The sequence below is a fragment of the Triticum aestivum genome, chromosome 4A, assembly GCF_018294505.1.
Source record: "Triticum aestivum cultivar Chinese Spring chromosome 4A, IWGSC CS RefSeq v2.1, whole genome shotgun sequence".
NCBI lineage: Eukaryota > Viridiplantae > Streptophyta > Magnoliopsida > Poales > Poaceae > Triticum > Triticum aestivum.
Window position 1 is genome coordinate 455,081,526 of NC_057803.1, and position 288,358 is coordinate 455,369,883.

Here is a 288,358-nt window from a genome sequence, read left to right on the forward strand (position 1 = left end):
TATTGATGATGCTACTTCTATAAATACTACTCATGATGATGTTAGTACCTTGCTTGATGATGGTGTGCCACTAGGTGATTTTCCTAATGAACAAATTGCTAGAGCTAAAGAGAATGGAATTACTGAAACTGATGAAATACCTAAATCTGAAAATCTTGATACACCTATTAGATCTAGTTCTCCTAGATATGAATTGCCTAAGATACCGGAAGGTTATGTTATGGATGAGGAGACAACTAGAGACTTTCTTGCTTGCAATGATAGGGATGATCTTAACAAATTATTATGCAAACTGAAAGAAAAATCTTTGAATGCTAGAATGAAATGTGATCCTAAGTTTGCTACTTCACCTATCTTTGTTGATGATAAGGATTATGAATTCTCTGTCGACCCAGAGTTAATTATTTTGGTTGAATCTGATCCTTTCCATGGTTATGAAGCTGAAACTGTTGTGGCACATCTTACTAAGTTGAATGATATAGCCACCCTATTTGCTCATGATGAGAAAATTTGCTACTATTATATTCTCAAGTTATTTCTGTTCTCATTAAAGGGTGATGCTAAGACTTGGTATAATACTCTTGCTCCTGGTTGTGTGCGTAGTTCCCAGGATATGATTTACTACTTCTCTGAAAAATATTTTCCTACTCATAAGAAACAAGCTGCCTTACAAGAAATATTTAACTTTGTGCAAATTGAAGAAGAGAGTCTCCCACAATCTTGTGGAGGCTTATCCAATTGCTGAATGCTTTACCTGAATCCTCTTAAGAAAATGAAGTACTTGATATCTTCTATAATGGAATAACCGATGCTTCTAGGGACTTCCTAGATAGTTGTGTTGATTGTGTTTTCAGGGAACGAACTATTGAACAAGCTGAAGAATTATTGAATAACATATTGAAAATTATGATGATTGGACTCTTCCTGAACCACTGCCTAAACCCACTCAGAAGAAGAGGGGTATCTTATATCTCAATCCTGAAGATAGGCAAGAGGCAAAGAAATGTATGAAGGAAAAAGGTATTAAACCCAAGGATGTAAATTTTTTACCTCCTATTGAAAAATACATGGGCTTGATACACCACCACCAAAGGTGGTAGAGGTAAATGCTTTAGTGAAATTTTATAAAAAGGACAATCCTTATAATATGCATCCTAGTCAGTGCCTTTATGAGTTTGATAACTATATTAGAAAACAAGATCACTTCAATGCAAATGCTATGAAACAATTGAAATATAATTCTGATATGATTGCTCGCTTGAGTGACTTGTTATTTAGAATCTCAAATGATGTTAGAGGTGTAGGAAAAGATTCCTCTATGGTCCAAACTCAAACAGAACAAGTTGCTAAATCTCAAGGAGAATTGCTTGATGAAATGAATAATAATATCAATGATCATGCTGTTAGGGTAATGACTAGAGGAGGTAGAATGACTCATGAACCACTCTATCATGAGGGTCACCCTACAAGAATTGAAAAAGACTCTCAAATAATTAACACTGATGCACCTAGTCCTTCTAAAAAGAAGAAGAAAGGGAAAAATGACAGGACTTTGCATACCTCTAGTGAACCTGGAGTAGAAAAGCCTCCTGAAGCTAATAATGATGTTTCTATTTCTGATGTTGAAACTCAATCTGGTAATGAACATTCATCTAGTGATGACGAAAAAGATAATGATGATGTTCATGTGGTCACTCAACGAAACAATGATAAACCACCAGAAAATGATGTTGAAATAGAACCAGCTGTTGATCTTGATAACCCACAACCCAAAAATAAAAGATATGATAAAAGAAACTTTATTACTGGAAAACATGGAAGAGAAAGAGAACCATGGGTTCAAAAACCCATGCCCTTTCCACCTAAATCAACTAAGAAGAAAGATGATGAAGAATTTGAACGCTTTGCTGAAATGATTAGGCCAGTCCTTTTGCGAACTCGCTTGACTGATATTTTGAAGATGGCCCCTTATTCAAAATACATGAAAGACATCATCACTAATGAAAGGAAAATACCTGAAGCTTAAATCTCCACCATGCTTGCTAATTATTATTTCAAGGATGGAGTACCTAAAAAACTTAGAGACCCGGGAATACCAACTATACCTTGCTCCATCAAAAGAAACTATGTGAAAACTGCTTTATGTGATTTAGGAGCTGGTGTTAGTGTTATGCCTTTCTATTTATACAAAAGACTTGATTTGAATAAACTCACACCTATTGAAATATCTTTGCAAATGGTTGATAGATCAATCGCCATACCTATCGGTATTTGTGAGGATGTGCTTGTTGTTGTTGCAAATGTTACCATCTTAACTGACTTTGTTATACTTGAGATGCCCGAGGACGACAACATGTCGATTATCCTTGGTAGACCCTTTCTGAATACTACAGGGGCTATTATTGATTGCAATAAAACCAAGGTCACTTTTCATATCAATGGTAATGAGCATATGGTGCACTTTCTGAAGTAACAATTCCAAGTGAATGGTATAAATGTTATTGAAAAATTTCCAACACTCACTATCGGAAGTTTTCAACTACCTCTACCTACTGCCAAAAGGAATATGATATACCTATTGTTGGGGATATGCATATCCCATTTGAGGTAACTTAGTCTTTTACAAAAGTTCTTTGGTTCCATGCTAATTGAAGGTGGTTGTTCATAAGACTTGATCAACCTTGTTAATGAATCACTTTTGAGAGTTATGAAGTTGATGAATCTAGTAGGCATAACCTTCTGTCCTTGACTTCTATTTTCTATTTTTCTTAGCTAAATAAAATAAAATGCCATGTTTATCCCATTTTCTGGATTTTCCGTGCAATAAAAATGACCCAAAAATAAAAGTTCTCAGAATGTCCTGAAAATTTAATACAATTTTTTCTGAATATTTAAGAATTTTTTATGCAAATAACATCAAAGGGGGGTGCACCAGGTGGGCACAACCCACCTGGGCGCGCCAGCACCCTAGGTACGCCCTGGTGGGTTGTGGTCCCCACGTGGGCCCCTCCCTTATCTCTTTAGCCCATGTCATCGCCTACCTCTAGAAAAAATTCACCATTGCTCTCTCCCTCGCATTCTTGCTCTCAAACCCATGGATTTCGATCTCTTTGCTCGAAGCCCCGTTTCCAAAACTGTTTTGGGGGATTCCTACTTGGTATATATGTGACTCCTCCATTGGTCCAATTAGTTTTTTCTTTAGTGGTTTATATATTGAATAATTAGCTACTCTTGGTGATGCTGTAGATGAGGTTGCAGGTTGAATTCTTAGAGTTCTAAGTAGTTTGAATGCTCAATATAGCATTTATGCATGCTTATGAGTAGTTGCTTTCAATCTTGTGAAGTTTTGTTGAGAAATTTTTTGTGTATTAAAAAATTTCAGAATTTTGTTCATAGGAATAAGCCGAGTTTCTTTAGGAGTTCTTCGAGGAACATGTCTTTGGAGGCATCATCTAGTAGTGGCTCGGTGCGTCGGTCTTATGTTAAACCAAGCGCAAGTTCAATACGGGAAACAGCTACCAACTCCTTCATGTGGCAATGCAACAATTTTATGGTGAGAATGGGTATTAAAGAAGAATTTGAGCAATATTTTCACAACACCGAGCTCGGTCCGTACATGGAAGATAAGTGCAACCAACATCTCAGCCTCACAGAATCATTTACTAAAGAATTTAAATTCCATCCACGTGAGTCTAGAGTGTCGTTTAAACTGTATGACAATCCATTTACCATACCTCTAGAGAGATTTGCTTACCACTGCAAAATTCCATTTTGGGGTTCGCTGGACGAACCACCAAGATCCGAGTATGTCGGATTCAGGGTTCCACAGAACTTGAGAGGTTCGAACACTAGGGTGCGTGCGAAGAACTTGTCCCCCGCAACCTGCCTGCTTGCTAATTCCATGGCCTATCTCGACGAACCCAACGAACAAGAGACACAACAGTTTATCCAGGTTCGGGCCACCTTGCGGTGTAAAACCCTACTCCTGCTTTGTGGTGGATTGGCCTCGAGGGGCTGAGGATGAACTAGTTCAATGGGGAACAGCCTCCGGAGGAGAGGTGTTCTTGAGCTTGATGAGCTAGTGGGTGTGAGTGTAGTCCGAACGACCCCCCCATCTATGGTGGTGGCTAAGTCCTATTTATAGTGGCCTTGGTCCTCTTCCCAAATGTAAGGCGGGAAGGGATCCCACAACGGCCAAAGTTGAAGGGAGACAACTAGTACAAGCTATCCTGACAAAATTAGTCTTCGCCTGCCAAAAGCTCCTAGTCATGACGCTGCGGTGGGCTCCGCGATGACCTCCATTCTGTCGTCCTGGCGGTCTTGGTCTTATTGCATCGAAATGGAAACCTTTAGCTGATCCCTCAGGACTCCGCGACTGCGCTTGCCCCCTTGGCACCAAAGGGGAAACTGGTACACTGCGCCTGCTTGCGTCCGCCTGGCCTTGGTCATCATGGCTCACGTCATATGAACCTCGCGAGGTGCACCTTGCATTGATATCTCTGCTCCTCGGGAGCCAGCCTGGTGAGGCTGCCCCCAAGGAGGTCTTGGTGTCGTCTGCCTTGCGAGGCTTGGCCCCTAGCGAGGGTCTTGGGTCGTTGTTTCTGAAGCTGGGCCGTACCGGGCCATCGTTAGAGCCACACCATGGGCCGCATGCAGGCAAGTTTGGGTACCCACGTTCCCAGAATGCCGACAGTAGCCCCCGGGCCCAAGGTACACTCGTACTTGGCTTCGAGACGAAGGCAAAGGGCAAGTGCGGAGCGCTGCGGGCCCTAACCACTTATGTCCCTGAAGGACGCGTGGCACCCGACGGGACGTGGGCATCCCCACTTCCCCAAGCATCATTGATATTTGCCGGGCTCGGTGGCCGCCATCGCCAACCCAGCCCTGCCTTCATTGCTTCCCGTGACCTCCCTTGGCTCCTTCACCTTCCCGAGAAACAGCAGCTCCCTTCCCAGATCTGATGTCGGCACTGGTCCTCCCTCGTCGCTATGACGCCGCAGTTGAAGAAGAAGAGGAAAGCCCACGCTTCGGCCGAACCTTTGCCAGCCTTCGAGCCCGCCCTCGAGATGTCAACGATGGACAATCAAGAAGGGCTAGACAAGATCCGTCCGACGCTCGTCGGGAATTCCTATGACTGGAAGGCGACGGTGGTTTGGACTGCCTCTCGGGCCATGGTCGACATGGCAGCCATTGAGATTCCCCTTCATCTTCATGCCCTCTTGGCTGGCCTAATTCCCCCTTTACCTCATTTCTTCAACGCCATACTCTTGCATTACCAAGTCCATGCGCTGCATCGGGATCCTCAATCCATCATCCTTCGTGCTGTCTTTCGCCTTTGTCGGTGAGGCCATAGTGGGCATCGCCCCTTCCGTGGCCTTGTTTTGCCATTTCTTCTCACTTCATCTGGTCGACGCCGGCAAGCGCTCGGGGTGCATGGCCTTTCAAGCTGCAGCAGCGACAACTGGCTCGGGCATCGACTTTGAGCACTCGCCAACTATAGGTGGATTCCGGAAGAAGTGGGTGTTTGCGGATGTTAGCGTGCTCGACTCCCTGCTCACACTTCCACGGGTGCCGACCGTACCCGGCTCTAGCTGGGTGCACGTGAAGCTTGTCGACCATCAGCTTGCTCATGTCTGGCACCGGCTGGCCAGGTTGAAGAAGCTCGGGGTGACGGCGCCCATGGTGGTGAAGGATTTTGTCCAGTGCCGCATTGCTCCGCTTCAGCGTCATTCTCGACAAATGTGGGCCTTCATTGGCAGCGGTGACCCAATGAGGCTCCAGGTGCCCGCGCTCCCCCCCCCCCCGAGACGTTGCGCATGGTGCTCGAGCTCTTGATGGGCGACCCGGCGCCAACCACGGTTCTGGAGGAGGGCTGCCTCCTGTACTGTTGCTCGAACACGGAGTAGTTCGTGAGGTAGATGCCCCTTTTTGATGAGTGGGGGCTGCGCCTGGCCGGCCTTGAAGGACCCTGCAAGAACCCCGTCCTCGTGGTCCCCCTGCCCATCGAGATGGCCGCCGGGGCGGCTGCTGAAGAGATGATGCAGGCCGACGCTCTTGAGGTGGAAGCCTCCAAGGCTTGGGTGAGCCGTCCTGAGGGGGCGGCCGGAGAGCTGGCATGATCTGAGGCTCCCGAGGTCACCACCCATGAAGCTCGGACAAGCAGTCTTGAGGTGGAGGCTAGGGAGCTACCGCAGTCCAACGCTCCCGAGGTCGCCACCTCAAGAGCCCCGCCGAATGCCCCAGACGCTGACGGTCGCGCCCAGGGCTTCGGCCAGCTTCGCCTGAACCTCGAAGCACTCTGCAAGAGGAAAGGGGCTCCAAGCTGCAGTGATGATGCCTTTCGGCTGCTGAAGCAGAGGAAGTATATAGCCATAGATGATTAAGTACCTTATCTCCATGATTTCCTGCGTGTCGCGTCCTTTCTTGACAATGGCTCTTCAGGGTCCCTTCGGCTGCGGCGGCGATGTCTCCCGAGGCGCGGCCTCCACCAGTCCTTGGCTCGCTCCTGGTCTTTAGCCCCCACACCTGATCACTGCGCAAGACACGGGGCATGCCCGAGAGGCAGACATGCCGTGGGGGGTCTTGATCCTGCGTTCTTGGCGCCCTTCCTTCACGGCCCAGCCTGGGGTTCAGAAGGCGTGTTGAGGGCTCCTCCATTGGCCTACACTGGTGGCTGGGCAACCCCAGCACTGGCTTCATCCTCGGGTGGCAAGGCCATGCCACCCAGCACCTCCGCCGAGGCCTAAAAGGTGGCGGGGAAGGCACCGGCCTCCAGCCCCCTGCCAGGGGCAAGCGGGCCACCTCAAGCTTCCCTAACAACCATCTGTGCGGAGGATGGGCTTGGCCGTGCACTAGACCTCACGCGTGGGTGCGGTGCCGTACGCCACGAGCTTTTCCAGGAGGCGATGTGTGTGCTGAGCCGGCTCGGAGAAGAGCTTGTTGATGTCGACGCTCGCCTTGAGACGGAGGACCTTTGCCTGGCGCACGAGTGGCACCAGTTGAAGGTTGATATGTCTCCAATGTATCTATAATTTTATATTGTTCCATGCTATTATATTATCTGTTTTGGATGTTTAATGGGCTTTATTATGCACTTTTATATTATTTTGGGACTAACCTATTAACCGAAGGCCCAATGCAAATTGATGTTTTTTGGCCTATTTCAGTGTTTCGCAGAAAAGGAATATCAAACGGAATCCAAACGGAATGAAACCTTTGCGAGGATCTTTTTTGGAACAAACGCAATCAAGGAGACTTGGAGTGGAGGACAAGGAAGCAACGAGGTGGCCACGAGGTAGGGCGGTGCTCCCCCACCCTCGTTGGCCCCTCGTAGCTCCACTGACCTACTTCTTTCGCCTATATATACTCTTATACCCTTAAAACATCCAAAGGAACACGAAACCACTTTTCCACTTTTCTAGCGATCTGCCGGGAGGGGGATTCGATCACGGAGGGCTTCAACATCAACACCAGAGCCTCTCCGATGATGTGTGAGTAGTTTACCATAGACCTTCGGGTCCATAGTTATTAGCTAGATGGTTCTTCTCTCTCTTTGGTTCTCAATACAAAGTTCTCCTCGATGTTCTTGGAGATCTATTCGATGTAATACTTTTAGCGGTGTGTTTGCCGAGATCCGATGAATTGTGGGTTTATGATCAAGTTTATCTATGAACAATATTTGATTCTTCTCTGAATTCTTATATGCATGATTTGATATCTTTGCAAGTCTCTTCGAATTATCAGTTTGGTTTGTCCTACTAGATTGATCTTTCTTGCAATGGGAGAAGTGCTTAGCTTTGGGTTCAATCTTGCAGTGCTCGATCCCAGTGACAGAAAGGGCAGCGACACGTATTGTATTGTTGCCATCGAGGATAATAAGATCGGGCTTATATCATATTGCTTGAGTTTATCCCTCTAAATCATGTCATCTTGCCTAATGCGTTACTCTGTTCTTATGAACTTAATACTCTAGATGCATGCTGGATAGCGGTCGATGTGTGGAGTAATAGTAGTAGGTGCAGAATCTTTTCGGTCTACTTGACACGGATGTGATGCCTATGTTTATGATCATGCCTAGATATTCTCATAACTATGCGCTTTTCTATCAATTGCTCGGTAGTAATTTGTTCACCCATCGTAATATATGCTATCTTGAGAGAAGCCACTAGTGAAACCTATGGCCCCCGCGTCTACTTTACATCATATTATTTTCACGTCAACTAGCCATTTATGTCGCTGTTTATTTTGCAATCTTTATTTTCCAATCTATACAATAAAAATACCAAAAATATTTATCTTATTATCTTTATCAGATCTCACTTTTGCAAGTGGCGTGAAGGGACTGACAACTCCTTTATCGCATTGGTTGCAAGGTTCTTATTTGTTTGTGCAGGTACTAGGCGATTTGTGTGTAGTCTCCTACTGGATTGATACCTTGGTTCTCAAAAACTAAGGGAAATACTTATGCTACTTTGCTACATCACCCTTTCCTCTTCAAGAGAAAACTAATGCATGCTCAAGAGGTAGCAAGAAGGAATTATGGCGCCGTTGCTGGGGAGATCTACGCTCAAGTCAAGATATACCAAGTACCCATCACAAACTCTTATCCCTCGCATTACATTCTTTGCCGATTGCCTCTCGTTTTCCTCCCCCCCCCACTTCACCTTTGCCATTTTATTCTCCCTTTTCTGTTCGCTTCTCTTCGCTTGCATCTTGTGTGTCTGTGTGTTAGATCGTTTATTTTGCTGTCATGGCTAGCCCTTTCTCCCTTCCGTCGTCTCCTGATTTTGAAGTTCTTCACTTCAAACAAAGACCAGGAGAAAACTTAAAATATGCTTGGTATAGGATGATGGAATCCTATCGTATTTGCACTATAGGGGGAGATTTCAAGATTCCACTTCGTAATTTTTATGTTGGGCTAACCATATCCCATAGACAACTCTTGGATTTTGCCGCTAAAGGGAATTTTGTTGAAATTGATCCCAACATTGCTTATGAAATTATAGAGGGAATAGTAGGAGTACTTCCCTCACAAAAAGGAACTACATCTTACTCAAGAAGGAACCCAAATTTTAGACAAATTGTGCGAATTGCAAAAATCTATTGAGCCTCTTAAAAATGTTGTTGGGAACCTTCACCGTATGAATACGTTGATCACTCTTTGTAATAAGCGGTTGGATGCTCTAGATCTAAAAATCTCCGAGCATGAAGGGAAACGTAAGAAACCTCACGGATCCGAGCACAACTCCATTAAAAGATAAGTACCAAAGAGGGCAATACCTAGATCTATTCTTGCCTTTATGCCTAGCTAGAGGCGTTACATGATACCGCTTGTTGGGAGGCAACCCAATTTTATTTTTATTCCTTACCTTTTGTTCCTGTTTAGTAACAAATAAATCTGCTATACTCTGTTATGATTGTGTTTTTTTATGTTTTAATTAGTGTTTGTGCCAAGTAAAGCCTTTAGGATCTTCTTGGATGATTGTTATTTGATCTTGCTGAAAAAAACAGAAAGTATGCGCTCACGAGAATAATTTCCATTTTTTACCAGAGAGCGATAAAATACCAATTACAACTGCAGTAAATCAATATACAAATTATTTAGGACGTCCAAATTTATCAGGATATTTGGAGTTACAGAAGTATTCAAAACCAACAGATTACTACAGACTGTTCTGTTTTTGACAGATTCTGTTTTTCGCGTGTTGTTTGCTTATTTTGATGAATCTATGGCTAGTACCGGGGGGTATGAACCATAGAGAAGTTGCAATACAGTAGGTTTAACACCAATATAAATAAATAATGAGTTCATTACAGTACCTTAAGGTGGTGGTTTGTTTTCTTATACTAACGGAGCTCATGAGATTTTCTGTTGTGAGGTTTTCAAGTTTTGGGTAAAGATTTGATGGATTTTGGAACAAGGAGTGGCAAGAGCCTAAGCTTGGGGATGCCCAAGGCACCCCAAGGTAAAATCCAAGGACAACCAAAAGCCTAATCTTGGGGATGCCCCGGAAGGCATCCCCTCTTTCGTCTTCATCTATCGGTAACTTTACTTGAGGCTATATTTTTATTCACCACATGATATGTGTTTTTCTTGGAGCGTCTTGCATGATTTGAGTCTTTGCTTTTTAGATTACCACAATCATCCTTGCTGTACACACCTTTGGGAGAGACACACATGAATCGGAATTTATTAGAATACTCTATGTGCTTCACTTATATCTTTTGAGCTAGATAAATTTTTCCCTAGTGCTTCACTTATATCTTTTTAGAGCACGGTGGTGGTTTTATTTTATAGAAATTATTGATCTCTCATGCTTCACTTAAATTATTTTGAGTGTCTTTTAGAACATCATGGTAATTTTCTTTGGCTATAAGTTAGTCCTAATATGAGAGGCATCCAGTATGGGTATAATAAAAACTTTCATATAGAGTGCACTAAATACTATGAGAAGTTTGATTCTTGATAGTTGTTTTGAGATATAAAGGTGGTAATATTAGAGTTGTGCTAGTTGAGTAATTCTGGAATTGAGAAATACTTGTGTTGAAGTTGGCAAGTCCCGTAGCATGCACGTATAGTAAACGTTGTGTGACAAATTTGAAGCATGATGTGTTCTTTGATTGCTTTCCTTATGAGTGGCGGTCGGGGACGAGCGATGGTCTTTTCCTACCAATCTATCCCCCTAGGAGCATCTGCGTAGTGCTTGGTTTTGATGACTTGTAGATTTTTGCAATAACTATGTGAGTTCTTTATGACTAATGTTGAGTCCATGGATTATACACACTCTCACCCTTCCATCATTGCTAGCCTTTTCGTTACCGTGCATTGCCCTTTCTCACCTCGAGAGTTGGTGCAAACTTTGCTGGTGCATCCAAACCCCGTGATATGATACGCTCTATCACACATAAGCCTCCTTATATCTTCCTCAAAACAGCCACCATACCTACCTATTACGGCATTTCCATAGTCATTCCGAGATATATTGCCATGCAACTTTCCACCGTTCTGTTTATTATGACATGCTTCATCATTGTCATATTGCTTTGATGATCATGTAGTTGACATCGTATTTGTGGCAAAGCCACCTTCATAATTCTTTCATACATGTCACTCATGATTCATCGCACATCCCGGTACACCTCCGGAGGCATTCACATAAAGTCATATTTTGTTCTAAGTATTGAATTGTAATTCTTGAGTTGTAAGTAAATAAAAGTGTGATGATTTTCATTATTACAGCATTGTCCCATGTGAGGAAAGGATGATGGAGACTATGATTCCCCCACAAGTCGGGATGAGATTCCAGACGAAAAACAAAAATAAAAAGAAAAGAAAAAAAGGGGCCATAAAAAGGCCCAAAGAAAAAACAATGAGAGAAAAAGAGAGAAGGGGCAATGTTACTATCCTTTTTCCACACTAGTGCTTCAAAGTAGCACCATGATCTTCATGATAGAGAGTCTCCTATTTTGTAACTTTCATATACTACTGGGAATTTTTCATTATAGAACTTGGCTTGTATATTCCAGTGATGGGCTTCCTCAAAATGCCCTAGGTCTTCGTGAGCAAGCAAGTTGTATGCACACCCACTTAGTTCCGTTTGTTGAGCTTTCATATATTTATAGCTCTAGTGCATCCATTGCATGGCAATACCTACTCCTTGCATTGACATCAATTGATGGGCATCTCCATAGCCCGTTGATTAGCTGCGTCAATGTGAGACCTTCTCCCTTTTTGTCTTCTCACACAACCTCCATCATCATATTCTATTCCACCCATAGTGCTATGTCCATGGCTCACACTCATATATTGCGTGAAAGTTGAAAGAGTTTGAAAAGGCTAAGTATGAAACAATTGCTTGGCTTGTCATCGAGGTTGTTCATGATGGGAGCATTTTGTGTGAAGAAAATGAAGCATGGCCAAACTATATGATTTTGTAGGGATAAACTTTCTTTGGCTATGTTATTTTCATAAGACATAATTTCTTGGTTAGCATACTTGAAGTATTATTATTTTTATGTCAATATTAAACTTCTGTCTAGAATCTTTTGATCTAAACATTCATGTTGCAATAAAGAGAATTACATTGAAAATTATGTTAGGTAGCATTCCACATAAAAAATTCCGTTTTTATCATTTACCTACTCGAGGATGAGCAGGAATTAAACTTGGGGATGCTTGATACGTCTCCAACGTATCTATATTTTTTGATTGTTCCATGCTATTATATTATCTGTTTTGGATATTTAATGGGCTTTACTATGCACTTTTATATTATTTTTGGGACTAACTTATTAACCGAAGGCCCAGTGCAAATTGTTGTTTTTTTCCTATTTCAGTGTTTCGCAGAAAAGGAATATCAAACGGAATCCAAACGAATGAAACCTTCGCGAGGATCTTTTTTGGAACAAACGCAATCCAGGAGACTTGGAGTGGAGGTCAAGGAAACAACGAGGCGGCCATGAGGTAGGGCGGCATGCCCCCCACCCTCGTGGGCCCCTCGTAGCTCAACCGACCTACTTCTTTTGGCTATATATACTCTTATACCCTGAAAACATCCAGGGGAGCCACGAAACCACTTTTCCACCACCGCAATCTTCTGTACCCGTGAGATCCCATCTGGGGACCTTTTCCGGCGATCTGTCGGAGGGGGATTCGATCACGGAGGGCTTCAACGTCAACACCATAGCCTCTCCGATGATGTGTGAGTAGTTTACCACAGACCCTCGGGTCCATATTTATTAGCTAGATGGCTTCTTCTCTCTCTTTGGTTCTCAATACAATGTTCTCCTCGATGTTCTTGGAGATCTATTCGATGTAATACTTTTTGCAGTGTGTTTGCCGAGATCCGATGAATTGTGGGTTTATGATCAAGTTTATCTATGAACAATATTTGATTCTTCTCTGAATTCTTATATGCATGATTTGATATATTTGCAAGTCTCTTCGAATTACCAGTTTGGTTTGGCATACTAGATTGATCTTTCTTGCAATGGGAGAAGTGCTTAGCTTTGGGTTCAATATTGCGGTGCTCAATCCTAGTGACAGAAAGGGAACCGACACCTATTGTATTGTTGCCATCAAGGATAACAAGATGGGGTTTATATTATATTGCTTGAGTTGATCTCTCTACGTCATGTCATTTTGCCTAATGTGTTACTCTATTGTTATGAACTTAATACTCTAAATGCATGCTGGATAGCGGTCGATGTGTGCAGTAATAGTAGTAGATGCAGAATCATTTCGGTCTACTTAACACAGACGTGATGCCTATGTTTGTGATCATGCCTAGATATTGCCATAACTATGCGCTTTTCTATCAATTGCTCGGCAGTAATTTGTTCACCCACCGTAATATATGATATCTTGAGAGAAGTCACTAGTGAAACCTATGGCCTCCCGGTCTACTTTACATCATATTATTTTCTCATCAACTAGCCATTTTTGTCGCCGTTTATTTTGCAATCTTTATTTTCCAATCTATACAACAAAAATACCAAAAATATTTATCTTATTATCTTTATCAGATCTCACTTTTGCAAGTGGCCATGAAGGGATTGGCAATCCCTTTATCGCGTTGGTTGCAAGGTTCTTATTTGTTTGTGCAGGTACTAGGCAATTTGCGTGTAGTCTCCTACTGGATTGATACCTTGGTTCTCAAAAATTGAGGGAAATACTTACACTACTATGCTGCATCACCCTTTCCTCTTCAAGGGAAAACCAATGCATGCTCAAGAGGTAGCAAAGGTCGCCATCAACCTTGGGCATCTTCAGCATGAGCACGCCAACGCAAAGGCCACGGCGTCCCTTGCGACCTCACGAGAGGCCTGTGCCCGGGTTCAGGGTCCCGTGGACCCTTGAGAGGTTCGAACACTGGGCTGCGTGCAAAGAACTCATCCCCCGCAACCTACCTGCTCGCTAATTCCACGGCCTAGCTTGACGAACCCAACGAACAAGAGACACATCAGTTTACCCAGGTTCGGGCCACCTTGCAGTGTAAAACCATACTCCTGCTTTGTTGTGGATTGGCCTCAAGGGGTTGAGGATGAACTAGTACTGTGGGGAACAACCTCCGGAGGAGAGGTGTTCTTGAGCTCGATGAGCTGGTGGGTGTGAGTGTGGTCCGAATGATCCCCACGTATATGGTGGTGGCTAAGTCCTATTTATAGTGACCTTGGTCCTCTTCCCAAATGTAAGGCGGGAAGGGATCCCACAACAGCCAAATTTGAAGGAAGACAACTAGTACAAGCTATCCTGACAAAAGTAGTCTTCGCCTGCCAAAAGCTCCTGGTCATGACGCCGCGGTGGGCTCCGCGATGACCTCCGTTCTCCCATCCTGGTGGTCTTGGTCTCGTTGCACTGAAATGGAAACCTTTAGCTGATCCCTCGAGACTCCGCGCCTGCGCTTGCCTCCTTAGCACCAAAGGGGAAACTGGTACACTGCGCCCGCTAGTGCCCGCCTGGCCTTGGTTGTCATGGCTCACGTCATATGAACCTCGCGAGGTGCACCTTGCATTGATATCTCCGCTCCCCAGGAGCCACCCAAGGAGGTCTTAGTGTCGTCCGCCTCGTGAGGCTTGGCCCCTCGCGAGGGTCTTGGGTCATTGTTGCTGAAGCTAGGCTGTACGGGGCCGTTATCAGAGCCACGCCATGGGCCACGAGCAGGCAAGTCTGGGTACCTCTATTCCCAGAATGCTGATAGAGTATGAAACATTCTTGACTAGTCTCTGCTATGGTGAGACTAGAGGAGTGACACAAGGTAGAATAAAGAGCATTCATTTCCCATTGATTCAATAGTTTGCACTCTTTAATGGCAAATGCATTATAGGCAAGTAGGATTGCAGCATACTTTGTGCTCCTGACTTGAGTCTTTTACACACTGCTCTCATTGGTAATAATTGTTATAACCTTAGACCAATTGTTCCACACATACCGCAACACAACACCGGTAGTGGAGATTTTTATGGTGGGATTTATGCCTCCCGTCTAGCAAAGGGGACTAGGCATATCGCCTTGGCCTAGTGACCATATCCTACCCACCTAGTACTTAGATTTTGAGGCCATGAAGCACCATAAGTTCCTCAAGGGCGAGGCCACTGATTTTATTTATAACTTGTTGTTTAATAAACATTCTGTGGTGCACACCTTTTTTCCTGCTCCTGCTCCCTTTGATTATCGCAGCAAGGGAAGATATTATGTTCTTGAGAGCGAGGTCCGCGTGCACAATGCAGAGGTTGTAGCTGCTCAGCGGGCTGAGGAGGGTGCACCTAGAGCCTCCGTGAGCTATCACTCTGATTATTATGCAGGCTACTGATGGTGATTACCAAGTTAGGCCAAAATCCTAAGCTTGGGGGAGTACGTATTTCCACCGACATTACATTCATGTTCACACATTTCATTCCAGTTGTCAGTGTCCACACTTTTTCATTGTATTATCCATGCTATATTCATTTTCTCGCTTCCTTCTTCTATGTTTGAAAAACATTGAGAAAATCCAAAAACATTTCCTGCTTCTTTTCATTTTTCTTTCTAGTTTAATTAGTTGTAGTATTAAAAACAAAACCCAACAAGATTTCTCGATTCTTCTTCTTGCTTGTTGGGAGCTTTCCCGTGTAAATAGTTTTTCTCGTCTTTGTTTTCCCTACTTTAATCTACTTTCTTCTAGAAAAAACTAAAAACTCCAAAAATATTTCAGTGTGTTTCTCTGAATTTCTTTTCTGTTTGTTGAGTCATACCAAGGAGAAGACCATGATGAAAATGTGGAGTGGCTCTCATTTGCATTATTGTTTATCTGACAAAGAGCCCAAATTACCCTGTCTTCTCCTTTGAATAAAATGTTTGCAGATTCCAGCTTAGTCCATGACACTCTTGCACTATTATTATTTTCTAATCATCCGGTCGTGCAAGTGAAAGGTAATAATGACGATATTTGGTGAACTGGCCGTGGTAGAGAGAAACGGGTATGAACTCGACTTGTTCTATTTTTGTAAATATGTTTAACCTAGTATCCATGATTCAGCATATTATGATCAAACATGTTTGCAATGACAATTATAGATTATAGTTTCTCATGCCATGCTTAAGTATCTAGGAGTGGATAATGATTTATCTTGGATGTCAACATTGCGTTAAAATTGTGATGTAGTATGATGATATGGTATCCTCCTCCGAATGTTTTGAGTGGCTTGACTTGGCACATGTTCATGCATGTAGTTGAATCAAAACTACATAGCCTATATGATATTTATGTTCATGGTGTTCATATCCTACTCATGCTAGTATTGAAAGTTCATTATGCATAATGCATGTTCTTGACCATTTTTGATCTCTAGCTGGACGCTTCCCAACCTATTTGCTAGCCTTAGCATGTACTAAGCGGAATTACTGCCTATGCATCAAAATCCTAAAACCCAAGTTATTCTAGATGAGTCCAGTATACCTACCTATATGCGGCATTACCCTGTCATTCTAAGTAAATTTACATGTGCCACCTCTAAAAACTTCAAATAAATATCCTTTTTGTGTGCCTGGATTGTTCATGGAGTGATAGGAGGTAGTCGGTATCTTCCATGCTAAGCGGGTTATTCTCATGGTGAGTGTTTATTCACTCGTCCTTGCATGAGAGGGGTGGTAATAGGGATTCCCAGTCCCGAAATCAAATTGCAAATAATTAAACAAAACTTCCCCAAGACTGATGTTGGTATGGACGGTACCCGAGGATTCGGCTAGACATGGAGTGTAATTTTTGGTGGAGGTGGAGTAAACCTTTATCTTTATCGCTTGGGAACCGCCACTAATGAGTTTAGCATGGAAGATATCGATAACTAATGATCGGGAAGTAAACAGGAAGGGTGTATTTCTCAAAATTTCATTTACCTCAGTTTTAAAAAACCGAGCTCTAGCACCGCTGCAAATCCCTGCTTCCCTCTGCGAAGGGACTATCTATTTAATTTTATGTTGAGTCAGCACCTTCTCAAATAAGTGCCAGATTCTTAGAGCACTATTTTCATCGTCATGCATTTTGTATAGTTAATGTTGGATGCATCATGACTGGATCTTTTCTACCATGAATTACAATATTTAGTCGCTGCTTGAACTTTGGAGGTGCTCTGCATTTATGTTTTGCGGTCTCAGAAAGGGCTAGTGAGATACCATTGTTGTCATATTATATCATGATTATTTTGACAAAGTGTTGTCAGTTGAGATATTTTATTATTGCCTTCTAGTCGACTATGTCATTGATATGAGTTAATATAATTTTTAAGAGTTATTGTTGACATGGTCAGTTATAATCTTGCTAAAAACCTAGGTGTTACTTAAGCTTATTTATGTAAACAAGAGCAAAAGATTTCATAAAAGTTTTTCTTTTCCACTTTCAGTTTATCAACTGAATTGCTTGAGGACAAGCAAATGTTTAAGCCCGGGGGAGTTGATACGTCTCCATCGTATCTACTTTTCCTAACGCTTTTCCTCTTGTTTTGGACTCTAATTTGCATGATTTAAATGAAACAAACCTGGACTGACGCTGTTTCTAGCAAAACTACCATGGTGTTGTTTTTGTGCAGAAATATAAGTTCTTGGATTGGAACAAAAAAATTGGAGAATTTTTATACAATAAAAGAAAAATACTGGAGCCAAGAACCACCGGAGGGGGGCCCTGGGTGAGCACAACCCACTAGACCCCCCCCTCAGGCGCGCCCAGGTAGGTTGTGCCCACTTGGTGGCCCCACAGACCCTGATTCCAATGCCATAAAATCCTATTTTTCCATAAAAATCTGGGAGGAAGAATTATCTCATTTCACGATATGGAGTCGCCGCCACCTCATGTTCTTCATTGGGAGGCCAGACCTGGAGTCCATTTTGGGCTCTAAAGAGGAGGGGGGTCTTCTATTTTTATCATCACCAACCCTCCTTCATCGCCAATTCCATGATACTCCCCACTAGGAGTTAGTAATTCCTTCATAGGCTTGCTGGTCGGTGAGGAGTTGGATGAGATTCATCATGTAATTGAGTTTGTTTTGTTAGGGTTTGATCCCTAGTATCCAGTGTGTTCTGAGATTGATGTTGATATGACTTTGCCATGCTTCATGCTTGTCACTTTGGACCTGGGTGCCATGACTTCAGATCTGAACCTTTTATGTTATCACCTTTATATCTATGTTCTAGATCCAATCTTTCAAGTTATATTCACTCATTACATGTTATGATCCGTAAACTCTGGAGTGACACTAGTCGGGATACTTTCTGGTGATGACCGTAGTTTGAGGAGTACATGTATTTAGTATGTGTTAATGCTTTGTTCCGGTTCTCTATTAAAAGGAGGCCCTAATATCCCTTAGTTTCCATATGGACCCCGCTGCCACGGGAGGGTAGGACAAAAGATGTCATGCAAGTTCTTTCCATAAGCATGTATGACTATTCACGGAATACATGCCTACATATATTTATGAACTAGAGCTAGTTTTGCATCGCCCTAGGTTATGACTGTTATATGATGAATATCATCCAACGAATCCACTGATCCAATGCCTAGGAATTTCTCTTATATTGTTCTTGCTAAGTTACTACTGCTACTGTTACCGTTACACTTGCTACAAAATCATTGCTATCACTGTTACCGTTACTATTGCTATTGCTACTACTATCAAAACTATCATACTACTTTTCTACTGATCACCTTGCTACAGATACTTAATCTCCAGGTGTGGTTGAATTGACAACTCATCTGTTAATACTTGCAAATATTCCTTGGCTCCCTTTGTGTCGAATCAATAAATTTGGGTTGAATACTCTACCCTCGAAAGCTATTGCGATCCCCAATACTTGTGGGTTATCAGAGGTCGATGCCTGTCGGCGTTCTGGGAACGGGGGTCCCCAGACTTGCCTGCCTGCGGCCTGCGGCGTGGCTCAAAGGGGGGCCCAGCACGGCCCATCTTCACCAACACAAGAGTCAAGACCCTCGCGAGGGGCCAAGCCTCGCGCGGCGGACGACACGGAGCTTCCTCAGGCGCGGCCTCGTCAGGCTGGCTCGCGAGGAGGCGGAGAGATCAAGGCGGGATACCTCGCGAGGTGCCCGTGACGCAAGCCATGACGACTCGGGGTACCAGGCGGGTGCCAGCCCGCGCAGCGTCATCCTTTCCTCTTTGGTGCAAAGGGAGCAAGTGCAGCCGCGGAGTACCGAGGCATCAGGCAAAGGTTGACATTTTGGTGCAACGAGACCAAGACCAGACGGACTACGAGACGGAGGTCACCGTGGAGCCCAAGACGGCGTCATCACCAGAGCTTTGCGCAGGCGAAGACTGCTTTTGTCAGGATAGCTAGTACTTACTGTCCCCCTTTAAATTATCCCGCCATTGTTGGCTCCCTTCCCGCTCGATATTTGGGAAGAGGACCAGGGCCTCTATAAATAGGACCAGCCGCCCACAGAGCAAAAGGTCGGTCATTGGTTAGGTTGAAAGCATATATATATAGAGAGAGGAAGGGCGGCTGAACTCCTCCCAGCAGTTCATCGCCCCAGCCAAGAACAGACCCTCGCGAGGCTGTTCTTCCTTGTATTGTTCATCATCATCAGCCCCAAGAGGCAATCCACCCACCACACACTGGAGTAGGGTATTACACCACAACGGTGGCCCGAACCAGTATAAACCTTGTGTCTCTTGTGCTGTTCTTTCAGTAGTTTAGATCTTTGCGAGACGGTGAGGTAGAAGGCGTAATCTCCACGCGCACCCCAGCGTTCGAACCTTAAGGGTCTGCCGGAACCCGAAATCCGACATTTGGCGCACCAGGTAGGGGTGCGCCGGAATTCATCTTCCACCACTCCGTGCCCAGTCGCGTCTTCATCGCCATGCCCGACGACTAGGAGGGCAACCCTGACCCATGGGCTGCGTGGCCCGCCCACGCGGAACCGCTCGCCTTGGGCGACCCCGTGCCCCAGGCAGCTCGCGGTCCGCAGGGCGCTGCGGGCCGCGGGCGGCGCGGGCAGACTTCGACAACTCTTACACCGCGGCAGGCACGGTCGGCAGCAAGGGCCTCCAATCACGCCGCGACCACGACACCGTACACCCGCCGGGAGTAGGCGAACTCGAGGGCCGCGCTCACGGTGGCCCGAGAGCTGCTGCGGTGCAGACTGCTGGAGGGCCGCCACGACGTGCTGCTGGAGCGAGTGGCGGAGCTCCTGGGCTTCGCCGCCTTGGGGGCTCACCCCTTCTCCACCCAACTCCTGTCTCAAGCCCAGGGCGACCCGCGCGGGGGCCCCGCGCGCGCCCGCGGGCTCCAAGGCTACTCCGACGCCGGCGAAGCTGTCAGCGCCGGACCGGCAGCGGCGCTGCCCCCGCCCCCGGCCCGTGAAGAAGAAGGGCTCAACGCGACCCGCGGCCCCAGTGGGCGGCCACGCTGCCACCCCGCAATGGGCGTGACAGGCGGAGCCGCCTGGCATGTGGGGCATTACGGCGTGGCATTCGGGATGACGGCGCCAGAGGAATACGTGCCCCTCATGATGGACCAAGGACACCCTCACGAGAACAGACAAGGCTCGCTCCTCAGCCCTGGGTGGACGAGGCGCTAGAAGCCGAGCCTTTCCAGGAGCCCCAGAACGGTCCCACTAGCCACGCTGGAGGCAACGATTATCGGGCACCGCTAATTCTTCAGGAGCAGGTATACGCTAACCATGGATCGCAGGAGATGCAGGTCACCGCAGCAAGCAGCGGCCCCGCTCCCACAGTCTCCTACCCCTCGAGAGGAGGGCGCAGGGGGCTGCAGGAGAGGGGCCGAGATCCGGCATCACCACCGCGGCATTCGGAGCAAGGTGTTCTCAGGAGGTAGGCCCTCTGCTGGGGAGGTGCGTCAGGGCCTGCCCCTGGCGGAGGACCCGTGGTCGTCAGGGGAACCGCTGGCGACCGCTCTACCCCATCGGGCGGCATCCTGGGTTCCGGTCGTTGCTGATGGCACTAGAGTGTGGCGCAAGGCAGGGCCCCCGTCTGGCGATATGAAGCAAGGCCAGTACCTGTGAAGAAGGCCCGGTGCCTGTGAAGCTCGCCGCCCCATGACACTCTCACGTAATAACAAGTGGGGCCGTACACGCCCCAGAGTCTCAGGGGTGCTGGCCTCAGGCCCTGGGGCTCCCTCCCACGCCCAGTGGACAGCACTTAGCTCCGCGCTGGTAAGAAGACGTCCAAGACTAGATTAGGTGCCAGACGCGGCCTTTTGTCTGCTTTCATTGCCTTTCCCGTTGGCTGTATCTTTTCCCCCGCTGGATTTAAGTTGGATTTGAATTTGAGATTTGCGTGTGTTCGGGGAAGGGGTGCTTATTCTCGCTCGAGCCGTTTCTCGCGTTTTGGTTACCGCTTCGTCACAGCTGCCTCCCCTCGCGAGCCCCTCGCGAGTCGGGTCAGGCCTGGCTCGTGCGCAGCCCAGCTGCCACTGTTGCTCCCTCTCGGGAGGATTTTCGGGTGCCTACGGAGGGTGTCTTGTTAAGAAAAGGCCCAGAGCCTGTGAAGCAAGGCGAGTGCCTGTGAAGCTATCGCGTTTGCGAAAAGGCCCAGAGCCTGTGAAGCAAGGCGAGTGCCTGTGAAGGTATCGCGTTTGTGAAAAGGCCCAGAGCCTGTGAAGCAAGGCGAGTGCCTGTGAAGCTATCGCGTTTGCGAAAAGGCCCAGAGCCTGTGAAGCAAGGCGAGTGCCTATGAAGCTATCGTGTTTGCGAAAAGGCCCAGAGCCTGTGAAGCAAGGCGAGTGCCTGTGAAGCTATCGCGTTTGCAAAAAGGCCCAGAGCCTATGAAGCAAGGCGAGTGCTTGTGAAGCCATCGCGTTTGGGAAAAGGCCTAGAGCCTGTGAAGCAAGGCGAATGCCTGTGAAGCTATCGCGCTCAAGAGAAGGCCCGGAGCCTGTGAAGAAGGCCAACGCCTGTGAAGCTCCCCGCCGGCGGCACTCTCATATCCAACAGATTCAACTAAAGAACACCAAAGGTGTCACGCCCTCCTACAGGCTGCTTCGGGGCTGGCGCGAAACAAAGGTAAACCAGCCGACCACCAGGCACGGGCGCTCGTGCAATATGACGACTACTAATACGATGAACACAAGTTTTACATGAGGGGCTTCCCCTCCCAAAATGCTCTTACAACCATCAGGTCAAAAACCTGAGTTCTATTCAGGCAGGGTAAAAAGACAGGAGTGATACACATTCAGTCGGAACAATCTCCCAATGCGTCCTCAGAAGCACCTCCTGAGCCTTCGCTGGCGTCGCCGAATTCGCCATCATCGTCTGCGTCACCGCCAGCGGCGTCGGGGCTGTTCGCCGCACCACCCTCGTCAGCACCCACGATCGCGTCGTCATCGTCCAAAGCAAAGGCCCTGACGAGGGCGTCCACGTTGTCTTCCACCCAGTGCGCCAGATCGCCTCGGACGGCCTGGGGAACTGGGGCAATGACGGTGTCGAAATCGAAACGGGAATCCATGTTCAGGAGATGACTGAAGACACGAGAAAAGGCGCGCCCGAGCAGGGCGCGGCTCCTCTCTTCCACCAACCTGTCGGCCCTGGCAGACCGCGCCTCAAGCTGCGTCACTACGGCGGTGAAGAACTGAAGGTTGCCAGCATAGTTGGCTGTGTGCGGCTTGCCAACAGCCGCCTCACAGATGTTGCCCAAGGCTGCGCTAGCTCTCTCCCGGAGCGTGGCGAGCATGGGGCCGTGCACGTGCTCCAGGACCTGCAGCTGACATATCTCATCCGCGTTCTGACACGCGACGCCCTCAGCCTCCTCCACCCGCTGACGAAGACGGAGCATCTCGGCCTGGGTGGCGGCCAACTCCCCTTGTGCTACCTCAAGGGCAGCTCGGGAGGCGTCAGCCAGCCGCGTCGCCTCCTCCCGCTTGTCCCTCATGGCTGCGGTCCTCCCTTCAGCTTCGACCCGGATCAACTCCAGCCTCCCCTCGAACTCGAGCTTGAGGTCTTGGCGCGCCAACGTCACCCAACGTCCGACCTCTTCCAGGACACGAGCTTCCCGTGCGGCGACATCGTCCTCCGCCTGCATCACCAAGCGCTCCCTCGCCTCCAGCCGCTCGTACTCGCGGGAGCGTTCGGCAGCTTCCAGTGTCAACGCTTCTTCACGCTTCTGGAGCTCAGCTGGGTCGCCAGAGGCCACCCGCATCGACGCAAGGGCCGACTCGCGCAGCTCCGCTTGCTCCTCCAGCGAGTGGCACCAGGCCAGGAGCTCCCGAGCCCGCTCCTCCACCGCCACTCGCCGTCGGTCAGCTCTCCGGGCCTCCTCGGCAGCCTGGGATCGGGCCACCCGAGAGGCCTCTAGCGACGCCTTCGCCTCTTCATCGTCAAGATCACGCTGACGGTGCGCGAGGGTGATGGCGGCCTCCAGCTCGTGCCTCCTTGCAGCCAGGCGCAGGCCTTCAGCCTCCACACGCGCGTCTTCGTCAGCAAATTCCTCCCCAAGCAAGTTCATCGTGTCAGTCGCCCTTCGAAGGAACCCTTGGCAGCGAGCGCGGCGCTCCCGGGCGCGCTCAAGCACGTCTTCCACCCCATCATCTGCCCCAAGCAAGCGCCGGGGGCCACGGATCATCGTTCCCCCTCCGGGCAGGGGGCTGGGGGCTGCCACCCTCGCGACGGCCGGGCGTGCCACACCAGAAGCCCCGCTTGGAGCCAGCTCGTCTCCAGATGACGGGCGTAGGGGACGCCTCAACCATTCGCAGTCCACGACCAGACGAGAAGCCCACGGCAGGCTGGCTATGCCCCGAGAGGGCCCGTGAAGGAAAACCGGGGGGAACGAAGGGCCGCGGTGTGCCTCGGGAGGGTCCACCCCTTCACTCGCCATCACCACAAGGGCAGAGCTGCTCGGAGCACTTGAGGACGGTAGAGGGGGCGAAGCCAAGGGAGGCGGCACCTCAGCTACTTCCGCGAGCTCGGTCAGAAGGGGCCTGCGGAGCAAGGATCAGTGAAAGCAACAAGAGGATCAGGAGCCAGAAAGGGAGAAGACTTACTCGTCAGTAGCGAAGTACTTCCTGCACTTCAGCATGCGACAAGGGAAGTCATCACCCAGGGCCTCCCTTTTCCTCCGGAGGGCCTCAAAGTCCACGCGGAAGCGGCCCAAGAGAAGAGCGCAAGGATCAACCTGCGACGAAGACGGAGCATCAGAGCAGCCCGCGTCAGGGGCGCCTGAAAGTGCAACTATCCCTAGGTGGTTTTGGTAATTCATAACAACATATAGCTCATTGAGCTAATGCTATTCCAAGATGATTATTTCAGGAAAGCTCAATGATGGGCATGGCATGGATGGTGAAAGTGGAACCCTCAAAATGCTAAGGACAAAGGATTGGCTCAAGCTCAAAAGCTCAAGACTCTTCATTTTATATTTTAGTGATCCAAGATCACGTTGAGTCTTTAGGAAAAGCCAATACTATCAAGGAGGGATGAGGTGTTGCTTAATGAGCCTCTTGCTTCATGTGCTTAGTGATATGCTCCAAAATCCTCAGCTACTTTCCCATATCCACATTTGACCTAAACCCTAAGCCAAACTCGGCCCTACCGATTCTTTCAACCCGGCGCCACTGAGTTTCACTTGTCATAGCCATTGCCAAACCCTAGCAAATCGGTTATACCGATAGGGATCTCGGTCCCACCGAGATGGGATTGCAAACTCTCTGTTTCCTTTTCGTAACTTTTCGGTCTCACCGAAAGAGCGGATCGGTCCCACCGAGATTGCAATGTAAACTCATTGTTTCCTTTTTGTAACTTTTCGGTCTCACCGAAAGAGCAAATCGGTCCCACCGAGTTTGCTTGACCAACTCTCTGGTTAGCTTATTACCAAAATCGGTGTCACCGAGTTTGTGTAATCGGTCTCACCGAGATTACGTTATGCCCTAACCCTAACAAAGTCGGTCCTACCGAGTTGCATGTCAGTCCCACCGAAAATCTCTAACGGTCACTAGGTTTACTATTTCGGTCTGACCGAGTTTGTTGATTCGGTCCCACCGAGATTGGTAAATTGTGTGTAACGGTTGGATTTTGTATATATACCCCTCCACCTCCTCTTCATTCGTGGAGAGAGCCATCAGAAGACATCTACACTTCCAACTCATATGTTCTGAGAGAGAACCACCTACTCATGTGTTGAGACCAAGATATTCCATTCCTACCATATGAATCTTGATCTCTAGCCTTCCCCAAGTTGCTTTCCACTCAAATCTTCTTTCCACCAAATTCAAATCCTGTGAGAGAGAGTTGAGTGTTGGGGAGACTATCATTTGAAGCACAAGAGCAAGGAGTTCATCATCAACACACCATTTGTTACTTCTTGGAGAGTGGTGTCTCCTAGATTGGCTAGGTGTCACTTGGGAGCCTCCGACAAGATTGTGGAGTTGAACCAAGGAGTTTGTAAGGGCAAGGAGATCGCCTACTTCGTGAAGATCTACCGCTAGTGAGGCAAGTCCTTCGTGGGCGATGGCCATGGTGGGATAGACAAGGTTGCTTCTTCGTGGACCCTTCGTGAGTGGAGCCCTCCGTGGACTCGCGCAACCGTTACCCTTCGTGGGTTGAAGTCTCCATCAACGTGGATGTAGGATAGCACCACCTATCCGAACCACGGGAAAAACATCCGTGTCTCCAATTGCGTTTGAATTCTCCAAACCCTTCCCTTTACATTCTTGCAAGTTGCATGCTTTACTTTCCGCTGCCAATATACTCTTTGCATGCTTGCTTGAATTGTGTGATGATTGCTTGACTTGTCCTAAAAATAGATAAAATCTGCCAAGAACTAAAATTGGGAAAAGGTTGAGTTTTTATTTGGTCAAGTAGTATAATCACCCCCCCTCTAGACATACTTTCGTTCCTACAGCGCCTGCCTAGCGCGTGCCGCCCATCACCTCGCCAGAAGACGCAGCTGGGGCCTCCGAGGCCTCAGCCCCGGGCGCTGGGAGCGGCCGCTTGCCGCCCTCAGCCTCAGCAGCACGGGTCTCAGGAGCTGTCCCCTCGGGAGCGTTACCCGGCGCCGTCACCTCATCAGGAGCCCCCTCGGCCTCCGGCGCCCCCTGCCTCCCTGCTCCGCCATTTTAGGAGGAGTCGCCTTAGACGATTGGAAGGGCAGTCACCACCACTGGATTCTCACGAGGTCCCTGGAGGACGGCGGGGCGCAGCCCCCACTCATCAAAGACAGGCATCTATTTCACGAAGTCGACCCTGCTCTGGTAGAGATACAGCAAGGCCCCTCCTTGCCGGACGCTGCCGGGGTTGGGGTCCCCGGCCAAGGTCAAGAGCGCCGACCTCAGCACCTCAGGAGCCAGGTCCTCTTCCTGGAGCCTCATGCTGTCCTCGTGCCCACGGAGGGCCCACATCTGGCAAGAGTGGCGTTGAAGGGGAGCAACACGGCATAACAGAAACTCCTTCACCACCTTGGGCGCTGTCACGCCGGGCTTCCTCAGGAGCGCGAAGCGGCTCCAGACGAAGACGAGCTGGGGGCTCTTGAGCGTCTCTTGGCCCCAACCCGAATTGGGGACAGCAGGCAAGGTCGGCTCCGATAGCAGGGGGCTGGGCACCCCTACATCCACATACAGCCACCGCTCGCGGAACCCAACCGCGGGCAGGGGGAGTTTGAAGTCAATCCCAGAGGCCGCAGTCTCAGGTTCGGCAGCGAAGCTCACGCACGCCCAGCATTGGGCAGGGTCGACGAGATGCAGCGAGAAGAAGTGGCGCAGCAAGGCAACCGAAGGAGGGATGCCCACCATGGCTTCGCAAACGAAGGCGAAGACCGAAAGGAGGGTGATGGACTCAGGACTTAGATGCATCATGTGGATCTGATAGTGGGAGAGCATGGCGTGAAATCAGAAAAGGGGGGAACCAGACCCGCCCACAGGGCGTCAGTAAAATATGGGACCTCGGTGGCTATCCTGTCGATGGAGAAATGGGGCGCGGGCCAGGCCGTCGTCCTCCCACACTCATTGAAGATGGTGGCCAGAGCCAAGCTATCCTTGCCCAGGCACTCTTGATTGAGTATGGTCGACCGGCCGACGGCGGGGGCCGCTGATGGCGGCACACAAGACGAAGGCATGGGTTTCTTCCCTCTCTCCTTCTTCGTCGGAGTCATGGCGATGGGAAGGAGGGGGAAGATTCGAGATTGGATTGGAGGCAGGAGCTGGCTTCGGAAGGGAGGAAGAATAGGGGACGCTCGAGCAACAGGAAAGGGGGCGGCTGTGTACAACTACAAGTCTGCCTAGCGAGGCGCAAGAAAGGGGATCTGAGCAGCAACCGGAGAAAGCAAAAGGCCAAGTCTGGGAAGATGCCGCTCCTTTATCAACCTGTGCGGTTGCTGAAGCACTTGCGTCCAACCAACCGCCACGCGGCGCCCAAGGCCGCAGGCTGTTAGGGCCCGCGGCGCTTCGCCCTTGCCCTTTCGCCTCTCGGCACGGCCAAGTCTGAGCGTGCCTTGGGCCTGGGGGCTACTGTCGGTGTTCTGGGAACGGAGGTCCCCAGACTTGCCTGCCTGCGGCCTGCGGCGTGGCTCAAAGGGGGGCCCAGCACGGCCCATCTTCACCAACACAAGACTCAAGACCCTCGCGAGGGGCCAAGCCTCGCGGGGCGAGCGACAGGGAGCTTCCTCAGGCGCGGCCTCGTCAGGCTGGCTCGCGAGGAGGCGGAGAGATCAAGGCAGGGTACCTCACGAGGTGCCCGTGATGCAAGCCATGATGACTCGGGGTACCAGGCGGGTGCCAGCCCGCGTAGCGTCCTCCTTTCCTCTTTGGTGCAAAGGGAGCAAGTGCAGCCGCGGAGTACCGAGGCATCAGGCAAAGGTTGCCATTTCGGTGCAACGAGACCAAGACCAGACGGACTACAAGACGGAGGTCACCGTGGAGCCCAAGACGGCGTCATCACCAGAGCTTTGCGCAGGCGAAGACTGCTTTTGTCAGGATAGCTAGTACTTGTTGTCCCCCTTCAAATTAGCCCGCCATTGTTGGCTCCCTTCCCGCTCGATATTTGGGAAGAGGACCAGGGCCTCTATAAATAGGACCAGCCGCCCACAGAGCAAAAGGTCGGTCATTGGTTAGGTTGAAAGCATAGAGAGAGAGAGAGAGAGGAAGGGCGGCTGAACTCCTCCCAACAGTTCATCGCCCCAGCCAAGAACAGACCCTCATGAGGCTGTTCTTCCTTGTATTGTTCATCATCATCAGCCCCAAGAGGCAATCCACCCACTACACACTGGAGTAGGGTATTACACCACAATGGTGGCCCGAACCAGTATAAACCTTGTGTCTCTTGTGCTGTTCTTTCAGTAGTTTAGATCTTTGCAAGACGGTGAGGTAGAAGGCGTAAACTCCGCGTGCACCCCAGCGTTCGAACCTTAAGGGTCTGCCGGAACCCGAAATCCGACAATGCCGACCACCTTGTGCTTGTCTTGAGGAAGCAACTGCTCCACAGTGTTGATGTAGTCATCCACCACGGCCAGGTCGATGGTGTACACCATCGAGAGATCCGTCTCCCTCGCGTGGGTCTCCACTTTATGCTCGCCTAACTCCATTGGAGCGCCGCTAGATATCCTCTCTGTATGTGCCATCGTGGGTGTGCTTGTTGTGTTGAGGGGCAAGATCGGAAGGTTGAAGAGACTAAGGTTATAATGGCCGCGGGAATTAATGGGGAAGCCGGATGGCCTGGAATATTCGCACGCCCGGATGGCAGTTCTAATTTGTAGCATGCATATGGGCCCCCAACATGATCGTCCGCAGGCCCCTGATGACCCAGAAGTATAGGGGATCAATTTTAGTCCATTCTATAAGTAAGAGTGTTGAACCCAACGAGGAGCAGAAGGAAATGACAAGTGGTTATCAGCAAGGTATTTTTCTGCTAGCACTGAAATAGTCGGTAATGAGTAGTTTGATACCAAGATAATTTGTAATGGACAAGTAATGGTAATGGTAAACAAAGTGCAACAAGGTAGCCAATCCTTTTGTGGAAAAGGATACGCCAAAACAATCTCTTATAATAAGCAAAGCGTTCTTGAGGGTACACGGGAATTTCAATCTAGTCACTTCCATCATGTTGGTTTGATTCGCGTTCGCTACTTCGATAATTTGATATGTGGGTGGACTAGTGCCTGGATGTTGTTCTTACTTGAACAAACCTCCTACTTATGATTAACCCCCTCGTACGGATCCACAACTACAAGAAAAGTATTAAGATAAAATCTAACCATAGCATTAAACATTTGGATCCAAATTGGTCCCTTACGAAGTAGCGCATAAACTAGGGTTTAAGCTTCTGTCACTCTAGCAACCCTAAGCCAAAGATGGTGATGTGCCATGTAGTTGACGTTCACACGACACCACTAAGGGAATCACAACATACATATCATCAAAATATAGAACACATACACTACAAAAAAAGACACATCCGTGACATTTTGGGCCGAATGATTTTTTCTGTCATGCTTATAACACTTCTATGACGATAATTGTCACAAAACCCGGTATCATCATAGATGTGGTCGGCTCCTACTTCTATGACAAAAATCAAGACAGAAAATGGGCTTTTCGTCCTGGGCGGGCCGGAGACGTAGCTGCATGACATTCTTTGGGTTGTCCAAGATGGAAAAACCCATGGTAGAAGCGAAGGCAAGGAAAATTCCTGGGAGTTCCCGGTTACGGTGGGTGGTCGGGGCCGAGCGACGCATGGAGGTTTACGCGTTTCTCTCGTACACTACGCGCGTCTGTGTGAGGTGTTGTGCTCTAACTGAACCCGAGCGAGGCATTCGCTTACTGAACCCGAGCGATCACACTGGCTACGCGTTACTGAACCCAAGGGATCGATCGATCCCTGGCTATTAACTGAAGCCGATCGAGCGATTCCTTCGCTACTGCTAAGGGAGTCCTGGATTAGGGGGTCCTCGAGTGTCCGGTCTATTTGATATGGGTCGAACTGATGGGCTATGAAGACAAAGTAGAAGATTATCTCCAATGTCCGGGTGGGACTCCTATGTGCGTGAATGGCAAGTTTGATGTCCGGGTGTACTATTTCCTTCCTCTGCAAACCAACTCTGTACAACCCTAGGCCCCTCCGATGCATATATAAACCAGAGGGTTTTAGTCCGTAGGGGCCATCAGAATAATCATAGGCTAGATAGTTAGGGTTTGGCCAATCGAATACAATCAAGCAGGACGTAGGGTTTTACCTCCTTTGAGAGGGCCTGAACCTGGGTAAACACTGTGTCCCCATTGTCCCTTGTTACCATTGATCCTTAGACTCACAGCTTGGGCCCCCTACCCGAGATCTGCCGGTTTTGACACCGACAACTGCTGCTAACTCAAGCCGATCGAACCTGCTGCCTCTTGATGAACAATGAGCGTTGATGGGGGTTGGATGAACAGTTCCCCGTGGTGATTGGATGAACAGGACCCCGTGGAGGTAGAGGCCGTTATCACTGGATGAACAGGACCCTGATCGAGAGGAGGCCGCCACACACCCGAGCCGGTTGGGGTTGGATGAACAGGACCCCGTGGAGGGCTGGTTGAATAGGACCACGTGTGGAGGGCTGGTTGAATAGTAGCCGATGGAGGCTGGATGAACAGGACCCCGTGGAGGGCTGGTTGAACAGTAGCCGGTGGAGGCTAGATGAACAGGAGCCCATGGCGGAAGGAGGGAGACGCCATGGATGAACAGTAACAGGTGGAGGCTGGAGGAGGTCGATGGTGGATGAACAGTAGCCCTTGGAGTCCTGTTTTACATTACGCCACACCTCTCCCGATGAACAGGACCACATTTCTACCGTAGGAGGTCGAAGAGAAGTTTGTTTCCTCCGTTTTGCGGTATGCCACACCCCTCCTGATGAATAGGACACCATTTCGACCGTAGGAGGTCGAGGAGAAGTCCGTTTCCTTCGTTTTGCGGTACGCCAGACCCCTCCCAATGAACAGGATCCCGTTTTGACCGTAGGCGGTCGAACAGAAGGCTATTTCTTCCGTTCTGCGGTATGCCAGGACTCGTTTTGGCTGTTTCGTCCAAGCAGCTTGGCTCCCAATGAACAAGACACATTTCATTGCCTCCAGATGAACACGACGCAGTTTCTCCATTCCGACCCAGTTGGTTGGCTGCCGATGAATAGGACGCTATTGCTGCCTTCCAATGCCTCTCCATGTACACGAGTCCTGGTCGTACGTATGCGCGAGTAGGCGTTCGAGAGCCCGCCCGTGTGTATTTATGTGGTCGCATTTACTTTCTTGCACCCTAGCTGTATGTACGTGTACACGATATAGACATGACTGCGTGACATGCTACGTCCGCACCTCTACTACGACATGTGTCATTCCTTACTCGGCCACGGTTCATTGCTGCAGCCTGCAGACAGACCGATCGACCAGTACGTACGTACACGTTCACGACCAGAAAGACAACCCTATGTACGGTTCGACCGGGTGGGTCCCAGCTGTCAGGGAGGTAAGGAGGCACTCCCTTGCGTGCAAAAATATTGCTGGTGGGTCCCAGCTGTCAGGGGGAGAAACATATTTTTGCCCGTAATATGGGCGTACTTCCTTGCATGCAAAGATGTAGCTGGTGGGTACCAGCAGTCAGGGGGGAAACATTTTTTCATGAAATACGGTGGCCCGTCCGGTGGGTCCCTGCTGTCAGGTGGAGGAATCATTATTTTGCGCGAAATAAGGAGGCACGCATAATAAGGAGGCGCTTCCTTGCTGCGGCCGTGGACCCAGCTGTCAGTCTCTCCACGTACAGTCCTCTTCCGATAGAAGTCGATCCTTGACCACATTGATCACAGCACGCCAAGAGCACCAAGGCGGTGGACGACAGTGAGGCCTAGGAAGGGGACGACGCGGAGCCGGAGAAGAAGCAGCAGTGGATGCCCACATGAAGAGGAGTACGAGGGTTGACTTCTTTGGTTGCGGTGTGAGGCTGCCGTCGCCGTAGAATAATAGGGGTTGTGGGTGAGTAAAGGGATGGCCTGGCCAGAGGTTGCCTGCGCAACAGCAGAGCCGGTCACGGGAGGCAGGAGCAGGCGGCACGACCGGCGCTGGTTTGGGCGGCTGGAGCAAGAAGACCAGAGGTTGAAGAAGCACTATGGTCGTTGGATGGACATCGTACGGTCACTAGAGCTAGAATCGTTCATATTGACTAAGTTGACAAAGCCCTCCGTTTGCGTAAACTTAGTAGGCCCACAAGTAAGTCAGCCTACCACTATGGTGGGTCCTAGCTAGTAGGGGGAGTATTCACATTTTTGTCCGTAATAAAGAAGCACTTCCTTGTGTGCGAAGATATAGCTGGTGGGTCTGAGCTGTCAGCGGGAGGAACATTTTTTCATGAAATACAGAGGCCCTTCCGGTGGGTCCCAGCTGTCAGGTGGAGGAATCGTTATTTTGCGCGTAATAAGGAGGCACTTCCTGTTGGAGAACGTAGCAGAAATTCAAAATTTTCCTACGTGTCACCAAGATCTATCTATGGAGAAACCAGCAACGAGGGGAAGGAGAGTACATCTACATACCCTTGTAGATCGCTAAACGGAAGCTTTCAAGAGAATGGGGTTGAAGGAGTCGTACTCGTCGTGATCCAAATCACCGGAGATCCTAGTGCCGAACGAACGACACCTCCGCGTTCAACACACGTACAACCCGGTGACGTCTCCCATGCCTTGATCCAGCAAGGAGAGAGGGAGAGGTTGAGGAAGACTCCATCCAGCAGCAGCACAACGGCGTGGTGGTGGTGGAGGAGCGTGGTACTCCAGCAGGGCTTCGCCAAGCACCGCAAGAGACGAGGAGGGAGAGGGGTAGGGCTGTGCCAAGAAGGAGATTGAATCATCTCTCTGGCAGCCCAAAACCTCAAGCATATATAGGGGGAGGGCAGGGGCTGTGCCCCCACCTAGGTTTCCACCCCTAGGGGTGGCGGCCAGCCCTAGATCCCATCTAGGGGGGCGGCCAAGGGGGGAGAGAGGGGGGCGCACCACTAGGTGGGCCTTAGGCCCATCTGAGCCTAGGGTTTGCCCCCTTCCACTCTCCCTTGCGCCTTGGGCCTTGGTGGGGGGCGCACCAGCCCACCTGGGGCTGGTCCCCTCCCACACTTTGCCCATGCAGCCCTCTGGGGCTGGTGGCCCCACTTGGTGGACCACCGGGACCCTCCCGGTGGTCCCGGTACATTACCGATAAAACCCGAAACTTTTCCGGCGACCAAAACAGGACTTCCCATATATAAATCTTTACCTCTGGACCATTCCGGAACTCCTCGTGACGTCCGGGATCTCATCCAGGACACCGAACAACATTCGGTAACCACGTATATCTATTCCCTATAACCCTAGCGTCATCGAACCTTAAGTGTGTAGACCCTACGGGTTCGGGAACCATGTAGACATGACTAAGATAACTCTCCGGTCAATAACCAACAGCGGGATCTGGATACCCATGTTGGCTCCCACATGTTCCACGATGATCTCATCGGATGAACCACGATGTCAAGGACTTAATCAATCCTGTATACAATTCCCTTTGTCTATCGGTACGATACTTGCCCGAGATTCGATCGTCGGTATCCCGATACCTTGTTCAATCTCGTTACTGGCAAGTCTCTTTACTCGTTCCGTAACACATTATCCCGTGATCAACTCCTTGATCACATTGTGCACATTATGATGATGTCCTACCGAGTGGGCCCAGAGATACCTCTCCGTTTACATGGAGTGACAAATCCCAGTCTCGATTCGTGCCACCCAACAGACACTTTCGGAGATACCTGTAGTGTACCTTTATAGCCACCCAGTTACGTTGTGACGTTTGGCACACCCAAAGTATTCCTATGGTATCCGAGAGTTGCACAATCTCATGGTCTAAGGAAATGATACTTGACATTAGAAAAGCTTTAGCATACGAACTACACGATCTTTGTGCTAGGCTTAGGATTGGGTCTTGTCCATCACATCATTCTCCTAATGATGTGATCCCGTTATCAACGACATCCAATGTCCATGGTCAGGAAACCGTAACCATCTATTGATCAACGAGCTAGTCAACTAGAGGCTTACTAGGGACATGGTGTTGTCTATGTATCCACACATGTATCTGAGTTTCCTATCAATACAATTCTAGCATGGATAATAAACGATTATTATGAACAAGGAAATATAATAATAACTAATTTATTATTGCCTCTAGGGCATATTTCCAACAGTCTCCCACTTGCACTAGAGTCAATAATCCAGTTCACATCGCTATGTGATTAACACTCAAGGTCACATCCCCATGTGACTAACACCCAAAGAGTTTACTAGAGTCAATAATCTAATTCACATTACCATGTGATTAACACTCGATGAGTTCTGGGTTTGATCATGTTATGCTTGTGAGAGATGTTATAGTCAACGGGTCTGAATCTTTCAGATCCGTGTGTGCTTTACAAATCTCTATGTCATCTCCCAGATGCAGCTACCACGTTCTATTTGGAGCTATTCTAAATAACTGTTCTACTATACGAATCCAGTTTACTACTCAGAATAATCTGGATTAGTGTCAAAGTTTGCATCGGTGTAACCCTTTACGATGAACTCTTTTACCACCTCCATAATCGAGAAAATTCCTTAGTCCACTAGTTACTAAGGATAACTTTGACCGCTGTCCTGTGATCCATTCTTGGATCACTTTGATACCCCTTGACTGACTCATGGCAAGGCACACTTCAGGTGCGGTACACAACATAGCATACTGTAGAGCCTACGTCTAAAGCATAGGGGACGACCTTCGTCCTTTCTCTCTATTCTGCCGCGGTCAGGTTTCGAGTCTTACTCAATGTTCACACCTTATAACACAGCCAAGAATTCCTTCTTTGCCGATCCATTTTGAACTCCTTCAAAATCTTGTCACGGTATGTATTCATTTGAAAGTACTATTAAGCGTTTTGATCTATCCTTATAGATCTTAATGCTCAATGCTCAAGTAGCCTAATCCAGGTTTTCCATTGAAAAACACTTTTCAAATAACTCTGCATGCTTTCTAGAAATTCTACATCATTTCCGATCAACAATATGTTAACAACATATACTCATCGAAAATTCTATAGTGCTCCCACTCACTTCTTTGGAAATACAAGTTTCTCATAAACTTTGTATAAACCCAAAATCTTTGATCATCTCATCAAAGCGTGCATTCCAACTCCGAGATGCTTACTCCAGTCCTTAGAAGGATTGCTGGAGCTTTGCATACTTGTTAGCATTTTTCCAGGATTGACAAAACCTTCTGGTTGTCTCTCATACAACCTTTCCTCAAGAAAATCGTCGAGGAAACAATGTTCTGACATCCTATCTGCATGATTTCATAAATAATGCAGTAACTGCTAACATAATTCTGACAGACTTTTAGCATCGCTACGTGTGAGAAAGTCTCACCGTAGTCAACTCCTTGAACTTGTCGGGAAACATCTTAACGACAAGTTGAGCTTTCTTAATGGTGACATTTACCATCATTGTCCGTCTTCCTTTTAAAATCCATCTGTACCTTACGACCATCGAGTCGTTCTGCCAAAGTCTACACTTTGTTTTCATACATGGATCCTCTCTCGGATTTTATGGCCTCGAGCCATTTATCGGAATCCGGGCCCACCATCGCTTCTCCATAGGTCGCAGGTTCATTGTTGTCTAGCAACATGACTTCCAAGACAGGATTACGTACCACTCTGAAGTAGTAGGCATCTTTGTCATCCCACGAGGTTTGGTAGTGACTTGATCTGAAGTTTCATGATCACTATCATAAGCTTCCACTTCAATTGGTGTAGGTGCCACAGGAACAACTCCCTGTGCCCCACCACACACTAGTTGAAGAGACGGTTCAATAACCTCATCAAGTCTCCACCATCCTCCCACTCAATTCTTTCGAGAGAAAACCTTTTCTCGAGAAAGGACCCGATTTCAGAAACAATCCCTATTGCTTTCGGATCTGAGACAGGAGGTATACCCTACTGTTTTGGGTGTCCTATGAAGATGCATTTATCCGCTTTGGGTTCGAGCTTATCAGCCTCAAAATTTTTCACATAAGCGTTGCAGCCCCAAACTTTTAAGAAATGACAGCTTAGGTTTCTCTAAACCATAGTTTATACGGTGTCATCTCATCGGAATTACATGGTGCCCTATTTAAAGTGAATGTGGTTGTCTCTAATGCCTACCCCATAAACTATCGTGGTAATTCGATAAGAGACATCATGGTATGCATCATATCCAATAGGGTGCAGTTATGATGTTCGGACACACCATCACACTATGGTGTTCCAGGCTGTATTAGTTGTGAAACAATTTCCACAATGTCTTAATTCTGTGCCAAACTCGTAATTCAGATATTCATCTCTACGATCATATCATAGACATTTTATCCTCTTGTCACGACGATGTTCAACTTCACTCTGAAATTACTTGAACCTTTCAATAATTCAGACTTATGTTTCATCAAGTAAATATACTCAGTATCTACTCAAATCATCTATGAAGTAAGAACATAATGATATCCACTACATGCCTCAGCACTCATTTGACTGCACACATCAAGATGTATTACTTCCAACAAGTTGCTTTCTTGTTCCATCTTACTGAAAACGAGGCTTTTCAGTCATCTTGCCCATGTGGTATGATTTGCATGTCTCAAGTGATTCAAAATCAAGTGAGTCCAAATGATCCATCTGTATAGAGTTTCTTCATGCATATCTAACAACAAACATGGTTCGCATGTCTCAATCCTTTCAAAAATGAGCGAGTCCAAAGATCCATCAACATGGAGCTTCTTCATGCGTTTTATACCAATATGACTCAAATTGCAGTGCCACATTTGTGTGGTACTATCATTACTATCTTATACCTTTGGCATGAAAATGTGTATCACTACGATCGGGATGGTATTATTCAAATAAACAGAGTAACCATTATTCTCCTTAAATGAATAACCGTATCGCGATAGACATAATCCAATCATGTCTATGCTCAACGCAAGCACGAAATAACAATTATTTAGGTTTTAATACCAATCTCGATGGTAGAGGGAGCGTACGATATTTGATCAACCTTGGAAATACTTCCAACACATATCGTCATCTCACCTTTTAGCTAGTCTCCGTTTATTCCGTAGCCTTTTTTTCGAGTTACTAACACTTAGCAACTAAACCGGTATCTAATACCCTGGTGCTACTAGGAGTACTAGTAAAGTACACATTATAATGCATATCCAATATACTTCTGTCGACCTTGCTAGCCTTCTCATCTACCAAGTATCTAGGGTGGTTCTGCTTCAGTGACTGTTCCCCTTATTATAGAAGCACTTAGTCTCAGGCTTGGGTTCAACTTTGGGTTTCTTCACTAGAACAGCAACTGATTTGTTGTTCCATGAAGTATCCCTTTCTTGCCCTTGCCCTTCTTGAAACTAGTGGTTTTACTAACCATCAATGATTGATGCTCCCATTTGATTTCTACTTTCGCGGTGTCGCAAATAGCTCAAGGATCATATCTATCCCTGATATGTTATAGTTCATCACAAAGCTCTAGTAGCTTGGTGGTAGTGACTTTGGAGAACCATCACTATTTCATCTGGAAGATCAACTCCCACTCGATTCAAGCGATTGTTGTACTCAGACAATCTGAGCACAAGCTCAAGATTGAGCTTTTCTCCCTTATTATGCAGGCTAAGAAAATCATCGGAGGTCTTATACCTCTTGACATGGGCACGAGCCTGAAATCCCAATTTCAGTCCTTGGAACATCTAATATGTTCTGTGATGTTTCAAAAACGTCTTTGATGCCTCAATTCTAGACCATTTAGCATTACGCACTGAACTATTATGTAGTCATCAAAACGTGTATGTCAGATGTTCGTAACATCCACAGACGATGTTTGAGGTTCAGCACACTGAGCGGTGCATTAGGGACATAAGCCTTCTACTATCTGCATAATTGCTACTATCAACTTTCAACTAATTTTTCTCTAGGAACATATCTAAACAGTAGAACTGAAGCGCCAGCTATGACATAATTTGTGAAGACCTTTTGACTCTGTTCATGATAATTAAGTTCATCTTATGAACTCCCACTCAGATAGACATCCCTCTAGTCATCTAAGTGATACATGATCCGAATCAACTAGGCCGTGTCCGATCATCACGTGAGACGGACTAGTCATCATCGGTGAACATCTCATGTTGATCGCATCTTCTACACGACTCATGTTCGACCTTTCGGTCCTCCGTGTTCCGAGGCCATGTCTGTACATGCTAGGCTCGTCAAGTTAACCTAAGTGTTTCGCACGTGTTTCGAGGCCATGTCTGTACATGCTAGGCTCGTCAACACCCGTTGGATTCGAACGTAAGAATCTATCACACCCGATCATCACGTGGTGCTTCGAAACGATGAACTTTCGCAACGGTGCACAGTTAGGGAGAACACTTCTCTTGAAATTTTAGTGAGGGATCATCTTATTTAAGCTACTGTCATTCTAAGCAAATAAGATGTATAAACATGATAAACATCACATGCAATCAAATAGTGACAGGATATGGCCAATATCATATTGCTCCTTTTGATCTCCATCTTCGGGGCTCCATGATCATCATCGTCACCGGCATGACACCATGATCTCCATCATCATGATCTCCATCATTGTGTCTCCATGAAGTTGTCTCGCCAACTTATTACTTCTACTACTATGGCTACCGGTTAGCAATAAAGTAAAGTAATTACATGGCGTTGTTCAATGACACGCAGGTCATACAATAAATAAAGACAACTCCTATGGCTCCTGCCGGTTGTCATACTCATCGACATGCAAGTCGTGATTCCTATTACAAGAACATGATCAATCTCATACATCACATACCATTCATCAGATTCTTCTTGGCCATATCACATCACATAGCATACCCTGCAAAAACAAGTTAGACGTCCTCTAATTGTTGTTTGCATGTTTTACGTGGATGCTATGGGTTTCTAGCAAGAACGTTTCTTACCTACGCAAAAACCACAACGTGATATGCCAATTGCTATTTACCCTTCATAAGGACCCTTTTCATCGAATCCGATCTGACTAAAGTGGGAGAGACAGACACCCGCTAGCCACCTTATGCAACTAGTGCATGTCAGTTGGTGGAACCAGTCTCACGTAAGAGTACGTGTAAGGTCGGTCCGGGCCGCTTCATCCCACAATGCCGCCGAGTCAAGATTGGACTAGTAACGGTAAGCATATTGAACAAAATCAACACCCACAACTACTTTGTGTTCTACTCGTGCATAGAAACTACGCATAAACCTAGCTCATGATGCCACTGTTGGAGAACGTAGCAGAAATTCAAAATTTTCCTACGTGTCACCAAGATCTATCTATGGAGAAACCAGCAATGAGGGGAAGGAGAGTGCATCTACATACCCTTGTAGATTGCTAAGCGGAAGCGTTCAAGAGAACGGGGTTGAAGGAGTCGTACTCATCGTGATCCAAATCACCGGAGATCCTAGTGCCGAACGGATGGCACCTCCGCGTTTAACACACGTACAGCCCGGTGACGTCTCCCATGCCTTGATCCAGCAAGGAGAGAGGGAGAGGTTGAGGAAGACTCCATCCAGCAGCAGCACAATGGTGTGGTGGTGGTGCAGGAGCGTGGTACTCCAGCAGGGCTTCGCCAAGCACCGCAAGAGACGAGGTGGGAGAGGGGTAGGGCTGCGCCAAGAAGGAGATTGAATCGTCTCTCTAGCAGCCCAAAACCTCAAGTATATATAGGGGGAGGGGATGGGCTGCGCCCCCACCTAGGTTTCCACCCCTAGGGGTGGCGGCCAGCCCTAGATCCCATCTAGGGGGGCGGCCAAGGGGGGAGAGAGGGGGGCGCACCACTAGGTGGGCCTTAGGCCCATCTGAGCCTAGGGTTTGCCCCCTTCCACTCTCCCTTGCGCCTTGGGCCTTGGTGGGGGGGCGCACCAGCCCACCTGGGGCTGGTCCCCTCCCACACTTGGCCCATGCAGCCCTCCGGGGCTGGTGGCCCCACTTTGTGGACCACCGGGACCCTCCCGGTGGTCCCTGTACATTACCGATAAAACCCGAAACTTTTCCGGCGACCAAAACAGGACTTCCCATATATAAATCTTTACCTCCGTACCATTCCGGAACTCCTCGTGACGTCCGGGATCTCATCCGAGACTCCAAACAACATTCGGTAACCACGTATATCTATTCCCTATAACCCTAGCGTCATTGAACCTTAAGTGTGTAGACCCTACGGGTTTGGGAACCATGCAGACATGACCGAGATAACTCTCCGGTCAATAACCAACAGTGGGATCTGGATACCCATGTTGGCTCCCACATGTTCCACGATGATCTCATCGGATGAACCACGATGTCAAGGACTTAATCAATCCTGTATACAATTCCCTTTGTATATCGGTACGATACTTGCCCGAGATTCGATCGTCGGTATCCCGATACCTTGTTCAATCTCGTTACCGGCAAGTCTCTTTACTCATTCCATAACACATCATCCCGTGATCAACTCCTTGATCACATTGTGCACATTATGATGATGTCCTACCGAGTGGGCCCAGAGATACCTCTCCGTTTACACGGAGTGACAAATCCCAGTCTCGATTCGTGCCACCCAACAGACACTTTCGGAGATACCTGTAGTGTACCTTTATAGCCACCTAGTTAGGTTGTGACGTTTGGCACACCCAAAGTATTCCTACGGTATACGGGAGTTGCACAATCTCATGGTCTAAGGAAATGATACTTGACATTAGAAAAGCTTTAGCATACGAACTACACGATCTTTGTGCTAGGCTTAGGATTGGGTCTTGTCCATCACATCATTCTCCTAATGATGTGATCCCATTATCAACGACATCCAATGTCCATGGTCAGGAAACCGTAACCATCTATTGATCAACGAGCTAATCAACTAGAGGCTTACTAGGGACATGGTGTTGTCTATGTGTCCACACATGTATCTGAGTTTCCTATCAATACAATTCTAGAATGGATAATAAACGATTATCATGAACAAGGAAATATAATAATAACTAATTTATTATTGCCTCTAGGGCATATTTCCAACACTTCCTTGCGTGCGGCCGTGGACCCAGCTGTCATCCTATCCATGTAGAGTCCTCTTCCGATGGATGCCGTTCGTTGACCATGTTGACCACGCCGCTGAGAACACCATGGCGGTGGATGACGGTGAGGCCCCAGACTGGAACGACCCGAAGAAGCCCCACTGTTTTCGTGTAATAAGGAGGCACTTGCTTGTGTGGGTTCCTACTGTCAGCCTCTCCACTTACATCCCTCTTCCGATGGTTGTTGTTTGTTGACCATGTTGACCACGCCATGCCGAGAGCACAAACGCGATGGACGAGAGCAAGACCCAGGATGGGAACGGCCCAGAGCCAGTGAAGCCATAGGATCCCATGCCCATGCCGAGGGGAGTACGAGGGCTGACTGGTCGGCTGTGGGGTGAGGCCAACGTCACTGGAAAATAATAGGATGTGCAGGTGGTTAGAAGGATGGCCTGGCGGCAGCACAACCGGCCACTGGAGGAGGGAGTAGGCAGTCCCGCCAGCGCTAGTTTGGGTGACTGGAGTAGGAAGATCAGAGATTGAAGAAGCATGACGGCCGTTGGATGGACATCCAACGGTCACTGCTCTGTGTTGACTAAGTTGATAAAGCCTTGCGTCGCGTCAAAGTTTTTTAGGACAACATCATCTCAACCTAGTAGGCCCAGAAGTCAACCTCCAAATCTGTGGAAAACGGCATATAGCCCATTTGCTAATTCTTAAGGATAGTTTGAAGCCATATTCTTTTTATTAGCATTACATACCATATTCTAGGCACTGCAAAAAAATTCAATGAAATTTTGCATATTTTGGTTGGGTCTGAACTCTTTTAATCACGAAATTTCGAGTCATGCTAAAATAATTTTTAGAAAATTATATCAAATTAAAATTCAAAAAAATTCTCCGCAAAAAATGGATGAAATTTAAAATCTTGACTAGCAAGATGCCCGTGTGTTGCACGGAACATCAAGATGCATTTGTATGAGTAGTTTATCTAATGGGAGAAAAGGATGAACGAGGGAAGGCCTTATCTGCAAATGTGGAGAGGAGTGGGGTCAATTGTCATAGTTTCCTTCCTGTCTGTTAGATATAGATCGGACGGCCTATATTGCAGGATGGCAGGCACACCATCATCGCAAACTCTGTTTCATAAGAGTAGAGAAATCCAGAAAAAATGATATTTGAATGTAATTGCCGGTTGGGTTTGGTTTAAAAATTTATGTCCCATTTCTTACTACGTATAGCCCATTTTCTGGGGAAGCCCATTTCTTACTACTTACATCCCTCCTCGTCTTGAAAGATTTGTAGCCCAGCAGGGCTGAGAAAAGAAAGTAGGCCTTGGTTGGGTATTCTCCAAAAAAAGAACTGGCTAGCCATTTTCAGAAAGAAAAAAGATATCAACTGGGCTCATCATGTGCTTAAATAAAACCATTAGCGTGGGCTAGACGGGCCACAACCCCCGCACAACATGTAGTTGAGCTCTGCCTCTAAAACTAAAAAACAACTGGGCAATCTGCTGGGTCCCTGGTGTTATCCGCTCGTATTGTAATTTTCTCGTTTATTGACTACATTGACAATGGTGTGGGACCTAGTTGTTAAACAGAGGAAGTATTTTTTGGCTTGTAATAACGAGGCACTTGCTTGCGTGATGCAATGACCCTGGTGGGTCCCTACTGTCAGCCTCTCCACATACAATCATCTCCCGATTCTCTCGGTTGTTGACCATGTTGACAACGCTAGACGGCGGCGGGCATAGCGAGCAAACCAAGGCAGAGAACGACAACGAGGCCTCAGACTGGAACAAACAGGAGCCGTGGAAGATGCGGGAGTGTAGTCGCAGGCGGAGGGGAGTACGACGGCAACAACATGTAACTCAATCTTACAAATGGTACAAAAAGCCCAAGGATTAATTGTTCATAAAATTTAGGCAAAACCCAGATTGAACATAGCAATAACATCTAACCCAACCACTATTTTTCGCAGTCACAAACAAATGGATCGGTCTGATCCATAAAATCAACATGTTGTGCAAAAAAATTATTGGAGGATGACTACAAGTTGTTGTAAATAGAAGCCGAGCATGTTCAGAAGCCCATCTGTACCGAAAACATCTTTTTTTGCTGTTCAACATGTCTGTCCATGAGAAATATCTTGTTGAAAAACTCAAGCCTCATGGACAACAGTAACCTCACATTCAACAGGAAGAATGTGACAAAGCTTCTGTTTGCCTGGTTGGATGCATATCCTTCCATCGTTATTGTCCTCAAACGAATGTCATGAGAACTAAGAAAATCCTGGTGCTTATTACGCCACCGATTGGTTATATGTTTTTTCCATGTGTTAGTGCCTAAGTAGACATGAAGATTGAAAATAGTTAAGGTATGAAAAAAGAGTATGTTGAAAGAGCGACAGTTGAACGGTTAATTCTAGTACAATATATATACGGGCTTTCAATGTGCATGAAATCATCACCTTTATATATAAATTCTCTAGACATCAAAAGCATCGCAGCAAGCCAATAATTATGTTCAAATCATAGCTAAACATTCCAATATATAAGATCTTGACAGAATCCCGCATCATTGATAGGCTATCCATGGACGAACTCTTCATTGAGCATATAACATAATATTAGTACCCAAAGTGTACTCCAAGATGATATAAAACTTATGCGCACAAATGAAAAATGCAGCTTATGATTACAAATGTGTAGATGATAATATACAGTACCTAAAAAGTGAGGAGACAAACACCAACTTGTTGTGATCATTAAACGGATCATGAATTACACCCAAGGTCTCCAGTTTAGGCGCAGAGACGACAATTATTTGCGAAGGTTTATAACAATAATGAAGGAGCAACCTTTGAAGTGAAGGGTCATCTTCGACGATGAGTTGTGTTGTCCTTCAAAACAAATTCCATTGCTTTTAAGGTGAGGCGACTTTATTTGGAGACAACCGATAAGGATTTTTATTCCCAAAACAATCAGCACGTGCTCCAGGGCAGCGCAACTGGAGTGGATGATGCTGTGCAGTGAGGCCTCCGACAGATAAAATACCACAAGCGAAAGTTTTTTTTAGCAGTGGGAGTCGAAGGTGGCGGTGTGGAGAGAGGAGGGAAACCACGAGATGGACAACAGTGGTGTCGGCACAAATTCTTTGTGTTTGATTCGTGGTATGAAACTTTCATGGTAATGGTAGAACTCAAACTGCTGGAGTTTTTCGAATTCAGGGGATGTCAGCCAAGCGTCCACCGTGCAGGGTATGGATAGCAGGTAGCATGTCGGGATGTAGAGGCATTGAACGGGGCCCTGCTGGTGAGAGGAGACGATGGCTCTAAGGAGATCAAATTCAGGAAGGACAGATATCTGACGACAGTCGAGATTGAGGGGCACAATACGCCATAGAGGGCGCCACCGAGTTGAGAGGACTTGTGTGCGGCAGCAATCCTTGGTGGGGAGAAGCGATATGATCTCCCCAAGGGTGTCGTCCGAGAGATCATTGATGCGGTCCACTGGAGATTCTACGCGTTCCTCGGATCCGGATGGGGGGGGGGGCTAGCCACTTCTCCCTACGCTGCCGGGTGCGGGATCTACAACTGGCGTCACCGCTGGTAGGAGCCTCATCTTCTTGGCACTGGGCCAGCCGACTCCATTTTCCTTGCGGGCGTCGCACCGAGCTCACGAGTTTGAGCAAAGTATACAGAGACGAGCCTAGTGGCAGTTCGAGTGGGGAAGAAGGAGGGATGGGGTTTTCTGTAGGAGTGGAAGAAGAGGAGCAGATGTTTTCTGTACGAGTGAGGAAGAAGGTGAGCGGGGGTTTTCTATACGAGTGAGGAAGATGGGGAGCAGGGGGAATTGGGGGGCGACGAAAGCGGGAGAGTCTAGCGAGCTGCAGTATAAGTGGAAGCGAGGAGGGTTTTTTCTGGGATCGCCCCCTCTTCAAGAAATATGGGCTTCTCCTCGCAAAAAAACAAATGGGCTTTAAGATGGATAGGCTTTTGTATCGGCCCTGTCGGCTGCCCGTGTTTCGTACTGGAGGACCTTGACACTAGAGGCAGCCCGTTAGAGACACTCTCCAGCTCTCCAGCATATTGCCCATTTGAAAGAAAATAAGAGACGCCTCCATCTTAATTATGGCTCCTCATCAGTCAACGTACGAATAAGCTTATTTCATCTTGCGTTGGTATTCTACCTCAGTTAAGAATGTAGGAATACCTGGAGTGCCGTGAGGTAAGCTGACAGCAGGTTCCACTAAAATTGAGGTTTGTGCTTCTGTTTGCACAAATAGACACCCTATGGAGATAGACAGCCCTGTTTGCACAAATATGTAACATGGTTATTTAAGCAGTGTCATTTTTTGTAGTGGCATATGATTAACATCATCATCTCATATGTTATCAATGGCATTACAGTGATAGTATGAAAAAGTGCCATTATCTAAGAAGTGCCATCACATCAAATCAACATTGGCACTAGATTAACGGGGGCTTACATTAACATGCATAACAATTGCATTATGACTATGTGGTGACAGATTGGGAGTAGCACTTGATCAGTACGTATGTGCACGGTTAACAGGAATGATCATTCTAACAAAGGGTGATACAAAAGGAGAAACACATTGTCATGTCAACCATTGTGTAATTAAATTTTGTGCAGTTCAACGGAGATGCAACTATGTTACCAGTGTCAGAGTTTAGCATAATGGCCCAAAACACTCTTTATGAGAAATAAAGCAAGACAGAAGCACTTCATAAAACGGCGGTGGCATTGATTCATTTTATCAATGGCACTAGATTGGCAACAGTATTACTTAACAGCGACATCACATTAACAGTGGCATTGTTTCATTTTACCTGTGATGTTAGATTAACAACAACAGTAAGGGCATATGGATAGGGGAGGCACCGACACGTTTTACATCCATCGAGGCATAAAGTGGTGAGGCAGAGGTGTTGCCGAGTGCGGCAAACATGCAAAGCATGTCTGGATTTGTGCATTTTTTGTTCTCTTTAGTGACCTTTCCTATGTGACCACAAGAAATCTAGGCGTGCTCATTCTCAGTTGCATTGTCGACCCAACACCCCCACTTTCTGTCCTTTTTCGACCAAGAGACCGGTCAGGCCAGCATCTTTATTTCCTTTTCCAACCAAGAGATCGGTTCGTTAGCCAGTATCCGCAATACCTTTTTTCCTCTAATAGTTAAAATTTAGGTGGTGTTCGAGTGTTCGACAAGCCGACGGAGCTAGCTACATGGAGAGCTTTGTAATACTAGAAGAATATCCACATGCAGGATGCAGCAACGTGAGGAACAGTCCTAACTTGATGAAAAAGGGATGCAACCACGTGGGGAGTGGGGCCATTAGAACAAGGTCGGTTCTAAAAAAAGTTATACCTCTGGTCAGCGGGATGTGGTGAGGCAGTCGGCAGGATCTGCCAACTTGACGGCGGGGAACAAGGTTGAGGAGGACCTCCCACGCTGGCGCCAGGTCAGAGAAGATGGCGCGCGTCGGCTTCCTCCCTCCTCACTAGCGACCACCAGCGGAAGGTATCCGACTGGATCTATGGCAACCAGAGAGAAGAGAGAGAGAGAGAGAGAGAGAGAGAGAGAGAGAGAGAGAGTGGACACCAAGGTCTTGTATAGATCTTGAGAGGGTGAGAGAGTGAGAAGAAGAGAAAAACCCTAGCAAGCAAGTCACGAAGTGGACTAGTGGACTAGTAATTGTTTTCCCCTCTGTAGCGATCATTTTAAATTGAATACGCGTGCATCCATATTTTTTCATTTAACGTACAAGTAAAACAAAACTCGATCAATAACCGCGCTACTGCGTTCAGGTCACACTTGGTATGACTGGCATTTGGTCCCAGACCCCACATTAAGTGGATGATTAGATGTCTCAAATTGTCATGTTACCTGCCTTTTCATGTGCAAAGGCGCTCCACTATGAGTGTACCCGGGCATGTGCGTGGGGGAGAGTGAAGTCTGATTTATAAACCTTGAGGTTGTAGAGCTAGTCGAAAAAAACCCCTCGCCTTTAAATCCTTGAAGTTTGTACCCTGTCCTTTGTAATCCCGGTCATTTTTAACCTTAAGGGCATGTGCAGTTCAAGGGGTTTTAACAGGGATTAACAGGGATTGTGGGGGATTAAATCATCTACAAGCCAAATTTCCCTCCATTCCTCTCCAAACCCCTTGGCAGGAGGTTGAACCGAACAAGGCCTAAGACTAACCACAGTGGGAGTAACTTAATTCCATACGGTATCATAATATGATACTCAACCCTCTCTTTCTTCATTTAATTCTACGCCACCTCATCAAATTTGCCTAGTTGGCATGCATGATACTGCTTATGATACTCCGATTACAACCAGCCTAGTAGAATTAATATACCTAATATAAATGGTCACCGCCCAATCTCTTTATCCTCCTCCAGCATCCGGCTGAAGAAGAATCGTGCAAGACACCGGCTGTTTTTGTCGGCGTCGCCTTGGCCTTGGCCTTCATGGGATACAATCGGCGGTAGCCTCCCGTGTTCTACTTCCCCTCAAGGATGGCGGCGGGCGGGGACGTGCTGGCCGTCACCTGGTCGACATCCGTGTAGCCATGTCACCTCGTCAACATCCGTGGTGGCTTCTTTCTCTACCTGTATGGCGCGGCTACGCGCGCGTCGATGGCAGATGGCACAGTCGCATGCATTGGGGGTGATGTATGGTGCGGCGGCATCGAGGGCAGCAACGATGCCCGTGCCGCCGTGCTCCCTGACAAGCCGACGTGGAGCAGGTTGGCGGTCTTCCTCAACCTATATTGGAGAGGCCAGCTGCAGAACCATGCGCTGGCTTAGTGCAACAACTGCCTCCGATGGGCTAGGTGAGGTAGGTGGAGCAGCGAGCTACCTCGATTGTAACTGCCAGGCTAGGTGGGCCACCCAGACAGCTTTTATGCCAGAGAACTGCTCTTCTTGCTTGTCGCATGCCGCAGAAAGAGTGGAGAAAATTGTGGAAGGAGGAGCTTGACCGGCGTCCTGCTCCTGAACGGAGTGTGTGGCCGGAGTGGGTTTCTCGCATTCCACTTGGGTTTAAATGTAGGTTTTTGAATGCGGCGAGGAGCCGGGTATAGCTGGGAGTGCAGTGGGTGGCTCCCTCGACCGGCACGCCGCTTCAAATGGCAGACGCAGTGAGAGGTCGTGTCTGCCCTGGCCCCCTTGACCGTGTATGTCCGGCTTTGAGGACAACATTATCCTTGGACCTTGACGGTGTACACCTTGTGTCTAGATCTAGGCCACGTGTACCAGATGAATGACTCCAAGTTCAACCACCGTGATTCTTAGGTGCGAGCCAAGGAACACTGTTGGAGAGAACTCCCTCGTAATTTTCCTACATTTGTCGTTTGATTCATAGGATAGAATGTTATAGGATTTTTTTCCCTATGAAATCATGTGTTAATTGGCAATCTAGCATCCACTCCAACTTTTTTTCACTTCCTTTGTTTTTTCTGTGTCAAACACTTTGGATTTTTTTAGGGGAACACTGTGTTAATGCTATGGATTCAAGTGGACATGCCACTCCAATCCTTTATTTTTCCTGCATTTTAAGTTCCTACGAAGAGAGTACTTGCTCTAAATGATGTGCCACTGCAAGAGCCGCCTATATTAATTAACCATGCTCTAAAAAGGTGGACCAGCTTTGGCTATGGTAGATACCGTACTAGGTTAGTAGGTGATCTTGCGCTTGGCTCTTCGCCTCTTCCGGAAGTCGAACAATAATGATGGCACTACAGTAGTACTTCTAGCAATCTGGAACCAAGTGAACTGCTGCACATCCACTGGTTGTAAGCAAAAGTTTCTCCTTGTGCTGCGAGCCACCACATACGCATGAGTGAGGGAGAAGGCGTAGTAAGCAAGCTTCTCATCGTTCTGCGAGTTGACGGGACACATCAAAGTTATTTAGTACTCTCTTCAAAAAGGGCCGACCATGTCCATGGCTACCATCTTGTGCTCCGTCATTGAGTACGTGCACTATTCACATTCCATCGAGGAGAAAAAATATTGAGTAGTACGTTCCATCGGAGTGCGCGACTACGCACTATTTATCTCCATTTTCTTGCATGACACGTGCACCTTGATGCTAGATGTCCCGCGTTTTGGCAAAAGGATGAGCAAAGCTCATGTCAAGAAGGAACATGAATAAATCTTGCTTGCTGCACATACATATGTGGCAGGACATGGTGTCCAATCACCATTTAGTTTCTAATTTTGTGTCAAAGAAAACATGTGGTTCATTTCTAAATTAAAGTAGTCAAAACCAGCATGGAGGTAATCAGTCACCTTATTGTACTTGCTCTAAGCGAGGGAGAGGTCGTACTAGTAAGAAAAGATTCTCCTCGTTTGCGAGTTGACGGGACACATCACAACTAGTGTATTAGTCTCCAAAAAGGGCTGACCATGTCTGTCGGTGTCAAAACCGGCGGATCTCGGGTAGGGGGTCCCGAACTGTGCGTCTAAGGCGGATGGTAACAGGAGGCAGGGGACACGATGTTTACCCAGGTTCGGGCCCTCTTGATGGAGGTAAAACCCTACGTCCTGCTTGATTGTTCTTGATGATATGAGTATTACAAGAGTTGATCTACCACGAGATTGTAGAGGCTAAACCCTAGAAGCTAGCCTATGGTATGATTGTATATTGTCCTATGGACTAAACCCTCCGGTTTATATAGACACCAGAGGGGGCTAGGGTTACATAGCGGTTACAAGCGAGGAGATCTACATATCCATATTGCCTAGCTTGCCTTCCACGCCAATGAGAGTCCCATCCGGACACGGGACGAAGTCTTCAATATTGTATCTTCATAGTCCGACAGTCCGGCCAAAGGATATAGTCCGGCTGTCCGGAGACCCCCTAATCCAGGACTCCCTCAGTAGCCCCTAAACCAGGCTTCAATGACGATGAGTCCGGCGCGCAGTTTTGTCTTCGGCATTGCAAGGCGGGTTCCTCCTCCGAATACTTCATGGAAGATTTTGAACACAAGGATAGTGTCCGACTCTGCATAACAAGTTCCACATACCACCATAGAGAGAATACTATTTCCACAAATCTAATCTGCTGACGTGTTTTGACAGCACGACGTCATGTCATGACCTGGTCCTTATCCGAACCGTTTTTCCCAACCAGCCCTGCACATATTGCGAGGCGGTTTTCTTGACACGTCTTGTCGAAGCAGAGATCGTGTCCCCCTTATTATGGGATTCTCATCAATACGGACGTGGGTAACCCACTCGTGCACGTTGGTATGACTCCTTGATTTTAGGCGAGTCCAAAACGGCCGCGAGGAGGACGCTTGACATTCACCCTCTTTATAAAGAGGCCAAGACCTGTCCTTTTTTCCTCTCGTGCTCAATCGAATCCTTCCCCCGCCTCGAGTTCCAACACCCCAGGCTCAGGTCAGGCACTTCGGACCTTCAACCATGTCCAGATCCAACCTCCAAGGTCGGTGGATGCCTTCCTCCGTTACAGAGGAGGACATCAAGAAGTTGAGAGAGGTCAGATATCTGACCGCAGAAATTTCGCACAGGCTGCCCGCCCGAGGGCAGGTCATCCCCACTCCCGAACCCAACGAGAGTGTGGTGTTCATCTCTCACTTCCTTCGAGGACTAGGCCTCGCTCTGGATCCCTTTGTTAGGGGGCTCATGTTCTATTATGGGCTGGATTTCCATGATCTGGCCCCGGATTCCCTCCTTCACATTTCGTCGTTCATCGTCGTATGTGAGGCCTTCCTCCGCATTACCCCTCACTTCGGCCTGTGGCTCAAGACCTTTAATGTGAAGCCGAAGATGATCGAGGGGCGACATGCAGAATGCAGAGGTGCTGTAATAAGCAAAAGCACCGATGCTCCATGGCCAGAGGGTTCCTTCCCAGAGGTGTCCAGTTTGTGGCAGCGGGAGTGGTTTTATATCACAGCTCCCCGAAGTGCCAAGTGGGTAGCCGCCCCTGCCTTTTGCTCAGGCCCCCACCACAACTGACGTCATGGATCAGCAGGGGGCTGAGCTGGGGTCTAGCAAATGATGTGCTGATATTGCAGAGCCGTATCCGAGATCTCTTTGAGAGAGATTTCAGCCTGGTTATGGTAATGCAAGTTATGCTAGTTCGTCGAGTCCGGCCTTGCAAACGTCGACCCCTCCGTATGTGGGAATTCAACCCGGAAGGACTGCGAACCATCCAACACTTCCTCGGCATGACGCTCGAGGAGATGTACAAATTGTTCTTCGGACCCCAAATAGAGTGTCCGGATACCACCAAGGATGCGGGTCTGAGATGCAACCGCCGTGCTACCCAAGTAAGTAATCCCATGGCTGAACATGTTGTCCCCATTTTTTATCATGACATCATTTTGAAAAGTCGCTCTTTGACCAGGACTGGATAACAAAGGCAAAGATGATCAGGTGTTCGGCCCCCCTTCCCGAAGGCTTGGCCAATCTAGTAATGGACAGAATGCTCGAGCCGGCACCTTATCAGGTACCTCAAAGGAAGATGAAGGGGGGAATAAAGAGGCCAAGCGGGGGAATTAGCACCTCCACGAAGGAGGATAACCAGGGAGAAGAATCTGACATTCCCTCTCCCCGAGGAAGGAAGAGGACCACCTCTGAAGATCCGTAAACAAAAGCTTCCAAACGGGGGAAGAAATCCTCACCAGAGGGTCCTGCTTCGGAGGGTGTTCTTGCCGCACAATGTCCGCAAGGGGATCAGCCCGCTACCGAGCTATAAGTAATCAAAAAGTACTTCAATAGTGAAAGTGTCCTACCTTACTTCTAAAGACAATAACCGAAGTTTATATCTTGTAGTTCGGATCGTAGCCCATCTCAACAGAGTTCGTCTTTGGGGGATCTTCTTTCGGAGATGATGGAGAGCGAAACACCTCCCCCTGCCACCCCGCCTCATGAGGCGGGCGACCCTGAAGTGTCGTTGCAGAGGGTCTCTCCTGATCCGTCAAGGCCAGAGGGTAATCCTTTGGCTTCTCGGAGTCCTCAATATTCGGCTCCTAAAGAGAGCAATAGAAAGAGTCTGGAACCGTACAGTGTGCGGTCGGACGCACTGAAGGATCTTTTGGAGCAAGTGGCCATCTCAGAAGTGCCTCATACACTAATGGGTACGACAATTGAAAGGATTTCATCCGCTAAAAGCAGATTGCATGAAGCTTTTATGAGTCTGCCGAAAGGCTTTGAGGTACGTGAAATAGTGTATGTTTTTTACAGTACCGCACACGTTAGGTGTGCCCTATGCAGATAGTAGCCCCTGAGACTCTGGTTGTCGTCGAAAACGGCGGCAAACAGAGGGTCATAGTCCCAGGTAATAACCAGACCGCCTTTATGTGCAGGTGGCTGAAGCTCCAGTGGCTAGCTGGACTGATGGGTTTGCCGAGCTAAAGCGGCAACTTGATGCGGCAGATGCCGACATCGTGCTTGTCAACAAGCGGCTTGACAAGGCACAGGGTGAGTGATTTCTCCGGTGATCAACACATAGTAAGAGGAGCATGATGCCAGTATCTTTAATATGTTGTGACTACCAATGGAGCTGCCACCGTGGAGACCCTTCGGGCAGAACTTTCCCGAGCCAAGGAGCAAGCCAGAAATAGCGATGCGGCCGCTCCAAAGGTGGTCAAAGAGCTGAGGGCCGAATAGGCTGCACATTGCCAGAGCAAGGAAAGAATGGCCAAGATGGCCGTTGAGTTGAAAGATGCCACCGACCGTTACCAGCTTCTTGAAGAAGAAAACCGTGCGAAGGCGACGGACCTGGAGAAGGCCATGGTAGCAGCCAAGGAAGCCCGCTCCAAAATACGAGCGACGAAGGAGGAGCTGCATCAAGCTTGAGATATCGGAGCTGGGAAGCCCTTTTTGTTGCGGACTAAGCTCGAAGATCCGAAGTATGCACCTCTTGATCAACTATGGAGTTCTGCAGACTCATACGTGGATTTGGTAGCAAGTGCTGCTGATGCGGCCGAGTACTTCAAGGATAGAAAAGATTGTGAAGTGGAAAAGCTATTCTGGTCACAGTTCCATGCTCCAGTGCGTCCGCTGCTGTTGAATGAGCGAATGGCCAAGTGGGCCGAGCTCCATAGGTTGTCCGGACTTGCCATGAGGTCTGTTGTGGATCATCTGTGGCCGGGAGGGCCAAGGCCGAATAGTTACTTTAGTTTAGTGCAACAATTCCTTGGCACTGTGCCGCATATCGACGCTATGAAGAGGTCGGCGTGCATAGAGGGTGCGCGGATGGCACTTGCCCATGTCAAGACATACTGGGCAGATATGGAGGCCACCGCTATTGCAACACAGGGTTCGGCCATGGGTCGAGTGGCTGCCGAGCACTAGTTTAAAGAAGTTCTTGAAGGCGCTCGTTCGATAGAGGCTCGGTGCTCGAAGAATATTATGTTCTAGTGACATGTACTCCCATTGTAAAATCAATGTTTTATTGAGTTATCAAGGCTATGTTTATACTTTTGCCTGAAAGTATTATGATGCCTCCTGTGCGGCCGTTTTATGTAGATATGTATATAACCTGAAAGTTTGCAGTCGTCGGCTTCCACCCCAACGCATATAATGCGGGGGTGTTCGCAGAAAATGCGTATTCACAATTGATCCAACGTCTTGGTCCATTAAGGAGGTGGTAGCGCAGCGAACGAGGCAATCGGACTATATTGCTTTAACACTTTCACTTAGCCATAGGAGTTTGACGGTAGGGCTACTATGTAGCCCCTGGTACTTATGCGCTCGTCCGAATACGGGGCGCGTATGTACATGACCGGGAAACGGCCCTTCGTTAATGCGGAGGAATCCCGAAGATTCAGTTGAGTCATCGAGTGGCTGACCAGTCTCGCGCTTTATCATGACAGTCAGTTTTCGGCTTTCTCTACAAGGGTGCTCATCTGAATGAACCAGGGCACAATTGCAGTAGTTCTCCTAGTGCTACCTTAGCCGATATAGCGGAACGTAAGGTACCAAAACGTGGGAGTCGGGCAAACCCAACATTTGACCAAAGACATGATTTGGAGCTGATGCATATAAGGTCAAACTCGCGACGCCGAACACTCCCTAAGGTATTCGGTCTTTATAACATATGCCGGGCTGAACGATGCCCTTAATAATAAACCCCGTGTGTCCAGGTACATGCAATATCCTGATGTGGCCACATGCCAATAACGTCAGCATCCTTCTCGGTTGTATTGAGTATCCAGAGGATGTGAACAACAATAGACAGTAAAAAAGGTTTACGTAGGGTCTTAATCTTAAAAGATTACTTTGAGCGGGTCCCTACTGCACGTCTGTGCCTGTGTCTCTGTTGTGCCGTGTCCTGGACGGGTGTAGCACGATTGTCATCTGTAAAAGAGAAGAACTTAGGTGAAAGTTGCCATGCCAAAAAATTGGTTATTGTCAATAAACTATTAAAATTCAGGATAAGTCAAGCTGAGCCGGACTAGCCCTGATTACACGCGGGAAGCCCCTGGTACCGTCTGGGAGGGTTTGATCATCAAACCAATCTCATGTATATGTAATGGTGCACCGGACTCGTCTAACCGTGCCCGTGGTCTTGACGACCTGTCATTTTTTCTGGTTGGTGAGGCCGTCTAGTGCTCGGCTATTAAAGCCGCCGCACACTCTTCCGCCGTAGAAAACGCTCAGTATTTCCGCTAACTGTGATGGTGCCACGTGGACTGGGCATCTTAAGCTTGAGAGAAGCGTAATGCGGTATTGCATTAAAACGAGCGAAAGCCGTTCTTCCGAGTAGTGCTTGATAGCCACTTCAGAATGGAGCGATGTGGAAAGTTAACCTTTCGCTTCGGAAGTTATCAGGAGAACCGAATACAACCTCTAGCAATAGAGAGCCCGTACAGCGGGCCTCTTGGCCTGGTATTACTCCCTTGAAGGTAGTATTACTGTGGCTTATTTGTGTCGGGTCTATCCCCATTTTGCAGACTGTGTCCTGATATATCAGATTTAGACCACTGCCGTTGTCCATGAAGACTCGCGTGAGATGGTATTCGTTTATTATTGGGTCTAACACCAAGGCAGCCAATCCTTCATGCCGGATGCTTGTCGCGTGATCCCTGCGATCAAAAGTGATCGGGCAGGCCAACCAGGGGTTGAACCTATTGGTGACGGGCTCTATGGCGCGTGTGTCTCAGAGTGCATATTTGCTTCTCCTCTTCGTCACATGGATCATGTTTACTGTTTTGACCTCTGGTGGGAATTTTTTTCTGTCCTCCGGTGCTTTGCTGGCGAGGTTCGTCCTCGTCTTCGCTTGGTGTCTCCCCCCCTTGTGTTTGTCGTTTAGCTTACCGACCTGCTTGAAGACCCAGCATTCTCTGTGGGTGTGATTTGCAGGTTTATCAGGGGTGCCATGAATCCGACACAATTTGTCAAGAATCTTGTTTAGGCCAGACGGTCCGTCTCTGCTGCCTTTGAAAGGCTTTTTTCGCTGACCTGGTCGAGAGCCCCTTAATCCGGCGTTGACCGCCATATTATCTGGCCTATCTTCTTTATTTCGACGCTTGTTTTTATTGCATCATGGTTTTCCATTGCCATCCCTGACTTCGGATGTGCTTGGGTCGCTGGTGCTACTGCGGGCTAACCAGCTATCTTCGCCCACGCAAAAGCGGGTCATGAGGCTTGTTAGGGCTGCCATTGTTCTCGGTTTTTCTTGGCCGAGGTGTCTGGCAAGCCATTCGTCTCAGACGCTGTGTTTGAAAGCTGCTAAGGCTTCGGCCTTCGGAGAATCGACGATTTGGTTCTTCTTAGTGAGAAACCTATTCCAAAGCTTTCGGGCGGACTCTCCGGGTTGTTGAATTATATAGCTTAAATCTTCTGCATCCGGAGGTCAGACATAGGTCCCTTGAAAATTAGCCCGAAAAGCATCCTCGAGCTCCTCCCAACTTCCAATTGGGTTTTCGGGGAAGCTTTTCAGCTAGTGTCGAGCCGGTCCTTTAAGCTTGAGGGGCAAGTATTTGATGGCATGGAGATCGTCTCTGCAAGCCATATGGATATGTAGGATAAAGTACTCTATCCAGACCCCAGGGTTTGTGGTCCCTTCGTACACCTCTATGTTCACTGATTTGAATCCTTCTGGGAATTTGTTGTCCAGCACCTCATCGGTGAAACATAGGGGGCGTGCGGCAGCCCTGTATTGGGATGTGCCATGGCGTTCAGACGGTTGTAGTATTCGGTTTTTATTTTGTGCCAGAGCGCGCCTCCTAGATCCATATATGGATCTGGTCGTACCGGACTTTTGTCGCGAGTCCTCACGTAGATCGTGTGTTGACTTATGTACGACTTTGTTAGCCGCTCTAATGCGGTCACAAGGTAGTGGATCCGGCCGGTTCGCCATTTCATTTTTTGGCTGTGTGGGCTCTAAGGCCTCATCATCGAATTCAGGTAGTAGCTTGCGCTTTGGATAGCTCTTTGTGTGGTAAATTCCACCGTACCTTGCTTCGTTGTCGAGCACTTTGTTCCACCTGCTATTGAGCGTATTTTGTGCGGCCTTAAGCCTTTGCTTCTGCTTCTTCAGACTCCTCGTTGTGGCGATAAACCTTCTGCGGAGGTTCTCTTGCTCCAAGTGCGTTTCCGGTATGATGTGTGCATCTTCGTCCGGACTTTTTTCCTCCCGAGAGGGGGTTTGATGAGGTTTATCCTCGGCATCGCCGTGTTCGAACATCGGATCCGTACTATGTTCGCCGCTTGCAGTTTCATCGTGCTCTGCCGCCGGGGCAATGTGGTCGTTGTTTCCTCCAGAGTCGACTTGAGTGTTATTTTCTCTTGCGCTGTTATCGCTATTTTTGTTATGGAGGGACTTAGAGCGGCGCCGCTGACGTTGGCGCTTGGGTTGCTTCTTGGAGGGGCCATCCTCCGCTGTCTCTTTGCCATTGCCTTCTTTGGTTTGTCCACCATGTATATGTCATGTGATGATATGGCTGTCCAGCGCCCTGTGGGCACTGGTTCCTGTTCGTCTCCTGCATCTTCGTCCATGCTGTCGATGTCTTCGGAGTCGAAGTTGAGCATGTCGGTTAAATCGTCGACAGTGGCTACTAAGTGGGTGGTGGGTGGGCAGCGAATTTCTTCGTCATCCGCATCCCATTCTAGCCGGACATAGTTTGGCCAAGGTTCTCCTGTCAAGGAGAGAGACCTTAATGAATTTAGCACATTGCCGAAAGGCAAGTGCTGAAAGATATCCGCGAAGGTGAACTCCATGATCGGCGCCCAGTCAGATTCGATAGGCGCGGATGTAGGCGGCTCGGAGTTCGTGGCCGGGGACGAGTCCAGTGGTTCGGCGACACGGCTCTCGTAAGGGGTGAAATCAGTATTCGGCTCAATCGCCACTGATAGTGCGGCCTCCATGGCGGGGTCTATCCCTCTGTACTTCGATGGCGCGATTTGCTCCAGATTGAACGCTGGAGTAGTTGCAGATTTGATCTCCCGAACACTGTCCGACGGTAGAGTTACGTCGTGCTCGTCGTGACTGTGCGGCGCACCTAACACAGGCTCGAATCCGTCGAAGATCAAGTCTCCGCGGATATCGGCGGTGTAGTTTAAGTTTCTGAATCTGACCTGATGGCCAGGGGCGTAGCTCTCGATCTGCTCCAGATGGCCAAGCGAATCGGCCCGCAGTGCGAAGCCGCTGAATACAAAGATCTGTCCGTGGAGGCAAACCTCACCTTGGACCGCATCGCTACCGATGATCGAAAGAGCCATCAAGCCTTACGGTGACGACACAGTGGAACTCTCAATGAAAGCACCAATGTCGGTGTCAAAACCGGCGGATCTCGGGTAGGGGGTCCCGAACTATGCGTCTAAGGCGGATGGTAATAGGAGGTAGGAGACACGATGTTTACCCAAGTTCGGGCCCTCTTGATGGAGGTAAAACCCTATGTCCTGCTTGATGGTTCTTGATGATATGAGTATTACAAGAGTTGATCTACCACGAGATCATAGAGGCTAAACCCTAGAAGCTAGCCTATGGTATGATTGTATATTGTCCTACGGACTAAACCCTCCGGTTTATATAGACACCAGAGGGGGCTAGGGTTACACAGAGTCGGTTACAAGGGAGGAGATCTACATATCCGTATTGCCTAGCTTGCCTTCCACGCCAAGGAGAGTCCCATCTGGACACGGGACAAAGTCTTCAATCTTGTATCTTCATAGTCCGATAGTCCGACCAAAGGATATAGTCCGGCTGTCTGGAGACCCCCTAATCCAGGACTCCCTCAATGTCCATGGCTACCATCCTGTGCTCCGTCATTCAGTGCGTGCATGATTCACGTTCAACTGAGAAAATAATGTTGTGTGCGTGCCATCGAATAGAATAACTTAATTTATAAAAAACACGCCACCGCATCATGATCGAACTTTGATTCGCCCATGTGTGGTTCCCATGAACAACTACTACACTTGCCAAATTATCAGGTGACCTGCCTCTTCGTACAGAAATGAGCTCGCCGTGTACCCGCGCGTGAGTATTAGGGAAAGAGGCAAAGAGTACTTGCCTCGGTGCCTGCACCTGTTCTCTTCGTGCTCGTATTCCTTTTTTTGGGTGATTCGTGCACGTACTCCACGTATATTTCTAACTGCTGGCGAGTCACTCATACTATACTTAACTCCAATTTCTTGCATGACATGTGGACCTGGATGTTGGATGTCCAACGTGTTGGCAAAACTTAGAAGAACGCTTTTCGACGACCGAGAAGGAGCGAGAAATCTCGTGGTGGAGCATCTGGACTCTTTAATATTTTTATTCGTCGATATAAAATCTACCCAATCTTCTCCATAGTAGACCGGAAGAGTCCAAAACATGGCAGCACAGTGTAGTTACATCATACATGGCCAACCCACACCATCACCATATTTCTTGGCCTCCGTGCAACACCTAGCTCTGGTAATCCACCAGCCCGTATCACTTCTCGCTCCTCATCTCTCTCAATGTGCGGCGGGCTAGCGATTTTTCCGTCTATTGAGGTCGGTTAATTCATCACATGTTAGCAACATGCCAAGAGCATTCTAAAAAATTTATTGTACTCTATTGTTATGCCAAGAAGAGGAAGCGCTTTGACCGACGGACCAAACGAGACAGGCGTGTCGTGCTGTGAGTGGGTCCATTTTCTCGTTTTGAACTTGTTTGGTGTAGTACTAACACTTGGTTTTAACTATTGATAATATTTTATATAGGGCCTAATGTATTCTTCGAGGTTGCCTTTGACTATTGATAAAATTTTATAAAATTTGAAAATTATATCATTTGAAGATCCTTTCATGTTTCATTTAAAAAAAGATCCTTTCACATCCAAATTTGACGGTATGCTTTGACCAACTTGCATGTCCTATAATGCTCATGTTTGGATACTCTAACCTAGCTAGAGATTAGACTAACTCATGACTAACCCTGAACTAACTCTAGCCAAAGAGGTGTTTGGATGATAGAGTTAGATTGTTAATAAATGTACTTGGTGGAGAGAGAAAAGTGATATTTCAGTGGGCCCCATGAGAACTAGCTCCAATTAGCACCACTTGGCTGGCGGGATAGAGAGAGAAAAGTGATTTTTTAGTGGGCCCAATGAGAACTATCTCCAATTAGCACCTCTTGGGTGGGATAGTTTTTTTGGTGGGTTTGGTGCAACTTGCTCCAATTTATCCCTCATGTTTGAATACTTTAGGGCTATTTGAGCCCCAACTAGCTCAAACTAACTCTAACCCGTGGATCCAAACAGGGCCAAAGTTAGTCTTGAAAAATGCATTAAGCCCTATATACATGGACAGACGGAGTACATGATACTAGCAAACGTTCACCATTAGTAGTAGTTCATTGGTTGGTTTCGATTTTTGATTCAGTTGATGTGCTGCTACCATCCAATATTCATGTGTGGTTGTTTCTAGAATAAAAAAAGGAGGTAGTACTTACTGTGGGAAAGGTGAAGTGATGGTTGCTTCGCCCGAGCAACTTATTACTCTGGGAATATTGGAGTACCAGCGGACTCAAAGAAGAGAGAAATGATGGTTGCTTCGTCCGAGCAACTTACTATAGCGAAGGTGGTGCTCTATGATTTGACTGCTCACTAGTCATTATTACTGCGGTGCAACGACCGGGCTCAATCTTCCCTGCAGTTGTGCACTCAATATTGCTGCATGGCAGGAGGAGCCGGGTGAAGGATGTCCCACATGTTGGCAAAACAAAGTTGATTTGTTTCTGGCATTGCTATCAATCCTTTAGGATTTGTTTATATGTGCGCATAATTTTCTAGCATAATGAAATTGTACTGTGATGCTATGAAGGTTTCAACTTTGGTTCCCGCAGAAAAAAAGGTTTCAACTTAGGATTCATGTGTCCTCTTGCCTCAAGATTGTCTCTTTACAACATTCCATCAAATACAATGAAACTATGATGGCTGCTAATGCATCTCAATGGTTCGTAGATTAGTGCCAATATTCACATCACAACTGAAGACAAAGTTGTGAGAGGGTGTGCAAATAAAGAAAATATATAATTGATCGATGTTGTTCATAGGCATGGCTCCATTTCCTGGGCACAGTGTTCATTGGTTGGCAGCTAGTTTCACCCAGTTCTGTAGCCAAATAAGAGGTGTATGGAGGACATCACAATCCGATCATTTTGTGCAGGTCCACTAAAATCGAGCTGATCATCCCTATTTGCAAAGATATTCAATCAATGTGATTACAATAATAGTGGAACTAGATGATGAAACATAACACACACAAATAGAAGCCGATCACCTCTGCGATCTCTCTTTAGGACTAACTACTTGATGGAGAGGATTAGGCACGGAGTTGGATGAGGATAGCAAAACCAATCTCCCTTTCTGCAGTCCCACAGAAATGTAAAAACATTGCTTGTGTGACATTTTGGCGGAACTACACAAAACACTCTTAAGAAAAAAGTGATTTGTGCAGTTCACCAAAAGGTCGCAATAGCAACGAGGTGAAATGGATAGCCCTATTTGCAAAAGGAGGTAGAAAGGAAACAATTACTACCCAATAACACGAGTTGAAGACACATACGCCGACAAAAAAGAAGCATATTCCATGTAATAAGGGAAAGATAGCGGCATGGTGGTTTATCAAAAATGGTTTGAGGACGAGATTGCAAGATGGAAAGTGCGCCGGACGAGATACGTTTTAAGCAAACAACTAAAGAAGATCCACATGCATGATTTTCCACATGCAGCAACGTGGGAAGATGGGCAGTGGAGCAAGGCCGGAGGAAGATGTACCTGAGGGTCATTGCGATGTAACTAGGAGGGCACCAGCGGCCAGGATCTGCCCATACTGCGGCACCGAGCAAGTGGAGAAGTCCCTACCACGCCGGAGCTTGGTTAGAGAGAACGGCGGGTACCGCAGATCAGGACGTGCTGCCTCAACACCGTTGAACGGAGAAACGATGCACATCCTCCCTTTCCGCCGGCGGACGAGATGCGTCCAGATCAGTGACCAACGGTGAGAGAGAGAGAGGCCACCGCCGCCTTGTGTGAGATAGTGTGATGAGAGACAAACCTCAGTAGGCAGGCATCATTGTATATAGTTGAGCAGTTTTTTCTTTTTTCCCGACGACAATCGTTTTATATTTTGTACGTGTCATTGAGGAATATACCTTTATTTAATACTAATGAGTCAAGTCGAACTTTGTTCTGTCTACACGTGGTACACGACCCTTCTTCGAGTAAACAACCACTACATGCGTCAAATTATCACATGGGCTACCTTTTCGTACAGAAATGAACTCCACCGTGTACCCGCGCGGGTGTGGCCAGGAACGACACGTGAGTACGTGTGTCATGCGTGCACCTCTTCTTTAGGTGTAGGTAATTATGTGGGTCAGTGTGAGAGAGATGGTTTGTGCGAAACTGAGGCAATGTGTCGATGATATCTCAAACAAAAAAACCATAACATATGCAATGTGTGTGAAACAGAGTCATGGATATATCATATATAGAGGGAGCGATCCACGAGAAGAGAGTGGAGGGATCATCGGCATGAGATATCGATAGAATCTAAAACAGGGATGAAGTGTGTGGGTTCGCGATCGATAAATAGTGCCATTGAATTTGTGTTTGCCCACGTCAAAGATACAGGGCGGTTGGCCTACTGGAATGTGAGAGGGCGGAGGTGCGGTTTTTCTCTGTGGCATGGATACCAACCTACAACGTTCGACTATCGGTGTGTGGGGGGGGGGGAGGGGTAGAGACCAAACTATATAGAGGTAGATCGACTAGTATATGTGTGGAGAAGGAGAGAAACCTAGCTATGTATTGAGGGAGATCGATCGACATCCATGCATATGTGTAGCAGAGGCATACGGTTGGGAGAAAGGAAAAGGTAGAGTGTCGGAGGGTTGGTGGTGGAGTTTCTTCTCACAAATGGTGGGAGAGGCCTGCTAGACAAACAGAGGGTACGAGTGCAATATCAATAAGAGAGGGGATGTCTGCCTGTCTATGCACGTGCGTGTGAGAGACGGGTCGGGAGGTATGCAAGGATAATGAGGGGGCATGATATGGTTGTGGTAAGAAGACGTAACTACATAGGAAGATCAATTGTCATGTGTCCAAGAAAGCGAGAGACATAACTAGTGAGGTAAGTTGGTCGGTGTGTGGGGAAAAAGAATTATAGTCGACCTGGCTATATGTAGGGAGATCGGTACGTATACACGCATGCATGTGTTAGAAGAAAATAAGGTCCTAAGAGACGAATAGGGGGAGAGGGGTGTGGCTAGGAGGTGGCGCGAGAGGCCTACTATGTCGAGGGGGGAGGACTGTGCGGGTATGAGATCGATGAAAAGAGGGGCGGGAGTGTGCACCAGCGTGGAACCGTATTGGACATAGGGGGGCATGGACGGTGAGAAGAGAAGAGGGGAAGTGTATGTTTGTGGTAGGCTGATACGTCTCCAACGTATCTATAATTTTTTATTGTTCCATGCTTTTATATTATCATTCTTGGATGTTTTACAATCATTTTATATCATTTTTGGGGACTAACCTATTGACATAGTGCCTAGTGCCAGTTGTTGTTTTCTGCTTGTTTTTTACATCGCGGGAAATCAATATCAAAAGGACTCCAAATGCAACGAAACTTTTTGTGAATTTTTTCTGGACCAGAAGACACCTGTTGGGCCAACAAATTACCTAAGGGGAGCTCCAAGGGGAGCACAACCCACCAGGGCACGCATGCGGGCCCAGGTGCGCCCAGGTGGGTTGTACACACCTCGGTGGCCTCCCGCACCACCTCTTCATTATATAAATACCCCAATATTCAAGAAACCCTAGGGGAGTCGACGAAAATCAATTCCAGCCGCCGCAAGTTCCAAAACCACTAGATCCAATCTAGACACCATCACAGAGAGGGGTTCATCATCCTCATTGGTGCCTCTCTGATGATGCGTGGGTAGTTCGTTGTAGACCTATGGGTCCGTAGTTAGTAGCTAGATGGATTACTCTCTCTCTTTTGATTCTCAATATAATGATCTCTTGGAGATCTATTTGATGTAACTCTTTTTGCCATGTGTTTGTTGGGATCCGATGAACTTTGAGTTTATGATCAGATCTATGTTTTTATCCATGAATGTTTTTTGAGTCTTTTGATCTCTTATATGCATGATTACTTATAGCCTCGTATATCTTCTTTGAATCTTTGGTTTAGTTAGGCCAACTAGATCAATTTTTCTTGCCATGGGAAGAGGTGCTTTGTGATGGGTTCGATCTTACGGTGCTTGCTCCCAGTGACAAAAGGGGAACCGACAGGTATGTATCGTTGCTATTAAGGATAACAACATGGGGTCTATTTCTACATAAATAGATCTTGTCTACATCATGCCATCATTCTTGTTGCATTACTCCGTTTCTCCATGAACTTAATACACTAGATGCATGCTGGATAGTGGTCGATGTGTGGAGTAATAGAAGTAGATGCAGGCAGGAGTCGGTCTACTAATCTTGGACGTGATGCCTATATAATGACCATTGCCTGGATATCGTCATGATTATTTGAAATTCTATCAATTGCCCAATAGTAATTTGTTTACCCATCGTATGCTATTTTTCTCGAGAGAAGCCACTAGTGAAATCTACGGCCCCCGGGTCTCTTCTTTATTATATTTGCCTTCGCGATCTATTTTTATTTGCTTTTATTTTCAGATCTATTAATCCAAAAATACAAAAATACCTTACTGTAATTTTTATTTATTTATTTTATCTTGCGTTCCCGGGAGATCTATTTATCCAATCTACTACAATTTTACCTATCTTTTTACCCGTGAGGGATTGACAACCCCTCTCTTACGTCGGGTTGCAAGTATTTGTTCATTGTGTGCACGAGCTGTTAATGTGGTGTTGCCTGGTTCTCCTACTGGTTCGATAACCTTGGTCTCATCACTTAGGGAGATACCTATCATAGTTGTGTTGCACCATCCCTTCCTCTTTGGGGAAATAGCGACGTAGTTCAAGCTGCATGAAAAGGAATTTCTAGCGCCGTTGCCGAGGAGACATCACCAAGATCAACCAGGTTCCTCACAAATCCCATCTCCTGGCAATTTACATTATCTGCCATTTGCCTCTCGTTTTCCTCTCCCACACTTCACAAAAAATGCTGTTTTTATTCACCCTCTTTTTCGTTCGTAGTTTTCTCGTCAGATCTCATGTTTGCTTGTGTTGCCATGTGTCTTCTTTTTGCTTGCATCTTCGCTTGCTAAAAATCAATTGATATGGATCCTCATCCACTTGCTAATCTTTTCAAGAGATCCAATTATGATGAACCCATTGCTAGTTAATTGAGTTCACTAGATTATCTTTATGAAGTTTTGCTTGAGATTCATGAATCTGAAAATTGTGATGAAATGTTAAAAGAAGGAATTTATAAAGTGATTCATGATAGCTCCTTAGATGAAAAACATGATTGCAATGATGTTATTATAAATTCTATTAATGTCAATTGTGCTAATAATATGCGAAACCCCAAGCTTGGGGATGCTAATATTGCTATCTCCGCTACTTATTGCAATCATCATGATTGGGGTGATAATGATTCATATGATCTTAAAAGTTTATTTAAACCTCATGATGAATATGCTTGCGATAATATTAAAAGTGGGTTTGGAAGAGAGTCAACTTTAGGTAAAAATAATCCCACATATTTGGAGAGTGTTCAATCTTATGATTTTTTTATGAAAGTGGGCTTGGAGAGGTCATGACTTTATTTGATGATAATCCCACTATTTTGGAAGAGTGTCAACTTTGCATGCATGCGGATCATGAAGAAAATATTTTATATGATATTTATATTGTTAAATTTGATTATGTTCCTACATGTAATTATTATGAGAGAGGAAAATATGGTTGTAGAAATTTTCAAGTTACTAAATTACCTCTCTTCATGTTGAGACCGTCAATGTTTTACTCCTCTTCTTTGCATATGTTAGATGTTTCTTGTCTTGATAATTTGTTTCCTTATAAAATTCCTATGCATAGTAAGTATGTTAGACTTAAATGTGTTTGTCATATGTTTCATCATGCTCTCTTTGTGCTTCAATTCTTATCTTTTGTGTGAGCATCGTTGAAATATTATGCCTAGCTAGGGGCATAAAACGATAGCGCTTGTTGGGAGGCAACCCAATGAAGAAAATTTATTTTTTATTTTTATTTCTGTTCTTGAGTGCTTGCACAATTTTCATCTAATTAGATGTATTTTTTGTGTTTTAATTAGTGTTTGTGCCAAGAAAAGCCATTGGGATCATGTTGGGTGATAGTTGATTTGATCTTGCTGAAGAACAGAAACTTTTGCACTCACGAAAAAAATTCTCATTTTTAACAGATTCATGATAAAATAATTATTATTTTTGCATAATGTTAATATACAAATTTCTCACATTTTCCTAATTTGTCGGAATTTTTGGAGTTACAGAAGTATTAGAAATATTCAGATTGCTACAGATTGTTTTGTTTTTGACAGATTATGTTTTCTTTGCGTTGTGTGCTTGTTTTGATGATTCTATGGTTTCCTTTGAAGAGTTTTTTCCGTAGAAAAGTTGGAATACAATAGATATAATGCAAAAATAAAATATGAATGGGTTTGTAACAGTACTTATAGTAGTGATTTGCTTTCTTATACTACCGTATCTCACTAGGTTTTGTTGAGTTTTGTGTGATTGAAATTTTCAAGTTTTGGGTGATATTACGATGGATGAAGGAATAAGGATTAGAAAAAGGCTAAGCTTGGGGATGCCCGAGGAACCCCAATATAATATTCAAGAAGTATCAAGCAACTAAGCTTGGGGATGCCCCCGAGTGGCATCCCCTTTTTCTTCTAACAACCATCGGTATTTTACTTGGAACTATGTTTTTATTTGTCACATATTATGAGTTTTGCTTGGAGCGTCTTGTATGATATGAGTCTTTGTTTGTTTTTATTTTGAATTTTTAATAAGCATCCTTGCTGTACACACCTATTTTGGAGAGCCAAATTATGTTATGCTTTCTCCTATGCTTCACTTATTTTTTTAAAGAGTTATGGAATTGCTCTAGTGATTCACTTATATCTTTTTGAGCATGGTGTGCTTTATTATTTTTGAAAAAAATTCTCTCATGTTTCACTTAGATTTATTTGAGAGTTAGTAATTTTTTTAAGAAATTTTCTCATGCTTCACTTAGATTAATTTGAGAGAAAGAAATATGATGCTCATGTTCTTCACTTATATTTGTTTGAGATTATTAAAAAAGTAACATATGAAACTAGTTCCAAAGTGATAGATATCCAAGGAGGATATAATAAAAACTTTCATGAAGATCATTGGACAAAATAAAGTTGATTCTTTGTAATAGTTTTGATATATGATGATAGTGATATGTGAGTCATGTTGATGAGTAATTATGCTTTGGTAAGAATATTGGTGTTAAGGTTTGTGATTCCCTATGCAAGCACGAAACTTAATAGTTACGCAATGAAATTACATCCTACTTGTGGTACATTATTTGGTGTTTGTTATGCTTAGTGCTTGCTTATGAGATTTTTCGTTTCTTGGTTGGATGGTTCTCAATCTTTTGCTAGTCTTCATTTGCACTAAGTATGATCACTACTTGTGCATCCAAAATTCTTTAAACCAGTTTTTGCCACATGAGTCCACTATACCTACCTATATGTTGTATTCTTTTGCTGTTCTAAGGAAATTTGTATGTGCCATCTCTAATTTTCAACATAAATTTCTCTTTTGTGTGCTCGTACCGCTCATGAAACGGTAGTGGGTGGCTGATATATTTCCATGCTAGATGTGTTATTCTCAAGATGAGTGTTTATCCACTTGTGATTGCACAAGAGTACGGCAAAGGTATTAGGGATGCCTAGTCCCGAAATGAAAAATGAATTTACTTTATGTTTTCAAATAATAAATTCCTTGGAAAGTGTTGGTATGGAAGGCACCCATGGATACAGTAAGTCATGAAAAGTGAAAGTATGGTGGAAAAAGGAATAAACTTTATTTTCTGTTTGGGAACCGCCTATGATATATCTAGCATGGAAAGTGTTGGGAACTACTCGATCATTTTTGTTGACAGGAAAAGCATGCCACCCAAAATGTTTTATCTCTATCTTTTTCGCTTTGACCTCTGGTACCTCTACAAATCCTACTTCCCTCCGTGAAGGGCCTTTCTTTTACTTTATGCAATTTTTATTTTTTACTTGAGTCTCCATCTTCTCTTATAAAGCACCAATTAAGGGGCACTATGATCGTACTTCAACATTGGGTATAGCTAATATGCGAGTGTGTTTCATGAATGGATCAATGATTGAGCATAATGGGCTAGGGATAACTTGCTTTAGCATTGATGTTTTGAAAGACATGGTTGCATGTTGATATGCTTGATTATTAAAGTCCTCATGTAAAAACTAGACTATTGCTTTGAACCATATAAAAGTCCAAATGTCCATGCTACAAAGAAAATAATATGTGATGAACTTGTTAGGCAGCATTCCACATCAAAAGTTCTGTTTTTATCATTTACCTACTCGAGGACGAGCAGGAATTAAGCTTGGGGATGCTGATACGTCTCCAACGTATCTATAATTTTTGATTGTTCCGTGCTATTATACTATCATTCTTGGATGCTTTACAATCATTTTATATCATTGTTTGGGACTAACCTATTGACACAGTGCCTAGTGCTAGTTGTTGTTTTCTGCTTGTTTTTTACATCGCAGGAAATCAATATCAAATGGAGTCCAAATGCAGCGAAACTTTTTGTGGGTTTTTTCTGGACTAGAAGGCACATGTTGGGCCAAGAAAGTACCAGAGGGGAGCTCTGAGGGGAGCACAACCCACCAGGGCGCGTGTAGGGGCCCAGGTGCGCCTAGGTGGGTTGTGCCCACCTCGGTGGCCTCCCGCACCGCCTCTTTGTTATATAAGTACCCCAATATTCCAAAAACACTAGGGGAGTCGATGAAAATCAATTCCAGCCGCCGCAAGTTCCAGAACCACCAGATCCAATCTAGACATCATCACGGAGGGGTTCATCATCCTTAGTGGTGCCTCTCTGATGATGCGTGAGTAGTTCATTGTAGACCTACAGGTCCATAGTTAGTAGCTAGATGGCTTCCTCTCTCTCTCTCTCTTTTGATTATCAATACAATGATCTCTTGGAGATCTATTTGCTGTAACTCTTTTTGTGGTGTGTTTGTTGGGATTTGATGAACTTTGAGTTTATGATCAGATCTATGTTTTTATCCATGAAAGTTATTTGAGTCTTTTGATCTCTTATATGCATGATTACTTATAGCCTCGTATTTATTCTTCGAATCTTTGGTTTAGTTAGGCCAACTAGTTCGATTTTTCTTGCCATTGAAAGAGGTGCTTTGTGATGGGTTCGATCTTATGGTGCTTGATCCTAGTGACAGAAGGGGAACCGACACGTATGTATCATTGCTATTAAGGATAACAACATGGGATCTATTTCTACATAAATAGATCTTGTGTACATCATGTCACCATTATTATTGCATTACTCCGTTTCTCCATGAACTTAATACACTAGATGCATGTTGGATAGTGGTCGATGTGTGGAGTAATAGTAGTAGACGCAGGCAGGAGTCGGTCTACTAATCTTGGAGGTGATGCCTATATTATGATCATTGCATGGATATCGTCATGATTATTTGAAGTCCTATCAATTGCCCACCAGTATTTTTTTTACCCACTGCATGCTATTTTTCTCGAGAGAAGCCACTAGTGAAATCTACGGCCCCCAGGTCTCTTCTTTATTATATTTGCTTTCGCGATCTATTTTTATTTGCTTTTATTTTCAGATCTATTAATCCAAAAATCCAAAAATACCTTGCTGCAATTTTTATTTATTTATTTTACCTCTCGTTCCCGTGAGATCTATTTATCCAATCTACTACAATTTTACCTATCTTTTTACCCTTGAGGGATTGACAACCCCTCTCTTACGTCGGGTTGCAAGTATTTGTTCTTTGTGTGCATGAGTTGTTAACGTGGTGTTGCGTGATTCTCCTACTAGTTCGATAAGCTTGGTCTCATCAGTGAGGGAAATACCTACCATAGATGTGCTGCATCATCCCTTCCTCTTTGGGGAAATACCGACGTAGTTCGAGCCGCATCATAGGCACACTTGGCTAGAGAGGTATATCGAATGGTGTGTGCCGTAAAGAAGGAGCCAGGGGGCCTACACACACTGTGGGTGAACGGCCTAAAGATGAATAACGAATGTGCGTGATGGAGGGGACGCTGAGGGAGGGTGAGAGGGGGCAGGCATGTGCATGCACGATAGAAAGTTAGCGCTAGCTACAAAGAGAACAGGATCGTGAAGGTGTAAAAGAGGAACGAAGATCATAATTCATTATAAAAAAGCGGATTTAGATATTTGAAGAAGATATCATAGTGTTTTAAACCGACGCATGCATGAATGAGTATATATAATGGTGATAAGCATGGTTTGGTTATGAACATGTTATACTACATATAATATATAGGATATTGATTATAATTTGGGATGATGTGTGGCTTTTGCGGCTCAGGGCTAAATACTTGTCATAATGTAGGGGGCGGGGCACTATACTTTGTGTGATAAACACGGTGTACGTATGGAACATGGTTTAGATTATGAATATCTAGTTAGTACATCAAATGTACTATTATTTGGCATCAACATCAAGTGTATTCAAAAATTTGAATTCGAGTTCATATAGTACGCATAGTTCATATCTATCTCTATAGTAATCATGTGGTGTGTTGTTAAGATAATACACGAATGATGGTTTAAGTTGGCAACAATCATGATTGTAGATTCTTATTCAAATAGAAAAACGAATTCAAATTAAGTTCGAATTGCAGCAGTAGTGTAGACATTTGGAATGCACTAAAATGTTGGTATGAGTAGGTTACATGCATTATATAGCCAGCAAAAAAATATAATTGGACATGACATGGATTCATAGCTTTAAATAGCATTTGTACAATAAAACGAGACAAGACTCTCTCTTTGTGTGGTGCGAATAGTTTTATTTTGTTTGCTTTTTTCGTTGAGGGAAGTGCGAATTGATTTGGTACGTACAATATTACACGTTAGGCTTGTCCCTAAAATTCAACCCGCGCCTTGTTATATCCCGAAAATTCAGATACCGTGCTCCCAAAACTTGCGCCTTCACAACCCGCGCCTTGCTATCCCGAAATTACAACGCACGCGATAACTCCCTCCAGCTGCCAAATCCCGACACGCGAAATCCACCTTCTAACCCTGAGTCGAAAGGGCCGCTAGTTCAAATCGGTGGGTGTACTTTTGTAACACCCCCTACATTTTGGACAGGTGCGTCCCTAAGTCATGGTTCCCCCTCCCATCGCCTCCTTTTCGCCATTCGAAATCCCAGGCCGCCATAACCTCTCTGCTCCAGCCATGAAACCCCACCCTCCTCCGTCCACCACCTCACCGCTACCCAGTCGGAGCCTCTTCCCCGACGACGTCGTCCACCACAACAGCTCGACGTCTCTCATCCACCTCCCTGGATGAGGATCTAGCGTCTATCTCGCCGTCCCGCCGGTTCAGCCACCCCGTCCTCCACCTCCAAGGAGCTGCTCCGACAATCTCCTCGTCTATCACGGCTGATCCATCCCCACAGCATCGCCTTAACCTGCTCCATCGGAACCGCAACATCCTGACTGACTCCTCGGACGAAGCCGAGGCCTACTCGGCGACACCAAAGAGGTTGTACACTCATCGCATCACACCTTCTCCTTAACTCGACCTCCCACCGCCGACGGCGCTCCATCCCACACCCCCATGGTGCGGCTACCTTGAAGCCCGTGCCGCGGGCGACATCTCCACGGCGGCTCTCCCCCAGTGCGAGGCCCCTTCGGTGGCAGCGTCCATACTAGCCAGATCTGTTGCTGCTCCTCTGGCTCTCGCTCGCTCGCGCTACTTCTGTTGCTCTGGCTCTCGCGCATTCGCTCGCCTGCTGCAGCTACTGCTCCGGCTCTCGCTTGGTCGCTCGCGCGGCTACTCTGCTCTCCCCCTCATTCGTGCTGCTGCTCTTACTCTCGCTCGCGCTGCTATTGCTAGTACACGGGCTGCTGCAGCTACACGAGTTGCTGCTCTGGCTCTAGTTCACGCTGCTCCTGCAGGCGCTGCTGCTCCGACTGCTATCTGCTATGTAATCCCCATCGATCGCCTAACGATTTACATCACTATTTCTCTACTACTAGTGGTCGAGCGGCCTAAACTACATGTGAAGTGCCTCTCTGCTACCAGTGCATTCAGTTTCGATAGTAACATTCAGATTCCACAATAAATTTCAGTTTCGATAGTTAAGTTCAGAGTCAACGGTTTTTACCTCATCTGTTGTAGTCAGGTGTTTTTTGGTGATGTAAATTTTACATCCATCACTTTTTGGTAATGTATTTCACATCATCTATTGGAGATGCTATTAGAATCCCACTTGAGATTAACGATGTCTGTCTTGTACTACTTCAGCCTCGACATTTTACGACTTGCTGGAGCTGCTCCAACAACGGAACCATCCATCACAATAGAGTAGTGCCCTGGACGCCGTCTACAGATTCCTCAGATCTTCCTCCACACCTCCGACAGCCACCTCTGCCTCAACTTCTTCAGCGACCAACCCAATGATGCTGAGGTCGACACGCTACGGCAAAGAGGTTGTACACTTGTCATATAATTATTACTCTACATTCATGTCGATCAATTAGGGCTATTTTGGTTCAAAGGAAAAACATAGCAATAGGAAATTTTCCTATGGCACTCTACTATTAAATTATTTGTGCATTTTGTTGAAAAGAATGGAGTAATACATCCACCTGGACCTACTTTTCAAAATCCTATGCATAAAAACAAGACCAAGTGCATTACTGGCAGAATAACATTCTAACTGTACACGCTTTCATATAGTTTCACTTTAATTTGGCCATGTTTCTTTGCATTCTTCTGCTCTTCCGATTCCTTTAAACCAAACACCCAAGTTGATAGAAATCATGTGTTTACAAATGCTATGTTTCCCACGTGCATTCCTATCCTATTCCGGTGTTTTTCCTATCCCTGCATTTCTAGAATCCTGCAAGCCAAAGGAGCTCTTACAAAATTACTTCAGTTATAGGTAGGTGTCGAAGAAAACTTTGTGTGGTTTGTCTTGCTCCTGCCGCGATGTCGTCCACCTCACCTGAGCTGCTCCATCGATAGAAGCATCCACCAAACCAGACATCACGACTCCTGACCGTCTTTTGCCGCCTCAGATCTCCCTCCCTGCCACCAGCACCCACCGCAACTGCATCACCATCATTGACTCAGCAGATGAACTTGAGGAGTACACGGGTCCACAAGAGAGGTCGTTGTCGGTGTCAAAACCGGCGGATCTCGGGTAGGAGGTCCCTAACTGTGCGTCTAGGTCGGACGGTAACAGGAGGCAAGGGACACGAAGTTTTACCCAGGTTCGGGCCCTCTTAATGGAGGTAAAACCCTACGTCCTGCTTGATTAATATTGATGCTATGGGTAGTACAAGAGTAGATCTACCACGAGATCGGAGAGGCTAAACCCTAGAAGCTAGCCTATGGTATGATTGTTGTTCTGTATGTTGTCCTATGGACTAACACCCTCCGGTTTATATAGACACCGGAGAGGGTTAGGGTTACACAAAGTCGGTTACAATGGTAGGAGATCTACATACCCGTATCGCCAAGCTTGCCTTCCACACCAAGGAAAGTCCCTTCCGGACACGGGACGAAGTCTTCAATCTTGTATCTTCATAGTCCAGGAGTCCGGCTGAAGGTATAGTCCGGCCATCCGGACACCCCCTAATCCAGGACTCCCTCAGTAGCCCCTGAACCAGACTTCAATGACGACGAGTCCGGCGCGCAGATTGTCTTCGGCATTGCAAGGAGGGTTCCTCCTCCAAGTAATTCATAGAAGATTTTGAACACAAAGATAGTGTCCGGCTCTACAAAATAAGTTTCCACATATTGCCATAGAGAGAATAATATTTACACAAATCTGATCTATTGACGTATTCCGTAGTGTGACGCACCACGACCAAGCCTTTATTCGAATTGTTTTATTGTCCCACCTCAGTGTGTCATGCGAGGCAGTTTCCTTGGCACATCTTGTTAAAGCAGAGATCATGTCCCCTTATTCCAGGATTCTCATCAATACGGGCGTGGGTAACCCAACCGCTTCTAGGACTCCTAGACTATAGGCAAGTCCAAACGGCCACGAAGAGGACGCTTGATATTCACCCTCTTTATAAAGGGACAAGGCTTTTATTTTTCCCTCCCGTGCTCAATCGAATCCTTCCCCCACCTCAAGATCAAACACCCAAAGTTCAGGTCAGGTGCTCCGAACCTTCAATTATGTCCGGATCTAGCCTTCAAGGCCGATGGGTGCCTTCCTCTGTCACGGAAGAAGACATCAAAAAGTTGACGGAGGCCAGATATCTGACCGCCGAGGTTTTGCATCGGCTGCCTGCCCGAGGGCAGGCCATCCCCTCCCCCGAACCCAACAAGAACATCATGTTCGTATCCCACTTCCTCCGAGGTCTAGGCCTTGCTCTGGATCCTTTCGTCAGGGGTTTGATGTTTTATTACGGGCTAGATTTCCATGATCTAGCTCCGGACTCCTTTCTTCATATCATGACATTTATTGTCGTGTGTGAGGCCTTCCTCCGGGTTACCCCTCACTTTGGCCTGTGGGTCAAGACCTTTGAAGTAAAGCCGAAGATGATCAAGGGGCAACATGCAGCGTGTGGAGGTGCCTCAATATGCAATATGATGGGAGCTCCATGGCCCAAAGGTTCCATTCCAGAGGTGTCTGAATTGTGGCAACATGAGTGGTTCTACATCACGGCTCCTAGAAGTGCCAGGTGGGCGGCCGCCCCTGTTTTCCGCTCGGGCCCTCCACCACAACTGATGTCATGGATCAGCAGATGTCTGAGCTGGGGTCCAGCCAAGGACGTGCCTATACTGCAAAGCCGCATTCGAGATCTCTTCAATGGAGATTTTAGTTTGGTTGCGGTAATACAAGTTATGCTGGTTTGTCAAGTCCAGCCTTGCAAACGCCGGCCCCTTCACTTGTGGGAGTTCAATCCCGAGGGACCGCGTGTCATTCAAAATTTCCTCGGCCTGACGCACGAGGAGATGTACAAGTCAGTGTCCGGAAATCACCGAGGACGTGGGCCTGAGCAGTAACCGCGCCGCCGAACAGGTAAGGAATCTTCCGGCCAAACATACTATCTCTCATTTGTTATGAAGTTATTTCAGAGAGTTCGCTTTTTGACCAGGACTGGCTAACAAACGCGAAGTTGATTCAGTGTTCGGCCCCCTCCCTGAGGGTTTGGACAATCCGGTATTGGAAAAGATGCTCCAGGTCGCACCTTGCCCGGAGCCCTTGAAGGAAGATACTCGGGAAGATAATAAGGGCGGACGCGGGCCCCAACGCTGCCCATTCTAACCGAGGGAGCGAGCATCTCCATGAAGGAAGACGACCGGAGGAGCAAAAGGACTGCACCCGAGGATTCGGACACTGAAGCTTCCAAACGGGAGAAGAAGTCTCCCACAGAGGGTACTACCTTGGGGGGTGCTTTTGCCGCACAAAGTCCGCGGGGGGATCAATTCTCCAGCGAGTCGTAAGTGACCCGAAATACTTTAATAGTACAGGTATGCCATCTTTTCCTTCTGAGAAAATAACCACCGCATATATCTTTGCAGTTTGGGCCTAAGCCCCTCTCAAATGAGCTCATCTTCAGGGGATCTTCTTCCAGAGATGATGGAGAGCGAAATGCCTCCTCCGGACTCCTCCGCTCTGGAAGCGGGCGACCCCGAAGTGTCGTCGCGGAGGGCCTCTCCGAGTCCGGTGAGGCCAGGATAATCCCATTGACCCCCGAAGCTCCCAGTGTCCGGCTCCCAAAGAGAGCGGAAAAAAGAGCCCGGCACCGTCTGGTGTGCGATCGGATGTTCTGAGGGAGTTGGTGGGGCGAGCGGCCATCTCAGATGAACACCGTGCGCTGATGAATACGGTGATGGAGAGAATCTTGTCCGCCGAAAGCGGATTGCATGAAGCTTTTATGAGTCTACTGACAGGCTTTGAGGTACATAAAATAATGTATGATAGTCCTGCACATGCTAGGTGTGCCCTGTGTAGATAGTAGCCCCTAAGACTCTGGTTGTCGTCGGAAATGACGATGAACAGAGGATCATATTCCCAGGTAATAACCATACTGCCTCTATGTGCAGGTGATGGAAGCTTCGGTGGCTAGCCGGACTAGCGAGTTTGCCCATTTAAAACGGCAGTTGGATGCGGCAGACGCCGACATCGAGCTTGTTAACAAAAGGCTTGACGAGGCACAGGGTAAGTGTCATTATCTGGTAAACGCCACATAGTAAGAGCAGCATGATGCCAGTATCTTTAATATGTTGGGACTGCAGATGGAGCTGCCACTGTTGAAGCCTTGCGGGCAGAACTTTCCCGAGCCAAGGAACAAGCAAGGTTTGGTAATGCGGCTGCTTTGAAGGCGACCAAAGAGTTGAAAGCCGAGAAGGCCGCGCATGGCGAGAGCCGAGATAAGATGGCCAAGATGGCCATAGAATTAAAAGCCGCCACTGACCGTTGCCGGGTTCTTGAAAAGGAAAACCTAGCGAAGGCATCAGACCTTGAGAAGGCTGCTGCGATGAGAAAAGACATCCGCTCTGCTATGAGGGCGAAGAAGGAGGAGCTGCGGGAAGCCGAGGATATTGTAGCTGGGAAATCCTTTATGTTGCAGAGGAAGTTCGGAGATCCACGGTATGCCTCTCTGGATCGGCTATGGAGTTCGGAGGATGTGTATATGGATTTGGCGGCGAGCGCTGCCGATGCGGCCAAGTACTTCTAGGGTCAGACAGACCGTGAAGTGGACCAGCTGTTTTGGACACAATTCCATTCTCCCGAGCGTCCGCTTTCATTGACTGACCAATTAGCCAAATGGGCCGAACTGAATAGGTTGTCCGGACTCGCCATGAGGTCTGTTGTGGATCAGCTATGGCCAGAAAGGCCAAAACTGAATAGCTATTTCAGCTTGGTGCAGCAGCTCCTTGACGTGGTGCCGCGCATTAATGCGATGAAGAGGTCGGCGTGCATAGAGGGCTCACGGATGGCCTTTGCCCGTGTTAGAGCATACTGGGTGGAGATGGATGCTACCACTGTTGCAGCGCAGGATTCGGCCATAGGTCGAATGACTGCTGAGCACTACTTTGAAGAAGTTCTTGAGGGTGCTCATTTGATAGAGACCCAGTGCTCAAAAAATATTATGTTTGAGTGATATGTAATCTCATTGTAAGCGAAATGCTTTTATAAATTTTTATAAGGCTATTTTTATACTTTTGCCTGAAAGTAATATGATGCCTCCTGGGCGGCCGTTTATGTATACATGTGTATAACCTGAAAGATTGCAGCCTTCGGTTTCAACCCCCACGCATATAATGCAGAGGTGCTCGCAAAAAACACGCGTTCACACTTAACCCAATGTCTTGGTCCTATTAAGGAGGTGATAGCGGAGCGAGCGAGGCAACCGGACTATAATGCTTTAGCACTTTCACTTAGCCATAGGAGTTTGACGGTGGGGCTACTAGATAGCCCCTGGTGGCTCCACACTCTCCCGATCCCGGGGTGCGTACATGCCTGGTCGGAAAACAGCCCTTCGTTAAGGCGGAGGAATTCTAACATTCCAACAGGTCATCGAGTGGTTGACCGGTCTCACGCTATATCATGACAGTCAGTTTTCGGCTTTCTCTACTGAGGTGCTCGTCCGGATGAACCAGGGCACAATCGCAGTAGTTCTCCTGGTGCTACCTTAGCAGGTAAAGCGGAACGTAAGGCACCAAACCACAGGAGCCGGGCAAACCCAACATTTGACCAAAGACAACGATTCGGAGCTGATGCATATAGGGCCAAACTCGCGACGCTGAACACTCCCTAAGGTATTTGGTCTTTGTGGTATAAACCGGGCCTAGATAATGGCCTTTGTAAGAAGCCCCTTGTGTCCAGGTACGTGCATTGTTCTGGCGTGGCCACATGCCAAGACGTCGGCATCCTTCTCAACAATGGATATGTATCAACAAGAGACAGTACAAAAGGTTTACGCAGGGTCTTAATCTAAAAAGAATCCTTGGAGCAGGTCCCTATTGCACGTCTGCGCCTGTGTCTCCGTTGTGCCGTATCCTGGACAGGTGTAGCACGATGATCGTCTGTAAAAGAGAGGTATTTAGGTGAAAAAGTTGTCGTGCAAAAAGATAGTTTTTAAAGAAACCATGTATAATTCAAGATGAGAAGAAATTGCCACTTGTCTACGCGCGTTGAGCCCCCTGTATTGACAAATAGGGGTGTGACCATTTATTTGGTATAAATAGCGGCGCCGGACTCGATTAGTTGTATCTGAGGTCTTGACGACCTATTGGATGCTTTCGCTTGTCCGGGCGCCTTTAGTGTGCGGCTGCCAAGGCAGCCTCACTCTCTTCGGCGCGTAGAGATCGCTTGATATTTCCGTTCACTGAAATGATGCCACGTGGACCGGGCATCTTGAGTGTGAGGGAGGAGTAGTGTGGTATTGCATTAAAGCGAGCAAAAGCTTCGCATCCGAGCAGTGCTTGATAGCCACTTTGGAATGGAGTGATGTGGAAGGTTAAATGCTCGCGACGGAAGTTATCGGGGGAGCCGAATATAACTTGTAGTAGGAGGGAGCCCGTACAACGAGCCCCTGGGCCTGGCGTTACTCCTTTAAAGGTAGTATTGCTATGGCGAATTTTTGTTGGGTCTAACCCCATCCCGCGGATTGTATCCTGATATATTAGGTTTAGATTGCTGCCACCGTCCATCAAGACTCGTGTGAAGTGATATCCGCCAATTACTGGGTCTAATACCAGGGCAGCCCATCCTGCGTGTCGGATACTTGCTGAGTAATCGCGATGGTCGAAAGTGATCGATCGAGACGACCAGTGGCAGGACTTGGCGGTGACAGGCACTTGGGTATATTTTCCTAGGAGTGTCGCGTTGTTTTTTCCCTTGATCACGTGTAATATGTTTACTATTTTGACTTCTGGTGGAAATTTGTTTTGTTCCCCAGTGTCTTGCTTGGGAGGCTCGTCCTCGTCTTCACTTGGTGTATCCTCCCCCTTGTGTATGGCGTTGAGCTTGCCGGACTGGTTGAATACCCAACATTCTCTGTGGGTATGATTAGCAGGTTTACCAGGGGTACTATGGTTCTGACATACTTGGTCCAGAATTTTGTTGAGGCTGGACAGTTCATCCCTGGTGCCTTTAGAGGGCGGCTTTTGCTGACCTGGCCAAGAGCTTTTGAATCCGGCGTTTGTTATTGCTGTTGCGCCATGATTTCCCGTTTCCATCGCGAGTTATTGCTGTTGTGCCCTCCCATAGAGGCTATCCTCTAGGGTGGATGCTGGCCGTCCTCCCATAGAGGCTATCCTCTTTGATCAAGAAGAAATAATGCGCTTTCAATCTCTAGATTATGTTGCTTTCAATGAAAATCTTAGAAAAAGGGTTCCTACCAATGTTTTAGTTGACAGAATTTCTGAACTTAATGATGATTTGGCTATTAGAAATAATGAACTAGGATATTCTCTTGAATATAGGCTCACAAAGTTCTGTCAAAAGAATGCTTATAATGATGAATTGGTTGTGCAATATGAAGGACCAAAGGAGGAACATATACCTCCCAAGGTTAATCTTGGGGACTTTTGTCCCATTAAATTTAGCCCTTTTGATTACTTTTGCTTGCCTCAAAGAAAACTTGCTGCCGAACGTAGATAACATGAAATGAGTTTTAATAATTTATCTTACTATTATGGCAATACCTAGATCTATTCTTGCTTGTTATGCCTAGCTAGGGGCGTTAAACGATAGTGCTTGTTGGGAGGCAACCCAATTTTATTTTTATTCCTTGATTTTTGCTCCTGTTTAGTAATAAATTTATCTAGCCTCTGTTTTGGTTGTGTCTTTTGTGTTTAATTAGTGTTTGTGCCAAGTAGAACCGTTGGGAAGACTTGGGGAAAGTCTTGTTGAACTTGCTGTAGAAAACAGAAACTTTAGCGCTCACGAGAACTGCTGTCATTTTTATTTGGAGAGTACTATTTAGTTAATTCTTTTTTCATATGATTAATACATAAATTCCTCACGTACATAAATTTATTTTAGAATTTTTGGGGTTGCAGATATAGCGCTAGCTACAGATTACTACAGACTGTTCTGTTTTTGACATATTCTGTTTTTCGTGTGTTGTTTGCTTATTTTGATGAATCTATGGCTAGTAAAATAGTTTATAAACCATAAATAAGTTGGAATACAGTAGGTATAACACCAATATAAATAAAGTATGAGTTCATTACAGTACCTTGAAGTGATCTTTTATTTTCTTTCGCTAACAGAGCTCATGAGATTTTCTACTTTAAGTTTTGTGTTGTGAAGTTTTCAAGTTTTGGGTAAAGATTTGATGGATTATGGAACAAGGAGTGGCAAGAGCCTAAGCTTGGGGATGCCCATGGAACCCCCAAGATAATCTAAGGACACCTAGAAGCCGAATCTTGGGGATGCCCCGGAAGGCATCCCCTCTTTCGTCTACTTCTATCGGTAACTTTACTTGGAGCTATATTTTTATTCGCCACATGATATGTGTTTTGCTTGGAGCGTCTTGTATGATTTGAGTCTTTGATTGTTAGTTTACCACAATCATCCTTGGTGTACACACCTTTTGAGAGATCCATACATGATTTGGAATTTGTGAGAATACTCTATGTGCTTCGCTTATATCTTTTGAGTTATATAGTTTTGCTCTAGTACTTCACTTATATCTTTTAGAGCACGGTGGTGGATTTGTTTTATAGAAACTATTGATCTCTAATGCTTCACTTAGATTATTTTGAGAGTCTTAATAGCATGGTAATTTTCTTAAAATCCTGATATGCTAGGTATTCAAGATTAGTAAAATTTTCTTAAGAGTGTTTTGAATACTAAGAGAAGTTTGATGCTTGATGATTGTTTTGAGATATGGAGCTAATAATATCAAAGTCGTGCTAGTTGAGTAGTTGTGAAATTGAGAAATGCTTGTGTTGAAGTTTGCAAGTCTCGTAGCATGCACGTATGGTAAACGTTATGCAACAAATTTGAAACATGAGGTGTTATTTGATTGTCTTCCTTATGAGTGGCGGTCGGGGACGAGCGATGGTCTTTTCCTACCAATCTACCCCCCTAGGAGCATGCGCGTAGTACCGAGGTTTTTGATGACTTGTAGATTTTTGTAATAAGTATGCGAGTTCTTTATGACTAATGTTGAGTCCATGGATTATACGCACTCTCACCCTTCCATCCTTGCTAGCCTCTTCGGTACCGTGCATTGCCCTTTCTCACATTGAGAGTTGGCGCAAACTTCGCCGGTGCATCCAAACCCCGTGATATGATACACTCTTTCACACATAAACCTCCTTATATCTTCCTCAAAACAGCCACCATACCTACCTATTATGGCATTTCCATAGCCATTCCGAGATATATTGCCATGCAACTTTCCATCATTCCGTTCATCATGACACATTCATCATTGTCATATTGCTTAGCATGATCATGTAGTTGACATAGTATTTATGGAAAAGCCACCGTTCATAATTCTTTCATACATGTCACTCTTGGTCCATTGCATATCCCGGTACACCGCCGGAGGCATTCATATAGAGTCATCTCTTGTTCTAGTATCGAGTTGTAATCATTGAGTTGTAAATAAATAGAAGTGTGATGATCATCATTTTCTAGAGCATTGTCCCAAGTGAGGAATAAAAAAAGAGAAAGGCCAAAAAAAGAAAAGGCCAAATAAAAAATGAGAGAAAAAGAGAGAAGGGACAATGTTACTATCCTTTGCCACACTTGTGCTTCAAAGTAGCACCATAATCTTCATGTTAGAGAGTCTCTTGTTTTGTCACTTTCATATACTAGTGGGAATTTTTCATTATAGAACTTGGCTTGTATATTCCAACAATGGGCCTCCTCAAGTTCCCTAGGTCTTCGTGAGCAAGCAAGTTGGATGCACACCCACTAGTTTGTTTTGTTGAGCTTTCATAAATTTATAGCTCTAGTGCATCCGTTGCATAGAAATCCCTACACCTTGCATTAACATCAATCGGTGGGCATCTCCATAGCCCATTGATTAGCCTCGTTGATGTGAGACTTTCTCCTTTTTTGTCTTCTCCACATAACACCCCTCATTATATTCTATTCCACCCATAGTGCTATGTCCATGGCTCGCGCTCATATATTGCGTGAAAGTCTATAGGCTTGAGATTACTAAAGTATGAAACAATTGCTTGGCTTTTCATCGGGGTTGTGAATGATGAGAGAATTCTTGTGTGACAAAAATGAAACATGACTAAACCATATGATTTTGTAGGGATGAACTTTCTTTGGCCAGTTATTTTGAGAAGACATAATTGCTTTGTTAGTATGCTTGAAGTATTATTATTTTTATGTCAATATGAACTTTTGTATTGAATCTTTCGGATCTGAATATTCATACCACAATTAAGAAGAATTACATTAAAATTATGCCAAGTAGCACTCCGCATCAAAAATTCTGTTTTTATCATTTACCTACACGAGGACGAGCCAGAATTAAGCTTGGGGATGCTTGATACATCTCCAAAAAATCTATAATTTTTGATTGCTCCATGCTATATTATCTACTGTTTTGGACATTATTGGGCTCTATTATCCACTTTTATATTATTTTTGGGACTAACCTATTAACCGGAGGCCCAGCCCAGAATTGATGTTTTTTGCCTGTTTTAGGGTTTCGAAGAAAAGGAACATCAAACAGAGTCCAAACAGAATGAAACCTTCGGGAACGTGATTTTCTCAACGAATAAGACCAGAGAGACTTGGACCCTACGTCAAGAAATAAAACAGGAGGCCACGAGGTAGGGGGCGCGCCCTCCACCCTCGTGGGCCCCCTGTTGCTCCACCGACGTACTCCTTCCTCTTATATATATCCACGTACCCCCAAACGATCAGAACAGGAGCCAAAACCCTAATTCCACCGCCGTAACTTTATGTATCCACGAGATCCCATCTTGGGGCCTGTCCCGGAGCTCCGCCGGAGGGGGCATCGATCACGGAGGGCTTCTACATCAACACCATAGCCCTCCGATGAAGTGTGAGTAGTTTACCTCAGACCTACGGGTCCATAGTTAGTAGCTAGATGGCTTCTTCTCTCATTTTGGATCTCAATACAATGTTCTACCCCTCTCTCGTGGAGATCTATTCGATGTAATCTTCTTTTCGCGGTGTGTTTGTTGAGATCGATGAATTGTGGGTTTATGATCAAGTCTATCTATGAATAATATTTGAATCTTCTCTGAATTCTTTTATGTATGATTGGTTATCTTTGCAAGTCTCTTCGAATTATCAGTTTGGTTTGGCCTACTAGATTGATCTTTCTTGCAATGGGAGAAGTGCTTAGCTTTAGGTTCAATCTTGCGGTGTCCTTTCCCGGTGACAGTAAGGGCAACAAGGCACGTATTGTATTGTTGCCATCGAGGATAACAAGATGGGGTTTTCTTCATATTGCATGAGTCTATCCCTCTACATCATGTCATCTTGCTTAAGGTGTTACTTTGTTTTTAACTTAATACTCTAGATGCATGCTGGATAGCAGTCGATGAGTGGAGTAATAGTAGTAGATGCAGGAAGGAGTCGGTCTACTTGTCTCGGACGTGATGCCTATATACATGATCATACCTAGATATTCTCATAACTGTACTCAATTCTGTCAATTGCTCAATAGTAATTTGTTCACCCACCGTAGAAAACTTATGCTCTTGAGAGAAGCCACTAGTGAAACCTATGGCCCCCGGGTCTATCTTTATCATATTGATCTCCTACTACTTAGTTATTTCCTTTTCTATTTACTTTGCCTTTATTTTACTTTGCATATTTTATCATAAAAATACCAAAAAAATTATCTTATCATATCTATCATATCTCACTCTCGTAAGTGGCCCTATAGGGATTGACAACCCCTATTTGCGTTGGTTGCGAGGATTTATTTGTTTTGTGCAGGTACGAGGGACTCGCGCGTAGCCTCCTACTGGATTGATACATTGGTTCTCAAAAACTGAGGGAAATACTTACGCTACTTTGCTGCATCATCCCTTCCTCTTCGGGGAAAACCAACGCAGTGCTCAAGAGGTAGCATCGAGGGAGAGTTTCGTCAGCACGATGGCGTGATGACGGTGATGATGAAGCTATCAGCATAGGGCTTCTCCTAAGCACTACGATGATATGACCGAGGTGGATTATGGTGGAGGGGGCATCACACACGGCTAAGACAAGGTCTATTGTTGTGTATTAGGGTGCCCCTACCCCCGTATATAAAGGAGAAAGGGGGGAGGCCGGCCGGCCCTAGGGCGCGCCAAGGAGGGGAGGAATCCTCCTCCTAGTAGGAGTAGGATTCCTCCTTTCCTAGTCCAACTAGGAGGAGAATGGGAAATAGGGAAAGGAGAGGAAGAGGAGAAGGAAAGGGGGGCGCGCCCCCCTCCCTAGTCAAATTCGGACTCCCTATAGGGAGCGGGTGCGGCTGCCCCTTGTGGGCTGCCTCTCCTCTTCCCTATGGCCCATGTAGGGCACAATCTTTCCCCCCCCCCCCAGGGGGGGGGGGGTTCCTGTAACCCTCCGGCACTCCGGTTTTCTCCGCAATCACCCGGAACACTTCGGTGTCTGAATATAGCCGTGCAATATATCAATCTTTATGTGTCGACCATTTTGAGACTCCACCTCATGTCGTGATCATATCCGGGACTCCAAACTATCTTCGGTACATCAAAACACATAAACTCATAATACTGATCGTCACCGAATGTTAAGCGTGTGGACCCTACGGGTTTGAGAACTATGTAGACATGACCGAGACATGTCTCCGGTCAATAACCAATAGCGGAACCTGGATGTTCATATCGCTCCCACATATTCTATGAAGATCTTTATCAGTCAAAACGCATAACAACATACGTTGTTCCCTTTGTCATCGGTATGTTACTTGCCCGAGATTCGATCGTCGGTATCTCAATACCTATTTCAATCTCTTTACCGGAAAGTCTCTTTACTCGTTCGGTAATGCACCATCCCGCAACTAACTCATTAGTTACATTTCTTGCAAGGCTTATAGTGATGTGCATTACTGAGAGGGCCCAGAGATACCTCTCTGATACTCGGAGTGACAAATCCAAATCTTGATCTATGCCAACTCAACAAACACCATAGGAGACACCTGTAGAGCATCTTTATAGTCACCCAGTTACGTTGTGACGTTTGATAGCACACTAAGTGTTCCTCTGGTATTCATGAGTTGCATGATCTCATAGTCATAGGAACATGTATAAGCTATGGAGAAAGCAATGGCAACAAACTAAATGATCATTGTGCTAAGCTAACGGATGGGTCAAGTCAATCACATCATTCTCTGATGATGTGCTCCTGTTAATCAAGTGACAACTCTTGTCTATGGTCAGGAAACATAACCATCAATGATTCAACGAGCTAGTCAAGTAGAGGCATACTAGTGACACTCTGTTTGTCTATGTATTCACACATGTACTAAGTTTCCGATTAATACAATTCTAGCATGAATAATAAACATTTATCATGATATAAGGAAATATAAATAACAACTTTATTATTGCCTCTAGGTCATATTTCCTTCAGTCTCCCACTTGCACTAGAGTCAATAATCTAGATTACATTGTAATGATTCTAACATCCATGGAGTCTTGGTGCTAATCATGTTTTTCTCGTGAGAGAGGCTTGGTCAACGGGTCTGAACATTCAGATCCATATGTATCATGCAAATCTCTATGTCTCCCTCCTTGACTTGATCGCGGATGGAATTGAAGTGTCTCTTGATGTGCTTGGTTCTCTTGTGAAATCTGGATTCCTTTGCCAAGGCAATTGCACTAGTATTGTCAATAAAGTTTTTCATTGGACCCGATGCACTAGGTATTACACCTAGATCGGATATAAACTCCTTCATCCAGACTCCTTCATTTGATGCTTCTAAAGCAGCTATGTACTCCGCTTCACATGTAGATCCCGCCACGACGCTCTGCTTGGAACTACACCTACTGACAGCTCCACCATTTAATAAAAATACGTATCCGGTTTGTGACTAAGAGTTATCCGGATCAGTGTCAATGCTTGCATCGACGTAACCGTTTACGACGAGCTCTTTGTCACCACCATAAACGAGAAACATATCCTTAGTCCTTTTCAGGTATTTCGGGATGTTCTTGACCGCTGTCCAGTGATCCACTCCTAGATTACTTTGGTACCTCCCTGCTAAACTAATAGCAAGGCACACATCAGGTCTGGTACCCAGAATTGCATACATGATAGAACCTATGGCTGAAGCATACGGAATGACTTCCATTTTCTCTCTATCTTCTGCACTGGTTGGGCATTGAGTCTGACTCAACTTCACACCTTGTAACACAAGCAAGAACCCTTTCTTTGCTTGATCCATTCTGAACTTCTTCAAAACTTTATCAAGGTATGTGCTTTGTGAAAGTCCAATTAAGCGTCTTGATCTATCTCTATATATCTTTATGCCCAATATATAAGCAGCTTCACCGGGGTCTTTCATAGAAAATTCTTATTCAAGTATCCTTTTATGCTATTCAGAAATTCAGTATCATTTCCGAGCAGCAATATGTCATCTACATATAATATCAGAAATGCTACAGAGCTCCCACTCACTTTCTTGTAAATACAGGCTTCTCCAAAAGTCTGTATAAAACCATATGCTTTGATCACACTATCAAAGCGTATATTCCAACTCTGAGAGGCTTGCACCAGTCCATAAATGGATCGCTGGAGCTTTCACACTTTGTTAGCACCTTTTGGATCGACAAAACCTTATGGTTGCATCATATACAACTCTTCTTTAAGATATCCATCAAGGAATGCAGCTTTGACATCCATTTGCCAAATTTCATAATCATAAAATGCGGCAATTGCTAACATGATTCAGACAGACTTAAGCATCGCTACGGGTAAGGAGGTCTCATCATAGTCAACTCCTTGAACTTGTTAGAAACCTTTTGAAACAAGTCGAGCTTTATAGATAGTAACATTACCGTCAGCGTCAGTCTTCTTCTTGAAGATCCATTTATTCTCTATGGCCTGCCGATCATCAGGCAAGTTAACCAAAGTCCACATTTTGTTCTCATACATGGATCCCATCACAGATTTCATGGCCTCAAGCCATTTTGCGGAATCTGGGCTCATCATCGCTTCCTCATAGTTCGTAGGTTCGTCATGGTCAAGTAACATGACCTCCGGAACAGGATTACCGTACCACTCTGGTGCGGATCTTACTCTGGTTGACCTATGAGGTTCGGTAGTAACTTGATCGGAAGTTTCATGATCATCATCATTAGCTTCCTTACTTACCGGTGTAGGAATCACTGGAACCGATTTCTGTGATGAACTACTTTCCAATAAGGAAGAAGGTACAATTACCTCATCAAGTTCTACTTTCCTCCCACTCACTTCTTTCAAGAGAAACTCCTTCTCTAGAAAGGATCCATTCTTAGCAACGAATATCTTGCCATCGGATCTGTGATAGAAGGTGTACCCAACAGTCTCCTTTGGGTATCCTATGAAGACACATTTCTCCGATTTGGGTTCGAGCTTATCAGGTTGACGCTTTTTCACATAAGCATCGCAGCCCCAAATGTTAAGAAATGACAACTTGGGTTTCTTGCCAAACCACTATTCATAAGGTATCGTCTTAACGGATTTAGATGGTGCCCTATTTAACGTGAATGCAGCCGTCTCTAAAGCATAACCCCAAAATGATAGCGGTAAATCAGTGAGAGACATCATAGATCGCACCATATCTTATAAAGTGCGGTTACGAAGTTCGGACACACCATTACGTTGTGGTGTTCCAGGTGGCGGGAGTTGCGAAACTATTCCACATTGTTTCAAATGAAGTCCAAACTCAAAACTCAAATATTCACCTCCACGTCCAGATCACAGAAACTTGATTTTCTTGTTACGATGATTTTCCACTTCACTCTGAAATTCTTTGAACTTCTCAAATGTTTCAGACTTATGTCTCCTTAAGTAGATATACCCATATCTGCTTAAATAATTTGTGAAGGTAAGAAAATAACGATATCCGCCGTGATCCTCAATGTTCATTGGACCACATACATCAGTATGTATGATTTCCAATAACTCTGTTGCTCGCTCCATTGTTCTGGAGAACGGAGTTTTAGTCATCTTGCCCATGAGGCATGGTTCGCAAGTACCAAGTGATTCCAGAAGTCCATCAGAATGGAGTTTCTTCATGCGCTTTACACCAATATCACCCAAACGGCAGTGCCACAAATAAGTTGCACTACAAGTATCAACTTTGCATCTTTTGGCTTTAATACTATGAACATGTGTATCACAACTATCAAGATTTAGTAAAAATAGACCACTCATCAAGGTTGCATGACCATAAAAGATATTACTCATATAAATAGAACAACCATTATTCTCTGATTTAAATGAATAACCGTCTCGCATCAAACAAGATCCAGATATAATGTTTCATGCTCAACGCTGGCACCAAATAACAATTATTTAGGTCTAAAACTAATCCCGAAGGTAGATGTAGAGGTAGCATGCCGACGGTGATCACATTGACTTTGGAACCATTTCCCACGCGCATCGTCACCTCGTCCTTTGCCAATCTTCGCTTAATCCGTAGCCCCTGTTTCGATTTGCAAATATTAGCAACAGAACCAGTATCAAATACCCAGGAGCTACTGTGAGCATTAGTAAGGTACACATCAATAACATGTATATCAAATATACCTTTCACTTTGCCATCCTTCTTCTCCGCCAAATACTTGGGGCAGTTCCTCTTCCACTGACCAGTTCCTTTGCAGTAGAAGCACTCAGTTTCAGGCTTAGTCCAGACTTGGGTTTCTTCACTTGAGCAGCAACTGGCTTGCTGTTCTTCTTGAAGTCCCCCTTCTTCCCTTTACCCTTTTTCTTGAAACTAGTGGTCTTGTTGACCATCAACACTTGATGCTCCTTCTTGATTTCTACCTCCGCAGCCTTTAGCACTACGAAGATCTCGGTAATAGTCTTATCCATCCCTTGCATATTATAGTTCATCACGAAGCTCTTGTAGCTTGGTGATAGTGATTGAAGAAATCTGTCAATGACACTATCATCAGGAAGATTAACTCCCAGCTGACTCAAGTGGTTGTGGTACCCAGACATTCTGAGTATATGTTCACTGACAGAACTATTTTCCTCCGTTTTGCAGCTGTAGAACTTATTGGAGACTTCATATCTCTCAATCCAGGCATTTTCTTGAAATATTAACTTCAACTCCTGGAACATCTCATATGCTCCATGACGTTCAAAACATCGTTGAAGTCCTTGTTCTAAGCCGTAAAGCATGGCACACTGAACTATCGAGTAGTCATCAGCTTTGCTCTGCCAGGTGTTCACAACATCTGGCGTTGCTCCTGCAACGGGTTTGTCACCTAGCGGTGCTTCCAGGACATAATTCTTCTATGCATCAATGAGGATAATCCTCAAGTTACGGACCCAGTCCGTGTAGTTGCTGCCATCATCTTTCAACTTAGCTTTCTCTAGGAACGCATTAAAATTCAACGGAACAACAGCACGGGCCATCTATCTACAACAACATAGACATGCAAAATACTATCAGGTACTAAGTTCATGATAAATTAAAGTTCAATTAATCAAATTACTTAAGAACTCCCACTTAGATAGACATCTCTCTAATCATCTAAGTGATACGTGATCCATATCAACTAAACCATGTCCGATCATCACGTGAGATGGAGTAGTTTTCAATGGTGAACATCACTATATTGATCATATCTACTATATGATTCATGCTCGACCTTTCGGTCTTAGTGTTCCGAGGCCATATCTGCATATGCTAGGCTTGTCAAGTTTAACCCGAGTATTCTGTGTGTGTAAAACTGGCTTGCACCCGTTGTATGTGAACGTAGAGCTCATCACACCCGATCATCACGTGGTGTCTCGGCATGATGAACTGTGGCAACGGTGCATACTCAGGGAGAACACTTGTACCTTGAAATTTAGTGAGAGATCATCTTATAATGCTACCGCCGAACTAAGCAAAATAAGATGCATAAAGGATAAACATCACATGCAATCAATATAAGTGATATGATATGGCCATCATCATCTTGTGCTTTTGATCTCCATCTCCAAAGCATCGTCATGATCACCATCGTCACGGGCTTGACACCTTGATCTCCATCGAAGCATCGTTGTCGTCTCGCCAACTATTGCTTCTACAACTATCGCTACCGCTTAGTGATAAAGTAAAGCAATTACATGGCGATTGCATTTCATACAATAAAGCAACAACCATATGGCTCCTGCCAGTTGCCGATAACTCTGTTACAAAACATGATCATCTCATACAATAAAATTTAGCATCATGTCTTGACCATATCACATCACAACATGCCCTGCAAAAACAAGTTAGATGTCCTCTACTTTGTTGTTGCAAGTTTTATGTGGCTGCTACGGGCTGAGCAAGAACCGTTCTTACCTACGCATCAAAAACCACAACGCGGTATAGTGATTGCTTTTTGATCTTCAGAAAGAACCCTGATCATTGAATCCGATTCAACTAAAGTTGGAGAAACTGACACCCACTAGCCACCTGTGTGCGTAGCACGTCGGTAGAACTAGTCTCGCGTAAGCGTACGCGTAATGTCGGTCTAAGCCGCTTCATCCAACAATACCGCTGAATCAACAATCAACTAGTGACGGCAAGCAATATGTATATACACACGCCCACAACTCCTTTGTGTTCTACTCATGAATATAACATCTACACATAGACCTGGCTCGGATGCTACTATAGGGGAACGTAGTAATTTCAAAAAAAATACTACGCACACGCAAGATCTATCTAGTTGATGCATAGCAATGAGAGGGGAAGAGTGTTGTCTACGTACTCTCGTAGACCGTAAAGGGAAGCGTTATGACAACGCGGTTGATGTAGTCAAACGTCTTCATGATCCGACCGATCCTAGCACCGAAAGTACAGCACCTTGCGATCTGCACACGTTCAGCTCGGTGACGTCACACGAACTCTAGATCCAGCTGAGTGTCGAGGGAGAGTTTCGTCAGCACGACGACGTGATGACGGTGATGATGAAGCTACCGGCGCAGGGCTTCACCTAAGCACTACGACAATATGACCGAGGTGGATTATGGTGGAGGGGGGCACCACACACGGCTAAGACAATGTCTATTGTTGTGTTCTAGGGTGCCCCTGCCCCCGTATATAAAGGAGCAAGGGGGGAGGCTAGCCGGCCCTAGGGCGTGCCAAGGAGGGGAGATATCCTCCTCCTAGTAGGAGTAGGATTCCTCCTTTCCTAGTCCAACTAGGAGGAGAAGGGGAAAGAAGGAGAGGAGAGGAAGAGGAGAAGGAAAGGGGGCGCCCCCTCCCTAGTCCAATTCGAACTCCCTATAGGGAGGGGGCGCGGCTGCCCCTTGTGGGCCGCCTCCTCTCTTCCCTATGGCCCATGTAGGCCCAATCTCCCCCCGGGTTCCGGTAACCCTCTGACACTCCGGTTTTCTCCGAAATCACCCGGAACACTTCCAGTGTCTGAATATAGCCATCCAATATATCACCAGAGTCACTCTGGGCAACGGATCCTCCTCCCTGTTCTGGAAAGACGTCTGGTTTGACGACCGTGACACCCCATTATTGGAGATTTACCCCAGAGCTTTCTCTTTTTGCTTAAACGAAGATGAGCCGGTTGCCAATATTCTCACTGCTACGGACCCAAGCTTGATCTTCCACCTGCCGTTGTCCACACAAACTAGAGAGAAAGTCAGAGAAATCCAACAAGGAATGATGCATGTGCTTATTGATGGGGGATGCACTGATGCCTGGGAATGCAACATTGGTGGGGCTTTCTCCTCCAAGCGATATTATGATCACTGCTTCAGAGATACAGTTGCTGATGATGCTTTCCGTTGGCTATGGAAGGCTAGAAGCCCAATCAAATTCAAAATGTTTGGCTAGCTGTTGTTTGTTGATCGCCTTAACACTAGGAACATGTTGAGGTGCAGGCACTTTGTCATGGCGGGCAACACGTACACATGCATGCTCTGCCAAAACCCTCCTGAGGAAACGGTGGAACACCTCTTTTTCACTTTCCCGTTCAACCAACAATGCTGGGATAAGGCTGGTATGCTTTGTCCAAGCACTGGGAACAGGCTCGCTTTGCTGCATGCTGGCAGAGAGCATTGGAGGGGGCCACTGTTTATGGACATCTTCTTGATGGCTGCATGGAGCTTGTGGAAGGAGAGAAACAATCAGCATTTCAGAGGGATTCCACATTCCTTTGGTTCATGGCTGGCTAGATTCAAAGAGCTTTTGACCCTGTTGGTTCACAATTGTAGGGAGGAGTTGCGTCCTTTCCTAGACTCATACATACAACAATTGTAATACTTGCCTTCGTAGCCTCATAAGAGTCTTGGCCGGGGGGGGGGGGCACAAAACCCACTTGTAACAATGTTGTAACTGGTTCTTTGTGAGTAATACAAAAGTCAGTGGGAGCCTCTCCCACTGTTGTTGACCTTCAAAAAAATATTTATGTCTCGACCATTTGGAGACTCCTCGTCATGTTCGTGATCATATCCGGGACTCCGAACTACCTTCGGTACATCAAAACACATAAACTCATTATACCGATCATCACCGAATGTTAAGCGTGCGGACCCTACGGGTTCGAGAACTATGTAGACATGACCGAGACACGTCTCCGGTCAATAGCGAAACCTGGATGTTCATATTGGCTCCCACGTATTCTACGAAGATCTTTATCGGGCAAACCGCATAACAACATACATTGTTCCCTTTGTCATCGGTATGTTACTTACCCGAGATTTGATCGTCGGTATCTCAATACCTAGTTCAATCTCGTTACCAACAAGTCTCTTTACTCATTCTGTAATGCATCATCCCGTAACTAACTCATTAGTCACATTGCTTGCAAGGCTTATAGTGATGTGCATTACTGAGAGGGCCCAGAGATACCTCTCCGATACTCGGAATGACAAATCCTAATCTCAATGTATGCCAACTCAACAAACACCATTGGAGACCCTGTAGAGCATCTTTATAGTCACCTAGTTACGTTGTGACTTTTGATAGCGCACTAAGTGTTCCTCCGTATTTAGGAGTTGCATTATCTCATAGTCATAGGAACATGTATAAGTTATGGAGAAAGCAATAGCAAGAAACTAAACGATCATCGTGCTAATCTAACGGATGGGTCAAGTCAATCACATCATTCTCTAATGATGTGATCCCATTAATCAAGTGACAACGCTTGTCTATGGTCAGGAAACATAACCATCATTGATTCAACAAGCTAGTCAAGTAGAGGCATACTAGTGACACTCTGTTTGTCCATGTATTCACACATGTACTAAGTTTCCAGTTAATACAATTCTAGCATGAATAATAAACATTTATCATGATATAAAGAAATATAAATAACAACTTTATTATTACCTCTAGGGCATATTTCCTTCAATTATGCAGTCTCATCTCTTTTAGCCAGCCATAATATATGTGAAATATGCAATGCCATCATGTTTAACCAGGCAACATACATTTGAATGATATCTTGCCCATCCTTTTCTTCATTACATTTACATTTGTCGACAATGTTTGTACATTAAACTACTCTTACTGTGAATCATCCATTTGAGTGGGTAATGGAAAAATCTGGAGTGAAAACAAGGTCTTCAGAGCAGATAGTGCTACCTGTCGAAGCAGATCCCTTCCTAGGTCCCGATAGCTCCTCAGAGATGGATTCAGAGATAGATGGCCAGTCCTATTCCCTCACCGAGGTGTATGCTCTAACTTGGCATGGTTATACTGCTCATATCATGCATATGGTGTCTTGCATTTCATCGTTTAGACATCATATACACAATATTCAACACCATGTTCTTAGTTCAGACATCATATATGCGAATGCCCTCTTCTTAGCATATAAATCACATATGTGAAATAAATCATGCGATCCTGATTACTTAGATAACATGTGTGTGAATTATGTCATGTGAACCTTTTTACTAAAGACATCATATAATTATCTCATGCCATCATGTTTAGTTAGTCATCATATCTTTGAATTATGTCATGCTATGCTATCCAGTTTAGATAGACATCATATATGTGAGATTATGTCATGCTATCCTTTTTAGTTAAACGATATACATGTCAACTATTTCATGCCCTCTTTTTTCCACACTATCTATTGCATCTGTCTCTCATACAATGTCTGTACATTCAACTATGTTTCTTGTTTATCAGCCATTTGAATTGGAGCAGGTGATGGCAATATCTAGCAGAGTAAAAACACAGTCTTCAAATAAAACAGTGCTACCTCTTGGTGGAGATAGCACCCCAGTTGCACATGCACGAGAACCAGCCCTACCACACATAACCCAGACTCTCGCAGATTGTACCCCTAATGCGTTGGACAGAGAACCAGCCTCACCTAATCTAACCCCAACCCCAGCAGATAGTAACCCAGTTCCTATTGACACAACACCATCTCCACCATAGAGCTCCCAAACAAGAGCAGTTAGTAAGGCAGCTCCAGCCCAAAGCGCTAGTACTACCACGGCAAACCCCAACTCCACCAACTAGTACACCTATTCCTGTGGAGGAAGCTCAACCATCCATTCATAGTTTAGCATCTGTCGCAGTTGATGTTGTTAAATCCTATGTGCGTATCTTACCATCATGGAAATATTATACTGAAGATGAAGGAAAATGCTAGTTGCAGGTGTTTGTCCAGGAGCTATGTGTAAGTAATGTTATTCATGGCAATTACTTTGCTTTATCCCATACATTCTACCTCCATGAAGGTTATAATACAACAAATTTTCCCATTTTTCTCTATAGAGAAGGACCGATTTGGAAACTTGGGATGAGGTAACTTGTGCTAATCCCTCTGCTATCTTCAAGAATGCTTGGTGGCAGTATTGGAATTACCTGAAGAAAACATACTTCACTGGCAAAGAAACTCATCAAATTCCCTTACGTTCTCCTGAGACACATTTATTGGACAATGACTAGGAACGCCTTGTTCTGTACTAGTCCCGAACCAAGAATGTGGTATGTTCTATGAGCCCATTTTTCATTTTTAAGTACTATATGCATGCGTCTTATTATACTCTGATCATGTAGAACAAGTGCTTAAACCTGAAGAACAATTGTTCTCATTTAATATTTCATTGCTATCGTGCATACTGCTTTGATCTTGTATCATTGTATTTACTCATACAAACTTATTTTTAAATTGAAGGATCCAATCGAAACTCCAATGGCACAACAGGTATGTTTACGCATGTTTCTTTAACAGGTTTGCTCTTATAAATAGCTTTGTTGATTTCAATTACAATTGTGTATATAGTTGACTTCTCATATCATGCACATTACTAGCATCACAACAGAGCCAATAGTGTTGTTGTACATGTAGACTCGTGGTACCCATCTGAAATCTTGTTGTGTCGTGTAGTTTCCCATGCTTTGTATTCTTTCACTGTTGCTTTGTCTTGAACTGATATGGTTTGAACCGTGTCTCTATTTTTATTTGGCAAGACAATGCAGTGACCATATGACATAGATATATGTTTGTTTGATGCTTTTATTATGTACTACTTGGCAATAGAAGACTTGGTAGTTTAATCTTGTCCACCTTACTAATGATCTGGTTCACTGAACTGAGTTTCATATACTAGTACATGCTAAACCTGTTATGTGTCTGCTTGTTTCTTCTTTTAGAATGCTGACAGAATATTGGGGAAGAGTGCCTTATTAAGCAATGGTAAAGGAAGTAATGCAGATAAGGTTTAGGATAGTGAGACATCCTTGTTGCTCTCCAACAAAACTGATAAAACAACTAAGGAAAACTATCTTGAAGACAGTGAGACAACCTTAAACTCCCGTCTTGGTGTAGTGCTCGAGTTACTAGCCACTACCGCTGGCACAAGCTATTCAAACTCACTGTCTGAATCAGTTCGGTTTCTTGAGTCTCAACAACAAGATGAAAGACATCGATCAGTTGTGCTGTCACAAGAAGCCGAAGGACTGCGGAAGTCCCTAGAGCATTCAGATACATACTTTCTGGTGCAACAATAAGCATTGGAGGATTTTAGCGCCAAACATGAGAAAGCTAATAAGCTTGCTAAGCTTATTGCCAGCATGGTGGATACCTAGGATAACATTTCTTGAGCTCTTCTGAAGTTGTTTCAGTTATGGACTTGTTTTGCGCTGCGTTTATTTGCACTGGTGGCCAATTTAGATGGCCAGTGTATGTAATATGTTGCTTTGTTCCCTATATTTGCACTGGTGGTGAACTTTGATGCCCAGTGGATGTAATATGTGTAATAGCCATAATAGCCTAGCGTTAGTTGCTTGCTTATTTATTTCCTTATTGTCTTGTTTAGTTGTTTGCTTGTAGTTACTGCAGTTCTTTTTCCTCCTTTTTCTAGTGGCCACAATAACCTATTTTTATAACTAGGCCACAATAACCATGGCAACACACAGACTGTTGTAGCCATGGTCCTGCGACCTGCTGCAGTGACCATGGCCCTACTACGGGTCGTAGGATCCATGGGCCTTCTACGCGCCGTAGGATCCAGGGGCCTTCTACGAGTCATGTGATCCATGGGCCTTCTATAGGCCATCTAATCTATGGGCTGTATAATCGTTTTGTCAAACATGGGCCGTACTATTCATGGACCAATAATGGTCCGCAAAATGGGCCACAAACGGCCTAGAGTGAAAATTGTCTGTTTTATGGCCCGACCATAAACAGGCCGTTAATAGGTCGTATTTGATGACGCTATGAAAATAGCCCAACGAGTTAATGGGCCACAAACGGGCCGACTGTAACCACGGGCTGAATTTGTCCCACAAGCAGAACAGGCCAGTAACGGACCGTAACTAACCGAATTCTGGAAATGAGCCCAAGAATAAATGGGCCCTTAGAAGGCTAAAAGTTAACACGGGTTGGAAACGGCTAACAGAATAATGGGCTGTTAATGGGTATAAAGTGATACACTGTTCATTATGGGCAGTTTCATCTCGGGCCTTTAATGGGCCCATAGTTACAAAGGGCCTCCAATGGGCTAAAAGACGTTATGGGCCATAAATGAGTCGGAAGTTACAACAGGCTGGAGTCATATTGGACGGCCCAGATGACGCTACTAGGCCTAATTCGGGTAGGCCGTAACGGGTCGTGAGTTAGCGGGCTGTAATGGGCTATATGCGAACATGCCGTTAACATGCTTTCCGTGGGACGGTCCACTACCTCTTTACCAAGTCAAACGGGCTGGCCTTTTCACCCGAATGGGCCTCTGTTGGGTCGTGCCACGTGTTGACGTATCATAGGCGCCTTCGGTCCAATGAGTGGATGATGATACGTCTCCAACGTATCTATAATTTTGTATTGTTCCATGCTATTATATTATCTATTTTGGATGTTTAATGAGATTTATTATACACTTTTATATTATTTTTGGGACTAACCTACTAACCAAAGGCCCAGTGCAAATTGCTGTTTTTTTGCCTATTTCAGTGTTTCACAGAAAAGGAATATCAAACGGAATGAAACCTTCGATAGAGTGATTTTTGGAACAAACGCAATCCAGGAGACTTGGAGTGGACGTCAAGGAAGCATCAAGGAGGCCACGAGGCAGGGAGGTGCGCCCAGGGGGCAGGCGCGGCCCCCACCCTCGTGGGCCCCTCATGACTCCCCTAACCGACTTCTTTCGCCTATATATACTCATATACACCAAAAACATCCGAGAGCACCACAAAACCCTATTTCCACCGCCGCAACCTTCTGTACCCAAGAGATCCCATCTTGGGGCCTTTTCCGGAGCTCCGCCGGAGGGGGAATCGATCACGGAGGGCTTCTACATCAACACCATAGCCTCTCCGATGATGTGTGAGTAGTTTACCACAGACCTTCGGGTCCATAGTTATTAGCTAGATGGCTTCTTCTCTCTCTTTGGATCTCAATACAAAGTTCTCCTCGATCTTCTTGGAGATCTATTTGATGTAATTCTTTTTGCGGTGTGTTTGTCGGGATCCGATAAATTGTGGGTTTATGATCAAGATTATCTATGAAAAATATTTGGTTCTTCTCTGAATTCTTTTATGTATGATTTGTTTTCTTTGCAAGTCTCTTCGAATTATCAGTTTGGTTTGGCCTACTAGATTGATCTTTCTTGCAATGGGAGAAGTGCTTAGCTTTGGGTTCAATCTTGCGGTGTCCTTTCCCAGTGACAGCAGGGGCAGCAAGGCATGTATTGTATTGTTGCCATCGAGGATAAAAAGATGGGGTTTATATCATATTTCTTGAGTTTATCCCTCTACATCATGTCATCTTGCCTAATGCGTTACTCTGTTCTTATGAACTTAATACTCTAGATGCATGCCGGATAGCAATCAATGTGTCGAGTAATAGTAGTAGATGCAGAATCGTTTCGGTCTACTTGTTGCGGACGTGATGGCTATATAGATGATCATGCCCAGATATTCTCATAATTATGCAATTTTCTATCAATTGCTCGACAGTAATTTGTTTACCCACCGTAATACTGATGCTATCTTGAGAGAAGCCACTAGTGAAACCTATGGGCCCCGGGTCTATTTTCCATCATATAAGTTTCCAATCTATTTTACTTTGCAATCTTTACTTTCAATCTATATCATAAAAATACCAAAAATATTTATCTTATTATCTCTGTCAGATCTCACTTTTGCAAGTGGTCGTGAAGGGATTGACAACCCCTTTATCGCGTTGGTTGCAAGGTTCTTATTTGTTTGTGTAGGTGCGAGGCGACTTGCGTGTAGTCTCCTACTGGATTGATACCTTGGTTCCCAAAAACTGAGGAAATACTTACGCTACTTTGCTGCATCGCCCTTTCCTCTTCAAGGCAAAACCAACGCAGTGCTCAAGAGGTAGCAAGAAGGATTTCTGGCGCCCTTGCCGCGGAGGTTGCACCAAGTCAAGTCAGAGTTTGATCTCCTGTCAACAAGCCATTTTTGGCGCCGTTGCCGGGGAGATCTACGCCAAGTCAAGACATACCAAGTACGCATCACAAACTCTTATCCCTCGCATTACATTATTTGCCATTTGCATCTCATTTTCCTCTTGATTTTCGGAAACCTTTGCCTTTTCTTCGCCTTCTTCCCGTATATTTCTTTGTTTTGGTTTCCATGTGCCTTATATTTTCTTGCATCTTTGCTTGCTAAAAATTTATTGATATGGATTAACTTAAAGTGTTCTACTTGGATCATCTTCGATCCTTATGCGCTCGTGCTGAAACCCCAACTAGCCTAGTTGATGGGACATCTTTAGATGAGCATGCTCATTTTGTGCATCACTGTTTGTCTGAAAAAGGGAGACTCTTATGGGATCAAATAAACAGATTGTCGTGCTATGCTTGGAATTTTTGTGAAATTTGTGATTTTACTTGTTGCTCTAAGAACCCTAAAAAACACCTTCCCTACCTATGTGAGTTTAATGATAATTAAATCTTATCTTCTTATGCAAAGGGTGTTTATAGTTACTACGATATCGAACAAATTGAAGAATTTGTTGCTTTTAAGGGTGCTTATGAAGTTGCTTCTTTGATTGGAAAGTATGATATTACTCTCTACGAACCGGAAAATTTTGACATACTTAAATATTGCTATGAAAACTATGCTCATAATGTCTATGTCAAAGAATTTATTGAAAGAATGACCATTTCTTTCGAAGAAAATAATGATATGCATGAATATATAGATAATTATGATTCCGATGATTTGATTGAAATATCCCTTGATGAACATGATGCTTGTTATTCTTGTGGCCATGATGCCAATATTTATGAAGATGAATTTGCTATAGTTTCTTATGTTAAACATGAGATCATTGCTATTGCACCCATGCTTGATAGTTCCTTCGATGAAAAGCATGATTGCAATGATGTTATTATAAATTCTATTAATGTTAATTGTGCTAATAATATGCAAAACTCTAAGCTTGGGGATGCTAGTTTTGCTATATCCTCTACTTGTTGCAATGATCATGATTGGGGTGATTCTTCTTTTGATCTTGAAAATTTATTTAAGCCCCATGATGAATATGAGATTGATAATAGTGTTTGCAATATTATTGAAAGTGGGTTTGGAAGAGTATAAACTTTAGATCCCACATATTTGGAGAATGTTCAAGCTTATGAAATTTTCTATAAAAGTGGGTTTGGAGAGGTCATGACTTTAGTTAATGTTAATCCCACTATTTTGCAAGAGTGTCAACTTTGCATGCATGTGGATCGTGTTGAAAATATTTTATGTGATAGATATTTTGTTGAATTTTCTTATGATCCCACATGTAATTATTATGAGAGAGGAAAATATGATTGTAGACATTTTCATGTTACTAAATTACCTCTCGTTATGTTGAGATTGCTATTGTTTCTTTCCGCTTCGTTGCATATGCTAGTTTTTGCTTGCTATGATAATTTATTTTCCTTTAAGATGGCTATGCATAGGAAGTATGTTAGACTTACATGTATTTTTCATGTGTTTCATGATGCTCTCTTTGTGATTCAATTCTTGTCTTTCATGTGAGCATCATCGAAATTGTCAATGCCTACCTAGGGGCGCTAAACGATAGCGCTTGTTGGGAGGCAACCCAATTTTATTTTTGTTTCTGTTTAGTAATAAATAATTCATATAGATTCTGTTTAGATGTGGTTTTATGTTTTTAATTAGTGTTTGTGCCAAGTAGAACCTTTGGGAAGACTTGGGGGAAGTTTTTGCGATCTTGCTGTAAAAAACAGAAACTTTAGCGCTTGCGAGATTTGCTGCCATTTTTTACCGGAGAGTGTGATTAGGTTAATTATTTTTGAAGATGATTAATAGACAAATTCCTCACGTCCACCAATTTATTTCATAATTTATGGAGTTACAGAAGTATTCGAAACCTACAGATTACTACAGACTGTTCTGTTTTGACAGATTCTGTTTTTCGTGTGTTGTTTGCTTATTTTGATGAATCTATGGCTAGTATCGGGGGGTATGAACCATAGAGAAGTTGTAATGCAGTAGTTTTAACACCAATATAAATAAAGAATGAGTTAATTACAGAACCTTAAGTGGTGGTTTGTTTTCTTATACTAACCGAGCTCATGAGATTTTCTGTTGAGTTTTGTGTGGTGAAGTTTTCAAGTTTTGGGTAAAGATTTGATGAATTATGGAATAAGGAGTGGCAAGAGCCTAAGATTGGGGATGCCCAAGGCACCCCAAGTTAAAATTCAAGGACAACCAAAAGCCTAAGCTTGGGGATGCCCTGGAAGGCATCCCCTCTTTCGTCTTCATCCATCGGTAACTTTACTTGATGCTATATTTTTATTCACCACATGATATCTGTTTTGCTTGGAGCGTCTTTTATGATTTGAGTATTTCCTTTCTAGTTTACCACAATCATCCTTGCTGTACACACCTTTTGGGAGAGACACACATGAATCGGAATTTATTAGAATACTCTATGTGCTTCACTTATATCTTTTGAGCTAGATAATTTTGCTCTAGTGCTTCACTTATATCTTTTAGAGCAGGGTGGTGGTTTTATTTTATAGAAATTATTGGTCTATCATGCTTCACTTATATTATTTTGAGAATCCTTTAGAACAGCATGGCAGTTTGCTTTGGCTATAAAATTAGTCCTAATATGATAGGCATCCAAGATTGGTATAATAAAAACTTTCATAAAAGTGCATTGAATACTATGAGAAGTTTGATACTTGATGATTGTTTTGAGATATGAAGGGTGTGACGCCCCCGATTCAATCGTACACTAATCATGCACGCAAATGTGTACGATCAAGATCAGGGACTCACGGGAAGATATCACAACACAACTCTAAAACATAAATAAATCATACAAGCATCATAATACAAGCCAGGGGCTTCGAGGGATCGAATACAAGTGCTTGATCATAGACAAGTCAGCAGAAGCAACAATATCTGAGTACAGACATAAGTTAAACAAGTTGCCATAAGATGGCTAGCACAAACTGGGATACAGATCGAAAGAGGCGCAGGCCTCCTTCCTGGGATCCTCCTAACTACTCTTGGTCGTCGTCAGCGGCCTGCACGTAGTAGTAGGCACCTCCAGTGTAGTAGGAATCATCGTCGACGGTGGCGTCTGGCTCCAGGGCTCCAGCATCTGGTTGCGACAACCAGGTAGAAGGGAAAGGGGAAAAGAGGGAGAAAAGCAACCGTGAGTACTCATCCAAAGTACTCGCAAGCAAGGAGCTACACTACATATGCATGGGTATATGTGTAAGGAGGCCATATCAGTGGACTGAACTGCAGAATGCCAGGATAAGAGGGGGATAGCTAGTCCTTTCGAAGACTACGCTTCTGGCAGCCTCCGTCTTGCAGCATGTAGAAGAGAGTAGATTGAAGTCCTCCAAGTAGCATCTCCAAGTAGCATCTCCAATAGCATCGCATAGCATAATCCTACCCGACGATCCTCCCCTTGTCGCCCTGTGGAAAAGCGATCACCGGGTTGCCTGTGGAACTTGGAAGGGTGTGTTTTATTAAGTATCTGGTTCTAGTTGTCATAAGGTCAAGGTACAACTCCAAGTCGTCCTGTTACCGAAGATCACGGCTATTCGAATAGATTAACTTCCCTGCAGGGGTGCACCAACTTACCCAACACGCTTGATCCCATTTGGCCGGACACATTTTCCTGGGTCATGCCCGGCCGCGGAAGATCAACACGTCGCAGCCCCACCTAGGCACAACAGAGAGGTCAGCACGCCGGTCTAAACCTAAGCGCACAGGGGTCTGGGCCCATCGCCCATAGCACACCTGCACGTTGCGAGGGCGGCCGGAAGCAGACCTAGCCTAGCAGGCGTTCCAGTCCAATCCGGCGCGCGCCGCTCCGTCACTGACGTCTGAAGTGCTTCGGCTGATACCACGACGCCGGGATACCCATAACTACTCCCGCGTAGATGGTTAGTGCGTATAGGCTCGTAGCCAACTCAGATCAAATACCAAGATCTCGTTAAGCGTGTTAAATATCCGCGAACGCCGACCAGGGCCAGGCCCACCTGTCTCCTAGGTGGTCTCAACCTGCCCTGCCGCTCCGCCACAAAGTAACAGTCGGGGGCCGTCGGGAACCTAGGCCCACCTCTACCGGGATGGAGCCACCTGCCCCTTCAGCCCCCATCTCCGAATAGTATCATAGGTAATGTAACTGTGTAAAGTATATCGTATATGCCCGTGATCACCTCCCGAAGTGATCACGGCCCAGTAGTATAGCATGGCAGACTGACAAGAATGTAGGGCCAATGATGATAAACTAGCATCCTATACTAAGTAATTAGGATTGCAGGTAAGGTATCAACAGATGTAGCAACAATGTCAGGCTATGCAACAGAATAGGAGTAACCGAACATTAACATGCTACACTACTCTAATGCAAGCAGTATAGAGAAGAATAGGCGATATCTGGTGATCAACGGGGGGGGGGGCTTGCCTGGTTGCTCAGACAAGGAGGGGTCGTCGGTGACGTAGTCGACCACAGGGGCATCAGCAGCGGTCTCGGAGTCTACCGGAAAGGAGTAACGGAGGGGGAACACAATAAATAACAGAGCAATCAAATGTAACACAAAGCACGGTGTGGCAATACGTTGTGCTAGGGGTGACCTAACGTAGGGATAGGCGATACCGGTGAAGGGGGAAACATCTGGGAAAGTATCCCGGTGTTCCGTGTTTTCGGGTAGAGGAGCCGGAGGGGGAAAGTTGCGAGTTTGATATGTTAGGAGTGTGTGGCGGACGAACGAGCTGCATATCCGGATTCCTCTCGTCGTTCTGAGCAACTTTCATGTTGAAAATAATTTAATCCGAGTTACGGATTAAAAGATATGATTTTCTAAAGATTTTATTAATTTCTAGAATTTAATTAATTATTTAATTTAATTTTGGAAATGGAATTATGACATCAGCATGATGTCATGCTGACGGCAGCAGTCAACAGAGTTGACTGGTCAACCTGACATGTGGGCCCAGTAGGACCCACCTGTCATACACTATTTAGTTAATTAGGGTTAGGTTAACTAATTACTGCTTAGTTAGACTAACAGGTCAATTTAGACTAATTAAGTAGGATTAATTAACTTAATTAATTTAGTTAACTAATTAATTAATTTAATTATTATTATTATTATTATTATTATTATTATTATTAAAACGTTCTGGGCAGGGGCCCACTTGTCATTGGCCCCGGGGGCCTTAGCGGGCGCCGGGTACTGGGTGCAGGCGCCACCCGAATGGGCGCTGGCGCTGGGCGCACCCGAGCGGTCGCTGGGCAACGGGCACCAGCCCGCCCGGCAAGGCACATCAGGGCGAGGCCATGGCCGGCTGCGGGCGCGGGAGCAGCACGGAAGGGGGCTGCAGGCGAGGCCAGGGCGAGTGGGAGCGCGGTCGGAGCCGAGGCCAGGGGCTCCAGCGTGGGCACGCGCGGGAGGTGATGGCGGGCGCGACGAACTCGGCAGGTCGCCAAGGCAGGGGAGGCTGGTGGCCACGGCGAGCGCGGGCCGGGGCGCGGTGACCGCGGGCGGTGGCGAACGGGGGTGAGGTCGGGGCGGTGACCGCGAAGCACGGGGCCACGTGAGTGCATGCACGGGACGCACGTCGAGGCGAGGGAGGGAGAGGGGGTCGGGGCCTCACCAGGTGCCTGCAGGGAACGGGGCAGTGGACGTGATGGAGGTCGGGGAGGGCCGACGAGGGAGATCCGGCGAAGCGGGTGGCAGTTCGGCGGGGGAGCGTTCCGGCGAGATCTGTGGAGCTTCGGGCGGCGCCAGGCGTGCGGCGAGGGAGGTGCGGTCGAGGCGGCCGGCGAGGTGGCGCGAGCGGCGATTGGCGTGGCGAGCGTCGGGCGGTGGAGTCGGGGGTTCTAGGCGGCGGTGGCCTCCCGTGGATCCCGATCCAGATCGGGAGAGAGGAGGGGGGCGCGCGGGGTGGGGCGAGTGGGGGTCGAGGAGCGGGTTAGGGTTTGCGGGGTGGGGGAATGAGGGGAGGGAGTGGCCGGCTGGGCCCTTGCCCAGCTGGGCCGGTGGCCGAATGGACCGGCCAGTTGGGTCGGCTGGCCCGGGGGGGTGCTTGCTTTTCTTTTCCTCTTTTTTCTTTTTTTTGTATTCTGTTTTTATTTCTTTTCTTTAATTTATTTTCTTTAACTATTTTAATTCAACTTAGGGCATTTAAGTATTTGATAAATTTGTGTTTTCTTTACTATAATTACCTCTGTGATATTCGGCACAACCTGAACATTTTTGTTTCGATGTTTGAAAACTGTTGATGTTTGACAATATTTAAATTTTGAATTTGAAAAGTTTCGAACCGACGCGAGATTAAACAGTGACGGAGGTGACGTGGCATATTTAGCAGAGGTTACTGTAGCTTAATTATCCGGGCGTCACAAATCTCCTCTACTACAAGAAATCTCGTCCCGAGATTTAAGAGATGGAGTACGGGGGAAGTTCTGGTTACGAAATTCTAACGGATCTTCTCGGCCCTGGTTGCTCTTCTCAAAGAGGTTGATCCATAGCATTGATGTCTTCCATTAAATGCATACGGGCATCATGATGAAGTCGTCATTCTTCCTTCGGGGTCTCTGTCGTACTTACGAAAAAGATAAGGGGGAAAACTCATGAAGTACGAAGTTCAATACATGTTAAGTACCTAGGGGCTATCTCAGTGAACGAGGTATAGAGTCACCTCTCGAGTTGAAATTCAAGAAAGTCATCGAGAGTAAATTAAGAAGGTGAAATAAGGAGTTTCAAGTGGATAGGCAACCGTTTGTGGCCTGAAACAAAATGTGACAGGGGTTCAGAGCAATGGGAAAGTATTGCGTCTGGTACCAGAATAGATCACTATGAAGGTGGCCCGTGAATTACCTATGAAGCCAAGCGGGTGGAATAACTTTGGAAATGGGGGTGTGTAGAAGAATCAGGTTTCGATCCTGTGGAACTGTGGGTTATGGGCCCACCATGTGGGTTAAAAGTAGAAGGAGTGGTGACATCTTGCGTGATCATGTAAGCAAGGCATGTTAGAGGATAGCCTGTCATTTATGTCGGCAACAACATCGGTACCAAGGGCGAGGGACGAAGAGAACCATTTTCCTGCTCGTCGAAACGAGGCGGACCAATAGGCAAAGTTCTCGTCCATCGGTGTCTACCAGAATGTTATCGACAAATGCAACAGGGTCTTGCTGACAGAATTGTACACTGGGGGTGTTTACATAAGCAAGAGAATATTACGGCTTAGCTCATATAGATCACAAGCAATGTTAAACCGACCAACGGAAAGGAAAATATGATTATCAGATTAAACAGAACAATGGAAAGGAAAATGTGTTTAAACACATATTTCAAGGGTATATCCTTCCCAAGGACAACCAGAGCATGATATCCATGACAGGATATAACATAGAAAACTCCTTAGGTAGGGGCGAGAATTTTCATGACATTACCCATACAACGGTGTTTGGATAATTGAGCAAGAAACATTTAGCATTGGGCTTCAAATGTTCTTGTTGAAAATCAGAGTATCACAGACATGCTTCGAGATAGCATTTGACGTGGTCACTGGGTAAAGATCAGACTTTGGATACTCAAAGGATCCATCAGGAACAGCTTGTAGAATAAGTCTTACAATTTCCTCATGGAAGAATGGATAGCATTGCTAAAAAGAAAATTATAGCAATAGGTCCTCCGGTCAGGTGTGCTAGGCATGACATCACCTTATCGGGTCATAGAAAGACCAATGTTATAACTCTTGGAAATATGTTCCCACCATCATATCTGACCGAGATTCAGATATGATTGGTGCCAGGATACCTCAGACTCAGGATGCCCGAGAAGAAAAGGTGCAACACAAATGACGAGATGACATTGTAAGATTCTCGGGAAATTTACTACGGAAGCGAGTTCCGAAACAAAAGCTCATCATTAAACCAATGAAGGGATAAGGAGGTAGCTGATGAACTCAGCGACAATTCATTGAGAATTCCAAACGGATGGATTTCCACAATTATGTAAACAAGGAGATATCATTTGCCAGATCAAAAGTTATAATGATGCATGCTCGAGGAAAACCTACACAAGTAAACATTGGTTGAAAGATGCACCCATAATATGGACTTAGGTAGCATGATCAATGTTTAGAATGGTGATTCAATTATCGAAAGACTTAGAATGAAACTATCGCCCATTCACTTCAAAGCAATAGGGTTGCTAGAAGTACAAAATCCAAGCAGCACGGTTCACGTGTTGGTATCCTGGTTAAAATCAACATGGGGACCCAGGAATGAGCGGAGATGGCAAGAAGTATTACTATACCAAGAATTTTTTTAAGAGGTGGTGAAATTCTCACAACATTCTTGACATAAAAGATGGTAATACTCCAAGGTAAAGAAGAACAAACGCTGGATAGCAAGGAACTCAAGGTATAACACAAAACACGATCATGTTTGTGTTGGAGGGGACGCAATAAACTGGCCGATGATAAGACAAATCATCAAGGGCAAGGATGGTATTTCTCATCATGAATTCGATTGACATCTTGGAAGAGCTCATAAGGTTTATGATGATCACAACACATTTGTCGAGAGATTTCATGAAGATGTAATCAATCAGCGACGACACCAAGCCAAGGAAATGGTGAAGAAAAAGGCTATTATAACTATAGATAAGATGCCATCTCAGAATTTAGAGTTGTCTCTCAAGACAAACAATATGATGGTGAAAGTTCGATGTAAGCTTAGAGCACTGTCGGGATTGTGTCCCGAGGATGAAGGACATAGGTAGAATGGTCAAGCAGTCAGCCTGAAGATGATGATGTAGTCAATCAGCTGGGAATGACACGATCGAGTACAAACTCATAAGCAATGAAGATTACTAAGAGTTGTTGAATCGCACTGTGGACTCGATTCAGTTGTCGGTGTCCTTGAGGGGTTCTAACAACTCAGAACCCGTTGGAAAAATGGAATCGACGAGAATAATAGTTGATGAAGAATTCATAAGAAGTTAAGTAGTTCTGGGGTATTCTTGATATACCGGAGGTAATACTCGACGACATATCAAAGTAGAGGTTGGACTGGTGTATTGATCCACAGAAGACAAGTGCTTAAACTTGCCCGAGAAATGGGATCAAAGAAGAACATATGGTCGGAACCACAATTGCAAAAGATCAATTCTCCGATACCAAAGGATATTATATCAAGGAAATAGCTATTATCGCAAGAAGCTCCCATGGTAGGATCTACATCGTGTCCATGGGCATGAACACAAAGGTTCAAGGTCGACCCCCACTTCTTTAATGCATATCATTTCATTCACCTCTCGCTTTGATATAACTGTAGTGTTGGAATTTTATCTGGTAGAACACCGAAAGAGTATGACTTGTGAAAACTTTCAGGTTCTCACTGATTAGGGAAGGCGTTGGTTCAACCCAACGGGGCTTCTTAGAACATATACCACAAGTTTCAAAAGTAAATACACAAGCTCGAAAGCAGAGCATGGTTGGCCAAGCAGAGGATACAATTTACCAAAGGCAATATACACCCGTGGAAAGGCTCACAAGGTTATTGAATATGAAGGACGATGTCGGATGAAATCCAACAATGGATTGGGCGATCCACAACGGAGCTGATGTGAGTATCTGTACTCAATTAGAGGAAGAAAGATTGCACGGGCATCAGATTATAGAACATCTGAATAATTCGATGCTTAGATAACAAAGGAATTATGATTTCCAATAGAAGGGATCAGAAGCAGACACTCTGATCAAGGATGGATAAGTTGGATAGACCAGAGGCACAATTGATGACAAATAGTTTGGTCTAGAACCAGCTCATGTTCAGAATGACGTCTGAGCCGGAAAGATAATTTAGAAGGGTCGATTGATGATTGTGTGCATTCGCACACATGTTGAATCAATAGGATCAAAATGACGGTGTCTAAGGATACTAACAAATATTGCCAGACATATGGAAAGCATCCATAATGCAAGCAGACAAGTATTGCAGAGCAATAAGCTACTGAGGAATTTTGGAGGATCGAATAGTATTTCAAAGACCATTGTGAAACACATGAACAACTGGGGATGAGTGGATACTCGATAAGGGCGAGAAATTATCCGTAGGGGTATTCAGGTGGAAAGGAACTGCAAGGCAGTAGGCACAAAGTATTCTCGGATCAATAGAGAGAATTTCAGGGTATCTTCCAATGACAAGATCAACTGGGAACAAAAGTAAGAACGACAGATGTATGTATTTATCCATAGGGATATTTTGGTGGTAGGGAATTGCAAAAGCAACGGACACAAATTCTCGGGTTACAGCGGAGAGTATCTTCAGGGTCTTCACGTGCAGCAGACGATCATCAATAATAAGGGGCTCTCCGGGTGAAAGTGATAACGAGATCCTAATGTTAGATTTAGCAAAATCCATTTAACCCGAATAGAAGAGAGATCAGAGTCCCAGAGTATAGACAAGGAGTAAAAGATCCTAATACCACCCAATGGCGACGTGGGCCCATGGGCCGCACAGCCATGTCAGTAAAAGTTTTGTAAAGTCTAGACTCGACTTCGGCCAAGGAGTTGGAAGGGGGATTCCTACAGGCAGTTGGCTCTGATACCAACTTGTGACGCCCCCGATTCAATCGTACACTAATCATGCACGCAAATGTGTATGATCAAGATCAGGGACTCACGGGAAGATATCACAACACAACTCTAAAACATAAATAAATCATACAAGCATCATAATACAAGCCAGGGGCCTCGAGGGCTCGAATACAAGTGCTCGATCATAGACAAGTCAGCGGAAGCAACAATATCTGAGTACAGACATAAGTTAAACAAGTTGCCATAAGATGGCTAGCACAAACTGGGATACAGATCGAAAGAGGCGCAGGCCTCCTGCCTGGGATCCTCCTAACTACTCTTGGTCGTCGTCAGCGGCCTGCACGTAGTAGTAGGCACCTCTAGTGTAGTAGGAATCATCATCGACGGCGGCGTCTGGCTCCAGGGCTCCAGCATCTGGTTGCGACAACCAGGTAGAAGGGAAAGGGGGAAAAGAGGGAGAAAAGCAACCGTGAGTACTCATCCAAAGTACTCGCAAGCAAGGAGCTACACTACATATGCATGGGTATATGTGTAAGGAGGCCATATCAGTGGACTGAACTGCAGAATGCCAGAATAAGAGGGGGATAGCTAGTCCTTTCGAAGACTACGCTTCTGGCAGCCTCCGTCTTGCAGCATGTAGAAGAGAGTAGATTGAAGTCCTCCAAGTAGCATCTCCAAGTAGCATCTCCAATAGCATCGCATAGCATAATCCTACCCGGCGATCCTCCCCTCGTCGCCCTGTGGAAAAGCGATCACCGGGTTGCCTGTGGAACTTGGAAGGGTGTGTTTTATTAAGTATCCGGTTCTAGTTGTCATAAGGTCAAGGTACAACTCCAAGTCGTCCTGTTACCGAAGATCACGGCTATTCGAATAGATTAACTTCCCTGCAGGGGTGCACCAACTTACCCAACACGCTTGATCCCATTTGGCCGGACACACTTTCCTGGGTCATGCCCGGCCGCAGAAGATCAACACGTCGCAGCCCCACCTAGGCACAACAGAGAGGTCAGCACGCCGGTCTAAACCTAAGCGCACATGGGTCTGGGCCCATCGCCCATAGCACACCTGCATGTTGCGAGGGCGGCCGGAAGCAGACCTAGCCTAGCAGGCGTTCCAGTCCAATCCGGCGCGCGCCGCTCCGTCGCTGACGTCTGAAGTGCTTCGGCTGATACCACGACGCCGGGATACCCATAACTACTCCCACGTAGATGGTTAGTGCGTATAGGCTCGTAGCCAAGTCAGATCAAATACCAAGATCTCGTTAAGCGTGTTAAATATCCGCGAACGCCGACCAGGGCCAGGCCCACCTGTCTCCTAGGTGGTCTCAACCTGCCCTGCCGCTCCGCCACAAAGTAATAGTCGGGGGCCGTCGGGAACCCAGGCCCACCTCTACCGGGATGGAGCCACCTGCCCCTTCAGCCCCCATCTCCGAACAGTATCACAGGTAATGTAACTGTGTAAAGTATATCGTATATGCCCGTGATCACCTCCCGAAGTGATCACGGCCCAGTAGTATAGCATGGCATACTGACAAGAATGTAGGGCCAATGATGATAAACTAGCATCCCATACTAAGTAATTAGGATTGCAGGTAAGGTATCAACAGATGTAGCAACAATGTCAGGCTATGCAACAGAATAGGAGTAACCGAACATTAACATGCTACACTACTCTAATGCAAGCAGTATAGAGAAGAATAGGCGATATCTGGTTATCAAGGGGGGGGGGCTTGCCTGGTTGCTCAGACAAGGAGGGGTCGTCGGTAACGTAGTCGACCACAGGGGCATCAGCAGCGGTCTCGGAGTCTACCGGAAAGGAGTAACGGAGGGGGAACACAATAAATAACAGAGCAATCAAATGTAACACAAAGCACGGTGCGGCAATACGTTGTGCTAGGGGTGACCTAACGTAGGGATAGGCGATACCGGTGAAGGGGGAAACATCCGGGAAAGTATCCCCGGTGTTCCGTGTTTTCGGGCAAAGGAGCCGAAGGGGGAAAGTTGCGAGTTTGATATGTTAGGAGTGTGTGGCGGACGAACGAGCTGCGTATCCGGATTCGTCTCGTCGTTCTGAGCAACTTTCATGTTGAAAATAATTTAATCCGAGTTACGGATTAAAAGATATGATTTTCTAAAGATTTTATTAATTTCTAGAATTTAATTAATTATTTAATTTAATTTCGGAAATGGAATTATGACATCATCATGATGTCATGCTGACGGTAGCAGTCAACAGAGTTGACTGGTCAACCTGACATGTGGGCCCAGTGGGACCCACCTGTCATACACTATTTAGTTTATTAGGGTTAGGTTAACTAATTACTGCTTAGTTAGACTAACAGGTCAATTTAGACTAATTAAGTAGGATTAATTAACTTAATTAATTTAGTTAATTAATTAATTAATTTTATTATTATTATTATTATTATTATTATTATTATTATTATTATTAAAACGTTCTGGGCAAGGGCCCACTTGTCATTGGCCCTGGGGGCCTTAGCGGGCGCCGGGTACTGGGTGCAGGCACCACCCGAATGGGCGCTGGCGCGGGGCGCACCCGAGCGGTCGCTGGGCGACGGGCACCAGCCCGCCCGGCAAGGCACATCGGGGCTAGGCCATGGCCGGCTGCGGGCGCGGGAGCAGCACGGAAGGGGGCTGCGGGCGAGGCCAGGGCGAGTGGGAGCGCGGTCGGAGCCGAGGCCAGGGGCTCCAGCGTGGGCACGCGCGGGAGGTGATGGCGGGCGCGGCGAACTCGGCAGGTCGCCAAGGCAGGGGAGGCTGGTGGCCACGGCGAGTGCGGGCCGGGGCGCGGTGACCGCGGGCGGTGGCGAACGGGGGTGAGGTCGGGGCGGTGACCACGAAGCACGGGGCCACGTGAGTGCGTGCACGGAACGCACGTCGAGGCGAGGGAGAGAGAGGGGGTCGGGGCCTCACCAGGTGCCTGCAGGGAACGGGGCAGTGGGCGTGATGGAGGTCGGGGAGGGCCGACGAGGGAGATCCGGCGAAGCGGGTGGCAGTTCGGCGGGGGAGCGTTCCAGCGAGATCCATGGAGCTTCGGGCGGCGCCAGGCGTGCGGCGAGGGAGGTGCGGTCGAGGCGGCCGGCGAGGTGGCGCGGGCGGCGATTGGTGTGGCGAGCGTTGGGCGGTGGAGTCGGGGGTTCCAGGCGGCGGTGGCCTCCCCTGGATCCCGATCCAGATCAGGAGAGAGGAGGGGGGCGCGCGGGGTGGGGCGAGTGGGGGTCGGGGAGCGGGTTAGGGTTTGCGGGGTGGGGGAATAAGGGGAGGGAGTGGCCGGCTGGGCCCTTGCCCAGCTGGGCCGGTGGCCGAATGGACCGGCCAGTTGGGTCGGCTGGCCCGGGGGGGTGCTTGCTTTTCTTTTCCTCTTTTTTCTTTTTTTTGTATTCTGTTTTTATTTCTTTTCTTTAATTTATTTTCTTTAACTGTTTTAATTCAACTTAGGGCATTTAAGTATTTGATAAATTTGTGTTTTCTTTACTATAATTACCTCTGTGATATTCGGCACAACCTGAACATTTTTGTTTCGATGTTTGAAAACTGTTGATGTTTGACAATATTTAAATTTTGAATTTGAAAAGTTTCGAACCGACGCGAGATTAAACAGTGACGGAGGTGACATGGCATATTTAGCAGAGGTTACTGTAGCTTAATTATCCGGGCGTCACAAAGGGTAATATTAGAGTTGTGCTAGTTGAGTAGTTGTGATCTTGAGAAATACTTGTGTTGAAGTTTGCAAGTCCTGTAGCATGCACGTATGGTAACGGCTGTGTAACAAATTTGAAACATGAGGTGTTGTTTGATTGTCATCCTTATGAGTGGCTGTCGGGGACGAGCGATGGTATTTTCCTACCAATCTATCCCCCTAGGAGCATGCACATAATGCTTGGTTTTTGGTGACTTGTAGATTTTTGCAATAAGTATGTGAGTTCTTTATGACTAATGTTGAGTCCATGGATTATACGCACTCTCACCTTTCCATCATTACTAGCCTCTTCGGTACCGTGCATTTCCCTTTCTCACCTTGAGAGTTGGTGCAAACTTCGCCCGTGCATCCAAACCCCATGATATGATACGCTCTATCACACATAAACCTCCTTATATGTTCCTCAAAACAGCCACCATACCTACCTATTATGGCATTTCCATAGCCATTCCTAGATATATTGCCATGCAACTTTCCACCATTTCATTTATTATGACACACTTCATCATTGTCATATTGCCTTGCATGATCATGTAGTTGACATCGTATTTGTGGCAAAGCCACCATGCATAATTTATCATACATGTCGCTCTTGATTCATTTCCCATCCTGGTACACCGTCAGAGGCATTCATATAGAGTCATATTTTGTTCTAGTATCGAGTTGTAAATAAATAGAAGTGTGATGATCATCATTAATAGAGCATTGTCCCAAAAAAGGAAGGGAGAATGGCCAAATAAAAAAAGGAAAGGCCCAAAAAAGAGAAAATAAATAAAAAGGGACAATGCTACTATCCTTTTTTCACACTTGTGCTTCAAAGAAGCACCATGATCTTTATGATAGAGTCTCTTGTTTTGTCACTTTCATATACTAGTGGGAATTTTTCATTATAGAACTTGGCTTGTATATTCCAACAATGGGCTTCCTCAAATGCCCTAGGTCTTCGTGAGAAAGCAAGTTGGATGCACACCCACTTAGTTTCTTTTGTTGAGCTTTCATACATTTATTGCTCTAGTGCATCCGTTGCATGGCAATCCCTACTCCTTGCTTTGACATCAATTGATGGGAATCTCTTGATTAGCTGCGTCAATGTGTGACTTTCTCTTTTTTGGTCTTCTCCACATAACCCCCATCATTATACTCTATTCCACCCATAGTGCTATATCCATGGCTCACACTCATGTATTGCGTGAAAGTTGAAAAAAGTTTCAGATTACTAAAATATGAAACAATAGCTTGGCTTGTCATCTGGGTTGTGCATGATGAGAGCATTCTTGTGTGATGAAAATGGAGCATGACCAAACTATATGATTTTGTAGGGATGAACTTTCTTTGACCATGTTATTTTGAGAAGACATAATTGCTTAGTTAGTATGCTTGAAGTATTGTTATTTTTATGTCAATATTAAACTTTTTTCTTGAATCTTTCGGATCTGAACATTCCTGCCACAATAAAGAAAATTACATAGAAAATTATTCTAGGTAGCATTCCACATTAAAAATTCTGTTTTTATCATTTACCTACTCGAGGACGAGCATGAATTAAGCTTGGGGATGCTTGATACGTCTCCAACGTATCTATAATTTTTTTATTGTTCCATGCTATTATATTATCTATTTTGGATGTTTAATGGGCTTTATTATACACTTTTATATTATTTTTGGGACTAACCTACTAACCAAAGGCCCAGTGCAAATTGCTATTTTTTTGCCTATTTCAGTGTTTTGCAGAAAAGGAATATCAAACGGAATGAAACCTTCGGGAGAGTGATTTTTGGAACAAACGCAATCCAGGAGACTTGGAGTGGGCGTCAAGGAAGCATCTAGGAGGCCACGAGGAAGGGAAGCGTGCCCCCACCCTAGTGGGCCCCTCGTGGCTCCCCTGACTAACTTCTTTCGCCTATATATACTCATATACACCAAAAACATCCGAGAGCACCACAAAACCCTATTTCCACCGCCGCAACCTTCTGTACCCAAGAGATCCCATCTTAGGGCCTTTTCTGGAGCTCCGCCGGAGGGGGAATCGATCACGGAGGGCTTCTACATCAACACCATAGCCTCTCCGATGATGTGTGAGTAGTTTACCACAGACCTTCGGGTCCATAGTTATTAGCTAGATGGCTTCTTCTCTCTCTTTGGATCTCAATACAAAGTTCTCCTCGATCTTCTTGGAGATCTATTTGATGTAATTCTTTTTGCGGTGTGTTTGTCGGGATCCGATAAATTGTGGGTTTATGATCAAGATTATCTATGAAAAATATTTGGTTCTTCTCTGAATTCTTTTATGTATGATTTGTTTTCTTTGCAAGTCTCTTCGAATTATCAGTTTGGTTTGGCCTACTAGATTGATCTTTCTTGCAATGGGAGAAGTGCTTAGCTTTGGGTTCAATCTTGCGGTGTCCTTTCCCAGTGACAGCAGGGGCAGCAAGGCATGTATTGTATTGTTGCCATCGAGGATAAAAAGATGGGGTTTATATCATATTTCTTGAGTTTATCCCTCTACATCATGTCATCTTGCCTAATGCGTTACTCTGTTCTTATGAACTTAATACTCTAGATGCATGCTGGATAGCAATCAATGTGTCGAGTAATAGTAGTAGATGCAGAATCGTTTCGGTCTACTTGTTGCGGACGTGATGCCTATATAGATGATCATGCCCAGATATTCTCATAATTATGCACTTTTCTATCAATTGCTCGACAGTAATTTGTTTACCCACCGTAATACTGATGCTATCTTGAGAGAAGCCACTAGTGAAACCTATGGGCCCCGGGTCTATTTTCCATCATATAAGTTTCCAATCTATTTTGCTTTGCAATCTTTACTTTCAATCTATATCATAAAAATACCAAAAATATTTATCTTATTATCTCTATCAGATTTCACTTTTGCAAGTGGCCGTGAAGGGATCGACAACCCCTTTATCGCGTTGGTTGCAAGGTTCTTATTTGTTTGTGTAGGTGCGAGGCGACTTGCGTGTAGTCTCCTACTGGATTGATACCTTGGTTCTCAAAAACTGAGGGAAATACTTACGCTACTTTGTTGCATCAACCTTTCCTCTTCAAGGGAAAACCAACACAGTGCTCAATAGGTAGTAGATGACATCTGTCTCAACGCTGAGCAGACACGTGGTTTCTCTGGCCATTGACAATTTTACACATGGAAATCCCCATTAGTCCGGGTTGTTAACGGGTTATCGGATCCAAACCGGAATCCGATAGCTTGACGGTGAAGCAGTTCCATGATGCGCCATTTATCGTCATGGAAGTGGACACTTCCGTGATGATAATTTTGGTAATGTCATGGAACACTCTACGATAGCACATGTATGACTATCTTGATTCTGTCATAGAGTGTTCATGGATGTACATGCATGACAGAAAACGTGACCTACTGTGACGAACACGTATCATGACGGAAGTGTATTTTTTTGTAGTGATATCAAGTTCACATGATTACTTGCAACAAGATTTCTTCCGTGACCTCAAGCACAAAATGACTACTCACAAATGATAATCATGCTCAAGATCAGAGGGTATTAAATAGCATAATGGATCTGAACATATAATCTTCCACCAAATAAACCATATAGTAATCAACTACAAGATGTAATCAACACTACTAGTTACCCACAAGCACTAATCTATAGTTCTGGTACAAAGATTGAACACAAGAGATGAACTAGGGTTTGAGAGGAGATGGTGCTGTTGAAGATATTGATGGAGATTGCCCTCACCAAGATGGGAGAGTTGTTGCTGATGATGATGACGATGATTTTCCTCTCCGGGAGGGAAGTTCCCCCTGCAAAATTGCTCCGCCAAAGGGCAAAAGTGCTCCTGCTCAAGTTCTTCCTCGAGAGGCGCTTAGGTGTTGTTCTTAATTGAACAAACCTCCTAGTTATGATTAACCCCCTTGCAAGCATCCGCAACTATGAGAAAAGTATTAAGAATAAATTCTAGCCATAGCATTAAACTTTTGGATCCAAATCAGTCCCTTGCGTAATAGCGCATAAACTAGGGTTGAAGCTTCTGTCACTCTCGCTACCCATCATCTAATAACTACTCCACAATGCATTCCCTTAGGCCCAAATATGGTGAAGTTTCATGTAGTCGATGTTCACATGACACCACTAAGGGAATCACAACATACATACCATCAAAATATCGTACACATATCAAGTTCACATGATTACTTGCAACGTGATTTCTCCCATGACCTCAAGAACAAAAGTGACTACTCACAAATGATAAACATGTTCACGATCAGAGGAGTATTAAATAGCATTATGGATCTGAACATATAATCTTCCACCAAATAAACCATATAGTAATCAACTACAAGATGTAATCAACACTACTAGTTACCCACAGGTACCAATCTAAGGTTCTGGTACAAAGATTGAGCACGAGAGATGAACTAGTGTTTGAGAGGAGATGGTGTTGTTGAAGATGTTGATGAGGATTGGCCTCCCAAAGATGCGAGGGTTGTTGGTAATGACGATGGCTTTGATTTCCCCCTTCGGGAGGGAAGTTCCCCTGGTGGAATTGCTCCGCTGGAGGGCAAAAGTGCTCCTGCCCCAGTTCTACCTCGAGATGGTGGCGCTCTATCACGAAAGTTCTCCTCTATTTTTCTAGGTCAAAATGACCTATATACCAGAAGATGGGCACTGGAGGTGGGCCGGGCTGACCACAACCCACCAGGGCGCGCCTGGGGGGCCTGGCACGCCCTGGTGTATTGTTGTCACCATGTGGACCTCCTCTGGTAGTTGTTTGCTCTAGTATTTTTTATATACTCCGAAATAATTTTTCGTAAATTTTCAGCTCTGTAGCGACCAGACCTCAAACAGTCTGATCTCTGTGCTCCGGTGTCATCCCTGGATCAGTAATGCTGACACCACACAGTACTCGGAGGATTTATAACTGAGTAGCAATCACACACTTATTACATTGTCTCAAAAGAGAACTTATTACAATAAATATGGCTTAAGGCCATCTAACAACGATAACAGCAGAAGGCTTGGAAGATAAGTGAGTCCATCAACTCCAACGGCATCACTGAGTACAGGACCACGACCTAAAACTCCTTAATCATCGCCTGAAAAGTCTGCAACATTAACGTTGCAGCCCGAAAACGGGTCAGCACATGGAATATGCTGGCAATGTAACACATGGAGAGTAATGGAATGAAACAGCTATACTATATGCATATTTGGCTGGTGGATAGCTCTATGGTTTCAGTTTTGCGTAAAGCCAATTTTTCCCTACTTCAAAGGAATAAAATTTAATTACTATCATGGTGGTTGTTAAACATTGAGAGTGGTTGACAGCATTCTCAATCCCAATTAAGCATCATCATTAAACATAACCCAACAAAATTAATTTAGAGTAACATGTTGAGATTCACATGAAAATCCAAGTACTAGATACTCAAGATGTCCATAACCGGGGACACGGCTAACCATGATTAGTTTATTACACTCTGTAGAGGTTTGCGCACTTTTCCCCACAAGACTCGATCGCCTGCGTTTGGTTTCTCGCACTACATGGTGTTTGAGAAGACGGATGACCGAGACATAGTCTTTCAGAAGCGCTAGCACCTTACGATCGGGTAGACCGTACCACCTACATCCCCTACATCTGCTAGTCTACCACTGTAAGAGTTCGCACAACTTAGTCAACTATGCTAGAGCCCAGAATAGATTGTGGCTGCACACGGAAGTTTCTAGTATGAATAGTCTCATGACCCCTTTGAGCCTGGGTGGAGGTCCAAAAGAAAACAGGCAAGTCCTGGAATACCCAGGTGCCTCAATCCACCCAGATGTGTGTTTAAGTTGCCACCTTAGATAAACCATTAATTAACAATCTCACATGTGTCATGGATATCACTCACCCAATCCACGTCTACTAGCATAGCATGGCATAATAAGCAAACGTAGAAGTAACTCCCAAAGGTTTGATAATAACAGGTAATAGGTACTACCTCATCTACTTCCCATCCCACAATTTAATTAGATCCTAATCATGCAATGTGTGAGGATTGATCTAATGCAATAAAACTGGGTAGTAGAAATGGTATGATCAAAGTGTTACTTGCCTTGCTGATGTAACATCCCAAATTTTCAATTTGGAATGCTATACATTAGATTATCATGCATATCATATTTTATTTTGCTTTTGCTTTTGATCCTAGAAAATCCTAAGCAACTCAAGGACCCACGGAGAGAGTTGGGGATTTCGTTATTTACATATTTGAGTTTTCTCAAATTTTGTAAACAGGATCATTTGATTTTATTTATTTTATCATCAATTATTTCTATTACAAAAATATGAGAGGGAATAAAATGACTTTCCCAAAATATAAAAATATTGAGGATTTAATAAAAAAATCAAATAAGATTTATTTCGGAGTTTTTTTCGGTATTTTTAATTGAATTTAGGAAAAATACGCGTTTTTCAAAGTTGTGTTTTGGGCCCAAATAAATGTTCACTTTACCGGGCTTGATTTTAGAAACCCAGGAAAATTTATTTCATGATTTTTGGAGTCCGTTTAGTATTTATTTTTATTTTTCTTCCGAGCGTAATTATTAAAAAAACGAAACCGACTATGGGCCGTACCCGAGCGGGACTCCGCCCGGGGGCGCCTTTAAATAGCGAGGCACCCAGCGCCCCAGCCCATAACCGCGCCCGCGCCCAAAACCCTAGCCACCGCCACCGCCGCCGACTCGCCGGAGTTGCACGCCGCCCGAGGTTCGCCGCCGCCTCGACTTCCGTGTCGATTTTTTTAAAAAAATATTTTTTTTTCGTCGGTTTTATTTTTGATTTTTTTATTTTAATATTATTTTATTATTTAATTATTTTTGGATTAGGTTAATTAACAATTAATCTGTTCGTTGTTTTTCTTTTTCGTCGGATTTTCCGCGGTTATTTTCTGATCGCGATTTCTGATCCAATTTTCATTTTAGTATAACTTTTCGCTCGTTTATCGGAATCAGGCGATTCAAGCGCCTGGAGTTTTGTCTCGAAACCCTCTTTCCGAATAATCAACTTAAACAAGTTTTTGCTACTGTAAAATTTGACTTAGATCCAGATTACTAGAACAAAGTTGATTTCTTTCGCCGTTTGATTTCTTTTGCTTCGTTCGATTTGATTCCTTTTGCAAACCAGGGTTCTTAAGTTGAACTTTCTGGTTAGATCTTCTATTTGAGCTTTACCTGTGCATTAGATGAGTACTTATTGTATGCTTGTTTGTTTGTCTGCGATAGAATACCCGGAGTGCGCCGCCTGTTACTTCGAATCTCTAGGTTTCACGGATCATCAGCAAGGCAAGTAACACTTTGATCATACTTTTTCTACAACCCAGTTTTATTGCATTAGATCAATCCTCACACATTGCATGATTAGGATCTAATTAAATTGTGGGATGGGAAGTAGATGAGGTAGTACCTATTACCTGTTTATTATCAAACCTTTGGGAGTTATTTCTACGTTTGCTTATTATGCCATGCTATGCTAGTAGACGTGGATTGGGTGAGTGATATCCATGACAGATGTGAGATTGTTAATTAATGGTTTATCTAAGGTGGCAACCTAAGCACACATCTGGGTGGATTGAGGCACCTGGGTATTCCAGGACTTGCCTGTTTTTCTTTTAGACCGCCACCCAGGCTCAAAGGGATCATGAGATTATTCATACTAGGAACTTCCGTGTGCAGCCACAAGCCATTATGGGCTCTGGCATAGTTGATTAAGTCGTGCGAACTCTTACAGGGTAGACTAGCAGATGTAGGGGAAAGTAGGTGTACCGGTCTATCCATCGTAAGGTGCTAGCGCTTCTGAAAGACTGTGTCTCGGTCATCCGTTTCTCAAACACCATGTAGTGCGAGAAATCCAACGGAGGCGATTGAGTCTTGTGGGGAAAAGTGCGCAAACCTCTGCAGAGTGTAATAAACTAATCATGGTTAGCCGTGTCCCCGGTTATGGACATCTTGAGTATCTAGTACCTGGATTATCATGTGAATCTCAACATGTTACTCTAAAGTTAATTTTGTTGGGTTTGTTAAATGATGATGCTTAATTGGGATTGAGAATGCTGTCAACCATTCTCAATGTTTAACAACCACCATGATAGTAATTAAATTTATTCCTTTGAAGTAGGAAAAAATTGGCTTTACGCAAAAACTGTAACCATAGATCTTTCCACCAGCCAAATATGCATATAGTATAGTTGTTTCATTCCATTACTCTCTATGTGTTACCTTGCCAGCATATTCCATGTGCAGACCCGTTCTCGGGCTGCAACGTTAATGTTGCAGACTTTTCAGACGACGATTAAGAAGTTTTTAGGTCGTGGTTCTATACTCAGTGATGCCATTGGAGTTGATGGACTCACTTATCTTCCAAGCCTTCCGATGTTCTCGTTATTAGATGGCCTTAAGCCATATTTATTGTAATAAGTTCTATTTTGATACACTCGATGTAATAAGTGTGTGATTGCTACTCTGCTATAAATCCTCCGAGTACTGTGTGGTGTCAGCATTACTGATCCAGGGATGACACCGGAGCACAGAGATCAGACTGTTTGAGGTCTGGTCGCTACAGCTGATGATTCGCGAAACCTAACGATTCGAAGTGATAGGCGGCACACTCCGGGTACTCTATCGCAGACAAACAAACAAGCATACAATAAGTACTCATCTAATGCACAGATAAAACTCAAATAAGAGATCTAACCAGAAGGTTCAACTTAAGAACTCCGGTTGGCAAATAGAATCAAATTGAACGAAGCAACGAAAGACAAACGGCAAAAGAAAACAACTTCCTTCTAGTAATCTGGATCTAGGGCAAATTTTACAGTAACAAAAACTTGTTTAAGTTGGTTAAACGGATAGAGGGTTTCGAGACGAATCCCTAGGCGCTTGAATCGCCTGATTCCGATAAACGAGCAAAAAGTTAAACTAAAACAAAAATCGGATCAGGAATCTGATCAAAAAAATCGCGGATTTAATCCGAGAAAAAGAAAAACGACGAACGCCCATTTTTTTTCTCTTTTTTTTCCGGCACAGAAAACGAGGCGCGACGAACCTCGGGCAGCAGGATCGTCGGCGGCGGCGGCGGCTCCGGCGGCGCGCGCGGATCGAGGCGGGGCTAATTGGCTGGGGCGGCTCGGGGCAGCGCTATTTAAAGGCTGCCCCCGGGCGGTGTCCCGCTCGGGTACGGCCCGAAGTCGGTTCATTTTTTTCCGCTCAGAAGAAAAATAAAAAGAAATACTAAGCGGACTCCAAAAATTCCGAAATAAATTTTCACGGGCTTCTAAAATCAAGCCGCACAAGGTGAACATTTATTTGGGCCCTAAATGCAATTTTGAAAAACACACTTTTTTCCTAAATTCAAATAAAACACCAAAAAACTCCGAAATAAAATCTTATTTGATTTTATTATTAAATCCTCAATATTTCTTTATTTTGGGAAAGTCATTTTATTCCCTCTCTCATATTTTTGTAGTAGAAATAATTGATGATAAAATAAATCAAATCAAATGATCCTATTCTCAAAATTTGAGAGAACTCAAATATGAAAATAACGAAATCCCCAACTCTCTCTGTGGGTCATTGAGTTGCGTAGAATTTCTAGGATCAACCAAAATGCAAAATAAAATATGATATGCATGATGCTCTAATGTATAACATTCCAAATTGAAATTTTAGGATGTTACAAACCTACCCCCTTAAGATGAATCTCGCCCTCGAGATTCGGGTTGGCTAGAAAATAGGTGAGGGTGGTCTTTGAGCAAATCTTCCTCTCGCTCCCAAGTGGCTTCATCCTCCATGTGGCGGCTCCACTGAACTTTGCAAAACTCCGTGTGGTTCACATGATTACTTGCAACAAGATTTGTCCCGTGACCTCAGGAACAAAAGTAACTACTTACAAATGATAATCATGCTCAAGATTAGAGGGGTATTAAATAGCATAATGGATCTGAACATATAATCTTCCACCGAAAAACCATATAGTTATCAACTACAAGATGTAATCAACACTACTAGTCACCCACAAGCACCAATCTATAGTTATGGTAAAAAGATTGAACACAAGAGATGAACTAGGGTTTGAGAGGAGATAGTGCTATTGAAGATTTTGAAGGAGATTACCCTCCCCAAGATGGGAGAGTTGTTGGTGATGATGATGACGATGGTTTTGTTGGGGAACGCAGTATTTCAAAACATTTCCTATGATCATGCAAGATCTATCTAGGTGATGCATAGCAATGAGAGGGGAGAGTGTGTCCGCGTACCCTCGTAGACCAAAAGCGGAAGGGTTCAGTAACACGGTTGATGTAGTCGAACGTCTTCGCGATTCAACCAATCCAAGCACCGAATGTACGGCACCTCCGTGTTGAGCACACGTTCAGCTCGATGACGTCCCTTGAGCTCTTGATCCAGTTGAGGACGAGGGAGAGTTTCTCAACACGACGGCGTGCTGACAGTGATGATAAAGTTACCAGCGCAGGGCTTCGCCTAAGCACTACAACCATATGACCGAGGTGTGTAACTATGGAGGGGGGCACCGCACACGGCTAAGAGAAGACTTGTTGTGCCTTTGGGGTGCCCCCCTCTCACGTGTATAAAGGAGGGAGGAGAGGAGGCCGGCCCAAGGGGGGGCGCCCCATGGGGGGAGTCCTACTTGGACTCCCAGCCCAAGTAGGATTCGCCACCCTCCTTTCCTCTCCGTTGAATGGGGCAAGGGGAAAAAGGTGGAGGAGAATAAGGAAAGCCCCCCCACAACCCTAGTCTAATTTGGTTTGGGTTTGGGGGACGCGCGCCTCCACCTGGCCGCTGCCTCCTCTCTCCACTACGGCCCATGAAGGCCCATTAACCCCCGGGGGGTTCTGGTAACCCCCCGGTACTCCGAAAAATGTCCGAACCTTTCTGAAACCATTCCGGTGTCCAAACATAACCTTCCAATATATCAATCTTTATGTATTGACCATTTAGAGACTCCTCGTCATGTCCGTGATCACATCCGGGACTCCGAACAAACTTCGGTTCATCATATCACATAACTCATAATACAAATCATCATTGAACGTTAAGCGTGCGGACCCTGCGGGTTCGAGAACTATGTAGACATGTCCGAGACACATCTCCAGTCAATAACCAATAGTAGATCTTGGATCCTCATATAGGTTCCTACATATTCTACGAAGATCTTTATCGATCAAACCGCATAACAACATATGTTATTCCCTTTGTCATCGGTATGTTACTTGCCCGAGATTCGATCGTCGGTATCCTCATACCTACTTTAATCTCATTACCGAAAAGTCTCTTTACTCGTTCCGTAATGCATCATCCCGCAACTAACTCATTAGTCACATTGCTTGCAAGGCTCATAGTGATGTGCATTACCGAGAGGGCCCAGAGATACATTTCCGATACACGGAGTGAAAAATCCTAATCTCAATCCATGACAACTCAACAAACACCATCGGAGACACCTTTTGAGCATCTTTATAATCACTAAGTTACGTTGTGACATTTGATAGCACACAAGGTGTTCCTCCGGTATTCGGGAGTTGCATAATCTCATAGTCAAAGGAACATGTATAACTTATGAAGAAAGCAATAGCAATAAAACTAAACGATCATTATGCTAAGCGAACAGATGGGTCTTGCCCATCAAATCATTCTCTAATGATCTGATCCCATTCATCAAATGACAACACATGTCCATGATTAGGAAACTCAACCATCTTTGATTAACGAGCTAGTCAAGTAGAGGCATACTAGTGACACTCTGTTTGTCTATGTATTCACACATGTACAAAGTTTCCGGTTGATACAATTCTAGCATGAATAATAAACATTTATCATGATATAAGGAAATATAAATAACAACTTTATTATTGCCTCAGTCTCCCACTTGCACTAGAGTCAATAATCTAGATTACATAGTAATGATTCTAACACCCATGGAGTCTTGGTGTTGATCATGTTTTGCTCGTGAGAGAGGCTTAGTCAACGGGTTTGCATCATTCAGATCTGTATGTATCTTGCAAATATCTATGTATCCCTCCTTGACTTGATCGCGGATGGAATTGAAGCATCTCTTGATGTGCTTGGTTCTCTTGTGAAATCTGGATTCCTTTGCCAAGGCAATTGCACCAGTATTGTCACAAAAGATTTTCAATGGACCTGATGCACCAGGTATTACACCTAGATTGGATATGAACTCCTTCATCCATACTCCTCCATTTGCTGCTTCTGAAGAAGCTATGTACTCTGCTTCACACGTAGATCCCACCACGACGCTCTGCTTGGAACTACGCCAACTGACAGCTCCACCATTCAATATAAATAGGTATCCAGTTTGTGACTTAGAGTCATCCGGATCAGTGTCAAAGCTTGCATCGACGTAACAATTTACGACAAGCTCTTTGTCACCTCCATAAACAAGAAACATATCCTTAGTCCTTTTTAGGTATTTCAGGGTATTCTTGACCGCTATCCAGTGATCCACTCCTGGATTACTTTGGTACCTCCCTGCTAAACTAATAGCAAGGCACACATCAGGTCTGGTACACAGCACTGCATACATGATAAAACCTATGGCTGAGGCATAGGGAATGACTTTCATTTTCTCTCTATCTTCTGCAGTGGTCGGGCATTGAGTCTGACTCAACTTCACACCTTGTAACATAGTTAAGAACCCTTTCTTTGACTGATCCATTTTGAAGGTATGTGCTTTGTGAAAGTCAAATTAAGTGTCTTGATCTATCTCTATAGATCTTGATGCCCAATATGTAAGCAGCTTCACCGAGGTCTTTCATTGAAAATTCTTATTCAAGTATCCTTTTTTGCTATCCGGAAATTCTGTATTATTTCCAATCAACAATATGTCATCCACATATAATATTAGAAATGCTACGGAGCTCCCACTCACTTTCTTGTAAATACAGGCTTCTCCAAAAGTTTGTATAAAACCATATGCTTTGATCACACTATCAAAGCGTATATTCCAACTCCGAGAGGCTTGCACCAGTCCATAAATGCATCACTGGAGCTTGGACACTTTGTTAGCACCTTTTGGATCGAAAAAACCTTCTAGTTGCATCATATACAACTCTTCCTTAGGATATCCATTAAGGAATGCAATTTTGACATCCATTTGCCAAATTTCATAATCATAAAATGCGGCAATTGCTAACATGATTCGGACATACTTAAGCATCGCTACAGGTGAGAAGGTCTCATCATAGTCAACTCCTTAAACTTGTTGAAAACCATTCGCAACAAGTCGAGATTTGTACACAGTAACATTTCCGTCAGCGTCAGTCTTCTTCTTGAAGATCCATTTATTCTCTATGGTTTGCCGATCATCGGGCAAGTCAACCGAAGTCCACACTTTGTTCTCATACATGGATCCCATCTCAGATTTCATGGCCTCAAGCCATTTCGCGGAATCTGGGCTCATCATCGCTTCCTCATAGTTCGTAGGTTCGTCATGGTTAAGTAACATGACCTCCAGAACAGGATTACCGTACCACTCTGGTGCGGATCGTACTCTGGTTGACCTACGAGGTTCGGGAGTAACTTGATCATAAGTATCACGATCATTATCATTAACTTCCTCACTGATTGGCGTAGGAATCACTGGAACTGACTTCCGTGATGAACTACTTTCCAATAAGGGAGAAGGTACAATTACCTCATCAAGTTCTACTTTCCTCCCACTCACTTCTTTCGAGAGAAACTCTTTTTCTAGAAAGGATCCATTCTTAGCAACGAATATTTTGCCTTTGGATCTGTGATAGAAGGTGTACCCAACTGTCTCCTTTAATATCCTATGAAGACACATTTCTCCGATTTAGGTTCGAGCTTATCAGGTTGAAACTTTTTCACATAAGCATTGCAGCCCCAAACTTTAAGAAACAACAAATTGAGTTTCTTGCCACACCATAGTTCATATGGTGTCGTCTCAATGGATTTAGATGGTGCCCTATTTAACGTGAATGCATCCGTCTCTCAAACATAACCCCAAAATGATAGCGGTAAATCAGTAAGAGACATCATAGATCGCATCATATCTAATAAAGTACGGTTACTACGTTCAGACACACCATTATGTTGTGGTGTTCTAGGTGGCGTGAGTTGCGAAACTATCCCACATTGTTTCAAATGAAGACCAAACTCGTAACTCAAATATTCACCTCCACAATCAGATCGTACAAATTTTATTTTCTTGTTACGATGATTTTCCACTTCACTATGAAATTGTTTGAACTTTTCAAATGTTTCAGACTTATGTTTCATCAAGTAGATATACCCATATCTTCTCAAATCATCTATGAAGGTCAGGAAATAATGATACCCGCCGCGAGCCTCAACACTCATCGGACCACATACATCAGTATGTATCATTTCTAGTAAGTCAGTTGCTCGCTCCATTTGTTCCAGAAAACGGACTCTTAGTCATCTTGGCCATGAGGCATGGTTCACAAGCATCAAGTGATTCCAAAAGCCCATCAGCATGGAGTTTCGTCATGCGCTTTACACCAATATGACCTGAACGACAGTTCTTTACACCAATATGACCTGAACGACAGTGCCACAAATAAGTTGCACTATCATTACTAAACTTGTATCTTTTGGCTTCAATACTATGAATATGTGTATCACTACTATCGAGATTCAACAGAAATAGACCACTCATCAAGGGTGCATGACCATACAAGATATTAATATATAAATAGAATGACCATTATATTCTGATTTAAATGAATAACCGTCTTGCATCAAACAAGATCCAGATATAATGTTCATGCTTAACGCTGGCACCAAATAACAATTATTCAGGTCTAAAACTAATCCCGAAGGTAGATGTAGAGGTAGCGTGCCGACGGCGATCACATCGACTTTGGAACCATTTCCCACGCGCACCGTCACCTTGTCCTTAGCCAATCTCTGTTTAATCCGTAGCCCCTGTTTTGAGTTGCAAATATGAGCAACAGAACCAGTATTAGTAAGGTACACATCAATAACACGTATATCAAATATACCTTTCACTTTGCCATCCTTCTAATCTGCCAAATACTTGGGGTAGTTCCGCTTTGAGTGACCAGTCCCTTTGTAGTAGAAGCACTCGGTCTCAGGCTTAGGTCCAAACTTAGGCTTCTTCACTTGAGCAACTTAGGCTTCTTCACTTGAGCAGCAACTTGTTTGCCGTTCTTCTTGTAGTTCCCCTTCTTACCTTTGCCCTTTTTCTTGAAACTAGTGTCTTGTTAACCATCAACACTTGATTCTCCTTCTTGATTTCTACCTCCGCAGCCTTTAGATTTGCGAAGAGCTCGGGAATTGTCTTATCCATCCCTTGCATATTATAGTTCATCATGAAGCTTTTTTAGCTTAGTGGCAATGATTGAAGAACTCTGTCAATGACACTATCATCAGGAAGATTAACTCCCAGTTGAATCAAGTGGTTGTGTTACCCAATCATTCTGAGTATATGTTCACCGACAGAACTATTATCCTCCATCTTGCAGCTATAGAACTTATTGGAGACTTCATATCTCTCAATTCAGGCATATGCTTGAAATATTAACTTCAACTCCTAGAACATCTCATATGCTCCATGACATTCAAAACGTCGTTGATGTCCCGATTATAAGTCGTATGGCACACCGAACTATCGAGTAGTCATCAGCTTTGCTCTGCCAGACGTTCATAACATCTGGAGTTGCCCCTGCAGCGGGTTTTGCACCTAGCGGTGCTTCCGGGACATAATTCTTCTGTGCAGCAATGAGGATAACCCTCAAGTTACTAACATAGTCAGTGTAGTTGCTACCATTATCTTTCAACTTAGCTTTCTCTAGGAACGCATTAAAATTCAAGGGAACGGTAGCACGGGCCATTGATCTACAACAACATAGGCATGCCAATACTATCAGGTACTAAGTTCATGATAAATTAAAGTTCAATTTAATCATATTACTTAAGAACTCCCACTTAGATAGACATCCCTCTAGTCATCTAAACGATCATGTGATCCATATCAACTAAACCATATCCGATCATCACGTGAGGTGGAGTGGTTTTCAATGGTGAACATCACTATGTTGATCATATCTACTATATGATTCACGTTTGACCTTTCTGTCTCAATGTTCCGAGGCCATATCTGCATATGCTAGGCTCGTCAATTTTAACCCAAGTATTTTGCACGTGCAAAACTGGCTTGCACCTGTTGTATGTGAACGTAGCTTATCACACCCAATCATCACATGATGTCTCGGCACGACGAACCGTAGAAACAGTGCATACTCAGGGAGAACACTTGTATCTTGAAATTTAGTGAGGGATCATCTTATAATGCTACCGCCGTACTAAGCAAAATAAGATGCATAAAGGATAAACATCACATGCAATCAAAATAAGTGATATGATATGGCCATCATCATCTTGTGCCTTTGATCTCCATCTCCAAAGCACTGTCATGATCACCATCGTCACCGGCTTGACACCTTGATCTCCATCGTATGACCGTTGTCGTCTCGTCAACTATTGCTTCTACAACTATCGCTATCGCATAGTGATAAAGTATAGCAATTACATGGCGATTGCATTTCATACAATAAAGCGACAACCATATGGCTCCTGCCAGTTACCGATAACTTTTACAAAACATGATCATATCATACAAAAATTTATATCTCATCATGTCTTGACCATATCACATCACAACATGCCCTGCCAAAACAAGTTAGACAACTTCTACTTTGTTGTTGCAAGTTTTACGTGGCTGCTACGGGCTTCTAGTAAGAACCGTTCTTACCTACGCATCAAAACCACAACGATTTTTTGTCAAGTGTGTTGCTTTAACCTTCAACAAGGACAGGGCATAGTCAAACCCGATTCAACTAAAGTTGGAGAAACAGACACCCGCCAGCCACCTGTGTGCAAAGCACGTCGGTAGAACTAGTCTCATGAACGCGGTCACGTAATGTTGGTCCGGGCCGCTTCATCCAACAATACCGCCGAATCAAAGTAAGACGTTGCTGGCAAGCAGTATGACTATTATCGCCCACAACTCATTGTGTTCTACTCGTGCATATAACATCTACGCATAGACCTGGCTCGGATGCCACTGTTGGAGAACGCTGTATTTCAAAAAAATTCGTATGATCACGCAAGATCTATCTAGGTGATGCATAGCAACGAGAGGGGAGAGTGTGTCCACGTACCCTCATAGACCGAAAGCGGAAGCATTTAGTAACATGGCTGATGTAGTCGAATGTCTTTGCGATTCAACCAATCCAAGCACCGAACGTACGGCACCTCCGTGTTCAGCACACGTTTAGCTCGATGACGTCCCTCGAGCTCTTGATCCAGTTGAGGACGAGGGAGTGTTTCGTCAGCACGATGGCGTGTTGACAGTGATGATGGAGTTACCGGCGCAGGGCTTCGCCTAAGCACTAGAACGATATGACCGAGGTGTGTAACTGTGGAGGGGGGCACTACACATGGCTAAGAGAAGACTTGTTGTGCCTTTGGGGTGCCCCCCTCCCACGTATATAGGGGGGAAGAGAGGAGGCCGACCCAAGGGGGGCGCGCCAGGGGGGAGTCCTACTTGGACTCCCGGTCCAAGTAGGATTCATCCCCCTTCTTTCCTTTCTGGAGAAGGGGGGAAGGGGAAAGAGGTGGAGGAGAGGAAGGAAAGGGGAGCCCCCTAACCCTAGTCCAAGTCGGTTTGGGCTTGGGGGGTGCACGCCTCCACCTGGCCGCTGCCTCCTCTCTCCACTAGGGCCCATGAAGGCCCATTAACCCCCTGAGCGGTTCCGGTAACCCCCCGGGGGGTTTCGGTAACCCCCAGGTACTCCGGAAAATGTCTGAACCTTTCCGAAACCATTCCGGTGTACAAACATAACCTTCCAATATATCAATCTTTACGTCTCAACCATTTCAAGACTCCTTGTAATGTCCAAGATCTCATCCGGGACTCCGGACAAACTTCGGTTCATCAAATCACATAACTCATAATACAAATCGTCATCGAACGTTAAGCGTGCGAACCCTACGGGTTCGAGAACTATGTAGACATGACCGAGACATATCTCCTGCTAATAACCAATAGCAGAACCTGGATGCTCATATTGGTTCCTACATATTCTACAAAGATCTTTATCGGTCAAACCGCATAACAACATACGTTATTCCATTTGTCATCGGTATGTTACTTGCCCGAGATTCGATCGTTGGTACCCTCATACCTAGTTCAATCGCGTTACTGGCAAGTCTCTTACTCGTTTTGTAATGCATCATCTCACAACTAACTCATTAGTCACATTGCTTGCAAGGCTCATAGTGATGTGCATTACCGAGAGGGCCCAGAGATACATTTGCGAACACGGAGTGACAAATTCTAATCCCGATCTATGCCAACTCAACAAACACCATCGGAGAGACCTGTAGAGCATCTTTATAATCACCCAGTTATGTTGTGATGTTTGATAGCACACAAGGTGTTCCTCCGGTATTTGGGAGTTGCATAATCTCATAGTCAGAGGAACATGTATAAGTTATGAAGAAAGCAATAGCAATAAAACTAAACGATCATTATGCTAAGCTAATGGATGGGTCTTGTCCATCGCATCATTCTCTAATGATGTGATCCCGTTCATCAAATGACAACACATGTCTATGGTTAGGAAACTTAACCAGCTTCGATTAACGAGCTAGTCAAGTAGAGGCATACTAGGGACACTCTGTTTGTCTATGTATTAACGCATGTACCAAGTTTCCAGTTAATACAATTCTAGCATGAATAATAAACATTTATCATGATATAAGTAAATATAAATAAAAACTTTATTATTGCATCTAGGGCATATTTCCTTCAGATTTCCCCCTCCGTGAGGGAAGTCCCCCCCCCCCCCCGCCCCCGCGCGGAATCGCTCCGCGGGAGGGCAAAAGTGCTCCTGCCCAAGTTCGGCCTCGAGACAGCGGCGCTTCGTCCCTAAAGTCCTCTCCTTATTTTTTCTAGGTCAAAATTACTTATATACCAGAAGAGGGCACCGAAGGTGGGCCGAGGGGGGCACAACCCACCAGGGCACGCCTGGGTTCCCTGGCGTGCCCATGTGGGTTGTGCCCACCTGGTGGGGCCCCTCTGGTACTTATTTGATGTAACATTTCTTATATATTCCATAACAACTCTCCTTGAAGTGTCGGCTCATTTGGAGTTGTGCAGAATAGGTAGCCTAACATAGTTTTTTTCAGGTCCAGAATTCCAGCCGTCGGTATTCTCCCTCTTTGTGTGAACCCTGCATATTATGAGAGAAAAGGCATTAGAATTACTCCAAAAATCATTATCATACATAAAAACAATATAAATAACAGTAATAAAACATGATGCAAAATGGATGTATCAACTCCCCCAAGCTTAGACCTCGCTTGTCCTCAAGCGAAAACCGAAATCGACAAACATGTCCACATGCTTAGAGAGCGAGGTGTTGACAAAAACAAAATACGGACATAGAAGCATCATGTATCTTATTATAACATCAACAAACTTTAACATAAAACTTTATCATAAACTTACCATGAATAAGTAACAATTCATCACAACATCGAAGTGTAAAGCATAAACTCTATTGAAAACCAACAAACTATGTTCTCAGTCAATTTTGCAACTACAATCCATCACTTTTTCAAGAAGGGTCACATATCAAAGTCTTTTTGGAAAATCCACATACTCAACCATCTTATAATCTTCTATAATTACTAACACTCACCTCATACACATGAGCAAAAACTTTCAACCGGACACATAGAAAGATAGGGGCTTATAGTTTCGCCTCCCGGCGTATTCACCTCAAGGGTGATGTTAACATTAATAACTCATGCTACCCATATCAAACTGGATATATGTGCCTAGATCTTTCCTCGCCACATGATGCTTGCCAAAAGAGAAAATAAAAAGGAACAGAGAGAAATAATTTGACTCTTGCATAAAAGTAAAAGGTAGGCCCTTCGTAGAGGGAAGCAGAGGTTGCCATGCGCTTTTTGTTTCTATGCTCAATCTCGTAGTGCAAAAGAACGTCACATTATATTTCCCCTTATGATAGAAACCTTTATTCTGTAGTCTGTTGCTTTTATTCTTTACCATCACAAGTTCATACGACGCTCAATTTTCTCTTACACTAAATGATCCAACACTTTTAGAAGCAATTTTTATTGCCTCATTTAACCGATGACAACTTACTTGAAGGATCTTACTCAATCCATAAGTAGGTATGGTGGACTCTCAAAACAAGATTTGGGTTTAAGGGTTTTTGGATGCACAAGTAGTATCTCAACTTACTGCGAAATTTTTGGCTAGCAAAGATAGGGGGCAAGCACCACATGTTAAAGGATCTATGACAATATAACTTCTATGTGAATATGAACAAACATAAATCATTATGTTATCTTCCTTGTCCAAGGTCGATAGTTTTGGCATATAATATTTTGATGGGGGCTCACAATCAAAAAAGATGTCCAAGATAGTGTATTTGCATATGAATATTCTCTTCCCTTATTAATTCTTTCATGAATTGCATCATTGACTAATGCTATGTTTGTAGATCTCCAACAAAAATTTCTACTTATACTCTTCCTTATGTGATGTCATTACTTACCATAAGATTAGCATATGATCTTTTCATTTATTTCCTTTCTTTTTATTGAACATGAAAGTAAATAAAGCAAAACTCAAACTAAACTTTATTATATATCTCGCACATGATTACAAGGATAGATCACTAAGAAAACTCTCAAAATGAATGGAACAAACTAAACTTTTATTCGTCTAAAGCAAAAGATAACTATGGTTCGGACTAAGATAAGTAAAGGCAAAAGATAGTGGAGGTGATACGATACCGGGGCACCTCCCCCAAGATTGGCACAAGCCATGGGGAGTGCCCATACCCAATACTCAAGTTTCCTTTGGTGATGAAGAAGGAGGTGGTGGTGATGAAGTAGAGTTTTCCAATATAACCATGAGTAGGTCCCTCAAGCCTTGAATCTCTCGAAGGACCCGATGAAGTAACTTAGTGTTTTTCTCCACTTTAGCCATAATGTGTTTATTCTCCGGGCCCCAATAGTTTGTCCCTACATCACTTTCTCTTGGACGAGATATGTCCTAATTGGACGGTATGTGCACACGAGGAGTATTTTTGAACCCATAGTTATGAATCAAATAGTGAAAATTGTTATGATGTAACCTATGTAAAGGCCTCCTTGGTGGGAGTTCTTCGTGCACTTCAAGGCTCTCTTGATAGTTTGATGATCTCATGGCTTGATGAAGGTTAGTGCGAGTGGAGATGCCAGTCAGTGTGCCTCTCTCGGAAGCCGGAGGGTGAACCCCAAGGGGATTTCCTTCATATTCCTCCATGGCAACCTCCTCAACTCCCTCTCTCTCCTTAGCACCCCCCTGTAGCAACCAAGCATCACCTTCTTCATGGTTGGAGGAGGGGAAAACATGGTGCCTGACTAGATAAATCTGACAAAAAAGAACAAGGAAAAGAAAACAGAAGATTTCTCCGTAATACTATGGTCCATAGGTTCGGGGGGCATATAAAGGTTTTTTATCTTGGGAAATAAGAAAACGGAAGAAAAACAGAGTCCGGAAGGTAACCGAGGTGGGAACAGCCCACTTGGGCGCGCCAGGGGGGCCTGGCGCGCCCTGTTGTCTTGTGCCCACCAAGGTGACCTTCCTGGTAGTTTCTTATTTTCCTTTTTTTGATATATTCCAAAACTATCAAAAAATATTTTTGCGGATTTTTTGGAGTCTGTTTACTTACCGTATCATGTACCTCCTCTTATTCATGATTCTGGAGTGTTCCAGAAGGTTTCCTTTATGTGTTCTTCCCGTGTCATAGTTTGGATAATATTGCTTTCAACATTAATGGGCGTACCTGATATATAATGTTTTATTCTTTGCACATTGACAACTTTCGGGTAGTACCCTCGGAATTATTTATTTTGATAGCTCCAAATTGATAAACCTCCTCGCTAACATAGGGTCCTTCCCATTTGGAGAGGAGTTTTCCTGCAGAGAATCTCAAATGGGAGTTGTATAAAAGAACATATTCTCCAACTTTGAACTCGCGCTTTTGGATTCTTTTATCATGCCATCTTTTGACTTTTCTTTAAATAACTTGGCATTTTCATAAGCTTGGGTTCTCCATTCATCTAATAAGCTAATATCGAATAACCTCTTTTCATATCATAGTTGAGTTCTTTAATTTCCCAATATGCTTTATGTTATAACTCAGGAGGCAAATAACAATCCTTTCCATAGACCATCTTATAAGGAGACATACCCATAGGATTTTTATATGTTGTTCTATAAGCCCAAAGTGCATCATCTAATTTCTTAGACCAATTCTTTCGGGACCTATTGACAGTCTTTTGTAATATTAACTATATTTCTCTATTGCTAATTTTAACTTTGACCACTAGACTAAGGATGATAAGGTGATGCAATTCTATGGTCAACATCATACTTAGCAAGCATTTTACGGAAAGAACCATGAATAAAGTGTGAACCACCATCAGTCATTAAATATCTAGGGACTCCAAACTGTGGGAAAATAACTTCCTTAAGCATTTTAAAAGAGGTGTTGTGATCAGCACTACTAGTTGGAATATCTTCTACCCACTTAGTAACATAATCAATAGCAACCAAAATATGTGTATAACCGTTAGAGGAAGGAAAATGTCCCATGTAATCAAAACCCCAAACATCAAATGGTTCAACAACACGTGAATAATTCATATGCATTTCCTGAAGCTTACCAATATTACCAATTATTTGATATTCATCACAAGATAAAACAAACTTACGGGCACCCTTGAAGAGAGTAGGCCAATAAAAACCAGATTGCAATACCTTGTGAGCTGTTATGTCTCCCGCATGATGCCCTCCATAAGCTTCGGAGTGACATTTCCATAGGATTTTTCCCTGTTAATGCTTAGGTACACAAAGTCTAATAATACCATCTACTCCTTCTTTATAAAGACGCGTGTCATCCCAAAAGTAATGTCTTAAATCATAAAAGATTTTTTTGTTTTGTTGATAAGTGAAGCTAGGTGGTAAATCTTTAGCAACAATGTAATTTGCATAGTCAACATACCAAGGAGTATTATGAGAAACATTTATTGCAGCTAATTTCTCATCGGGAAAGCTATCATTAATAGGTTGTGGGTCATCAAGAATATTTTCTAACCTAGACAAGTTATCAGCCACGGGATTCTCAGCTCCCTTTCTATCAGTGATATGTAAGTCAAATTCTTGTAGCAAGAGAACCCACCTAATGAGTCTAGGTTTAACATCTTTCTTTTTCATAAGATATTTTATAGCAGCATGATCGGTGTGAACAATTACTTTGGAATCAACAATGTAAGATGTAAATTTATCACAAGCAAACACTACTGCTAAAAATCCTTTCTCGGTAGTAGCATAATTTTGTTGGGCGTTGTCTAGAGTTTTACTAGCATAATGAATAACATTTAATTTCTTATCAACTCTTTGTCCTAGAACAGCACCAACAACATAATCACTAGCATCACACATAATTTCAAAAGGCAAGTTCCAATTAGGTGGTTGAACAATAGGTGCAGAAATTAAGGCTTTCTTAAGTGTTTCAAAGGCTTCTACACAATCATCGTCAAAAACAAATGGAACATCCTTTTGTAAAAGATTTGTAATAGGCCTAGAAATTTTAGAGAAGTCTTTAATAAACCTCCTACAGAAACCAGCATGACCGAGGAAACTACGAATACCTTTGATATCTTTAGGACATGGCATTTCCTCAATTGCATCAACTTTAGCTTTATCCACCTCAGTACCTCATTCAGAAATTTTATGTCCCAAGACAATACCTTCATTAACCATAAAGTGGCACTTCTCCCAATTAAAGACAAGATTAGTTTGCTCGCATCTCTGTAAAACTCGATCAAGATTTCTTAAGCAATCATCAAAAGAAGTTACGTAAACGGAAAAATCATCGATGAAAACCTCAACAATCTTTTCACATAAATAAGAGAATATATCAGTCATACATCTTTGAAAGGTATAGGTGCATTGCATAAACCAAAAGGCATACATCTATAAGCATAAGTTCCAACAGGACAAGTAAAAGTGGTTTTCTCTTGACCAGGTTGTGAGATAGGTATTTGAGAAAAAATAGAATATTCATCAAGGAAACAAAAATGTGTGTGCTTTGACAATCTTTCCAGCATTTGATCAATAAAAGGCAGAGGGTAATGATCTTTTCTAGTAGCTTTATTTAATTTTCTAAAATCAATTACCATTATATAGCCAGTGACAATTCTTTGTGGAATGAATTCATTCTTATCATTAGGAACAACAGTAATGCCTTCCTTACTAGGGACACGATGAACATGACTTACCCATCTACTATCAGCTATAGGATAAATTATACCTGCTTCCAGAAGCTTCAGTATTTCAGTTCTTACCACTTCTTTCATTTTGGGATTTAAACATCGTTGCTGATCAACAACGGGTTTAGCATCAGGTTCCATATTAATTTTGTGCTGCAGAGAGTGGGACTAATGCCCTTTAAATCATCAAGAGTATATCCAATAGCAGCTCGGTGCTTCTTTAGAACCTTCAATAATCTTTCTTCTTTATGTTCTGAAAGATTAGCACTAATAATAACATGATATATCTTTTTCTCATCAAGATAAGCATATTTCAAAGTGTTTGGTAATTGTTTTATTTCAAGCACAGGAAAACCTTTAGGTGGAGGAGGACCTCCCAGAGTTTAAATAGGAAGATTCTGTTTAAGCAGAGGACGTTGTTCAAAGAAAATCTTATCTATTTCATGCATATGCATATCATTTTCATGGTCTAGCAAATATTGTTCTAGTGGATCAGTGGGAGGTACGACAATACAAGAAAGACCAATTATTTCATCCTTACTAGGCAATTCTTTCTCATGATGCTTTCTACTAAACTTGGAAAAATTAAAGTCATGAGACTCATCACCAAAACTTACACCGACTGTTTGTTTTTCACAATCTATTTTAGCATTGACGGTGTTCAAGAAAGGTCTACAAAAGATAATGGGACAAAAGTCATCTTGTGGGGAACCAAGAACAAGAAAATCAGTAGGATATTTTATTTTCCCACACAAGACTTCAACATCTCTAACAACCCCAAGTGGTGTGATGGTGTCTCTATTAGCAAGTTTAATAGTAACATCTATATCTTCTATTTCAGCGGGTGCTATATCATTCATAATTTCTTGATATAAGGTAAAAGGAATAGCACTCACGCTAGCACCTATGTCACATAAACCATGATAACAGTGATCTCTATTTTAACTGAGACAACATGCATGCCAATAACAGGTCTATGTTTATCTTTTTCATCAGGTTTAGCAATTCTAGCAGCTTCGTCACATAGGTAAATAGCATGCCCATCTATATATTCAACCAGGAGATCTTTAACCATAGCAACACTAAGTTCTTCCTTGATTTGTTCAGATGGTTTAGGTGTTCTAATATAGCTTTTATTGAGACAGTTGAAACTTTAGCATGTTCCTTTATCCTAACAAGGAAAGGTGGTTTTTTAATATAAGCAGTAGGAACAACTGGATCAACATTATAGATAATAGTTTCAGCTTTAGCTATTATCTGTTCTTTAATTTCTTCTTTAATAGGTGGGTGATATTTAAACCACTTCTCCTTAGGGAGACCAACATGAGTAGCAAATTATTCACAAAAGGAGGCTACTATTTCAGAGTCAAGTCCATATTTAGTGCTGAACTTTTGAAAAGCATCGGTATTCATAAGAGATTTAACACAATCATACTTAAGCATAATACCTGTCTCTTTACCTTTGTTGAGTTCCCAATCTTTAGAGTTGCGTTTAATTCTTTCCATAAGATCCCACTGGAAGTCAATATCATTCTTCATAAAGGAACCAATACAAGAAGTATCGAGCATGGATCGATCATCATGAGAAAGCCAAGCATAAAAATTCTGAATAATAATTTCTCTTGAGAGCTCATGATTGGGGCATGAATATAAAATTGACTTAAGCCTCCCCCAAGCTAGAGCGATACTTTCTCCCTCACGAGGCCAAAAATTATATATGTAATTCCAATCACGATGAACTAGATGCATAGGATAATTTTTTTGGTGAAACTCCAATTTCAATCGATTCCAATTCCAAGATCTAATATCATCGCATAGACTATACCATGCCAATGCTTTTCCCTTCAAAGATAAAGGGAAAACCTTCTTCTTAGCTTCATCTCCGGGTAAACCTGCAAGCTTAAATAATCCACAAATTTCATCCACTTATATCAAGTGCATATCAGGATGTTCGGTTCCATCTCCTGCATAGGGATTAGTTAGCAGTTGTTCTATCATACCCGAAGGAATTTCATAACCAATATTTTCAATAGGTGCAGTAGGCTGAGGGGTAACTAATTGTGGTTTTGGTCGAGGTGAAGATACCCCAAACAAACCCCGCAAAGGACTGTTCTCCATAGTAACAAGTGACAGTAAATTTCAGCACGTAGTAATAATTTTTCCTTACCGATTTCCACTTACCAAGAGCGCTTCACTACCCAGCAACGATGCCAGAAAAGAGCCTTGATGACACACAAGTATATGGGATCAATCGTAGTCCTTCCGATAAGTAAGAGTGTCGAACCCAATGAGTAGCAGAAGTAAATTACAAGTAGTTTTCAACAAGGTATTCTCTGCAAGCACTGAAATTATAAGTAACAAGTAGTTTGATAGCAAGATAATTTGTAACGAGCAAGTAACGGTAACAAAAGTGCAGCAAGGTAGCCCAATCCTTTTGAGGCAAAGAACAGGCCAAAACGGTCTCTTATGATAAGCAAAAGCGTTCTTGAGGGTACACGGGAATTTCATCTAGTCACTTTCATCATGTTGGTTATTTGTGTTTGCTACTTTGATAATTTGATATGTGGGTGGATCGGTGCTTAGGAGTTGTTCTTACTTGAACAAACCTCCTAGTTATGATTACCCCCTCACAAGCATCCGCAACTACAAGAAAAGTATTAAGAATAAATTCTAACCTTACCATTAAACTTTTGGATCCAAATCAGTCCCTTACGTAATAGCGCATAAACTAGGGTTGAAGCTTCTGTCACTCTCGCAACCCATCATCTAATAACTACTCCACAATGCATTCCCTTAGGCCCAAATATGGCGACGTTTCATGTAGTCGACGTTCACATGACACCACTAAGGGAATCACAACATACATACCATCAAAATATCGAACACATATGAAGTTCACATGATTACTTGCAACAAGATTTCTCCCATGACCTCAAGAACAAAAGTAACTACTCACAAATGATAATCATGCTCAAGGTCATAGGGGTATTAAATAGCATAATGGATTTGAACATATAATCTTCCACCAAATAAATCATATAGTAATCAACTACAAGATGTAATCAACACTACTAGTCAACCACAAGCACTAATCTATAGTTCCGGTAGACGGATTGAACACAAGAGATGAACTAGGGTTTGAGAGGAGATGGTGATGTTGAAGATATTGATGGAGATTGCCCTCAGCAAGATGGGAGAGTTGTTGGTGATGATGATGACGATGATTTCCTCCTCAGGGAGGGAAGTTCCCCCTGCGGAATCGCTCTGCCAGAGGGAAAAAGTGCTCCTGCCCAAGTCCGCCTCGAGACGGCGGTGTTTATTCCCGAAAGTCCTCTCCTTATTTTTTTCTAGGTCAAAATGACTTATATACCAGAAGAGGGGCACCGGAGGCGCGCCCAGGTGGGTTGTGCCCACCTGGTGGGCCCCCTCTGGTACTTATTTGCTCCAATATTTCTTATATATTCCATAAAAAATCTCCATGAAGTTTCAGCTCATTTGGAGTTGTGCAGAATAGGTAGCCTGACGTAGCTTTTTCAGGTCCAGAATTCCAACTGCCTGTATTCTCCCTCTTTGTGTGAACCTTGCATATTATGAGAGAAAAGGCATTAGAATTACTCCAAAAAGCATTATTATACATAAAAACAATAAAACTAACAGTAATAAAAACATGATGCAAAATGGACATATCAAGCTGCCACACATATGCTGGACCAAGAAGTGGTAACTGGCCATGTAGGCGTCCCTGGCGTCCCACTCGCCACTGACCTCCTGCACCACCAGGTTAGAGTCCCCAAAGCAGAGGATGTGCTAGATCTCGATCTCCTTGGCCAACCGGAGGCCATGGAAGAGGGCCTCATACTCCACCACATTGTTGGACGTGGAAAATCGTATCTGCAGTGCGTACTTCAGCCAATCACCCTTGGGGAGGAGAGGACGATGCCGGTTCCCAAGCTAGAGCGCATCTTTGAGCCATCAAAGTGCATTCTCCAATGCATCGAGTCGGGAGGCGGCAGCAGGTACTGGGTTTCTGCCTAGTGGATGATGAAACTAGCCAGCGCTTGGGACTTGATGGCCATGCGAGGCTCGTTGAGAATGTTCTCGAAAGCCAGCTCGATAGCCCACTTGGTGACCTCGGTAGCAGCGTCCCTGTTACCGATGATCTCTGAGAGGGGGCATGCTCACCATTGTGATGGAGTGCTACTAGAAGTATTGCTTCAGCTTCTTGGCCGCCAGCTGGTACATGCCAAAGTACATCTTCTGCTGGTGGGGTAGTTCTTCTTGGAGAGGGAGAGCACCTCACTCAGGTACTACACCGGACGCTGGACCAGCTACACATTGCCATCCTCCGGGCGCTCAACCACCAATACCACACTGACCACACGGGTGGTGGCAGCAATGTACATCGGCATGGGCTCCTTCTCAGCCGGCATGGCCAGGATGGGCGTGGTGGATAGAATGCACTTGAGGTCGTGGAAAGCCTCGTCCGCTTGTGGTGTCCAGTCAAACTCGTATGTCTTCTTCATCAGCTAGTACAGGGGCAAGGCCCTCTCCCCTAGCCGGCTGACGAACCGGCTAACGGATGCCAGGAAACCGGTGAATTTCTGGACGTCTCGTAGGCGAGCCGGCTTGCACATCCGCTCGATGGCCTTGATCTTCTTGGGGTTGGCCTCGTCCGATGCTCCAAGACGAGGAAGGCGATCGAGGAGCTTGCCGGCTGGCACCCCAAACACACAGTTATCCGGGTTCAGCTTGATCTGGTACTTGCGTAGATTGGCGAACGTCTCCTTGAGGTCATCCAGGAGGGTGAGATACTACTTGGTATTGACCACGATGTTGTCGACGTACACGTACACGTTCCTTCCGATATGCGGGAGGAGGCACTTCTGCATGCAGCGCTACAAGGTGGCGCCCATATTCTTTAGTCCAAAGGACATGGTGATGTACCAATATATGCCCCGAAAGGGGTGATGAAGGACATCTTGAGCCGGTCGGTCGGGTCCAGCTTGATCTTGTGGTAGCCTGAGTAGGCGTCCAAAAAGGACAGAAGCTCACAACCGGACATGGAATCGATGACTTGATCGATATGGGGAAGAGCAAATGGATCCTTAGGGCATGTCTTGTTTAGGTTGGTGTAGTCGATACACATCCGCTACGTCCCATTCTTGTTCAGCACCAGGACTGGATTAGCCAGCCATTCTGGGTGAAAAACTTCCTTGATGAAGTCGGATGCGAGTAGCTGGGTGATCTCTTCACCAATGGTTCTTCGCTTCTCAGCGGAGCGATTGCCGAACCGACTTGGCATCCGGTTGGACGTGTAGGTGGTGCTCAGCGAACTTTCTCGGGACACCCGACATGTCTTTGGGAGACCATATGAAGATATCCCGATTCTCACGAAGGAAGTCGATGAGCTCACCTTCCTCTTTGCTGTCGAGGCGGGTGCCCACGACAATGCACTGGTCCGGGTTGGCCGGGTCCATCGGGGTCTTCTTAGCGTCCTTCCACGGTTGGAACGTTGCCTTGTTGGTTATACGTCCATTTTGCATCATGCTTTTATACCAATATTTATTGCATTATGGGCTGTTATTACACATTATGTCACAATACTTATGACTATTCTCTCTTATTTTACAAGGTTTACATAAAGAGGGAGAATGCCGGCAGCTGGGATTCTTGGCTGGAAAAGGAGCAAATATTAGAGACATATTCTGCACAGCTCCAAAAGTCCTGAAACTTCATGGAAGACGTTTTCAGAATATATAAAAAATACTGAGCGCAAGAAGTTCACCAGGGGGGCCACACCCTGCCCACGAGGGCGGGGGCGCGCCCAACCCCCCTGGGCGCGCCCCCTACCTAGTGGGCCCCCCAGTGGCCCTCCGATGGCCATCTTCTGCTATATGGAGTCTTTCGATGAGGAAAAAACCATAAGCCATCTTCTCGGACGAAACTCCGCAGCCACGAGGCGGAACCTTCACGGAACCAATCTAGGGCTCTGGCGGAGCTGTTTTGCCGGGGAAACTTCCCTCCGGGAGGGAGAAATCATCGCCATCGTCATCACCAACTCTCCTCTCATCGGGAGAGGGCAATCTCCATCAACATCTTCAACAGCACCATCTCCTCTCAAAACCCTACTTCATCTCTTGTATCCAGTTCTTGTCTCCAAGTCCGGGATTGGTACCTGTGGGTTGCTAGTAGTGTTAAGTACTCCTTGTAGTTGATGCTAGTTGGTTTATTTGGAGGAAGATCATATGTTCAGATCCTATATGCATATTAATACCCCTCTGATTATGAACATGAATATGCTTTGTGAGTAGTTGCGTTTGTTCCTGAGGACATGGAGAAGTCTTGCTATTAGTAGTCATGTGAATTTGGTATTCGTTCGATATATTGATGAGATGTATGTTGTCTCTCCTCTAGTGGTGTTATGTGAACGTTGACTACATAACACTTCACCATTATTTGGGCCTAGAGGAAGGCATTGGGAAGTAATAAGTAGATGATGGATTGCTGGAGTGACAGAAGCTTAAACCCTAGTTTATGTGTTGCTTCGTAAGGGGCTGATTTGGATCCATATGTTTCATGCTATGGTTAGGTTTACCTTAATACTTTTGTTGTACTTGCGGATGCTTGCAATAGAGGTTAATCATAAGTGGGATGCTTGTCCAAGTAAGTATAGTACCCAAGCACCGGTCCACCCACATACCAAATTATCAAAGTACCGAACGCGAATCATATGAACGTGATGAAAACTAGCTTGACGATATTCCCATGTGTCCTCGGGAGCGCTTTTCTCTATATAAGAGTTTGTCCAGGCTTGTCCTTTGCTACAAAAAGGATTGGGCCACCTTGCTGCACTTTATTTACTCTTGTTACTTGTTGCTCGTTACAAATTATCCTGTCACAAAACTATCTGTTACCACTTATTTCAGTACTTGCAGAGAATACCTTGGTGGAAACCGCTTATCATTTCCTTCTGCTCCTCATTGGGTTCGACACTCTTACTTATCGAAAGGACTACGATAGATCCCCTATACTTGTGGGTCATCAAGACTCTTTTCTGGCGCTGTTGCTGGGGAATGAAGCGCCTTTCGTAGGTGGAATTTGGTAAGGAAAATTTATATAGTGTGCTGAAATTTACTGTCACTTGTTACTATGGAAAGTAATCCTCTGAGGGGCTTGTTCGGGGTATCTTCAACCCGACCAGTAGAGCAAAGAGTTGCTCCTCAACCTACTGAACCTACTGAAAATGAAAATTAAAATGAAAATGTCCGCTTTGAAATTCCTTCGGGTATGATAGAAAAACTGCTAGCTAATCCTTTTGCAGGAGATGGAACAATGCATCCTGTTGAGCACCTAATATATGTTGATGAAGTTTGTGGATTATTTAAGCTTGCAGGTGTACCCGGAGATGTTATTAAGAAGAAGGTCTTCTCTTTATCTTTGAAGGAAGATGCATTGACATGGTATAGGCTATGTGATTATATGGGGTCATGGAACTACAAACGATTGAAATTGGAATTTCATCAGAAGTTTTGTCCTATGCATCTTGTTCATCGTGATCGCAATTATATATATAATTTTTAGCCTCGCGAAGGATAAAGCATCGCCCAAGCTTGGGGGAGGCTTAAATCAATGTTATATTCATGCCCCAATCATGAGCTCTGAAGAGAGATGATTATTCAAAATTTATATGCTTGGCTTTCTGATAACAATCGCACCATGCTCGATACTTCTTGTGCTGGCTCTTTTATGATGAAGACTATTGAATTCAAATGGGATTTATTGGAAAGAATTAAACGCAACTCTGAAGATTGGGACCTCGACGAAGGTAAGGTGTCAGGTATGACACGTAAGTTTGATTGTGTTAAATCTTTTATGGATGTCGATGTTTTTCATAAATTTAGCACTAAATATGGACTTGACTCTGAGATAGTAGCCTCTTTCTATGAATCTTTTGCTACTTATGTTGATCTCCCCAAGGAGAAGTGGTTTAAATATCATCCTCCCATAGAAGTAAAAGTAGCTGCACCTATTAAAGTTGAAGAAAAGACTATCACTTATAATGATCCTATTGTTCCTACTTCTTATGTTGAGAAAACACCTTTCCCTATTAGGATAAAGGATCATGCTAAAGCTTCAACTGTGGTTCGTAAAAGCAATATTAGAACATATACACCTCCTGAGCAAGTTAAAGTTGAACCTAATATTGCTATTGTTAAAGACCTTTTGCCTGATAATATTGATGTGCATGTTATTAATTTCTGTGATGAAACTGCTAGAATTGCTAAACCTTGTGCTAAAGATAAACCTACACCTGTGGTAGGCATGCCTGTTATTTCTGTTAAAATAGGAGATCATTGTTATCATGGCTTATGTGATATGGGTGCCAGTGCTAGTGCAATACCTATTGACCTATATAGAGAAATTATGCATGATACTGCACCTGTTGAGTTAGAAGATATTGTTGTCACAATTAAACTTGCCAATAGAGATACTATTTCACCAATGGGAATTGTTAGAGATGTTGAAGTTTTGTGTGGGAAAACTAAATATCCTGCTGATTTTCTTGTTCTTGGTTCCCCACAAGATAGCTTTTGTCCCATTATATTTGGTAGACCCTTCTTAAACACTGTTAATGCTAAAATAAATTGCAAAAAGGATGTTGTTACTATCGGTTTAGATGATATGTCTCATGAATTTAATTTCTCTAAATTTAGTAGACAACACCGTGAAGAAGAATTACCTAGTAAGGATGAAATTATTGGTCTTGCTTCTATTGTCGTACCTCCTAGTGATCCTTTAGAACAATATTTGCTAGACCATGAAAATGATATGTTTATGAATGAAAGAAGGGAAATAGATGAAGTATTCTTTAAACAGGAACCTATTCTGAAACACAATTTGCCTGTTGAAATCCTAGGGGATCCTCCTCCACCCAAGGGTGATCCCGTGTTTGAGATTAAACCGTTGCCTGATACCCTTAAATATGCTTATCTTGATGAGAAAAAGATATATCATGTTATTATTAGTGCTAACCTTTTAGAGCATGAGGAAGAGAGATTATTGAAAACTCTAAAGAAGCACCATGCTGCTATTGGGTATACTCTTGATGATCTTAAGGGCATTAGTCCCACTCTATGTCAACATAAAATAAATTTGGAAGAAGATGCTAAACCAGTTTGTGATCATCAACGACGGCTGAATCCTAAAATGAAAGAAGTGGTAAGAAAGGAGATACTAAAGCTCCTTGAGGCAGGTATAATCTATCGCATTGCTGATAGTCAGTGGGTAAGTCTTGTCCATTGTCTCCCTAAGAAGGGAGGTATTACTGTCGTTCCTAATGATAAAGATGAATTGATTCCTAAAAGAATTATTACAGGTTATAGGATGGTAATTGATTTCCACAAATTAAATAAGGCCACTAAAAAGGATCATTAACCCTTACCTTTTATCGATCAAATGCTAGAAAGATTATCCAAATATACACATTTTTGCTTTCTAGATGGTTATTCTGGTTTCTCTCAAATACCTGTGTCAGCCAAAGATCAATCAAAGACTACTTTTACTTGCCCTTTTGGTACTTCTGCTTATAGACGTATGCCTTTTGGTTTATGTAATGCACCTGCTACCTTTCAAAGATGCATGATGGCTATATTCTCCGACTTTTGTGAAAAGATTTGTGAGGTTTTCATGGATGATTTCTCCGTCTATGGATCTTCTTTTAATGATTGCTTGAGCAACATTGATCAAGTTTTGCAGAGATGTGAAGAAACTAATCTTGTCTTGAATTGGGAAAAGTGCCATGTCGGTGTCAAAACCGGCGGATCTCGGGTAGGGGGTCCCGAACTGTGCGTCTAAGGCGGATGGTAACAGGAGGCAGGGGACACGATGTTTACCCAAGTTCGGGCCCTCTTGATGGAGGTAATACCCTACGTCCTGCTTGATTGTTCTTGATGATATGAGTATTACAAGAGTTGATCTACCACGAGATCGTAGAGGCTAAACCCTAGAAGCTAGCCTATGGTATGATTGTATGTATATATCTATCGACTAGCCTGGCCTCGGTTTATATAATGCACCAGAGGCCTAGGATAACAAGAGTCCTAGCCGAATACACCGGTGGGGAGAAGTCCTTGTCTTGATCGCCAAGTCTTGTGGAATCTTCCTTGTATGCGGCAGCTGTCCGAACTGGCCCATGAGTATACGGCCATGGGGGTCCTCGGCCCAATCTAACAGATCGGGAGATGACGTGGTGAGTACCCCCTAGTCCAGGACACCGTCAGTAGCCCCTGAACCGATCTTCAAGTTAGGGACGCTCCTCGGTTCTTCCGAACTGTTCTTTGTCTTCGGTCGTCGGTCTTGAAAACTAGTTCAACAAATCTTCCCATCTTCTATCTTGAGGATTGCCGAGCTAAATCTGAAGATCTCACACGTCGGGTATCCGAGGAGCCCTTTAAGTCTTCGGCCTTTATCAATGCCTTGTTATTTTTATGCCACACCTCGGGCTTGAAGTTGTTCCCGGGCGGCAGCTTCCTCTTGCGTCCGAGCTCCAACGTCGGACTGCATTCGAGTTATCTTTTGCAGCCGAGCACCAACGCCGGGCCACTTTCCGAGCTCCAACGCCGGAATGTATCCGAGCTCCAACGCCGGACTATGTCCAAACTCCAACGCCGGACTGTATCCGGGCTCCAACGTCGGACTATATCCGAGGTGTCATATCACCTTGGTTTCAAAAAAAAGTCGAAGGAGTTTAGCCAAGCTTAATGCCAGAAATGCCCTCTATGGAGCCAGCCACTCGCGCTTGAGCTTTATGCCGGACTGCTTCCGAGGTGGTGCACCACCCCGACTGTGGGTCAATTTTTTGTCAATATTTTTGATTGGTGCAATTTATTCTCTGCCGAGATATAAAGCCAGTAGCCCTCAAGGTGTGTATCGGTCTAAAACCCGAGATGCACCTGAAGGATGACGTAAGTCCGCTGATCCCAGTAGCCGCTGAGACTCAGGTTGATTTGAAAAATCGGCCTGAGGATCAAGTCCTAGCTCGGCAGAATACTTCGGGACACAAAAAGCGGCGTGCTCAGTCCTCGAGACTTAGGTTGGGTGCGGCCGACCAACCTGAGGATCAAAATCACCTCGGAAACTGTATTGCACTTAAAATTTTCTGCATTGGACAGGCAATGTAGTAGCCCCCGAGACACTTGTCGGGTGGACACACTAGATCAGGGGATCGATGTGCCCCTTTAATATTTGTAAATAATAATCCCAAAGCCCAATAGCCCCCGAGCCTTAATGCGGGCACGGGTGGCCGAATTAAGGATCGATATCCATAGTAAAATCACAAATTATGCGTAATGACTCTATGTATCCAAGTACTTTACGTCATTAATGCTCGGATCCGCATTGTACAAAACTTTGTTGACCAACCATCGGCTTCCACCTCCTCGGCCAGTAGCCGAGGAGTATTTGTCTTACTTTATAAAGCCTTTATGAGGGCAAAGATTTACGAAAAACAACGAAACCTGGCCATACAGTTTCATAAACAAAGGTACGCAGAGAGATATGTTATATTACTGTTTAACATAAAAAATGTCTTCCATAGAAAATAGTCCCGCTATCGGTTCCTTTCTTTGGGTTGTTATGCTAAGCATGATCATGAAACCTCAGCTCTAATGTAAGAGCAAAATATCGAGGATTTAGTTTGCGAGGCCAGTTACTAGCCCCCGGTAGTGTTCGGTGACAGCCGAGGTCAAGCCGTAAACACTTCGGCCAATGTTATGAATGGCCCATCATTTAACACAGTCATCGGATCACTGACCAGTTTAGGCTTATTGTGACAGTCAGTTTTCGGCTTTCTCCACTGAGGTGCTTAACCATGTGAGCTGGAAGCACAATCACAGTGGTTCTCCCTTTGCACACCTAGCCGAACAAAGCGGAACGTAGGAGGCAAGCGCAGGAGCCGGGTGAGGGAGTCCTGGATTAGGAGGTCTCCGGACAGCCGGACTATATCCTTTGGCCGGACTGTTGGACTATGAAGATACGAGATTGAAGACTTCGTCCCGTGTCCGGATGGGACTCTACTTGGCGTGGAAGGGAAGCTAGGCAATACGGATATGTATATCTCCTCCTTTGTAACCGACCTTGTGTAACCCTAGCCCCTTCCGGTGTCTATATAAACCGGAGGGTTTTAGTCCGTAGGACAACATACAATCATACCATAGGCTAGCTTCTAGGCTTTAGCCTCTCCGATCTCGTGGTAGATCAACTCTTGTAATACCCATATTATCAAGTATAATCAAGCAGGACGTAGGGTTTTACCTCCATCAAGAGGGCCCGAACCTGGGTAAAACATCGTGTCCCCTGCCTCCTGTTACAATCCGCCTTAGACATATAGTTCGGGACCCCCTACCCGAGATCCGCCGGTTTTGACACCGACACCGGGCAACCCAACTATTGACCGAAGACCCAATTCGAAACCGATGCATATATAGCAATATCCGAGAATGTTTTTGCCGAATCTCTAAAGGTGTCCGGCGTCGCACTGCGAGACTTGTGCTAAAACACACAAATAGTTTGAAAGTGCCATAAGCTTGGAAAACCAAAAAAACGTTAGTAAAAACTTGACGTCCAAACAAGACCAAGTGTTCGGTGCCAATCCGAAAATTGGTCTTAGAAAAAAAGAGTGCTTCTGTCGTGCTTTAACATGACACATCCTATCTCAAGAATTCAAGCGGGTCAGCCTACGGCTTCAACCTCCTATCCCGAAGGCGGAGTACTTCTCATTAGGCCAGTTTAGCAAACTAAACTCTAGCGGCTTTGAGAGAGAAATTAGGCTCCCCGGCTAGTGACCACACACTCATGTTGAAAAAAGGAGTGATGAATAATAATAAAAACTTTGCAACAACTAAGAAGAAGAACACTTATTATAAAACGGCTCATATAAATTTAAGAGCCCCCAAGTGACTTGGGTAAAAGAATTTTATGTATAATGATTGTATGTACCGAAGTACTAATATGATATCTTAGTTTACCCAAACTTTAAACGCGTCTTAACCGACCGTCGGCTTCCCCCACTTCGGTCAAGGACCGAAAAGTGTTATGTACTCCACCTGTCGAGAATATTGACAGTGTTTCCGATAACCAGGCAACCGGGCCATAAGGCTATAACAGACAAAGCGCGCTCGGGGAACTTATGCTATATTACAGACGAAGTGTAAGAAGCATCTTCGAAGAAAATAGTACCCCCACCGATACCTTTCTTCGGTGCTCATTATTACTATGAGACTTGTGCAATAGATTTTTTGTACTCATGAGTTCCGTTGTGTGCCGACCATGATTGAAAACAATAAGAGCACTAGCTTTCGGCTTCACCCAGTCTGAGGTCTGAGCTCGGAGGACCCGGTCGTGACAATCGCAGAGGTGCTCCCTTTACTCCCTAGCCGAACAATCGGGAACGTAGGGGTAAGCACAGGAGCCAAGCAACCTAGCTTGCAAATCGCTTAAGTCAATATGGTGCATATTGCAGCGTAATACACAAACAAGGAACAAAGTCGTACAAGTATAATCATATGCAAGAGGAAAAGCTTCATAAAGGAAGCCCCCAAATAAACGGGGTATTTGAATTTGTGCGTCACAAACAAAGTTTGGACAAGGAAATTTTTTACAAGCAACTTTTTTCCAAAAAAGTATGATGCTTGGTCGAACCGAACACCAGTTAAAAATTTAAAACTTTGAGCATGAAGGCAACTTAGCTGGTTAATGTGTTCGGTATTGATGACGCGGTCCGAGCTTGATGCGGGACAAGGTTCCATCCCCCAAGCCGGTCCCGAGGTGGTGGAGCAAAGGGCTCCGCACTCCGAAGTGGTGACATAGCACGGTCAATGCAGGCCGGCAGAGTGATGCCGAAGTCCCCGGCATGGGGTAATGAAGTGTTGACGAAGCCCCCCTTCCAGCCGAGGTGACGTGGTATGTCCGTACGCCGAGTTGACGATACTGCCCAACCCAGATCATTTTCCTGTGCACAAAAATAGTGCAAACCGGAGATAATAGTAATGATAATAAAAAATGTTGCATAATAAATAATTTATGCAAAGTAAGTAATAAAAGAAATATGGCCTGGCACCAAAGTTAATGTCGATGCAGGGCGTCGGCGTGATGCGGTAAAGGTGTGGCAAAGCCTGAATTCATAGGTCGGTCAGAGTTCCAGATGCGGCGTTCACCGGACTATGTACGGAAACTGACCAAACAACCACGAATCATCGTTAGTGCGGACATCATTCGATAGACCTGTGTACAGGAACAAACCAGAGTAATAATTTCTTGGGAAAAATAAACTCCAACAATCAAAAATTACTAGGATTAATAGCACCTAGTTTATTTGTTGTAGCAATTCGAAGAAAGGTGACTCCCAAAATTGGGACTCGATCCGCACACCCATTGCCTGATGGGCGATAAAGCGACAGCATGGCGATGCTGGCAAAGGTTGGCTTGCGGAGGCAAAGCCCTCGGTCCAGCTAACGTGACGAAGCTGGTCGGCTAGTGACGCTGAAGTCTCCGGAGTAGGTTGATGAAGAGATGGCGAAGCCCCCGGTCCAGCCGAGATGTCGAAGCCTCGATGTCAGCTGATGAGTCGAAGTAGGTTGGCATGATGGACATCGGCTTGAAGAAGCAATAGTGCGGCCCTGCCGATGCCGGTCGTAACGTGGTCGATGCCGACTTGATGAAGTGACCGTGCGGTGATGCCGGTGTGCCCACTCCGTGTAATCTGTGGGGCGGCGATGTTGGTGGTGATTTATCCTTCGCAATGAAAAACTCTTGTTTGGCTTGCCGAGATGATGATCCGAAGAAGTTAAGCTCGGCTCAACAAAGTGACAACGTGTCTAGCGCAGGTCGGCAGCCTTAGAGCAATATTGCCGGACTGGTTTGACACCAGCATGATGATGAAGATGACCTCAGGGGAGGTTTAACAATTTACGGGCACGTGTTTAAAAACAACGCACAATACCCTAGAAGAGCATTCCTCTAAAAAGGTTGTCCAATATCACATTCCTAAAGAAACATGAATTCGGTTCAGATCCGTATTCGCGCAGAAAACGGATCTGAAAATTGGTCCACTCATCGGAAGGTTCCCGGAGTTTGAACCGTCGGATCGAGCTGAAATTTGGAGGGGTGGTAAATATGGGAATTCCGCAGTAGATTAACGGTTGGATCTTCCAAAGAACCTCCGAGCTGGGCTCTCGAGACCACGCCCTAAATTCGTCCAGATTCCCGTCCAGATTTGACAGGGCTCCGGTATATCATAAATTGTCGGAGATTCCTCCATCGGAACTTGACGAAATTTTGCATGGCTGTTGCAGATGTAATTCCACACTATTCCACCGAAGCAATCGTCAAACCGACGCTTGAGGAGGCAGTGACGACGAATACAAGTTCACTGCCCAGAAAAACAGCACGGCCGCCCGAGGGCAATGTTGACGTTGAGCCCTCGAGCTGCATGGATGATTCCTCTATGATCATGATAGAGATCGGAGTTGATGTTTATGAAGGCCCCCATCCGAATCATGACGATCGGAGATGGAGCGCGGTCCTCGGTCGAGACAAGGTGACCAGTCGAGCCGGTGACGAAGATGTCGACGTCGCAGTTAATCCGCAGATGAGCCATCGATCCTTTTGTCGATCGCACAACGGAACTCTCAATGAAAGCACCAATGTCGGTGTCAAAACCGGCGGATCTTGGGTAGGGGGTCCCGAACTGTGCGTCTAAGGCGGATGGTAACAGGAGGCAGGGGACACGATGTTTACCCAGGTTCGGGCCATCTTGATGGAGGTAATACCCTATGTCCTGCTTGATTGTTCTTGATGATATGAGTATTACAAGAGTTGATCTACCACGAGATCGTAGAGGCTAAACCCTAGAAGCTAGCCTATGGTATGATTGTATGTATATATCTATCGACTAGCCTGGCCTCGGTTTATATAATGCACCAGAGGCCTAGGATAACAAGAGTCCTAGCCGAATACGCCGGTGGGGAGAAGTCCTTGTCTTGATTGCCAAGTCTTGTGGAATCTTCCTTGTATGCGGCAGTTGTCCGAACTGGCCCATGAGTATACGGCCATGGGGGTCCTCTGCCCAATCTAACAGATCGGGAGATGACGTGGTGAGTACCCCCTAGTCTAGGACACCGTCATGCCACTTTATGGTTAATGAAGGTATTGTGTTGGGGCATAAAGTTTCTGAAAGAGGTATTGAAGTTGATAAAGCCAAGGTTGATGCTATTGAAATGATGACATGCCCCAAGGACATCAAAGGTATAAGAAGTTTCCTTGGTCACGTTGGATTTTATAGGAGGTTCAATAAGGACTTCTCAAAAATTTCTCGGCCTCTGACTAATTTATTACAAAAAGATATACCTTTTGTCTTTGATGACGATTGTGTAGAAGCATTTGAAATACTTAAGAAAACATTGATCTCTGCACCTATTGTTCAGCCACCTGATTGGAATTTACCCTTTGAAATTATGTGTGATGCGAGTGATTATGCTATAGGTGATGTTCTAGGGCAAAGAGTTGATAAGAAATTAAACGTTATTCAATATGCTAGTAAAACCCTAGACAATGCTCAAAGAAATTATGATACTACTAAAAAAGAATTCTTAGCAGTTGTATTTGCTTGTGATAAGTTCAGACCTTATATTGTTGATTCTAAATTAACTATTCGCACTAATCATGCTGCTATTCAATATCTTATGGAAAAGAAGGATGCTAAACCTAGACTTATTAGATGAGTTCTCTTGCTACAAGAATTTGATTTACATATTGTTGATAGAAAGGGAGCTGATAACCCCATTGCAGACAACTTGTCTATGTTAGAAAATTTGCTTGATGACCCACTACCTATTGATGATAGCTTTCCCGATGAGCAATTAAATGTCATAAATGCTTCTCATACTGGTCCATGGTATGCTGATTATGCTAATTACATTGTTGCCAAATTCATACCACCTAGTTTCACATACCAGCAAAAGAAAAAGTTCTTCTATGATTTGAGGCATTACTTTTGGGATGACCCACATCTTAATAAAGAAGGAGTAGATGGTGTTATTAGACGTTGTGTACCTGAGCATGAACAGGAACAGATCCTATGCAAGTGTCACTCCGAAGTTATGGAGGACACCATGCTGGAGATAGAACTGCACATAAGGTATTGCAATCTGGTTTTTATTGGCTGAGGGAGTCCTGGATTAGGGGGTGTTCGGGTAGCCGGACTATACCTTCAGCCGGACTCCAGGACTATGAAGATACAAGATTGAAGACTTCGTCCCGTGTCCGGATGGGACTTTCCTTGGCGTGGAAGGCAAGCTTGGCGATGCAGATATTCAAGATCTCCTACCATTGTAACCGACTTTGTGTAACCCTAACCCTCTCCGGTGTCTATATAAACCGGAGGGTTTTAGTCCGTAGGACAACTTCATCATACAACAATCATACCATAGGCTAGCTTCTAGGGTTTAGCCTCCTTGATCTCGTGGTAGATCTACTCTTGTATTATCCATATCATTAATATTAATCAAGCAGGACGTAGGGTTTTACCTCCATCAAGAGGGCCCGAACCTGGGTAAAACATCGTGTTCCTTGCCTCCTGTTACCATCCGGCCTAGACGCACAGTTCGGGACCCCATACCCGAGATCCGCCGGTTTTGACACCGACATTGGTGCTTTCATTGAGAGTTCCTCTGTGTCGTCGCTTTTAGGCCCGATGGCTCCTTCGATCATCAACAACGATGCAGTCCAGGGTGAGACTTTTCTCCCCGAATAGATCTTCATCTTCGGCGGCTTCGCACTGCGGGCCAATTCGTTTGGCCACCTTGAGCAGATCGAAAGCTACGCCCCTGGCCATCAGGACAGGTTTGGAAGCCTAAACTACATGGCTGACATCTGCGGGGACTTGATCTTCGACGGATTTGAGCCACAGCCAAGCGTGCTGCACTATCTCGATGGCATGATATAGCTCTGCCACCAAACAGCGCCTTGGAGGCCGCACATGCATCGGTTCCGACCATTGATTCGGAGCCTACTATGCCGATCGAGGATCAGCGGTTGGATGCTGCCTCAGGGGCTGCGATCTCAGAGGCGATCGAGCCGAACTCCAGCCCCGCACTCCGCATGCCCGGTGACTCCGAGGAGCCGGATTCCTCTCTGAACTCCGAGCCCCCCGCGCACCTGCCGAACGAATCCGATTGGGCGCCGATAATGGAGTTCACCGCCGCGGACATCTTTCAGCACTCGCCCTTCGGCGACATCCTAAATTCTCTAAAGTCTCTCTCTTTATCAGGAGAGCCCTGGCCGGACTACGGTCAGCAAGGTTGGGATACGGACGATGAAGAAATTCAAAACCCACCCACCACCCACTTCGTAGCCACTGTCGATGACTTAACCGACATGCTTGACTTCGACTCCGAAGACATCGACGGCATGGACGATGATGCAGGAGACGAACAAGAACCATCACCTGTAGGGCGCTGGAAGGCCACCTCGTCATATGACATATACATGGTGGACACTCCAAAGGATGGAGATGGCGATGGAACAGCGGGGGACGATACCTCTAAGAAACAGCCCAAGCGCCGGCGTCAGCGGCGCCGCTCTAAATCCCGCCAAAGCAAAAATGGTGATTCCGACACGGGAGATAATACTACTCCGGATAGCGCCGAAGAACACCCCCTCCAGCAAGATTCACAGGAGGACAGAGAAGCCAGCCCTCACGAGAGGGCAGCGGACCAAGAGGTTGAGGACGATAATTATACGCCTCCCTCTGAAGACGAGGCAAGCCTCGACGACGATGAGTTCATCGTGCCAGAGGATCCCGCCGAACAAGAGCATTTTAAACGCAGGCTTATGGCCACGGCAAGCAGCCTCAAGAAAAAGTAGCAACAACTTAGAGCTGATCAGGATTTGCTAGCTGACAGATGGACTGAAGTCCTTGCGGCCGAAGAGTATGAACTCGAACGCCCCTCCAAGAGTTACCCAAAGCGCAGGCTGCTACCCCGACTAGAGGAGGAAGCACCTACATCACCAGCGCATGACATGGCCGACCGGACACCTCGTGGCCGTGAAAGAGAGGCCTCTTGGCCCTCCACTCAAGCCATGCCCCGACACCGCGTCAAGCATACTAAGGCACGGGAAAATGCGCCCGACCTGCGCGACATACTGGAGGACAAGGCAAGGCAAACAAGATCGATCTACGGATCGCGCAGGCACCCCACGGCACGTGACGGTGATCGTCACTCCAGATGCAATAAATCCGGCCGGGCCGAACTCAACAGACAAAGCTCCTTCGAGCTGCGTCGTGATATAGCCCAATACAGAGGCGCCGCACACCCACTATGCATCACAGATGAAGTAATGGATCATAAAAATCCCTGAGGGCTTCAAACCCATAAACATCGAATCGTACGATGGCACAACAGATCCTGCGGTATGGATCGAGGATTATCTCCTTCATATCCACATGGCCCGCGGTGATGATCTATACGCCATCAAATACCTCCCACTCAAACTTAAGGGACCGGCCCGGCATTGGCTTAACAGCTTGCCAGCAGACTCAATCGATTCTTGGGAGAACCTGGAAGCCGCATTCCTTGACAACTTCCAGGGCACTTATGTGCGACCACCGGACGCCGATGACCTAAGCCACATAATTCAGCAGCCAAAGGAATCGGCCAGGCAATTCTGGACACGGTTCCTAACAACGAAAAACCAGATAGTCGACTGTCCGGACGCAGAGGCCTTAGCGGCCTTCAAGCATAATATCCGTGACAAGTGGCTTGCCCGGCACCTGGGACAGGAAAAGCCAAAATCTATGGCAGCCCTCACGACACTCATGACCCGCTTTTGCGCGGGAGAAGACAGCTGGCTAGCTCACAACAACAATTTAAGAAAGAACCCTGGTAATTCGAATACCAAGGACAAAAGCGACAGGTCACGTCGGAACAAACAAAAGTGCCGCATTAACAGCGACAGCAACGAGGATACGGCAGTTAATGCCGGATTCTGAGGCTACAAATCCGGTCAACGGAAAAAGCCATTCAAAATAAATACTCAGGGCCCGTCCAGTTTGGACCGAATACTCGACCGCTTGTGCCACATACATGGCACCCCCGAAAAGCCAACCAATCACACCAACAGGGACTGTTGGGTGTTCAAGCAGGCAGGCAAGTTAAGAGCTGAAAACAAAGACAAGGGGCTGCATAGCAACGACGAGGAGGAGCCCAGGCCGCCGAACAACAGTGGACAGAAGGGATTTCCCCCGCAAGTGCGGACGGTGAACATGATATACGCAACCCACATCCCCAAGAGGGAGCGGAAGTGTGTGTTACGGGACGTATATGCGATGGAGCCAGTCGCCCCAAAGTTCAACCCATGGTCCTCCTGCCCGATCACCTTTGATCGAAGGGACCAACCCACTAGCATCCGTCACGGCGGCTTCGCCGCATTGGTTCTAGACCCAATCATTGACGGATTTCATCTCACAAGAGTCCTCATGGACGGCAGCAGCAGCCTGAACCTGCTTTACCAGGATACAGTGCAAAAAATGGGCATAGATCCCTCGAGGATCAAGCCCACCAAAACAACCTTTAAAGGCGTCATACCAGGTGTAGAAGCCAACTGTACAGGCTCAGTCACACTGGAAGTGGTCTTCGGATCTCCGGATAACTTCCAAAGCGAGGAGTTAATCTTCGACATAGTCTCGTTCCGTAGTGGCTATCACGCACTGCTCGGGCGAATCGCATTCGCAAAATTCAACGGGGTACCGCACTATGCATACATCAAGCTCAAGATGCCAGGCCCTAGAGGAGTAATCACGGTCAATGGGAACACTGAACGCTCCCTCCGAACGGAGGAGCACACGGCAGCACTCGCAGCAGAAGTACAAAGCAGCCTCTCTAGGCAGTTCTCCAGTTCGGCCTTCAAAAAGCCAGACACTGTCAAGCGCGCCCGGAGTACCCTACAACAAGACCGCCTGGCACGTTCTGAGCTAGCTTAGCAATGCAGCCCCAACCCCAGCCCTCGCGATATAGCGAAACCAGTGCTTCATGTACATAACTACGCTCTTGAAATACCATGGGCACAGGGGAAGGGGCACTATCACGGCACGCCCGAAATACGGCTTAAACCGCACCAGGGGCTGCCGGATTCCTTTTTTTCTTTATTTTCTCTTACTCTCAGGACTCCATACTTCGGATGACCCGTTCGGCAATTCAACTGCCGCACAAATGATGCAAGATCCAGGAAAGCAAACAAGCCATGCCACATTATGGAACTCCCAGGTGGTCTCTATTGCGAGCAGTATACCTATTTTTTAATACAATTCCGCGGCCTGCCCCTGGCCAGGACATGTTAAATAGTCCAATTTCTTTTGCTTATCGCACTATTTGTATTGTTCCGCTTTCATAGCAGCCTTTCTATAAACAATGCATAGCTTTTTGTCTATTTTTTGCATTATCCTCTTTTTATATATATGTCTATTAATAAAATGTTGCATCCGTACACTGTGGTACGGCAAAATACGCCAGGGGCTTCAGTACCCATCAATATGGCGTGAGAAGTCCGTACACTTTCACAAGTGTGGCACCCCGAACTTATAGCACTATATGCATCGGCTCCGAATCATGATTTGGGTCAATAGTTGGGTTTGCCCGGCTCCTATGTTTTGGTGCCTTAAGTTCCGCTATATCGGCTAAGGTAGCACTAGGAGAACTACTGCGATTGTGCCCCAGTTGAGCTGGGCTGAGCACCTCAGTAGAGAAAGCTAAAACTGACTGTCATGATGAGGTGAGAGACCGGTCGCTGTTCGAGAGGTTTTTCGAGTCCTTAAAGACTTATGCCGCTTCGAGCGAGGAACCGGCTTTGTCCGGCCAAGGCGTGGATAGCGCCCCGAACTCGGTCTTCCGAATACTAGGGGCTTCACCGAAATTTAAAATTATAGAGTTCTATGGCTAAGTGAGAGTGTTCAAGCATTATAGTCCGATTGCCTTGTTCGTTGTGCTGAGCGCCTCCCTCAACGGACCCAATCATGGGAAAAAGAGCGCTCAGGTTTATCCCGAACACCCCAGCACTAGTGGCATGGGGGCAGAAGCCGACGACTGGCCATCTCTCAATTTTTTGATAAACGGCCGCACAGAAAGTAATATTTTAAATTCAAGCATTGCTTAGCACATATGAACAAGTTTTCAGCGCATAGGATAACACGAGCGAGTTCATTCAAAAATTACATCCTTGGTACATTCATCCGTCATAAGGCGGGCACCAGCCAGAACATCCTTGTAATAGTTCTCGGGCTTGCGATGCTCCTTCCCCGGCGGCGGCCCGTCCCTCACAAGCTTCTCACCGTCCAGCTTACCCCAGTGCACCTTTGCACGGGCAAGGGCCCTACAGGCACCTTCGATGCAGACGGACCGCTTGATGACCTTGAGCCTTGGACAAGCCTCCACTAGCTGCCGCACCAGTCCGAAGTAGCTCCCAGGCAGGGCCTCTCCAGGCCACAGCCGAACTATGAAGCCCTTCAGGGCCTGTTCGGCCGCCTTGTGGAGCTCGACCGGCTGCTTCAGCTAGTCACTCAAGGGCACAGGGTGTCTGGCCTCAGCGTACTGAGACCAGAACACCTTCTCCGTCGAGCTGCCTTCCTCGGCTCGGTAGAATGCGGCGGCATCGGATACGCTGCGGGGAAGATCTGCGAATGCCCCCGGAGAGCTCCGGATTTGGGTAAGTAACAAGTAGTTTAGTTTTATATGTCTGCTTTGCATAGAGAATGCCTTACCCGCCGCTATCTTTTTCACCGCATCCAATTCCTAGAGGGCCTTCTGGGCTTCGGCCTTGGCAGATTTGGCAGTTTTAAGGGCCGCAGCAAGCTCGGACGCTCGCGTCTTCGAGTCGAGCTCCAAACTCTCATGTTTGTCATGAGAGCCTGAAGCTCTTGCTGCACCTCGCCGACCTGCGCCTCAAATTTCTCCCGCTCGGTGCGCTCCGTGGCCGCTTTCTTCTCGGCCTCGGACAGCGCCTGCTTGAGGGTCGCCACCTTAGTTGTGGCCCCTACAATAAGCAGTATACTCCTGTCATTTTTTGCAATTGCATCTTCTTATAGGCATTTTTTATATAAGGTATCTCTTACCTTCTTTCTCCTCGAGCTGCCGTTTGGCAAGGCCGAGCTCTTGCTCGGTCCGCTCGAGGCCCTGCTTTAGGGCACCCACCTCTGCAGTTAGTGCGGCGGTGGCCAGCAGCGAAGCCTGCATACGTATATTGACTCCTTTTTAGTTAGACTCCTGCGATATTTAATAGATCCTCTATTCGGCTTTTCTTTCCGAATGCCAAACAGAGCATCAGGGGCTACTGTCTATGCGGTAATATTTTTACATATGTTTACTTACCTCGAAGCCTGTTAGAAGGCTAGCACAAGCTTCAGTCAGTCCTCTTTTGGCGAACCGAACCTTCTGGACCACCGTACTCATAATGGTACGGTGCTCCTTGTCGATGGAGGCGCCCTTAAGAACCTCCAGCAGATTGTCCGGCGCCTCCGGTTGGGCGGAGGATGCCGGCTCAATAGGCTTGCTCCACTTGGCAGGAGTTCGCCTGCCGCGGTCCGGAACTGTTGATGATTCCGGCGCGGTGTCAGGCTTAAAGCCGGACTTGGAGCCCTGGGGGGTCTTGTCCCCTTTACTCCTGGAGTCCGAGAGGTCGCCTCGCGGATCCTCCTAAACCACCTCCTCTTGCCCCAGAGCTTGTCGTGACGCCACTTCGGCGTCATCCGCAGCACAGGGGGAGGCAGCAGGCAGAACTGAATTCACGTCCGATGAATCCAGGGAGCCGCTCGACGACTCGTCGAGCCCGTCCTTGGGTGGGCTGCATGATTATATTCGACATTAGGGAAAGCTGTGCAACAAAAGGAATATCATGAGTTACTCTGGTATCCGAACACTTACGATTTCGCTGGACGCTTGGCCCTATCCGGCCACTCCTCTTCGTCCTCGTCGGCGTCGGGGGCGTAGTCCGGCGGAGGGGTTTTCCTCTTCTTGGACCCTTTGGCCTCCCCTACTAGGGCGGCCTTCCTCTTCTTTCCTCCCCCCGCTGGAGGGGGAGAGGTCTCTTCTTCCTCCTCCTCGTCTTCACGGGAGGAGTGCGTCTCAGACTCATCGAACGACAAGTCCGACACCACCATATGCCGGGAACTCTTTCGAGTCCCCGTGGCCTTCTTCTCCGGCACCACATAAGGTGCCGGAACCAGCAGCTTCATTAGGAGAGCAGGGGCTGGGTCTTCGGGCAAGGGAGCCGGACAGTTAATCAGTCCGGACTTCGCCTGCCAATCCTGTCAAAGGTGAGGGAGTTTAGATCTCGCATATAGTCAAACTATGAAGAAAACTTAACATCCTGTAAAAGTTTAAAATATTTTACCTCGCTAGCAGGACGCTGCGAGCTGAATCCGCGGTCTTCGGAGGCGGATGTGGGAGCCTCGGCGCCTTTGGTTAGCCCCTTCCAGACATCTTCGTACGTCGTGTCAAAGAGCCTGCTCAGAGTTCGATGCTGCGCCGGGTTGAACTCCCATAAATTGAAGTCCCGTTCTTGACAAGGAAGGATCCGGCGGACGAGCATGACCTGGACTATGTTGACAAGCTTGAGCTGCTTGTTCACCAGGGACTGGATGCATTTTTGCAGTCCGGTCACCTCTTCTTCGTCGCCCCATGACAAGCCCGTCTCCTTCCAGGACGTGAGCCGCGTAGGGGGTCCGGATCGGGATTCAGGGGCTGCGACCCATTTCGGATCGCGTGGCTCGGTGGTGTAAAACCACCCTGACTGCCACCCCTTCAAGGTCTCCACAAAGGAGCCCTCGAGCCATAGGACGTTGGCTATTTTGCCCGCCATGGCACCTCCGCACTCCGCCTGGTTGCCGCGCACCACCTTTGGCTTGACGTTGAAGGTCTTGATCCAGAGGCCGAAATGGGGGCGGATGTAGAGGAAAGCCTCGCACACGACGATAAACGCAAAGATATTGAGGATGAAGTTCGGGGCTAGATCGTGGAAATCTAGGCCATTGTAGAACATGAGCCCGCGGACAAATGGGTGGAGAGGAAAACCCAGTCCGCGAAGGAAGTGGGGAAGAAATACTACCCTCTCATGGGGCCTTGGGGTGGGGAGAAGCTGTCCCTCCTCAGGAAGACGGTGCGCGATGTCTTTGGACAAGTATCCGGCCTTCCTTAGCTTTTTGACATGGCCCTCCATGACGGAGGAGACCATCCACTTGCCTCCCGCTCCGGACATTGTTGGAGAAGGTTGAGGTAGGAAGTGCGGGCTTGCGCGCTGGAGCTCGGGTGCGCAGAAGATGGATAGGCAAATGTAACGCCCTCGATGCGGCTATAGCTCCCACGTGTCGAGGCACGGCTTAGAGGCATAACCGCATTGAAAGCAATGTCGCAAGTCAGGCAATCATTACAACATCCCATGTAATACATAATAAAAAGGGGGAGATAACATAGTTGGCTTACACTCGCCACGTCACATCAGAGTACATAAATAACATCCATCAAACAAGCACTCATGGCCCGACTACGGCGCCAAAATAGAAAAGACCCCCAACATGCGACAAGGTCCTGAATCGATAACCCCAACTAGGCACCACTACTGATCATCCGGAAAAGAAACATAGTATCGCTGAGAGTCCTCGTCGAACTCCCACTTGAGCTCGTACTCGTCACCTGGAGCGGACTCACCTGGACCTGCATCTGGAGTTGTAGTATCTGTGAGCCACAGGGACTCAACAATCTCACACCCACGCGATCAAGACTATTTAAGCTCATAGGAATGGATAAGGCCAATATGTGTGGAGCTGCAGCAAGCGACTGGCATATGTGGTGGCTAACTTATACGCAAAAGAGAGCGAGGAGAGAAGGCGAAGCACGAGCGAGAAGCTAAAGGAACATCCTGCGCAAGCATAACTCCAACACCGTGTCCACTTCCCGGACTCCGCCGAGAAGGGGCCATCACGGTAACACACACGGTTGATTCATTTTAATTAAGTTTAATTAAAGTTATCTACAACCGGACATTAACAAATTCCCATCTGCCCATAACCGCGGGCACGGCTTTCGAAAGATCAATCCCTGCAGGGGGGTCCCAACTTAGCCCATAACAAGCTCTCACGGTCAACGAAGGAATAGACCTCCACCCAAGACACACCGATCAGACTCGGTATCTCGGTACAACAAGATGATTCGGCAGGTTAAAACAAGTCCAGCAACACCGCCCGAATGTGCCGACAAATCCCGATAGGAGCTGCACATATCTCTTTCTCAGGGCACGCTCGGATAGGTCAAGCTACGAGTAAAACCAAACCTCAAGTTTCCCCGAGGTGGCCCCGCAGGCTGCCTGGTTCGGACCAACACTCAGAGGAGCACTGGCCCGGGGGGGGTTAAAATAAGATGACCCTCGGGCTCCGGAAACCCAAGGGAAAAAGAGGCTAGGTGACAAATGGTAAAACCAATGTTGGGCATTGCTGGAAAAGCTTTAATCAAGACGAACTATCAAGGGGTTCCCATTATAGCCCAACCGTGTAAGGGACGCAACATTCCGGGAACATAACACCGATATGACGGAAACTAGGGCGGCAAGAGTGGAACAAAACACTAGGCGAGAGGCCGAGCCTTCCACCCTTTACCAAGTATATAGATGCGTTAAGATAACATAGCAATATAATGATATCCCAACAAGCAATATAAATGTTCCAACAAGGAACGGCTCCAATCTTCACCTGCAACTAACAACGCTATAAGAAGGGCTGAGCAAGCGGTAACATAGCCAATCAACGGTTTGCTAGGACAAAGGTGGGTTAGAGGTTCAACATGGCAATTGGGAGGCTGACAAGCAAAAGGTAGGCATCGAAGCAGTGGCAAGCAAAAGAGCGAGCAAACTAGCATAGCAAAGATAGTAGTGATTTCGAGGGTATGATCATCTTGCCTGCACAGTTGTCAGAGTTGACTGGATCCTCACAAGCAAACTCAACGGGCTCCTCGGTAGCGAACTCGTCTCCCGGCTCTACCCAAATACAAACAAGCAACAAGGACACAATCAACCACGGGCAAGACCAAGCAACATGATGAAATGACGATATGCTATGCGGGATGCGATGCGGGATGCAAAATGCAAGATATGACAGGAAATGCATGAACCTGGCATCAACTTGGAAAACCAAGTGTGCCACTGGATAGAGGGGATGAAATCGCTTGAAAACGATATAAAGATCATAGGAATCGGAGCTACGGTTTGGAAATGGCAAGCGTTTTAAGATATGACACCGGTCTGCGATTTATAGCAAGTAGGCATCTAAATGCAACGAAAAGAACATGCTACAGCCACCAAACATGAAAACAAAATATATGGCAGTGATGTACACAAGGTGGTTGACAAAACACTAGCACTGAGCCATAGGCAAATTCATCCATTAAGAGGTTCAAACAAGCATGGCTAAAACGCAAATGCAAAACAGATTTCAGACTTAGTGAAATTAACACTAGTCTGAAATTTCAGATCACGAAGCCCTCTTCGGAGCAGCAAAACAACATGATAGAAAACCTGAACATGACAAGTAAGAACATGGCATGGAGCTACTCAACAAGCTTAACAAAACACCCAAAGTGACCTGGGGCCAAAAGGGTTCACAAAATACTCTACCGAGCTCACGAACATCGCTCGAACACAATCAGTTTTCAGACTTAGTGAAAACTGAGACATGCTGAAATTTAACTCACGAAGGCATGTAAACGAGCTCGATGCACTCACTACGGTGCAAGTCATGGCAAGGAAAGCATATCACCAGCAAGAAGGCACAAAGTTCTAGCTACACATGGCAAGAACGAAGGCATAGCATGCATGGAACGCTAACGGTAGCATCGGCGAAATCGCAAACAAGTTGACGATCTGCCCAGATTAACAATGAAGCAAAAGTTGAGCTCGATTGAGTCAACCTAGAGCACTCCACAAATGCAAACAAAGACATGGATGGATAGAGCATAACATAAATATCAAAACTCCCTTACTGATCATCCTCAAAAGAGGCACGGATCACTAGGAAACAAGCTGGACATATAGCATCATGAACTAAAATATCCCAGACTTAGCGAAAATCGCTAAGTCCCTGAAATCTGCAATCTCAGGTACCTCTCTTCGCAAGCTTGCACAAGACAACACACACATCCTAAAAGTGCAAAACGGACAACGGGGAAAATGCTCGAATGCATGAGACGAACATGTATGCAAATGCAATGCACGTGATGACATGATAAGAGATGCACGAAAAAGAAAACAACACACGGAGACAAAGACCCAAACCCGAGAAATAAATATAACTTAGCGCCGGAGACGGCAAGAGTTGGATACAAAAAATGGAAAGTATATCTGGGGCGTTACAACACTCCACCACTACGAAAAGATCTCGTCCCGAGATCTAGGACTGAAAGAACTCCGGGTACTCAGAACGGAGGTGATCCTCGCGTTCCCAGGTAGCTTCACGGTCGGAATGGTGTGACCACTTGACTTTGAGAAATTTGATTGACTTGTTGCGAGTTTTGCGTTCAGTCTCTTCAAGAATAGCAACTGGGTGCTCACGATAGGAGAGATCTTCTTGGAGCTCAATGTCCTCGAAGTTGACGGTGCGGTCAGGAGTCTTGAAGCACTTTCGAAGCTGAGAGACGTGGAACACATCATGAACATTTGCAAAGTTTGAAGGAAGCTCGAGTTGATAGGCGAGGTCGCCTCTCTTGCTGACAATCTTGAAAGGTCCCACGTATCTAGGGGCAAGCTTCCCTTTGATACCGAAGCGACGAGTACCTTTCATGGGAGAGACGCGGAGGTAAACATGATCTCCGATCTCGAAAACCAATTCACGGTGCTTACTATCATAGTAGCACTTCTGGCGGGATTGAGCTGCTTTGAGGTTATCACGAATGACTTTGCACATGTCTTCTGCTTCTGTGATTAAGTCATTACCCAGCAGCTGACGTTCACCGGTTTCGGACCAGTTGAGAGGGGTACGGCACTTCCTGCCATACAGAATTTCAAAGGGGGCCTTGCCCGAACTTGCTTGAAAGCTGTTGTTGTATGAGAATTCAGCATAAGGAAGACAATCCTCCCACTTCATGCCGAAGGAGATCACATAAGCCCTGAGCATATCTTCAAGAATCTGATTGACACGCTCGACTTGACCGCTTGTTTGAGGATGGAACGCTGTGCTGAAGCGGATGTTGGTGCCCATGGCCTTCTGAAAAGAATCCCAAAACTTGGAGGTAAAGATGCTGCCACGGTCTGAAGATATCACTTGAGGAATACCGTGCAGAGAGACAATGCGAGAGGTATAGAGTTCCGCCAATTGAGCTGCAGTGATTGACTCTTTGATAGGTAGAAAATGAGCCACCTTGGTGAGCTTGTCGATGACGACAAATATAGCATCATTGCCACGCTTGGACTTTGGAAAACCAGTCACGAAGTCCATTTCAATGTGGTCAAACTTCCATTCTGGAATGGCAAGAGGTTGGAGGAGACCAGCTGGCCTTTGGTGTTCTGCCTTCACTCTTCTACAGACATCACATTCGTTCACGAATTGAGCGATCTCGCGCTTCATTCGAGTCCACCAATAAGCTTGCTTGAGGTCCTGATACATCTTCGTACTACCAGGGTGGATGGAGAGGAGAGAGTTGTGAGCCTCGTTCATGATCACCTTACGAAGTTCACCTTTGGGCACAACAATTCGATCCTCGAAAAAGAGAGTGTCCTTGTCATCAAGTCGGTAGCACTTGTACTTGGACTGACTCTTTGCAATACCAATCTTCACCTTCTTCACCATAGCATCAAGAAGTTGGGCTTGGCGAATCTGGTCTTCTAAGGTAGGAGAGACTTGAAGGTTGGCGAGGGAACCTTGAGGAACAACTTGCAGATTAAGTTTGCGGAAAGCTTCACAAAGCTCGGGTTGACAAGGCTTGAGAATCAGACTGTTGCAATATGCTTTTCTGCTCAAAGCGTCAGCAATCACATTAGCCTTGCCTGGAGTATACTCGATACTCGGATTGTACTCTTGAATCATTTCGACCCATCGAGTCTGCCTGAGGTTGAGATTAGGCTGAGTGAAGATGTACTTGAGACTCTTATGATCAGTGAAAATATCCACTTTCCTTCCCAATAGAAGATGTCTCCAAGTCAACAAAGCGTGTACAACTGCCGCCAACTCGAGATCATGAGTGGGGTAGTTCTTCTCATTAGGTTTCAACTGGCGAGAGGTATAAGCAACAACTTTCTTCTCTTGCATCAGTACAGCACCGAGACCTTGGAGAGAGGCGTCACAAAAGACCTCGTACGGCTTGGTTTCATCAGGTGGAGTCAGAACTGGAGCAGTGATCAATTTCTCTTTCAAAGTGTTGAAAGCAATATCACACTCCGGAGACCAAATGTACTTGACGTGCTTCTGAAGAAGATTTGAGAGAGGCTTGGCGATCTTAGAAAAGTTTTCAACGAATCTTCTGCAATAGCTTGCGAGACCGAGGAAACTGCGGAGTTGCTTTACGTTCTGAGGAGGTTCCCAATTCACAATTGCAGACACCTTCTCAGGATTCACGGAAATGCCCTTGGCAGAGATGATATGACCAAGATACAGAACCTCGTCGAGCCAAAATTCACACTTGGAGAACTTGGCGTAGAACTGATGTTCTCTGAGTTTGTCAAGAACCAAACGCAAGTGCTTGGCATGATCTTTCTTGTTCTTCGAGAAAACCAGAATGTCGTCGAGATAGACCAGAACGAATTCATTGGTGTAGGGGTTGAAGATGAAGTTCATCATGCGAGAGAACGTCGGAGGAGCGTTGGCGAGGCCAAAAGACATGACGGTGTATTCATATGAACCAAAGCTTGTTCTGAACGCCGTCTTGGGAATATCTTGCTCACGAATACGAATCTGATGATAACCCATACGGAGATCGAGCTTGGAGAATACTTGAGCACCCTTGAGTTGTTCGAACAGCTCATTTATGTTGGGAAGTGGGTATTTGTTCTTGATGGTCTTCTTGTTTACTGGACGGTAATCAACACAAAGTCGACTCGATCCATCCTTCTTCTTCACAAAAAGAACACCACAACCCCACGGAGAAGTACTAGGCCGAATGAGACCCAATCTTTCTTGCTCATCGAGTTGTTTCTTCAGCTCCTTCAACTCTTCGGGGCCGAGCTTGTAAGGGCGTTTGCACACAGGTTCCGTGCCAGGCTCAAGTTCAATAACAAATTCAACCGGCCGGTTTGGAGGCATCCCTGGAAGTTCTTCTGGAAAGACGTCTTGATATTCGCAAACGACAGGAATTTGCGAAATAGCATCCAATTCACCCTTCTCATTGAGAGAAAACAACCGGATGGAATTATCTCGAGCGGCAAAGACAATGACATCCTCAGACGAATGAGTCAGTTGAATCTGCGTGGCTGCACAATCAAGCTGAGCTTTATGCTTAGAGAGCCAGTCCATCCCGAGAATAAGATCGATATCGGAATTACCAAGAACCATAGGAGAAGCAAGAAACTTGAAATCGCCCATCGTGATAGCGACATCTGGCACCTCCAGACTTGCGCTCAAACGTTTGCCCGGAGAAATGATATCCATATGTTTACCCAAATGAGAAGAAAAGAACTCATGCTTGGTAAAAAATGGCTTTGACATGAAACAATGCGATGCACCCGTGTCAAAAAGAACTTTTGCAGGAATATCATTAATAGGAAGGTTACCCATAATGACATCTGAAGAATCCTCAGCCTGAGCTGCATTCAGCATATTGACCTTGGCGTGCTTGGGATTGTGCTTGACCACAGCTGTACTTGCCGATCTGACAGGAGGAGGAGGAGGAAGACGCCTCTGGTTGGTACACTTGTTGGCATAGTGACCCTTCTGTTGGCACTTGTTGCACGTGACCTCTGAAAGCGGACGGTGATACGGAGCACTCGATCTTGGCGCTTGAGACGAAGATTTGTTCTGAAAGCCTGGGTTGGGTGGGTGGGAGAAACCACTGCCACCTTTGCTCTTCTGCTGATACGGCTGACGGAACGGAGGAGGAGGAAGCCAATACTTCTGCTGCTTGACCACTTGAGTAGAGGAAGAAGGAGTAACCTCTCTGGCACGCTTCCTGGAAGCATCACATCTCATCTGAGCAGCCTCTTGCTTCAGTGCCATGTTGTAGAACTCATCGTATCTCAACGGCTCAAAGAGGACAAGAGCGAGCTGAATTTCCTCACGAAGACCACCCCTGAACTGATAGATCATACTCTTCTCATCAGGAACATCCTGCTTGGCAAAACGGGCGAGCTTCTGGAACAACTTGTTGTAGTCATAGACAGACAAAGAGCCTTGCTTCAGATTGCGGAATTCCTGACGCTTACTCTCAATCACACTTTGAGGGATGTGATGAGCGCGGAAATCTTGACGGAAATCGTCCCAAGTGATAACACGTCCACCTCTGGAATCCTTGTACTGCTGGAACCACTCTGCAGCCTGATCTTTGAGCTGGAAAGAAGCGAACTTGACGAAATCTTCAGGCCTGACGTTGCTGCATTCAAAATGCTTGCCCAGATCCACTAGCCAATCGTCAGCGTCGGTAGCCTCAACACAACCGCTGAACGTCTTTGGGCCATTAGCAAGGAACTGGTTCAGAGTAGCAAAGTGGTGCTGATTATGGCCTTGATTCCCTTGATTGCCTTGATTGCGCTCTTGAAGGATTTGCATGATCAACTGTGTGTTTGCATTAGTAGCGGCCATCACAGCTTGCCATGCTTCCGGAGGAGGCGGAGGTGGAGGCGGATTAGGATTCGGAGTCGTGCGCGTTGGAGGAGCCATCCTGAAGAGGTTGACCACCATTAGCACATAGATAGACAACAATATAGAAGCTGAATCCAACGGAATGAAAATTGCAACATATAGTCTTCACATCCGAACAAAATGAACGAATGCATCCCTCTTCAAAAGATCACACATCCATAAATTGCGAAGCCACGAAGAATTAAGGTAGAGAGATAAATCAACAAGGTACGGATCAAGAACGAATAATCGGTAAGAAATCCCAATCTCAAACCAATATCCGTGGAAGAAGAACTAGAGCTACTAGATTTCCCACCTATGAAACTCCCGAACCTTTCCGGTTATGCAATCAGGTGTTGGGGATACAGGGGAAGCACAATATCTCACCCAAACTAGCAAACCCTACATCCAGCTGTATCCATCCTTCAACACATAACCAGGAAAACTTCGGAAACCATCTACCTCAACCTTCGAAAAGCATCCGTTATACAAGTTATGGCGATACTCCCGAACTCCCGCCCCAGTACTGGGTGGCGTCGAGGTTATCTCACCAACGAACTGCATAAAAGAGATTTTCGATGTCGGCGAACATATCTCAAGTATACCAGAATTGCAACGATAAAATTGTGACGACAACACCTCGGAGCTCAACTCCCCGGGACACTGCCACAACCCCTAAAGACAGGAGGCACCAAGAACAATGTTCTCGTCACAAAACCATCGGAACAAAACCAAGATACTCGCGTGAACCTAAAAAAAATTTTAGTGAAATTTGAGAAGAGAAGAGTCAAAACTCTACGCCAGGATGCCTTACCAGAGCGATGAGGAGACTGGGAAGTAAAAGAATTCCTAAGCTCTCCGAAATATAATTCCTAAGGACTCAAAACATTTTTCTAGACACAACTCGGCTGCTAAAAACGATCAAGCAATGGGGCTCCTAAGGTCGGGGATGGCTCTGATTACCAACTTGTAACGCCCTCGATGCGGCTATAGCTCCCACGTGTCGAGGCACGGCTTAGAGGCATAACCGCATTGAAAGCAATGTCGCAAGTCAGGCAATCATTACAACATCCCATGTAATACATAATAAAAAGGGGGAGATAACATAGTTGGCTTACACTCGCCACGTCACATCAGAGTACATAAATAACATCCATCAAACAAGCACTCATGGCCCGACTACGGCGCCAAAATAGAAAAGACCCCCAACATGCGACAAGGTCCTGAATCGATAACCCCAACTAGGCACCACTACTGATCATCCGGAAAAGAAACATAGTATCGCTGAGAGTCCTCGTCGAACTCCCACTTGAGCTCGTACTCGTCACCTGGAGCGGACTCACCTGGACCTGCATCTGGAGTTGTAGTATCTGTGAGCCACAGGGACTCAGCAATCTCACACCCACGCGATCAAGACTATTTAAGCTCATAGGAATGGATAAGGCCAATATGTGTGGAGCTGCAGCAAGCGACTGGCATATGTGGTGGCTAACTTATACGCAAAAGAGAGCGAGGAGAGAAGGCGAAGCACGAGCGAGAAGCTAAAGGAACATCCTGCGCAAGCATAACTCCAACACCGTGTCCACTTCCCGGACTCCGCCGAGAAGGGGCCATCACGGTAACACACACGGTTGATTCATTTTAATTAAGTTTAATTAAAGTTATCTACAACCGGACATTAACAAATTCCCATCTGCCCATAACCGCGGGCACGGCTTTCGAAAGATCAATCCCTGCAGGGGGGTCCCAACTTAGCCCATAACAAGCTCTCACGGTCAACGAAGGAATAGACCTCCACCCAAGACACACCGATCAGACTCGGTATCTCGGTACAACAAGATGATTCGGCAGGTTAAAACAAGTCCAGCAACACCGCCCGAATGTGCCGACAAATCCCGATAGGAGCTGCACATATCTCTTTCTCAGGGCACGCTCGGATAGGTCAAGCTACGAGTAAAACCAAACCTCAAGTTTCCCCGAGGTGGCCCCGCAGGCTGCCTGGTTCGGACCAACACTCAGAGGAGCACTGGCCCGGGGGGGGTTAAAATAAGATGACCCTCGGGCTCCGGAAACCCAAGGGAAAAAGAGGCTAGGTGACAAATGGTAAAACCAATGTTGGGCATTGCTGGAAAAGCTTTAATCAAGACGAACTATCAAGGGGTTCCCATTATAGCCCAACCGTGTAAGGGACGCAACATTCCGGGAACATAACACCGATATGACGGAAACTAGGGCGGCAAGAGTGGAACAAAACACTAGGCGAGAGGCCGAGCCTTCCACCCTTTACCAAGTATATAGATGCGTTAAGATAACATAGCAATATAATGATATCCCAACAAGCAATATAAATGTTCCAACAAGGAACGGCTCCAATCTTCACCTGCAACTAACAACGCTATAAGAAGGGCTGAGCAAGCGGTAACATAGCCAATCAACGGTTTGCTAGGACAAAGGTGGGTTAGAGGTTCAACATGGCAATTGGGAGGCTGACAAGCAAAAGGTAGGCATCGAAGCAGTGGCAAGCAAAAGAGCGAGCAAACTAGCATAGCAAAGATAGTAGTGATTTCGAGGGTATGATCATCTTGCCTGCACAGTTGTCAGAGTTGACTGGATCCTCACAAGCAAACTCAACGGGCTCCTCGGTAGCGAACTCGTCTCCCGGCTCTACCCAAAGACAAACAAGCAACAAGGACACAATCAACCACGGGCAAGACCAAGCAACATGATGAAATGACGATATGCTATGCGGGATGCGATGCGGGATGCAAAATGCAAGATATGACAGGAAATGCATGAACCTGGCATCAACTTGGAAAACCAAGTGTGCCACTGGATAGAGGGGATGAAATCGCTTGAAAACGATATAAAGATCATAGGAATCGGAGCTACGGTTTGGAAATGGCAAGCGTTTTAAGATATGACACCGGTCTGCGATTTATAGCAAGTAGGCATCTAAATGCAACGAAAAGAACATGCTACAGCCACCAAACATGAAAACAAAATATATGGCAGTGATGTACACAAGATGGTTGACAAAACACTAGCACTGAGCCATAGGCAAATTCATCCATTAAGAGGTTCAAACAAGCATGGCTAAAACGCAAATGCAAAACAGATTTCAGACTTAGTGAAATTAACACTAGTCTGAAATTTCAGATCACGAAGCCCTCTTCGGAGCAGCAAAACAACATGATAGAAAACCTGAACATGACAAGTAAGAACATGGCATGGAGCTACTCAACAAGCTTAACAAAACACCCAAAGTGACCTGGGGCCAAAAGGGTTCACAAAATACTCTACCGAGCTCACGAACATCGCTCGAACACAATCAGTTTTCAGACTTAGTGAAAACTGAGACATGCTGAAATTTAACTCACGAAGGCATGTAAACGAGCTCGATGCACTCACTACGGTGCAAGTCATGGCAAGGAAAGCATATCACCAGCAAGAAGGCACAAAGTGCTAGCTACACATGGCAAGAACGAAGGCATAGCATGCATGGAACGCTAACGGTAGCATCGGCGAAATCGCAAACAAGTTGACGATCTGCCCAGATTAACAATGAAGCAAAAGTTGAGCTCGATTGAGTCAACCTAGAGCACTCCACAAATGCAAACAAAGACATGGATGGATAGAGCATAACATAAATATCAAAACTCCCTTACTGATCATCCTCAAAAGAGGCACGGATCACTAGGAAACAAGCTGGACATATAGCATCATGAACTAAAATATCCCAGACTTAGCGAAAATCGCTAAGTCCCTGAAATCTGCAATCTCAGGTACCTCTCTTCGCAAGCTTGCACAAGACAACACACACATCCTAAAAATGCATGGGTGGCACCTCTGGAAAGAAGACAAAATGCTTCCCAATTCATCCCAAAGGGGCACAGGCATATCATGCACGAATTAAATATAGCAAAAATGACAAAAGTGCATGATGAACTAACGGATCTGCAATTTAACTCACGAAGCCTCCTTCTAACAGCATTTTGGGTATCAAGATGACCTCAAATGCAAATGATGCAATGGAATGAAATGATGTACATGTCGAGACGAAGATTTTGATATATCATACGCCCAAAACGGAGCTACGGTTGCAAAGTTACGGGACCTCGAACAGAGCAACATGGATCAAAAATCTAGGGACTTAGAAAAATCGGAGGGGGGTTAGGGTTTACTGTACACGCGCGGATCTGGATCTGGGCTCGCCGGGGCACGGAAGCCGAGGCGGCGCCGGCGGCGGAGCTCGAGCTCACCGGAGCGGCGGGGTGCGCCGGCGGGGAGGAGGTCGCCGGGGGGGGCGGCGCCGGCAAGGAGGCAGCGGAGGGGCGCGGGAGCCGAGGCGGGGAGCGGCCGGGCGGCGAGGTGCCCGCGGCGGCGGCAACCTCCGGCTGGGGCGGCGACGGCGGCCGCGGCGGCGGCCGGCCGGGGAGAAGACGGCGGCGGGGCGCGGGACAGGGCGCGGCGGCGGTTCGGGCCGCGGGGGCCCCGCACGGGCCTCGCGGGCCCGCGGGCGGCGGCGAACTGGGGACCGGGCGGCGCCACTAGGAGGCCGACACGTGGCGGCGGACGGGGAGGCCGGACATGTCCGTCGGCGGCGGTTGTGTCCGACGGCGGCCGGAGGAGTTTTTTTAGGGTTTCGGGAAGAGGGAGAGATCCGAAAACGGAGGGGTGTATATATAGGCATAGAGGGAGCTAGGAGAGTCCAAATGAGGTGCGGTTTTCGCCCACACGATCGTGATCGAACGCTCTAGGACATGGAGCAGAGTTTGGTGGGTTTTGGGCCAAATTTGGGGGGTGTTGGGCTGCAACACACACGAGGCCTTTTCGGTCCCTCGGTTAACCGTTGGAGTATCAAACGAAGTCCAAATGACCCGAAACTTGACAGGCGGTCTACCGGTAGTAAACCAAGGCCGCTTGGCAAGACTCGGTCCAATCCGGAAATGTTTAAACCCCACACGAGAAAGAAAGGTAGAAATGACCACCGGAGGAGAACGAAACGCCGGAATGCAAAACGGACAACGGGGAAAATGCTCGAATGCATGAGACGAACATGTATGCAAATGCAATGCACGTGATGACATGATAAGAGATGCACGAAAAAGAAAACAACACACGGAGACAAAGACCCAAACCCGAGAAATAAATATAACTTAGCGCCGGAGACGGCAAGAGTTGGATACAAAAAATGGAAAGTATATCTGGGGCGTTACAGCAAAGGAGGAAGAAGGCGTTGGTAAAAAGGTGGATCCTTATCCCCTTATATAAGCGGATGCGACTATGTGTCCCCACCAGCCTAGTAAAACTCGCTTGCCTCCCAAGCACCGTGATAAATGGCGCGGTTGGGTTACCCACATCCGTATTGATGAGAATCCCGTAAATGGGGGACACGATCTCTGCTTTGACAAGACGTGCTAAGGAAACCGCCTCGCAAAACACGCTGAGGTGGAAAAGTGAAAACGATTCGAATAAAGGATTGGCCGTAGTGTGATGTCACCCTGCGGAATACGTCAGCAGATTAGATTTGTGTTAATATTATTCTCTCTATGGCAATACGTGGAAACTTATTTTGCAGAGCCGGACACTACTCTTGGTGTTTACAAACTTTTATGAAGAATTTGGAGGAGGAACCTGCCTTGCAATGCCGAAGACAATCTACGCTCCGGACTCGTCATCATTGAAGCCTGGTTCAGGGGCTACTGAGGGAGTCCTGGATTAGGGGGTGTTCGGGTAGCCAGACTATACCTTCAGCCGGACTCCAGGACTATGAAGATACAAGATTGAAGACTTCGTCCCGTGTCCGGATGGGACTTTCCTTGGCGTGGAAGGCAAGCTTGGCGATGCGGATATTCATGATCTCCTACCATTGTAACCGACTTTGTGTAACCCTAACCCTCTCCGGTGTCTATATAAACTGGAGGGTTTTAGTCCGTAGGACAACTTCATCATACAACAATCATACCATAGGCTAGCTTCTAGGGTTTAGCCTCCTTGATCTCGTGGTAGATCTACTCTTGTATTATCCATATCATTAATATTAATCAAGCAGGACGTATGGTTTTACCTCCATCAAGAGGGCCCGAACCTGGGTAAAACATCGTGTTCCTTGCCTCCTGTTACCATCCGGCCTAGACGCACAGTTCGGGACCCCCTACCCGAGATCCGCCGATTTTGACACCAACATTGGCCTACTCTCTTAAAAGATGCCCGTAAGTTTGTCTTACCTTGTGATGGATGTCAAAGAATTGGTAATATTAGTAGACGTCAAGAAATGACTATGAACTATTCACTCGTTATTGAACCATTTGATGTTTGGGGCTTTGACTATATGGGACCTTTTCGTGCCTCTAATGGATATACACATATTTTAGTTGCTGTTGATTACGTTACTAAGTGGGTAGAAGCTATTCCAACTAGTAGTGCTGATCATAGCACTTCTATTAAAATGCTTAAAGAAGTTATTTTTCCAAGATTTGGAGTCCCTAGATATTTAATGACTGATGGTGGTTCACATTTTATTCATGGTGCTTTCCGTAAAATGCTTGCTAAATATGATGTTAATCATAGAATTGCATCTCCTTATCACCCACAGTCTAGTGGTCAAGTAGAATTGAGTAATAGAGAGCTCAAATTAATTTTGTAAAAGACTGTCAATAGGTCTAGAAAGAATTGGTCCAAGAAACACAAATGTGTGAGTTTAATATAGGTGATTATGTATTGCTATACAACTCTCGTTTAAGATTTTTTGCAGGAAAACTTCTCTCTAAATGGGAAGGTCCTTACGTTATCGAGGAGGTCTATCATTCCGGTACCATAAAAATCAACTTCGAAGGCACAAATCCGAAGGTGGTGAACGGTCAAAGAATCAAACATTATATCTCAGGTAATCCCATAAATGTTGAAACCAATGTTATTGAAACCGTAACCCCTGAGGAATACTTAAGGGACGCTTTCCGGAACGTTTCAGACTCCGAAAATGAATAGGTATGTGGTACGATAAGTAAACCGACTCCAAAACAGCTTTTAAGGCAATATTTCTCCGTTTTGGAATATTTAGAAAAATAGAAAAATAAGAAGCAGTCCGGGAAGGACACGAGGGCTCCACGAGGGTGGAGGGCGCGCCCTACCCTCCTGGGCGCGCCCCCCTACCTCGTGGGCACCTCGTGCGCTTTCCGGACTCCGTTTTCTTACACGACACGTATTTTGGTCGGTAAAAATTCATTATATAATCTCTTGGAGGTTTTGACTCCCGTATCATGCAAAAATCTCCTGTCTTTGTTTCAAGTTGTTTTCTGTCAGGGTTGTCAAGGCCAGGCACTATGTCGTCTCCGCCCTCCTCCAACCATGAGGGCAATGATGCTTGGCTAATGAAGATAGAGCTGAAGAGAGAAGAACCCATGGAGATCAACAAGGATGAAGGGATCAAGAAGGCCATGGAGGACCAAGTCCCTGCAACAGAAGACACCCTTCAACTTGATCACAATCTTCTTACCCCAACTGAGATCGAAGCTTTCAAGATGATTGAATTAGCTCGTTTACAAAATAAGTATCTCACACGTCAAAATATTTTGTTAAAGGAGCATATCATCACACTCAAAGGCATTATCCGCAAGTTAGAAGACCTCCTACGCTCGATGTGCGACTATCCATCATCAACAAATCCAGCTTCTTCACCAACAAAGGAGACATAGTCACATGGGTATGGGCACTCCCCTTGGCAACTGCCAAGCTTGGGGGAGTGCCCCGGTATCGTATCACCATCACTTTTATCTTTACCTTTTTCTTAGTTCGATCCTTTTGGTAATATCTTGATCTAGTAGAATAAAGTTTATGGCATGATCTAGTTTTGAGTTTTGCTTTATGATCCCTCTATGTAATCGAGTCCGTGAGCTATATATAATAAAGATTAGTGTTGAGTCAAGTGCTTGATTATTTTGTCATGATCCTAAGTGAATAAAAGAAAATATAAATAAATAAAAAAGGAAACAAAGAGATCATATGGATTTTATGGAGAGTAATGAGCTCACATAGAAAAAGTATGATGAATAAAAGTTGTTGAGAGTTGACAAATAGTTTTGGTCATCGTTGCAATTAATAGGAAGTAATAAAGAAAGAGAGGTCTTCACATATAAATATACTATCTTGGACATCTTTTATGATTGTGAGCACTCATTAAAATATGACATGCTAAAGAGTTGACGTTGGACAAGGAGGACAACGTAATGGGTTATGTTTTCTTACATCTGAGATAAATTATATTGTCATGGATCATCCAACATGGTTGAGCTTGCCTTTCCCCCTCATGCTAGCCAAATTCATCGCACCAAGTAGAGATACTACTTGTGCTTCCAAATACCCTTAAACCAGTTTTGCCATGAGAGTCCACCATACCTACCTATGGATTGAGTAAGATCCTCCAAGTAAGTTGTCATTGGTGCAAGCAATAAAAATTGCACTCTAAATATGTATGACTTATTAGTGTGGGAGAAAATAAGCTTTATACGATCGTGTGATATGGAAGAAATAAAAGCGAAAGACTGCATAATAAAGGACCATATCACAAGTGGCAATATAAAGTGACGTTCGTTCACATTAAGATTTTGTGCATCCAACCATAAAACCGCATGACAACCTCTGCTTCCCTCTGTGAAGGGCCTATCTTCTACTTTTATCTCCTACCTAGCATAAGAGTCATGGTGATCTTCACCCTTCCTTTTTACATTTTATCCTTTGGCAAGCACGGTATGTTGGAAAGATCCTGGTATATATGGCTAATTGGATGTGAGTTTTCATGAACTATTATTGTTGACATTACCCTTGAGGTAAAACGTTGGGAGGCAAAACTATAAGCCCCTATCTTTCTCTGTGTCCGATTAAAACTCCATACCCATAAGTATTGCGTGAGTGCAGCAATTGTGAAAGACTATATGATAGTTGAGTATGTGGACTTGCTGAAAAGCTCTTATATATTGACTCTTTCCTATGTTATGATAAATTGCAATTGCTCCAATGACTGAGATTATAGTTTGTTAGTTTTCAATGAAGTTTACAATTCATACTTGAAATTGTGATTGAATTATTACTCTAGCATAAGAAATCATATGACAAGAATAATATAAGTTGTTGTTCTAAGAATGATCATGATGCCCTCATGTCCGTATTTTACTTTTATCGACACCTCTATCTCTAAACATGTGGACATATTTTTCGATTACGGCTTTTGCTTGAGGACAAGCGAGGTCTAAGCTTGGGGGAGTTGATACGTCCATTTTGCATCATGCTTTTATATCGATATTTATTGCATTATGGGTTGTTATTACACATTATGTCGCAATACTTATGCCTATTCTCTCTTATTTTACAAGGTTTACATAAAGAGGGAGAATGCCGGCAGCTGGGATTCTGGGCTGGAAAAGGAGCAAATACTAGAGACCTATTCTGCACAGCTCCAAAAGTCTTGAAACTTCACGGAAGACGTTTTTAGAATATATATATATATATATATATATATATAATACTGAGCGCAAGAAGTTCACCAGGGGGGCCACACCCTGCCCACGAGGGTGGGGGCGCGCCCTACCCCCCTGGGCGTGCCCCCTACCTCGTGGGCCCCCTGGTGGCCCTCCGATGGCCATCTTCTACTGTATGGAGTCTTTCGATGAGGAAAAAATCATAAGCCATCTTCTCGGACGAAACTCCGCCGCCACGAGGCGGAACCTTGGCGGAACCAATCTAGGGCTTTGGCGGAGCTGTTCTGCCGGGGAAACTTCCCTCCGGAAGGGGGAAATCATCGCCATCGTCATCACCAACTCTCCTCTCATCGGGAGAGGGAAATCTCCATCAACATCTTCACCAGCACCATCTCCTCTCAAAACCCTAGTTCATCTCTTGTATCCAATTCTTGTCTCCAAGTCCGGGATTGGTACCTGTGGGTTGCTAGTTGTGTTAATTACTCCTTGTAGTTGATGCTAGTTGGTTTATTTGGTGGAAGATCATATGTTCAGATCCTATATGCATATTAATACCCCTCTAATTATGAACATGAATATGCTTTGTGAGTAGTTACGTTTTTTCCTGAGGACATGGGAGAAGTCTTGCTATTAGTAGTCATGTGAATTTGGTATTCGTTCGATATTTTGATGAGATGTATGTTGTCTCTCCTCTAGTGGTGTTATGTGAACGTCGACTACATAACACTTCACCATTATTTGGGCCTAGAGGAAGGCGTTGGGAAGCAATAAGTAGATGATGGGTTGCTAGAGTGACAGAAGCTTAAACGCTAATTTATGCGTTGCTTCGTAACAGGCTGATTTGGATCCATATGTTTCATGCTATGGTTAGGTTTACCTTAATACTTTTGTTGTAGTTGCGGATGCTTGCAATAGAGGTTAATCATAAGTGGGATGTTTGTCCAAGTAAGGATAGTACCCAACCTCCGGTCCACCCACATACCAAATTATCAAAGTGCCAAACGCGAATCATATGAACATGATGAAAACTAGCTTGACGATATTTCCATGTGTACTCGGGAGCGCTTTTCTCTATATAAGAGTTTCTCCAGGCTTGTCCTTTGCTACAAAAAGGATTGGGCCACCTTGCTGCACTTTATTTACTCTTATTACTTGTTGCTCGTTACAAATTATCCTATCACAAAACTATCTGTCACCACTTATTTCAGTACTTGCAGAGAATACCTTGCTGGAAACCGCTTATCATTTCCTTCTGCTCCTCGTTGGGTTCGACACTCTTACTTATCGAAAGGACTACGATAGATCCCCTATACTTGTGGGTCATCAGTTGGCCAACTTCTTGGTCGGAGTCGGCATGGCCGGCTACTCGCTTGCTCAGGCCACAAACCGGTGAAGGTGACGCTTCTCTTTGGTGATGACTAGGGACACGGCCTACCAGGAGCCGTCTGCAAGCACTCAAGGGACTTATTGTGTTGCTGGCAATAGTGATGATCCCTTGGGACCCGACATCTTCATCTTTAGGTTGCGTAGTGGGGCACCGCCATGAACATTGCAAGCGCGGGCCGGCCTAGGAGCTCATGGAAGTGGCTGCTCAAGTCGACCACCTAGAACCAGATCGGCTCGCAGCGGAAATGGTCCTTGGTGCCTAACAAAACATCCAATAGGATCTTGCCGATGGGGGAGCAGGAGTTCATCGGCATGATGCCGGGGAACACCGTCCGGTTGGATTGGAGCTGGTACTCCTTGATCCCCAGTTTGAGCATGGTGTCACGGTAGAGGATGTTGATGCTGCTACCGCCATCGATCAGCACCCGTGAGAAGCGGCAAGTGATCCTCTCGGAGGATAAAGTGGGGCTGGGGCTGAGGGTGCAGCCACCCAGGGTGGGCATCACAGCCGGGTGGTCCTAGCGGCTCCACATGATGGGCCTTTCAAACCAATGCATGAACTGGTGAACAGAGGGAACAGTGGCATTCACCTCATGTTGGCGCTTGCGCTGGTTGTGCTTGTTGCCGCCCTCACTGGTGAAGACGAAGTATGCCGCGTTTTGGCAGTGGAAATCATCACGGACATCGTTGCCCCTCATCAGGCACTGAGTCTAGCTGCACTAATGAGTGTTTGTGTGTAGACAGCTTCGCGCCGGTGTGGTGCTTGCACGACGTGTCGAGCATCTGCTCGAAAGTGAGCCTGGGCTACCACTGCTTCCCGATGGTTCGCTGACATCGGCTGCCGCCCTGATTAGCCGGCTGCTCCTCCTTGATAGTTGCGACTTGCTAGTTGCCGTAGCAGTCTGGTTGCTCGCCCTTTCGCTTGTTGTCGTCGCTTTGCTTCCACCTTAAGGAGTCGGAGCCGCCATCTCTAGCTGGTTGGGGGTTAGACGACTAGTCCTAGATTGCCTGCCAGGCTGCCGGGACGGAATTGGACTTGCATCGCGGAGTTGGCCATAGCGTACTTGTCCGCCGTGGCCATGAGGTCTGCCATGGTAGCCGACTCTGGGCGCATGAGCTTGTGCCTTAGTATGGTGCTGTCTCAACACCCCTTGTTGAATGCCGGGATTTCCTGTACCTCGTGGACCCCTTCGCAGGAGTTGCGCAGCTCCGTCTAGTGCATGAGGTAATCGCAGAGGGACTCGTCCTTCTCCTGGACGCCTCCTTGAAGTCTAGCCAGGCGTTGATGTTATTGATCGGCAGGCTATTCAGCCATGTCCCGGCCGAGTCAGGCGGCATGAGCGGCATGTAGCGCTCCGTCGCGCACTTTGTTGTCGCCGGCAATGCCGACGGCCGTGGTGTAATCGACCAACCAATCCTCTGGCTTAGTGACCCTATTGTACTTAGGGGTGTCGCAAACCAGCGTGAAGTCCTTGGGGAAAGGCTCCTCATGGATGCGCGGCCCGATGCAGGACGGGTCGACAGAGCTCTCCTCTTCCAAGGTGAGGGAGCGCACTAGTCGCTCGATGCTTTGGCGGGCATCGTGCTCATATTGAGGGACGCGAGGCCCCAGCCAGTCGGTTATCATGGGACGCAAAACTAGACCTTCAGAGGATGGCTGGCCCCACCTCGCGGGAAGGGCTACCATGTCGGCTAACAGCAGGCCTCGCCAGCCGGCTCGCCCACCCGGATGTTGATAGCCGGTGGCTGACAGTTGCGTTTGCCCAGGCTACTGCGCTGTCGGCCCCCACGGCTGCCGCCGTGCGGGGAAGACTCCTGCTGCGTGTGCCGGCCCCCTCGGCCAGACGCTGGTCGACCATCTAAAGAGGGGGGGGGGGGCTGAACTGGACGTGGCCTGGCTCGGCCGTGAAGGAAATATTCCCTAGAGGGAATAATAAAGTTGTTATTTATTTTTCTTTATATCATGATAAATGTTTATTATTCATGCTAGAATTGTATTAAACGGAAACTTAGTACATGTGTGAATACATAGACAAACAAAGTGTCACTAGCATGCCTCTACTTGACTAGCTTGTTGAATCAATGATTGTCATGTTTCCTGACCATAGACAAAAGCAATCACTATACCACGTTGTGATTTTTGATGCGTAGGTAAGAACGGTTCTTGCTCAGCCCGTAGCAGCCACGTAAAACTTGCAATAACAAAGTAGAGGACGTCTAACTTGTTTTTGCAGGGCATGTTGTGATGTGATATGGTCAAGACATGATGCTAAATTTTATTGTATGAGATGATCATGTTTTGTAACAAAGTTATCGGCAACTGGCAGGAGCCATACGGTTGTCCCTTTATTGTATGAACTGCAATCGCCATGTAATTGCTTTACTTTATCACTAAGCGGTAGCGATAGTCGTAGAATCAATAGTTGGCGAGACGACAATGATGCTTTGATGGAGATCAAGGTGTCAAGCCGGTGACGATGGTGATCATGACGGTGCTTTGGAGATGGAGATCAAAGGCAGAAGATGATGATGGCCATATCATTTCACTTATATTGATTGCATGTGATGTTTATCCTTTATGCATCTTATTTTGCTTAGTTCGGTGGTAGCATAATAAGATGATCTCTCACTAAATTTCATGGTATAAGTGTTCTCCCTGAGTATGCACCGTTGCTACAGTTCGTCGTGCCGAGACACCACGTGATGATCGGGTGTGATAAGCTCTACGTTCACAAACAACGGGTGCAATCAAGTTTTGCACACGCAGAATACTCGGGTTAAACTTGACGAGCCTAGCATATGCAGATATGGCCTCGGAACATTGAGACCGAAAGGTCGAGCGTGAATCATATAGTAGATATGATCAACATAGTGATGTTCACTATTGAAAACTACTCCATCTCACGTGATGATCGGACATGGTTTAGTTGATATGGATCACGTGGTCACTTAGATGATTAGAGGAATATCTATCTAAGTGGGAGTTCTTAAGTAATATGATTAATTGAACTTTAATTTATCATGAACTTAGTACCTGATAGTATTTTGCATGTCTATGTTGTTGTAGATAGATGGCCCAAGTTGTTGTTCCGTTGAATTTTAATGCGTTCCTAGAGAAAACTAAGTTGAAAGATGATGGTAGAAACTACACGGACTGGGTCCATAACTTGAGGATTATCCTCATTGCTGCACAGAAGAATTGCATCCTCGAAGCACCGCTAGGTGACAAACCCGTTGCAGGAGCAATACCAGATGTTATGAACGTCTAGCAGAGCAAAGCTGATGACTACTCGATAGTTCAGTGTGCCATGCTTTACGGCTTAGAACCGGGACTTCAATGACATTTTGAACATCATGGAGCGTATGAATGTTCCAGGAGTTGAAATTAATATTTCAAGCCAATGCCCGGATTGGGAGATATGAAGTCTCCGATAAGTTCTATACCTGCAAAATGGAGGAGAATAGTTCTGTCAGTGAACATATACTCAGAATGTCCGTGTACCACAACCACTTGACTCAGATGGGAGTTAATCTTCCTGATGATAGTGTCATTGACAGAGTTCTTCAATCACTGCCACCAAGCTACAAGAGCTTCGTGATGAACTATAATATGCAAGGGATGTATAAGAAAATTCCCGAGCTCTTCGCAATGCTAAAGGCTGCGAAGGTAGAAATCAAGAAAGAACATCAAGTGTTGATGGTCAACAAGACCACCAGTTTCAAGAAAAAGGGTAAAGGGAAGAAGGGGAACTTCAAGAATAACGGCAAGCAAGTTGCTGCTCAAGTGAAGAAGCCCAAGTCTAGACCTAAGCGTGAGACTGAGTGCTTCTACTTAAAAGGGACCGGTCACTGGAAGCGGAACTGCCCCAAGTATTTGGCGAAGAAGAAGGACGGCAAAGTGAAAGGTATATTTGATATACATGTTATTGATGTGTACCTTACTAATGCTCGCAGTAGCGCCTGGGTATTTGATACTAGTTATGTTGCTAATATTTGCAACTCGAAACAGGGGTTACGGATTAAGCGGAGATTGGATAAGGATGAGGTGACGATGCGCATGGGAAATGGTTCCAAAGTCGATGTGATAACCATCGGCACGCTACCTCTACATCTACCTTTGGGATTAGTTTTAGACCTAAATAATTGTTATTTGGTGCCAGCATTGAGCATGAACATTATATCTAGATCTTGTTTGACGCGAGACGGTTATCCATTTAAATCAGAGAATATTGGTTGTTCTATTTATATGAATAATATCTTTTATGGTCATGCACCCTTGATGAGTGGTCTATTTTTCCTAAATCTTGACAATAGTGATACACATATTCATAGTATTGAAGCCAAAATATATAAGTTTAATAATGATAGTGAAACTTATTTGTGACACCGCCGTTTAGGTCATATTGGTGTAAAGCACATGGAGAAACTCCATGCTGATGGACTTTTGGAATCACTTGATGCTTGCGAACCATGCCTCATGGGAAAGATGACTAAGACTCCGTTCTTCGGAACAATGGAGCGAGCAACAGACTTGTTGGAAATAATACATACTGATGTATGCGGTCCGGTGAGTGTTGATGCTCGCGGCGGGTATCGTTATTTTCTTACCTTCACAGATGATTTGAGCATATATGGATATATCTACTTGATGAAACATAAGTCTGAAACATTTGAAAAGTTTGAAGAATTTTAGAGTGAAGTGGAAAATCATCGTAACAAGAAAATTAAGTTTCTACAATCTGATCATGGAGGTGAATATTTGAGTTATGAGTTTGGTTTTCATTTGAAACAATGTGGAATAGTTTCGCAACTCACGCCACCAGGAACACCACAGCGTAATGGTGTGTCCAAACGTCGTAACCGCACTTTATTAGATATGGTGCGATCTATGATGTCTCTTACTGATTTACCGCTATCGCTATGGGGTTATGCTTTAGAGACGGCTGCATTCACATTAAATAGGGCACCATCAAAATCCATTGAGACGACACCTTATGAACTGTGGTTTGGCAAGAAACCCAAGTTGTCGTTTCTTAAAGTTTGGGGCTGCGATGCTTATGTGAAAAAGTTTCAACCTGATAAGCTCGAACCCAAATCGAAGAAATGTGTGTTGCTATGAATGGATCCTTTCTAGAGAAGGGTTTCTCTCGAAAGAAGTAAGTGGGAGTGACGGTGTCTTGGACTAGGGGGTACTCACCACGTCGTCTCCCGATCTGTTAGATTGGGCCGAGGACCCCCATGGCCGTATACTCATGGGCCAGTTCGAACAGCTGCCGCATACATGGAAGATTCCGCAAGACTTGGTGATCAAGACAAGGACTCCTCCCCACCGACGTATTCGGCTAGGACTCTTGTTATCCTAGGCCTCTGGTGCATTATATAAACCGAGGCCAGGCTAATCGATAGATCATATACAACAATCATACCATAGGCTAGCTTCTAGGGTTTTAGCCTCTATGATCTCGTGGTAGATCAACTCTTGTAATACTCATATCATAAATATCAATCAAGCAGGATGTAGGGTATTACCTCCATTAAGAGGGCCCGAACCTGGGTAAACATCATGTCCCCTGCCTCCTGTTACCATCGATACTAGACGCACAGTTCGGGACCCCCTACCCGAGATCCGCCGGTTTTGACACCGACATTAGTGCTTTCATTGAGAGTTCCGCTGTGTGATCGGCAAAAGGATCAATGGCTCGTCCGCAGGCCAACTGCGACGCCGGCTCGACTGGTCACCTTGGCTCGACCGAGGACCGTGCTTCATCTCCGATTCTCATGTTCGGACGGGGGCCTTCATAAACATCAACTCCGATCGCTATCATGATCATAGAGGAGTCATCCATGGAGCTCGAGGGCTCAACATCAACATTGCCCTCGGGCAGCCGTGCTATTTTTATGGACAGCGAACTTGTATTCGCCGTCACCACCTCCTCGAGCGTCGGTTTGACGATTGCTTCAATGGAATAGTGCAGAATTACGTCTACAACAGCCATGCAAAATTTCGTCGAGTTCCGATGGAGGAATCTCCGACAGTTTACGATATACCGGAGCCTTGTCAAATCTGGACGGAAATCTGGACGAGTTTAGGGCATGGTCTCTAGAGCCCAGCTCAGAGGTCCTTTGGAAGATCCAGCCGTTCATCTACTGCGGTATTCCCATATCTACCACCCCTCCAAATTTCAGCTCGATCCGACGGTTCAAACTCTAGGAACCTTCTGATGAGTGGACCAATTTTCGAATCCGTTTTCTGCGCGAATACGGATCCGACCCGAATTCATGTTTCTTTATGAACGTGATATTGGACAACCTTTTTAGAGGAATTCTCTTATAGGGTATTGTGCGTTGTTTTTAAACATGTGCCTGTAAATTTTTAAACCTCCCCTAAGGTCATCTTCATCATCACGCTGGTGTCAAACCAGTCCCGCAATATTGCTCCAAGGCTGCCGACCTGCACTAGACACATCGTCACTTTGTTGAGCCGAGCTCAACTTCTTTGGATCATCTTCTCGGCAAGCAGAACAAGAGTCTGGCATCGCGAAGGATAAATCATCACGAACATCACCGCCCCACGGATTACACGGAGCGGGCATACCGGCATCGCCGCACGGTCACTTCATTAAGCCGGCATTGACCACGTCACGACCTGCATCGGCAGGGCCGCACTATTGCTTCTTCAAGCTGATGTCCATCACGCCGACCTACTTCGACTCATCGGTTGACATTGAGGCGTCGACATCTCGGCTGGACTGGGGGCTTCGCCATCTCTTCATCAACCTACCCCGGAGACTTCGACGTCACTAGTCGACCAGCTCCGTCACGTTAGCTGGACCGAGGGCTTTTCCTCGGCGAGCCAACCTTTGCCAGCATCGCCATACCATCACTTTATCGCCCATCAGTCAATGGGTGTGCAGATCGAGTCCCGATTTTCGGAATCACCTTTCTTCGGATTGCTACAACAAATAAAGTAGGTGCTATTAATCCTAGTATTTTTTGCTTGTTCGGGTTCATTTTTTCCCAAGGAATTATTACTCTGGTTTGTTCATCATATGTACATAGGTCTATCAAATTATGGCCGCATTAACGATGGTCGCATGGTGGTTCGGTCAGTTTCCATACATGGTCCGACGAACACCGCATCCGAAAGTCAGACCGACCTATGAATTCAGGCTTTGCCACGCCTTTACCGAATCACGCCGACGCCCTGCATCAACATTGACTTCGGCGCCGGGCCATATTTCTTTTATTACTCACTTTGCATAAATTATTATTATGCAATGATTTTTTTTAATTATTATTATTACTATTATCTCCGGTTTGCACTATTTTTTGTGCACAGGAAAATGATCCGGGTTGGGCAGCATCGTCAACTCAGAATACTGACATACCACGTCACCTTGGCTGGACGGGGGGCTTTGTCAACACTTCATTACCCCATGCCAGGGACTTCGACATCACTCTGTCGGCCCGCATTGACCGTGCTATGTCACCACTTCGGAGTGCCGAGCTCTTTGCTCCGCCACCTTGGGACCGGCTTGGGGGATGGAACCTTGTCCCGCATCAAGCTCGGGCCGCGTCATCAATACCGAACACATTGACCAGCTAAGTTGCTGCCTTCATGCTCAAAGTTTTAAATTTTTAACTTGTGTTCGGTTCGACCAAGCATTATACCTTTTCGAAAAAAAGTTGCTTAGAATCTCCTTGTCAAAACTTTGTTTGTGACACACAAATTCAAATACCCCGTTTACTTGGGGGCTCCCTTGATGGAGCTTTTCCTCTTGCATATGATTATACTTGTATGGCTTCATTCCTTGTTCGTGTATTACGCCACAATATGCACCATATTGACCTAAGCGATTTGCAAGCTGGGTTGCCTAGCTCCTGTGCTTACCCCTATGTTCCTGATTGTTCGGCTAGGGAGTAAAGGGAGCACCTCTGCGATTGTCACGATCGGGTCATCGGAGCTCTGATCTCAGACTGGGTGAAGCCAAAAGCTAGCGCTGTTATTGTTTGCAATCATGGTCGGCACACAACGGAACTCATGAGTACAAAAAATCTATTGCACAAGTCTCATAGTAATAATGAGCACCAAAGAAAGGTATCGGTGGGGGTACTATTTTCTTCGAAGATGCTTCTTATACTTCGTTAGTAATATAGCATAAGTTCCCTAAGCGCGCTTTGTCTGTTACAGCCTTATGGCCTGATTGCCTGGTCATCGGAAACACCGTCGATACTCTTGACAGGCGGAGTACATGACACTTTTCGGCCCTTGGCCGAAGAGGGAGAAGCCGACGGTCGGTTAAGACACGTTTAAAGTTCGGGTGAACGCAAATATGATATAAGTACTTCGGTACATACAATCATTATACATAAAATTCTTACCCAAGTCACTTGGGGGCTCTTAAAATTTATATATGAGCTGTAAATGTGTTTTCTTCTTGGTCGTTGTCAAAACACGACAGAAGCACACTTTTTTCTTTCTCTTCCAATTTTCGGATTGGCACCGAACACTTGATCTCGTTCGGATGTCATGTTTTTACTGACGTTTTTGGTTTTCCAAGCTTTTTGGCACTTTTAACTATTTGTGTGTTTCCAGCACAAGTCTCTCACAGTGCAATGCCGGACACCTTTATAGATTCGGAAAAAACATTCTCGGATCTCACTATATAGGCATTGGTTTCGAATTGTGTCTTCGGTAGTTGGGTTGCCCGGCTCCTGCGCTTGCCTCCTACGTTCCGCTTTGTTCGGCTAGGTGTGCAAAGGGAGAACCACTCCGATTGTGCTTCCAGCTCACATGGTTAAGAACCTCAGTGGAGAAAGCCGAAAACTGACTGTCACAATAAGCGTAAACTGGTCAGCGATCCAATGACGGTGTTAAATGACGGGCCATTCATAACAATGGCCGAAGTGTTTACGGCTTGACCTCGACTGTCGCCGAACACTACCGGGGGCTATTAACTGGCCTCCCAAACTAAATCCTCGATATTTTGCTCTTACATTAGAGCTGAGGTTTCATGATCATGCTTAGCATGCCAACCCAAAGAAAGGAATCGATAGCGGGACTATTTTCTTTGGAAGACATTTCTTATGTTAAACAGTAACATAACGTATCTCTCTGCGTACCTTTGTTTATAAAACTGTATGGCCAGATTGCCTTGTATTGTCGTAAATCTTTGCCCTCATAAAGGCTTTATAAAGTAGGACAAACACTCCTCGGCTACTAGCCGAGGAGGTGGAAGCCGATGTTCGGTCAACAAAGTTTTGTACAATGCGGATCCGAGCATTAAGGATGTAAAGTACTTGGATACATAGAGTCATTACACATAATTTGTGATTTTACTATGGATATCGATCCTTAATTCGGCCACCCGTGTCCGCATTAAGGCTCGGGGGCTACTGGGCTTCGGGCTTATTATTTACAAATATTAAAGGGGCACATCGATCCCCTGGTCTGGTGTTGCCACCCAACCAGTGTCTCGGGGGCTACTGCATTGCTTGTCCAATGCTGAAAATTTTAAGTGCAATACAGTTTCCGAGGAGATTATGATCCTCAGGTTGGTCGGCCGCACCCAACCTAAGTCTCGAGGACTGAGCATGCCGCTTATTGTATCCCGAAGTATTCTGCCGAGCTAGGACTTGATCCTCAGGCCGATTTTGCAAATCAACCTGAGTCTCAGCGGCTACTAGGATCAGTGGTCTTACATCATCCTTCAAGTGCATCTCGGGTTTTAAACCGATACACACGTTGAGGGTTACTAGCTATATATCTCGGCAGAGAATAAGTTGCACCAATAGAAAATATTGACAAAAAATGGGCCCACAGTCGGGGTGGTGCACCACCTCGAAAGCAGTCCGGCATAAAGCTCGGGCGCTAGTGGCTGGCTCCATAGAGGGCATTTCCAGCATTAAGCTCAGCTAAACTCCTTCAACTTCTTTGAACCAAGGTGATTTATGACACCTCAGATACATTCCGGCGTTGGAGCTCGGATACAGTCCGGCGTTGGAGCTCGTATACATAGTCCGGCGTTGGAGCTCGGATACATTCCGGTGTTAGAGCTCGGAAGCGGTCCGGCGTTGGTGCTCGGCTGCAAAAGATACCTCGAATGCAGTCCGGCGTTGGAGCTCGGACGCAAGAGGATGCTGCCGCCCGTGAACAACTTCAAACCCGAGGTGTGGCTTAAAATAACAAGGCATTGATAACGGCCGGAAACTTAAAGGGGCTCCTCGGATACCCGATGTGCAAACTCGTCGAATGTATTTCAGTGATCCTCAAGATCGAAGATGAGAAGATTTGTTGAACCAGTTTTCAAGACCGACAACCAAAGATGAAGAACAGTTTAGAAAAATCAAGGAGCGTCCCTAACTTGAAGACCGATTCAGGGGGCTATTGACGGTGTCCTGGACTAGGGGGTACTCACCACGTCATCTCCCGATCTGTTAGATTGGGCCGAGGACCCCCATGGTCGTATACTCATGGGCCAGTTCGGACAGCTGCCGCATACATGGAAGGTTCCACAAGACTTGGTGATCAAGACAAGGACTCCTCCCCACTGGCGTATTCGGCTAGGACTCTTGTTATCCTAGGCCTCTGGTGCATTATATAAACCAAGGTCAGGCTAGTCGATAGATCATATACAACAATCATACCATAGGCTTGCTTCTAGGGTTTTAGCCTCTACGATCTCGTGGTAGACCGACTCTTGTAATACTCATATCATCAATATCAATCAAGCAGGACATAGGGTATTACCTCCATTAAGAGGGCCCAAACCTGGGTAAACATCGTGTCCTCTGCCTCCTATTACCATTGATCCTAGACGCACAGTTCGGGACCCCCTACCCGAGATCCGCCGGTTTTGACACTGACAGGGAGGAAAGTAGAACCTGCCGAGGTAATTGTACCTACTCCCTTATTGGAATGTAGTTCATCACAGAAATCAGTTCCAGTGATTCCTACACCAGTAAGTGAGGAAGCTAATGATGATGATCATGAAACTTCTGATCAAGTCACTACCGAACCTCGTAGGTCAACCAGAGTAAGATCCGCACCAGAGTGGTACGGTAATCCTATTTTGGAAGTCATGTTACTTGACCATGACGAACCTACGAACTATGAGGAAGCGATGATGAGCCCAGATTCCGCAAAATGGCTTGATGCCATGAAATCTGAGATGGGATCTATGTATGAGAAGAAAGTGTGGACTTTGGTTGATTTGCCCGATGATCAGCAAGCCATAGAGAATAAATGGATCTTCAAGAAGAAGACTGACGCTGACGGTAATGTTATTGTCTACAAAGCTTGACTTGTTGCAAAAGGTTTTTGACAAGATCAAGGAGTTGACTACGATGAGACCTTCTCACCTGTAGCGATGCTTAAGTCCGTCCGAATCATGTTAGCAATTTCCGCATTTTATGATTTTGAAATTTGGCAAATGGATGTAGAAACGGCATTCCTTAATGGCTATCTTAAAGTAGAGTTGTATATGATGCAACGAGAAGGTTTGGTCGATCCAAAAGGTGCTAACAAAGTGTGCAAGCTCCAGCGATCCATGTATGGACTGGTGCAAGCCTCTCGGAGTTGGAATATACGCTTTGATAGTTGATCAAAGCATATGGTTTTATACAGACTTTTGGAGAAGCCTGTATTTACAAGAAAGTGAGTGGGAGCTCTGTAGCATTTATGATATTATATGTGGATGACATATTGCTGATCGGAAATGATACCGAATTTCTGAATAGCATAAAAGGATACTTGAATAAGAATTTTTCAACGAAAGACCTTGGTGAACCGGCTTATATATTGGGCATCAAGATCTATAGAGATAGATCAAGACGCTTAATTGGACTTTCACAAAGCACGTACCTTGATAAAGTTTTGAAGAAGTTCTAATGGATCAAGCACAGAAAGGGTTCTTGCCTGTGTTACAAGGTGTGAAGTTGAGTCAGACTCAATGCCCGACCACTTCAGAAGATAGAGAGAAATTGAAAGTCATTCCTTATGCTTCAGCCATAGGTTCTACCATGTATGCAATGCTGTGTACTAGACCTCATGTGTGCCTTGCTATTAGTTTCGCAGGGAGGTACCAAAGTAATCTAGGAGTGGATCACTGGGTAGAGGTCAAGAACATCCTGAAATGCCTAAAAAGGACTAATGATATGTTTCTCGTTTATGGAGGTGACAAAGAGCTCGTCATAAACGGTTACGTCGAAGCAAGCTTTGACACTAATCCGGATGACTCTAAGTCACAATCCGGATACATATTTTTATTGAATGGTGGAACTGTCGGTTGGTATAGTTCCAAGCAGAGCGTTGTGGCGGGATCTACGTGTGAAGTGGAGTACATAGCTGCTTTGGAAGCAGCAAATGAAGGAGTCTGGATGAAGGAGTTCATATCCGATCTAGGTGTCATACCTAGTGCATCGGGTCCAATGAAAATCTTTTGTGACAATACTGGTGCAATTGCCATGGCAAAGGAATCCAGATTTCACAAGAGAACCAAGCACAGCAAGAGTTGCTTCAATTCCATTTGCGGTCAAGTCAAGGAGGGAGACATAGAGATTTGCAAGATACATATGGATCTGAATGTTGCAGGCCCGTTGACTAAACCTCTCTCACGAGCAAAACATGATCAGCACCAAGACTCCATGGGTGTTAGAATCATTACTGTGTAACCTAGATTATTGACTCTAGTGCATGTGGGAGACTGAAGGAAATATGCCCTAGAGGCAATAATAAAGTTGTTATTTATATTTCCTTATATCATGATAAATGTTTATTATTCATACTAGAATTGTATTAACTGGAAACTAAGTACATGTGTTAATACATAGACAAACAAAGTGTCACTAGTATGCCTCTACTTGACTTGCACGTTAAATCAAAGATGGTTAAGTTTCCTAGCCATAGACATGAGTCGTCATTTCATTAACGGGGTCACATCATTAGAGAATGATGTGATTGACTTAACCCATCCGTTAGCTTAGCACGATGATCATTTAGTTTGTTGATATTGCTTTCTCCATAACTATACATGTTCCTATGACTATGAGATCATGCAACTCCCGAATACCGGAGGAACACTTAGTGTGCTATCAAACGTCACAATGTAACTGGGTAACTATAAATATGCTCTACAGGTGTCTCCGATGGTGTTTGTTGAGTTGGCATAGATCGAGATTAGGATTTGTCACTCTGATTTTCGGAGAGGTATCTCTGGGCCCTCTCGATAATGCACATCACTATAAGCGTTGCAAGCAATGTGAGTAATGAGTTAGTTGCGGGATGATGCATTATGAAATGAGTAAAAATACTTGCCGGTAACGAGTTTGAACAAGGTATTGAGATACCGATGATCGAATCTCGGGCAAGTAACATACCGATGACAAAGGGAACAACGTATTTTGTTATGCGATTTGATCGATAAAGATCTTCGTAGAATATGCAGGAACCAATATGAGCATCTAGGTTCCACTAATGGTTATTAACCGGAGACGAGTCTCGGTCATGTCTACATAGTTCTCGAACCCGTAGGGTCCGCACGCTTAATGTTCGGTGATGACCGGTATTATGAGTTTATGTGTTTTGATGTACCGAAGGTAGTTCGGAGTCCCGGCTGTGATCACGGAAATGATGAGGAGTCTCGAAATGGTCGAGACATAAAGATTGATATATTAGACGGCTATGTTCGGACACCGGGAGTGTTCTGAGAGGTTTCGGATAAAACCGGAGTGCCGGAGGGTTACCGGAACCCCCCCCCCCCCGGGAAGTTATTGGGCCCTAAGTGGGCTTTAGGGGAGAGAGAGGGCAGCAGCCAGGAGGTGGCGCCCCCCCAAGGGAGTCCGAATTGGACTAGGGGAGGGGGCGCGGTTCATCTTTCCCTCTCCCTCCCCCTCTCCTTCCTTCCCCCTCCTAGTAGGACTAGGAAAGGAGGAATCCTACTCCTACTAGGAGGAGGATTCACTAGTGCAGAACCGGGCTTTAGCGCCAGTTCGTAAGGGATTTTAGTGCCGGTTCCACAACCAACCCTAAAGAGTGGGGACTAAAGGCCCCCCCTTTAGTACCGGTTCATCACGAACCGGCACTAAAGTGCCACCACATGGCACGAGCCACGCCCGGGTGCGTGTAGGGCATTAGTACCGGTTGGTAACACCAACCGGCACTAAATGTTTGGGGTGGTTTTGGTTTTATTTTTTATTTTCCATTAATTTTGTGTTTTCCATTTAATTATTTTTTGTTTGCTGGTATTTTACGATACTACGTATTGTACACGTTATGCATATATATAAATAGATTTTCTTGTAGAACCGATCATATATATATCATTGAATGTCTCACAACCACCATTAATTATTCACACATACACATGTATATATATATATACAATTTCTCCTACATGTTGCCTTGGTGCCTTCGGAGCAAGATAACAAGTGGTTCATGGGGGCGGTAGCGGGTAATAGTATTCTCCTTTGGGATCTATGACTTGGTCGAGCAAAAATCCCGCTATTTCCTCTTGAAGTGCTATTATGCGCTCCGTTGTGAATAGTGTTCTAGAAAACGTACCCATTCCTGTCTTTGAGATTTTCTCCTTTCAGACGCCATCATGCGAATGTTCTCACAAAGATAGTATGCACACAGATTATTCCCCGGAGCCTGCCTCAGGGCCTTTACAAGAATGGAATTTAATCAGATAATAATTAATCAAGCATGATAATTAATTAATGGTATTGAAACAAGAATTAAAGAGATGGTAAGCTAGCTAGTAATACTTAATTACTTACCTTGGGTCGATACCAATGCAGCTTTTGTCGCCATTTGCCTGGAGTCACCTTGATGAACTTTGCCCAAGCCCTGCCCGCCAGCAAAGAAAATGAATAAAGGGGTCATTAAATAGTTGATATCAGGAAATGACGAACTAATTAAATAGGCCGAGATATAGTTAATAATGATTGAAATTACCCGCCGACTATCCCCTTCACGATGGCGAAGTCACTTTCTGCCTTAAGTAGTGAGTCCAGTACTTCAACTGTTCCATTATCAACTTTAATGATTAACAAGATCCAGTGGAAACTACTTGCGCACATGTTTGCATGTCTTAATTAAGTGGGCATGTGCACAACACTAATCAACTAGCCTAAACCCTATACACTTAATTATTAACATCTAGCTAGCTAGTAAGCAAAAACAGAATTTTTAGTACAAGACAGTGTGACTCACATGAAGTTGTAAGGAAGTAGTATATCTTCATTGCTATCGAGTCACTTGAAGAACTCTAGCATGCTTTCCTCCAAACTTTCTCGACAACTTGGAATATTCCATGTGTACTCGTTAACAGTATTAGGGTCAATGAACCCAATGCCATAGCGTCCAGATTTTTTCATTTCATACATCTTCATCCTGCATAATACCACAGAAAAGAATATAGTGAGGATAATTACAGGTAATGATTGATCAAAATGATCACTACAGCTAGCTTGGGACTCAAATTACAGAAAGAAATCACTTACAGACAATAGCAACTGACGAGAGATTTGTCAAGTGCGTCTTGATTTTATAACTGAAACAGCTCTGGATACTCAACGACTAGAGCTTTCTCATGGTAGTAATGCTCCTCCTTGACATTCACCATGAGGGACTCTCGATTGGAAATCTTGGTAATGTTCTTGTACCATTGATGCAAGCACTGCGCCAGCTCTTGCACCATGTCGGGAGAAAGCCCCATCGATACACGACCCAGCCGTCCGGTGCTTCACTTCCCGGGGAAAGTGATCGGTCTTCGCCTGCCTCGAGACCCGGCGCTTCTGCCCATTCTGCCATGAAATCTACAAGTGCGGCTCCCTTGATAACTCTGGTTGTGCTGAATTCTAGCTCAAATGCCTATAGCTCAATGTTCCATTCGGCGACCCTTCCAGCTGAGTTGGGCCTCCTGAGCACTCTTTCCAAGGGGTATGCTGAGACGACCTTGATGGGATGTCCTTGGAAGTAGTGGCGTAGCTTGCGCGAGGCCACTAGTAGCACGAGGGGGAGTTTTTGAGGCATGGGATACCGTGCCCTTGCGTCCCGTAGCACCGTGCTGACGAAGTACACGGGATGCTCGACGAGGTTGAGGGTGTTGGCGCTGCTTGCATCCTCCAAAGGTCGAGGCGTCTCTGGAGACGATGGGGCCCCCGGGGCTTGGTCACCAGAAGAGGCCTCACTTGCTCCGGGTGCATTCTCCTATTGCGGCTGTCCCTTTCCGGCTGTGGTTGCGGCCTTCGCGAGGCCCTCCTGGCTCTGCTTTATTTCAGTTTGGGCGGTCGATGCGGCCTTGGCACAGCGCTCCTCCCTGACCGCCACCGGGGCTGCGCTGGCGGAGTAGGGGGCGGCCGCAAGGTAGAGCACCAGGGGCTCCCGAGGACGCAGAGCTACCATCACTGGCGGACTGGTAAGGTACCTCTTGAGGTCTTGGAATGCATTGTCGGCCTCTTCAGTCCATTCGAAGGGGCCCTTTTTCTTCATCAGCTTGAAGAAGGGCAGGGCTCGTTCCCCCATCTTGGAGATGAAGCGCCCCAATGCAGTCACACGCCCGGTGAGCTTCTGCATTTCTCTGAGGGTCCTCGGCGAGCTCATATCTTCGACTGCCTTGACCTTCTCCGGGTTGGCCTTGATGCTCCTGTGGGATACGAGGAAACCCAGGAGCTTGCCCGAGGGGACTCCAAATATGCACTTCTCCGGGTTGAGCCATAGGTCCACTTTGTTGAGGCTGGCAAAGGTTTCTTCCAGGTCCTGTATCAGGGTTCCTGCCTCACGAGACTTCACCACAATGTCATCGACGTAAGCCTCAGCGTTCCTCCCGAGCTGCCGGCCTAAGGCGATGTGTATCAGCCGCTGAAAGGTCGCGCCTGTGTTGCGCAGCCCAAACGACATGCACGTATTGTCGGTGTTCTGGGAACAGGGGTCCCCAGACTTGCCTGCCTGCGGCGTGGCTCAAAGCGGGCCCAGCACGGCCCATCTTCATCAACACAAGACTCAAGACCCTCGCGAGGGGCCGAGCCTCGCGGGGCGGACGACGTGGAGCTTCCTCAGGCGCGGCCTCATTAGCCTGGCTCACGAGGAGGCGGAGAGATCAAGGCGGGGTACCTCACGAGGTGCCCGTGACACAAGCCATGACGATCGAAGGCGCCAGGTGGGTGCCAGCCCCCGCAGCGTCCTCCTTTCCTCTTTGGTGCAAAGGGAGCAAGCGCAGCTGCGGAGTACCGAGGCATCAGGCAAAGCTTTCCATTTCGGTGCAACGAGACCAAGACTAGGAGGACTACGAGACGGAGGTCACCGTGGAGCCCAAGACGGCGTCATCACCAGAGCTTTGCGCAGGCAAAGAATGCTTTTTTCAGGATAGCTGATACTTGTTGTCCCCCTTCAAATTAGCCCGCCGTTGTTGGCTCCCTTCCTGCTCGATATTTGGGAAGAGGACCAGGGCCTCTATAAATAGGACCAGCCAGCCACATAGGGCAGGGAGAGAGAGGGAAGTGAAGAGAGAAAAGGGAGGGGAGAGAGGGAAGTGAAGAGAGAAAAGGGCGGTGAGAGAGGGAAGTGAAGAGAGAAAAGGGCAGAGAGAGAGGGTGAGGGAGAGAGAAAGAGAGAAAGGTGGCTGAACTCCTCCTAACAGTTCATCGCCCCAGCCAAGAGCAGACCCTCACGAGGCTGTTCTTCCTTGTATTGTTCATCATCATCAGCCCCAAGAGGCAATCCACCCACCAAACACTGGAGTAGGGTATTACACCACAACAGTGGCCCGAACCAGTATAAACCCTGTGTCTCTTGTGCAGTTCTTTCAGTAGTCTAGATCTTTGTGAGACGGAGAGGTAGAAGGCGTAATCTCCGCGCGCACCCAGAGTTCGAACCTTAAGGGTCTGCCGGAACCCGAAATCCGACATTTGGCGCGCCAGGTAGGGGTGCGCCGAAATTCGTCTTCCACCGCCCTGTTCTCCTCCGACCGTCGCGTCCATGTCCGACGCTCGTCGGGCCCGCGCCGAGCGCCGGGCCGCCATCGCTTCCCGTGTCGCCTAGACGGCGCCCGTCGGTGGACGTCCTTGTCATTCCCCGTCACCCGCCATCAACGCCGCCACCGGCCCAGCGGGGGGCGAGCAGCAAGCGTCGTCTCAGCATCCATCCGTGCGGCAAGACGGCCGCACCGCTACTCCATCGCTCACACCAGCTGGTTCTTCGTCCCGCGCGCTCCGCGCACCCTTGGAGGCTCGAGCTGCGCTCATCGCGGCAAGCAAGCTCCTGCGCTACCATCTCATCGACGACGTCTATGAAGAGTGGCTCGACCACGTCGCCGAGCTCATCCGCGCCGCAGGGAACTCTCCCGCGCCGCAGGGAACTCTCCCGCGCCGTCCGTTCCATTGCGCCACTCCCTGCCCCGTGCAGGCAACGAAGCTCTGGGGGCGTACCAGCCGCCTCCTGTCCAAGAAGACGCCATGGCTCCAAGGCGCGTGGCCCCTGGGTGGAACCCGCTCCGCCAGGTGCCAGCGCAGCAAGAACGGAGGTTCCAAGAAGTCCCTCGCCCGCAAGGAGCTTCCCGGGCGCTCCCTGCTCAGGCACGCTGCGACCCTGCTCCAGCTCCGGCATGCCAAGACCCCGAGCTGCTCCTAGCTGCAGCGCGTGGGGACCCTCAAGACCGAGCTCTCCACCAGCCGAAGCCTTTCGTGGCCACCGCAGGCTGCCGTGCCTACACCACCGAGCTGCGTAGCGTCGCGTGGCCCGGCAAGTTCAAGCCAGACCTGCCTCCTCGTTACGACGGCACGACTGACCCTGCAGAGTTCCTCCAGCTCTATGAGCTGGGCATTGAAGCTGCCAGCGGGGACGAGAAGGTCATGGCGAACTGGTTCCCCATGGCGCTCAAGGAAGGAGCTCGCACCTGGCTCCTGAATCTGGCTCCAGGCACGATCTCTTCCTGGGACCAGATGCGCACCCGCTGCATCGCCAACTTCCAAGGTACTCGCGACTGGCCACCCGCCGTGAGCGACATGCGCCGCTTCAAGCAACAACCCGGAGAGACCCTGCAAAAGTACATCCAGCGCTTCAACAGCGCGCGCCTCAAGATCCCCAAGGTGTCCGAGGAGGCCATCATCTCGGCCTTCTTCGACGGTGTGCGCGACATCAAGATGAAGGAGGAGCTGGCGATGCATGAAGACCTGTGCACCTCCCTGGAGCTGTTCAACTTGGCGACCAAGTGCGCCAGGGCTGAGGAGGGACGCCTCTCCCTCCTCGAGCTGCCTGCCGCAGACCCATAAGAGAAGAAGCCCAAGGCCAAGGACGTGAAGCGCAAGGGGGCTGCCGTGCTCGCGGCAGAACCAGACACCAAGCGGGGCAAATCTGCCTGAGTCCTCCAGGGGCAGCCGGTACTGTGTGTACCACGACCTCCACACCCACAACACCAACGAATGCCAAGAACTCCGCACCGTGCGAGAAGGAAGGATCGGCCGTCGTCCCGACTGCGCCGATCGGGGTTACGGCCGAGGAGGAGGAAGAAACGCAGGACGCTGGGAAGACCGCGGCCCGCGCCCAGGGTGGCGCGATCAACCTCACGAGGATCGTTGGCGAGACCTGCCTCGCGAGGGGGACTGGAGGGATCAGCCTCGTGAGGATCGCCCACAGGGCCACGCAGGCCTCCCACCACTGCCGCCTCAGCCAAGGAGGAACGAGGACCGCGATCAAGACGAGGGGGCTGGGGGCTTCCAGGAGCCACGCGCAATCGCCTGCATCCTGGGCGGAGCTCAAGCCCCAGCCTCCCAACGCATCTTCAAGCAGTTTGCCCGCGAAGTGAATGCAGTCCTCCCCAGGCTTGAAGCAACGCGCCCTCTCATGTGGTCGGCATGCGCCATCACATTCAGCTCAGCGGATCAACTCAAGTGTGCAGCCACAGCCAGAGTCCTCCCGATGCTTTGCTCCCTAGTCATCGGCAATGTACTGGTCACCAGGACCCTCATCGATGGTGGGGCAGGGCTCAATGTACTTTCCGTGGAAACGTTCAACAATCTCCAAGTGCCCTACGACCAGCTTCAGCCAACCAAGCCCTTCTCCGGAGTCACCGACGGCTCCACGGTCCCGATTGGGCAGGTCCGCCTCCCTGTCACCTTCGGGGCACGCAACAACTACCGCACCGAGCTCATCAACTTCGACGTCGCCCACATCCGCCTGCCGTACAATGCCATCCTCGAGTACCCAGCGTGGCCAAGTTCATGGCCGTAACTCACCATGGCTACAACATCCTCAAGATGCCAGGAAGTGGCGGAGTCATCACGGTGCCCTGTGAAGAGAAGGATGCAGTGTGTTCCCTGGAGCGAGCCTTTCAGGCCGCGTCACTGGAAGACCCGGATCGCGGAAGCAGGAGGCTTCCCGAGACCACCCCAAGAAGAAGAAGACATCATCCGGACCAGCCCCTCGGGAGGCGGGCCCCTCAGGGCCCGCATCTGCCCAGGGGGAACCTCCTTCCATCGCATAGCAAAGCGCGCCCGTCGCCCTCCTCAGGCAGGGCTCGGGGGCTCTCCCCTGGAGGGCCACCGACCTGGCCAGGGTCACGAGGGAGGCGCTTGGGCACCACATGGAGGCGTGTTTCGAAGCACGTTTCCCTCAAGAAGGAGCAAGGCAAGGAAGTTCAGACCCGCAGGAGTTCGTCGACAAGGCCATTCAAGAACTACAGGAATCAAGAATCATAAGGGGTTGTCGCTGTCTACCGGCTGTGGCTCCCCATCCAGGCGAGGATGGTGGGCTGCGCGTCTGCATCGACGTACCAGGGCTCAGCCAAGTCGCTAAGATGGAGCGCCTTTGGCCCTCGCGAGTGGGGCGCTGTGGGGGTCCGCCCCACAGCTACGTTCGCATGCCTTACGGCCTGCCGAGTGCGGTTGCTACGTGCCAGCGCCTCATGAGGGGCATCGTGGAGGCTCAAGAAGACAGGTGTTCCACAGCCTTGGCAGAGATGGAGATGATTCGCGAAGAGCTATCAGTGCCTCCGGAGCCTCCCGAGGCCCCTGGGCCTGGGGGCTCGTGAGGATCGGCTTCCGCTGCCCACCGAGTCTGCTGCACCAACACCCCTTCGCCCTCGACACTTTCAGGTGACATCTTACAAGTTTCATCTCCAGCTGGGAGCGCCCTCCCAGGGCTACATCGTTCCCAGGCCGCGTGGGTCCGTCCCTGCGGTATGTATCCCTTTTATTTCATGTCGTTAGCTTGCTTTGTTGGGGGCGCCCCACGGGCTGCATCATCCCCAAGTCGCTCGGGCCAGGCCCAACGGCATGTATCTCCCTTGCATTTATTTCCGGCTATGCATTCGCCCATCATGCTTGATTACTTGATGCCTGTCCACGGCACCTATTCTTCTCCATGTCGACCACTTGCACGTTAAAGGGGGGGTAACTGAGCATCGCGACTCAGGGCTCTTACTGGCTCTCCAGCCCTCACCCTCTGGCCATGTCCACGGCATCGCGACCTGGCATACCAGCAACGGCTCAGACAAGCTCGAGGGCCGGGACCCGAGGACGTAGAGTGCCGGCATCTAACCAAATTTGCAGGAACACATCACAAGATAAGGCCCAGTGCCAGGCGCAACCCGCCTAGAGGTAGGGCCTCGTGAGTCCCGCGCTGGCTCACGGGTGCCCAGATACACCTCACCTAGCCCTACCGTGCCGGCCACGTGTCAGGGCGGGGCTGTACACGCCCCGGGGGCTCCTCCCGGAGGGGAGCCCCCTCCCACGTACCAGTGGAAGCTCCATGCTCCGTGCTGGCTGACAACACTGCCGAGGAGCGGCTATGCCCGTACACATGCGGAAGCGCTATGCTCCGCCCTGGTGATAAACAACTGAGGGTGGCCCCCGGGCCGCATCAACCTCAGGGAGCCCAGAGCTCAGTGTCTAGCCTCATCACAATGACTCCCCTCGGGAGCGCCACGCGAGGGGGCTGGGCACGGGGGTTGCGCCTGGGTCACGCCCAGACGTACGCCGCCCAGCCAGCCCCTCGGGCCTGGTTTGTCGCGTGTGTCTCCCCGAGCGGAGCCAAGGTAAGAAGGCCGTTTGAGCGTCAAGGGGGACCCCTGAGCATCACGACTCAGGGGCCTAACTGGTCCCGTAGCCCCTCACTCCTTAGTTCTGAAAGGCTAATGCTGGGTGAGGCACGCGCGGGGCCGGGCTCTGCAGACGTAGAATGGTGGTCCCACTTGCATCTCACCTCATCACTTGCTGTTTGCATGTCAAGGGGGACTCCTGAGCATCGCGACTCAGGAGCCTAGCTGGCTTCGTAGCCCCTCACTCCTTTGGTCCCGTCCTGATTTCCGGTCAGGGCCAATGCTGGGTGAGGTACGCGCGGAGTCGGGCTCTGCAAACGTAAAACGGAAGATCCACCTAGATCACACCTCCCTACTTATTGTTTGTGCGCCAAAGGGGGCCCCTGAGCATCGCGACTCAGGAGCCTAACTGGCTCCGTAGCCCCTCACTCCTTTGGTCCCGTCCTGGTTTCCGGTCGGGGCTAATGCTGGGTGAGGTACGCGCGGGGCCGGGCTCTGCCGGCGTAGAACACAAGCAAGTAGGGAAGAAAAGCATAAAATTCAAGGAATTTAAAAGCAAATATTACAGTCCATACTGTCGTCTCAATACCAAACGCGAGTTTAAACGCCTCCCCGAGGCATGATGCGTGTGCAGGAATTAAAAGCAGGACAGGAGCAGTAGCGGAGTCACTTGGCTGCGGTGGAGCAGCGCGGGTGGCCCCGCCTCATGGAGCAGCAGGACCGGTAGCTTCCTGCTTCGACTTGGTACTGAAGGCCCGGAACTTCCCCAGCAGAGCCTCCGCGCGGCCCTTCATGGCCTCGGCAGCGGCGGTAGCACCCTTGCCGCTTACTGGCTCCAACAGGCTGTCGAGGTCGGCGCTAGGGTCGCGAAGGTAGATGTGGGTGAAGACCCGCGTCAGCACAGTAGAAGACAGGACACGCGCCTCGGCCTCGTCCGTGGGGCCAAGGCCAAGGGTGACATCCTCAAGAGCACGAACCAGGAAGGGAAGCAGCTTGGCGGGGCCATCCTCGGCGCCGGCCAGCGGGCTCTCCAGGCCACTGGCGTAGAGCATCTTCAGTGAAGCACGAGCCTTCTTCTCCATGTCTGCGAAGGCCACGTGATCCTCGGCAAGAACCTGGGCCTTGCTGTCCAGCTCGACCTTCGTCGCCTCCAACTCCTTCCCCAGCGCACCCAGGCGGTCGCGGCGCTTCTTGAGCTTGGCCTCCCGGCCCTCGATGGCCACCTCGTGAGCCTTCATGCCTTCTTCTTGCTCCTGGCGAAGATGAACCTCTTTCGCGAGCTGGTCCCGCAGGCCTTGCAGCTCGTCCTCCAGCGCCTTGCAACGATCGCGGACTTCAACCACCTCCCCTAGGGCTGCATCACGGGCAGCCTTCGTCTCAAGGACGGCCTGCCTCTCCTCGTCGCAGGCCGTCGAGGCTTGAACCAGCGCCGCCCAGATCGAGGCATCAGAGCGAATCCATCCTGAAGCCAGCTCCAAGCACCCGGCCACCAGGCGAGGGTCAGCGCCAAGAAGATCCTGCCGCAGCCGGTCCAGTCCAGCAACAGCACGCTCCAGGACGGCATGAGGAGTTGGAGAAACAACAGTCGGCGGAACGGGGGAAGAAGGCGGCAAAGGCAAGACCACAGCGTCCTGAGGTGGAGCCTGTTGTGCCCCAGCAGCTGTGGTGGCGGCAGTGGGCAAAGGCACCACAGGAGTCACTTGGGCCATGGGGGCTGAGCTCGCCCCAGCCAGCTCGGCCAGGCCTCGCGAGGACGATCGGGCAAGAGAAGCCCGCGCGTCGTGGTTACCCTCCTCCACAGGCGGAGGCGCTGCCGCGGATGGAGCTTTAGGAGCCCCCTTTGGCTTCTTCGCCGCGGGCGCCAGCCTATTCAAGAGATGCGAACGTCAAGCCTTGGTAGCGGAACAAGAAATAAAGACAAGGGTCAAGCACTTACGGGTCATCACCGGTGAGCTCGGGCAGCCTCCGGCCAAACTTGAAGCCTGACAGCCGGCTGGAAGGGTCAACCTTGGAAGCAGAAGGCGCGTCTGCAGACTGCCTCGGGGCAGGGGCAGACCCACGGGAGATCAGCCCGGTCCTGTCCTTCTTTAGGATCGGGGGCAAGCTCCCGCCGACCTGCTCGTCTCCACCCTCATCGTCGTCGCTCGAAGAAAGGCGGAGATTGCGGGGCCTGCGCCGGGGGAGAGGACCCCTCGACTCTCCGTCGGTCGCATCTGAGTCGGGCCCCTTTTCCCGCTCCTCTTTGTCCTCCTCTTTGCTGGAGTCGCCGAAGGACACATTCACCAGTCCCTCGGAAGCCGCCACGGGCACGGGCCCGTCCCCGTTAAAAACGGGCATGGACTCCACCACCTGCTCCCAGTCGTCGCGAAGGAACAAGGGCTTGGGAGCGCCCTCCAACCTTGCCACCTCGCCCCCGACCAGAGATTGGAGGACCGCGGCCAAATCTTCGCCGCCCAAGGCCGTGGGGCTCGAATGAGGCCTCCACATCAGAGGTGAGTACTGCCGGAGTGGAGCCAGCTGGTGCTCCAGGAACTCCCTCAGCAGCAACGCACCGGTCAACTTCGCCGCCGCTGTGCCGACGGGCCTCAGGTCCGCGTCCATCTTCTCCAACACCAGTTTCGCGCGGGGGTCCGTAAGCTCCGCTCGGCACCAGTCGCTGGAGCTCGCGGGCTGCTCCACGGGCAAGATCAGCCGAGGGTGGATGCGCCCGGTGTCTACCAAGACCCACTTGCTCCTGAAGCCCTCAATCCTCTTCCCGGGATTCGAGATGGCAATGGTGCCGCCATACGCGATGAAGCTCGTGCACGCGGAAGGAGAACCGTGAGAGACCTGGAGGGAGAAGTAGTGGCGCATCATGGCCACTGAGGGCTGCACCCCTACGTGAGCCTCGCAGTAATAAGCAAAGATCGCCAGGAGAAGGACGGAGTTGGGGTGGAGATGCAGAGCCTGCAAGTTGTAATGGCGGAGGACAGAGAAGAAAAACTCGGAGAAGGGAGGCACTAGGCCTGCAGAAATGGAGCTTACAAAGAGAGTATAAAAGGTGCTCCCTCGGCCCTCAGGGGTGGCGGAGCCGGCCTTGAACACCTGCACCCCGTCGATGCCCTGCGCCGCCGCCATCCGGTGCAGCCGGGCAAGGCCCGCCTCGGACATGCTCGGCAAGTCCAGAGCAGGCGAGTACCAAGCTTCGGCCAGAGACTGACGAGGCGCCATGGCTTCCTAGGTCACGCGGCCGGAGTAGATCTGGAAATTTGGAGGAAGAGAGGGGAGGCGCAAGAAAGGGGATCTGAGCAGCAACCGGAGAAAGCAAAAGGCAAAGTCTGGGCGGATGCCGCTCCTTTATCAACCTGTGCGGTTGCTGAAGCACTTGCGTCCAATCAACCGCCACGCGGCGACCAAGGCCGCAGGCTGTTAGGGCCCGCGGCGCTTCGCCCTTGCCCTTTCGCCTCTCGGCATGGCCAAGTCCGGGCGCGCCTTGGGCCCGGGGGCTACTGTCGGTGTTCTGGGAACGGGGGTCCCTAGACTTGCCTGCCCGCGGCCTGCGGCGTGGCTCAAAGGGGGCCCAGCATGGCCCATCTTCATCAACACAAGACTCAAGACCCTCGTGAGGGGCCGAGCCTCGCGGGGCGGACGGCGTGGAGCTTCCTCAGGCGCGGCCTCATCAGGCTGGCTCACGAGGAGGCGGAGAGATCAAGGCGGGGTACCTCACGAGGTGCCCGTGAGGCAAGCCATGACGATCAAAGGCGCTAGGTGGGTGCCAGCCCGCGCCGCGTCCTCCTTTCCTCTTTGGTGCAAAGGGAGCAAGCGCAGCCGCGGAGTACCGAGGCATTAGGCAAAGGTTGCCATTTCGGTGCAACGAGACCAAGACTAGGAGGACTACGAGATGGAGGTCACCGTGGAGCCCAAGACGGCATCATCACTAGAGCTTTGCGCAGGCGAAGACTACTTTTGTCAGGATAGCTGATACTTGCTGTCCCCCTTCAAATTAGCCCGCCATTGTTGGCTCCCTTCCCGCTCGATATTTGGGAAGAGGACCAGGGCCTCTATAAATAGGACCAGCCAGCCACATAGCGCAGGGAGAGAGAGGGAAGTGAAGAGAGAAAAGGGCGGGGAGAGAGGGAAGTGAAGAGAGAAAAGGGCGGCGAGAGAGGGAAGTGAAGAGAGAAAAGGGCGGAGAGAGAGGGTGAGGGAGAGAGAAAGAGAGAAAGGTGGCTGAATTCCTCCTAACAGTTCATCGCCCCAACCAAGAGCAGACCCTCGCGAGGTTGTTCTTCCTTGTATTGTTCATCATCATCAGCCCCAAGAGGCAATCCACCCACCAAACACTGGAGTAGGGTATTACACCACAATGATGGCCCGAACCAGTATAAACCCTGTGTCTCTTGTGCAGTTCTTTCAGTAGTCTAGATCTTTGCGAGACGGAGAGGTAGAAGGTGTAATCTCCGCGTGCACCCCAGAGTTCGAACCTTAAGGGTCTGCCAGAACCCGAAATCCAACACGTATAGCAGTACACTCCACACGGGGTCAGGAAAGCCATCTTCTCCACGTCTTCTACCGCCATCTTGATCTGGTGATAGCCCGAGAAGCCATCCAGGAAGCACAATAGGTCGCACTCTGCAGTGGAGTCGACTATCTGGTCGATGCAGTGGAGAGGAAATGGATCCTGCGGGCAGGCCTTGTTGAGGTTGGTGAAGTCGACGCACATGCGCTCTTTCCCCCCCTTCTTTGGCACAACAACAGGATTAGCCAGCCAATCGGGGTGGCGGACCTCGCGGATAACCCCTGCCGCCTCTAGCTTCCGGGTCTCTTGAACGATGAAAGCCTGTTTCTCAGTAGACTGCCGCCTTGCCTTCTACTTCACGGGGCGTACAATGGGGCACACGTTGAGGTGATGCTCAATCACTTCCCTTGGGACCCCCGCTAACTGATCTGGTTCCCACACGAACACCTTCTTGTTCGCACGCAGGAACCTGATTAGGGCCTTCTCCTGCTCGGGCTCGAGGTTGGCCCCGATGGTGAAGGTGGCACCAGTGGACCCGTCCTCGTTGACTGGTACCTTCTTGGTTTCCACCTTATCTTGGGTGAACAGCTGCTTCCTTTTAGCCGGCGCAACCCCCTTGGGCTCAGGGGCGTCGGTGCTAGTGGGCTGCGCCACCGCAGTCGCCCTGAAAACAAGCCGGAGCACCTGCAGTGCATCCCTTGTGTCTCCTGACACGGTGAGGGCGCCGCTGCTCCCGGGCATCTTCATGAGGTTGTACGCCGAGTGAGTTGCTGCCATGAACCGAGCCAAGGCCGGATAGCCCAGGATGGCGTTGTAGGGGAGGCCGATAGGGGCGATGTCGAAGTCGATCAGCTCCGTGCGGAAGTTGTCGCAGGTGCCGAAGGTCACTGGGAGGCGGATCTGTCCCAAGGAGGCGGTGGAACCGGCTCCGATGCCCGAGAAAGGCCTGCTGGGTTGGAGCCACTCCGGCGGCACGTGGAGTAGGTTGAATGCCTCCACCGAGAGCATGTTGAGGCCGGCACCACCATCGATGAGGGTCCTGGTGACGGCTACCTGGTAGATGGTGGGGTGCACAGCATCGGGAGCGCGCCCGAACCAATGGGGTTGAAGGGGTGGTCCTTCGAGTCGAAAGTTAGATCGGCCTCGGGCACCACCCAGCCCGGGGGGCTTCTTGGCGCCTGGAGGCGATGCTGATCCGGCGGGCGAACGGCTTGACATGATGACTCGAGGATGGTGCCTGGGAGCCACCCAGGAGAGCTGCGACGACGGGCGGCGCTGGTGCGGCGAAACGGGCGAGGAAGAGGTCGCGCAGCTCCTCCTAGGAGGTGACAGAGGCCGTCGGCGGGTGGAGGAGCCACGCGCGCGGGATGCCGGTGAGGGCCATGGGTAACCAGTTGGCCATCACCCGATCATCTCCCCCGGCTCCGAGGACGGCCTCCTCGTACGCCAGCAGGAAAATCATCGGGTCCGTCGCACCGTCGTAGTGCGGCGGCATCTCGGGCCTGAACTTGCACGGCCACTGCACTTGCCGCAAGGAGGGGGGCAAGGCCCGGAGCCCCCTGGCCCCAGTGTCGGCATCTGTTGGCGGAGCGGGCGGCGCGTTGTCCGCCATGAGGGCGGGGTGTGATGTCGGGGGAGAGTGGGTCGTCAGGAGGGAGGACTCCGGCGAACCCCCTACCTGGCACGCCAAATGTCGGGTTTCGGGTTCCGGCAGACCCTTGAGGTTCGAACACTGGGGTGCGCGCGGAGATCTCCCCCCTACCGATCTACGTCCGATCCTCTCATGCGAACTAAGATGAAAATGATGAACAACACAAGGGACACGATGTTTATACTGGTTCGGGCCACCATTATGGTGTAATACCCTACTCCAGTGTGTGGTGTGGTGGATTGCCTCTGGGGCTGATGATGGACAGTACAAGGGAAGAACAGCCTCGCGAGAGGTGTTCTTGAGCTGGTGCGATGAACTGCTAGGGTGAGTTCAGTCGCCTCTCTCTCTGCTATGGTTCTACCAGATTTCCAGCCGTCCCCTCCTTCTGTGGTGGCTAGCTCTACTTATAGAGGCCCTGGGCCTCTCCCCAAATAATGAGCGGGAAGGGCGCCAACAATTGGCCATTTTGAAGGGGAACATCTAGTACAAGTTATCCTAACCAAAGGTGGTCTTCGGCTGCCAAAAGCACTGGCGATGACGCCGTCTTGGGCTCCACGGTGACCTCCGTCCTGCCTTCCGGATGGTCTTGGTCTCGTTGCACCGGAATGGTAACCTTTGCCTATGCCTTGGCCTGTTTTTGCCCCCTTTGCACCAAAGGGGAAACAAGGACACTGCGCAAGCCGACGCCCGCCTGGCGCCCGCTTGGTCTCGATCGTCATGGCTTGCGTCACGGGTTCCTCGCGAGGTACTCTTGCCTTGATCTCTCTGCCTCCTTGCAAGCCTGCCTGATGAGGCTGCCTCTGAGGAAGCTGCCTGTCGTCTGCCCCATGAGGCTCGGCCCCTCGCGAGGGTCTTGAGCTTGAGCTGTTGAAGATTGGCCGTGCTGGGCCCCTACTTGAGCCACGCCGCAGGCCGCAGGCAGGCAAGTCTGGGGACCCCCATTCCCAGAACACCGACAGCGGACTTGGAGGAGGAGTCGGCAGACTCAGTGTCGGTGGATTTCGAAAGACGATGCAATCCTTTCTCCATAGGATGATACGATGTATGGCCTCTCCCAGTGTGTGCTCATCGTCACCTCCAGGAATGTCAAGCTATAGCCCCGAATATGGGTCCACCACCTCATCAACCAAGACACAAGCATAGCCCGCTGGAATCGGGGTGCAATGGAAGGTTGCTTCGGGGGTAATTGTAAAAGCAACGACGTCTGCCACCTTCATGGATATGTTCTTCATTTTGAAGTGTAGCTCACAGTTAGTGTTCTCTATGATGTCATCCATAGGGTATGTATCCAGTAGTGCGTCGCCCGGGGCGGAACCAATGCTGCTTCTCGGCATGGATGGGACGGTGCTATCCAATGTTCGACGATCATCCGCTTGCTGCTGCCGCTGCTGAGACCCCCTTTCCTGGCTAAGTGAGTCGATCTGCTGCTGCTGCTGCTGGAATTTGAGTGCCAAGTCCGCGTACCTTGCTTCTAGGCCTTGAAGGCGTTCTGCGTCCTGCTTCCTCTGCTCCTCCTCCATCTTCCTCTTCTTCTCCTCCTCCCTCTTCTTTATTGCACGACTCCTGTAGTCGTCGTTCCATTCCGAAAAGCCCTCATACCAGGGAATAACGCCCTTGCCTTGTGTTCTTCCCGGGTGTTTAGGATTTCCCAGGGCGCGCGTAAGCTCGTTGTTCTCTCTGTTGGGCGTGAACACCCCCTTTCGAGCATCTTCTATTGTGTCAAGCAACTTTTGTTCAGCTTCTTTTAGACTTGCCTTCTTTGAAACCTCGCCTGTCTTCGGGTCCAACTCCCCCCATGCGCATAGAGCCAAGTACTGCACCTGCGGGGCCAGCTCCTAGTAACCAGACTGACCCCTGCATCCTCCATATCTTTCTCAAACTTATCCCACTTAGGCATTGCCACCGTGTAGCCACCTGGCCCCAGCCTATGGAACTGCGTCTTTTGCGGCATTGGCCTTGTTTTTTCTCGACCGTTCCTTAGATAATTTTGATTCCTTGAATTCCACGAAAGCGGGCCAGTGTTCCCTTTGCTTCTCTAGTGTTCCCGTGAATTCAGGAGTCTTCCTGTTTGTAGCGAGGTAGTTGGCCCATACAGTTTTCTTGTGGGTGTTGAATGCAATTGCCATCTTCTTAAGACCAGCATCCTTGACTTTCTGCACATCTGCATCAGTGAAATAATCTGGTAGGGTGAAATGTTCCATCAGAGATTCCCAAAGATTGTCTTTTGCTATGTCGTCGACCCAAGTAACATCTGGACATTTAGTTTTTGGCTCTTTCCATTCTTGAATGGATATCAGGAGTTGGTCCTTCACAAGAACTCCGCACTGACGAACGAACTTTTTCGCAATGTTCTTAGGCGAAAGGGGTTCGCTAGAAGCTTTGATGGAATCGATGTTGTACTTTACACCCTCCTTCAACTTTTTGCCCCAGCCTCGCTTTCTCCTGTTGTCTGTAGAAGCAGATTTGCTCGATCCGGAGGGCTGAAAGAAGAAAGATCAATTCGTTAATATATCTTCAAATAAAAAAACATGTGATGATCACTAGATGCCTTCTTATATAAATATACCTGGTCGGTAGTCTTTGTTATTTCAAGATTAACATTGTATGTGTCATCATAATCATAATCATAATCATAGTTCATGATTTCATCAGCTCGGTCGTCCTGATCGAATATCTTATCATCACCCTCCCCGGTATTGTTCAGATATTGGGAGCCGTCATCTGCTTCATTCAGATCATCTGGTCTGGTAGGGCTGCGTATGATCTCGAACATGGCCTCTTCTCCCTCTCTTCCGGTATTGTACGCCATACCTTTTATTTAACACTAATCCAGAAGAAATATAAAACAATCTAGTATTCAAATTACAATGCATGGATGCAATCAATAAGGAAAAACTGAATCATATAGTACATAATATGCATCATCTCAAATAATATATAATATCGAATACATTGTCTTGAATAATATATAATCTCCAATACATCGTCTCGAATAATCACTGGCTAGGTAGATAATAAATATCGAATACTACACAAGAATCACGTGGACACCCAAAGAGAAGGAACCATCACAGGATCATATCTCCGGTCATCTGCCCAAAGAACCTGCCAGGTATTAGAGAACCTGACGTCCATAGCAGCCATGTAGCGATGGACGTGCTCGTCCCCCTCCCTGATACTGCGACGCGCCACATCCGGCGGGGCTGGCTCCCTCTGCACCGAACTTGGCCCACGTGAACGCCACCAAAGGAGATCAGGGTCGACGACGGGACCCGGGTTCCTCACCAAGCGGCGAGCCCCTGAAGGTAGCACCTCCTAGTGCCAGCCCAGCGGAGCCTAGTCCTGGACATGGGTCCTCTGAAGCAGGACGTCGTCGCGAAGGGGTTGACGGCAAGGAAGTGGGCCGGGCATCGTCGAGAAAAAAATACTATATGCCGCAAAAGTAACATTTTTAAATTATTGGATTGTGATTTCTTATATACAAATTTAAAAATGCTAGCATACTAATTAAGCAATTCTATATGCAATTTCATACTAATTAAGCATCTAACACTAAAAACAGAAAAAACAACTTCTATACATCCATTAAAAAATAGAAAAACAACATTATATAAAAAATCCATACTAATTAAACACTAATTATATCCATCTAACATGCATTCATACATATATACTAGTGAAAAAATAATAATCTAAAACATGTAAACTAACTAAACATACAAAAGTACGTATATACTAATTAACTTAAGGAAATTTGTGTGTGTGTGTGTTCATCATGCTTGTGTGTGTGTGTGTATGGGCTCGGGGAGGGGCGGTGCCCATGGTGGCCGCTGGGGGCTAGGGAGAGGGGATAGAGGGGGGAGAGCTCACAGCGGGGCGACATCGACAGCGAGGCGACGGCCGGGGGTGGCGATGTGACAGGGGCGGCGACGCGGGGTCGGGCCGGGGGCAGCGACGGGGACGAGGGCGGCGACGGGGATGGGGGCGGTGACGGCAACGGCGTGTGACGGGGGCGGCGACGGGGACGGCGCGGGACAGGGGCGGTGACGGCGTCGATCGATCGGGGAAGGCGGTGCTTCGATGGGGAAACAGAGGGAGAATGAAATTTTTTTCAAGTGCTACTTATATAGAGGGTACCTTTAGTACCGGTTGGAGCCATCAACCGGTACTAAAGGTTTGTTTTGGCAGGCGAAAAGGCGGGAACTGCACCCCTTTAGTACCGGGTGGTGGCACCAACCGGTACTAAAGGCCCCCTCCTTTAGTACCGGTTGGAGCCACAATCTGGTACTAAAAGGGGTGCGCTGGCGCAGGTACGGTGCAACAAGTTTAGTCCCACTTGCTAGCCGAGGGGCGTCCGCACTGGTTTATAAGCCCCAGTGCGGCAGCTCCCTCGAACTCCTCTCCAAAGCAGGCCTACTGGGCCTATATGTTCTCTGCTACCCTATGGGCCTATTGGGCCTTTGCAGGCCTGCATCCTGGCCCAATAACACGTTGGGTTTCTAGCCGTATGCACGCCGCTCTGGCCCAGTAGGCGGGCTTTTTATTTTCTTATTTTTTGCTTTATTTATTTTTGAGTTGTTTTTTGCTGTATTTAGAGTTTCTTTGTGAATATTTTTGCTTTAGGTACAAAAAATTACTAACTTTCTGTTAGTGCCGGTAGTTTTCAACTTTGAATCATTTAAATTTTGAATTAATTGAAATTTGTGTGAATCACTAGTTTGTGAATAACTTAATTTTGTTTTATCATTACATTCAATTTGGTAATGCTTAGGTTATTTAAAAATTGAAATGCCTTTGTAACAAAAGAGTTTTCCTTTGAAACCCTGATACTTCGAAAGAGATTGTCCATTTTGTACACGAAGTGCATCCAGTTTTTGCGGTAACCCTCTCTACTTTTTTGCACATGCTATGTGGGTGAAATTATGATACCATGCCAACTTTCAACCTTTTCTGAGTTCATTTGAAGTGCTTTTCAATTTCAAGGTCATTTAGTTGGAAAAAATCAGTAAATGCATGAAAGAATTTGTTTGCACATAAAATTTCTTCGCTTTTAAATGCCAAAACACATAACTACCCTAACTATTAAAGAGATTCCCTCCTGGGTGTGAAACACAGAAGAAAGTGATGATAGTGAAGCCGATCACGTCCCAGATCTTTGGGTGTCAAACTTTTTCTTCGCGTGTGTCCCTTTGCGCCGTAGCCATGGAAAACCTTCATCATTTAATGGGATTCTCGGGTCAATATTCACTGTGAATGGAGCAATTTCATCAAACTTTTCATAATCTTCTGACATGTCTGTCTTGTCATCCACTCCCACGATGTTTCTCTTCCTAGAAAGAACTATGTGGCGCTTTGGCTCATCGCATGATGCATTCGCTTCCTTATCTTTTCTCTTTCTCGGCTTGGTAGACATGTCCTTCACATAGAAAACCTGTGCCACATCATTGGCTAGGACGAATGGTTCGTTTGCATATGCAAGATTGTTGAGATCCACTGTTGTCATTCCGTACTGCGGGTCTTCTGTTACCCAACCTTGTGTCGTATTGACCCATTTGCACCGAAACAAAGGGACCTTCAAACCACATCCATAGTCAAGTTCCCATATGTCCTCTATGTAACCATAATATGTTTCCTTTCCCGTCTTGGTTGTTGCATCAAAGCGGACACCAATGTTTTGGTTGGTGCTCTTCTTATCTTGGGCGATCGTGTAAAATGTATTACCATTTATCTCGTACCCTTTGAAAGTCATTATATTAGAAGATGGTAACTGGGACAGCAAGTACAGGTCATCTTCAATAGAGGCGTCATGCATGGTACGTGTCTGCAACCAGCTGGCGAAACTCCTGGTCTGTTCATGTGTAATCCAGTTATCAGACCGCTTCGGGTGTTTGGAGCATAGAAAATTCTTGTGTTCGTCCATATATGGAGCCACCAAGGCGGAATTCTATAGAACTGTGTAGTGTGCTTCAGTAAGAGAATGTCCGTCCATACATATTATTTGATTCCCTCCTAGCGTGCCTTTTCCATCCAGTCTACCCTTATGCCGCAATTCAGTAACACCAATCGGCTTAAGGTCAGGAATAAAGTCAATACAAAACTCAATGACCTCCTCATTTTCATGGCCCTTGGAGATGCTTCCTTCTGGCCTAGCACGGTTATGAACATATTTCTTTAAGACTCCCATGAACCTCTCAAAGGGGAACATATTGTGTAGAAATACAGGACCCAAAATGTTAATCTCTTCACATAGGTGAACTAGGACGTGCGTCATGATGTTGAAGAAGGATGGTGGGAACACCAACTCGAAACCGACAAGACATTGCACCAAATCATTCTCTAACTTTGGTATGATTTCTGGATTGATTACCTTTTGAGAGATTGCATTGAGGAATGCACATAGCTTCACAATGGCTAATCGAACGTTATCCGGTAGAAGCCCCCTCAATGCAACCGGGAGCAGTTGCATCATAATCACGTGGCAGTCATGAGACTTTAGGTTCTGGAACTTTTTCTCTGCCATGTTTATTATTCCTTTTATATTCAACGAGAATCTAGACGGTACCCTAATACTGAGCAGGCATTCAAAGAAGATTTCCTTATCTTCCTTGGTAAGAGCGTAGCTGGCATGACCCGGATGTATGCCATCTTTTTCGTTCATACGTTGATGGTCCTCTCGTGCCTCAGGTGTATCTTTTGTCTTCCCATACACGCCCAAGAAGCCAAGCAGGGTCACGCAAAGATTCTTCGTCACGTGCATCACGTCGATTGCGGAACGGACCTCTAGGTCTTTCCAATAGGGCAGGTCCCAGAATATAGATTTCTTCTTCCACATGGGTGCGCGTCCGTGAGCGTCATTCGGAACAGGTTGTCCGCCAGGACCCTTTCCAAATACTACCTTCAAATCCTTGACCATATCATGTACATCAGCACCTGTACGGTGGCGAGGCTTCGTCCAGTGATCCGCCTCACCTTTGAAATGCTTGCCTTTCTTTCTTATGGGATGTCTGCTCGGAAGAAGTCGACGATGTCCCAGGTACACATTCCTCCTACAATTATCCAAATATATACTGTCGGTATCATCCAAACAGTGCGTGCATGCGCGATATCCCTTGTTTGTCTGTCCCGAAAGGTTACTAAGAGCAGGCCAATCATTGCTGGTCATGAACAGCAAAGCCTTTAGGTCAAATTCTTCCCCCATGTGCTCATCCCATGCACATACACCTGTTCCATTCCACAGCTGTAAGAGTTCTTCAACTAATGGCCTTAGGTACACATCAATGTCGTTGCCGGGTTGCTTAGGGCCTTGGATGAGCATTGGCATCATAATGAACTTCTGCTTCATGCACAACCAAGGAGGAAGGTTATACAAACATAGAGTCACATGCCAGGTGCTATGGTTGCTGCTCTGCGCCCTAAAAGGATTAATGCCATCTGCGCTTAGACCAAACCATACGTTCCTTGCGTCACCTGCAAACTCCTTCCCGTACTTTCTCTCGATTTTTCTCCACTGCGACCCGTCAGCGGGTACTCTCAACTTTCCGTCTTCCTTACGGTATTCTCTATGCTATCGCATCGCCTTGGCATGCTCTTTGTTTTGGAACAAACGTTTCAACAATGGTATTATAGGAGCATACCACATCACCTTGGCAGGAATCTTCTTCCTGTGGCACTCACCCTCGACATCACCAGGGTCATCGTGGCTGATCTTATCACTGCAAAAAAAAGACACATCCGTGACATTTTGGGCTGAACAATTTTTTTTCTGTCATACATATGACACTTCTATGACGATAATTGTGACAAAACCCAGTATCATCATAGATGTGGTGGGCTCCTACTTCTATGACAAAAAATCATGACAGAAGATGGGCTTTTCGTCCTGGGCGGGCCGGAGACGCAGCTGCATGACATTTTTGGGCCGTCCATGACGGAAAAAACCGTGGTAGAAGTGAGGGGGAGGAAAATTTCGAGGAGTTCCCGGTTACGGTGGTAGGTCGGGGGCCGAGCGATGCACGTTTCTCTCGTACACGTACGCGCGTGTGTGCGAGGCGTTGCCTCTAACTGAACCCGAGCGAGGCGTTGGGGTCTAACTGAACCCGAGCGATTGCACTGCAGGCTACGCATTACTGAACCCGAGCGATCGATTGATGGCTGTTAACTGAAACCGATCGAGCGATTCCTTCTCTACTGCTGCTAACTGAAGTCGATCGATGCTGCCTCTGGGATGAATAGTGAGCCTTGCGGGGGGGTTTGGATGAATAGTGAGCGGTGGTGTTGTCTCTGGATGAACAGGACCCCGTGGTGTGGTGGAGGGCTGGATGAACAGTAGACGGTGGAGGGGTTCCTGTGGAGGGGTGGTTGAACAGGACCCCGTGGTGTGGAGGGCTGGATGAACAGTAGATGGTGGATGCGTGGTTGAACAGTAGCCAGTGGAGTAGCGCGTGGTGGAGGCTGGATGAACAGGAGCCCGTGGAGGCTGGAGGAGGTCGACGGTAGTCCATGGAGGCTGGAGGAGGTCGACGGTGGAGATGAAAAGTATCTCATGGAGTCCCGTTTTGCGGTACGCCAGACCCCTCCCGATGAACAGGACCCCCATTTCGACCATAGGAGGTCCGTTTCGTCCGTTTTGCGGTACGCCACACCCCTCCCGATCAACAGGACCCCCGTTTCGACCGTAGGAGGTCCGTTTCCTCCATTTTTCAAAGTGCTAGTGATCGACTAGAGAGGGGGTGAATAGGCGATTTTTATGGAAGTCTTCAAAACATGGAAGTTTCGAAGACAAACAATAGAAATAAACCTATTACCATGCAGCGGAAGGTAGACTACACTAGGCAAACCATAGTCAAGTATTCAATGGAGTGAAAGCACAATGACTAATAGCAGCTAGGCAGTAAAGGTCAGGTAGGAAGATATTGTGAAGCCAATCAGAAAAAGCAGTCACTCAGTGAAGACAAAAGATAAAGCAATCATACAATGACTTCACAAGGACCAACAGTAAGTAAAGGGAAGGGAAGGATGAAACCAGTGACTCGTTGAAGACAATGATTTGTTGGACCAGTTCTAGTTGCTGCAACAACTGTACATCTGGTTAGGGAGGCTGAGATTCAACTCAGAAGACCTCATCTTCACCTTATTCCCCTTGAGCTAAGGACACCCAGTCCTCGCCCAATCACTCTGGTAAGTCTTCAAGGTAGACTTCCAAACCTTCATAGACTTCGTTCACCGGCAATCCACAATGACTCTTGGATGCTCAGAACGCGACGCCTAACCGGCTGGAGGATTCACAGTCCTCAAGTGTAATAAGTCTTCAAATCACATAGACAGGAAGACTTAAGTGATGCCTAACACTCTTTGGCTCTGGGTTTTTAGGGCTTTTATCCTCGCAAGGAATTCTCTCTCAAAGGCTTCGAGGTGGGTTGCTCTCAAACGACAAAAGCCGTGCACTAACTCTGAGCAGCCAACCGTTTATGGTTGTAGGGGGTGGGCTATTTATAGCCACTAGGCAACCCGACCTGATTTGTCCAAAATGACCCTTGGTCACTAAGGAACTGACACGTGTTCCAACGGTCAGATTTCAAACACACACGGCAAGTTTACTTGAGCTACAAGCAAAGCTGACTTATCCAACTCTGGACAAGATTTGCTCTCATAGTCTTCACTCGAAGACATAGGATTTTGGTTAAGCATCACTTAAGTCATTCTGACTAGTTCACTTGGACCCCACTTAACAGTATGGTGGTTCCTATGACTCAACAAAGAAGAAAAAGAATGACGAAACAACTAAGTCTTGGCGCTCCATAGTCTTCATGCGATGTCTTCTCTTGTCATAGTCTTCAATGTGAATGTCTTCACATACCACCTTTGACTTCAATGTCTTCTTACATTTTTAGGGGTCATCTCTGGTAGGAAAACCGAATCAATGAGGGACTTCTACCTGTGTTATCCTGCAATTCTCACAAACACATTAGTCCCTCAACCAGGTTTGTCGTCAATACTCCAAAACCAACTAGGGGTGACACTAGATGCACTTACAATCTCCCCCTTTTTGGTGATTGATGACAAACTGGTTGAAGTTTTCAACGGGGAATAAAATATGTGAAATTGTAAAGGATAGGTTATTGTCTTCATAAGTGGCAAAGGCTCCCCCTAAAGATGTGCATATAAGTAATTTGCTTTTGGTATGCAAATGCACATTGCAGGTTGTACTTGTGGAGATCCTCTTCAACTTATGATGACAATTCATCATGCATGAAAAGTATGTGAAGATAATGACATGCATAATGAAAAATGGACGTCTACAGAATGATCTAAGTGTGGAATTTATCGTCGCACATGCGGAATTTATCATCGCCTCACAGAAAAGCAAATAAGTAGCAGACGACCATCGAGTTTGAGTGTTACAACTCAAAGAACCAAATGTATCAAAACGCGAGAGTTGTAAACACTAGGCAAAATATAAAACCACTGCCCATATGGACCCGATTGAAGACTATCAAACTCATATGCTTCTCCCCCTTTTGTCAGTAAGGACCAAAAAGGTTTGAATACATAGAGAACCTACTCGTTCCCATGAGGAGTTGGTGAAGCAGCAGGGTCGTCGGAGTTGGTTGGCGGTGCAGATGAACTCGGTGCAGTGGTGATTCGCGCCGAAGGTGGTGAAGTAGCATCGTCTTCATCATCGATGACACGTGCATTCACTGTTGTAGCAAAGGAGGAGAACTCAGAGTCTTCAATAGATGGAGTACGCCGCAGCAAGGTCCTTCTTGGAGGTGTTGAGTCAAACTTGAAGCGTTCAGAGAAACCATCCTCTTGAAGATCATCTTCAGAACACATAAGCGTGAGCCCTTTCCATGTACGCCGACAAGTTTCATGGGCGACAAAGGCATTCTTGGTGGCAAGGTTGCGAATCCTGTTTATGTCCACCAAGAGGCTTTGCATTTGGCGCTTTAGCCAGTCATGATGCTTATCCTATTTCTGATGAAGGGCAACCAAAAGCTCTCGGTCATTGAGAACACGGGATCGCTTCTTGGGCCGTTGTGCAATGGTGCTTTCAGTGGCTTCAGTGAGGGCACGATGAGGTGCACGGGTAGTACCAGCCAGAGGATAAACACGAGTGACTGCTGGGTCGCCTTCAATGTGTTGAGAGAAACTTTGCTTATCAGCATTCTGAAGACTAAGGGGCTCCTTGGCAGGCTCTGGATAGATGGCTTCAACTGACATGTCGACGTCAGGCACAAAAATCCGATGATTGCGAGCAGAGGGCTGATAGGTGATAGCTGAGTGTAGTTTGATCAGACGCATAATCCATGGGGCATAAAACTTCAAGCCAAAGAGATCAGATCCGGATGTAGCAAGTTGGCGGATGAAGAAGTCTTGTGCATTGAAGCTTTTGCCGTGAAGAATATGGAAGACCAAAGTCTTCATTGCACCTTCCTGCTTTGCGTGTGGAGAATGTCCTTTGATGGGCCAGAGAGTTCGCCTTATGATGTGATAGATAGTGTGTGGCAGATACTCAAGGTCTTCAACAAAGAACTCTTAGGATATTCAGCATCTGGAGGCAAAGGCTTCATCATGCTAAGCATCTGACTCATGTTGGGTTCAAGCTTGTGAAAAATGCTTTCCATAGCAGCACTGTGAAGCTGACAACCAGGTTCATAAAGATCTCCTGGAGTGGGCAGGCCAGTGAGCTCAATGATATCAAAGGCTTTGGCTTCGTGATGAACATTGCCTGTCATCCACTCAAGGACCCAAGTCTTAGGATCCCTGTTGTAGCCACGAATATGAAGAGTGGCATAGAATTGGAGCAGCAATTCTTCATTCCAGTGCTCCTTGTCAGTGACGAACTGCAACAAACTAGATTCTCGGAAGCAATCCAGCGCTTCTTCCAAACAGGGCAGACCAGTTATGGCTTCAGTGTCAAGACGCATATGGGAAAAATGCAACCTTGATTGTACAAGATGCATGAGTAATAACTGCGCAACTGATAGCTCCAGAACCGATCAGAAGATATTCTTGCCTTTGAGTAGGGGTTCTTGGCGCTATTAAAGAAGGTGTTGTGTGCTTTGAAGCCATTGATATTGAACGATCCGGGTGCAGATGCAGTGCCTGGAAACCTAGGCAGCATTTGTATTGACTTGTGAACCTGAGGCCTGTGCTCGACGTGATAGTCAAATTGGGGACCAGCAGTAGGCGGAGGAGGCAGAATGGGCCATCGAACCATAACTGGCTAACCATGATCAAATGCCAGCTCCATTGTGTGAGGTCTTGGAGGGGGAACAGGGGCATTGGCATTGTCTTCATGGGCTTTAGGGGCCACATGTGCTTCAGGTACTTGGACCTCAGGTGCTGCAGCATTGACTTCAGGTGTTGCAGCATTGACTTCTGGTGCCTCATTGGCTTCTGGCGCCGTACTGGCTTCGGCAATGACAACGTCATTGGCGTCAGCGACGATATTGGTGGCCGCCTCAAGGTTGTTGACCTCCACTTCAGAAGCTGGAGGGTCGGTCACGTTCTCCTCGAGAACAACATCTTGGTGAGACGGGGGTGTAGCAACTCGTGGGGCTTCTTCTTCATCGACTGATGCAGCCGGAACATCTTCAGCCATTTTGGCTTCAGACTCAGACACGTGCATTGTAGGAGTGACTTGGGGCCTTGGTCCTTTGTGAAGCCTACGTAATGCGGGCGACGCTTGTGGAGATGGAGTGTGCTGGGCCACAAAGTCATCATCATCTTGCACTGTTGGGGTAGTTTGCGGTGGGGGAGAGCTTGGAGTGTCTTGTCTCTGTGGGTGATCAGCCCACGATGCATCCTGAGCAGTTGGGGTCAGAGGACGACCAATGATGATGAGTTCACTGTGCGTGAGCACAGGCGATGATACCAGTTGGTGCTCGATCCAAGGAAGGACTTCATCATCTTCAACATTGTCATGGTGACCAATGTCTTCAGCAGCGGTGGGGTCAACTATTGGAATGTCTTCAGGAGCCTCTGTGGAAGCAGGCTCATGAATTACCATCTGTCGTTCTTGATGCGAAGAGGCAGGACGAGCAACCGACATGGGCTCAACAATAAGGGGCTCTATGGGAGCAGCCCGATCTTTCTTCGTTTTGCACTTCTTCTTGGAGGGAGCGACATCAGAAGCTTCAGCATGTTTCCTCTTTCTGGCTTCAGCCTCGGCAGCCCTTGTCTTCTTTAATTCTGAAGCCACTGTGGGGACCTTAGGCTTCGAGCCTGTCATACTGGCTGGGAAGAAAATGGGATGTGCTTCCTGCCTTGTTGCTTCAGGTTTGGCCACAGCTAGCTTCTTCTTCTTCGTTGCAGCCATCCTGGGATCATTGCCGGGACGCCCAAGAGCCTTGCGCTTTTCAGCTTCATTGTAGGCTTGCACACACTTGTCAGCCAGACTCTTCATGCGCTCACGAGAACCTTTAGCTTCTTCGCGTTTCTTGAGAAAGGCTTCCTTGAGCTCATGCAGCATAGTCTTGAAGTTCTTGACATCTTGCACACTGAGCTTTGCCATGTGCTGCTTGAACTGAGCTTTCTCATAGTCGATCTTTTGCTTCAGTTCAACGATGCGCTGAGCTAGAGCTAGCTCAGAATCAATGGCGCCAGTGAAAGCGACGCTGAGGCCAATTGGACGTTGCAGATCATCAAAGCTGAGATTGGGGGTTTCAAACCACTCATCAACGAAGTTGTGAAGGATTGCTACATCAAAGAGAGGAAAATCATTGAACATTTCTGCTTCTTCTTTGCTCTTGATCAGTTGCTCAAGAGTATCATCTGCAAGATCTTCATCGCTGGACAGATCAATGGCGTCGTTGCGCAGAATAGCAGCAGCAGTCAGTTCTTGGTTGGTGTATTGCAAGGGCATCTTTGCTCTCTAGGGCATGGAGATGCGTGACAAATCTTCAGACTGCACACTGTGTTCAGGAGGTGCAGTGGCCAGAGGCTTCGCCTGTAAGACCTTTGGTGCAGGAGCAGGCTTTGAAGCTTTAGGCTTCTTCAGTTTCTTTGGCTTCGGCGGTGTAGGCGCTTCATCAGATTCAGCGTCATCTGCAGGCTCATCCACGACTGTCCCTTGAACCATGATATGAGTGATGAGACCTTCCAGGTTGTAGAAGGGCCCAACAAGATTGGGTTCAGCTTCGCGTGTGCTATCAGCATGAGGAGCAAAGGGGCCTGGATTGAAGTCTAAGCCTCGTGACTTCTTGTTCTCTTTGTCCGAGTTCCTGGCAAACTGAAGGTTGCGCTTGAACATATTATCATCGCGGCACCACAGTAATGAAGATGGGTCTGCATCCGCAGGCTGCGGTCCATGGACCATGCAAGGATAGAAGCCTTGTTCAATGGCTTCAGCTCTGGACTTGGGTTGAAGATTTCTGTATAGAATGTCTCCCCATGGTCGTTTAATGGCATTCTTCTCAGCATACTCCTGGGTCACGAACCTGTACTTGAACCACTGTTCTGCCCAATATCTTCGAATCCATTGGATTTGAGTTTTTCGCTGATTGTAGTCCTCCTCTGGATCTGTCTTGTACAACTCATAGAGGTCAGGAGGCAAATCTCTTGAGGTGTTGCCACGATGCTGTCTGCCACCCTTTCTTGTAGGTTTCTCTAGTTCCATGAAGTTCAAACTGAATGGCCTCAACACGTTCAAAGGTTTCAAAGGCTTCCGCTTGCTGGTCAAACAGGAACTGGCTTCGGGAGAATTTATATGATGCTGTAAGAATTCTGCAAATGAATGCGGACTATGAGAACGAAGGGATTCTCCCACGGACATGTACCTGTGAAAGCATTAAGGTGCGAGGGAAGGGGAAGAGGTCATATGCATTCTCAGAAGATTTTGAAGATAAATTAGTTTAGAAGACATTGACCTCATAGTGCGAAGACATTCACTCATAGATAGAGAGTTGGTTCTAGATTTGTACGAATCCACGAATAAGTACAAGTGAGGAATCTAACTACTTTGTGAAGCATAAGTGAACATATTAGGCATATTACGAGATGCAGTATGAAATAGATCCAACTTGTGTGAATAGAAACTTCTAGTGGTAGAAAGTGATGAATCTATAGGATCGAAGGGGCCGTAAAAAGGAAGTTTTATTTACCACACGAAGAACTGCTAGACAGAGTGGGAGAGGAGGCCGAGCAGTTCGATCGTCTGTGCCCTAACTTGGCGACGGAGGACACCTACGGCGACAGCGGAGAAGACGATGTCCGCGGCCGGCGTGAAAACGACGTCGGTGAGGTCGCGGCAGCTAAGCGCTTCGTCGCCGGCGTCGTCGAGGGCTAGCGGTGGCGCTAGGGTTTGTGCGAGAGTGGAAGAAAGGATAATGACTGTGGTGAGGCGTGTATTTATAGGGACAGGGACGACACAGTGTTATTACACAGGTGCCCCTGGCGATTCACATCTGAAGGACACGTGGCCATCATGCAACATATCGGAGGTTGTTCCACGTTCCCACGCACGCCTGGATTGTCGGGTGGTCGTTCCCACTTCTCTGGGTTTCAGGTGAAGGAATTAGCATTGAAAACAGACTTAATGTTTGTCTTTGTATCTTCTGCTGACTAGGACGCAGAGAAGACATTCGACAGTTTCAATAGAATGCATATGATTTGGACAGATAGAGTTTGAGATAGAAAGCATAGAGAGATTAGGGTCCGATCACATTCACTTAGTTCAAAAGATTCAACAAGGAAGACATAGCTATAAGTGAATGTTGTAGAGGACAGAACACTAGTATGTATATATCAGAAGACAACCAAGTCAACATAGTGAAGATAATCATGAAGACAAGTTGAAAATGAAGACAAACAAAATGTGAAGACATAGCAAATGTAACGCCATGGGTAAAATACTTCAAACAGAAGAATTTGGTGGTGGCGTTACCCACCGTATAAGAAGTATTAGACCCAGACACGGTGCACAATTATTGTGGCGCTCCAGAGTCAAATTCCACGTTAATGTATTCACACTCAGAATGTAAGTCTTCATTGATTGAAGATATACTTTACTTCGTGTGTTGCACATCTAAGTCATCAACATGCATAAGTGTTAGGATGTGTGCCTGATCACAGGACATTTGAGGATTCCAAGATATTTAGCTCACACCGTAACTTGCAAAACCTCTTCTCATCCAAGGGCTTGGTGAAGATATCTGCCAATTGCTCTTCAGTGTTGACGTGTATGATATCAATATCTTCCTTCACAACATGATCTCTGAGAAAGTGATGACGAATTTCAATGTGCTTTGTCTTCGAGTGCTGAACTGGGTTGTTGGCAATCTTGATGGCGCTTTCGTTGTCGCAGTAGAGTGGTACTTGCTTCAGGTGAATGCCATAGTCTTTGAGTGTTTGCTTCATCCATAGAAGCTGAGCGCAGCAAGATCCAGCAGCAATGTATTCAGATTCAGCAGTGGAGAGAGATACACAGTTCTGCTTCTTTGAAGACCAACATACAAGTGATCGTCCCAGAAAATGACATGTGCCTGATGTAGACTTGCGATCCACCTTGTCACCAGCATAATCAGCATCCGAGAATCCAACTAGATCAAACTCTGAGCCCTTTGGATACCATAATCCTAGTGTTGGGGTGTGAGCCAAATATCTGAGAATTCGCTTCACAGCTAAGTGATGCGATTCCTTTGGTGCCGCTTGGAACCGGGCACACATGCAAACACTAAGCATGATATCTGGCCTAGATGCACATAAATAAAGTAAGGAACCAATCATGGAGCGGTATACCTTTTGATCGAACTCTTTACCATTGTCGTCGGGACCCAGATGATGTTTGGCTGGCATTGGCGTCGTGTAGCCTTTGCAATCTTGCATTCCAAATTTCTTCAGGCAATCTTTGAGGTATTTCTCTTGAGATATAAAGATGCCGTTGCGTTGCTGACGTATTTGAAGACCAAGGAAGAACTTCAGCTCACCCATCATGGACATCTGATATTGCTCTTGCATCATATATCCAAACTCGTCAGTGTATTTCTGATTGGTGCAGCCGAAGATAATGTCATCCACATATATTTGGCACACAAACAGTTCACCATCATATGTCTTCGTGAAGAGAGTGGGGTCGAGGGAACCAGGTTTGAAGCCTTTGCTCTTCAGGAAGTCTTTGAGTGTGTCATACCAAGCCCTAGGGGCTTGTTTGAGGCCATACAGTGCCTTGTTGAGCTTGTACACCATATCAGGATGTTTTGGATCTTCAAAGCCAGGCGGTTGTGCAACATACACTTCTTCGTCAATCTTGCCATTGAGAAAAGCGCTCTTCACATCCATTTGATGCAGAAGAATGTTATGATGATTTGCATAGGCCAGCAGTATGCGTATGGCTTCAAGTCTAGCCACAGGAGCAAATGTCTCATCGAAGTCAATCCCTTCAACTTGAGTATATCCTTGAGCAACGAGACGAGCTTTGTTTCTGACAACTTGACCATGCTCATCTTGCTTGTTGCGATATATCCATTTGGTGCCTATTATATTGTGCTTGCGAGGATCAGGACGCTTAACCAGTTCCCATACATTATTCAGCTCAAACTGTTGAAGCTCTTCTTGCATAGCTTGAATCCATTCAGGTTCCATGAAGGCTTCATCAACTTTCTTGGGTTCAGATATTGAGACAAATGCGAAGTGCCCACAGAAATTTGCTAGCTGTGTTGCCCTTGAACGAGTGAGTGGACCTGGTGCATTGATGCTATCAATTATTCTCTCAATCTGTACTTCATTTGCAACACGAGGATGTACAGGACGAAGATTTTGCTCTTGCTGATCATTGTCATCGTTAGAAGGATTGTCTTCAGGCTGAGCATTGTCTTCAGGTTGATCATTGTCTTCAGGTTGATCAGGTGCGGAGATGATAAGTTCCTCTTCAGGCTGAGCTTCAGAAGGTATGATTTCTCCAGTTCCCATAAGTTTGATTGATTCACTGGATGGAACTTCATCTAGCACATTTGGCAGGTGCTCTCTTTGCGAGCCGTTAGTCTCATCGAACCGCACATCCACAGTTTCAACCACTTTATAGTGAAAGAGGTTGAAGACTCTGTAGGAGTGCGAATCCTTTCCATATCCAAGCATAAAACCTTCATGTGCTTTTGGTGCAAATTTTGAAGTGTGATGTGGATCCTTGATCCAGCACCTGGCACCAAATACTCTGAAGTAACTGACATTTGGCTTCTTGCCAGTAAGGAGCTCATAGGATGTCTTGTTCAGAAGCTTGTGAAGATAAACACGGTTGATGATATGGCATGCAGTATCAATGGCTTCAGGCCAGAATTTTCTTGGAGTCTTGTATTCATCAAGCATCGTCCGAGCCATCTCAATAAGTGTTCTGTTCTTGCGTTCGACGACGCCATTCTGCTGTGGCGTGTACGGAGCTGAGAATTCATGTGTGATGCCCAAAGTATCAAGATATGTATCTAGGCCAGTGTTCTTGAATTCAGTGCCATTGTCACTTCTGATGTGCTTTATCTTGACGCCATAGTTGTTCATTGCTCGATTGGCGAAGCGTCTGAAGACATCCTGCACTTCAGTCTTGTAGAGGATTATATGCACCCAAGTATATCTTGAATAATCATCAACAATGACAAAGCCATAGAGACAAGCAGTAGTAGTAAGAGTTGAGTAATGAGTGGGACCGAAAAGATCCATGTGGAGCAGTTCGAAGGGTTGAGTCATTGTCATGATTGTCTTCGAGAGATGCTTGGCCCTCGTCATCTTTCCTGCTTCACAGGCACCGCATAAGTGATCCTTCTTGAACTTGACGCCCTCGATGCCTATGACATGCTTCTTTCTTGCAAGAGTGTGCAAGTTCCTCATGCCAGCATGCCCTAGCCTCCGATGCCAGAGCCAACATTCTGAAGCTTTTGCTAGAAGACATACGGCAAGTTGTGGTCCTGCTGAGAAATCTACCACGTACAAATCATCTTTCTGATACCCTTCAAACACTAGAGACTTGTCAGATTCCATTAGAACAAGGCAATGATATTTTCCAAACATCACAATCATGTTTAAATCGCAAAGCATTGAGACAGACATTAAGTTGAAACCAAGGGATTCAACAAGCATGACTTTATCCATGTGTTGATCCTTTGAGATTGCAACTCTACCTAGACCCAATACCTTACTTTTACCAGTGTCAGCAAATGTGATGTGACTTTTGTCAGATGGACGTAAGGTTGAGTCCATAAGAAGGCTTCGCTTGCCAGTCATGTGATTGGTACACCCACTATCAATAATCCATTCTGAAGCAGCTGGTGTCGTACCCTACAGTGCAGTTAGGGGGATAGGCTTCACGAAGAGAATTGTGAAGCAAAAACATTTGACGAGCCAGTGGATTATGAAAGCTTAGATCGAGATTAGGACTGATAGGGCAAGTAGCAAGCGACTCAGGAACAAAGTACATAATAAGACCATTTGGGCATTTGATCTTGCGCCCTACAAGATGTTTAAGGTCCCCAGCAATAGCTTCAGACGATTTTGGTTTTCGGCTGGAGACCTTTCCCTGCAAAAGAGAGTTAAGCTTTCTTAGCCACCCACATCTTCAAGGGTGGCTTCGAAGCAATGAGTCTAAGTGCAGCATCTGAGAACTTTGGCTTTGGAGCCCTAGCAAAAAGTCTTGCAGGTGGACAATAGTACTCATAAGAATAAGCAGAATAGTTCTTGGTCTTATGAACATGGCGGTTTGATGAAACGCGCTCATATTCACAGGCCTGAGTATGGCTTCCCTGCAAAACATTTGCGTTAGTGCGACTCAGGTGAGTCCTCTGTCTATATGAAGCCTTTGGACCGTATGAAGCCTGTGGTCTGGGGTTTGTCTTCTTCACTTGTGGTGTCATGACGACATTCACAGGAAGATTCTCCAAACACCTTTTCGGCACCCAGACCTTCTTCATAGGCGGCCCATTCCTGCAGTTAGTACCAATATACCTGGCAAACACTTCACCATTCTGATTCTTAAACAGTTTATAGTTTGCATCAAAGGATTCATCAATAACAATGGGATTAGCACAAGTGAAGCCAGATAGGGTGGATGGGTCCACTGAAGGTCCCTTTGCAGCAACCCATGTGGTTTTGGGGTACTGCTCAGGTTTCCAGTAAGAGCCATCAGCATTCATTTTCCTTTCGAACCCAACACCCTCTTTCCTAGGGTTTCGGTTCAGGATCTGCCTTTTGAGGACATCACATAGTGTCTGATGCCCTTTGAGACTTTTGAACATCCCTGTTTCAAGCAATGTTTTCAACCTAGCATTCTCATTAGCAATAGCAGTGGCATCCTCAGCAGAGGGGTTAGTTGGCACATCAGCAGTTGAAGATATTGCAATAGTAGCAGCAGTAGAACAACCAGCAACAGAAGTAGCGTTGTCACGCTCAATACATTTAAGACATGGTGGTTCAAATCCTTCCTGAGCGGAACTGATCTGTTTGGCACGAAGTGACTCGTTTTCCTTTTGAAGATCTTCATGAGCCGCTCTCAATTTCTCAAGATCTTGCTTCCTTTGAAGATAATCATAGGAAAGCTTTTCATGAGTTGTTGAGAGCGTTTCATGACGACTTTCAAGTTCCTCATACTTAACATGAAGATTTTTTATGTCTTCAATTAAGGACTGAGATCGAGTCATTTCAGCATCTAACAGGTCATCGCTTTTGTCTAACAGTTTTTGAATATGTTCCATAGCTTTTTGTTGTTCAGTTGCAATTTTAGCAAGTGTTTTGTAGCTGGGTTTGGAACCAAAATCAGAGTCATCTTCACTAGATGTTTGATAGTGAGTAGTGCACGTGTTTACCTTGGCACCGCGTGCCATGAAACAGTAGGTAGGAGCGGAGTAGTCCTTGTCATTTGCATTGGTGTCGGTGACGGAGTCATTGTCTTCAGTGTTGAAGATGGACTTGGCAACGTATGCTGTAGCCAGACTCACAACGCAAGAATCAGACTCCTCCTCAGACTCCACCTCCGCCTCCTTAGAAGCGGACTACTCCTCTGAATCCATTTCCTTGCCAACAAACGCACGTGCCTTGCCAGATGAGCTCTTCTTGTGTGATGAAGACTTTGAGGAGGACTTGGAAGAATACTTTGAGTATTTCTTCTTCTTCTTGTCATCAGAATCATTCTCCTTGCTCTTCTTTTTCTTCTTGTTCTCATTGTCCCACTGCGGACACTCAGAGATGTAGTGGCCAGGTTTCTTGCACTTGTGGCATGTTCTCTTCTTGTAGTCATGAGCAAAAGCTTCATCATTCCTTGAGCTTGATCGTGAGGACTTTCTGAAGCCTTTCTTCTTGGTGAATTTCTGGAACTTCTTCACAAGCATAGCAAGCTCCTTTCCAATGTCTTCAGGATCATCAGAACTGCTGTCAGACTCTTCTTCAGATGAGGAGACAACTTTTGCCTTCAAGGCACGAGTTCGCCCATAGTTGGGACCGTAGATATCTCTTTTCTCAGAAAGCTGAAACTCGTGTGTGTTGAGCCTCTCAAGTATGTCAGACGGATCGAGTGTCTTGAAGTCAGGACGTTCTTGAATCATCGGGGCTAGGGTGTCAAACAAGCTGTCAAGTGATCTCAGGAGTGTCTTGACGACTTCATTCTTGGTGATCTCAGTAGCGCCGAGGGCTTGAAGCTTATTTGTGATGTCAGTGAGTCGATCGAACGTGAGCTGGACATTCTCATTGTCATTTCTCTTGAAGCGGTTGAAGAGGTTGCGAAGGACACTGATTCTCTGATCTCTCTGGGTTGAGACGCCTTCGTTGACCTTGGAGAGCCAGTTCCAGACTAGCTTAGATGTTTCCAAAGCACTCACGTGGCCATACTGTCCTTTGGTCAGATGACCACAGATGATGTTCTTGGCAGTGGAGTCTAGTTGAATGAATTTCTTGACATCAGCAGCGGTGACACCTTCACCACCCTTGGGAACGCCATTCTTGATGACATACCATAGGTCGACATCAATGGCTTCAAGATGCATGCGCATCTTATTCTTCCAGTAGGGATATTCAGTTCCATCGAAGATTGGGCACGCAGCGGAGACTTTGATTATCCCTGTAGTCGACATAGCTAAAACTCCAGGTGGTTAAACCGAATCACACAGAACAAGGGAGTACCTTGCTCCGATACCAATTGAAAGTGCTAGTGATCGACTAGAGGGGGGTGAATAGGCGATTTTTATGAAAGTCTTCAAAACATGGAAGTTTCAAAGACAAACGATAGAAATAAACCTATTACCATGCAGCGGAAGGTAGACTACACTAGGCAAACCATGGTCAAGTATTCAATGGAGTGAAAGCACAATGACTAATAGCAGCTAGGCAGTAAAGATCAGGTAGGAAGATATTGTGAAGTCAATCAGAACAAGCAGTCACTCAGTGAAGATAAAAGATAAAGCAATCATACAATGACTTCACAAGGACCAACAGTAAGAAAAGGGAAGGGAAGATGAAACCAGTGACTCGTTGAAGACAATGATTTGTTGGAAAAGTTCCAGTTGTTGTCACAACTGTACGTCTGGTTAGGGAGGCTGAGATTCAACTCAGAAGACCTCGTCTTCACCTTATTCCCCTTGAGCTAAGGACACCCAGTCCTCGCCCAATCACTCTGGTAACTCTTCAAGGTAGACTTCCAAACCTTCACAGACTTCGTTCACCAGCGATCCACAATGCCTCTTGGATGCTCAGAACGTGACACCTAACTGGCTGGAGGATTCATAGTCCTCAAGTGTAATAAGTCTTCAGATCACACAGACAGGAAGACTTAAGTGATGCCTAACACTCTTTGGCTCTGGGTGTTTAGGGCTTTTATCCTCGCAAGGAATTCTCTCTCAAAGGCTTCGAGGTGGGTTGCTCTCAAACGACAAAAGCAGTGCACTAACTCTGAGCAGCCAACCATTTATGGTTGTAGGGGGTGGGCTATTTATAGCCACTAGGCAACCCAACCTGATTTGTCCGAAATGACCCTCAGTCACTAAGGAACTGACACGTGTTCCAACGGTCAGATTTCAAACACACATGGCAACTTTACTTGAGCTACAAGCAAAGCTGACTTATCCAACTCTGGACAAGATTTGCTCTCATAGTCTTCACTCGAAGACATAGGATTTTGGTTAAGCATCACTTAAGTCATTCTAACTGGATCACTTGTGTCAGATTTCGGGTTCCGGCAGACCCTTAAGGTTCGAACTCTAGGGTGCGCATGGAGATTACGCCTTCTACCTCTCCGTCTCGCAAAGATCTATACTACTGAAAGAACTGCACAAGAGACACATGGTTTATACCGGTTTGGGCCACCGTTGCGGTGTAATACCCTACTCCAGTGTGTGGTGGGTGGATTGCCTCTTGGGGATGATGATGATGAACAATACAAGGAAGAACAGCCTCGCGAGGGTCTGCTCTTGGCTGGGGCGATGAACTGTTAGGAGGAGTTCAGTCACCCTTTTCTTTCTCTCTCTCTAACCGCCACTAATTCTCACTCACTCTCACTCACCGCCTCCCCTGTTATGTGGGTGGCTGGTCCTATTTATAGAGGCCCTGGTCCTCTTCCCAAATATCGAGCGGGAAGGGAGCCAACAATGGCGGGCTAATTTGAAGGGGGGCAGCAAGTATCAGCTATCCTGACAAAAGTAGTCTTCGCCTGCGCAAAGCTCTAGTGATGACGTTGTCTTGGGCTCCATAGTGACCTCCATCCCGTAGTCCTCCTGGTCTTGGTCTCGTTGCACCGAAATGGCAACCTTTGCCTGATGCCTCGGTACTCTACGGTTGCACTTGCTCCCTTTGCACCAAAGAGGAAAAAGAGGACGCTGCGCGGGCTGGCACCCGCCTGGCGCCCTGAGTCGTCATGGCTTGCGTCACGGGCTCCTCGTGAGGTACCCCGCCTTGATTTCTCCGCCTCCTCGTGAGCCAGCCTGATGAGGCCGCGCCTGAGGAAGCTCGACGTCGTATGCCCCGCGAGGCTTGGCCCCTCGCGAGGGTCTTGAGTCTTGTGTTGATGAAGATGGGCCGTGCTGGGCCCCCTTTGAGCCACGCCGCAGGCCGCAAGCAGGCAGTCTGGGGACCCCCGTTCCCAAAACGCCGACAGTAGCCCCCGGGCCCAAGGCACGCCCGGACTTGGCCGTGCTGAGAGGCAAAGGGTAAGGGCGAAGCGCCGCGGGCCCTAATAACCTGCGGCCTTGGGCGCCGCGTGGCGGTTGATTGGACGTGGGCGTCTCCGCTTCCCCACGACACCTTGGTGACCGCGCGGGTTGGACAAGTCCCTGCATGCAAATCCTGTCATGATTACCTGCGATCGTGGAGGCCGGTGGTTGGCCTTCGCCGGCTATAAGTACGGAACTGCGCGTGCCCTTCCAGTCCATCCCTCCTTGCTTCTCCTTCTTCCCGATCCTTGCTCCGTCTTGCCGCGATGGCTCCGATTCACCGGTTCTCTGCAGCGGAGAAGGGAAAGGCCCCTCGAGAGGGACCAGACCCGCTCCCGCCGAAGAAACGGCTCGCTCTTCGCGGCCGGGACGAGGAGGACCGTCAGGTGGTGTCGAGGCCTTGGTGCGAGCGGCCTCCATCGGGGTTCCCGCTTCCCTTGTATGCCCATGTCGATGGCCTCGAAGGGGTCGATGCCGATCCCCGCGGTCAGCGCCATCGTCGGCGCCGACGGGTCACGAAGGTGTGGGTTGTTCCTCCTAGGGTCCATGCCGAGGGCTCCTCCCAAGAGTTCATGCTCCATGTCGCCATTCCTCTCCAGTCTTGGATCCGCCGGCCTCCCTTCTTCGCCTCCATCATCCCGCGGGGGGAGCCCCTGGAGCTCTGGCTGCAGCACGTCGGCTGCAGCACCCTCGCGACCGAGGTAGAGGTCGCGGTCGTTGCCCCAGGCGAGGTCTACATGACTCGTGGCTGGAGAGAGATCACTCGGGTTTGCAGGGTAAGGGGCGTCTTCGCGGTCCACTTGGAGTACGATGGCGCTTCGGTGATGTTCTTCAAGGTCTTCGACGCGAACGGGCGCCGGCTGGAGTGTTGCCTCGGGAGAGGTGGCCAGGACCTCGCCATGGTGAGGGCTAGGCCCGTCGACCGCTCCCTTGGTGGCTCTGCAGGCGACGAAGGCGCCGGAGGATCCAGCGACTCCAGCGAGATCTTCGCGACTCCGGATACGAGTGACGACAGCTACGAGCCCACGAGCCGGCGCCGCTCCTGGAGCAGGGCGGGCTTGTCTGGCCGTTGCCGACTCTGATCTGGATGGGGTTGGCCCGGCGCTTGACGGCCCACTGTTGATGATGGCATCTTTTGCAGGAGTGTGTGTAGTTAGCATCCCTTAGGATCCGTTCCCTGTGAGGAATCTAAATGCGCCCCATGGGGGCTTGTAAGGTGCCTGTAATCCTGTTTGTTAGTACATAACCCTTGCTGTAGAGCTGTGCGAGTTGCTGATTCCGTCTTAGCTCAGTTCTCCCTTTTGAACCTCGCGAGGGCTTGGTGCTCTGCGTCGACAGGTCCCAATCCCAAGGCGGCGTCAGCCGTGGCTGGTATGCCAGGTCGCGATGCCGTGGTCAAGGCCAGGAGGTGAGCGACCTGGGGTCCGGTAAGAGCCCCTGAGTCGCGATGCTCAGGAGGTCCCCTTTGGCGCCCAAGCAGCCGTCGCTCGGCGAGAAAGGAGAGCGGTGTTGCTGACACGGAATTGCATTAGGTGCGGGGGTAGTGCTACGATAGCCGGTGCTTTCGGGTGGTGACTTATCTCGAGAGTCGGGGACTATTCCTGGTGTGTCATCGGGTCCGCGCGTCGGCAGGAGCGGAATCGCTCAGCGAGGTCCTCGCGCGCCCCTTCTCCCTCGCCTTTGCTCCCCTTTCTGCTCTACATCCTCGGGTCCCGGCCCTCGAGCTAGTCTCAGCCGTCGCTGGTATGCCAGGTCACGATGCCGTGGTCAAGGCCAGAGGGTGAGGGCTGGAGAGCCAGTAGGAGCCCTGAGTCGTGATGCTCAGGCACCCCCCCTTTAACGTGCAAGCGGTTCGCGCGGACGAGAGTGAAAGGAACGCCGCGAGGGCCTTGCCTGGCGCAACTCCCTTAGGGGGTCCTGTAAACTCATCATAGAAGGAAGAAGAGGTTGCCATGTCAAATATCAGTCTGCCGTTAGTTGCTTCCGAGGGGAGGCGAGGCACTGGAGGATTGACGAGGTGGCGCCATGCGGGGCTGCCGCGGCCAGATCTCAGCCATTCAGGTTTGTCGGCGTTGTAGGGACGGACCCATGCGCAAGCGTCGTGCCGTTATGGGAGCAATTCCGTCAGTTGGCGTCGGTTGAGCAGGCAACTAGATCAAACACGTTAGCCGCGAAGGAGGTGATTCATTCAAATAGACGCTGGGAAGGTAGACATCGCTGGGTCGGGCCTGAGCGACATGGGGATGATGCAGCCCGAGGAGTGCCCCCAACAAAGCAAGCTAACGACATGAAATAAAATGGATACATACCGCAGGGACGGACCCACGCATCCTGGGAACGATGCAGCCCTGGGAGGGGGCTCCCAGCTAGAAATGAACCTTGTAAGATGTCACCTGAAGGTGTCGAGGGTGAAGGGGTGTTGGTGCGGCAGACTCGATGGGCTGCGGAAGCCGATCCTCACGAGCCCCCAGGCGCAGGGGCCTCGGGAGGCTCCAGAGGCACTGGTAGCTCTTCGCGAATCATCTCCATCTCCGCCAAGGCTGCGGAACGCCTGTCTTCTTGAGCCTCCATGATTCCCCTCATGAGGCGCTGGTACGTAGCAACCGCGCTCGGCAAGCCGTAAGGCATGCGAACGTAGCCGTGGGGCGGACCCCCATAGCGCCCCACTCGCGAGGGCCAGAGGCGCTCCATCGTAGCGACTTGGTTGAGCCCTGGTACGTCGATGCAGACGTGCAACCCACCATCCTCGCCTGGATGGGGAGCCACAGCCGGTAGACGGCGGCAACCCCTCATGATTCTTGATTCCTGTAGTTCTTGAATGGCCTTGTTGACGAACTCCTGCAGGTCTGACCTTCCTTGCCTTGCTCCTTCTTGCGGGAAATGTGCTTCGTAACACGCCTCCATGTGGTGCCCAAGCGCCTCCCTCGTGACCCTGGCCAGGTCGGTGGCCCTCCTGGGGAGAGCCCCCGAGCCCTGCCTAAGGAGGGCGCCGGGCGCGCTTTCCTATGCGATGGAAGGAGGTTCCCCTGGGCAGATGCGGGCCCTGAGGGGCCCGCCTCCCGAGGGGCCGGTCTGGACGATGTCTTCTTCTTCTTGGGGGTGGTCTCGGGAAGCCTCCTACTTCCGCGATCCGGGTCTTCCAGTGACGCGGCCTGAAAGGCTCGCTCCAGGGAACACACTGCATCCTTCTCTTCACAAGGCACCGTGATGACTCTGCCACTTCCTGGCATCTTGAGGACGTTGTAGCCATGGTGAGTTATGGCCATGAACTTGGCCAGCGCTGGGTACCCGAGGATGGCGTTGTACGGCATGCGGATGTGGGCGACGTCGAAGTCGATGAGCTCGGTGCGGTAGTTGTTGCGTGCCCCGAAGGTGACAGGGAGGCGGACCTGCCCAATCGGGGCCGTGGAGCCGTCGGTGACTCCGGAGAAGGGCTTGGTTGGCTGAAGCTGGTCGTAGGGCACTTGGAGATTGTTGAACGTTTCCACGGACAGGACGTTGAGGGTCCTGGTGACCAGTACATTGCTGATGACTAGGGAGCAAAGCATCGGGAGGACTCCGGCTGTGGCCGCACACTTGAGTTGATCCGCTGAGCTGAATGTGATGGCGCATGCCGACCACCTGAGAGGGCGCGTTGCTTCAAGCCTGGGGAGGACTGCATTCACTTCGCGGGCAAACTGCTTGAAGATGCGTTGGGAGGCTGGGGCTTGAGCTCCGCCGAGGATGCAGGCGATTGCGCGTGGCTCCTGGAAGCCCCCAGCCCCCTCGTCTTTATGGTGGTCCTCGTTCCTCCTTGGCTGAGGCGGCAGTGGAGGGAGGCCTGCGTTGCCCTGTGGGAGATCCTCACGAGGCTGATCCCTCCAGTCCCCCTCGTGAGGCAGGTCTCGCCAGCGATCCTCGCGAGGTTGATCGCGCCACCCTTGGCGCGGGCCGCGGTCTTCCCAGTGTCATGTGTTTCTTCCTCCTCCTCGGTCGTAGCCCCGATCGGCGCGGTCGGGACGACGGCCGATCCTTCCTTCTCGCACGGCGCAGAGTTCTTGGCATTCGTTGGTGTTGTGGGTGTGGAGGTCGTGGTACACATAGTACCGGCCACCCCTGGAGGACTCAGGCAGATCTTTGCCCCGCTTGGTGTCTGGTTCTGCCACGAGCACGGCAGCCCCCTTGCGCTTCACGTCCTTGGCCTTGGGCTTCTTCTCTTCTGGGTCTGCGGCAGCAGCTCGAGGAGGGAGAGGCGTCCCTCCTCAGCCCTGACACACTTGGTCGCCAAGTTGAATAGTTCCAGGGAGGTGCACAGGTCTTCAAGCATCGCCAGCTCCTCCTTCATCTTGACGTCGCGCACACCATCGGAGAAGGCCGAGATGATGGCCTCCTCGGACACCTTGGGGATCTTGAGGCATGCGCTGTTGAAGCGCTGGATGTACTTTTGCAGGGTCTCTCCGGGTTGTTGCTTGATGCGGCACATGTCGCTCACGGCGGGTGGCCAGTCGCGAGTACCTTGGAAGTTGGCGATGAAGCAGGTGCGCATCTGGTCCCAGGAAGAGATCGTGCCTGGAGCCAGATTCAGGAGCCAGGTGCGAGCTCCTTCCTTGAGCGCCATGGGGAACCTGTTCGCCATGACGTTCTCGTCCCCGCTGGCAGCTTCGATGCCCAGCTCATAGAGCTGGAGGAACTCTGCAGGGTCAGTCATGCCATCGTAACGAGGAGGCAGGTCTGGCTTGAACTTGCCGGGCCACACGACGCTACACAGCTCGGTGGTGTAGGCACGGCAGCCTGCGGTGGCCACGAAAGGCTTCGGCTGGTGGAGAGCTTGGTCTTGAGGGTCCCCACGCGCTGCAGCTAGGAGCAGCGCGGGGTCTTGGCGTGCTGGAGCTGGAGTAGGGTCGCAGCGTGCCGGAGCAGGGAGCACCCGGGCAGCTCCTTGCGGGCGAGGGACTTCTTGGCAGCTCCGTTCTTGCTGCGCTGGCACCTGACGGAGTGGGTTCCGCCCAGGGGCCACGCGCCTTGGAGCCATGGCATCTTCTTGGAGAGGAGGCGGCTGGTATGCCCCCGGAGCTTCGTTTCCCGCGCGGGGCGGGGTGCGGCGCAGCGGAACGGACGGCGCGGGAGAGCCCCCTACGACGCGGACTAGCTCGGCGACGCGGTTGAGCCACTCTTCATAGATGTCGTCAACGGGACGGTAGCGCAGGAGCTCGTTTGCCGCGATGAGCGCAGCTCGAGCCTCCAAGGGTGCTCGGAGCGCGAGGGACGAAGAACCAGCTGGTGTGAGCGATGGAGTAGCGGTGCGGCCGTCTTGCCGCACGGATGGATGCTGAGACGACGCTTGCTGCTCGCCCCCCGCCGGTCCGGTGGCGGCGTTGATGGAGGGTGATGGGGAACGACGAGGACGTCCGCCGACGGGCGCCATCTGGGCGACGCGGGAAGCGATGGCGGCCCGGCGCTCAGCGCGGGCCCGACGAGCGTCGGACATGGACGCGATGGTCGGAGGAGAACGGGGCGGTGGAAGACGAACTCCGGCGCACCCATACCTGGCGTGCCAAATGTTGGATTTCGGGTTCTGGCAGACCCTTAAGGTTTGAACTCGGGGGTGCGCGCGGAGATTACGCCTTCTACCTCTCCGTCTCGCAAAGATCAATACTACTGAAAGAACTGCACAAGAGACACAAGGTTTATACTGGTTCGGGCCGCCGTTGCGGTGTAATACCCTACTCCAGTGTGTGGTGGGTGGATTGCCTCTTGGGGCTGATGATGATGAACAATACAAGGAAGAACAGCCTCGCGAGGGTCTGCTCTTGGCTGGGGCGGTGAACTGTTAGGAGGAGTTCAGTCGCCCTTTTCTTTCTCTCTCTCTCTAACCGCCACTAATTCTCACTCACTCTCACTCACCGCCTCCCCTGTTATGTGGGTGGCTGGTCCTATTTATAGAGGCCCTGGTCCTCTTCCCAAATATCGAGCGGGAAGGGAGCCAACAATGGTGGGCTAATTTGAAGGGGGACAGCATGTATCAGCTATCCTGACAAAAGTAGTCTTTGCCTGCGCAAAGCTCTGGTGATGACGCCGTCTTGGGCTCCACGGTGACCTTCGTCTCGTAGTCCTCCTGGTCTTGGTCTCGTTGCACGGAAATGGCAACCTTTGCCTGATGCCTCGGTACTCCGCGGCTGCGCTTGCTCCCTTTGCACCAAAGAGGAAAAGGAGGACGCTGCGCGGGCTGGCACCCGCCTGGCGCCCTGAGTCGTCATGGCTTGCGTCACGGGCTCCTCGTGAGGTACCCCGCCATGATTTCTCCGCCTCCTCGTGAGCCAGCCTAATGAGGCCGCGCCTGAGGAAGCTCCACGTCGTCCGCCCCGTGAGGCTTGGCCCCTCGCGAGGGTCTTGAGTCTTGTGTTGATGAAGATGGGCCGTGCTGGGCCCCCTTTGAGCCACGCCGCAGGTCGCAGGCAGGCAAGTCTGGGGACCCCCGTTCCCAGAACGCCGACAACTTGGACCCCACTTAACAGTATGGTGGTTGCTATGACTCAACAAAGAAGAAAAAGAACAACGAAAGAACTAAGTCTTCACGCTCCATAGTCTTCATGTGATGTCTTCTCTTGTCATAGTCTTCAATGTGAATGTCTTCACATACCACCTTTGACTTCAATGTCTTCTTACATTTTTAGGGGTCATCTCTGGTAGGAAAACCGAATCAATGAGGGACTTCTACCTGTGTTATCCTGCAATTCTCACAAACACATTAGTCCCTCAACCAGGTTTATCGTCAATACTCCAAAACCAACTAGGGGTGGCACTAGATGCACTTACTGTTTTGCAGTACGCCACACCCCTCCCGATCAACAGGACCCCCGTTTTGACCGTAGGAGGTCCGTTTCCTCTGTTCTGCGGTACGCCTGGCCTCGTTTCCATCGCCTGTTCCATCCAAGCCCTCCCGATGAACACGACCACGCATTCCCTTCCGACCCGGCCGGTTGGCTCCCACGCGTTCCCTTGCCTCCCGATGAACACGACGCATTCTGTTGCCTCCCCATGAACACGACGCATTCCGTTGCCTCCCCATGAACACGATGATGATGTTTCTCCGTTCCGACCCAGCCATGTACACGAGCCATCGCCGTACGTATGCGCGAGTAGGTGTTCGAGACCCCGCTCGTATGTACACATACGTGGCCGTATTTTCTTTCTTGCACCCTGGCCGCTGTACGTACGTGTACATGCTACGTGCGCACCTCTACTACGACACGTGCGCGCCTCTACATCCACCAGTATATATGTACGTACACGTTCGTGACCAGAATGACAACACTACGTACGCTTCGACCAGGTGGGTCCCGACTATCACGCACTTCCATGCGTGCGAAGATGTAGCTGGTGGGTCCCAGCAGTCAGGGGGGCGAATCGTTTTTTTGCCCGGACGCACTTCCTTGCATGCGAAGATGTAGCTGGTGGGTCTGAGCAGTCAGGGGGGCTGAAAGTGCTAGTGATCGACTAGAGGGGGGTGAATAGGCGATTTTTATGAAAGTCTTCAAAACATGGAAGTTTCAAAGACAAACGATAGAAATAAACCTATTACCATGCAGCGGAAGGTAGACTACACTAGGCAAACCATAGTCAAGTATTCAATGGAGTGAAAGCACAATGACTAATAGCAGCTAGGCAGTAAAGATCAGGTAGGAAGATATTGTGAAGCCAATCAGAACAAGCAGTCACTCAGTAAAGACAAAAGATAAAGCAATCATACAATGACTACACAAGGACCAACAGTAAGTAAAGGGAAGGGAAGGATGAAACCAGTGACTTGTTGAAGACAATGATTTGTTGGACCAGTTCCAGTTGCTGTGACAACTGTATTCTGGTTAGGGAGGCTGAGATTCAACTCAGAAGACCTCGTCTTCACCTTATTCCCCTTGAGCTAAGGACACCCAGTCCTCGCCCAATCACTCTGGTAAGTCTTCAAGGTAGACTTCCAAACCTTCACAGACATCGTTCACCGGCGATCCACAATGACTCTTGGATGCTCAGAACGCGACGCCTAACCGGCTGGAGGATTCACAGTCATCAAGTGTAATAAGTCTTCAGATCACACAGACATGAAGACTTCAGTGATGCCTAACACTCTTTGGCTCTGGGTGTTTAGGGCTTTATCCTCGCAAGGAATTCTCTCTCGAAGGATTCGAGGTGGGTTGCTCTCAAATGACAAAAGCTGTGCACTAACTCTGAGCAGCCGACCGTTTATGGTTGTAGGGGGTGGGCTATTTATAGCCACTAGGCAACCCGACCTGATTTGTCCGAAATGACCCTTGGTCACTAAGGAACTGACACGTGTTCCAACGGTCAGATTTCAAACACACACGGCAACTTTACTTGGGCTACAAGCAAAGCTGACTTATCCAACTCTGGACAAGATTTGCTCTCATAGTCTTCACTCGAAGACATAGGATTAGGTTAAGCATCACTTCAGTCATTCTGACTGGTTCACTTGGACCCCACTTAATAGTGCGGTGGTTCCTATGACTCAACAAAGAAAAACACAGAATGACGAAACTGCTAAGTCTTCGCGCTCCATAGTCTTCACGTGATGTCTTCTCTTGTCATAGTCTTCAATGTGAATGTCTTCACATACCACCTTTGACTTCAATGTCTTCATACATTTTTAGGGGTCATCTCTGGTAGGAAAACTGAATCAATGAGGGACTTCTACCTGTGTTATCCTGCAATTCTCACAAACACATTAGTCCCTCAACTAGGTTTGTCATCAATACTCCAAACCCAACTAGGGGTGGCACTAGATGCACTTACAATCTCCCCCTTTTTGGTGATTGATGACAAACTAGTTGAAGTTTTCAATGGGGAATAAAATATGTGAAATTGTAAAGGATAGGGGATTGTCTTGATAAGTGGCAAAGGCTCCCCTTGAAGATGTGCATATAAGTAATTTGCTTTTGGTATGCAAATGCACATGGCAGGTTGTACTTGTGGAGATCCTCTTCAACTTATGATGACAATTCATCCTGCATGAAAAGTATGTGAAGATAATGACGTGCATAATGAAAAATGGATGTCTGCAAAATGATCTAAGTGCGGAATTTATCGTCGCACATGCGGAATTTATCATCGCATCACAGAATAGCAAATAAGTAGCAGATGACCATCGAGTTTAAGTGTTACAACTCAAAGAACCAAATGTATCGAAAACGAGAGTTGTAAGCACTTGGCAAAAGTAGCAAAAAAATAAATCAACCACCCATATAGACCCGCTTGAAGACAATCAACTCATATGCTTCTCCCCCTTTTGTCAGTGAGGACCAAAAAGGTTTGAAGACATAGAGCGCCTACTCGTTCCCATGAGGTGCAGGCGAGGCAGCAGGGTCGTCGTTGAGATCCGGTGGTGCAGAGGAACTTGGTGCAGTGTCGACACGCGCTGAAGTTGGAGGAGGTGAAGTTGCATCATCTTGGTCATCGATGACTCTGGCATTTACGATCGCAGCTGAGGACGAGTATTCAGAGTTTCAAGTGAGGGAGTCCGATGCAAGTGAGCATTTCTGGGAGGAGTTGAGTCAAACTTGAAGTGTTCGGTGAAGCCATCGTCATGCAGATCAGCTTCAGCATTGAGTAGGGTCAAACTCTTCCACGACCTCCGACAGGTTTCATGAGTGACAAAGGCATTCTTGGTGGCCAGATTGCGAATGCGGTTGACATCCACTAAGAGGCTTTGCATCTGACGCTTAAGCCAGTCGTGATGTTTGTCCTGTTTCTGATGCAGCGCGACTAGAAGCTCTCGGTCATTTACGACACGAGATCGTCGTCGAGGCCTTTGCGCTATGGTGCTACCAGTTGCATCAGTTTGAGCACGAGGGGCACGTGTGTTTCCAGCAAGGGGATAAACACGAGACACTGCTGGAATTCCTTCAGTGATGCCTAACACTCTTTGGCTCTGGGTGTTTAGGGCTTTATCCTCGCAAGGAATTCTCTCTCAAAGGCTTCGAGGTGGGTTGCTCTCAAACGACAAAAGCCATGCACTAACTCTGAGCAGCCGATCATTTATGGTTGTAGGGGGTGGGCTATTTATAGCCACTAGGCAACCCGACCTGATTTGTCCGAAATGACCCTTGGTCACTAAGGAACTGACACGTGTTCCAACGGTCAGATTTCAAACACACACGGCAACTTTACTTGGGCTACAAGCAAAGCTGACTTATCCAACTCTGGTCAGATCTCATAGTCTTCACTCGAAGACATAGGATTTGGTTAAGCATCACTTCAGTCATTATGACTGGTTCACTTGGACCCCACTTAACAGTGCGGTGGTTCCTATGACTCAACAAAGAAAAACACAGAACGATGAAACTGCTAAGTCTTCGTGCTCCATAGTCTTCACGCGATGTCTTCTCTTGTCATAGTCTTCAATGTGAATGTCTTCACATACCACCTTTGACTTCAATGTCTTCATACATTTTTAGGGGTCATCTCTGGTAGGAAAACCGAATCAATGAGGGACTGCTACCTGTGTTATCCTGCAATTCTCACAAACACATTAGTCCCTCAACTAGGTTTGTCGTCAATACTCCAAAACCAACTAGGGGTGGCACTAGATGCACTTACAGGGGCGAATCATTTTTTACCCGGACGCACTTCCTTGCGTGCGAAGATGTAGCTGCTGGGTCCCAGCAGTCAGGCGGAAATGTTTTTTTCGCGAAATACAGTGGCCCGTCCGGTGGGTCCCAGCTGTCAGGTGGAGGAATCATTATTTTCCGTGTAATAAGGAGGCACTTCCTTACTGCGGCCATGGACCCAGCTGTCAACCTCTCCACGTACAGTCCACGTCCGATGGAAGTCGTTCCTTGACCACATTGACCACACCACGCCGAGAGCAACAGGGCGGTGGACGACAGCGAGGACTAGGAAGGGGACGACGCGGAGCCGGGGAAGACGCAGCAGTGGAAGCCCGCGCGGAGAGGAGTACGAGGGTTCACTGGTTCGGCTGCGGTGTGAGGCTGCCGTCGCCGCAGGGCCTGGCCAGTGATGGGTATAGTAGGGGGCGGTGAGGCCTCCGCGGCAGCACATCCAGCCATAGGAGGCAGGAGCATGCGGCAAGACCGGCGCTGCTTTGGGCGGCTGGAGGAAGAAGACCAGAGGTTGAAGAAGCACTACGGTCGTTGGATGGACATCGTACGGTCACTGGAGCTAGAATCGTTTATATTGACTAAGTTGACAAAGCCCTCCGTCCCCGTTAACTTAGTAGGCCCACAAGTCAGCCTCCCACCAAGGTGGGTCCCAGCTAGCTGGGGGTATTCATTTTTTTGTGTGTAATAAGGAGGCACTTCCGGTGGGTCCGAGCTGACAACAGGGGGAACGTTTTTTCGTGAAATACGATGGCCTGTCGGGTGGGTCCCAACAGTCAGGGGCAAACGTTTTTTCGCGAAATACTGGTGGGCGTCCGGTGGGTCCCTGCTGTCAGGTGGAGGAATAATTATTTTTCGCGTAATAAGGAGACACTTCCTTGCAGCTACCGTGGACCCAGCTGTCAGCCTCTCCACATACAATATTCTTCTAATGGAATTTGGTCGTTGACCACATTGACCACGCCGCGCCGAGAGCACCATGGCGGTGGACGACGGCGGGGCCTAGGAAGGGGATGACGCGGAGCCGGGGAAGACGCGGTAGTGGATGCCCATGTGGAGAAGAGTACGAGGGTTCACTGGTTCGGCTGCGCTACCCTCGCCGCAGAATAACAGGGGGTGTGGGTAAGTGGAGTGGAGTGATGGCCTGGCCAGCGGTGGGAGTAGTATGGGGGCGGTGAGGCCTCCGTGGCAGCACAGCCGGCCACGGGAGGCAGGAGCAGGCGCCACGACCGGCGCTGCTTTGGGCGGCTGGAGCAAGAAGACCAGATGTTGAAGAAGCACTACGGCCGTTGGATGGACATCGTACGGTCAGTCGATCTAGAATCGTGCGTATTGACTAAGTTGACAAAGCCCTTCATCCCCGTCAACTTAGTAGGCCCACTATACTGGGTCCCAGCTAGTAGGGGGAGTATTCATTTTTTTGTGCGTAATAAGGAGGCACTTCCTCGCGTGCGAAGGTATAGCTGGTGGGTCCGAGCTGTCAGCGGCGGTAACGTTTTTTTTTTGCGAAATACAGAGGCCCTTTCGGTGGGTCCCGGATGTCAGGTGGAGGAATCATTATTCTGCGCGTAATAAGGAGGCATTTCCTTGCTTGCGGCCATGGACCCAGCTGTCACCCTCTCCACGTACAGTCCACTTCAGATGCATGTCGGTCGTGGACCACGTTGACCACGCCACGCCGAGAGCACCAGGGCGGTGAACAACGGCGAGGCCTAGGAAGGGAACGACACGGAGACAGGGAAGACTCGGCAGTTGTTTTTGTTTCCCACGCGGAGAGGAGTACGACTGTCGGTGTCAAAACCGGCGGATCTCGGGTAGGGGGTCCCGAACTATGCGTCTAAGGCGGATGGTAACAGGAGGCAGGGGACACGATGTTTTACCCAGGTTCGGGCCCTCTTGATGGAGGTAAAACCCTACGTCCTGCTTGATTATTCTTGATAATATGAGTAGTACAAGAGTTGATCTACCACGAGATCGGAGAGGCTAAACCCTAGAAGCTAGCCTATGGTATGATTGTCTGTTGTCCTACGGACTAAAACCCTCCGGTTTATATAGACACCGGAGGGGGCTAGGGTTACACAAGGTCGGTTACAAAGGAGGAGATATACATATCCGTATTGCCTAGCTTGCCTTCCACGCCAAGTAGAGTCCCATCCGGACACGGGACGAAGTCTTCAATCTTGTTTCTTCATAGTCCAACAGTCTGGCCAAAGGATATAGTCCGGTCGTCCGGAGACCCCCTTATCCAGGACTCTCTCAGTTGCCCCTAAACCAGGCTTCAATGACGATGAGTCCGGCGCGCAGTGTTGTCATTGGCATTGCAAGGCGGGTTCCTCCTCCGAATACACCACAGAAGAGTTTGAATATAAGGATAGTGTCCGACCCTGCAAAATAAGTTCCACATACCACCGTAGAGAGAATAATATTTCCACAAATCCAATCTGCTGACATGTTTTGGCAGCATGACATCATGCCATGGCCCGGTAATTATTCGAACCGTTTTTTCATAGCCAGCCCCGCACATAACGCAAGGCGGTTTCTTAACACGTCTTGTCAAAGGAGAGATCGTGTTCCCCTTATTACGGTATTCTCATTAATACAGACGTGGGTAACCCAACCGTGCCTAGGACTCCTAGATTTTAGGCAAGTCCCAAACGGCCATGAAGAGGACGCTTGATATTCACCCTCTTTATAAAGGGACAAGGCTTTTAGTTTTTTCCTTCCCGTGCTCGATCGAATCCTTCCCCCGCCTCGAGTTCTGACACCCAAAGCCCAGGTCAGGTGGTTCGGACCTTCAATCATGTCCGGATCCAGCTTTCAAGGCCGGTGGATGCCTTCCTCCGTCACGGAGGAGGATATCAAGAAGTTGAGGGAGGCCAGATACCTGACCGCCGAAATTTCGCATAGGCTGCCCGCCCGAGGGCAGGTCATCCCTACTCCCGAACCCAACGAGAGTATTGTGTTCGTCTCCCACTTCCTCCGAGGACTAGGCCTCGCTCTGGATCCCTTTGCTAGGGGTCTTATGTTCTATTACGGGCTGGATTTTCACGACCTAACCCCGGATTCCCTCCTTCACATCTCGTCATTTATTGTTGTTTGTGAGGCCTTCCTCCGCATTACCCCTCACATCGGCCTGTGGCTCAAGACCTTTGATGTGAAGCCGAAGATGGTCGAAGGGCAGTACGTAGCGTGCGGAGGTGCTCTAATAAGCAAAATTGCTGGTGCTCCAAGGCCGAAGGGCTCCTTTCCAGAGGTGTCCGGATTGTGGCAACAGGAGTGGTTTTATGTCACAGCTCCTCGAAGTGCCAAGTGGGTAGCCGCCCCCACCTTTCGCTCGGGCCCTCCACCACAACTGATTTCATGGATCAGCAGGGGGCTGAGCTAGGACCCAGCCAAGGACGTGCCCATACTGCAGAGCCGCATCCAGGATCTCTTCGAGGGAGATTTCAGTCTGGTTATGGTAATGCAAGTCATGCTGGTTCGTCGAGTCCAGCCTTGCAAACGTCAGCCCCTCCTCATGTGGGAATTTAACCCGGAAGGACCGCGCACTATTCAGAATTTCCTCAGCCCGACGCACGAGGAGATGTACAAATCGTTCTTCGGACCCCAAATAGAGTGTCCAGACACTACCAAGGATGTGGGCCTGAGCAGCAACCGCACCGCGGCCCAAGTAAGTAATCCCATGGCCGAACACACTGACCCTTTTTTTATCATGACATCATTCTGAAGAATCGCTCTTTGACCATGACTGGATAACAAAGGCGAAGATGATCCGGTGTTCGGCCCCCCTTCCTGAAGGCTTGGACAATCCGGTGCTGGAAAAGATGCTCGAGCCAGCACCTTGCCTGGTGCCGTCAAAGGAAGATGAAGGGGGGAATAAAGAGGGCGAAAGCGGGCCTCCACCTCTACCTATTCCAATCGAGGGAATGAGCGCCTCCGTGAGGGAGGACAACCCAGGGGAAGAATCTGGCATTCTCTCGCCCCGGGGAAGGAAGAGGACTACCTCTAAAGATCCGGAAACCAAGGTTTCCAAACGGGAGAAGGAATCTCCACCAAAGGGTCCTGCCTCGGAGGGTGCTCTTGCCGCACAATGTCCGCGCGGGGATCAGCCCTCTAACGAGCTGTAAGTAATCAAAAAGTACTTAATAGTGAAGATATCCTACCTTACTTCTAAGGAAAATAACCGAAGCATTTATCTTGCAGTTCGGATCTTAGCCCTTCTCAGCAGAGCTCGTCTTCAGGGGATCTTCTTTCGGAGATGATGGAGAGCAAAACGCCTCCCCCAGACTCCCTAGCTCAAGAAGTGGGCGACCTTGAAGTGTCGTCGCGGAGGGTCTCTCCGGATCCGGCGAGGCCAGAAGATAATCCTATGGCCACCTGAAGTCCCCAGTATCCGACTCTTGAAGAGAGCAACCAAAAGAGTCCGGCACCGTCTGGTATGTGGTCAGACGTACTGAGCGATCTGCTAGAGCAAGCGACTATCTCAGAAGAGCACCGTACGTTGATGGGTACGGTGATTGAAAGGATTTCGTCCGCCGAAAGCGGGTTGCATGAAGCCTTTATGAGTCTACTAATGGGTTTTGAGGTACATGAAATGATGTACATTTTTGACAGTACCGCACATTTTAAGGTGTGCCCTGTGTAGATAGTAGCCCCTTTTAAGGATCGTAGTCCCAGGTAATAACCAGACCGCCTTTATGTGCAGGTGGTTGAAGCTCCGGTGGCTAGCCGGAGTGATGGGTTTGCCGGACTAAAGCGGCAACTGGATGCGGCAGATGCCGACATTGTGCTTGTCAACAAGCGGCTTGACAAGGCACAGGGTGAGTGATTTTTCTAGTGATCGTCACATAATAAGAGCAACATGATGCCAGTATCTTTAAACTTTGTGACTGTAGATGGAGCTGCCACCATGGAGACCCTTCGGGCGGAGCTTGCCCGAGCCAAGGAGCAAGCAAGGAGTAGTAATGCGGCCGCTTTAAAGGCGGCCGAAGAGTTAAGAGCTGAAAAGGCCGCGCATTGCGAGAGCAAAGAGAAAATGGCCAAGATGGCTGTAAAGTTAAAAGACACTGCCGACCGTTGCCAGCTTCTTGAAGAAGAAAATCGGGCGAAGGCGACGGACCTGGAAAAGGCCACGATGGTGACCAAAGACACCCGCCCTGCGATGAGAGCGAAGAAGGAGGTGTTGGGGAACGTAGTAATTTCAAAAAATTTCCTACGCACACGCAAGATCATGTGATGCATAGCAACGAGGGGAGAGTGTTGTCTACGTACCCAACGCAGACCGACTGCGGAAGCGATGACACGACGTAGAGGAAGTAGTCGTACGTCTTCACGATCCAACCGATCAAGCACCGAAACTACGGCACCTCCGAGTTCGAGCACACGTTCAGCTCGATGACGATCCCCGGACTCCGATCCAGCAAAGTGTCGGGGAAGAGTTCCGTCAGCACGACGACGTGGTGACGATCTTGATGAACTACAGCAGCAGGGCTTCGCCTAAACTCCGCTACAGTATTATCGAGGTATATGGTGGCAGGGGGCACCGCACACGGCTAAGGAATAGATCACGTGGATCAACTTGTTGTCCCTTTGGTGCTAGCCCTGCCCCTCTATTTATATGTTGAGCCCCGGGGTCGAAACTTGGAGCAAAAGCCTCCTCAAAGTCGGTTTTGCCCGAAAGGCAAGAGTCCCACTCGGACTCCAGGACCAAACGCCACAATCCTTGGCGTCTGGCCCAGACGCCATGGGCCTCGGCGTCTGGCCCAGGGCCAGACGCCAGGGTCTCCGGCGTTTGGCCCCCTGGCCTCCGCAAAACTCCTTTTGCACCGACCTAAAGCCTCATGGGCTTGACCCCTTGGCCTAACCATATCATCCAATATATGAATCTTTACATCTCGACCATTTCGAGACTCCTCGTCATGTCCCCGATCTCATCCAGGACTCCGAACTCCTTCGGTACATCAAAACATGTAAACTCATAATATAACTGTCATCGTAACCTTAAGCGTGCAGACCCTACGGGTTCGAGAACAATGTAGACATGACCGAGACACGTCTCCGGTCAATAACCAATAGCAGGACCTGGATGCCCATATTGGCTCCTACATATTCTACGAAGATCTTTATCGGTCAGACCGCATAACAACATACGCTGTTCCCTTTGTCATCGGTATGTTACTTGCCCGAGATTCGATCGTCGGTATCCAATACCTAGTTCAATCTCGTTACTGGCAAGTCTCTTTACTCGTTCCGTAATACATCATCTCACAACTAACATATTAGTTGCAGTGCTTGCAAGGCTTATGTGATGTGCATTACCGAGAGGGCCCAGAGATACCTCTCCGACAATCGGAGTGACAAATCCTAATCTCGAAATACGCCAACCCAACATCTACTTTTGGAGACACCTGTAATGCTCCTTTATAATCACCCAGTTACGTTGTGACGTTTGGTAGCACCCAAAGTGTTCCTCCGGCAAACGGGAGTTGCATAATCTCATAGTCATAGGAACATGTATAAGTCATGAAGAAAGCAATAGCAACATACTAAACAATCAGGTGCTAAGCTAACGGAATGGGTCAAGTCAATCACATCATTCTCCTAATGATGTGATCCCGTTAATCAAATGACAAATCTTTTGTCCATGGCTAGGAAACATAACCATCTTTGATAAACGAGCTAGTCAAGTAGAGGCATACTAGTGACACTATGTTTGTCTATGTATTCACACATGTATTATGTTTCCGGTTAATACAATTATAGCATGAATAATAAACATTTATCATGAAATAAGGAAATAAATAATAACTTTATTATTGCCTCTAGGGCATATTTCCTTCAGTCTCCCACTTGCACTAGAGTCAATAATCTAGTTCACATCGTCATGTGATTTAACACCAATATTCATATCTGTATATGATTAACACCCATAGTTCACATCTTCATGTGACCAACACCCAAAGGGTTTACTAGAGTCAATAATCTAGTTCACATCACTATGTGATTAACACCCAAAGAGTACTAAGGTGTGATCATGTTTTGCTCGTGAGAGAAGCTTAGTCAACGGGTCTGTCACATTTAGAGCCGTATGTATTTTGCAAATATTCTATGTCTACAATGATCTGCACGGAGCTACTCTAGCTAATTGCTCCCACTTTCAATATGTATCCAGATTGAGACTTAGAGTCATCTGGATTGGTGTAAAAGCTTGCACCGATGTAACTCTTTACGGCGGACTCTTTTATCACCTCCATAATCGAGAAATATTTCCTTAGTTCTCACTAAGGATTTTCTTGACCGCTGTCCAGTGATCTACTCTTAGATCAAAATTGTATTCCTATGTCAAACTCAGAGCAAGGTATACAATAGGTCTGGTTCACAGCATAGCATACTTTATAGAACCTATGACTAAGGCATAGGGAATGACTTTCATTCTCTTTTCTATTTTCTGTCGTGGTCGGGATTTGAGTCTTACTCAATTTCACACCTTTCCAACACAGGCAAGAACTCTTTCTTTGACTGTTCCATTTTGAACTACTTCAAAATCTTGACAAGGTATGTACTTTTGAAAAAACTTATCAAGAGTCTTTAACTATCTCAATAGATCTTGATGCTCAATATGTAAGTAGTTTTTACTGAGGTATTTCTTTTAAAGAACTCCTTTAGAACACTCCTTTATGCTTTGCAGAATAATTCTACATTATTTCCGATCAACAATATGTCATTCACATATACTTATCAGAAATGCTGTAGTGCTCCCACTCACTTTCTTGTAAATACAGGCCTTTTCAAAAGTCTGTATTAAACCATATGCTTTGATCAACTCATCAAAGCGTATATTCCAACTCCGAGATGCTTGCACCAGTCCATAGATGGATCGCTGGAGCTTGCACACTTTGTTAGTATCTTTAGGATTGACAAAACCTTTTGGTTGCATCATATACAACTCTTCGTTAAGAAAACCATTAGGGAATGCAGTTTTGACATCCATTTACCAGATTTCATAAAATATGGCAATTACTAACATGATTTGGACAGACTTAAGCATCGCTACAGTTGAGAAAATCTCATTGTAGTCAACACCTTGAACTTGTCAAAAAACCTTTTTGCGACAAGTCGAGCTTTGTAGAGAGTAACACTACTATCAACGTCCGTCTTCCTCTTGAAGATCCATTTATTTAACATGGCTTGCTGATCATCGAGAAAGTCAATCAAAGTCCATACTTTGTTCTCATACATGGATCATATCTCAGATTTTATGGTCTCAAGCCATTTTGCGGAATCTCGGCTCATCATCGCTTCCTCATAGTTCGTAGGTTCATCATGGTCTAGTAACATGACTTCCAGAACAGTATTACCGTACTACTCTAGTGCGGACTGTACTTTGGAAGACCTACGAGGTTTTGTAGTAACTCGATCTGAAATTTCATGATCATCATCATTAGCTTCCTCACTAATTGGTGTAGGAATCACTGGAACTGATTTCCGTGATGAACTACTTTCCAATTCGGGAGAAGGTACTATTACCTCATCAAGTTCTACTTTCCTCCCACTCACTTCTTTTGAGAGAAACTCTTTCTCTAGAAAGGATCCATTCTTAGCAACGAATGTTTTGCCTTCGGATCTGTGATAGAAGGAGTACCCAACGGTTTCCTTTGGGTATTCTATGAAGACGCACTTCTCCGATTTGGGTTTGAGCTTATCAGGTTGAAACTTTTTTCACATAAGCATCGCAACTCCAAATTTTTAGAAACGACAGCTTAGGTTTATTGCTAAACCATAGTTCATACGGTGTCGTCTCAACGGATTTAGATGGTGCCCTATTTAATGTGAATGCAGCTGTCTCTAATGCATAACCCCAAAACGATATTGGTAAATCAGTAAGAGACATCATAGATCGCACCATATCCAATAAAGTGCGGTTACGACGTTCGGATACACCATAACGTTGTGGTGTTCCAGGTGGCATGAGCTGTGAAACTATTCCACATTGTTTTAATTGAAGACCAAACTCGTAACTCAAATATTCATCTCCATGATCAGATCGCAAAAACTTTATTTTCTTGTTACGATGATTTTCCACTTCACTCTGAAATTCTTTGAACCTTTCAACTATTTCAGACTTATGTTTCATCAAGTAGATATACCAATATCTGCTCAAATCATCTGTGAAGGTCAGAAAATAACGATACCCGCCGCGAGCCTCAACACTCATCGGATCGCATACATCAGTATGTATTATTTCCAATAAGTCAGTTGCTCGCTCCATTATTCCGGAGAACGGAGTTTTAGTCATCTTGCCCAAAAGGCACGGTACGCAAGCATCAAATGATTCATAACCAAGTGATTCCAAAAATCCATTTTTGTGGAGTTTCTTCATGCGCTTTACACCGATATGACCCAAACGGCAGTGCCACAAATAAGTTGCACTATCATTATTAACTTTGCGTCTTTTGGCATCAATATTATGAATATGTGTATCACCACGATCGAGATCCAACAAACTATTTTCATTGGGTGTATAACCATCGAAGGTCTTATTCACGTAAACAGAATAACAATTATTCTTTAACTTTAAATGAATAACCGTATTGCAATAAACATGATCAAATCATATTCATGCTCAACGCAAACGCCAAATAACATTTATTTAGGTTTAACACTAATCCCGAAAGTATAGGGAGTGTGCGATGATGATCATATCAATCTTGAAACTACTTTCAACACTCATCGTCACTTCACCCTTCAACTAGTCTCTGTTTATTCTGTAACTCCTGTTTCGAGTTACTAATCTTAGCAACCGAACAAGTATCAAATACTCAAGGGCTACTATAAACACTAGTAAGGCACACATCAATAACCTGTATATCAAATATACCCTTGTTCACTTTACCATCCTTCTTATCCACCAAATATTTAGGGCATTTCCGTTTCCAGTGACCATTTGCTTTGCAGTGTAAGCACTCAGTTTCAGGCTTTGGTCCATCTTTGGTCTTCTTCACGGGAGTGACAACTTGCTTATCTTTCCACTTGAAGTTCCCTTTCTTTCCTTTTGCCCTTCTCTTGAAACTAGTGGTCTTGTCAATCATCAACACTTGATGCTCTTTCTTGATTTCTACCTTCGTCGATTTCAACATCACGAAGAGCTTGGGAATCGTTTTCGTCATCCCTTGCATACTATAGTTCATCATGAAGTTCTAGTAACTTAGTGATGGTGACTAGAGAATTCTGTCAATCACTATCTTATCTGGAAGATTAACTCCCACTTGATTCAAGCGATTGAAGTACCCAGACAATCTAAGTACATGCTCACTAGTTGAGCGATTCTTCTCCATCTTTTAGCTATAGAACTTGTTAGAGACATCATATCTCTCAACTCGGGTATTTGCTTGAAATATTAACTTCAATTCCTGGAACATCTTATATGGTCCATGACGTTCAAAACGTCTTTGAAGTCCCGATTCTAAGCCATAAGGCATGGTGCACAAAACTATCAAGTAGTCATCATATTGAGCTAGCCAAACGTTCATAACGTCTGCATCTGCTCCTGCAATAGGTCTGTCACCTAGCGGTGCATTAAGGACATAATTCTTCTGTGCAGCAATGAGGATTAACCTCAGATCACGGATCAAATCCGCAACATTGCTACTAACATTTTTCAACACAGTTTTCTCTAGGAACATATCAAAATAAACATATGAAAGCAACAACGCGAGCTATTGATCTACAACATAATTTGCAAAATACTACCAGGACTAAGTTCATGATAAATTTAAGTTCAATTAATCATATTACTTAAGAACTCCCACTTAGATAGACATCCCTCTAATCCTCTAAGTGATTACGTGATCCAAATCAACTAAACCATGACCGATCATCACGTGAGATGGAGTAGTTTTCAATGGTGAACATCGTTATGTTGATCATATCTACTATATGATTCACGCTCGACCTTTCGGTCTCCGTGTTCCGAGGCCATATCTGCATATGCTAGGCTCGTCAAGTTTAACCTGAGTATTCCGCGTGTGCAAAACTGGCTTGCACCCGTTGTAGATGGACGTAGAGCTTATCACACCCGATCATCACGTGGTGTCTGGGCACGACGAACTTTGGCAACGGTGCATACTCAGGGAGAACACTTCTTGATAATTTAGTGAGAGATCATCTTATAATGCTACCGTCAATCAAAGCAAGATAAGATGCATAAAAAGATAAACATCACATGCAATCAATATAAGTGATATGATATGGTCATCATCATCTTGTGCTTGTGATCTCCATCTCCGAAGCACCGTCATGATCACCATCGTCACCGGCGCGACACCTTGATCTCCATCGTAGCATCGTTGTCGTCTCGCCAATCTTATGCTTCCACGACTATCACTACCATTTAGTAATAAAGTAAAGCATTACATCGCGATTGCATTGCATACAATAAAGCGACAACCATATGGCTCCTGCCAGTTGCCGATAACTCGGTTACAAAACATGATCATCTCATACAATAAAATTCAGCATCATGCCTTGACCATATCACATCACAACATGCCCTGCAAAAACAAGTTAGACGTCCTCTACTTTGTTGTTGCATGTTTTACGTGGCTGCTACGGGCTTAAGTAAGAACCAATCTCACCTACGCATCAAAACCACAACGATAGTTTGTCAAATAGACTCCGTTTTAACCTTCTCAAGGACCGGGCGTAGCCATACTCGGTTCAACTAAAGTTGGAGAGACAGTCGCCCGCAAGCCATCTATGTGCAAAGCACGTCGAGGGAACCGGTCTCGCGTAAGCGTACGCGTAAGGTTGGTCCGGGTCGTCTCGTCCAACAATACCGCCGAACCAAAGTATGACATGCTGGTAGGCAGTATGACTTGTATCGTCCACAACTCACTTGTGTTCTACTCGTGCATATAACATCAACATAAATAACCTAGGCTCGGATGCCACTGTTGGGTTTCGTAGTAATTTCAAAAAATTCCTACGCACACACAAGATCATGTGATGCATAGCAACGAGGGGAGAGTGTTGTCTACGTACCCAACGCAGACCGACTGCGGAAGCGATGACACGACGTAGAGGAAGTAGTCGTACGTCTTCACGATCCAACCGATCAAGCACCGAAACTACGGCACCTCCGAGTTCGAGCACACGTTCAGCTCGATGACGATCCCCGGACTCCGATCCAGCAAGTGTCGGGGAAGAGTTCCATCAGCACGACGGCGTGGTGACGATCTTGATGAACTACAGCAGCAGGGCTTCGCCTAAACTCCGCTACAGTATTATCGAGGTATATGGTGGCAGGGGGCACCGCACACGGCTAAGGAAGATCACGTGGATCAACTTGTTGTCCCTTTGGTGCTAGCCCTGCCCCTCTATTTATATGTTGAGCCCCGGGGTCGAAACTTGGAGCAAAAGCCTCCTCAAAGTCGGTTTTGCCCGAAAGGCAAGAGTCCCACTCGGACTCCAGGACCAAACGCCACAATCCTTGGCGTCTGGCCCAGACGCCATGGGCCTCGGCGTCTGGCCCAGGGCCAGACGCCAGGGTCTCCGGCGTTTGGCCCCTGGCCTCCGCAAAACTCCTTTTGCACCGACCTAAAGCCTCATGGGCTTGACCCCTTGGCCTAACCTTATCATCCAATATATGAATCTTTACGTCTCGACCATTTCGAGACTCCTCGTCATGTCCCCGATCTCATCCGGGACTCCGAACTCCTTCGGTACATCAAAACATGTAAACTCATAATATAACTGTCATCGTAACCTTAAGCGTGCGGACCCTACGGGTTCGAGAACAATGTAGACATGACCGAGACACGTCTCCGGTCAATAACCAATAGCGGGACCTGGATGCCCATATTGGCTCCTACATATTCTACGAAGATCTTTATCGGTCACACCGCATAACAACATACGTTGTTCCCTTTGTCATCGGTATGTTACTTGCCCGAGATTCGATCGTCGGTATCCAATACCTAGTTCAATCTCGTTACTGGCAAGTCTCTTTACTCGTTCCGTAATACATCATCCCACAACTAACATATTAGTTGCAGTGCTTGCAAGGCTTATGTGATGTGCATTACCGAGAGGGCCCAGAGATACCTCTCCGACAATCGGAGTGACAAATCCTAATCTCGAAATACGCCAACCCAACATCTACCTTTGGAGACACCTGTAATGCTCCTTTATAATCACCCAGTTATGTTGTGACGTTTGGTAGCACCCAAAGTGTTCCTCCGGCAAACGGGAGTTGCATAATCTCATAGTCATAGGAACATGTATAAGTCATGAAGAAAGCAATAGAAACATACTAAACGATCAGGTGCTAAGCTAACGGAATGGGTCAAGTCAATCACATCATTCTCCTAATGATGTGATCCCGTTAATCAAATGACAAATCTTTTGTCCATGGCTAGGAAACATAACCATCTTTGATAAACGAGCTAGTCAAGTAGAGGCATACTAGTGACACTATGTTTGTCTATGTATTCACACATGTATTATGTTTCCGGTTAATATAATTATAGCATGAATAATAAACATTTATCATGAAATAAGGAAATAAATAATAACTTTATTATTGCCTCTAGGGCATATTTCCTTCAGGAGGAGCTGCGTCAAGCTGGGGATGTCGCGGCTGGGAAACCCTTCATGCTGTGGAGGAAGTTTGGAGATCCTCAGTATGCCCCTCTGGACCGGCTGTGGAGTTCGGCGGACGCATATCTGGACTTGGCAGCGAGTGCTGTCGATGCGGCCGAATACTTCCGAGATCAAGCAGATCGTGAAGTGGACAAGCTATTCTAGTCACAATTTAATGTTCCAGAGCGTCTGCTTCCATTGACTGATCGGCTTGCCGAATGGGCCGAGCTAAATAGATTGTCCGGACTCGCCATGAGGTCTGTTGTGGATCATCTGTGGTCGGAAAGGCCAAAGCCGAACATCTATTTTAGTTTGGTGCAGCAGTTCCTTGGTGCGGTGCCATGCATTAATGCTGAAGAGGTCGGCGTGCATAGAAGGCTCGCGGATGGCCCTTGCCCGTGTCAAAACATACTGGGCGGAGATGGATGCCACCACTGTCGCGGCGCAAGGTTCAGCCATAGGCTGAGTGGCCGCCGAGCACTATTTTGAAGAAGTTCTTGAAGGCGCTCGCTCGATAGAGGCCTAGTGCTCGAAGAATATTATGTTTGAATGACATGTATTCCCATTGTAAAAACAATGTTTTATTAAGTTTATCAAGGCTGTATTTATACTTTTGCCCGAAAGTATTATGATGCCTCCTGTGCGGCCGTTTATGTATATATGTATATAACTTGAAAGATTGCAGTCGTCGGCTTCAGCCCCCACGCATATAATGCGTGGGTGTTCGCAGAAGACGCATGTTCACACTTGATCCAACCTCTTGGTCCATTAAGGAGGTGATAGCGCAGCGAACTAGGCAACCGGACTATGATGCTTTAACACTTTCACTTAGCCAGAGGAGTTTGACAGTGGGGCTACTGTATAGCCCCTGGTGGCTCCGCACTCCTCTGAATTCGGGGTGCGTACATGCCTGGCCGGGAAATGGCCCTTCGTTAAGGCGGAGGAATCCCGAAGATTCCGGTAGGTCATCGAGTGGTTGACCAGTCTCACACTATATCATGACAGTCATTTGATAACCCACAAGTATAGGGGATCACAACAGTTTTTGATAAGTAAGAGTGTCGAACCCAACGAGGAGCTAAAGGTAGAACAAATATTCCCTCAAGTTCTATCGACCACCGATACAACTCTAGGCACACTTGACGTTCTCTTTACCTAGAACAAGTAAGAAACTAGAAGTACTTTGTAGGTGTTGTTGGATAGGTTTGCAAGATAATAAAGAGTACGTAAATAAAAAGTAGGGGCTGTTTAGATAAAGAAACAATAAAGTAAATATAGCGAGTGTGGAAAAGTGGTGGTAGGAGTTGCGAAATTGTCCCTAAGCAATTGACTACTTTACTAGACCGATAGCAAGTATTATGTGGGAGAGGCCACTGCTAGCATGTCATCCTTTACTTGGAATTCTATGCACTTATGATTTGAACTATTAGCAAGCATCCGCAACTACTAATGTTCATTAAGGTAAAACCCAACCATAGCATTAAGATATATTGGTCCCCCTTCAATCCCGTATGCATCAATTTGTATGCTAGGTTGAAGCTTCTGTCACTCTTGCCCTCCAATACATAGTCCTATCAACATACAACTAACCCTATGGTGTGATCCACGTGCGCAATCATATGATGGGCACCAAAGGACAGCAACATAACCACAAGAAAATTAAATCAATCATAGCAATTCATCAACCACCGATAGGACAACGAGAATCTACTCAGACATCATAGGATGGCAACACATCACTGGATAATAATATGAAGCATAAAGCACCATGTTCAAGTAGAGGGTACAGCGGGTTGCGGGAGAGTGGACTGCTGTAGATAGAGGGGGGAAGGTGATGGAGATGTTGGTGAAGATGGCGGAGGTGTTGGTGTAGATCGCGGTGATGATGATGATGACGATGATGATGGCCATGACAGCGTTCCGGCGCCACCGGAAGAGAAGGGGAGAGGGGGCCCCTTCGTCTTCTTCTTCCTTGACCTCCTCCCTAGATGGGAGAAGGGTTTCCCCTCTGGTCCTTGGCCTCCATGGCATGGAAGGGGTGAGAGCCCCTCCGAGATTGGATATGTCTCTTTGTCTCTCTCTGTTTCTGCATTCTGTTCTGGCTTTGTTTCACCGTTTCGTATATATATATGGAGATCCGTAACTCCGATTGGCCTGAAACCTTCGCGGTGATTTTTTTCCGAATATTAGCTTTCTTGCGGCAAAAGAAGAGCGTCAACCGCCTTACGGTGGGCTCACGAGGGTAGGGGCGCGCCCTAAGGGGGGCGTGCCCCCTGCCTCGTGACCACCTCGGGCACTGGTTTGTGTTGATTTTCCTTCCGAATTTTCCATATTTTCCAAAAATAAGCTCCGTCCGTTTTTATCCCGTTTGGACTCCGTTTGATATGGATATTCTGCAAAACCAAAAACATGCAATAGACATGAACTGGCACTGGGCACTGGATCAATATGCTAGTCCCAAAAATAATATAAAAAGTTGCCAAAAAGTATATGAAAGTTGAATAATATTGGCATGGAACAATCAAAAATTATAGATACGACGGAGACGTACCAGCATCCCCAAGCTTAATTCCTGCTCGTCCTCGAGTAGGTAAATGATAAAAAGATAATTTTTGATGTGGAATGCTACCTAGCATAATCTTGATCATATGTCTAATCATGGCATGAATATTAAGACACGAGTGATTCAAAACAATAATCTATCTTTTGACATAAAGAAAATAATATTTCAAGCATACCAACCAAGCAATTATGTCATATTGAAATAACATAGCCAAAGAAAGCTCATCCCTACAAAATCACATAGTCTGGCTATGCTCCATCTTCACCACACAAAATATTTACATCATGCACAACCCAGATGACAAGCCAAGCAATTGTTTCTCAAACCTTTTCAACTTTCACGCAATACATGAGCGTGAGCCATGGACATAGCCTATAGGTGGAATAGAATATGATGGTGGGGGTTATGTGGAGAAGACAAAAAAGAGAAAGTCTCACATCAACTAGGCGTATCAACGGGCTATGGAGATGCCCATTAATAGATATCAATGTGAGTGAGTAGGGATTGCCATGCAACAGATGCACTAGAGCTATAAGTGTATGAAAGCTCTAACTGAAACTAAGTGGGTGTGCATCCAACTTGCTTTCTCATGAAGACCTCGGGCATTTGAGGAAGCCCATCATCGGAATATACAAGCCAAGTTCTATAATGAAAATTCCCACTAGTATATGAAAGTGATAACTCAAGAGACTCTCTATATGAAGAACATGGTGCTACTTTGAAGCACAAGTGTGGAAAAAGGATAGTAGCATTGCCCCTTCTCTCTTTTTCTCTCATTTTTTTGTTTTCTTTTTGTTTTCTTTTTTTTTGGGCCTTCTCTTTTTTTGGCCTTTCTCTTTCTTTTTATTTTTGTATTATATTTTTTTATTTTTTCGTCCGGAGTCTCATCCCGACTTGTGGGGGAATCATAGTCTCCATCATCCTATCCTCACTGGGGCAATGCTCTAATAATGATGATCATCACACTTTTATTTACTTACAACTCGATATTACAACTCAATCTCTAGAACAAAGTATGACTCTATATGGATGCCTCCGGCGGTGTACCCGGATGTGCAATGATCTAGCGTAGCAATGACATCAAAAAAGGACAAGCCATGAAAACATCATGCTAGCTATCTTACGATCATGCAAAGCAATATGACAATGAATGCTCAAGTCATGTATATGATGATGATGGAAGATGCATGGCAATATATCTCGGAATGGCTATGGAAATGCCATGATAGGTAGGTATGGTGGCTGTTTTGAGGAAGGTATATGGTGGGTTTATGGTACCGGCGAAAGTTGCGCGGTACTAGAGAGACTAACAATGATGGAAGGGTGAGAGTGTGTATAATCCATGGACTCAACATTAGTCATAAAGAACTCACATACTTATTGCAAAAATCTATTAGTCATCGAAACAAAGTACTACGCGCATGCTCCTAGGGGGATAGATTGGTAGGAAAAGACCATCGCTCATCCCCGACCGCCACTCATAAGGAAGACAATCAATAAATAAATCATGCTCCGACTTCGTTACATAACGGTTCACCATACGTGCATGCTACGGGAATCACAAACCTCAACACAAGTATTTATACAATCCACAACTACCCACTAGCATGAGTCTAATATCACCATCTTTATATCGCAAAACTATTGCAAGGAATCAAACATATCATATTCAGTGATCTACAAGTTTTATGTAGGATTTTATGACTAACCATGTGAAGGACCAATTCCTGTCATCTCTCTAAATAGATATAAGTAAAGCAAGAGAGTTTAATTCTTTCTACAAAATATATGCCCACACTCTAACGAATATAAGTGAAGCAAAAGCATTCTCCAAATGGCGGTTGTCTATGTAAAGAGAAACAGGTAATCCAAACTTCAAATGATATAAGTGAAGCCCATGAAGCATTCTATAAAGCCATACTCAAAAGATATAAGTGAAGTGCATAGAACATTCTATAAATCAGCCAAGGACTATCTCACACCATCATGGTGCATAAAAGAAAATTAAAACTAAAGCAAAAGACGCTCCAAGATTGCACATATCGCATGAACGAAACGAATCCGAAAACATACCGATATTTGTTGAAGAAAGAGGGGATGCCTCCCCAGCATCCCCAAGCTTAGACGCTTGAGTCTCCTTGAATATTTAATTGGGGTGCCTCAGGCATCCCCAAGCTTGAGCTCTTGCCTCTCTTCCTTCTTCTCACATCGAGACCTTCTCAATCATCGAACACTTCATCCACACAAAACTTCAACAGAAAACTCGGTAAGATCCGTTAGTATAATAAAGCAAATCACTACTCTAAGTACTGTTGCAAACCAATTCATATTTTGTTTTTGCATTGTGTCTACTGTAATATAACTTTTTCATGGCTTAATCCACTGATATGAATTGATAGTTTCATCAAAACAAGCAAACTATGCATCAAAAACAGAATGTGTCTAAAACAGAACAGTCTGTAGCAATATGAACATTCACCATACTTATGATACTTGAAAATTTCTACCAAAATTAGGAAAATAAAAAATTTGTATAGGAAGACAGTGCAAAAAGAATCAGAACCATTTGACATTCCAGCTAAAAATGTAAAATCGCGCACTACAGCCAAAGTTTCTGTCCTGCACCGTACAAACCATCAAGCAAATGTAAACATCCTAAAGGCAAACCTTGGCACATTATTTTTATAATACAATGGAATTGTACAAGGGGATAATTATTTTTATTGAAAAGTTTCTGTAATCAAGATTCACAAAGTTTCCGTGAGCATGAACAAAGTTCAAGGCTAGCTCCCACATCAACAATGCTCGTCTTTCTCACTTTCGCTTTTCTTTTTGAAAAAGTTTTGGGTTCCCCTCTTTATTATTGTTGTTTTTAAACTATATGAAAGCACTCAACAGAAATAAATGACTATCTAAAACTTCCAGGTTGTCTCCCTGGCAGCTCTTTCTTTAAAGCCATTAAGCTAGGCATATAGTGCTCAGTAGTGAATCCACCCGGATCCCAAGGTATATCAAAGCCAATTTTAATTAGCAATGATTTGTAATTTAATAGTGAGCACAAAGTAACATATATCATATAATGACAAAGTCTAACTCTCTTCCTATGCATCGGCATGTCATAAAAGAACAATTCATGCACACAAATTAAAGGCCAATGCATAGTATAAACAGTTTCTTGCAATTTTGTCATGTGGGAAACATAGAGAGGTGGTGATATAGTTCCTCTCTCATAATAATTGCAAGTAGGAGCAGCAAGCACATGCATATTATATCTATTAAAATCATCATGTGCAACGGTAAAAGGCAACCCATCAATGTAATCCTTAATAAGTGCAAACTTCTCCGATATAGTGTAGTTTGGAGAATTCAAAAAGATAATAGGACTATCATGCGTGTTTAACATAAGGAACTATAGCAAGTTCATCTCCATAAGCATCATTCATATTGGCATCTTGGCCACAAGCATAGCAAGCATTGTCAAAAAGGGATATTTCAAAAGAATCATAGGGATCATAAAAGTCATCATAGCAATCATCCTTCGGTAAGCACGAAGGGGAATTAAACAATGTATGAGTTGAAGAGTTACTCTCATTAGAAGGTGGGCACGGGTGATCAATCCGCTCTTCCTCCTTTTGTTCTTCGCTCTCCTCATCATCTTTTTCATCCAATGAGCTCACAGTTTCATCAATTTCTTCTTCCATAGATTCCTGCAAAATATTAATCTCTTCTTGGACAGAGGATACTTTCTTAATAAGTGCATTAATTTCATAATTGTATTCATAATTCTCATAGAAATATTTGAGGATAGCTAAATTTTCAGATCTATAACAAGTATCATCAATATCATCAAACTCTTCAAACATAGATTCAATTTCATAAGCACCCATAAAAGCAACAAATTCTTCTATTTGTTCCACATCATAGTAATCATATATACCTCTAGCATAAGAAGCCAAGGTTTCATTATCATTAAATTTGCATGAAAAGGAGAGGTGTGGAGAATTCATCCTAGAGCAACAAGTATAATCATATTCCGAGCATAGTTGTCTAGCATACCACTTCAATATATGAATTTGATCCCATAATAGTTTCCCTTTTTGTGTTAAGCGATAATCCCTAAAGTATTCATGTTGATCCAATGTTACTCCCATTACATAATTGAATGGGGTTTTCTCAGGATTATTAAAGTAGTACATGATATCTTTCACATAACCAGCATCGAGGGTTTTAGGAGGTTCCCCATCTCCATGAGCAGCAAGTACACCTAATTTTTTTGGTATTTCGTGTTTCATATCCATAACTAAAGATAAAGAGCAACTAAGAACAACAAATAAAAATTACTTAGTGATAAAGCAAACAAGCACACACGAGAATATTCACCCCACGCTATTGCTCCCCGACAACGGCGCTAGAAAAAGGTCTTGATAACCCACAAGTATAGGGGATCGCAAAAGTTTTCGATAAGTAAGAGTGTCGAACCCAACGAGGAGCTAAAGGTAGAACAAATATTCCCTCAAGTTCTATCGACCACCGATACAACTCTACGCACACTTGATGTTCGCTTTACCTAGAACAAGTATGAAACTAGAAGTACTTTGTAGGTGTTGTTGGATAGGTTTGCAAGATAATAAAGAGTACGTAAATAAAAAGTAGGGGCTGTTTAGATAAAGAAACAATAAAGTAAATATAGCGAGTGTGGAAAAGTGGTGGTAGGAGTTGCGAAATTGTCCCTAAGCAATTGACTACTTTACTAGACCGATAGCAAGTATTATGTGGGAGAGGCCACTGCTAGCATGTCATCCCTTACTTGGAATTCTATGCACTTATTATTGGAACTATTAGCAAGCATCCACAACTACTAATGTTCATTAAGGTAAAACCCAACCAGAGCATTAAGATATATTGGTCCCCCTTCAATCCCGTATGCATCAATTTCTATGCTAGGTTGAAGCTTCTGTCACTCTTGCCCTCCAATACATAGTCCTATCAACATACAACTAACCCTATGGTGTGATCCACACGCGCAATCATATGATGGGAACCAAAGGATAGCAACATAACCACAAGCAAATTAAATCAATCATAGCAATTCATCAACCACCGATAGGACAACGAAAATCTACTCAGACATCATAGGATGGCAACACATCATTGGATAATAATATGAAGCATAAAGCACCATGTTCAAGTAGAGGGTACAACGGGTTGCGGAAGAGTGGACCACTGTAGATAGAGGGGGGGAAGGTGATGGAGATGTTGGTGAAGATGGCGGAGGTGTTGGTGTAGATCGCGGTGATGATGATGATGGCCACGGCAATGTTCCGGCGCCACTGGAAGAGAAGGGGAGAGGGGGGCCCTTCGTCTTCTTCTTCCTTGACCTCCTCCCTAGATGGGAGAAGGGTTTCCCCTCTGGTCCTTGGCCTCCATGGCATGGGAGGGGCGAGAGCCCCTCCAAGATTGGATCCGTCTCTCTGTCTCTCTCTATTTCTACGTTCTGTTCTGGCTTTGTTTCACCGTTTCGTATATATATATATGGAGATCCGTAACTCCGATTGGCATGAAAGCTTCGCCGTGATTTTTTTCCAAATATTAGCTTTCTTGCGGCAAAAGAAGAGCGTCAACCGCCTTACGGTGGGCTCACGAGGGTAGGGGCGCGCCCTAAGGGGGGGCGCCCCCCTGCCTCGTGACCACCTCGAGCACTGGTTCGTGTTGATTTTCCTTCCGAATTTTCCATATTTTCCAAAAATAAGCTCCGTCCGTTTTTATCCCACTTGGACTCCGTTTGATATGGATATTCTGTGAAACCAAAAACATGCAACAGACAGGAACTGGCACTGGGCACTGGATCAATATGTTAGTCCCAAAAATAATATAAATAGTTGCCAAAAAGTATATCAAAGTTAAATAATATTGGCATGGAACAGTCAAAAATTATAGATACGACGGAGACGTATCATCAGTTCTCGGCTTTCTCTACTGAGGTGCTCGTCCGGATGAACCAGGGCACAACTGCAGTAGTTCTCCTGGTGCCGCCTTAGCCGATAGAGCGGGACATAAGGCAGCAAAACACAGGAGCCGGGCAAACCCAACATTTGACCAAAGACATGATTTGGAGCTGATGCATATAAGGCCAAACTCGCGATGCCGAACACTCCCTAAGGTATTCGGTCTTTACGGTGTAAACCGGGCCTAAACATTGCCCTTTGTAATAAGCCCCTGGTGTCCAGGTACGTGAAATATTCTGACGTGGCCACATGCCAATACGTCAACATCCTTCTCAATTGTACTGAGAATCTGAGGGATGTGTATCAACAAGAGACAGTAAAAAAGGTTTACGCAGGGTCTTAATCTAAAAACAATCCTTCGAACAGGTCCCTGCTGCACATCTACGCCTGTGTCTCCGTTGTGCCGTATTCTGGACGGGTGTAGCACAATGGTCATCTGAAAAAGAAAGGAACTTAATCGAAAAGTTGTCATGCAAAAGGTAAGTTATACTAAATAAACAATATATAGTTCGAAATGAATAAAGTTGAACCTGATTGCCACTTGTGCGCGCGCGTTGAGCCCCTTGTATTGTAATAGGGGTATAGCCATCAAACCTGTATCAATTACATATAGCTGTACCGGACTCGTCCAACCGTGTCCGTGGTCTTAACGACCTGTCAGATGCTTTTTAGTTAGTGAGGCCGTTTAGTGCGGCAGTCGCACGGTCTTCCGTGCGCAAGGAGCACTCAATATTTCCATTTACTATAATGATGCCGCGTGGACCGGGCATCTTAAGCATGAGGGAAGCGTAATGTGGTATTGCGTTAAAGCGAGCGAAAGCTTCGCGTCCGAGTAATGCTTGATAGCCACTTTCGAACGGAGCGATGTGGAAGGTTAAATTTTTGCTGCGGAAATTATCGGGGAAGCCGAATATAACCTCTAGTAGCAGGGAGCCCGTGCAATGGGCTTCTGGGCCTGGCATTACTCCTTTAAAGGTAGTGTTCTATGGCTAATTTTTGCTGGGTCTATCCCTATGTTGCGTACTGTGTCCTGATATAACAGGTTTAAACTGTTGCCGCCGTCCATCAGAACTCGTGTGAAGTGGTATCCGTCAATTATTGGGTCTAATACCAAGGCAGCCCATCCTACACGCCGAACACTTGCTGAGTAATCCTGATGGTCAAAAGTGGTCGGTTGGGACGACCAGTGGCAGAACTCCGCGGTGATAGGCCCTGGGGCATGTGTCTCTGGGAGTGCCTCTTTGTTTCTCCCCTTTTTTATGTATAATACGTTAACTGTTTTGACTTCTAGTGGGAATTTCTTCTGTTCCCCAGTACTTTTCTTGCGAGGCTCGTCCTCGTCTTCGCTTGGTGTATCTTGCCCCTTATGTTCGGCTTGAGCTTGCCGGACTGCTTGAAGAGCCAACATTCTCTATGGGTATGATTTGCAGGTTTGTCGGGGGTACTATGGATCTGACATATTTGGTCCAGAATCTTGTTTAGGCTGGACAGTTCGTCTCTGTTGCCTTTGGAGGGCGGCTTTTGCTGACCTGGCCGAGAGCTTCTGAATCCGGCGTTTACCGCCATGCTCTTCGGGTTGTCTTCTTTATTCCAGTGCTTGTTTTTGCTGCGTCGTGATTTCCCGTTCCCGTCCCTAACTTCGGATGTACTTGGGTTGCTGGTGCTGCATCGGGCTAACCAACTGTCCTCGCCCTCAGCATTTCTTGGCCGAGGTGTCTGGCGAGCCATTCATCTCGAACACTGTGCTTGAAAGCTGCTAAGGCTTCGGCGTCCGGATAGTCGACTATTTGGTTCTTCTTAGTGAGGAACCTGTTCCAAAGCTTTCGGGCTGACTCTCTGGGCTGTTGAGTTATATGACTTAAATCATCTGCATCCGGTGGTCGGACATAGGTCCCTTGAAAATTTGCCCGAAAGGCGTCTTCGAGCTCTTCCCAGCTTCCAATGGAGTTCTCGGGGAGGCTTTTAAGCCAGTGCCGGGCTGGCCCTTTGAGCTTGAGGGGTAAGTACTTGATGGCGTGGAGATCGTCTCCTCGAGCCATGTGGATATGGAGGATATAGTCCTCAATCCAGACCCCAGGGTCTGTTGTTCCATCGTACGCCTCTATGTTTACGGGTTTGAATCCCTCTGGAAATTCATGGTCCGGCACCTCGTCCGTGAAACATAGGGGGTGTGCGGCACCCCTGTATTTGGGTGTACCGTGGTGTTCGGATGTTTGTTGTGTTGTATTGCATACTGGAGCACGCTTGCGTGGCCCGTATATGGATCTGGTTGCGCCGTCCTTTTGATGCGAGCCCTCGCGTGGATCGCGTACTGGCTTATGTGCGGCGTCGTTTGCCGCTCTATATTGGCCACAAGGTCGTCTATCCGACCGGATGACCATTTTGTTTTCTAATTGCGGGGGCCTCCTCGTCGAATTCAGGTAGCAATTTTTGCTTCGGGTAGCTCCTTGTGTGGCGATTACCACCGTACTTTGCTGCAGTGTTGAGTACTTCACTCCATCTAATTCTGAGTGTGTCTTGCGCAGCCCTGAGCCTTTGCTTCTGCTTTTTCAGACTCCTCGCAGTGGCAACAAGCCTTTGATGGGCATTCTGTTGCTCCGGGCGCCTGTCCGGTGTGATGTCGTCCGGATTGTTATCTTCGACGGAGTCGGATTCTTCGGTTTGATTCTCCGTGTTGCCCTGGTCGGGCGGTGGTTCACCCTGCTCTATCGCTGGGTCTATATGACCTTTGCTCCTGCCGAGGCAGGATTTGGAGCGGCGCTTATGCCACCGCTTTGACTGCTTCTCAAGGGAACAACCCTTCGTTGTGTCCTTCCGTTCCTCGTTGTTGTTTTCTTTGGGTGTGTCCACCATGTATACATCGTATGATGAAGTGGGCGTCCAGTGCCCTGTGGGCAGCGGTTCCTGTTCGTCTCCTACATCGTCGTCCATGCCGTCGATGTCTTTGGAGTCGAAGTCAAGCATGTCGGTCATATCATCGACAGTGGCTACTAAGTGGGTGGTGGGTGGGCGGCGAGCTTCTTCGTCATCCGCATCCCAATCCTGCCGAACATAGTTCGGACCGGACTCTCCTGACAGGGAGAGAGACCTTAATGAGTTCAGTATGTCGCCGAAGGGCGAGTGCTGAAAAATATCCGCGGAGGTAAACTCCATGATCGGCGCCCACTTGGATTCGATAGGTACGGGCACAGGCGGTTCGGAGTCCGTGGTCGGGGAAGGATCCGGCAGTGTGGCATCACGGCTCTCGTGAAGGGTAAGGTCGATATTCGGCTCGATCGCCGCTGAGGATACGACCTCCATGGCGGGGTCTATCCACCCGTCCATGGATGGCGCAACTGGTTCCGAATTGAGGGTCGGAGCGGTTGCCGGTGTGATCTCCTGAACACTGTCCGATGGCAGAGCTAAATCATGCTCATCATGACCGTGTGGCGCACAAGGCAGGGGCGTAACTCTTGATCTGCTCCAGATCGCCAAGCGAGTTGGCCCGCAGTGCGAAGCTGCCGAACACAAAGATCTGTCTGGGGAGAAAAGTCTCACCCTGGACTGCATCGCTATCGATGATCGAAGGAGCCATCAAGCCTAACGGCGACAACACAGAGGAACTCTCAATGAAAGCACCAATGTCGGTGTCAAAACCGGCGGATCTCGGGTAGGGGGTCCCGAACTATGCGTCTAAGGTGGATGGTAACAGGAGGCAGGGGACACAATGTTTTACCCAGGTTCGGGCCCTCTTGATGGAGGTAAAACCCTACGTCTTGCTTGATTATTCTTGATAATATGAGTAGTACAAGAGTTGATCTACCATGAGATCAGAGAGGCAAAACCCTAGAAGCTAGCCTATGGTATGATTGTCTATTGTCCTACGGACTAAAACCCTCCGTCTTATATAGACACCGGAAGGGGCTAGGGTTACACAAGGTCGGTTACAAAGGAGGAGATATACATATCCGTATTGCCTAGCTTGCCTTCCACACCAAGTAGAGTCCCATCCGGACACGGGACGAAGTCTTCAATCTTGTTTCTTCATAGTCCAACAATCCGGCCAAAGGATATAGTCGGGTCGTCCAGAGACGCCCTTATCCAGGACTCCCTCAACGACTGTACAAGGGTTTACTGGTTCGTCTGTCGTCGCCGGAGAATAACAACAAGTGTGGATGAGTAGAGGGATGGCTAGGAAAGTGATGGGAGTAGAGTGGGCGGTGAGGCCTGCGCGGCAGCACAGCTGGCCGCGGGGAGGTGTTGGAAATATGCCCTAGAGGCAATAATAAAAGGATTATTATTATATTTCCTTGTTCATGATGATTGTCTTTTATTCATGCTATAATTGTGTTATCTGGAAATCGTAATACATGTGTGAATACATATACACCAACATGTCCCTAGTAAGCCTCTAGTTGACTAGCTCGTTGACCAACAGATAGTCATGGTTTCCTGACTATGGACATTGGATGTCATTGATAACGAGATCACATCATTAGGAGAATGATGTGATGGACAAGACCCAATCCTAAACATAGCACAAGATCGTATAGTTCGTTTGCTAGAGTTTTTCCAATGTCAAGTATCTTTTCCTTAGACCATGAGATCGTGTAACTCCCGGATACCGTAGGAGTGCTTTGGGTGTACCAAACGTCACAACGTAACTGGGTAACTATAAAGGTATACTACGGGTATCTCCGAAAGTGTCTGTTGGGTTGACACGGATCAAGACTGGGATCTGTCACTCCATATGACGGAGAGGTATCTCTGGGCCCACTCGGTAATGCATCACAATAATGAGCTCAAAGTGACCAAGTGTCTGGTCACGGGATCATGCATTACGGTACGAGTAAAGTGACTTGCCGGTAACGAGATTGAACGAGGTATTGGGATACCGACGATCGAATCTCGGGCAAGTAACGTACCGATTGACAAAGGGAATTGTATACGGGGTTGCTTGAATCCTCGACATCGTGGTTCATCCGATGAGATCATCGAGGAGCATGTGGGAGACAACATGGGTATCCAGATCCCGCTGTTGGTTATTGACCGGAGAGTCGCCTCAGTCATGTCTACATGTCTCCCGAACCCGTAGGGTCTACACACTTAACGTTCGGTGACGCTAGGGTTGTAGAGATATGAGTATGCAGTAACCCGAAAGTTGTTCGGAGTCCCGGATGAGATCCCGGACGTCACGAGGAGTTCCAGAATGGTCCGGAGGTGAAGAATTATATATAGGAAGTGCAGTTTTGGCCATCGGGAGAGTTTTGGGGGTCAACGGTATTGTACCGGGACCACCGGAAGGGTCCCGGGGGTCCACCGGGTGGGGCCACCCATCCCGGAGGGCCCCATGGGCTGAAGTGGGGAGGGAACCATCCCATAGTGGGCTGGTGCACCCCCCCTTGGGCCCCCCATGCGCCTAGGGTTGGGAACCCTAGGGGAGGGGGCGCCTCCACTTGCCTTGGGGGGCACTCCACCCCCTTGGTCGCCGCCCTCCCTAGGAGATCCCATCTCCTAGGGCCGGCGCACCCCCTAGGGGGGCCTATATAAAGGGGGGAGGGAGGGCAGCCACACCCCTGAAGCCTTGGCGCCTCCCTCTCCCCTGCTACACCTCTCCCTCTCGCAGAAGCTCGGCGAAGCCCTGCTGCGGTGACTGCTGCATCCACCACCACGCCGTCGTGCTGCTGGATCTTCATCAACCTCTCCTTCCCCCTTGCTGGATCAAGAAGGAGGAGACATCATGCTGACCGTACGTGTGTTGAACGCGGAGGTGCCGTCCGTTCGGCGCTAGGATCTCCGGTGATTTGGATCACGACGAGTACGACTCCCTCATCCCCGTTCTTTGAACGCTTCCGCTCGCGATCTACAAAGGTATGTAGATGCATCCGTTCACTTGTTGCTAGATGAACTCATAGATGGATCTTGGAGAAAACGTAGGAAAATTTATTGTTTTCTGCAACGTTCCCCAACAGTGGTATCAGAGCTAGGTCTATGCGTAGTTCTCTTTGCACGAGTAGAACACAATTTGTTGTGGGCGTAGATGTTGTCAACTTTCTTGCCGCTACTAGTCTTATTTTGCTTCAGCGGTATTGTGGGATGAAGCGGCCCGGACCAACCTTACACGTACGCTTACGTGAGACCGGTTCCACCGACTGACATGCACTAGTTGCATAAGGTGGCTGGCGGGTGTCTATCTCTCCCACTTTAGTTGGAGCGGATTCGACGAAAAGGGTCCTTATGAAGGGTAAATAGAAGTTGACAAATCATGTTGTGGCTTTAACGTAGGTAAGAAAACGTTCTTGCTAGAACCTTCTTGCAGCCACGTAAAACTTGCAACAACAATTAGAGGACGTCTAACTTGTTTTTGCAGCAAGTGTTTTGTGATGTGATATGGCCAAAGTTGTGATGAATGATGAATGATATATGTGATGTATGAGATCATGTTCTTGTAATAGGAATCACGACTTGCATGTCGCTGAGTATGACAACCAGCAGGAGCCATAGGAGTTGTCTTTATTTTTTGTATGACCTGCGTGTCATTGAGAAACGCCATGTAAATTACTTTACTTTATTGCTAAACGTGTTAGCCATAGTAGTAGAAGTAATAGTTGGCGAGCAACTTCATGGAGACACGATGATGGAGATCATGGTGTCATGCCGGTGACAATATGATCATGGAGCCCCAAGATGGAGATCACAGGAGCTATATGATATTGGCCATATCATGTCACTATTATTTGATTGCATGAGATGTTTATCATGTTTTTGCATCTTGTTTACTTAGAACGACGGTAGTAAATAAGATGATCCCTCATAATAATTTCAAGAAAGTGTTCCCCCTAACTGTGCACCGTTGCGACAGTTCGTTGTTTCGAAGCACCACGTGATGATCGGGTGTGATAGATTCCAACGTTCACATACAACGGGTGTAAGACAGATTTACACATGCAAACACTTAGGTTGACTTGACGAGCCTAGCATGTACAGACATGGCCTCGGAACACAGAAGACCGAAAGGTCGAGCATGAGTCGTATAGAAGATACGATCAACATGAAGATGTTCACCGATGTTGACTAGTCCGTCTCACGTGATGATCGGACACGGCCTAGTTAACTCGGATCATGTTATACTTAGATGACTGGAGGGATGTCTATCTGAGTGGGAGTTCATTGAATAATTTGATTAGATGAACTTAATTATCATGAACTTAGTCTAAAATCTTTACAACATGTCTTGTAGATCAAATGGCCAACGTTGTCCTCAACTTCAACGCGTTCCTAGAGAAAACCAAGCTGAAAGACGATGGCAGCAACTATACGGACTGGGTCCGGAACCTGAGGATCATCCTCATAGCTGCCAAGAAAGATTATGTCCTACAAGCACCGCTAGGTGAAGCACCTGCTCTCCCTGCAGAACAAGACGTTATGAACGCTTGGCAGACACGTGCTGATGATTACTCCCTCGTTCAGTGCGGCATGCTTTACAGCTTAGAACCGGGGCTCCAAAAGCGTTTTGAGAGACACGGAGCATATGAGATGTTCGAAGAGCTGAAAATGGTTTTTCAAGCTCATGCCCGGGTCGAGAGATATGAAGTCTCCGACAAGTTCTTCAGCTGTAAGATGGAGGAAAACAGTTCTGTCAGTGAGCACATACTCACTATGTCTGGGTTACATAACCGCTTGACTCAGCTGGGAGTTAATCTCCCGGATGACGCGGTCATTGACAGAATCCTTCAGTCGCTTCCACCGAGCTACAAGAGCTTTGTGATGAACTTCAATATGCAGGGGATGGAAAAGACCATTCCTGAAGTATTTGCAATGCTGAAATCAGCAGAGGTAGAAGTCAAAAAGGAACATCAAGTGTTGATGGTGAATAAAACCACTAAGTTCAAGAAAGGCAAGGGTAAGAAGAACTTCAAGAAGGACGGCAAGGGAGTTGCCGCGCCCGGTAAGCAAGCTGCCGGGAAGAAGCCAAAGAATGGACCCAAGCCCGAGACTGAGTGTTTTTATTGCAAGGGAAGTGGTCACTGGAAGCGGAACTGCCCCAAATACTTAGCGGACAAGAAGGCCGGCATCACGAAAGGTATATGTGATATACATGTAATTGATGTGTACCTTACCAGTACTCGTAGTAGCTCCTGGGTATTTGATACCGGTGCGGTTGCTCACATTTGTAACTCAAAGCAGGAGCTGCGGAATAAGCGGAGACTGGCGAAGGACGAGGTGACGATGCGCGTCGGGAATGGTTCCAAGGTCGATGTGATCGCCGTCGGCACGCTACCTCTACATTTACCTACGGGATTAGTTTTAAACCTCAATAATTGTTATTTAGTGCCAGCTTTGAGCATGAACATTGTATCAGGATCTCGTTTAATTCGAGATGGCTACTCATTTAAATCCGAGAATAATGGTTGTTCTATTTATATGAGAGATATGTTTTATGGTCATGCTCCGATGGTGAATGGTTTATTCTTAATGAATCTCGAGCGTAATGCTACACATATTCATAGTGTGAATACCAAAAGATGTAAGGGTTGATAATGATAGTCCCACATACTTGTGGCACTGCCGCCTTGGTCACATAGGTGTCAAACGCATGAAGAAGCTCCATGCAGATGGACTTTTAGAGTCTCTTGATTATGAATCATTTGACACGTGCGAACCATGCCTCATGGGTAAAATGACCAAGACTCCGTTCTCAGGAACAATGGAGCGAGCAACCAACTTATTGGAAATCATACATACTGATGTGTGCGGTCCAATGAGTGTTGAGGCTCGCGGTGGCTATCGTTATGTTCTCACCCTCACTGATGACTTGAGTAGATATGGGTATGTCTATTTAATGAAACACAAGTCTGAGACCTTTGAAAAGTTCAAGGAATTTCAGAGTGAGGTTGAGAATCAACGTGACAGGAAAATCAAGTTCTTGCGATCAGATCGTGGGGGAGAATACTTGAGTCACGAATTTGGCACACACTTAAGAAAATGTGGAATAGTTTCACAACTCACGCCGCCTGGAACACCTCAGCGTAATGGTGTGTCCGAACGTCGTAATCGCACTCTATTAGATATGGTGCGATCTATGATGTCTCTTACCGATTTACCGCTATCATTTTGGGGCTATGCTTTAGAGACTGCCGCATTCACTTTAAATAGGGCTCCGTCGAAATCCGTTGAGACGACACCGTATGAATTATGGTTTGGGAAGAAACCTAAGCTGTCGTTTCTAAAAGTTTGGGGATGCGATGCTTATGTCAAGAAACTTCAACCTGAAAAGCTCGAACCCAAGTCGGAAAAATGCGTCTTCATAGGATACCCTAAAGAAACTATTGGGTATACCTTCTACCTCAGATCCGAAGGCAAGATCTTTGTTGCCAAGAATGGATCCTTTCTAGAGAAAGAGTTTCTCTCGAAAGAAGTAAGTGGGAGGAAAGTAGAACTTGATGAAGTATTACCTCTTGAACCGGAAAGTGGCGCAACTCAAGAAAATGTTCCTGAGGTGCCTGCACCGACTAGAGAGGAAGTTAATGATGATGATCATGAAACTTCAGATCAAGTTGCTACTGAACTTCGTAGGTCCACAAGGACACGTTCCGCACCAGAGTGGTACGGCAACCCTGTCTTGGAAATCATGTTGTTAGACAACGGTGAACCTTCGAACTATGAAGAAGCGATGGCGGGCCCGGATTCCGACAAATGGCTGGAAGCCATGAAATCCGAGATAGGATCCATGTATGAAAACGAAGTATGGACTTTGACTGACTTGCCCGATGATCGGCGAGCCATAGAAAATAAATGGATCTTTAAGAAGAAGACAGACGCGGATGGTAATGTGACCATCTATAAAGCTAGGCTTGTCGCTAAGGGTTATCGACAAGTTCAAGGGGTTGACTACGATGAGACTTTCTCACCCGTAGCGAAGCTGAAGTCCGTCCGAATCATGTTAGCAATTGCCGCATTCTATGATTATGAGATATGGCAAATGGACGTCAAAACGGCATTCCTTAATGGTTTCCTTAAGGAAGAATTGTATATGATGCAGCCGGAAGGTTTTGTCGATCCTAAGAATGCTGACAAGGTGTGCAAGCTCCAACGCTCGATTTATGGGCTGGTGCAAGCATCTCGGAGTTGGAACATTCGCTTTGATGAGATGATCAAAGCGTTTGGGTTTATGCAGACTTATGGAGAAGCCTGCGTTTACAAGAAAGTGAGTGGGAGCTCTGTAGCATTTCTCATATTATATGTAGATGACATACTTTTGATGGGAAATGATATAGAACTTTTGGACAGCATTAAGGCCTACTTGAATAAGAGTTTTTCAATGAAGGACCTTGGAGAAGCTGCTTATATATTAGGCATCAAGATCTATAGAGATAGATCAAGACGCCTCATAGGTCTTTCACAAAGCACATACCTTGATAAGATATTGAAGAAGTTCAATATGGATCAGTCTAAGAAGGGGTTCTTGCCTGTGTTGCAAGGTGTGAAATTGAGCTCAGCTCAATGTCCGACCACGGCAGAAGATATAGAAGAGATGAGTGTCATCCCCTATGCCTCAGCCATAGGGTCTATTATGTATGCCATGCTGTGTACCAGGCCTGATGTAAACCTTGCCGTAAGTTTGGTAGGAAGGTACCAAAGTAATCCCGGCAAGGAACACTGGACAGCGGTCAAGAATATCCTGAAGTACCTGAAAAGGACTAAGGACATGTTTCTCGTTTATGGAGGTGACGAAGAGCTCGTCGTAAAGGGTTACGTCGACGCTAGCTTCGACACAGATCTGGATGACTCTAAGTCACAAACCGGATACGTGTATATGTTGAATGGTGGAGCAGTAAGCTGGTGCAGCTGCAAGCAGAGCGTCGTGGCGGGATCTACATGTGAAGCGGAGTACATGGCAGCCTCGGAGGCAGCGCATGAAGCAATTTGGGTGAAGGAGTTCATCACCGACCTAGGAGTCATACCCAATGCGTCGGGGCCGATCAAACTCTTCTGTGACAACACTGGAGCTATTGCACTTGCCAAGGAGCCCAGGTTTCACAAGAAGACCAGGCACATCAAGCGTCGCTTCAACTCCATTCGTGAAAATGTTCAAGATGGAGACATAGATATTTGTAAAGTACATACGGATCTGAATGTCGCAGATCCGTTGACTAAACCTCTCCCTAGGGCAAAACATGATCAACACCAGAACTCTATGGGTGTTCGATTCATCACAATGTAACTAGATTATTGACTCTAGTGCAAGTGGGAGACTGTTGGAAATATGCCCTAGAGGCAATAATAAAAGGATTATTATTATATTTCCTTGTTCATGATAATTGTCTTTTATTCATGCTATAATTGTGTTATCCGGAAATCGTAATACATGTGTGAATACATAGACACCAACATGTCCCTAGTAAGCCTCTAGTTGACTAGCTCGTTGATCAACAGATAGTCATGGTTTCCTGACTATGGACATTGGATGTCATTGATAACGAGATCACATCATTAGGAGAATGATGTGATGGACAAGACCCAATCCTAAACATAGCACAAGATCGTATAGTTCGTTTGCTAGAGTTTTTCCAATGTCAAGTATCTTTTCCTTAGACCATGAGATCGTGTAACTCCCGGATACCGTAGGAGTGCTTTGGGTGTACCAAACGTCACAACGTAACTGGGTGACTATAAAGGTATACTACGGGTATCTCCGAAAGTGTCTGTTGGGTTGACACGGATCAAGACTGGGATTTGTCACTCCATATGACGGAGAGGTATCTCTGGGCCCACTCGGTAATGCATCACAATAATGAGCTCAAAGTGACCAAGTGTCTGGTCACGGGATCATGCATTATGGTACGAGTAAAGTGACTTGCCGGTAACGAGATTGAACGAGGTATTGGGATACCGACGATCGAATCTCGAGCAAGTAACGTACCGATTGACAAAGGGAATTGTATACGGGGTTGCTTGAATCCTCGACATCGTGGTTCATCCGATGAGATCATCGAGGAGCATGTGGGAGCCAACATGGGTTTCCAGATCCCGCTGTTGGTTATTGACCGGAGAGTCGTCTCGGTCATGTCTACATGTCTCCCGAACCCGTAGGGTCTACACACTTAAGGTTTGGTGACGCTAGGGTTGTAGAGATATGAGTATGCAGTAACTCGAAAGTTGTTCGGAGTCCTGGATGAGATCCCGGATGTCACGAGGAGTTCTAGAATGGTCCGGAGGTGAAGAATTATATATCGGAAGTGCAGTTTCGGCCATCGGGGGAGTTTCGGGGGTCAAGGTATTGTACCGGGACCACCGAAAGGGTCCCGGGGGTCCACCGGGTGGGGCCACCCATCCCGGAGGGCCCCATGGGCTGAAGTGGGGAGGGAACCAGCCCATAGTGGGCTGGTGCGCCCTCCCCCCTTGGGGCCCCCATGCGCCTAGGGTTGGGAACCCTAGGGGAGGGGGCGCCTCCACTTGCCTTGGGGGGCACTCCACCCCCTTGGCCGCCGCCCCCCCTAGGAGATCCCATCTCCTAGGGTCGGCGCACCTCCTAGGGGGGCCTATATAAAGGGGGGAGGGTAGCCGCACCCCTGAAGCCTTGGCGCTTCCCTCTCCCCTGCTACACCTCTCCCTCTCGCAGAAGCTTAACGAAGCCCTGCTGCGGTGACTGCTGCATCCACCACCACGCCGTCGTGCTGCTGGATCTTCATCAACATCTCCTTCCCCCTTGCTAGATCAAGAAGGAGGAGACGTCACGCTGACCGTACGTGTATTGGACGCGGAGGTGCCGTCCGTTCAGCGCTAGGATCTCCGGTGATTTGGATCACGACGAGTACGACTCCCTCATCCCCGTTCTTTGAACGCTTCCTCTCGCGATCTACAAAGGTATGTAGATGCATCCGATCACTCATTGCTAGATGAACTCATAGATGGATCTTGGTGAAAACGTAGGAAAAATTATTGTTTTCTGCAACGTTCCCCAACAGGGAGCAGGCAGTCCCGCCGGCGCTTGTTTGAGCGGCTGGAGCAGGAAGAGTAGAGATTGGAGAAGCACAACGGCCGTTGGATGGACATCCAACAGTATACAAGCCATCTGTGGAAAACAGCATACAGCCCATCTACCATTATTTCAAATAATTTACAGCCCATTTGTTAATTCTTACGGGTTTTTTGGAGCCCATATTCTTTTTGTTAGCATTACAGCCCATATTGTGGCCACGGTTAAAAAATTATAGGAAATTTTGCATATGTCGGTGCAGTCTGAACTATTTTTAATCCCGAAATTTCGAGTCGCATTTAGACTGATTTTAAAAATAAATGTATATCAATATAAAATCTAATAAATTGTCCGCATAAAAATCAATGCTATTTAAAATCTCGAAATAAAAAAAAAAGATATTTGAAACTAATTGCGAGTTTGATGTGTTTTAAAAATGTACAGTTCATTTCTCATTACTGATAGGCCGTTTTCTTGGCCAGCCGAATGAAGCTCTCCTCATCATGAAAGATTTGCAGCCCAACAGGCCTGATAAAGCGACTTACTTGACAAATCACAAAAAAACTAGGCTAGCCATTTTCAGAAAGAAAAAACTACTGGGCTGTTCTGTGGTAAACATAAAAGAAAAGGCTGTCTAGATAGGCCAGAGTGTCCCGCATAGCCCAGTTGACACCCTACTTCCGTCTCAAAAACAAATTAGATAAATGCCACTCCAATTATGGCGATTCACAAAAATGCCACTGCAATTTCCAAACTTTGAAAAATGCCACTGCAATTTTTGCAAACTTTGAAAAATGCCACTGCAGTTTGCAAACTTTGAAAAACGCCACTCCAGACTTTGAAAAATGCCACTAGAAATGGCATGAAATGGCATTTTTCAAAGTTTGGAAATTGCAGTGGCATTTCTCGGATACACCATATTTGGAGTGGCATTTATCAAATCAACCCAAAACAAAAATAACTGGGCGAGCTGCTGGGTCCCTGGTGTCAGCCGCTCGTTGTGCAATTCTCTCGTTTATTGACTATGTTGACAATGGCATGGGACCCAGATGTCAGAAATCCACTAGGAGGAGCCATTTTTTGTTGGCTTGAAATAAGGAGGCACTTGCTTGCGTACTGCCATGACCTTGGCGGGTCCCTGCTGTCATCCTCTCCACGTACAATCATCTCCTGATTGTGTGCACGTCAACTTGCTAAGCCCACAAGTCAGCCTCTAAACCCGTGGAGGACAAATACAACCCATTTAAAAAAATAACAGCCCATTCCATACGTTCAAACAGAAAGTTCAACATTCATAGCAAAGTAACAGGTCTGATCCACATATAGAGTACTGAACTTCCACGTTGACAACCATCATAGCCAAGTTAACTATCTACTCCCACTAATACTCTAGTAGCGTACAAGTACTAACTTACTCTTAGCTAACTAGACGATGCCGGCCGCCATCTGTGGTACACGCTAAACTCCGGCACCGGCATCGTGCGCCTCGCCTCGGACTTGCAAGAGGTGTGATAGGGCGTGTTGCTCGCGCGCGTTGGCCCTTTCCATGCCGGCGTGGTCCACCGAAGCTTCGGCTTCCAAGCGGGAAACCCACTTGACGATCTGGTAGTAAAATTCGGCGTCGCGAACATGTGCATGCCCGACAGCCTCCAGGGCTATTTGCCGGGCGCCGGCCTCCACGTAGTCGGCCCAGTTGTGGGCGCTCTGCTCGTGACTCAGAGCGTCGGTGCGCTGCTGCTCCATGTCCCGCTGGCGACGCAAATCGGCGATACGCTGCTCCTCCGCCAAGCGGCCGCGCTCCAACAACTCCTGCTCCTCCGCCATGCGATCGCGCTCCAACAACTCCTCGATCTCCGCATTGCCATCTAAAGACAGATAGAATGCCTCCTCCCTCCGTCTGCCTTCCGGTGAAAACCCGAACACTAGTTCCGGCGGTGACCGCCTCCGGCATCGCCTACCGCGGACAGGCGGGGGCATGGCAGACGTGGCGAGCGACGTCGGGCCTGTGGGGGCTTATGAGGATATGGCGAGTTGGGTCACGGTATCACCGGAGAAGGCCGGGAAACAGTACTTATAGGCGGAAGGTAGCGCGGCGGTCATCGGAATTCAATGCATAATGGCTTAGCACGCCAGCTTGCCATGGAAAACTAAAGAAACTGAAAATATGACTGTGTCGTCCCGTCCCGTCTGGGTCGCACACCGACATGGCGGTCAAACGAGTGCACTCAAATCATCTCCCTCCTTGTCAATAATGATTCCACGGATTTAAAAAGCCCACAACAATTAAAGTGTATCTTTTTTCGCATTAGTTAGCTACCTTAATTACGGTCGGCTGCATGCAGGCACTCAGAATCGCTCGCAGGTAGTACGCGAAGCAGCATGCAACGAGTCGCAGCCGAGGGCACGCATGCATCCACTTAAATCACTGGAATTAATTAGGCCTAAACTTCTGCATGCCGTTAATTATTGGCATGCCTTGGTCTTACTACTTTGCTCACGGGACTAATAAACCTGGACGAAGGAAGTACTTTGGTTGGTGAGAGGTTTGAATTAAGCCCTGCAAACCAGAAAGGAGGTACTAGTACGTGCGTGATCCGCTATTTATTCGTGTAGGATCGAGTAGGTCGTTTCTTGAATTGAGCCCTGCAAACCGGAAAGGAGGTAGTATGTGCGTGATCCGCTATTTATCCGTGTAGGATCGATAGTGTAGCTTGTCAGTTTCTTCAGAGATAGGCATTTTTATCCGTGTAGGATCGATAGTGTAGCTTGTCAGTTTCTTCAGAGGTAGGCATTTTTATTCAAAAAACTGCCACTTTGCATCTTGCGTCGCAAATAAAACTACCAGGAGCGCATTTGTAGGCTAGCTAGTGATCGATCAGTAACTTGTAAACACTGAGCGAACAGAAATAAGTAACTGTTAATGCATCTCAATGATTCACAGATCATATACAAATATGTAGCTCCAAAAGCAAAGATCAGCCACTTCGGATCTTGCGTCACAACTAAAACTAACTAGTACAATTCCCATACATAAGATCAACATGTTAATGCATCTCAATGATTCACAGATCATATACAAATATGTAGCTCCAAAAGCAAAGATCTAGAAAAAACATCTGTTCTTCCTACTAACATGGATGCTTCTCTTGGCCAACATTCAGTACAGACTGAAAGACAAATTTGTTTGTGAAGTCTACAATTCCTCTTACAAACGTAAGTGGTTTCACCAACAGCTGGAACCATGAGAATGAACCACACATGATGGAGGAACATCCACTGCAATATGATTTGGTCTTCTCTCGATCACACCGCGAGACTATTTTCGGAATACAAACTTTAACTTAGGCAAAATGATGCCCATTGTATAATCAGACCAAAGCAATGAAGCACCTAGTGTTGGCCAATAAATAGTACATACTACTTTTCTGCAGTCCATGAAGTGACTATCCAATCTTTCTGTGTCTATTTTCAAATGGCACTGCATGCAGTGACTATACTATTCTCTTGTGCAGTTCAACCAAAATTGCGGACACTTTGTTTGTTTGCCAAATAGCAACGGGCAGACATCTCTGTCTGCACAAATATCAAGCAGCTAGTAAACATATACCACACCTTGTATTTTCGGTTTAAACATGTCTCTTCCGCTTAGCATCTGTCATGTTCTGCACTGGACAATCTGATACAGTTATGTTTTGCCCTGGACAATTTCATACTGAATTGATTTGCTGGTTCAGAGCAGAAATATAGCGCCTATTCTTCATCAGACCAAGGATATCCATGTTCGCAGTGATGGAAGAGGTGAAATCGATACAACCGAAATTGAGCATCCAATCATTGAATCCTGTCCTGCACCTCCAATGTAGGTCCACCCTGCCAATAAATTCACATGCAAACCACTAGTATTACTATCTAATGACAGTACAAAAAGAGTAGCAAGATAGTAGCAAACCATGTACCTTCGTAATGAACAGCTCATAGTGCCACCAATTGGATATAAAGGTTTGGAAAAAACATGCTCCTAATGTTGAACCAGTTGGACTTTTTGTGCAGTTCCACTAAAATCGAGCATCCCTGTTTGCATAGATATTGAAAGTGTGATTACTCTAAAAGTGGCACTAGTTGAAGCATAGACTCACAAATATAAGCATTCCAATTTCTTAATGGGAAAAGGTAGCAAGACTGTTTCTAACCACCTGTTTGAAGGAATAAATAAAGCAACAGCGGCTGATGTCAGGAAGGCATACATAGTTTTTTCTGAAAAACTGAGCCATTCCTGACCTTTCCTCTTCTTTTAAGCAAATTTTGTGCAGTTCTACTAAAATAAAATGCCATCACCGCCTTGACAATTCAGTGACACTGTACAAAAGGAAATGACTTAACATTACATCATGATGTCAGGTATGTAGTCGACAGGCATTAGAGACAAACATACAGACCTCCTCCGATAACATAATGAACATTAATTTTAACAAAGGTGTGACTAGCTTTACCGGGATAATTTGAGTGAACTCTACACCCTTTGTTCCTTAATATAAGACGTTTTCGCGGTTCAATTTAAAGTACCCAAACGTCTAGTATTTAGAAAAACAGGTAGTAGTTTTCTTGAGCACATATCTGGGAAAGCTTGCCACACTTTATTTATGTCCATACGCTAATGCAACACCATTCGAATACTACAAATATACACTAATCCAGTGGCTAGTGCAACAGTAGAGTAGTTAGTTTATTACAGGGTACAGTACAATGGTTTTACTGAACAGATTTCAATAAACTCTAGCACTGGAAGGTTTCTATAAGAATTAACAATACAAAATGTAAAGGTAACAAGTTTCAGCATTGGTATACTAGCTGTGCATGAGCATTAAACCAAATACAAAAGTCTGAAGGTAACTAGCATTATTAACTAATGACAGTATAAAAAATTGCAAACCATGTACCTCCAAGGTAAATATCATTTCGAACTCGGGGGGACCTTAAAAATTGCTATCCCAATCTTGATAATCGATCAAACATAAAAACTTGATCGAACGAATCAAGAGAACAGCCGGAGGAGGAGGTGCCCACTCTTGACCTTTCCTCTTGTCTTCATAATTGTCTGTGCAGTTTAACCAAAATAAAATGACATCAGCGCCTTGGCATTTTGGTGACACTGTACAAAAAATTAACTTATCTCATGAAAGTGAGTATGTAATCTATAAGCATTAACAGTGCAAAAATCTGAAGGTAGTAACAAGTTTCATCGTTGGTATACTGGCTGTGCAACAGCATTAGAATGCCTTAGCTGAAAAATCTTTAATACATCCACAATCAACAGCTAACCCTGAAATAATCCAGTGACATTAAATGGCATTGCTTAAATTTATCGGTGGCATTAGACTGAGAGCGGCATTAGTTAAATGTGGCATCACTTTAGCAGTAGCATTGCTTGACTTGACTGCTGGCGTTATACTAACAGCAAAAAAAGTGGCAATAAGAGCATGGGAGGCCCATTCGGACAGTGGGCGCACCAGTACGATGTACCTCCACGGACGCAGAGTGGTGAGGGAGGTATGGTTGCCCAGAGCAACAAATATCCAGGCAGCATATGTGGATTACGTCCCATTTTTGTTCTCTTTAGCCACCTTTTTCCTATGCGAGGACAACAAACCGATCGACCTGGTCATTCTCTATTGCGTTGTCATGCCTTTCTACCCTTCTTCAACCAAGAGACACGAGACTCGTTCCTTAGCTACTGATTTTCCCCTTTTCAACCTAGATGCGGGTTCGATGCCTACTCTCTTGGACAGTACAGTCTCCCTTCCTTTCCTTATTCAACCCAGACATGGATTAGTCTGCATGAAGTAGGGTTTCCTTTAATAGTGCAAATTATGGTTTTCGTCTGCGTGGCCAGCAGAGCAGAGGATAGCAAATTGGGAAGATGGTGGAGTGGAAAAAGATCCACATGCAACGACGTGGCAGATGGGGCAATAGAACAAGGTTATGGTTCGAAAAGAGGTAGCATACCTGAGGGTCGGCGGGAAGTGGCTTCGCTCGTGGTCGTCGTCCTCCGCACACACTACGGCAGCGAGCTTGGGGACGGAGGCCATCCCGCGCGGGCGCTAGGTCTGAGAGGACGGCCTTGTCGTCAGTGCGTGACCTCGCTCGCCGACGACGAGTGCGTCAACGCTGCACGTCCTTTTCTTCCCCGGCGGATCTGTGACCACCGGTGAGGAGGGAGAGAGGGGCCGTCTTTTTTAGATCTGGAGAGAGGGTGGTAGTGTGAGAAGCAAGTGGGCAGCCCTTAGCAAGAAAGCGCTCAAGCTCCAGCCTATATATCTTTTTTATACTACTAGTACTGGAGGTGGAGTAGTGGTAGAGTAGTTTATATTTTCTCTACGTACAGTACCAGTTAGTCGTGCTTCAAAACTGATCGGCACGCCATTAAAAAATAAAGGTCGATAACTAATGCGGCACCTCGGGCCAACGCGGCCAGATCGCATTTTGCACGAGAAATTACACACCATGTTTCGTTGACATGTGGTCCCGTTCCAACATATCAGTGAGACGATGGCGAGTAGTAGGAGTATTTCCGAACGGACGTGTAGGCCGGGGCGCCTCTTCGTGAACCGTGGCAAACTCGCAACCGTCCACCGACTCTTCGCCTTTCCCTCTCGATTTGGAACTGCTGTCGCACGCTCTTCCTCTCCCTCCTCCATTTTCCTTCAGCCCTTCACCCTTTCTTCTGCCATTGTTCGATCGTCTTCTCCATGGAGGGAACAGGCCGGAAACGACCCCGTTATTCTTGCCCCGATCTGAAAGATGACGTGGTGGAGGAACTCATTGATCGGTGCGACGTCATCACCTCGGCTAGCATGGCAGGTTCATTCAAGCCCATTCTCGACTCAACTAATAACATCATTACAAAGAACCCAAGAGTCAAGGAGCGGTTTGATCTCCCCTATCTTCTTCGCCGTGACCCTGATGACTGGCGCCGGCACGACGGAGGCCTCACCATGTGCAAGTTGATGCCGCTTGATAATGATAAGTATGATGTTAAGATGCCATCGCTTGAGGGCAAGGCTTGGGCGGGCGCAAATGGAGATTGGGTTGTTTACATTGGGTCCAACTGCGAGTGGGAACTTGTGAATGTGTACACTCGTGACCGGGTTCCACTTCCAAAAATCTCAGCAGACTGCCCAGAGGTTGAGCACACCGGTATTGTATGCACGTTCAAATACGATCATGGTGACTGTCTTCTACGGAAGATAGCAATTTGTCGAGTTCCCAACCGCTCTTGGAATTACAACAACTATCAAGTTGTTGCTATCTTCGACAAGCTTGTTGCCGTCCTTGGTGGTTTGACTCGATGGATATTGCTCAAAAATCAGTTTCTGTACACGGATGAGTACTGTGATGCAATTCAATACGAGGGCCTTGTGTTTGCTGCCACCACTCGTGGCACTGTTTTTGCATGGGATCCTCGTAGTTTCGGTACGTTTGTCTTCCACCGTAATTATAATTGTTTCATCCACATGCATGCGGGTTAGCAAGTTTCCCTTTACTAATTAACCTTCTTCTTGTGTTTCCAAGGTCCTGTGAACATCCCACCACCTATACTTGAAAATTTTTATAACCAAGGGGGAGATGACGATGGTGATGATCACGAGCATGAGGACGAGCAGCGCCCATATACTCTGTGGCGCCTGGCAACTAATTCCGATGGATCACCTCTTCTTGTGTGTATACAGCCCACTGATGATGTTACTGCTAAGGAAGCAGGTGTAGTCTCCCATGGTCGCACTCTCCGGACCTATTCCAACACCCCTTGCATGGTATTTGGGATGGATACTAGTGTGCTAGCGCCAACTCCTTCTCCCTGGTACAGAATTGATAGTCTTGGAGAAAACTCGCTCTTCCTTGGACAAAACTATCCGATGATGGTGAAAGGCGATCCAACTGCTGTTGACACAATGTTACTAGTACCATTTATGAGAAGCAACTGTGTCTATACCTCGGACATTTGGGTGGTTCCCTACCCTGGTACTGATATAGTAGGCCGCTTCAGCCTGGATGATCAGTCCTGCGTTGGTTTCCAGATCGACAATCGATGGCCCGTCCCAGAGAATCACTTGTGGTTCAAAGCAAGCGTTTCCAACGCCGAGGAATGGTTGAGTTGAAGTTCATTTCATTGCTTGTTATTTGTTGTGTGGTGAAAACTTTAGTATTTATAATGTATCCTCGTTGTCGATGTGGGTTGATGACCTGTTGTATGTAATAAAATGATATGCCTGTGATAAACTTACTAAATTTATGAATGGCTTTCGAGTCGCTTCTCTGAGTGAGTGGTGCGACGAGGCAAAAAAATATTTTCTGAATACATAATTGTACGTGCATTGCAACAGGTTATCGGATGAGGCCAATCAACAATAGTAGTACACTATTTGTACTAGCTTCACATGCTTCGCGTGTCGGGCGGGTGTTTTTTACTGTAGCCATATGTTAATGTGTTCGCTGTACGTAACCAGCACCTCGAATCCTCGATACTAGTACTATATAGTAGGAGTAAGTAGTAGGAGTAGTAGGGTGGCATGGGCCAGAACAAGCATTCACGTCCAGGAGTATGGCACACGCCACCACCACGACATCCATCTGACACCATATTATTTCTTGGAGTCTGTGCTAGAGCAATCTCTTCAACCTCGTCGTTTCTCTAACTTCAGCCATCGCACGGCGGGCGAGGTGGGGGTTTGCCGATAGTCGGTTTCCTTAACTGCGGTCCCACTTGTAAGGCCAACTCCAACGCACGACCCCAAACGGACCTCCATTTTGCACGAACTCCAACGATAATTTTGACTAGAAAATCAAGACCAAAGAAAACAAGAACCACAAGAATACATTTTACTACTCCTGTAAGTTGGATTAGTGCCTTCTCGATGCATTCATTGTTGATCTGCGGAGGCTCGATCTTGCGTGCTTCTTTCTTCTTCGAGTGTAAAGAAGTAGACGTTGCTTCCTCGCATCTAGTCT